This window comes from Sturnira hondurensis, unplaced genomic scaffold (genome assembly GCF_014824575.4).
Source record: "Sturnira hondurensis isolate 20B ecotype Veracruz unplaced genomic scaffold, ASM1482457v3 Scaffold0006413, whole genome shotgun sequence".
NCBI lineage: Eukaryota > Metazoa > Chordata > Mammalia > Chiroptera > Phyllostomidae > Sturnira > Sturnira hondurensis.
This window is the reverse complement of record NW_028079044.1, coordinates 56,446,029-56,732,121: the sequence shown is the minus strand read 5'-3', so window position 1 is coordinate 56,732,121 and position 286,093 is coordinate 56,446,029.

Here is a 286,093-nt window from a genome sequence, read left to right as displayed (position 1 = left end):
GCTTGACGCATAAGAAACCGTGACTTACTGTGTTGCTGTTCCCTGTTCTCTCCTTTCCTCCTCCCTTACCTTATCTTTTGTTCTCTTGGTTTCAAAATGATGCCAGCTTTGTATTTCAGCGGAAAACCAGCCCACCGCCCTCTATGTCACGGGTGGTTTTGCGTAGTGCAGGACCGAATCTGTTTCATAAGAATTTGGTAGAATTTATGTTATAAAACAGTGTAGGTTTGGTGTCCCTTGGAGACACAGATGCTCTGTATTATGTAGGATTGTCTGTGTGTTTTTAAAACATTTATTTTTGAATTAAAATATATGTTACAGAAGATGTTCAAAGATAAATATAGCCTTCACCTAGCCTTTTTTAATGTTAACATAACCATTGCACATGTGTCAAAACCCAGAAATTAACACTGGTACAATACTGTTAATTAAAGTGCAGACTTTATTAGAGTTTTTCCACTCTTCCCCCTGGTGTTCTGTTTCTGTGTCAGGCTCTGGTGTGGGTGCCTGTCACCCTTCGTTGCCACGCCCCCCCCCCCCCCCCCCCCCNTTTGTTGCCCCCCCCCCCCCCCCCCCCAGTTTCTTCGGGCCTGGGACCCTTGCTTATTCTCTTCTTATATGTCATGACCTTGAAACTTTTGGGAATCCCAGTCGCTGCGTTTGGGTGCATCTGATGTGTTTGCAGGATTTGGGTAGGTCAGGTTTGTAGGTGTGGGGGAGGAAATCGGCGAAGATAAAGCGCATATTCTGTGTCATTTTATCCTGAGATGCATGATAGCATCGTGATGATTCCTGCTGACGTTAATCCTGATTATTCGGTTCAGGTCGTGTTAGCCAGGTTCCCCGCATAAAGTTTGTATTTTCTCCTTTCTATACTCCATCATGTGGAGGCAAGCCATTAATCAAGGACAAGATCATACTCAAGAACCATACAGCTTCCAGCACGGCCGTGTGACGTGAATTAAGTAACACAGACAACGAGGATGGGGGGCGCCAGGACCCGGGACCGGCTTTCCTGGAGGCTCACGGGAAGCCTGCAGGAGGGGACGCCATGGCTGAGGCTTGAATGATGGAAAGAATAAGGCCAGTCGAGTAGCTGGGAGAGGGGATCCTGGGTGGAGCAGGTGGGCGAGCCTGGCCGTGAGAACAGGCGTGGCGTGTCGCAGGGGACAGAGAGTGGGGTGGGGTGGGGCATGTGTCGTGAGGCACGGACTGAGCTGGGGCAGAGCTCTGCTGTCACGGCGAGGAGTTTGGAATCTGTTCTTCACACAATCAGAAACCACGCGAGGACGTGAAGCAAGGGTGCGAGCTGAGCTTCTCCTGAGGGTGTTCTCAAAGGGTGTTCTGACAGCTGCATGGGGAGTAACCGAGGGGACGTTTTGGAAGTGGAACCAGGGAAGCCAGCAACTACAGCACTCTGGGCGTGCCTGGTCCAGGAGATTCCAGTGAGCACAGAGGTAACACACGCGGGGTGCAGATTTCAAAGTAGCACCAGGCGATGAGTACACACGGGGCCTGGGAAACAGTAGAGATTTGACGGCGACCCCCAAGGCATCCGTTTGAGCCCCTGGACCCATGGCGGTACAGCTGGCTGCAATGCGGAGGACGCCGGGAGGAGCAGATTCAGTGAGGCTATGAGCTACAAACCAGGAGCTGGACGTTGGAAATGTTAAGTTGAACAGACTCACTAGTGGGCTGTGTGTATCAGGCAGGCAGTTACGTCCACAAATCTGCTCATGGGGCACGTCAGAGCTGGGAGCCACCCCAGGAAGACGACAGGAGCCGTTAGACTTCCACTGCCTTTCAAGTGCAATCAGACCGCTCTCGATGTTCCGTAAGGAGGACGCCTGCTTGGGACTGACGTGCCCCCTCATACCAAGTCCAGCGCTGCCAGGCTTTCCTCCTGTGTCGAAGCACTGAACTGTTTTACCTGTGCGTGCTCACGTGCGTGTTCGAAGTCACTGGCTTGTGCTCAGCAGCCATGCCGTGGGGAAACACGTGTTTTCATGCATTGTATTCACATCCAGCGTGGCGGTCTGATGGACATCTCAAACTAGGTATCTCCAAAATAGAATTCATGATTTCTTTCCAAAAATTCTCAAATTTGTTTCTACCCAATGGCTTCACCTTAGCCGATGGCACCTCTCCCCATCTGTGGCTCGAAGGACCGATAAGGCGAATCGTCTCTCAGAGGTTTACGGGAATGCGCAGAGGGAAGCAGTGGAGGGTCTTGCTTCCCCGTGTTTTGGTTAGAAACAGGCAACGGTGGTGGCCAGCCCCCCCAGCTCTGGGGACCCGCACCTCTAGGAGCTGACACTCCCGTGTGGTCCCTCCCCACGGTGTGCCACAGTTGGTCTCAGTGACCAGGTGGAATGTGGTAGAACTGGTGGTGTGTTACCCCTGAGGTGAGGTTGTAAAAGACCCCAGCTTCCACCTAGAGCTCTCTGTCTCAGACAACCAACCTCATCAGCTCACCTTGAAGCTCGCCTTGCTCTGGCGGAAGCCATGTATTTGTCTTGGGGACGTACTCAGGTGGTGCCCAGAAGACAGACCCACGTGGAGAGGAACTGAGATTTCCAGCCAACAAGAAACCGAGGGCTCCAACCGACAGCCCCTGGGGTCAGCCCTGTCGGGAGTAGCCCCCCAGCCCTCTCCGGGCCTCCAGGGGTGGTCATCTGGCCGACAGGAAGTGCGGCCTCAGCGGGGGCCCTCTGCCGCTCCCAGGCTTACGAAACTGGATGAGGCATTAAACGTTTCTTTCTTAAACCACCAAGTTTTTGGACAACTTGTTACGCAGCCATAATAACTAGTACATGTAGTGAGGGAGCCTGCCTGCCTCTATCAGTTAGTTGCCTCTGGCTCTGGCTTCAACCCGGTTCTTCCGTCTCTCTCCATCCGGTTTGCCACAGTTCCACGCTGCCGCTGCCCCACCAAACGCAGACCCTCTTTGCAGCCGTCCTTTCAACTTGGAACAAAGGTAAACGGCTCGCTTGGCTCTCACTGAGGGACACGACACGGTGAACTAGAAAGCAAACCCCTGACCGGGATTCCTTCCTCACTGGCTCAGGGCCCCCGGAGCTGTCCCATCATGTTGATGAAAGAAAGAACATTAGTTATTCTCTTTACTCATACAATGAAAGATCTATCTGATGGGTGCCTCCAAAGTTGGGCTCATGTCTGAAAATTGGCCCTTTGCTTCCAAGAGAAAGCATGCCACAGGATACCCACAGTAGGAGAGGCCACGGGAGAGCGTCCGGTCTGTTTTGCTCATTTTTTTCTAGGGACCTCCGGAGGCCCAGATGGGGCAGGACATGCCTGACAGCCACTGGGCCACTTAGCCCGACGGAGTGAGAATTCAGGGTTTCAGCTCAGGGCCCAACTGCGCCGCCCTGCGCACTGACCTCAGAGGCAATGAGTCGTCAACGCAAGTGACAGGCTCGGGCACGGAGAGCTCTCTGTGGGCCGTCAGCTGTTAATACGCCATTTCTGCCAATGAGACCATGGGACCCAGGGGTGGTGAGTGACTGGCCGTAGTTGGTGCTCCGAGGACGGGTGAGTCTCAGGCTGCGATACAGGCAGCCTGGCTCCAAAGTCGTCTTCCTGTGTTCCTGTTTTCATCTGCGGGCAATGAGAACACGTGGCTTTTTTCGTCTCCACATTCACATGCAGGAACGTGTTACATACTTTATCATAAAAAATGTTCATCAGAAATTTCCATGAGTCCAAGTTCCATCTCTTCCCACCATTAAGACCACTAAATTATTTCCAATTGGAAACTGCCAAATTATGCCTCAAACATTTTTTTCTAGTTAGAATGAGACATTTGTACGTTTCTTTATTGCGGGAAAAGTAGTAGATGCTGTGGAAATGCTATTAAAATATCCTGTGAGAATTATTTTTAGCTGCTTTCGCGTAGATGGCAATAGCTGCTGTATTTCGCTTCCCCGGATGACTGTGTTGTGGAGCGCGGAGAAACGCTTGCGAAGTTAGATTAAAGCCAGCGCTAAATCACCTCTTGGGGCTGGTTCCGAAGCCAAGCTCTAGATGTGATTTTATTAATGCACCTTCATCTCCACCCATCCCAATGCATTTTGGAGAGCTGCTGGTACTTAGAACACAGCGCTGATGGCCATCAAAGAGGCTGAACCGACATAAGGAAACTTGCCTTTACTTTAAATTCGGGTCCGGGGGGCTCCAAGGCTGGTCTTCCCATTCACCTGCCATCTGTCCAGAGCGGTCGTCATGTTTGCACCTTCCGTTCCTTCATTTCCCATGTAGTAATGAGCTTGGAGATGCCTTTTCAATGCCAGCCGCAGCGCCGTCTCGTGCGTTATCTGGGAGAATGAGGATGATTTTAGTATTGCCTGGAGAGCGGGGGTCTGTGGAAACAGGCAACTGTTTTATTTCTACACTCACGGGGAGAATGGAGGCCTCTCTGTGTCAGAGGGTTTGCTGTCTGTCTGGGTGCCAGCCAGCCCACCTGGGCTCCCAGGGACCCAACGCCAGGCTCTGGGTTTGCCTTTGAACTAGTTCCTGAGATCGAGTTTACTGCGATGCGTTCCCGGTCAGGCACTGTGCAGGGGCGGTCACGCCCCTCGCACTGCAGGGTTCCTGAGTGCTCAGAGAGCTCCAGGCTGACTCTCAGAAACTGCCGGCCCTCCAGGCACACGCGGGACACTTTTTGTGAGGATATGTCTCAGTTGCATGTACATGCACACGGCCATGTGACACATGGCCCCTGGACTTCGGCAGTTCACACAGCAATGGCCCCCAGTGAAAGGTGACCAGAACTGGACTGTGTACGTGGTGTGCGGACCGTGCAGGGCATGGAGCCCCGTGTGCATATGTGGTGGTGTGTGCATGGGGGCCGTGGGGCATGGAGAGACCATGAGCCGATGAGTGGAGCACTCGTGGGAACAGGAGGGGCCTGGGGACATGCGGTGGGGACTGGCCAACACAGTGGGGCCGGGCGTCTTCACCCGCAGGGGGGCTGGAGGAGGGCTCACACCAGACTCGACCGCTGTAGGAGGGGGCAGTCATGGGGGAGCAGGGTTCGGGAGAGCATCGGTCAGTGAGCTGTGAGCTGTTTTAAAAAAATAGGACTCTGTTCCTTTCCTATAAAGGCAAGATATTGTGTCTCAAGTACATCTCTAAACGTTTGTGTGTATTTGTAAAATTGAAAACTTCTACTCTACTTAGGCCCATCATGGTCTTGTAGTTGAGGTTTTTATATTTGACATGCTTAGTTTTTAACATTCTTGTGGATATATCTGTGCAAACTGTAATGAAAAATATCCTACCACCTTCTACTTGGTTACGGCATCAGTCATGCTTCCTTGGAGTGGAAGATCTGACCTTGGACCTCGGCATACCTCGGCGCATCGGTGTCAGCCCGATGTGACAACGACGAGGGGGGAGACAGCAGCTGCTGGTGCCTGTCAGCCCGGAACGACCGGGGGCGACCCTGTTTGCCAACCACGGCGGAAACCCCCGCCCACCTTAGGTGGGCCGAGAGCCTCTGAAATGAAGAGCAGAAGTCCCGGAGAAACTTTCTAGAAGCGCTGTTCTTAAAAACGTTGTTTTCTGCCACGATGTGAGAAACCACGGTGGAAGCTGGGGCGAGGAGTCGGGGGAGAGGTGTGCTGCCTGGGGGTGTGAGGGAGCGGGGAGGGGGTGGCCCTCCTCTCGGGGGCACTCAGGAGACAGAGGCGACTAGGCGCCCCCACCCCGGCAGAGGGTGAGGGTCGCTGACAGGTCCTGTCAAGGACGCCAAGGGGAAGGGGCGTAGGATGAATGTTCACCCACCTGATGGTGTGAAGGAAGCCCAGTGGCAAGGGCCACCTTGTGGGGTCCCCTGCCCAGGACACAATTAGGGCTCAACAGTTGCCAAAGGAGGAGAAAACCCCAGGAAACCTTCAAAGGAATCGGACAGAAGGTTGACTTGAAAAGTAAGCCACGTTCTTTCTTTGGAATATTTTTGGCAAGAACTAGATCAATAAATACACCATTCTTGAGGGGAGAGGTATCTATCACATTCTTTAACTGTTACATTTTCATCACGCTCTCCCTTCTCGCTCTGCCGACCAATTTGCCACTGTGCTTCTGCCCCGGGTGGCAGAACCGCTGTCCATCCGAGCAGACGGCCAGGGCAGCTCCTGCGATGAGCTAGACGTCTCTACTGAGCGCTGAGCCCTGGCCTGAAGTTATAGTCACATGATTCCAAACATGCGCAATTGTGTTTGAAGGGCAAATTCCCCAAAGTAGGTTGTTAGACCAAAAAAAGTGCATTTAAAGTTGGTAGATATTATTAAATTTCTCTCTATGCAATTAATTATCAGAACGAATTATCACACCCCTTGAACTCTGCTAATCTGATCAGAAAAAATGATGTCTTATGGTAACTTGCCTTCCTCTTATTATAAATGAGGTTGAATATCTTTTGAAATGTTTAAGGGGCATTTGTGTGTGTGTGTGTGTGTGTGTTTGCGTATGTGTGTCTATGCGTTTGTATAGCTTGTTGTTCTTTGCACATTTTCTATTGGGTGGTTTGTCATTTTGTCATAACACAAAGTTTATTTGTATTTTTAGAGAGAGGGGAAAGGAGGGAGAAGGAGAGAGAGAGAATTGTCAATGTGAGAGAGAAACATCATTCAGTTGCCTCTCATTCCTGCCCTGACTGGAGACCAAACCTGTAACCCGGGCACGTGCCCTGAACGGAAATAGAATTAGTCACTGTTTTGTCTTTGCAGAATGACACCCAGCCAACTGAGCCACACTGGCCAGGTCCAACATTTATTTTAAGATATGTTTGTGGTTTAAGGAAGTTAGTACTTTGTCTAAATTCCCGAGTATGTGTTTTTAACTTTGTTTAGGGTGATTTTGTCATCAGAAATATTTTATGTTTACATAGCCTACTTATCAATATTTCTTTATGGTTTCTTCTTTTGTTCCAAATTTTAAAGTATTTCCGTGATTTTTAAAGGAGATTGATATTATCAGAACTGAATCTGGACAAGGTGGCTCTGGCCACAGCTGGGACACAGGCGGCGGGTGGGACTGAAAGGGGAGGGGCCAGTCCCCGGAGTCCGTGTGAGCGGCGTTGGTAGCGGTGCTCACGGGGACGGCAGCGGGAGGAGGAAACGTGAAAGGATTCGAGGCCTGTGTAGGAGGCAAAGCAGGGAGGCGATGGACTGGACCTGGAGCAGAGACCGGCTTCTGGTTTCAACAAAGAGGCCGAGGGATGCCATTCACCGAATGGAAGAACTGTGGGAGAGGACCGGCTCTTTTCTTGTTTATTTATTGGCACGTTGGCTGGTTTGTTTGGTGCAGAAGGGCAGAAGAGGACGTGATGAGTTTGGTGTGATGCACACTCGTTTTAGGTGCTTTCACGATTTCCTAAGGGAGTCACTGGGGGTTTTGGCTGGAGAGGGAGACAAAGGAGTCACGAACTCTTCGATGGCATTTGAACCTGGCCATGGGTGGCCTTGCCTGTGAAGACAAATGAATACAAGGTGATGGGAGCCTGGAAGAACCTGTGACCTGTCGTGACTGGGACCAGGAGGGTGACCCCAGAAAGCACTGAATGCCACATGCTCACCAGGGAGGGAGAGCTGGGGGACCACAAGCAGTGAGGGGACAAGGGCCAGGCTGGGCTCTGGGCAGTGTCCCCGCAAGGGCCACAGTGAGGCCCCATCGGGCAGGGCGGCCGGCTTACCAGATAACTCTGGGACATCTTGTGTGTCGTTCGGTACGCTTTCTTTCTGCATTCCACGTGATCAGGGAACAAAAGACAGTGTCCCCCTCCAGCATCCCCCTCTCTCCCCTGACACTGACACCCAGTGTCTGTCTGCCACTTCGGCTTGTTAGTGACCCAGACATTCAGGACAAATAAGCTCTGTTCTTCCCAGGCAAGCCGGTAGAATCAACTAAAGATACAGGGTTTACACTTCCAAACTGCAGTGTGAGTGACGTGGGGAAGTTTTCTCAGCATCTCTACCGACAGGCTCGCTCCCGTCTCCCTTGCCGTTGTGGTGGTGTCGTGGGTGCGGGCTGGTGCTACACGTGTCTGGGCTGCGGTTCGAACCCCAGCACTACCTCTTGCTATGGCTGTGGCTCCAGACACGTCGCTTTTAGACCTCGGTTTTCTCATGTACAAGGTCAGTGTAATCATACTTATTTCCAAGGGTGAATGTGAGATCCCAAAGCGGGAATGTGGAAGGAACCTAGTAGAGGGCTTGTCTCCCATCCATAGGTGCTTAATTACCTTTGCTCACCTCTCTCCTGCCGCCATCTCCCTCCAGATGGTGAGATAAGTTTGCTCAGAGTCGAGCTGGCCTCTCTCCCCAGTCTCCAAAATCCTTCCTGTTCCCCTTGAAGCAACAGGAGATGTCTTGGGTGCAATGCTTCCGTTGTCTTCTATTACCTCTGCCACTGGTTTCTGGGGAACTGTAGTTGGTGAGCAAATACGCAGCAACTGAAAAGGGCCAGGACCCCTGGCCTTGGACTTGCATGTGGGGAAGGGCGAGGAGACAGCCAGTGGTCAGTGTCTGGAGCCACAAACGAGGGACATTCACCTGCCTCCTGAGCCCCAGCTGGACATGGGGCTGCTCATGGCTCCCCAGTCTGCCTGCTCATCTTTGGAGAGGATCTCAGGATCTCTCTGTGCCGTCACCCAAGCCACCCCATGTAGGAAAGTGTGTGGCTTCTCCGCCAAGGTCTGACTCATGAACATCTCATTTTAAAGCCTGTGAGCGAGACCATCCCTGCCCCAAACACTCCCTGGGCTATGTTTTGAGAGAGAATAATGTCCAGCTCTGTGGGGGCAGAAACTGGGATCCCAGAACTGGTCATAGGTGTACCCTGTGCCCCGGGCTCCACACTCACTCATTGATGTGTGGATTGTGCCAGGTCTTTGCCTTCTTGGGCGGGGCCTAGAGCCTGAGCCCTCTGACCTCTGGGATGCGCCCTGGGTTTGAGGAGCTGGGAGACGGGAGACCTGGCGGCCCTCCTCACTTCGCAGGGCTGGGCTGGGTGTTTCAGTCCCGTGGGAGCAGGCTCTCCTACTGGCGCCTTACACACTTTTCTTATTTGGCCTCTGATTGTGCAGCAAGGCGTGCATCACTGGTTAATTAACGCCGCCGGCACGCACTCTGCCGAGCAGTTGTCTAGCCTAGACCGGAGCTGCTGCTCAGTGGCTGGTGCAGCGTCATTATGCAACGGGAAATTAAAAATCTGATAATTTGATTGGGAGTCTCAGGTGAGTTTTTTGTATAAAAATGTTAACCTCAAGTAGCTATAAGCAGGTAAATGTTTTATTCATCCCACTGATACGAAATAAATGCTTATGATATAAATTACGTGTAATTAATACTCCTGGGATAAAAAAAAATGCATGCTAATAGGTTGTCAGTTAATTAAGAAAGGAATAGGAGGTAAACAAAAGTAATTATAATTTATCCTGGGAGTATAAACAGAAATCGTGCCTTAAATAATCTCTGTTAAGAATAATCATTATGCAGCAAACCCTTCGTTTGTATCCAGAGCCGCCCCTGATGGTTCGCAGCAACTGTTCAGTGAGGAAGCTGACTGGGGCGTCGCGACGGCCGGGGACAGTGGCCAGGCCTGGACTTCCCTGCCACCCAGGCTGGGCTCTCACGGTCTTCTATGGGCAGCCCGGGCCCTTCAGGAGCGTTGTCGGAAATAGAGCTTTTCCAGAAACCACACCCGACTGAGGAAAACCTGAAGGACTCGCGGGGCCGCGTGGAGGCCCTCTGCTTCCTGGCCAAGTCAGCCCTCTTCTTTGGGCCCGGAGAGCCGCCGGCGCCTGGTGCTCCTGCCTGCATGTGGCTGGAGGAGTCCCGGGGTGGACAGGAGAGCTGCCGTCCGAGTCTCCCCAAGCTCTCTATGTTGCTGATGCACCCGTTTGTTCAACAAACAGCTGTAAAGTGCCTACTGTGCACTGCGCACAGAGGATGGAACGGTGACCTGGGGGCCACCGTCGGGTCTCTCCTCCCTCTCGTGTGGTCCTCGCTGAACTGTGGGGGGGTCTAGATGCTCAGTGGAAAATATACAGCCAGGGCTGGATGTGGAGACCACAGCTTTGAGTGCAAGTCAGGGGTCAGAATGCAGGTCTGCGCTACCTGAGGGAGATGAGCATATCAGAAAAAGTCACCTGCGTGTCCCCTTCTGGTCATTCCCTCCTCAAGGCCAGCAACTGTCCTACCTGCTACAACTACAGGGTTTTTTTTTTCTAATTTCAAGCTTCACACAAATGGAATTATCCAGGATGCGTTATTTTACATCTGAGTTTTTTTTATTGCAATCCATTCACTAGTTGAAGGAAGTTGTTATTTTATTCTTATTCCTTCATAGTATTCCATTTGTGTATACACCAGTTTTGCTGTTATCTACTATTGATTGATAGATTGGATGTTTTTCTAATATGAGCCTATTCAAACATTGCTGCAATGAGTATGCTTGAATATGTTTTTTTTGTAAATAATATGTGTACATTTCTATTGATATATATATATATATATATATATATATAAATGTGTATTCCACACCTATATATTACATGGATATACAGACCCACACACAATTTCTTATAATTACGTGAACTCTAGTTGCTCCAAACACAACACTTGGTGTTGTCCATCTGTCTTTTGAATTATAGACTTTCTCTCACACGATTTGTATTTATGTGGTGACAGATGAAGCTAAGCATCTTTCAGACGTATTTTTGGCTATTTAGCTATTCTCTTTTTCTGTGCCTGTTCAAGTTGCTCTTCTCTTATGGCAGCTGGCCTTTTCCTTGTTGATTTATAGAAGCTCTTTACATGTTCTGGCTAGCCTTTGGGAGATGCACGCCTTACGAACAGCTTTCTGCGTCTGCGGCTCACCACCCACTTCCTAATGGTGCCTTTGCTGTGCAGTGGGTCTTCATTTTAATGGAGTCCTACTTACCAATTTTATTTTACATGGTTATCAATTTTATGTCTTTGTAATGTTTGCTTCCCCCGAGGTTATAAAGAAGTTCTTGACTGTTTTTTTTGCCATCTTTATTGTTTTACTTCTCACATTTAGATCTGCAGTCATATGGGTTTGATTTTTATGGGTGGTGCGAGGTAGACAGTCAAAATCCACCTCCTCTGCTGTGGACACCCGACCAACTCAGCCCCAATTATTGAAAAGGCAGGTCTCTCAGGGGGGATTTTAACAGCTCACAAAACATTTGCAAGGGCTTGGGGACGAGTGTCAGTGGAGCCAACGACAGGGTTCTCACCTTGCAACACTAGCGCGGGAGACACTGGGTGTTTACCTGGGGACTGCTGAGAAAGCCACACCCACTCTTTACCCATGAGTCTCTTCACCTGCGGGTCTGACTGTACTTCCACCGGCAGCCGCTGGGGGGGGATACTGACCCTCCTCCTCCGCCATTGGACACTCACCTGGAAACCTGGGCCAGGAGGGCTGCTGGGAAATGTGGTTCTGGGCCTCTCCTCTGGGATGCAGAGGGGGCTGGAGAAGGGGGTGGCAGTGACGCCAGTTGGGAACAGAGTTGGGTGTCGTCGCTTGCTGCTTTTGCGTCTCAGGTGAGGACGTTACACTTGACGGTGGGTGAGAGGGTCTCGGGGAGCTCGTAGCTCCAGCGTGTGTTAAAAGTGATGTCTCGGGAGACCCTATGCATTCGTGTGGTGCTGTGCGAGGCCAAGAATACGAAAGTATAAAGAAGGGAAGCTGCTTTCATCAGACGCTTTCCGGTCACCCCTGCGAGGGGACGGGACGCAAACGGATGACCCAGCACAGTGAGGAGGGGCTGCGGCTGTGGCTGTAACCACCGCAGCCTGTCTGGCCCGGAGCAGCCCTGGCCATTAGATCCACCAGCCTGCGGGGGCCCCTGTTTGTGACCCTGGGGTCGTGGGACGCCACCCAGAGGAGCAGCGTGGGGGGAGCAGGCCGCAGGAAGGAACAGCCGGTGTGTTCAGGGGTGCCACTATATTGCCTGGGAAGAGTGTAAACGCAAGCTTGGTTTCCTTTTGTCTTGAGTAGTTTGAGGAAAACCACAGGTGCCTTCTGGGAAGCAGATGGAAGCTGTAATCTGTTTTGTGCAACCGGAACCCGGCAGTGTCTGCGTGGTAGGACGAGCTTATTCCTCTTTACCGGCTGAGCTCCCCTCTGTCCGCGGGAGCACCCCAACTCTCCATTGTGCCTTTACAGGGGGCTCTCTGGGGCTACTGACTGGGCTCGTCCTCGGCTCTCATTTGCAACTGCACAAATGCGGGCTCATAGGCTGCTTCCCAGGTAGACTGGCTTTGTCCTCTTTTCAAGCTCTCCCCAGGATCCTTGGGAAGTGGCGTGGGATGGAGGCAGCAAGGGGAAGAGCAGACCGGGGTGGGTGTCAGTCAGTCAGTGCCGGTTTCAGTGGTTTTCCAGGGAGGGCAGCGTGTCGAATCCCAAGGAGGCTGGAGAAGGGCCTGCTCCTCACGAGGCCTGGCTGACTCCAGGCATTACTGCCTCCAACCCTTCAGGTGTGGATCCATCCCTTTCAGCCCCAGCGACTGCAAGTGCCTCTGACAGCGTCAGTGACTTGTGCTCATGCCCCAGGGTGGACAATGCCATGGGGCAGTCGCTGATTTTAGGGTAGAAAATTACAATGCTTGTATAGTAAACAGCACCTGGAAGTTTGCTAATGGTTTTCACAATTAGCAGCAGTGTGGTCTCATTATTCATGCCCGCTTTCTATGAAAGAAAAGAAAGGACGCAGATGTGGAGAGACGTCACAGGGCTTCGCATCCATGGGAGGAGGGAGAGGGAGGTGGGAGAAGGTGGGAGGGTAGGGGCAGGAGGAAGGAAGGAGTGTGAGGCGGAGATGGCTTCCTGTCCCCTCCCTGAGGAGGTACAACGCAGGCCACCCCTTCCAAACCTGGAAACGAACCTGCAGATATGCTGAGAGCATTGGGACTTTTCTGAATGGTGCACATGTAAAATCCCACAGACCTTACAGCGGTTGGACCGCCCAGAAGTCACATCGGGAGTTCAGTGGGAACGCAGACGATGGGCCACTCCTCCATGTCTGCGCTGAGAATGAGGATGCTTGGCCGGTGTGCTGGGGGCGGCCGGCTCCTCAGTCTCCCCAGGTGGGCTCAGGACACATTGTGGGGCACTTCTGTTTTTACCCCGGAAGCCAGCTGTGTTATATCTCAAAGCTTGATGACTGGTTCCATTTCTCTTCATCCATCACTGATCAATGTCTTTAATCCCTGGTTCAGCGTTGGGTAAATTCCATTTCCTCTATCCGTTCTTGCCTCTACTTTGTTTTTATACTGGAGAGATGGTAGAGTCATATTAAATAACGTTCTGAAGGGTTCAATGTTTTCTTATGTCATACACACACGCGACAGATGATTTCATTGTCCTCGGTCTTGTCTACAGAAGAATAGTTTTATATAGGTGCGATCATACAAAAAAGGCTATTTCGTATTTTGCCTTTTTAAAATTTTAGAAATGTGTGAAAATATTTCGATTTTCACATAGAAAGTGTTTTCCTATGCCATCACTGACCAGTTACTGACAGCATACTTTGTACTCTCCCGGGGAACGCTGTAGTGACGCGTCTGAGTGTTGCGTCTGTCATGGTGCGTGTGAGGGAAGTTTCCCGGGGACGGAGTCAGCTCTCGAGGGCGAAGGGCGGCCTTCAGGGGTGCTCACGACACTCATTTGTGTAAACAAAATAGGCTTATTTGATTTTTGTTAAGGTTAACACTTCTGTTTTGATTGGTGAGTGGTGCTTCCCCATGTGCACCAATAAGAATTATTATAGGCTTCGCACAGAGGGAATCTGGGCCACATGTCATCCTTCCGGTACGGCCGAGCCACTGGGGACCACCCTCTGCTGGGGCTCCGTCAGCCCCGATGTCTCATTAGCCGCCGCAGTCAAGACTGCCTCTGACATGGGCCAACTCGACTGAGTTTCACGTGTGTGCTGTCTTTTATAACATAATTGGCAGGTGGACTAAGACTGCTCCTCTCACTCACCTGAGCCCCTTGTTCTCTGAGCGCTGTGGTCCCTCTGACTCAGAGGGCAGGTGACCAGCCTGTGCCGTCTACCGACCTTGCACAGCCGGGACAGTGCTGCACACCACTGACTGGAGAGGCCTCCCTCCTCTGCCTGGTGACCCCTGGAAACCAGCCATAGGGGTGAAGAAGCCCCGTTAATGAGCCAAACAGGTCTCAGAAGGCCTGTGTCGCAGCGCCCACCATAAGCACCCGCTGCAAAACTATTTCAGGGTTGGTTCCGTGCAAAGGAGACGTCGGAAGTGGCCGACCTGACGTACTTGCCTTCGTCTTGATTACAACCGTGACTGTTTCGCAGAGAAGGAACTGAGCCACCGCTCAACTCCATGGTGATTAGCTGCTCCCCCTGCGCTGTTACACGGCCTCCAACTATAGGTGCCCCTTGACTTGGGGTGAGGTTGCATCCAGACAAACCCACTGTAAGGTGAAAACGTCGCAAGTCAGAGATGCAGTTAAGGCACCTGACCTACCGAGCACCTTGGCCCAGCCCCGCCCACCCGGCGCGTGCTCAGCACGCTGGCGGTTCAGGACATGCCCCCTGGAGTCAGGGGGGCTCTCAGTACCTGCCTCCTCCTCTATGCAAGGCCAGCGCACACCTCCCCACCAAACACTGGCAACGCAGTGCGCTGTGGGTGGTGGGTCATTTGTCCCAGGGGTGGGCGACAGTGTGCCCGGTGCACTGCCGCTGTCCAGCGTCCCGAGAGTAGATGGCTTGCCTATCACCAGCCGGGAAAAGATCAAAATTCAAAATCAGAAATCTGGTTTCTACTGATTGTGCATTTCTTTGCCTCACTGGAAAGGTGAAAACTATTTAAGTCGAAGCATCGTAAGTCAGGGACCCTCTGTGGCGTCGGCAGGGGGCCCAGTTGGGCCGGCTTCACTCTGCAGTCTATGTGAGCCCTGCACCCATTGCAGCTCAGTGTCCCGCAGGCGGGGGGTGGGGGTGGGAGCAGGAGTGGGGAGTGGGGCATTTGAACTGCCTCCTGGGAGCGTCGGTGATCTGTAACAAGGAATCTGTACCTACGTGGTAGGCACCCCAAGTTTGACTCTCATTAGAATTCTGAGTTAGCATCATGAGTCACGATAATGAAAAGTGTAACAGGTTTATAACTGAGCTAAAGACTGTCCTGCACTATGTCATCTTCTTGGATGCCTGTCACCCCAGTGACCCCTTATTTATGGATGAAGACCCAGAAGAAGTGATGAGGAAGCTAGTCCTTCATCCCATACGCATTTGCTGAGCCCCCTCTAGGGGCCGAGGACTGGGAAAGCCGCTGAGGACACGGAGCCAGGTGAGCCACCCCTCGCCCTTGATTGCTGAAGGTCACTGTGAGTGCCACTTTGAGGAGACATGGCTTCGGCAAGAGTGCTTGCTCTTCAGGTCTCAGAGTGGCGGTCACGGGAGGTGGCTCAGCTCGAATAGATGTGTGGCCCGACGGGTTTGACTGTTAGCCAGTCTGTCACTTTCACTGATGCCAGAGGATGAAAAGTGAGTGGAAAAGTTGGGCTTGTTTGACTTTTGTTAAATGTAAGCCCACCACGTAGAGGGCCTTGCGGCGAGTGCAGAGTTTGGGAGAATATACGCGGACGGACGGAAACGGCCAAGGGCACCTGCCCCTGGGTGCGTGCAGCTGTCGGAACTCTGTGTGCACAAGGAGACACACGCCTTCTACCGACGGCACGTGGTGGCTCCGCAGGCTTCCTGCTCGGCCTCCACAGCTGTGCATCCCTCCGCTTCTCCGTGTGTCCAGATGCAACTCTCTCCGCTCTCGGGAGTTCCCTTCCTGCGTCTTGCCCGTGGAGAAGGGCGCCCGTCTCGATGTCCCAGGCATGGGCCCACAGGGCTTTTGTGCTTTAAATGTGACGTGCAGGACTGAGGGCCAGTAACCTGGCTTTGAACCTTATCTCTGTCCCTCTAGCTCTGTGGCTTCAGGGGACATGTAACTTCTGGGGACAGTAGCTTTGGCTTCCTCATCTTTAAAGGCAGGAATGAAAGACCGTGTAGGACAGGGGGCAGCTTGGCTCCTTGGGCAGGACGTGAGCCCGGAACGGCCCCTACGTGCCACCCTGCCCCACGCTGCCCGGGAGCCCCAGCCCATGACGGTGACAAGACAGATGAGGCTGCAGACGTGGTGCCCTCTGCACCTGCTTTGTGTGGCCTGTGCAACGTGATCTTCTCCACACACCTGTGCGGTGGGCGCTTTGATTGCCCAGAACGCGTGTCCTGAAGGGGCCTGTGGTCCAGGGAAGGAAGAAAAGCAGACATCGAATGATGACCTGTCCACTACACACAAGCCGCGTGTGACCAGCTTTTCCACGGGGCTAAGGAAGGTATTGGGAGGTTGTTCAGGAAAAACGTGGGGGAGGGGGAGAAGGGTCAGGGTGGACGTCATCTGTAAACCTAGACGTGAGAAAGTGCACAGTGTCATCAGTGACTTTGGCTGGGTTTCCTTGGAGACAGCTCTTTGAAATGGAGCAGGGCAGGTTGTGCGTATCTCGGAGGGTCCCCCAGGAGCATCTGTGGGGTGGGGGGGCAGGTCTGGTCAGGGGCCTGGGCCCATGGTGGAGCGCAATACCAGCCAATCCTCGAGGTAGCTGTGGGGCTGGGACCGCGCTCCTGAGCTGTTCTGCTCAGGATGGAGCCGGCTGCCTCTGCCCCCAGGGGGAGCCGTCTGGGAGGTCACTGCCAATGCCCCCCAAGGGCGTTCCTTTAAGCTGGGTGCTCTCCGTGGCTGGAGACAGCTCTGGGAGGGGGGTTTAGCTGGAGGCTGTGAGTGGCCACCATCCCCAGCAAAGGGGAAACCAGTGTCTCAGCCCTTCCTGGGTGTCTGGGAAGGTGGTCAGGCGGCAGCTCCCAGAGGCCTCTGCTCCTCAGAAGCTTGTCCTGCCCGAGAACTGAGGGGCCTCAACGGTTTGAGGAAAACAAACAAAACTGTGGCCGGATTTGCATTTCAGAGGAGGAAGGGTCTCTGGGTGTAACATTGAGGAGACGGTTTGGAAACCAGGGAAATCTTGGAAAACTTGAGAAAAGTGACAGAGAAGAGGCATGGACTTGGGAGCTATTTAGAAGGTAAAGGAATTAAAAGTGAGTGGCCGGTTTTCGTGGTCAGTGAGAGAGCAGGACAGAGTCTTGGAACCTGGTGAACAAGAGGAACTCGGGTGCACGGAGGAGCAAGGTGGGACCTGCACAGGGCCTCCCAGAAAGTGGTCAGTTCACCTGGAGGCCGGCGGAGAAGGGACACTCCCTGCGTGGGAGGTCTCTGCAAGTGGATGAAGAATAGGATAGTTCAATAAAGGGGAGTTTGCCTCTTTGTCTCTGTAATTCATGTGCGATAAGAAAACTATCTGGAGGAGAAGGGTGGGTACTTGCTGAACAAATTGCTCATTTTTCAAGATAGCCCACCCAAACTGAATTAGCATCGTCACTAAGATCTTGTGAGTAAATTTGAACGCCTACCTGCCTGCATGTTCAGGGCAGGCACTTGGGGCTGTCAGTGGGGGGGGGGGGGAGAGAAGCAGCAGAGCAAGGGAGGGGAGGAGACGTGCGATTCACTAACAGGGTTAGTTCTTGCTCCTAACTAACATCAAGGAGAAACAGGGATTGCGCAGGCGTTTGGCTAGTTAAAAGAGCACATTAAACAACGTTCGACCTGTAGGGAAGGAGCCACGGAAACCCACAGAAGGGCACACACAGGTCACTCCCTACACGCTGTCTTCTGCGACAGAACGCCTTCACCGTTGTCTGGGGACTGCCCCCCGCCTTTCCCGGGTCTCCTCCCTGCAGCGGGATCAGTCCCCTCCACAGATCACTCTGACATTTGTTCGATTATCTGGTTAGAACTCCACGTCCCCTCTGAGCAGGGAAGAAACCGGACAAAGCCCTGGGCTGTCCATGTGATTCTTCCAGCAACCGTCCCCTCACGTGAACTCCGAGAGGGCAGGGCGGTGTCTTCTCGTGTGTTCGCTCCCGAGCCCTCACCGTGCGGGTGTGAAGTCCACACTCGGTAAAATGTGTCCAACGAGTGGGTCGAAGCGAGAAGGGGCTCCTCTCACACGTCACCTCAGTGCCCAGAGTGCCGACGGCGTGGGAATGTCATTTCTGTGTGGCCGGGAGCTCCTCCTGGGTGGCACCCTCAACACCAGGGCGTGGGCTCTGCTCAGTTAGCTGGGACCTGCACACTCGCAGACTGTCTTCTACTTGACAGTGGACGTTTGTATTCGTTCCCTGGAGCTGCCGTAACACAGTACGAGAGCCCGGGTGGCTTAAAATAATAGGAAATTATTTATTCATAGTTGTTCAGGCCAGAGTCTCAAATCCAGATGCTGGGAGGGCCACGCTCTCTCAAACGGCTGTAGGAATCGGCCCTTCCTGGTCTCCCACCCCTGGCTGTTGGGGGCTCCTGCAAATCTTGGTGTCTTTGGTGTGTAGGTATGTTGTCCACGAACACAGCTATTTTGAAACGCAAGCGTCCTTAAAACTCAATAAACACGTTTTAATTTATTCCACAAAACCGTACAACACAATTTTTCTCACTCCTGGAAATAATCATAAAAATGCTAATTTTGTCAATTTTACTCTGTAATTTCTTCAAATCTCTGGTTGGGAAGTTTATTGGCACTACATCTAATTGTACAATATTCTGCTGAGAATGACAGTAAAAAAAATCACCTCACCCTGAAGTCTCAACACATTTTTCTTTTCTGATCAAGTTTTATTTTGTTTATAATTCCATAGCAATCACCTTTCCCGTACATCCATATCTGTGTGCCCCCCGTCGGGAGAGATGAAGTGGAAACCTCAGGAAAAATAGAGTGTGTGTCTAGTTTATAAATCCCTTGAAGGGTTTGAGTCAGAAGATTCTTCTCGGAAAACTTCTTTTCACAACGTGGCCTGATCTGGGGGTTCATAAGTTGGAGAAGCCGTTGGCTGCACTGAGACAAGTGGTAAGATGCACCATCATTTTGAGAGTGAGGAAATACCCATCTCTCCATCCATCCCCCATCCATCCCCCTTCCCACCCACCCACTCGCCGCCCCCCCTCCCCCACTGCCCAGTGTCTACTGTGCCCTCTGAATGTCAAGTGTGTGGGTCTACTTGGCGTCCACGGGCGTGTGATCTCCTGACACGTTGAGGGGACAGACCCCTGTGCCTCAGATCTCATCCTCCTCTTTCAAATCAAGGCATTTGCTTCTGAAATCTGACCCTCTCTCCGGCATCATTACCCTGTCTACTGGTAATTCCCATCAGCAGAAAACACTTTCAATACTTTTAGCTCACAAGAAAAAGTCTGAGCCCCCTTTGTTCTCGTCCCTGCTTGGTGGCAGGATTCCTGGGGAGCCCTGTCAGTGCCTGTCCCTCTTCTGCCTTGTCTTCGCTGTCCTCATGAGCTGGGTCTTGGTGCGCTTTGGTCCCCATCCCTCCGTGGACAGTGCTCTTGTCCAGGGACTGGTGAGCAACCCTGCTTCATCCTGTGTGGGGGATGAGCAGGAACCGGGTCATGCTCCGGGTTGACTCATGTTTATTTACTGCTGGTCACGCGTGATGCTGGTGGAAGTAACACAACAGCCACTTTTGGAGCGGTGACGGAGGGGCATCTACAGCGGCAGATACTGTAGCCAGCCGGCCAGCCTCTCCTCTGCTCACGGGGCACTGTTTACCCCACTGCTCCGGCCTCCGCCGGCTGCAGTTTCATTCCGGTGTGCGCATGGCTGGGGCCTCCTCGAGGGGAAGCTCCAGGTAGTCCACATGTTCGATGCTCTATCTCGTGTGGCCCAGGCCCGCCTCAAGCAGAGGCTCCGTCTTAGAGATAAACCGCACACAGACACTGGTTACTGACTCGCGGCTCTGCTCTGTCCAGGCCACCTTCTCAGAGCCGAGCAGTCGTGATCTCACATGGGCAGAGCGACCCGCTTCAGGTTTCTTCTTCTCCAAGGTTGGGGGAGAGAAGGAGAAATAAATAATATACTTTCACAGCCTTCTCATTGTCATTTCTGGGAAAACATAATAAGGCTACAGCTGGCAGGCACTTATTTTTTTCTTAGCATTTAATAATAGAATTAATTGCTAAGTGGAAGGCTCACAACCCCCTTTCTGCTGTGCACTGCCCTCTGCTATCATTACGAAGACACGTGAAAATCAGAGCTGATTGTCATGCAGAACGTTGGAAGAAACAGACCGCGCTGCACCCGCAAAACTCGCTGTTCCCCTGCCCCAGGCTCGGGGGGCAGAGTCGAAACCCACGCGCACGCACTCCCATGCATGCTGTAGGGTCAGGGCCGTCCCCACGGATCCCCATTGTCCCTCGACTTCAGGTCCTTTGGCCGTGGTCGTTGATCGGAATTTGACCATTTCCCAGCCCTGATGGTTTCCAGTGTTTCCGGGGACTGGATCCCGGCCCACTGAGGACAGGACTCGGGTTGTCTAGAGAAGCCTCTCACAGAGCAAGCACACGGCGTATGTGGCTGGAACATGAAATGAGTGACCCTATGAGCTGCTGTGGCATCTGGCAGTATGTAATGACAAAGAGCAAGAGTGGAGGGCACACAAATGAAGAGGGGATGGGAAGTGCTTCATCTCTGCTCAGAGAGGAAAGGCCATGATGGGGCATGGGTGGGGGACATGGGGGACAAGGAAGCTCGGGAGGGAAGACCGCGGGGCTCCGGATGAACTGCAGGCGAGGCGGAGGAAACAGTGAGATGGTGGTAAGGAGAGGGTGTTCGCCCCGGGCCGCGGAGGCCTGCACACCCCCGAGGGGGGGGCTGGAGTCGGGGAGGGCTATTTTCAAAACCAGTAGTGCCTCAGGAACTTCATTTTGGGAATGGAAGTGGAGAGACTAAATACAAAGACTTTTAAAAAAATGTATGTTAACAGGGATATTAAACTAACTTTCAAAAAGTTAAATTGACTATTCTCAAGTAAATACAACATAAGCACAGGTCAAAGACTTTATTAACCCACTCATTCGTGCGTGAAGCAGTGAGATACCACGCTAGAGTGGACGACTAGTGAGAAAGTCAGTCATGTCCAGCGGGGCCGCCAGCCGTGGGGGCCGATGGGAAGGGGCTTTGCGATGTCAGTAAGGTTCCAGATCACCTGGTTTCGAATCCATCAAAAGGGAGCTTACTGGGCTGTCCGACTTAATCACGTAAAGACCTTCAGTGCCGCGTGCCTCTGTGGGGAGTTCCTCCTGATGGCCTTAAAGAACCCGGGCTTCCCCCGCCTCGAGGGGATGCCTTCTGCCGACAGCCATCGGCGTGGAGGGGAGCTCGAGCCTCAGGGGAGACCCCAGAGTCCTCCAACCTGAGCAAAGGGCCAGCCCAGCCTCACCTGGGCTCCTGACCCACAGGACCTGTGCAGGATGGTGCTCGTGTGTGGAGCTGCCAAGTTTGTGGTGCCTTCTTATACAACAATCAGAAACAACACAAGGAAGAATAAGAGCAAGAGCAGAAAGTAAAAACTCCTAGAAAATAAACCACCGTTCCTTTTTGAAAAAGCAATTTAAATGCACACTCTAGTCAACGAGCAGATGAACAGAAATAAACAATTCAAAAATGGGGAAATGAAACTATTAATAACAACAGGGTAAACCAAAGGCATAATCATTTAGAAATGATCGAATATGGCAATGGCACCTTAAATTACTCCTGGATCAAAGAGGGAATTTGAAGAATCAATTACAGATTGTTTAGAAAGTAACAGCGCTGAGGATACTGTGTGTGAGTAGCTGAGGAACGTACACAGTCGACTCCGAGCGAGATGCGTAATCCCAAGTGTTTTTATTTGGCTGTGATGAAAATAAACAACACAGCCTCCTTCAGTGCTTGTATCACCACGAAAAGGAAGTGGAAAAGGATACTTAAGACCAAAGAAGGCATTAAGAAATTAGAAACAAAGAGTTGTGAATTCTATAAATACCAAGAGCCACATCTTTCAAGAATATGATCAAGTAAATAGAACCTTGACGAACCTGCTAAGTGAAACAAACAGAAAGAAAACGGACTCAGTGAGGCCCGGGGCCAGAAGGACATATCAGCAGATAGACATTCAGAAACTGAAAAAGAAAATTCTCTAAATATCCGTTTAAATCTAGATCTTCGTGAATCTGTATCTCTTTAATAATAATAATGTCTATCTCTCCTTAATATAGCTCTTCATAATCTCAATAACCTACGTCTTGTATAATAACATGCAGATGCGTTTTCCTTTCTCTTTTCTTTCCACACTTCATGCCTGACCCAGGGGGTGCCGAAAGCCGGAGCACTGTCATGCCGGCCCTTCACCGCGGTGGCAAGTGGCGGATGAGTGGCAGGGCCTGCTCCCCCCCACGGCCCTATTTGCCGCAGGAAATGGGCCTCCCCAGTAGGTTTCAGTGCTGAGAGCCACCGAAAAAGAAAGTTTCTTAGGAAAGAGGTGGATTTATACTGAGAAACACGACCGAGTTGCTGGGGTTGCTGTTGATTCAGGGGTTTGGAAAAGCCATGGGGGTGGAGTTTCCATGGGGTGGGGTGCCCCCCGACTTCCAATGAGTGGGGCTCAGACGGCCTCGCGCTCCTGTGTGCGTTCCGCGGATGGAGATGTCTCTGTGCTGGTATGATGCTCTGCTACCACATCGTGGGGTTGTAAGCGGGGTGTGAGGGTGCTGATGGGGTCCCCGATATTGTACACAAGAGTTCCGTGCTGGGGCGGGCAGAGCGGTGACCGTGGCTTTAACTAGTGACACAGATACGCACACAGAGCACTTCCACCTGTGTCCTTGGAGAAAAGGCCCGGAAGAGGCGCGCGGGCCCTGTGTTCGCTGTGAGGTGGGAGCCAAGAGCTGTTGTCAGGGCCCCGAGTGCGGAGTGCTGAGGGGTTGGGGAGGAGCCCGAGGCCCGTGCAGAGGGAGCAGGGAGGACAGGAGGACTGTGGGAGACGAGAGACCGGTGTGGGGGTGAGGCAGGTCCGACCAGCCTGGCGGGCCCTTCCAAGGGAGCTGGCTCTGCCCCTGGGTGAGACGGGAGCCAAGAGGAGGAGGCTTTGGACCCAGAAGCACCTCACTGAGGTGGCCCCTCAGAGTGCTCCCATGGGCTGCTGTTCTGAGGGTCAGTGGGGGTGAGGGCAGAAACTGGGGTTCCATCCAGACACCCCTGCTGTGGTCCTAGTGCTGGAAGCTTAGAACAAATTCGGGACATCGGAGGTGACAGATGTGATCTCTCTCTCTCCGGATCTGTGTCATAGTCATGAGAATGGGTGACGGGTGGGTTCTGAGTGTCATAGAAAGAAAGGAGCCGAGGATGACTCTTTTTCAAGACGAGAGCACGTAGTCCCTCTACTTGGAGGCCCTGGAGGCCAGTGGCCTCTGTGTCACCAGCTGCCGAGCAGACGTGCGTCTTGTCACTCACAGTGCCCAGGGATCGCCCCGCTGAGGGTCCGTTTAGGGAAATTCCGTCCCTGTTCCCATGCCGTGATAACAGACTCTACCAGTGACCTTGGCAGCCCTGTCACCTGGCTCTGGAAGGCAGGGCCAGAAGAAGACAGAGACTGAAGGCGCTGAGGGGGTGCCCGGGCACCCTGCTGCCCTTTAGGCCCCACTCTGTGCCCTCTGCACCCCAGAGTGTAACCCAGGTCACTGGCCTGCAGAGGAGGTTTGGCTTCAGGGTGAATTGGGTCCGGGGGCAGCAGTGTGAGACTGGACACAGCTGGGGGAGTCGGGCAGCACTCTTGCCTTTGCCCTGTCTCTGCTGGGCCCGGCACTGGCTGCATCCTCAACTCTCCTGAGGTCACAGCTGCTCCCTGGTGGCCTTCCTCATGCCCCTGCCCCTGCCCCCAGGCTGGTGGTAGTCACAGCTCCAGGAGGCTGCCTGCCCTGTGCAAAAAAAAAACTGTCCCCATGGTCACCCCGCACCTCGCCTGCCTCTCCAGGAGCCATCCCTGTACTAGGTTACGCGATAATGACCCACTCTGGGCACTGTCTGCATCCTGTAGACGCCTGGCCTGATCCAGAGGCCTGTTTGGAACTTCAAAGGGAAGGAAGAGTCCTAGACTGGAGATTATGACATTGAGGATCGGTTCTAATAAACCTTGTGGCAGGAGGAGGTGCAGCAGTGAAATCCATCCACTTGCACAGTACTGCTTGTTGTGTTTGGACACATGCACGAGGTCACGCGGCCAACGCCACAGTCGAGACAGCGAACCTTCTCGCCGAGACGGGCTTTGCCTGGTGCCCGTCTGCAGTCTGCCCTCCGGGCCACTCCCAGGCCCTGGCAACTGTCGCTCTGGTCCCTGCAGGTTGGCCAACCTTCCCACTTCCAAGTGCCCCCTGCTTGATGTCCCCTCTCTGTTCCCAGGGAAGGGACTCCTGGGCCCGACTCCTGTCCTCACCAGTGTATGTTGTGACTCTGTGTGAGCCGCACGTGAGCGCGTGGGGAGCTCTGCTCCAGCCAACATCCTCCGTGTCCCCGTTCTCTCCTCGGTCACTACTTATCTGCCCTCCACACCGGTGTCAGGATGCTGTTCTTCCCACTGCAGTTGGAAGGTCCCTCGCATACAGGACAACCCAGCTGTCACCTCCGGGGGTAGTCTCCAGTCGCACTCTGCTCTTGTTATTTATTCACTTGTACTTACTAAAAACACGGGCCCTGTCGTGTGGGGTATGGGAACTGAATGGTGTTTGGAAGACGATGCTGCGTATTGGTGAAGTAAGTCAAGTTCAGCCATCTCTGAAGTTTGAGCACGAAACCAGCTCTGAATCAAGCTGACCAGTTGCTCCTAGTCCCTTTCTCCATTTAGACTCAGCCACATGGGACAAAGGTGTATCGGGTTTGGGTGACAGCGCTGTACAAAAGTGTTGACCTCAAGTCTGACACCATGCGACACAGCTAAAGCTGCCCTTTCCCGGCGGCTCATCTCAGAAATGACGTGGCCTCCCGCTGTCCCTGCAGATGCCGTGGAGACTGCAGGGGCCAGTTTCCTCCGCCCTCCTCAGCCCTCAGCCCAGAGAGACTCATGCCAGCATCTCAGCCCCAGGTGCTTCCGCTCTGTACTGGAAGCTGGCCATCCCCGAGTGTCTGGACTCACGTCCGGTTGAGTCTGGTTGAGTGTGGATTCCCCCTAGAAACTGCGGTCGGGGTCACTCTCACTGAAGCCGACGCAGGGCACATTGCAGAGAGTTACGGGAACCAACTGGGAGTTGCAGTCCTGAGACTCGGCAGCGTCCACACGGCTCCCTGTCCACGTCGGCATCGCCCACGCTTTGTGGTAGCAGAACTCCCTCTTCCAGGAAACTCTTGCCTAGAAAGAAGAAAGTACAAGTAACTTAGTGACTTGTGTCAGGAAACTTCCTCCACCCTATTGGCTGAAAAATGAACTACTCAGCTAGTCATCAGGATCCCTTCTGGGCGATAGATTGCGTCCCCAGTCTCATCAAACAACTGCTGATACGTTAAGGCTTCCTTAAAATTCCCCTCTGGCCGTGTCCATCAGCCCTCAGGGGTCCTGCTTGAACTTGGCCCTGTCCCCACTACTCTGCCCTCACTAATACTTACAGACCCACCCGAGACAGAAAGCCTCCCGCAGCTGAACCTTGTCTCCTTTCCGGAGACCCTATTGTAACTGTGCCCTGGGCTGCTCTCGGCAGGAAGCAGTAAACTCACCCGTACCTGGTCTGCAGGTGAAGCTGGTCATCTTTTAGGAGCGTCAGCAGTTGGTACTGTTTGCCCACAACATGTAGAAAACGCAAACAGTTGCTGTATTCCTATGTTATCATCCGGGAAATTTGTCGTCTCAGTACCAGCGTCCTTATGTAATGATACTTCTCAGATGCGGCCGCCCCGAGGCCCAGTGCACAAAGCCACCCGGCTACTCTGGTGAGTGACGCAGACGGCCGGGTCCACCTAGAGACGATCTGCTTCATCAGGCCTGGGGTGGCAGTCAGGGATTCTCGGTCCCCTTTGCAGGTGCCGGGGGCCACGGTCTTGGGGAACCTTCTTTCACCTCAGTGGGCAGATTTAGGCCCCTATTAAACATATGCCCTGGCTGCTGTGGCTTGGTGGATTGAGTGCAGGCCTGTGAACCAAAGGGTTGCTGGTTCGATTCCCAGCCAGGGCACATGCCTGGGTTGCAGGCTGGGTCCCCAGTAGGGGGCATGTGAGAGGCAACCGCACAGTGATGTTTCTCTCCTTCTCTCTCTCCCTCCCTTCCCCTCTCTAAAAATAAAGAAATAAAATCTTAAAAAAATAAAAAATATATTTTTGACTTAAAATGCAAATACTAATTTGTGTGATAGGTGGGCCTTTCGGGTCACTTTTGTGATTTAGATAAGGAGACGTGTGGGCAGGAATGTAACTGGACTGCGCTGTTGGAGGAGACACGTGGAGGCATGGGGGCAACGTGCGGGGGGCGGGGGGGGCGCCTGGAGCCAGAGTTGGGGTCGTCTCATCCCGGGACACTCATGGCTCCCAGCTGGGCCGATCTAATGGTCTGGACAACATCCCATGTGTTCTGAGTGACCCTCGTTCTTCAGTGACAAAAGCCAGTCCGACTTCCACCGAGGAGAGGTGTGGGCTGCCTACAGCTACTGAGGGACCTTCCAGGAACAACATCCGTAGAAGATTCTGCTCATTGTTCTCTCCTCCAGGTGGCGGGGCCGTTGCATGTCCCTGGGGGGTGGCTGTGTGATGGAGGTGAGCATGGCCCCTGAGAAACACCTGCTGCTGGGGACTTGCTTAGGGCCCCGAACTCCTAAATGACTGCGGGTCAGCGCTTCCCCACCGGAACCACGTAGACCCTCCTGTTTGCAGCTTGCTCCTTGCTCGCGAGAAATGTTTGAATTCTCCTGAAGAATATTGTATCCTTCTTTACAATCCATCCTTCTGACTGAGGAAATTACCAACCATGGCAACCCACGTGGAGACTCCTATACTTCTCACACCGTGCTTTTGGCTTGGTTCGGTATTTATGTTTATAACGGGCAAAGTCATCTTGTGGTTATTTGAATCGTCTCAAAAATCTTCGTCATTGGGTTAGTGTGACTGTGATAACCTGGTATTTACTTCGTTTCTGTGCACGTTCCATGATTACTTTGGGGTACACTTTGAAATTCTGCAGGCATTCTACCCGGCCCTAGGTGTCAATGCCATCCTCCATTTCACCACCTTATTTTAGTTATACTTTGTTAGAATTCACAGGACTCCAGTGTTGGCTATTTCCTGTCAAGTCTGAATTTGGAAAGGATATCTGTTCTTTTTTTTTTTCCTCAAAATTATTTCTCAGCTGTTGGGGAGGATGAATACAAAAGGAATGAGGCGGAATAACAAAAATGCCAAGTGCTGGTCTATGGTTTAAAAAAACATGACCCCAGAGACTGACTTGATCTCACCTTGAAAACCGTGGTGTGTCACGTGGTGGAGGGACGCCCATCCAAGGTCGTGTGTCCAGGCCAAGGTCAGAGACAAAGGGGAGATTTGTGGGAGGAACAAACAGATGATCTTGTCCGTGACAAGAAAAGGTTTTTGAAAATCATCACAGAACCGAAGAACAAGCTCTGACGCCATGCTGTGTGAAGAGGCACTTGGAAAACGGGCGTTTCTCCTGTCACCCTCCGCGCTGACTCCAGCTCTGCTGTCCAGAGCGTCCCCTCTTCTGGCCGAAGCCTGCAGGTCCGCTGCAGTGTCCACGTGCCTGCCTGGTGCCTGCGGCACTCGCGAGGCAGGAGGAGAGTTCAGGCAGAGGTGCACCCGTGCCTGGCCGGAGCCGATGCGGAGCCGTGAATCCCGCATCCCCGCAGCACTCCTCAACAGAGGGAGGCAAATACAGCCGGAGCAGACGCTCGCCGAACAAGGCGTGGCACTTTCATTGGAGTTGGTCTGCGTTGGAGAAGACGAAATATCGCCACCAGGGGCAGTCGAAGTGGGGGCAGGCGCCTTTTCTCCGGCCCCTTTGGAAGCCCATTGGTCAGGACCCTGCTGCGAGTAAATTAGTTTAATCTGTGTGTGGAAATAGTTCTCTGAGTTGATTTTTATGTAAAATTGTAATAATTCCATAGGCTCAAGTTCCCTTTTTTGCAAGTAAAACAATAAAGCGCAACATATGTAAGTTTTTAAAGAGGAATCTCCTGGGAAAAATCCCAAGCCACCACGTCAGTTCTGTGCCTTTTTCCCCAAGTTTTTGGACTGTGAAACAAGAGCGTGTTCCAGCACCGCGTTAACCGAAGCCCTGGGCGGCTGGGAGGCGAAGGCCGGGAGGGAAGTTCCACCGCACTCGCTTCCCTGGAGCTGGGGCCACAAGACACCCAGCCCAGGTGGCATTGTAAAGCGGCCAGCGCCCTCCCTCCCGAACTTGCTGGGAGGCATGGGGGGGGGGGGCTGGGGGGCTGCTCACGGTGCCACCCGTCAAGGCTTCAGAGACCCCAGCTGAGCCAGGAAGAGAGAGACCACACCAGGGTGGGCTTGGAAGGCTTTCCTAACGTGAATGACACCCAAGAATAGAGGGTTCTGTTATTTCTCTTGGGGTCCCTGAAAGATTTGGAGACAAGAGCTGAGATGTAGCTGCTCGGGGTATAAGAGGGTGAGGGGTGCTGGGAGGAACCCCCAGCAGTGAGACAGAATTCCGGTGGCGACGGCATGACTGCCATCAGTGGGGAAGTAGCAGGGGTTGCCGGAACGCAGGGGCCGGTAGGTCTGACCAGGGGTCCCCGCGTTATGCTGCCTTATGCCCAAGCGCAGAAGGAATTTGGCAGGAGGGTGGCACAGAACCCACTGCGGCATACATGGGTTTCAGCAGCCGAGGACCATCCCCACAGAAAACCTCCCGCCTGCGGTGTGCCATGAACTTCCCCAGGGGATTGGCTGCGTCAACTCCTGCTAAGTGGCTTCTGCCGACCCCATTGTCCCAACAAGAACAGGTCAAGTACACAAACAATAGGTTCTACATCTCGGTGCCAGACGTTGCTCTGGGCCCCGCGGGCACAGCAGTGAGCAGGCGCTAAGTTCCTGCTTTTTGGTCCTAGTAATGGGAGGCAGTAGAGATAAATAAAAGAGATGGTGTGTTACATAATACTGTAGGAATAACTAATACAACATAGACTATAAATGCAGCACAGAGAAGAACACACACAGACCCCACGCCGAGCAGGTGTGAGGAGCGCCCCCTCCCAGGGAGGGGCTTCCTGCACCTTCTCCAGAGGGTGTGAGGGTCCCGGGAGAGCCTGGCTCTGCGAGCAGCCCTTCCCCTGTCCCTCTGCATCAACGCGGCCTTGGTTGGGCCATGATCTTGACACGGNGGGCTGCCCCCCCCCCCCCCCCCCCCCCCCCGCCGGACCACCCCGGCCGCCCCATCCCTGCCAGCGTGCGGCTGCCTGGGGCCCAGAGGCTCACGTGCAGGGCCGTTGTTCCTTCTGCACGCCCGCCACGCCGTGTTCTCCCCTCCCCCTCCCAGCGTGGCCCTCTCTCTCCAAAGCCGTCCGTCCCACGATATGCCTACGCGGCCTGTTTGCCGCCCACACCGTGAGGGTGACCTTCTGCCTGCCCAGCGACCGTGCCGCAGCTGGCGCCCGGCTTACTCAGTGGCCGCGTCTGCACGTAGGGGCTGAGCTCCCTCCCGCTCCTTCCCCTGTGTGCCTCCCTCTGTGCCGAGACACCAGGGAGAGTTGGTGGTGTCTTCGCCATTGCTCTTCTGCCCTGTCTAGTGATTTGTCACGTTACGCTTCCCTGTGAAACCAAACTAGACTTTCAAAACGGGCTTAGATGGTGCAGGTGAGCACCCTCACACCAGCCAGAAAGAGTCCAGAGTTCTTCACGTCGGGCTGGTCCCTGCCCGGTGGGCCTCATGGACATTTCCCAGGTCCTGGCACACCCCCACTCTGTTCAGACGGCTTTGCTTGGAGTCTCCATTCGGGCCGGCCCTTACCGGGACAGCCGGGACTGAAAGTCGCTAGGCCGTCTCTGGTTAGGATGCCAGCAGACCCTTCTCAGTTTCCCCCATGCTGTCCATCCCCAAGCCGGGTTTAGGGGGGCACAGGGGGCAAAGGGGGCTGGGTGTTCTAGAAGTCCCCTGGTCACGTGCAGGCAGTGGGGTGCACCCATCGAAGGAGAGTCATGGATTCTACTACCATAAACTGAATTGTTTCCCCAGAAAAGTGAGTTGAAGTCAGCTCTAGGGACCTGTGAATGTGATTGTTTATGGAAACGGGGGTTTGGGGATATCAGTTAACATGTGTTTGCCGCAGAATAGGACGGTCCCCACATCCAGTGTGGCTGGGGTCCTCGTAAGAGCAGGTGGGAACTGCCCCATGGTGGCGGGGGCAGAGGTTGGAGGGGCGAGTCCACAAGCCGAGGGTCGTAGGCACACCCATAGCCAGGAGAGGCAAGGACAGAGATGCCCCTGGAGCCGGGCCCTGCCTGGATTTCAGAGCGCTGGCCTCGGGAGCCCCGAGAGAGCAGGCCCCAGCGGTCTGAAGCCGCCCACCTGGGGCCCCGGGCTGGGATGGCCCAGGGAGCTCAGACCGCCAGGAGTCAGGCCTCCCCTTGCACCTCCACACTGTCTACATCCAACACACGCCTTCCAACTAAGCCGGACTGTGAGATAAAGTACCTCGGGTTGGCTCTCTGGAATCCCTAGCCCAAAGGCCAGCAAATTCAGGCCTGCAGGCCCAGTCCCGTGTGTGGCCCCATCTTGTCAATAAAGATTTATTGGCAGTCAGCCGTCCATGGCTGCTTGTCAGCAGCAGAGGTGAGTCATCTGGACAGTGACCCACAACATGTGACCCCTGACCTTGACAGGAAAAGATCGCGCGGTCCTGCTCAAGGCCATGATGAGCAGTCTTTCCGTGTGGAGACACACGAAACCGGCCAACTAGATCAACACCATAAAATCAGGCTGTCAGTTCTGCGGACTGGGCACGGGACCCCCGCCGCCCCAGGGCCCCGCAGGGGCAGGACTCGCAAGAAGGAAACTACGCTGCGGTTGGGGTGGGTTTTCCTGGCTTCGAAAAGGCTTTGCTTGGTTTGAAAGAGAGAATTATTTGTGGTGCTGAGAAGGCAGCCTGCCAAGGGGGAAGCGCTTCCCTCCTGCGGACAAAAGGGCTTCACGGTGAAACCTGAGTCGGGCAGGCCGTGTGTCTGCGTCCTCTGGGAGCCCTGTGGGGACACAGCCACCTGGGCAGCCACTGGGGCCTGTCTGGGAGGGGGTGGCGCCGGTCCCTTGGTGGGTGGGCCCAGCTGGCTTGGGCCGCTTCTGAATTGTACTTTTTTCATTTTTGAAATAAGAGATGTAGCTGGAGAGCTGCCGAACACAGACAGGCCTGAGACTCACCTGGGCGCTGGTTAGAGACGCCCGTCTTCAAGTAAGGCCTGGGAGGCTCTGAGTCCGTGGGTCTGAGCAGGGGGCACCCAGGGGCAGGGCTCAGGAACCACCCCAGGCTGTTGTGGGCCCCCCTGCTGGTTGGAGACCCACTGCTGCGTGAGGACACCTCTGACTCAGGGTCCCTGGCAGTTCTTCCCACGCAGCAAGTGCCCAGGGCCTGCATCTCACAACTCAGGAGCTGGATCCCATCTCCATTCGCATTTGGCACTGCCAGCCTTCTCCTACCACCTCGTGTCTGTTTCTGGGGAAGACACACACACACACACACACACTCTCTGAAGTAATCTCGCTCTTTCCTGCCGCTCCTGACATTTAAACTAAATGACCTTTCCTGAGGGTACTCAGTATGCCAGCCCCAAACTCACTTCCGCTGCACATTTTGCCGAAACCAGAAGCCTCCTCATTTGCGGGCGGCCGAGGTCCCTGCTGACACGGGACCTGGGCTGGCACCAAAGGTGAGCAGGAGCTGCGGGGGGCGCTGCGCACCTGCTCACCCGCACTTTCCAAAGGCACGCGTGCTTTCTTACCTCTGCGTGGGCGCGCTCTCTGTGTCGCCTCTGGTGTTCGGCAGTTTGTAGGGTTTTTTTGTTTGTTTCTTTGTCTGTTTCTTGGTGATTTAAGAAGAAGATGAATAACGTCTGATCATATTTGGTACATTATTTGAAGGGGCTCAGAATCTGTCACTCTCTCCCAGCTTGAAACAATTTGGCAATTGCCTGATTTTTGGTTGGGATTAGCTTGTGTCTCTTTGAACAGATTGTCATGCATTTTAGTAAGTAAGTAGAGGTTAGAGACACATGTGGTTGCGTGGAATGAGGTGGCGAGACGAGACGCACGTGTAAGGCGGGGTTTAAACACCAGACGTGTGCTATTTCTCCCACGCCCCTGGGGGGAGTTAGTGGTACTGAGAAATGTGTCTGTGTTCTTTGCAACAACCTCTATCTGTCTGTCTGTCTGTCTGCCTCGGTCTCTCTGTCTGTCTCTCTCTACCTCTCCCAAGTGGTTGCCTTGACACTGCAACTATGCTAGTTAAGTCTGTTCTGCCTCATGAGGACAGGGTGCCATAAATACAGCCCAAGCCACTGTGCAGTCTGAAGTGCACTGGGATGTTCAGAAACTCACTTAGTCCTCATTTCCGGCACCTTTAACACCTTTAAAAACAGCCAGATATCCTGCTCCTTCAGCTCCCAAGGTTTCCCAGGGGCCTCCGGACAATCAGCCAGTTCCATCCTAGGGCCACAGAGATAAGAATCAGTCCTGTGGCCCCCACCCGTCCTGGGAACGTACTTTCTGTTCTGCCTCCTGGCATTTAACCTGAAACGTTGTGAGCACCTGCTCACACGGCGGGAGGGAGGGGCCTGTGACCACAGGCCTGGGGCAGGGACCGGCACCAGGACCTGGAGCACAGAGGGAAGGCGTGCTCTCTGCACTCAGGCACCTCACAGGTGAAGGCAGCAATGGATACGTAGAGAAAGAATTAACGTGCATAGCTGTGCCGAGCTGTGCAGGCTTGTTGTGAAGAGCCTGTCCCTCCCCAGTGTAACCACAGGACCCTCCCTAAATAAGAACGGGTGGTGGAGGGGGCCAGTCCATTGTGATTCTAACTCCTACGAGGGACAGGGAGGCTGGCACAGGGCAGGAAGAAGAGCTGAGCAGGGACCCTGCCACACTTCACACGCCACGCAGCACGGTGACAGCAGGAGCCAGGGCACGTGGTCGGGAAGGAGCCAGGGGACTGCAAACCCATTCCTCTCGGCAAAGCTTTTCTGACTTCTGGGCTATGGTTCTGTCTTCGGTGGAAATCCGGCTCTTCCACGGGATGGCAAGGAAGGCATCAGGAGGACCCATGCACGGGAGACAGCGCTGTGGCAACGTTTATGTAGGTGGAAACAGGAGCTGCTCCTGGGTTTCTGATGTCCCCTCGCTGACACACTGTGGGAAAAGTCCCACTGCGTCCTCAGAGAGGCTAAAGCAAAAGCCAGTGTCCACGGTTTCTGCTTCATGTTAACACTCAGTCCTCTGGAGCCCAGGACATCTGACAAGGGCCCTGGTAGTGCTCCCGGGTGAGAGAGAATGTGCGGATACATGGGACGAACGTGTGTCAGAGAGAGAGAGAGCGATTCTTTGTCCCCTTGGGATTAATATTAACTTGGGATGGACCAGGTGCTTTTTCAAAACCACCAGTCAGCTTCCCAGCTCTTGTGGGCTTTGATAGGTGCACACCCCCAGTTAGACCACACCCCCAGTTAGACCACACCCCCAGTTAGACCACACCCCAGTTAGACCACACCCCCAGTTAGACCACACCCCCAGTTAGACCACACCCCCAGTTAGACCGACCGCCTCTGTGGTCCAGCACTGCCCCCTGCTCCCCAACAATTTGGCACCGGAGCAGGGGAGGGGAAGTGTTGATCCCCTAGGTGGACCCAGTGCTCTGGTCCCCTGGGAGTGAAGCCGCAGCTTCCTGGGGACGAGCCAGGCTCCTGCCCCCAGGTCATCGAGCTCGGGGTCTGGTTCCCTGGCTCTTCCTTCCCACTGACTAAGCACCGCTGTCCCCTATAGGAGGTGCCGCTGTGAGAATCAGATGAAAAGACACGGGCAAAGCGGCCGCCGACAGTCGCCAGTTCACTCCTCTTCCGTGCAGAGCGGCTTTCTCAGTGAGCAGGCCCCTCTGTCCTCCTGTGTCCCATCACCACCGGAGGTCACGGCGGGGGTCCGGCCCCAGTTGTCCGGGAGCTTCCCTTCCCTCCTGCACGTGTGGAATGGGGAGGGCTCCGCACGCCTCTCAGGCTGCGGTTGAGAAGGTGAGGGTGGGGGGGACCAGGTGACTGCCCAGGACGGCGCCTGCTTGCGTCACGGGGGACCTCCGTGTGTCTCTTCCTGGAGAACAGATCGCCCGCGTGAAAGGCTCCATCTTGAGATAGAAAGGCGCCCCCACACCGCAGTCTCCCCCCAGCAGAGGGACCTCGTAGAACTCCAGGGGGACCTGAGCTGCCCATCCCCCGCCGACACGTGGAGCTTTTCCGGGAGGGTCAGACTGAGGGGAGCAAAGGGACCTGCCCCCCCATTTTGACTTGGGGGTTGCTATGCAAGCCCAGGGACATTAAAGCTGGAAAGTTCCTTAGAGACAGCTTGTCCACGCTCCTCATTTATAAAGAGAATCAGAGACACGCAGACAGAGGGAGGGCCCTGTCCCTGCGCAGCCAAGGCCAGGATGGGGGCTGGGGTCCAGGTCCCTTGCCCCTGCCGGCTGCTCTTTCTATAACAAGGTGGGAGGCAGCAGAGTGAGTGCTGAGACTGTGGACTTAGACTCTGGGGGCTGGAGCCAAATCCTGGCTCCCTTGCCTGTGGCCTGTCTTTTATCAAACAAACAAAGACATTAGCTCCTGTGTCACCCTGTTGCTTGGAGGGTTAGAGGAGGTCCTGTGTGTGACAGCACCTGGCTGGAAGCAGGTGCTTAATGAGTGTGAGCTTCTTCCCCATCGCAGTAGAACTTGCATATTTATAGATGCTTGGAAACAGGAGCGAGGCCCAGAGTTAACAAAGGCTCCTGACGGAGCAGCTGGCCCTGCGCCTGTGCTCAGAGGTGTGCGCAGGTGAGTGCCTGTAGGCGCCGACCCAGAGCAGCGACCGAGGGTTAGAGCGGAGAGAGCAGAGAGCTCATTTTCCGGAACGTGAAGGAACTGGCAAGGACTCCGTGAGAAAGGGGCGGTAGGTTGTGAAACCCGCCGCAGGTGGCACAGCGGCGACCAGAGGCAACGTCAAGGCTGTTTTCCTCTGTGGGGCCGAGGCCAAGTCAAACAGGGCTGCCCCCGCACAGGGCTGCACTGGTCCTAGGTGCTCCCGGGGGTGGCTGCGTCGGGTCCCGGGGGTCAGACGTCCGCCACCCGCCTGCCCGGAGGCAGTGCGCCTGCCTCAGGGTCACGCGTCACCCGAGCAGCAGCCCCTCTCTTTCCCCCCAAACCCCTGGGTGTGCGCTTTCCTTACAGCACTGAGCACTAAGTGAATGCCGAGTCCTCAGCCAGGTCTAAACATTTGCCTTGGCACCGGGCCATCCTAGCACGAGGCCCCCGTGCGTTCCCAGGCTGGCGGGCCTTAAAAAAAACTTCACACGTTGAAATTCAGCGGGATCATACACACGCCAGGTAGACAGTAGAATCTGCAGGTTAGAGTCAAAGTTGTTAAATCAAAGAAGTAAAAATTAAAAAAAAAAAACCAAACAAATGCATTTCCCAGCATACTGGAAGCCTGGTGGCCCTCAGAATGGCCGCTCCCCAGGGCGCGCTGCCCCCGGCCGGCCCTGCTGAGCCCCCGCTGCTGAGCCCCGACAAGGCCCTGCTGTGGTTAAGCCTATTCTGTTGGTGCACAGACTGAGGCCTGCAGGTGATGGGCATCTTGGCACAAGGTCACCAGCTCCTGCACGATGGAGCCAGCACTGAAATCAAGGTTGCTATAATTTTTAAGAAGCTCAAGTTGTTTCCACAATATCATACTAGGAAACTAGGATAACTAAAACATAAATTAAATATCTTTGTGGGAGCAGAGCCTTAACACAAATGGACAGAAGCGTGGATTCCCTCGTGGGCAGCATGCAAACCCACACCACTGGCCTCAGCTGGGGCAGGAGACCAAAGTTCAGGTTCGGCGGACGGCCCGCATCGCTTCTGCTCTCGGCATGGTAGAGGACGGTCCCGTGGGCTCTCCAAGGCTTTCCTTGCTGCCACGGCCACGCCATTCCTTCTGCAAAGCTGCCTTTTGGTCTCTTTGTGAAACCTTGACCGTTCTGAACTCTGAGACTTCAACCGGACCTCTGCCTCCAAGGTCAGTGACAGAACAGCACACTCGGTGAGCCGAGCGGCTGCTGACCAAGGTGCAGGCCCCTGACTTCTGCCTCTCGAGATGCTGGTTCCCTAAATCTAGAGTGGACCCCAGAGACCCATTTAGACAGACAGTTAGATGATTCTGATGCAGAAGGCCACACCTTGAGATTACAGGCTCAGTTTGTGGGTTCTCTCCCATTGGAAACTTTATCATTCTTCTTGTTTACATTCCAGTTGTTCCTGGCAGCCTGGAGGAGGCCTGTCAGCCAAAGTCTGCCCTCCTCAGGGGTCTCATGGAGGGAAGACCCAGGCCACCACCCGTGGTCAGACATGGGGAGGGGGAGCAAACTGCATTCAGCAGGACAGCAGCCTCAAAGCACACCCCCCACCCCTGACAGGAAGTGTAAGCTGCAATAGGCTAACGGAGTTTACGCACAGCCTTGGCCTATCAGCGGCTCTTGATGACTCTGATGACTCGGGTGACCTCCAGTTGATGAAATCAAAGGATTAAAACTGAGAGGGAGGGGGGACATGAGCAGGAACAAGAAAAGCTGCTCATTGGGCAGGAAATAGGTGTAGCGGATTTCGATTGGGCCAAGTCACTAAACCACAAATGACCAGATGAACAGCCAGCGGCTCCAGGAAGGGGGTTCACGTCCAGAGTTACTACCGTTTGTTATCTAATGTGACCAATTTCTAACGTAAAAGTTTTGAGACACACAAATAAACAGGAACCTGTGACCCATTTACAGAGAAAAAAAGAGCAGGTGTCGCAAACAGCCCCTGAAGGTGACCTTGGCAGAGACAGAATTCAAAGCCGCTGTTATAAATACCTTCAAAGAACTACAGGAGCTGGTCCTTTACAAATGAGGGGAAGTGAGATGATGTCGTCTCATGAGAGAGTATCTGCAGAGGTGGAAATGATAGAGACACCAAGAGCCAGAAAGTGTAATGGCCTAAACAAAAAATTAACTGAAGCTCAGGAAGAGTTTGCAGACGCCCCTCCTGCCGCTGCTGTTTGCCTTGTCCTGGAGGTTCAGACGTCTGGATTGGATGAGAAGGTAAGCTCTCTGTTTTCTCACTGACGTAATATTGTAAATATAAAACCCTAAGGAATCCACTAAAATTCTCTTAGTGAGCTAATAAGTTTAGCATCGATGTAGGGTCCCCCCCCCATCAGCAGGCAAACTCGATCGCCTTTCTGCACACTAGCAATTGTGGACCCTGAGACAGCAGACGTCTTCGAGAAAGGGCTGCTGGTGGCTTAACTGGGCTCACGTTTTAAAACCCAGAGCCTCACCGCCACTTCTGCCCAGGACCTGTCCTGCACACAGCGCCCTTCGGGGCGCAGCCTGCCCTGAACTGTCCGCCTCCTGCACTGGTTCCTGCCACTGAGCAGCCCTGATAAAGCAGCCCCTGGAATCTTATTTCTACCAACGGGACTGAGGCTTAGCCCGGTCCAATCCGAGCTGCAGCTATACCCCCATCAACATCTTCTCTGGCCAATCAGAGCGGCTCCAATCTGACCAATCAGGACAGTGCCTTTTCCACCAGTCACACAGTGAGTACTTGGAGCCCTCATTTGCACGCGGGCAGACCAATCAGGGGCCAGGAGTAGGGACTGCCGTCTGTCCAGGTACCTTCCCTCTGGTTCTGCGAGCGCACCTTCAGCAATCGCTGAGAACGCGTTTACCCGGCTGGAGCTGGGGCCGCTGCGAAGACTTCTTGCCCGGGCGGAGCAAGTGGGCGCAGGTCAGAGAGGACCACAGAGGAGCGGAGAGTAGGAGAGGGCCTGGCTCCAGGGCCGCCTTCCAGCCCAGCTGTTTTGCACTGACTAAATTCCTTCATCACCACGCCCCAAACTTGGGATTCCGGTTGGCCTTGAATTGACGCCAGGGAGGGTCAGTTGACACAATAAACATTCGGAAAAGGAAAGTAAGAAAACAATGCCATTTGTGACAGCGTTGGAAAGAACAAAAGACCTAGGTACAGAATCCACAGCAGAAGAGCAAACCTTTTATACTAGCACTGCAAAATATATAATTAAATGAATTGAAGATCTGATAAGTGGAAAAACAACCATGTTTATGCATGAGGAAACGTAATATTGTTAAACATGGCAAGACTGCCAAAATTGATCTCCGGAGTCAACTCAAACTTTCAAAAATCCCAGCTGCCATTGTTGCAAAAATTGACAAGCTTTTCCTAAAATTCATATGGAAATGCACAGGACCCACATTAGGCAAAACAGTATTTAAAAAGAAGAACACATTTGGAAGGCATGATTACTGATTTCAAAACTTACAGCAGAGATACAGCACTGGAAGCAGCATGGTGTTGGTGTGGGGGCGAACGCCGAGTGGATGGACAAGAGCCGAGGCTGAAGAAACGAACCCACGCATCTGTGGTCAGCTGAGGCTACCCAAGGGTGCCAGGACCGCTCGTTTGGGGAAAACAGTCTCTTCAACGTGGGAAAAACTGGTTAGCTACATGCAAAAGAATGAATTTGAACCTTATCACATCATATAAATAGAAAATGATCTCAAAATGAACCTATAAAGTGTAAGAAATGGAAGAAATAAAACAATAAAACAGGCAAAAATGTGAGAGTAAGTCTTAGTGACTTTGAATGACACATGGTTTTTTTAAATATAACAAGAAAAGTATGAGTGACGAAAAAGAAAATATTGCACTACATAACAATTAAAATTGTAGATTAATTAGGCTATCTGAAAATTAAAAAGTAGACAACATAAATTTAAAAATGTAAATAATACCCTCAAGAGAGTGAGGAAATGATGTACAGAGTAGGAAAACCACTGACTGCTGAGACTCGTGCTCTCTATAAAGAACACTTATAACTCATATTAAAAAGACAAGAAACCCAATTAAAAATTGGGCAAATAATTTGAATAGACATTTCTCCAAAAGAGAAAGAAGGTATACCAATGGCCAGTAAGCAACAGGAAAAGATGCTCAAAACATTAGTCGTTGGGGAAATGCAAATCAAATGCACAGTGAGAGACCACACTCTGTAGAAAGGCTGTAATCAACAAGGCAGGAAAAAACGTGTTTACAAGGACACGGAGATGTCCAGAGCCCTCACGGGTCACTGCTGAGAATGTGACAGAGCTCAGCCACTGGGAGACCATCAGACAGTCCTGCAAAGCTTTCGTGCCGGAGTCGGCACATATCAACCCCACTTCTCAGTGCATACCCAGGAGGGAACCCGCCGCACAAACACCCGCGTGCAGAGTTCATTCCAGCGTTACCACCACAGCCGAACTGCAGAAGCCACGCCAATGTGCACCCTCTGCTGGGTGAGGGGGTAGACAAGCAGCGGTGTGTCCACGCAATGGAGTAGTATTCGGGGGGAGAAGAAACTAAGTGCCAGTGCCTTCAGGAGTGAGCCTTGAATTCATTACGCTCAGGGAGGAGAGCCAGCCGCAAAACACCACGTGTTGCCTGACCCCCCATTTAATCCAGCGCAGGCAGATCTACAGAGGCAGCGACAGAGAGGTGTCTGGGTGGCAGCTGGCGGGGGGGGGGGGGNGAAAGGGGAGGGGGGGGGGGGGGGGGGGGGGGGGGGGGGGGGGGGGGGGGCGCGGATGGAGACTGACAGCTGATGAGTGGCAAGCTGCTTTTGGTGAGAACAAAACATTGTCCGTTAGCTTATAGCGATGGTCACACAGCCCTGTGACTGGACTAAAAACCACTGAACTGTGGGCTTTAAATGTGTGATCATGTGGCATGTGAATTATCCTTTAATATGCTGTTAAAGAAAGACCGGAACAGATAAATTATGGTTCATTTGTACAGGACACACTATAAAGGAATGCACATGAACACGTTTACACGCATAACAGGGGTGCGCCTTACAAAGGTAATGCTGAACCCAAGGAGCCAGACACACACAAAAGTGGGCCCTGTAAGATCCGTTTCCATAATCACAGCCCCCGTGGGGGGGACTAGAGAGAGGGGTGACCCTTGGGAGGAGGGGGCGGGCCTTCCAAGGGCCTCACCAACCACGTGGGTGTGCTCAGTGTGTGAAATTCACTGAGGCGAGCCCCGTGGGGTCTGTGTCTTTCCAAAGGCACGCCCAGTGGAAAGGTTTTACAACGCGCCGTCCATCTCCCTTTACTGTGCACCCTTGTCGTGAACCGCGGAGGGGAGCAGCCAACGGAAGAGTTAGTTTGGCGACACGCTCTTTATTGAAACAGCACAGTGTTCAAGACCCCCGTGCTGAGCCTTTGAAACGGGTCCAGGTTTCTGGATCAAGAAAGTGAACTGAACATTGTAGCTACTTCTCTTCTCAAGTACCTCTGATGTGGCAGAAGGCATCACCGGGCTTAACCACGAGGCAGGGAGTCAGCAGTGGGCCAGTTTGAGGTGTGGGAAGCAGAGCACAGATTGGATTTGACGGGCGGTGAAGGAGAAAGAAGCAGAGATTGTGTTCACACCAAGGGGAGCCCAGGGAGCTGAACACGTGTAACCATGGGATCCACGGAGACGGATGACCCTGGGCAGTCTTGGGGTGCTGCATGGAAGAGGAGGGACAGCATCTGGAGCAGCAGGGCCTCCGGCACTCTGGGCCTCAGCCCAGGCATGGAGAGTGCCAGAGGACAGGCAGTTCTCGTGGGTAGGACAGGAGGACACATCCTTTGTCACCATCTCCCTTCTCTGTCGCCGGTGTTGAAAGGTGCTCAGCACTCAAAGCGCGCCATGCACTGGGGAGCAGCGCCCGGGGCCAGGGCTTGCTGGAAGTGCCCCCTCCCCTGCCCCCACCAGGCCTGCCGAGTCAGCCCTCCGTTCACTCACCCGGGCGATGCCTGTGCCCATTACACATCGAGCAACTCATTCCCTGCATTCGACGATGTACCAGAACGAGGCTGTTGACAGGCATGTCACGGTGTTCCTTTGTGTTCTTTCAGACCTACACAAGAAAATTCCCTTAGACCCGGGTGCCAAAAACGAATGAACTCACTGCGTTAGCTAGAGTTCTCCAGAGAGAGAGAGAAGCAACGGGATGTCTCCGTTTATACCCGTGGACGGAGATTTATTACGGGCGATTGGCTCGTCGGACTCTAGCGCTGGCAAACCACAAGGTGTGCGGGGTGGGCTGATGAACCGAAGGCCCAGAGGAGCTGACGGTGTCGTTTTGGACTGAGGAATGGCAGGCGAGGGCCCTTGGAAGAGCTGATGTTTCGGTGTGAGTCTGAAGGCAAGAAAAAGGCAGAGGACCAAACCCAGGGGCCGCCAGTGGGAGGGGTGCACTCTGAGTTGGGGGGCCCCGACCTGCTGATCCCCTGCAGGACTCCAGCAGGCCAGACCTGGTCACCCTGGGGAGGCGACCCGCCTCCCTCTGACTACCGGTTCAGACGTGAATCTCACCCAGCACACCACAGACGCATGCCCAGAATGATGTTTGATGCGGGTGTGGGGATGTGTGTCAGGGGGACACATGACATTAGCCGTCATACTTACCAACCGTTCAGTCACCCATGTGCGGTAACTGAACGCTGTCCATAGGTTGTGGGAGACTATGGCTGTAAGCCAAAAAAAAAAAAAGGAAAATAATGGTACTCTAGGCCAATTGATAGAAACGAGAGTTAAGAGCACATTTCTGGTCACAAAAACATCAAAATTCTAAGTACAGACCCAAAATACTTCGAATATTATTAAGCATTGGAAGAAATGTGAACTCTATATACATTTAAGAAAAAAATTCTAAAAACCAGTAAGACACTTACTGTCCAATCCACTTGTTCCGGGTCAGGGTTGAGGGCGGGCTGGCTCAGCGGGCCATGCCTCCAGTCCTTCGTGCAGGGCGCGGTGGGCCCCACCCATGTGACAGGCGGGGGAGCTGCGGGCACAGAGTGACACGAAGACAGCTGGTGATCGAGAACAATGTGCCAAGAGCTTCCCTGGTCTTACGTTCCCTCTGTGGTCCCCACCCCCCAACCCAGGAGAAAATGTTCCCACAGGGTCAGCGTCTCCCAGGAAACACTTCTGGTCCCTGGATCTCTCAGGGCAACTGGGCAGCGTCTTGCGAGGGCGAGTTCTGTAGGTGGCTTCTCCCCACGACGGAGTATGGAGGCATGGCAGGGATGACACGCTGGGGACCCACGTAAGGGGTGCTCACGTCCTTTCCTAACGAACGGGATGATTGTAGGATTCTCTGGTCAGGTCTTCCCATCCTGAGAAGACCTGCTCTGATGTGGGGTTCAATTTCCTTGTTGTAATTCATGATCTGATCTCTTAAATGCTTTCCAACGCTCACATAATACTTTCTGAAAGCACCTGAGTGAAATTGGATTCGCCTTGGGTGGACCACGCCGGCAGCCCCCCTCACCTGTCCTAGCCTCGAGTCCGCAGCACAGTGTCTGGGCAGCCTCCGCAGCTCCCAGGCCGGGCTCCGGAGAGCTCGCAGCCCGAATGTGCAGGGTGGGGCTCCCTGGGGCTCACCTGCCGCGCCCCGGTTAAGGCTCCCTCCCTGGGGTTTATCTCCTCTTTATTCCTGAGTGCATTTCACGTGGCTCCTTTGTCTGGTCCCCCTTTTCTCTCAGTGGTTCTCAGCGGAGCCATCCCCAGAGCATCTGGTTCAGTGGGTCCGGGGCGGGGCCTGGGATGTGCATTCCTAACAGACTCCCAGCAATGCTGCGGCAGGTGTCGGGGACCCTCCTCCGGCACTGTGACCCGGAGGGGAGGACAGAGACTCCTGGGTGAATTTTGACCCTGGGCTGGAGGCCTCGCACCTGGGAGAGGGGCAGGCTGCAGACCAGGGGTTAGAGGGGAGCTACTGCTGAGTGAAACCTCAAGGCGGCCGGTGGCCGGTCGCAGCCCCTCTCCGGCTCCAGCCAGAGTCCAGGCCGACCCCGGAAGGGTGGCTTTGCATCAGCTTTGCTGGATCCCAAACGTTTGCTCAACTCCAAGTGTCGAAAGCTTGCACCTCGCTCAGGCTCCTCCCCACTTCCATGGGGGTCTCGCACCTCTGCATGTTAAGATCTTGCTGCTGTGGGATCCGGGCTTGGCAGGGTGGGGACATTCTGTGATAATGTGACCTGTGTCCCTAGAGGACTTGACGTTGCCCGTCTGTGTGCACGGTGTCTCCCTTCCTAAAGAGAGCTCCGTGGAGTGTCTCTCCCAAGGCCCTGAGTCAGGGGATGCCACATAGAACCTTAAATGTGGCCTGCTCACCCGTCCTCAGATGGCAGACAGACTGGTTACTGCGCATGGCCTGGAGTAATGCCTGTGCCCTGAGCCATGGACTCCAGGCTGTCCCTAGGTGCCAGTTTCCGTCCCTTTCTGCCGTGCAGCACCTGGGAGAAAAGCACAAGTCCTTAGGGCGGTAACCATAGTTCTTCTCAACCTTTTCCTCGGTGCTTCCTTTTTTTGAATTTTAAAGAAGTCCATGACATAATTCAACGTCCTCTTGCAAGCTACATTCACGTTCATGCAAAACGTTTACGTGCAGTCCTGTTTACTGGCCGCCGAGAGTCACCGGTACGTAGAGGAAAGTGTTGCGTGGGCTGAGGGCTAGCTTTTCGTCATGCAGTCCATTCCCCCCCAACTTCACCACGGGCCTCCTGTCTATGTCTCCATCCTCGAGCAAAGGAAAACAGGTGGCCGACAGGAGAGGACACCTCGCCAGGCCACCGCCAAGATCTGCTCCTGAAGAAGCGACTCGGCTCTGGCCTCGGAGGCTGACGTGGTGGCGAAGTTCTGCTCTGGGGGAAGTTCANTTCGTCATGCAGTCCATTCCCCCCCAACTTCACCACGGGCCTCCTGTCTATGTCTCCATCCTCGAGCAAAGGAAAACAGGTGGCCGACAGGAGAGGACACCTCGCCAGGCCACCGCCAAGGTCCGCTCCTGACGAAGCGACTCGGCTCTGGCCCCGGAGGCTGACGTGGTGGCGAAGTTCTGCTCTGGGGGAAGTTCACCCGAGACCCCGACGTTCCCGGCACGGGATACTGTGGCGGGTCCGCAGCTCTGCGCCTGCGCCAGTGGAAACGGACCGATGCAGGCGTGGCCCTCCCCTGAGCTGTCCTTCCTGCGCTGTGTTCGTTTGGCGGTTTGCTCTTCCCGTTGTCAGTTCCTCCTTCCACTTAAGGGCTCCCTGGCCACTGCCATGCCCCAGGCTGAGTGACGTGCCGGGGACTGAGTTAGCTGCCTGTGGTGTCCCAGGGTGGTGGGCCAGCTCCTGGGGGACACAGGCCCTGTGTCTGGGGTTGACTCAACCCCTTCTGCTGCCTCTCCTCCCACTGGTGGCTAGGCTCCCACTGGGCTGAAATACAGTGTGGGGGGCCCTTCTGACTCTAACTGGGTGTTCCTCCTCGTCCGCAGTTGCCCTCCTCCTCCAAGCCTGTGCGAGGGGGACAATGCGCACAGATGGGCCTGTCCATGCCTCTGTGCGTGTGTGCATGCGTGCATGAGTGTGCACATGTGAGTCTGAGTGCGTGCGTGTGCCTGCCGGTGTCGTGGGAGAGGCGCTCCTATAATAGGCTNCTGCTGCCTCTCCTCCCACTGGTGGCTAGGCTCCCACTGGGCTGAAATACAGAGTGGGGGGCCCTTCTGACTCTAACTGGCTGTTCCTCCTCGTCCGCAGTTGCCCTCCTCCTCCAAGCCTGTGCGAGGGGGACAATGCGCACAGATGGGCCTGTCCATGCCTCTGTGCGTGCGTGCATGAGTGCATGAGTGTGCACATGTGAGTCTGAGTGCGTGCGTGTGCCTGCCGGTGTCGTGGGAGAGGCGCTCCTATAATAGGCTTTGTTATTTTGGCGATTTTATACACCCCCGAGAGTGCAGTTCGTTCCGTCAGGAACTGCGCCCAGTCGGGGTCAGGGCAGAGCCAACTCCGAGGAGCAGAGGGAAAACCGGCCCCCAGGTCAAGGGGCCGTGGTGGGGGCAGGGGAGGAGGACTCATTCCGTATTCCTGCAGATACAGTCTCTGCCGAGGCGTCGGGGTCCCCATCTGGAGGGGCCACCCTCGTGGGGTGATCTGCACATGCTGTCTGTGCATTTCAGAGAAGTGGTGTTGGAGAGCAAGGCGTGGTGCTACGCTGTCCAGGTGTGTTTACCTGGCTGGCAGAGCCCAGGGCACAGGTGCTGGTCCCTCAGACCCCGGGTGGGTCCTGGTGGCAAGCACAGTGCCAAGCTCCCAGCTGCTGGCAGACCAGCTGGTGGCCAGAGCCGCCTTATTAGGTAGCAAAGCCGCCCCGTGCAGCTGCCTGGGGGCCTGTCCTGGCTTCACTCCGGGGTCTGCTCTTCCTCAACAGCACGGGGCCTGGGCTGCTCCCGAGCTGTTTTGAGCAAACAAGCTGAGGCTGGCAAGTGACGGCTGCCAGACAGCCTCTGAGTCAGGCGAGGACTAATTTGGTCACGGGAGCAATGCATGGTGACATTTGCTGCCTCCTCTGGGGGAGCCGACACAGAGCACTGGAGGGGCAGGAGGGGGCCCAGGGAGCAGCAGCTGGGCCGCCCTGGCTGGTTTTGGTCTTGGGGAACCTGGGGCCACCTGACCCCCTGGCTTCCTGCCACTGAGATACCTGACTCTGCCATTCGCCCAGCCCAGGCCCTCACCCATCAGGTGTCGTGGGTGAGAGGCAGCATTCTCCCTGAATACTGTGGCCTGGCCCTTGCACTGGGCAGGGACGTGGAGCACCCTTGAGCAGAAATAAAGAAAGCAGGTCCTAGTTGCCTCTGCTTGGACCCGGAGTTAAGCACGCAGCTCGCCAGGTGAAAATGATGCTCCAACGGCCACTTAGGAGGGAAGACCATGACCACAGACACCCGCCAGTGAAGTCAGAGGTCACCAGACTCTTCCTGCAAGTGCTGGGACAGTGACTGTTTTTGTCGCAGTCACTCAGCTCCAGCTAGCAGTGCAGAGGCAGCCCTAGGAAACGTACCAACTGCACGCGAGGCCTTGTTCCCATGAGACCTCGCCTACAAACACGGGTGCCCGGCTGCGTTTGGCCTCGGATGGCCGTTGCCACCTGCTCCAGTTTGTCACCAAAGCCTTAGGCAGTCCCACTGTGCTCGGGGCCCCCAAGGGTCACTGATGACCTCAGAGACAGAGTTGCTGCCCCCGTAGACTTTACACGTCACGGGGCAGAGAGACCCAAACTCCTACATAATTACGTGATAAATGACAGGTAGTGGGGCGCTAGGGACAAAGGGAAGGCTGGGCGAGGGGGTGGGAACGTGTGTTCAGGCCCTTTCTCTCGCAGCGCCGGTCTTGCACTCAGGCCCGTGCGGACAGGGGCCCGCGGGACGGAGTTCACCGCTCCTCCCCTGCACCTTGCCCGGGGTTTCTCAGGAGTGCTTAGTTCTGGGTGGTGCGGTCAGACGGGGGGGGAAGCCACGGAAAGCCTGCGAGTGTGGGAGCGGCAACAGGACTGGGCCACGGGGCGGAATGCTCGCGTGCTCCCCCTGGAGTTGCTACCAACAGTTGTGAAGCTCGGCCCACAGCAGGGGTGTGTGAATAGGTGTGACCAATACGTGCGTATTAACTGTACGGCAAAGGGGGCCCATCAGAGGAACGAGACACGCAGTTTCCATATGTTTTCCATATAAACCCACGCGTAGATATGGAGCAACGTGACACATAAGTGGCCACGGCAGAGCATTTACGAATGCACCTGAGATGACACGTGACCTAGTGTAGACGTGCTCCCGAGGGAGGGAAATGTGCAGGGACGTGACAGACATGAGTGCACACTCCATTATTTCATTAGAAAGCTCACTGTGCTGACGTGAAAATCCCCGAGGAGAAACGGCACGTGTCATGTCAGCCCCCCATTTTTGCAAAGGGAGGCGGTTCCTGTTTCTCTCGTCCCCGCGGATCGGCCCGGTGACACAGGGCCCGTGCCAGGACCCCAAACAGGGAAGCTCCTCCCCTGCCTGTGGTTGGATCAGACTAGGCCTTTTTCTTTCTTTCTTTCTTTCTTTTTTTTGTACAGTTTCATGAGAGGAGAAAGGGGCTCGCTCTCTTAACAGTGGTGCCGTGATCTGAATGCGCCTCACAGTGTCTGCCGGGTCAGTGCGTTGGAGACGGTCAGACAGGACGGGGCATCCCTAGCGAGGTGCCCAGGGAGCGATGTCCGAGTAGCTATCACCGTGCGGCACACTAACAGCTGGAAGGAAAAATGTCATTTTCGTAAGTGCAGCAACGATTGGAAAAATTTGGTGAGGATTCCCGATTTTTAAATTACAGAGCATTAGAAGCATGAGCAGAGGAGCCCGCTGCGCTGGGCCCGGGCGCACAGCTGCCACCAGCCTGGTGGAGCTGGCCCCTGGTCTCAGGGTCCTTCGGGGCTGCAAACCAACCCTGGCTGGGGCCACCGACTGTCTCTCCCGGGCCTGGATGGCGGAAGGGCCTGCTTCCAAACTCTGTCACATGGTCATTGGCCATGGGTGATCTCCAGCTGCTTCTAGGATGTGGAACTGATGGCCTCTGCTCCCCGCAGGCCACTTTCAGGGTCCAGCCTCTCCACCAGGCACTCACAGCGCAGCCACGAGGTCGTCCAAGTGAAGAGCCAGGGAGAGTACGAGCCAGGCGCAGTCACCTTCTCTAATAACACAGTGACAGGCGTGAGATCCCAGCAACAAACAGCTAGTCCATACTCCAGGACTGGAGCTGCCCCAGGGCATGACTCCCAGGAGGTGGGCCATGGCAGGCCACTCGGTAGGGCCACTGCCCAGTCTCTAGCAGCTGTGTCCTGGTCCAAGTCCCTGCCTGGTGTTCTCACGGTCACAGCTGCGGCTTGCTCGTTCACTCGTTCACTTGTCTGGTGTCTGTGTCTGCCCCCCGCCTCATTCCTCCAGGGGAGTGGTAACTGTGCCGGTCAGAGTGGGGGATCCCTGGTGCTTGTCCCATTCGGAAGGACCCAGTACATGACCTGGACACACCAAGGAGGTGGCCGCCTCCTCCGGAACCCAGGCGTCCTGGCCAGTCTCCCTGACAGGAACTCGCAGATGGCCGCGCACGTTCTGCCAGATGCAGGGGCAGCGGACCAGAGCTTCCCCGAGTCACTTCGAGGCAGCTGTGCATTCTGTCTCTGACCCCTTCTGACCCCTGTCCTGGGGACAGCCGTTTAGAAATCGAGGTGACAACTGTGCCACACGTGCTTATGGGATGGATGTGGTGCCATTTGGTGATGGAGCTTGCAGGCGGGACAGAGCCCCGAGTCCTGCTGCTGAAGCCCCCACAACCCCCCCCGACTCTGGGCTCCTGGGTGGCTCCCTGGTAACCCTCTTCTTCTTCCTTGGCTTCCCCTCGGCATTTCCCCTGTGCCCTCAAGATGGCGAGTCTTGCTCCTCCAGCAGCTAAAGTGGATTATTCTTTACTGTGTGACTTCATGGTATTCCGTTGGGTCAACTCACGTAAATTCTGCTCAAGGCAGTTGTCCAGGGAAGACTGTCCTTGGGGACAGTGGAGCCCAGGGCCCGAATCTGCCCCTCCCCTGCCTCTCCCACCTGCCTCAGCTCCGGGAGGTCGGGAGATGTGCGGGAGGGTGGGGCCCTGCGGTGTGCTCTCCTTGGGCTGGACTCCCGGTAAACGAATGGGTGACATTTAAGGTAATGCCTTCCATTGTTTCCAGAATTTCTGCTTTCAGGCTGGGTGCCCTCCTCCTGGTATCTCTTACCTCTTTTCCCAAAGCCCCCTTGGAAGATGAGCTAATCTGGAAAAAACAAGAACTGCTACTTGTGTCGAAATTGTGACTTTCAATCATGAACGCAGATATTCAGATAATGAATTTTTCAATGCAGTCGAAGGTGTTCAAGAGTCAGGCAGCCCAGTGTCACCAGCAGACTGGGTTCCGCCTCTCTCACGCCCATTCCCTCTCCAAGGGGTGGCCCTTCCCCCCCTTCTGGCAATTTTTTTCCTGAGGCGATGGCCCACAGAAAGCACACACGTGCTCCTCTGCCTTGACTTTTCCATTTTAGATTCTGTCTAGTGACTTCCTGATGAGGAAGCAGCTTCTAGCTGAGGAAGCAGCTCTCTGCCACCTGCACCCTGACACCGGCCCGGGTGTGCATGCGTGCACACTCGGACACATCTGCACCCCTTCCCCAAACAGTGGTGATTTCTGTGCCTTGTGACGATCGCCTTCTTCTTGTAATCTTTTAGTTTTGCTTTAATATGTTATCTCTTTTATCCATTTAGATTCCTAAGTTAGTTAGTTCATAGTTAGTTCATCCCACACCTCCCTAACCAAAGGAGTTAGATGTCTCCTGTTAACATATTGAATTCTTTTTTTCTGGAAGACATCCATGAAAAATCTTCTGTTTCCTCCCTCTAATGAGCGGGGTCTGTGTGAAGCTGTTCCCATGGGAATTCCCTTTCTAATCATCCTGGGAATTTGCCTGTTCACTTTTTATTTCTTTTGGGTTAATTATTTCTTTCTTGGAATTCATCTCTTCCTCCCTCATGGTTGGTTCCTCATTTACGGGAGGTCATCTTCCAACAAAAAGTAAAATTTTGACAACGCATTTACTGGAGGTGTTATTCTACACTTTGTCACATTTGATGATTTGAATATAAATAAAGTTCCAGGTGAAAACTAATTTTTCCCATCAACGAATTTCTACGTGTTGTTCATTCTCTTTTAGCTTCTTCTGTTGCTGCTACAATGTCCTCTCGCTGAGTAGGAACCGTTCTCAGATCTTGGTGCTTAAAAAAAATAATTTATTGTCTGCATGGTCTCTGGATGGGCCGGAGATTCTTATGCTGGGTTCACATGCGCTCTTTCTCATGCTGGCTCCCAGGTGGAGCCATCACTGTGGAACATTTGGGGCAAAGACCCCATTTTGCTGCTTTGAGGCAAAATGCAGCCGCTGTGAAACACTTGTGAGATTGTGAGAAGGGCCGTTTCTGAGCTGGGCTAGCCCACTAGGTTGGGGTCTTTCTGGGGTCTTAGTTTAGCCAGGGGTGTTTGGACCACAGCTTTGATCTACACTATCCCCTGAGGCTTCTGATTTTGAGAGTCTTGTGCCAGCTGGTGAGCCTGGGAATGTGAAACAGTCTTATTTTCAACCTTGTGAGTAGAGACTGGAGCACATCCTGAACAGTTAGTTCTCTTTTTCGTGCATCTCTGTCTTTCCGTATCTTATCATATGCAACTAACGGAAGCCAATTGGCACTTTTGAAATTTTATTGCATGCATAGGTTAATTTGGTGCATTTCTTTTTATTTTCCAGGTTAATGCAAACAGTAGTCTTAGTACTTGTTTCATTGCTACAGAGCGTGGGTCACCTTCTACCAATCCCCATAGCCGTTGACCGCTGTGCGTCCAGCCCCCTGCCCCGCCTCGCTGCCCTGAGTCAAAGCCAGTGCTTCGTGCTTGGGATGGTTGTTACGTCAGCACCCTACACCCCCAGACCACTGCTCTGTTTTTATTGTGAACTGTTGCAAAACAGAGCCCCCTAACAGCTGTGTCAGCGTGCACAGCACTACACAAATCTGAGAAATACTATCTTCATCATCACTTAAGAAAACCTTTGATCTGAGGGGGCATAAAAGTGATCTGTTCCTTGGGAATCGCAGAAAGAGAGTGGACATCCCACTATAAACATCACCACCGGTTTTCAGAGATGTGGTACCTGAAAGTCCAGTTTGAAAATTCCAATGCCGTTCAACCCAAATAGAACTGAGCAAAAGGTGTTTTTAAGATGCGTTTTTAAGTAGAGAGTTTTGAAAATTCATCTGCCCGGAACTTAGGAAGGTGGTGGGTTCTCCTGGGCTCCTGTGAGTGGGTTTTAATGGCAAACACGGAGCAGACAGGAGAAGAGCTGGCTCCCCGGGTCACCGGACCCGAGCGCTCGGCCGCGTCCCTGCAGCCGCTGTTCTCTTGGTGACACTGCAGCGGGGCAGGCCGCCTGCTCCTCCTCATCTCCCCTAACCCTGACAGCCCGTGACAGACGGGTTCCACTCTTAAACAAATCTTCTCCATCTAAAAACGGGACTGGCCGTCCAAAGAACACAGTGTTGGTATTTGGGACAACTCTCCAGAGACAATTTTCATGAACCATCATCTTGAGTTATTTCAGGTAAAGTACCGTAACAATCCTCAGCTCTCCTTTACTAATAACCTTGATACAAAGGTAAACAAGAGGAGTAAATCTCTTTCTTAAAATACGTGGCTCGCCCCTCCGACATCGATATGATTCTGGTGATCAATCCAGCTTCTGGTTCATCCAGCGCATGAAAAAGAGAGAGGTGAATCTTCTGGGTGAGTGGGGAAGGGACTGCCCCCCCCCCAAGTGTGCAGGGGTGCCGTGGGCACGGGGACGGTCTCTAGATGCACATTTACTTAATTCTTTACTGCGCTCTCAGAGAGGTCGGGTGCGGGCAGGCTGGACAACACTCGGAGCCTGTCCGCGGGGACGCAAATCTCTCCAAAGACGCGAGAGTAGAGCATTCTCTCTGCCTCAAAGCGGACCCAGTGGACGGTGTAGTTTCTTTGTGTGCAGACCTATTACTTAGGAGAGAACCGCGGTTTATCAGACAGAAGACACGACGTCAGAAATGGAAGGAGTCACCGCGCCTCATGTCTGAGAGCTTTGGAAGCGAGGCACGAGTTGAAGCAACAGGAAATACATCAGTGGAAGTCTCTCTTAGGCTTAAACTACTCGAAAATGTGTAATTTTGGTCAAATGACTTAGTTCCACTGTGCTTTCTTTCTTCAGGCCCCTAATGGGTAAAAAGAGGTAACAACTGTAAGAGACTTGGTAACCCATGAATTGCTATGATGTCTGAGAGCTGATTCTCATACTGTTCTTGCACCGTATGTTATATTAAAGACTTTCAAAATGGGAAATGGAAAGAGCTAAAATAAAATTTAAGCAAGTTTCATATTCCATATATAATAAGTTATTCTGAAAAAATGTTGGGTACTAATATCTCCTATTTATTTTAGACTGAGAAAGAGAATGATAACTTTTTATAAAATATACTGTATTGTAAATATTTTGCAATTCATTGAATAATTTCCCAAAACGTGACTTTAAATGCATGTACATGTGAGTCTCCTCCAGGTCCCCATCTCTGCATTATTGCTCATTTCATTGGTCATTATGTCCATCGGTTGCTCGTGTAAATGTGTTTTCAATGAAAAATTGTGATACAGTGCTCATATGTTTTCGGCACACAGACAAGTGGCCATTACCCTCTCTTCGACTCCTCTGTAGCATGATTCCTAGACATTGGGGAAGTTGCTGGCACAACTCAAAGAACTTGGCACAAACCGACAAGCAGTTCTAAGGGGTCTGTACACCGGGCACTCTCAGCAGGTGAATTGAGAAAACTCCCTCGCACATCTGCCGGCCGGCATCCTGCTTTCAGACCCGGCTCTAGTTGGTAATGCACAACCAGCTTTTCATTGTTTTAATCCACAGAGGTTTCTGTCATTTTAGAGCTTCACAGTCTAAACCAGTAGCCACTGGCCATATAGTTTCCACGTAAAAGAACTGAAGTTAGAAAATTTATAAATGCAGTCCCTCCGCTGCCCAGACCGCAGCCCGAGGGCGCCGGCGCGGTGCGGGCTGGCGCAGACGCTCCTGCTGGAGAGGCTGGACTTCACGAACCCGTGTTACTTAGTTGTTACCCTCCGTTTCCAGTTGCCGGCGACACCTCGCGCTTCCTCCCTCTTCTCTCCGTGTTTAGATTACATGGAAGTCTCCCAGTGAAGCTCCTAAAACTGCCCTTGTCTCAGCGTTTCACGCATACAGACGGTGTCACATAGGGAAAATCTGAAGACTGGGTGACCGTCCCTTCCAGTCACCGCCTGACACGTCTCCATGGTCACCATGTCGGATCCTGGCCGGTGCCCTGGGCCGAGATGCCGAGCGCTGTCGTGTCTCGGAGGGTGGGCGAGTAAGTCCGCTGGGCCGTCCAGCGGCCCCTCCCAAGGCTGCCACTTCCTCCCTGGGAGCCTTGGGACAAGTCACACCACCTATCTAGGCCACAGTCTCCTTGGAGGTAGAACGGGGACATCATTGTCTGCTTCTCAGGTTGTCGTGAGGGTGGCCACAGCTGCCACACCGGCTGACTCCTGGATGGAGCTCAGGAAATACCGTGCCTACCGTGCCCAGGAGGCTGGCTTCCAAAAGGCGGGGATTTACGTGAGCGCCTGTGTGCCTCCTCAACAAAGGACACAGTCTGTGACTTTAGTTGTGAGCACAGCACCCACAGCCAGGACCTCACTGTAGTGGCAGCCTTCCACCAGCCTTGGTGCACAGATGCACACACTCACACTCTCACATACACTCACCCTCACACGCTCACACATCCTCGTTCACTGCCTTCCACACTCACTCTCAGACCTTCACTCTCACGTGCTCACTCACACGTACACACACTCGTGCACACACATTCTCACACACTCACTCTCACAAAGAGGGAAGGCTGCTGTTCTTCCCTCTGGGGAAGGTGTGCTCAGAGGCTGGCTCGGGCCTCCTGCTGGGCCTGAGGGAGGGGCCCCTTGCACAGGTGTGAGTGTGGGTGGGAATTTATTTTCTAAACAAGCCAGAAAGTGAGAAAATCGGCAGAAAAACACCAGGCACCTTCCCCTGGTCTGGTTCCAAAAAAGGCAGGGAGGGGAGGGAGCACAGGGTGGAGGGAGGTTTGAGGAGTTGGTGGGGGGGGGAGGGGGGCGGGGGGGAGGGCAGGCAGGGAGGGAAAGGAGGGAAGCGGTAAGTCCGTCAGGGTCAGGCCCTCCTCTCAGAATGAGGGTGCCTGCGACCTGTAGTGTGAGTCACCCCATGTGGTCGGGCGGGACCCTCACAGCGGGAGGCCTTGCAAGTCCGGCTTTCGCCCGAATCGGCTGTGCTCCCACCATCCCTGAAGGCCCGGACCGGAGAGCTTGCTCTGCACGAGTTCCCTCTGCTGCTCCAAGCCAGGCAACCTGGAGCGTGAAGGCGGTTCTGCTGCTGCTCGTGGTTCAGTGTCTGTGGGACACCTGATTAAAACCCTACTTGCTTCTTGCTTGTCACACCTGATCAGCTGCGGGTGGAGCAGCAGGAGAGCTCTGCTGGGAAGGCTGGCCCAAGTGCACCGGGCGGGGCCCCTGCTTCCTTGGGGCGCCCCTTCAACTCTGAGAAAGTCTCCTCCCGCAGGGCGTTGCAGCCGCAACCCCGAACCTCCTGCTGTCCAGCTCCCCCCCTTGAAACCTTTCTTTGGGATAAAAACTGCCTGATGCTCAAAGACATGATGTCACATCCCACGTGACATCTCTGTTTATGGCCATCCTGGAAATTCATGGTATCGGGGAGGAAAGGTGGAGGTGTTACAATCTGTCCAAAAGCAGAACCTTCCATTGTACTATTATTTTTACTAGGCTGACGGCTTTCAAGGAATCTTTTTTTTAACGGTGTTTCGACACAGCCTGGAAGGGAAAGGAACCAGATGCCTCTAGAGGTGGCTGAAAGCCCAGAGCAGCTCAAAGAGTCACGGCAGAAAGAACGGGGAGACCTATGTGACCGAGAAGTGAGGGTCTCTCCAGGGGTCAGACAGTGGCACCCTTGACAAATCGCCAGGCCACCTGCACCGGTGGTGTTCTGTCACCGTTACTTCCCTCTCGTTCTGAGCCCGACCTCTTTCTTCGTCTCACACGGCAAGCAGGACAAGTCATGCCTGTCCCTCTGCGGTTTCTGGGAGAGCAAGTGATTGGGCCACGGTGTGTGTGCACACTCCAGGGGTCAGAATAACCAGCAGAGACACACAAGCTGAGAAACAGTCTCTGCCCAGGTGCCGTGCCGAGGCCTGTTCTCAGTGTGGCCGGGCCGCGTGTCTGAGCCGAGTGCGGGCCGAGCTCCTGGTCCAGGCCCGGGTCTCGCCGGTGGGCTGTGACCTGGTGTGGGAGCTTCAGAACCCTTCTCGGGAGACCGAGTGCGCAGCCGCACTCGCTGGGGCAAGCCCTGTGTCCAGTGAGCTGCGCCAGCCACAGGCGTCTCCTTTCCAGATAATTAACCGACTGGTGTGGTGAGGTGTGCGCGCTCCTGACGGTGCAGGTGAGCACCCGGACTCCCTTCTGCCTTCCTGTCCCGGGCTGGCTCCCTCTCCAGGGCTCCAGTCCCCGTGGCATGGGTGGCCTGGTGACGGCATGGTGGGCCGGCGTGGGGCCAGGTCAGCTTTCTGGACCCTCGGCTCGTGCTCGCTTCCAAACGAACAGCCCAGACTTGGAGCCTGGAGCAGGAGACGTGTTCGAGCATCAGCAAGAGGAGCTGCTGTCCCTGAGCCCCTGTCCGCGGCGCGTCAATGACCAACCGCTCCCTGCACAACCCCCACAGCCTTCCCTCTGTGCCCGCCTGTGTTCTGATCTCTTTTACAAGGACAGCCGTCCTGTTGGATTAGGGCCTATTCCATGACCTCATTTGACCTCAATTACCTCTTTAAAGACAAGTCCTGTATCAGGCCTCCAGGATATTCTGAGGTCCTGGAGTTCAAGGCTTCCACTTACAGGCGGGCAGGGGGCACCGTTCAGCTCGTAACAGCCCCAAAGGATGCTTGCGCTGGTGACATGATGCGCTTGTCATTGCTCGCCAGGAACTATGACCACGGAAACATGTCAGCGAAGCCAGAATGCACAAGCTTTACCGAACCGTCGCCCCGAGCTTAGTCAAGTGAGCAGTCGAGATGGCAGCCGCTGGGGACTCTGGGCCTGGCACCGAAGAGCAGAATAATGGGGGGAGCAGACGGGACACCCACCCTCCGGCCCGAGGGCCTTTCCCTGGGTCATGGGAAGTGGGAGGCCAGGCCAGCAGGCCTCTGCAGGTGGTTGTCTGGTGGGGGGCTCCTTTTCCTCTATACAGCTGAGGTTTTCAGGGAGCTCAGCACCCCCCCACACACCAGCCACCTGGCCGATCAGTCACAAGGGCCGTCACGGGCCAGGGCGGGGCTGGGCAAACCGTGCTGCTCGCTCTTGTTCATGGCAAAGCGTCCCTTCTTCCAGCCAGTGGATCTTAGGACTTGCACTTTGTTCTTGGTCCTCCGTAAGTTTGAGTCTCAAACACTCCTTGGTGCTGTTGGGATTTTCTTTTTTGGATTTTTAAAAATCATTCTTTTCACCCTTTGCGTTCCCTAGGTCTCAAGGCTTCCACATTCATTCCCGGTGGTGAGGTTTGGGCTGGCTCAGCTCTGAAATTCCCGACTGAACCTCTGGGAGCTGTGTGCAGCCTTCGGCTGCTCCCGTGCCCACGGCTGCTCCCGTGCCCACGGCTCGGTCGGCTGGGCCCAGGGCAGGAGTGTGCGTTCCCTCTCTGTTGTACTGTGGTCTGGTCGTTTCGATTGGCACTCACCGAGTCCTCTGATGACTTAGTGTTTGGCACCTCTGTGTTATTTCGAGTGCTGTCCTTTAGCTTTGTGCTTTTAAACACTGAACTCGGTTTTAAAAATAAAACTGAGGCTGAGAGAAATAACACAAATAAGTAGTTATTCTGAACTCCCTAAGAACCCAGGGCCGTGTGTAGACCATCGCGGTGCGTTTGCGTCACCGCACGCCTGTATGTCTCAGCCTGTCCATACAGTGTCTGTCCCACCAAGGCCAGGGTGGCCCGCGGCCTGCACACGGATGTCCAGGGAAGGGAGTGTTGGCCCAATTATTACCTGAGTTGCACGGCTGTTCTAAGGATAAAATCAGTTAAAATACATGAGACGTTGAAAACAGCGTCTGGGATGTAGTAACCGCGACATCAGTTCTTGCAATTACTATGGTTGGCGTGTGCCATCAGCTCTGAAGGACACGGAGGGTGATGGCACCGGGGGAGAGTTTCCCGGTGTGTCTCCCTGGGCTGTTGGTGAGGTCTTCGGGCTCCCGGGCGTGCACGGCAGGCAGGGAGGCAGGGGGGCCGGGGCCCCTCCCTCAGCTCTGCTCACCCCGGCACAAGCACACGGTGGTGGCCCGCATATGGACAAACACTCATTTTTAGTTGAAACGTAAATTGATGCTTTACTAGTGTTCACTTGGATTAGTAATATGTACATAAAATAGGAGCTAGACAGTTTGTAGTAAACGTTAGCAGCACAGATCTCTATGTAGAAACAAAAGCACTGCTTACGAAGTATAACATCCAGTGATATCACGGATCAGAGACTTCCACAACTGAAATAATATTTAGTAAATATGTAAGGGAAAATGTGTTGGATGCTGATAAAGTGGAAGAATAAAATAAGATAATGCCAGTAATAGCTAAAAAGACGGTGAGCCCCGGGCACCCACTTGGGCTGCTAGCTGGCGGTGGGGCGGGGGCGGGGGGAAGGGTAACAGCGGAGTCTGTTCCGGCCCAGCCGCGGGTCTGTTTCCCTGAGCGCCACACCGATTTCCGAGATAATGCTGGAAACCTGAAGCGATGATTTATCAAGTGTTTCGAGACCGTTTTCCATCACGCTCTGACGAGCGTTCTGGTGGAGAAGATAAGCTCACGTATGGAGCTGGGCCGATGAAAGGCTAGGGTTAGCTTTTCAAAGGGTTTTTACAAAAACTTTCATATTCTACCTTAATCATTCATAAGAGACTGTTTAAAGCAAATATTGTACTTTCTTAAGGAAAATATATTTTTAAAGCACATTTTATTGTAATATTTAAGGAGCATGAAATAGTATTTTTTAAAGAGTTTATTTATTTTTAGAGGGGGGGAAGGAGGGAGAAAGAGAGGGAGAGAAATATCATGCGAGAGAGAGATGTTGATCTCATATGTCTCATGGACCCCAGCTGGAGACTGGCCCTGCAACCCAGGCGTGTGCCCTGACCAGGAATCGAACCGGCGACCTTTTGCTTTGCAGTGTGATGCCCAGCCAACTGAGCCACACTGGTCAAGGCCAGAGTAATATTTAAATATTATGGGAAAACTGTGTCAAACATTCAAGTACTTGTTTTTAAAGGGGAGGCCACATCCTCTGAATTATAACAAAGCCGTGCTCCTTTCGGCATCTTCTCTCCAGTCTTTTACATGAAGAATCAGGTTTAGACGGTCGTATTTATAGCATGCACACTCTTTTAGCTCTTTATTTTAGAATCATCATGCCATAACTTCAAATAATTTGAAATAATTATGAAATAGTACAGAGTCGTCCTGCCCTCCTAACCGGCTCCCTGCCGTGGGAGCAGGGACGGGACTGGGCAGGGCACCTGAATGGAAAAGAAGAAGATTCCAGGAGCGGTTGCTGGGGTCTGGGGAGAGTCACTTGACCTTACTTTGTGCATGTGTGAGGGTGTGATGTTACGTACACAGCCAGGAGAAGGTTACTGTGAGGGTTAAGTTAACGTGGGTAGAGAGGTAGGTAGGCAGACAGACAGACAGACAGAGATAGAGAGGTCTAGCAAGGGACCTGATGCATGAGGGGCGCTGCAGAAATATTTCCACGGTGGACAGCAGCCACACCTGTGACACTGACCACGTCACGGTCATCAGAGGGGGACCCCGAGTTCTTCGGACTGGGGTGATGAGAGGACAATTCATGCGTGAATTCTTCATAGAAGCGGGGCCCAAAGTGAGGTTGAAAAGGCGTGACGACCACGTAAGGGTTGGAAGAGAAGAATGAACCGAAGATGCCAGGCAGACAGGGAAGTGCCGAGACAGCCCGCGCCCAGAACGGAGGGAAATACCAGACCGGCAGAGGGACCCGTAGGCTTGAGCAGAAAGTTCAGGGGCAATGTAGGCCACCTGGGGCCATTTTCACGTGACTTGAATGCCTGCAGAAGGAATCTGGACTGTGGACCCTGTGGTACAGGCAAAGGGAGAATGTGACACTTTACAAAAAGTTGACTTGAGACTTATTTTGCTTCCAATTTATTTTTAAAAAGATTACTCAGGGAGATGGAGCGATGGGTCGGCCTGGGGTGGGGCAGTGGGAGGTCGGAGGGCCCCGTGGAAGACTGTGCAGATGGCCAGAGCCCAGCGTGGCCATTTCACGCCCCCGGGGTGGAGGGCCTTTGTGTCTTCCAGCTGACGCTGCTATGCTGGCCCGGCCGCAGCGCTGAGTCCTCCGAACCAGATTTCCCCACGTGCCCAGAGTGAGACACGGCCCAGCTCTGGTCGCAACAAAGAAAGTTTACGCATACCTCGATCACCCCAGCTGGGGCGCTGTGTTTGAGAATAGTTATTCTGACGGAGTTGTTTTCCACGCCACAACCCTTACACAGGTGAAGTCTGTGCACTCAGGCTTCTGGTGAGAGCAGACATTTCCATTCGAAGTCTCCATACCCCGACCGTTTGAGTTTTCCTCTGTGTCCGGCATCCGGGGCCTGGGCTGAAACTCACAGTGAGATTTGAACTCCCTTACCCCAAGCACGAACCCTCAGGGCAGTAATGGTTAATGGGCCGTGGGCTGAGCCCTTACCTGCGTCCTACCTGGGGGACCCTGGGCGCAGGCCTGGACACCCCTCACCTTCCATCTAAGCCTGTGGATGGTCTGCTCTCGCTCCGCCCCCAGGCCTGGGGTTTGGGGCTACAGTGGCTGCAGAACCCACCTGTGTCTGTCCCATCCGACACCTGTACCCGCTGCACTACTGCCAATCGTACTTGGCTCTCCTCCTTGCCACCATTTCGCTCTTGAGAAGCCCCAAGGACTTTATTTCTGCCGGTGGAACCCGGATGTCCTCTTAGCACAAACGGGGCAGAGGTGTGGGCACCTGGCGTCCTGCAGAAGGGCGCAGGGTGGCTTCCCCACCCGTCTGGACGCTGTACTTTGCGTTTGGCACCGGCATTCCCGGCTACAGCCGTGTTGGCGTCTTTCTCCACATTGCACAGATACCCCTCGCTTTTTGTTGGTGGGTAAATACCTGCAGGTTTGCACACCTGTTTCTCTTCCAGGGGAATGGGAATCTAACAGACACAATCGTTTTTTTTTAACTGACAGGTGGATGTTTAGTCAAGTTCCCTGGCAATTAAAATCTTACTCTAAATATTTAAGGAAGCAACATAAACTATGACAATAAGTTTCCCTTCGATCGTTCGGTGCTCACTGTGCAGGAGTATCAGACGACCCTCCGGAGCCTTCCTGCCATGAGGGAGGCCATGAGTCCCCCGTGTGAGGCCTTCGAAACGAGCAGTTCCGAGCCTGGGCTGCTCCTGAGGAATCCGCATTGTCATCGGGCCGAAATGTCTCTGGTTTTGATGAAAAACAAATTGACAAGTTGATAGGATACTGGCTTCCTATCTACTTCTTACAATTAGGATTGTAAAAAGCAAGCCTAAACAAATATAAATGTTCGTGTAATGCCTATCTCTTTTAATGGGTGGGAGTATGATCTTTTAAATGTGTACAAGTCTAGCAATTCATTCTTCTTTCATTTTAAACCAAGAAAAAACGCGTAGCCTACGCAGCCCTTCTGTTCCGGTGCACATCGGGGGAGGGAGGCAGGAGGCATGTGGAGAGCTGAAATGGAGCGTGGGGTGGCGGCCATCATGGGGAACAGACTCGTGTGTGTCCCCTACATGCTGGCGGGCCATCTTGTGGAGGGAGTCACCTACTGCTCACACAGGTTCCGAGAGGAGCCTGCCTCTTGATCCAGGGGAGGGGCACAGCGCAGGCTCCGGGGACAGATGGTCTTGCCTGTCCTTTCTCCTCTGGGTTGGACGATCAGGGGTCTCCACCAGGAACTCATCTTCAACCAGCCCAGAATAGCATAGCGACTCCTCTCCTGCGGTCGCCATCAGCAATGTGGACCCCGTGTCAGCAAAGCTGTCTTCTCGCTTCCTCCCTCTCTGTTGATACTTCACTAAACACCTCATTCCTTCTCGGTGATTTTCACCCCATTTATGGGGGATGTGAGACGGAGACTCACGTGGACTGGGCTGTGGGGCACAGGATGTGTCCAGACTCCCAGAGTGACTGCTAACGGGCTGGCCGGGCCAGTCCTGCCGCTGGGCACAGGAGCTGGGCCAGGGGCAGAGAAAGAGGAGAAACAGTGTGAAATCACCTCCCTGCCCCCGGGATGAGGACGGTGCACTGAAGGCCGTGCACCTGCTCTATTGTTTTGGAGGAAAAAAATAGCTCTTAGGAGCAACTACTCATGAGCCTTCATAGAGACAAGCGACTCCTGTGTAATTTGAGTATAAATGGGTCCCTTTTCTTCTTTTATGATGGTTTATATTAACTGTTTAAGGAAATGGCTTTAAGACTCCATTTAACAGGGAACTGCTCTGTTCTTGCTTTAAATAGAAACAGGAGAGGAGGCAGAAGAGGGGTCCTATTTCCAGAATGGCTTCCGGGAACCTCATACTGCTGTCTGTCCTAATTTCTTTGGGACCACGCTGTCCTTGGTCCCGAATCTCCCACACTCACAGATCTGGAGGCTCTGGTGTGACCTCTGTCCACCCCAAAGCAGGCCCCACCCCTCAGAGGGCCAGTGCTGACAACTGGGTGACAGTCCGGGCCCATCCTTAGTCTGTAATTCAGAATAGAAGTCTTGTAATTCAGGATAAAAGTCTTCTCAGCGTCAGTGGGAGACCCCAGGGAGCCCTGCTTTCTTCCTGAGCAGATCCTTTAATGCCTTCTGGGCACACACATGCTTACACTTCTCTCCCCTGGTGGCCTTGTTTGTTTTTCCACAAACACAGGAGGCTATTGCTCATTGGCTCACCCGACAGCCCCAAATCCCATCTGTCTGCCTTTGCTGGTGTGAGGACACCACAGGGAAGCCCCCCCCCCAACAAGCCCCCACCGCTGTCTGTCCTTCTGCCTCCTGCCCCTCGGCTCTGCGAGGGGGCCGGGGAGTCGTGGAGGGTGCCGCTGAGACGCATGTTTAGGAGGTCAGGCCAGTTCCTCTGTACGAACAAGGGTCTTCTACAGTCGCTCAGGAAATCGCTCCCTTGGCCTCCTCTCCTGGGCCTGGGCCTCGTCCTCGTGTAAGCTGCGTGTCCCCTGCTTTCCCCCGCAGGCAGGGGCCTGCCACTCTCCAGTAAGTTCCAGACTGAGACCCCAGGGCTCTGCTCCTGACAACCTGCAGCTTCCCCAGAGAAGGGAGAGCTGCTTCTGCCGCTCTGACCTCCCAAGGGCAACCTTCGCNAAGCCCCCCCCCCAACAAGCCCCCACCGCTGTCTGTCCTTCTGCCTCCTGCCCCTCGGCTCTGCGAGGGGGCCGGGGAGTCGCGGAGGGTGCCGCTGAGACGCATGTTTAGGAGGTCAGGCCAGTTCCTCTGTACGAACAAGGGTCTTCTACAGTCGCTCAGGAAATTGTTCCCTCGGCCTCCTCTCCTGGGCCTGGGCCTCGTCCTCGTGTAAGCTGCGTGTCCCCTGCTTTCCCCCCCAGGCAGGGGCCTGCTATTCTCCAGTAAGTTCCCGACTGAGACCCCAGGGCTCTGCTCCTGACAACCTGCAGCTTCCCCAGAGAAGGGAGAGCTGCTTCTGCCGCTCTGACCTCCCAAGGGCAACCTTCGCCGTCGGCTGTGCCCTTGGACAGACATCCCCGTATGGGTTTCTGGCCCCCACTGCCAACTGCTGGCCCAGGGTCCTCTGCGCCTGTTGAGTCCGTGAACGCTGGCTGGGACAGCCACTACCGACACCTGCGCAGTGAACCGGGCCCGCGCCTGTGCGCGGTCTGCCTGTATCTGCTCCAGGAAACCGGGCTGACCTGGCTGTAACTTCCTAAGCCACACATGAGACCCTGCTTGCTAATACTCCAGCCAACATCTCATTTTCTCTAAACCTGTCCCTGTGAGAACGGAGCCTAGATCAGGTCCCAGGGCTCTGCTGGGAGACATTTCCAGATCAGCCAGCAAGCAGCCCCCGAGTCCCCACTGCGTGCCCGGTATGGTGTGAGGCACGGGGATGGGACTTCGAGACACAGCGGGTGAGCGCACCTTCAGGAAATGGATGCCCCGCGTGGCCTGATGCCTTTCCTGCCGTGTCCTTCTGGGCGGCTTCACCTGTTAGCAAAGTCCCCGGTGCTTTCCCTTCAAAGTAGAGTGAACTGTTGTGTTCCCTGTGGCCCAAAGTCTGTTGTATCAAACACCTCAGACCCCGAGTGCAGCGCAGTGGGTTCTGGTGTGTGCACTGCACACTCGCAGCAGCCTGGTCCCACAGGACTCAGCGTGGCGGAGGAAGCGCTCAGCATCTGCGCTTTCTAGGGTGAGCCACGAGCACGGGGCCCCTGAGTTCTTGAGAGGAGTCTAGAGCCACTGAGGAAATCTGATCTCCACTTTTATTAATTCCAATGAACTGACATTGAGGGCTAACAGCCGAGGCCCAGGCGCACTCTGCTGCCCAAGTTCAGGGGCTGCCCCAGGCAGAGGTGATGACGTGGCAGACTCACTTTGCACGTCACCCCTTGCAGGAGTTGGACAGCACCTCCACTCAGAAACACACACCTGTTCTAATTTGTGCTGCGGGGAAACGGGAGAGAATTGAATAAAGGCGCAGAGGGCAGTTTCCAGACTTCTGTGATTTCCTCCAAACGGCTCACAAAGTGACCGTTACTCTCTTCTCATTAGCTGCGGGGCCCTCTGGGCCACAGGGAGAACGGTGACACGGGGAACCCATTCTTTCCGCCGTGACCACTTTGTGTCGTGCAGGGGATGGAAAGAAAGATGTTCTGAACATCCCCAGGAGCAGCCCAATACCTCCATCTGCTCTGCAGCTGCCGCTGGGGGGACGGGGTGGCTGTGCCACCGCCACGGTGTCATCTTCCTCTTACATCCAGGCCGGCTGGGGTCGGTGTGGTGGTCGGGGGGTAGCATTTTTTTGGAGTGCTCATCTTCTTCAGTAAAAATATTGTATGGAAATCATTTCAGAGAAGGATTATGACGATAACGATGATAATACTAAACTGGGTCATTATGCGAGGTCCCCCTTTACAGAAGCCGCTACAAGCGTGGTCCAGAGCAGCCGGGGACAGCGGCGGGGCAGCAGCCTGGCCTTGGGCAGTGGCCAGTGCGGGTGGAGTCAGAGTCGGAACTGGGGCAGCTGGGGCGGTGGGGCCCAGCCGCCGTGGGGTCGGGCAGCTGGTCCGAATGTGGGCTTGGCCCTTCCTGCCTCTGGGTCTTCAGGCTGCAAACAATCACCCTCTTCCTGCCCTGTTCCTAGGACAGACAGGGGTGCTGACCTCAGGGGCGGGGCTGACCAGGCATCAGGTGATGACATCATCACCATGGGATGCCATTACCCGGCAGCAAATCACGTGTGCGAGAACATCGGCAGAGTGCTTGGCGCGGCATCTTCATAAGAATTCAAACAAAAACTCAGAAAACCAGACAGACTGCTTTCCGGGGCCCCAGCGCAAGTGGCTGTGCAGTCCCCGACCGGGCAGTGGTCAGCGTTCGGATCGATGCAGCATTTCCACTTTGTGGTACGCAGGTAGCTGAAGGTACAGTTCTATGCCCAGGTTGAGTCAATCTGAACCTAATTTAATTTGATTCCTGATATAGGCTGGAAGGCGGTGATGTACAAGAATAGGAACAGAATTCAGAGTCACGCAAAAATGCCCTTGCATCCTCAGCAGAGCCCCCGTGCTGGCCATTTGTCTCCGTTAGCTCCGTGCTGCTCCCCGTGGCGTCTGCACGAGGAGCCCTCCGTGTTTACGGGTAGCAGAGCTCATTTTGGGGAGATCTGATGCATAGCACAGGCGCTTCGCGAATGCTGGCCTTCCCACAGACTTATATAATAAACTGACACCCACAAACGTGTGTGTAGTGTGTGCATGTGAGTGTGTGCCCACGTAGGTACCGCTCTGCCACACCTATATTCACGTCTTTCTACAGCTGTAGCACAGCTTTGCCTTTGCCTGTGTCCCGTGGACATGCTGTGACCCTTCCTGGTGTGACACCCTTCTGAGGGCTGACTTCTACAGTCAGGTGTGACTTTCCACGTCTTCTGGACTACGCCGCTCTGCGGGACGGTGTGTTGGTTCCTCGGCCGTTACTGTGGGCGCGTGTCTGAGATGCCTTCCCTCCGAGGTTTGGTCCCCCTTTGCCACGCCGCCTTTGGGAGGTGGACATGGGGCGGTGGTACCTGAGGAACCAGACTTTGTTTGCGGGATGCTGCACCACGCAAAGCTGCATTGGTTCCTAATAGCGTATGTCAGCCTGTGTTTTCACTTGACGAGCTTTCCTTTTAAGATGATAAACCCAAATCTGTTTCTTTGTGCAAATATTTATTTTCCTCCATTGCACGTGCCTTGGAGATTATGGCAGGGCCCGGAATAGCATATTTACATCTGTTTAGCAAATTAAAAAAAAGAGAGAGCCTGGGATCTTGCATTCTTGGCATCCCTTCCCAGAAGGACGGAGCCTCTCCTGGAGCCGTGAACTGGCCGACTGAGGCCTGGCCGGCGACGTCGGGATGATAGGACCTGGAGGAGCCGTGAGATCCACGTGGGCGTGGGGCTCGGGACTCTTCTCCTGCAGGTGCGCTCCTGGAGCAGCTGGTGCTCAGCTCGGTTTGGTCCCTGGGGGCCCTCGTGGGAAAGCGGAAGGTGAGAGGCACAGGCGCCCCTTCTCCCTGTGCCACCTGATTCGTTCATAAACAGCCTCGTGCTCACCGCTGTCTACACACAGAGGTGACTGGCAGTCTCTGCCGCTCAGGCTAAGAGAACGCGATTCTGGCTGAGTTACCAAAACAAAGACGCCATCCCACCGTAACCGCCTACCGCCTGTCTGCCCCCTATGCCCAGGGCAGAGCTGTGTGGGGTGCGGCCGCTGCCTTTGCTCGGGCAGCGCCTCAGAATGGGACACGGGTTCTGGCACGGGCTAAACAGGAGAGTTGTCGGGTGACTCTGATGTCTGTGCTTCCAAGGGTCCATCAGCACGTACGCCAGGGGCCGGGGCTAAATGCAAACGTGAGGGTCGGTGTTGTGTGACCTCTGTCTTGGGCAGCGGACCCCAGAAAGCAGAGCCTCTGGTGGGGCACGGACCCAGGAAGTCTATTTGGAGGAGAGGGACCAGGGCAGAGTGAAGCCGGTAAAGAGGACAGCTGGTCTCTGTGGGGACAACGAGGGACCTCAGGGGCAACTGCGGCGTGCAGGGGTGGGGGCAAAGGTGTGTTTATGACTGTCTTCCATGCTCCGGTGCTTGGGGGTTGCTCCAGGGGCGTGAACTGTGTCAGACTTCTGCATTTGCACAGGCGTGTGTGGCCTCTGGGCAGCTGTCTGAGGACCGAGCCCCACGTGGCGGGGACAGAGAAGCCCCAGGGCAGGAAGCAGAGTATCAGCCTGTGCACCTAAGCATGTCAGCTGGCCTCGGAAGCGGCAGGTGAAGAAGCATGTTGGGCAGAGCAGATGCGAGGAGCCGGAGGAGGGGGCTGATACAGAAGCTGAAGGAGACGCCTTCAGAGCTCCTCGGAGCTGACCCTGGGCAGTCAGGGGAATGCAGAGCAATGGTGCAACGGGGAAGCCGCGTCCTTCTCCCCTGCTGGGAGACTCGACCACCCAGATCTCGGAACGGGACTTCATCCAACATACTGAGAGTGAGGCCAGAAAAACGGCAACGCCCCTCTGAACGGGCTCCCCAGCGATGAGCCCTTGGTGCTCAGCCACCTTGGTCAGCAGGGCAGACGGGTCTTGGTTGCTGCCACGCTCGGTTGTCACTGACAGCAGAAGCAATGAGTAAGTGGTGGTTTTTCAGGGAAAATCCGGAATTCTGGCTGCCTTTGAGACAACGCAGGTGGCATGGGAAAGGCGAGATATAGTCAGTGATTAACCAGAACTCGAATTCCGGGAAACCGTGAAACAGCGTCAGTTCAAGCAATTTCTGCTTTTAGAAGCAGAATTAGTACGGTATTGGTCTACTTGAATGTTTTCAAAGCGTTTAAAAAAGAAAATATTTTTTTAAATTATGTATTGGGTACATCACCAAAATATAGAGCAGATGAAATGAGTATTTTCCTACTACGAATGTATTTTGTCAGTTCAAGTTCATCATGTTTAATTTTTAAGGGAGGCTTCATTTTTTTAAAGATTGTATTTATTTATCTTTAGAGGGGAAGGGAAGGAAAGAGGGAGAGAAATATCAATGTATGGTTGCCTCTCGTGAGTCCCCTGCTGGGAACTGGCCTGCAACCCAGGCATGTGCCCTGACTGGGAATTGAACCGCGATCATGTGGTTCGCAGGCCCGCGCTCAATCCACTGAGCTACACCAGCCAAGGCAAGTTCATCATGTTTAATTTTTATATCAAGCAATTACAGCAGGAAGCTGTTCGCGGCATCAGCATTTGAGATCGGGATTGAGGCTCTACCTGGTCTTGGGCGTCTCACTTATTCCGACGTTATGTCACGGCTGCACAAAAGTGAGTACCTTGGTCGTACAGATAGGAGCAGGCAAGTAACAATTTTCTGAAGTTTGATTTGTACTCTCAGACTTAATTTATGAATCTGTTACAACACCTTAAAATATAAATGAGTAGATTTTTGTTTACAAGTTAAACCAATCACCAGCCATACCTGAGTCCTCAATGCCTGGAGCTGTCCATAAGAAGATGGGGTCACACGGGGACGTGTCATAGGGTCTCCTAGTATCTCGCAGATGGTAACCAGGCTGACGAGGGAGCCCAGACCACGCAGGAGCCCCCAGGCACCGCCTGGCACCGACTGGGAAGAGGCCTGGGGGCTCTGCAGGCCTGGGCGGAGCTTCGACCTCCGAGAAGCACACACCCTGGCCAGGTCTTAGCATGAGGCGGGGGGAGCTGTGGTAGCCAGGCCTCGGGACCGGCCCTCAGAGCCTGGGACCCTTCGTCGTCGTAGGCCCTATTCCAACACTAACCAGTGTTCCATCTACAGAAGACGGTGGCTTTGAGAATCAGATCACTGAGCTTTGTGGGAGGGCTCAGACGGGAACGTACAAGCTCTTCGCACCCACTAAAGACGCAGAACTTGTGTCAGGCACAGATTGGAACCGCACACCGGCTGTGACCTGGTTGGTGCCTTCCCAACACAGGCTCCTCAGTCCGAGAAGTGTAATGATAGGTCAATCGCCCCTAAGAAACTGTAGGTTTTTAAAAAGTGTTAGTACTTACCCTGCTATGGAGTGGTATGTCCTTATCAATAGGAAAGAAACGTGTAAGAAAGAGAAGAACCACTCCTGCCAGCATGGTCGGCAGACAGCCAGCATTTCCGGTTTGGCTCGCCTCCTTCCTGCCTTTTCTTCCTTACTTATGTCTGAATATTTAAGCATGACCGTGGTCACATACAATTTTTATTTCACTGTTTTGTCTCGATGCCAAAACAGACGTTGTCTCACGTCACACTGTGGATTTCTGGAGTTCCCATGGCGGGAGCCCACGGAGCCAGTGCACCTGACTCCCACGTCGGCCTTGGCCTTCTCTCCCTGGCGTCCTCTGTCCCGGAAGTGGGGAAGTTCACAAAGGAGGCATGGTGACTCTGGGGGAAACATCTGAGATGGGTCACAGGCACTCACTGGTGTCTGGTATCTGTTTCTGGGGGGCAGGAAGCCTCGCTGTTTGGCCTGTCCATCACCCGGGACCAGTGCAGGACACACCAGGCCACAGCACAGACCTGAGCAGAAGAATGTGAAGGCAAAGTGACAAGCCTGCATTTGGAGATGGCCCAGGCGGTGAGAAAGACCAGACAAGTGGTCGTTACGGACTGGGTGGTCACCCCCAGATTTACATGTTGCCGTTCTAAGCCCCAGTACTTTGGAACATGACTGTGTTTGGAGATACGGCTCTTACAGAGGTCGTTATGGTGAAACAGGTCACTAGGATGTCCCCTAGATCAACATGACTGGTGTCATTGTGAGAAGAGAACCTGAGGCTGGAGACATACCTAGAAAGAAGGCCTGGTGACAGAGAGAGAAGACACAGGGAGAGGACATTCTTCTGCAGGTCAAGGAGCAGGAGCTCAGAAGGAAGCAACCCTGCCTGTGCCACGGTCTCGGACGCCCGGCCTCCAGCACTGCAAGGAAGTGAGTGTCCGCCGCGGCAGTCCCCCAGCCTGTGGTCCTTTGTACAGTGGCCCGAGCACTCGGAGGCCATGGTGGAGAATGTGGGAGGTGGAATGAAATCCCATTTCCACCTGTATTAACATCGTGCCTGACACTGGCCCTCCATGGTCTGGTTCCATCAGTGGGTGATGGAGTGGGACCCTGCCCACAGCGTGGGGTTGGCTGAAGACTGCGCCACGGAGCCCGAGGCGCTCAGGGCCGAGCCTGCGGGCTGCTGCGTTGGTGTTAGCATTTGCTGTTTCGTGACCACACGTACAGTGTAAAGACCATGGACTTGGGCCTGAGACAGACCAGAGTGCAAATCTGCACGGGCACCCCTGTGGAGAGACTCCCTACGGGACTCTGCTCCTTTGAAAAATGAGAGGATGAGAGTTAGCTTGCGGGGGCACCAGGGAGCCAGACGCGCAGTGCACGCAGGAGCTGGGGATGGTGACACCGCAGACCATCCTGCCCTGTGCCCAGTGTGCGGGCCCAGGACTGCCGGGCATGGACGGAAGGCCAGGAGGTGGACACTCTTGGGCGGTTTTGAAGGCTGTGCCTCTGAGACGACAGCGAAAGTGGAAGTGGCGCCTGCCAGGGCCATCCCAGACGCTGTTGGTCTGTGCAGGCCGGCACGGCGCTGTGCGGACCCGCCCCTGCCGTGCAGCGCTGGGACAGGAGGGCTTGTGTCCCTTCCTCCTGGAGCTGTGTCTCGTGACGAGGACCGACCTGTCTCTGCGCTGCCCACTGGGGGAGGACGGCATGGACAAACAGAGGCCCCGTGCCCCGTGGCCACAGCCACATTATGGGAGTGCTGCTTCTAATTACGACACATTTCTCAAGCGCCCTGTAAGAGCAAAGCTCCCTCAGCCCTGCCCTGTGTGTGACGGCATTGCATAGCACCCTTCCTTGGGACGTGGTCAGCACGAGTGTGCGGAGGGCAGGCCCATGGCTGAAGGACCGACGGGGAAGTCTGAGGGGGAAGTCCGCAGGGGACCTCGGGAGCAAACCCAGCCCTGACTAACGCCGAGGTCTGTCTGCAAGGCACGGCTCACTGCTTCCCATGAGTCATGCCTCAGTTTACCTGTTTGCCCTGCCGGGCCTTGAATTCCCTGAGGAAATCATACAAAACCGATTCCCAGTCATTGTCACCCAGAACCAATGACACTGAAGCCTTTGGAAAAAGGACGCTGGAAAGTAGGCACATTGTGTTCAAATAGATCCAAGGGAAGCTCGGTTCTTTGTTTTCTTTCTAACCCGCAACCTGGCTCTCATTTCCCCTCCATTCTGCCATTTTCGAGTATTTCAGCCCCAGGGCTCTCGGCTGCCTGCGCTCCGCACGCTCCTGCCTCCCCCCCTCTGCAGGCGTGCTGGCTTCCCCCTGCGAGGGATTCCTCCCTCAGGCCCGACCCCCTGCCCCGTTCGGTGCCTGGCGTGTGTCTGCGCTCATTAGTTCCCCCCAGTTGAAGACGGACGATTCTCTTGGCTCCCGCACAGGCTGTGCCCAGCTTTTTGCCTGACACTGATGAGGTGGTAACGGCTGAGACTCAGACACTGGTCCCCACTGGGGCCCATGAGAACCGGGTGCACAGTGCCGGAGCATCAGGGAGGTGCCGAGCCAGGCTCTGGCCCCATCGGTGTAGGAAGGAGACCTGCTTCTCGGGGCCTTTGGGGAGGAGAGGTCCCCGGGGGAGTCTGCTGAGAGGGTGCCCCTGCCCTTCCTGCCCCAGGACCTGGGCCTCCCCTGAGCACAAGCAGACACAGTGCTTCGGGGAGAAACCAGTTCCCGCCGTGGGACCGAGAGCCTCCTCACCCACCTCATCTCCAGGATAAACAACAGGAGACCAGAGGCTACGGCCTGAGTTGTGGTCTCTCCCGGGAGCCATGCATCAGAGTCCGAGCCCCTGGCACCGCAGGGTGGGAGCTTATTTGGAGACAGACCTTTTATGGAGGAATCAAGTCAAAGTGAGGTCCCAAGGGTGGCCCCTAACTGTGTTTGGCAGTGTCTTTGCAGGATGGGGAAATGTGGACACAGACACGCAGAGAGGGAAGATGATGCAAGCGCCTGGGGAGACAACCAGCCGGAGGGGGGCCTGGAACCTCCCCTCACGGCCCCCAGGAGGCAACACCCAGACCTGGGCGTCCAGCCTCCAAATCTGCCAGCCGACAGTGCCTCTGGTTTAAGTCACTCCGTTTGTGGTGCTTTCTTAAAGCAGCCTCAGAAATTGCAGCACTGAATGAAAGCATTCGTGTGAGGTGCTCAGAAATGCACAGTTGTGGTGGTTGTGTTCATCACATCATTGGCGACAGTGGGGTTGTTCTCGTTACTGGTACTGATCATTAGAACCATCGTTACTGATACCGGAGGTGAAAGCTGTGCCCGAGGTCGAGGCCCCTGCGGCCGCAGTCTTTGTCTCGCCGCATTTCGGAGCAGGATGTCTGGGGTGGGCTGTGTGCGCGTATTTCATTCTGCAGCTTTGCCAGGGAGTGACGAGTGACTCTTCACCTCTCTGCCCCACGTGACCTTGCCCGCAGTGCGAGGACCTGGGGCTCTGGGTCTAGACCCTGGAGGTGGCCATGGTTGGGTACGATCAGGTACTATTTTCCCCTCTGCATAGCCCAGAACTCCCCTCGAGAAGAGGCAGATCGAGGCGCCGCCTCTGGAGTGGGTTCTGGGTCTCTTCTTGGCACCTGTGGGCCCTTTGACACACGATGGCTCTCTTGGGGCCACCTGTGAACACGGAGGCAGGGCAGAGCCGGAGCGAGCCTCTCGGAACCTGAGACTCACCCGTGGGTGGGACGGTCACCGGAGGAAGGCCATGCCGTTCCTTCCACCTGCGGGCCGTCCAATCTCGCCGAACAGCGAAGCGCATCTCGTACCAAAGAAGTATTTCTTCAACGCAGTTTAATCATCCGACTGCCACACGATTAGCATTTTCGAGGGGATCGGCGTTAGTGGAAGCAGATGGTTTATCTTCTCTCACCGTGTTCCGACTTGGACATTATATCATTTCTATATCGAGCTCCGTCCTCACAGCGCTCGAGGATCCGTTCCAAGCCCCGCGCACTGTGTTTTGACTTATTTAATGCAGACGCACTTTCCCCGCGGTAAACATGATTACCAAAATACTTTCACTCGAGAGCTTCTGCGCGCCCCTCGCTGGTGTAATTAGTCACACGGCGCTCCCTCTGCAGTCAGGGGAGCGGGAGGGAGAAAGCGCCGCGCGGCATCGTGCAAATGGGCCTTTATTCTCTCCAGCTGCTCTCCTCGCTCCCGTGCGTTTCCGGAGTGCGGAGCCCTCACACGCGGGCGGAAGAGTGGAACGCTCCGGAGTGGCCACCTAATCCCGCAGTTTCAAGCACAGGGGACGGGAGGCCCGTCCCGCCTGCTGCCTGGAGACGGGGAGGAGCCCCAGCTGAGACAGTGGGCTTTCTCGGCCTTGGACGCTGCCCTGAGCGTCGCGACTCTGGGGGAGAATGTTTTCTCTCTGTGAGGAGGAAGAGCAAGGTCACCCTGAGAAGCCGCAGGGACCGAAAGCCACAGAACGTGGCACCTTTGAAGTCGGTCCTCCCCGCGGTCACGCACAGAGGGAGGTGAGCACTGCAGTACCGGCTGTGTGGGCCATGCGCTTGGACTGACCCTGCTCAGGTCGAGGACGCTGTCTGCACAGGGTCAGTGCAAGGGTGGGGGTGGGGCTCGTGCGGGCCGACGGGAGAGTCCGGCCCAAGCAGGTTTTCCGTAGATAGGCTTTGATCCATCTTTCCCAGGAGGAGACTGAGGCTCAGAGACATGGTTTGGCTTGGATGTGTCCTGTAATAACAAATGGGTCCAGGCTTAAATGTTGGCGTTTGTTTGCTTGTGGACAAGCACACACACGGGGAAGCGCAGAAGTATATTTTGAAGGCGCGTGTGAGATCAGCCCCTCTGGCAGCACCAAGCCCTGGTCCTCCAGCAGCTGCAGCTACTACACCATCCTCCCCGATTCCGAGCCCCTGTGCGCACACAGTGGGCGTGTCCTGGGCGGGGCCAACAGCCCTGGGGGCCCGACGCCTTCCACCGTGATTGCTGTGCGGTGCACGCCTCTTCTTCCCAGGGGTAGTAGGTCCTGTCCTTTCTGCTGCTTCTTGCTGGTCGGCCCCTCACAGCGTCGCTCTGTCCCTGTCTCTATCAAGTGCATTGCTCTGACGGTGACCCCTTCCATGGCGACCCCACTGCCAAAGAACCCAATCTAGTTTTTTCGTGGGTTTTCATTTTCTAATGTTCTTTTCACTACCACGGCAGCATTTTCCCAGAGGGTTAGAAAAGCAGAAGGCATACACACACACACACACACACACACACACACACACACAACCTGTANTGGTCGGCCCCTCACAGCGTCGCTCTGTCCCTGTCTCTATCAAGTGCATTGCTCTGACGGTGACCCCTTCCATGGCGACCCCACTGCCAAAGAACCCAATCTAGTTTTTTCGTGGGTTTTCATTTTCTAGTGTTCTTTTCACTACCACGGCAGCATTTTCCCAGAGGGTTAGAAAAGCAGAAGGCATACACACACACACACACACACACACACACAACCTGTATATAGACATAGATACAGGCGTGCGCGCTGCCTGGGCTACCTGGGAACATTTTGGCCATCTCCGATGATAAACATACGATTTCTCATCCTTAACTCTCCGTCTTTCCTGATGAGACACGTGGCTCTCGCACAGGAGGAGGAAGTGGGCCGGCCAGGGCTCGGCGAGGCCCGGGTGCGGGAGGAGCGGAGAGGAGCTCCAGGCACCCCTGTGCGCTCAGTGCCCGGGAAAGAGCACGTGTGAAGGCTGACTGTCAGACCCGCAGAGACCGTCAGGGGTGGGTGCCAGGGAGCAGGGCCACATGGAGTTTTCCTTCCATTTGTGAATTTTAAAAGAGAGAGAACAAGTTGACTTGGGGATGTGCAGACCAGGAGGTGGGTCAAGGAGCCCTGGCCAAAGTGAGGAGCGAGTGAGAACGCAGGGGGACAAGGACCGCCTCTGGGAGTAAAACGTCAGCATGGAGGGGTCGCCCGCCACATCCCCTCACGGAGCTCCAGGCTGGGTTTCCAGCTCGCACTGGTGCTCTGGCTGGGCCAGGCCGGGCGGAAGGGGGCTCGTGAGAGCCCCCCGGACGGGCAAACTGGGCAGAACCGACGCTGCCCTTACCACACACGCTCACCGTGGGCTCTTTGTGCATTGACTGTAATCTTGCAGTCACCTTTACTCCGGTCCTGAGAAGCCCCTCACATTTCATTGACTTCTTCGATTTCATCGGCCACTAACCAGGTTCACGTCTCCAGTGCGATGGCCCTGGCATTACAGGAACGAGTCTTCCAGGTGTCCAGCCTTTCGGCGTCTCTGGGCCATGCGGGAAGCAGTTGTCCTGGGCCGCACACTCGGTACATTGTGGCACGTAATCACAACAAAATCCCACGATGCTCTGAGTAAGTTTATAAGTTTGTGTGGAAACACATTCATAATGGTCCTGGGCCACATGGGGCCCACAGGCTCTGGGTTGGACACCCCTGGCTAAGTCAGAAAAGGACTCGATTTATAAAGACTAGTATGCCAATACGGCAGAATCTCGACCGAAATTTGGGACCCGGTTCTGTGGTGAGGAAGGCAGGGACCGTGGTGGGCGGGGTCCCCGCAGCCGCTGCGTCTGCTCCGTACAGTCTCCAGTGTCACCTGTGGGGGAGCCTCAGGCCGCTGGCTGATGGAAGGAGGCCACACTGCCACACAGCCGCATCAGCACGCCCCCCCCCCCCGTGCCTTTACACCACCTACAAGCACGTCTCAGGTTTTGTCCTGTAAAACGGGGTCTGTCTACGAAGCTGTTCCCACCTGGTGCTGAGAAAGCCAACCTCCCACAGGCTTGGGTGGGTACCCCCCTCCTCTCTGAGTGAGCCAACGTCCAGGGCTTTCCTGGTGCTCAGGAAAGGAGGGACAGTCCTGTCCCCAAGTTCCACATGGAATCCAGTCCGACCACACTACAGCAGGGGCACCGACTCCTCTGACTCGGGTCGGTGAGTGGCTGGCTGAGGTCTGCGCCTCAGACGGAAGGAGAACCAGGGAGAAGAAGCGGATTTTAGAGAATGGCTGCCGTGCGCCAGGTGCTCAGTTAGGTGCCGTCCATCCGCCCAGGTACCTGTCCACCTGCAGACAGTGTCCCAGGTGCTCCGTGATGGCCCTTTGTCAACACAGAAACGAGGCCCCTCCATTCTGTCATCATCAAGGGGAGATAGTGAAATGTTTTTGATGGGAATCCAAGAAAGGAAGAAAGAGAAAGAAAACAAGCACAGTTCTAGTTTCCGTTCTGAGTTCACAGGCCGATGAGAAGGATGCTCTATGCAGAGCTTCCCGGGGAAGGTGAGGCGGGAGGGCCTGGCTCCGGAGCGCACGTCTTTGCACTTCCCTGTCCACGCCCGAGGCAGGAGGCTGATGAAAGCCAACAGGACTGGTTGCACTTGACCTTTTGAAGCTGAAGGTGTGTTTTAAAATTTACAGGGAACCAAGCACAGAAGGGCTCAGCCTCCCTCCAGGACCCGAGTGCAGGTGACAGACGGGATGGCGTGGAAACCCACGGGGAGCTGCGTGGCAGTGACCGTTCTTGGAGGGACACGGCTGGTGCACCCACGGCAGAACTCACACGTGGCTCCCGGGACCACGCCGGAGAAGCAGGTGCCCTTGGTTTCTGCCACTTATGCGTCTGACACTCTGCTCAACTCTGGGGTTTTCCTTTAAAAACTGTCTTTCCTGGGAATACCAATTTAAGAGAACTCTCGTCAGCGTCAGGCTTTCTTAGGTTTAACAGACAGGGGCCTATACCGGAGGAGGGAGAGAGGTGACGTCTAAGGGAAGTTCTGGGGTCCAGGGAGATGTTAGGGTCCAGGGGTGACGAAATTTGGCCTGAGAAATTGCCTTTCTGTGTTGAGTTTCAGAGTCATGTTCATGAAATTCCTAGTGAGTGACTGCTCTGAGCCGGGCACCTTCACAGACGGTACCTTGAGTCCTCTCCCCCAGGCCCTGTGCAGTGCGCATGACTCGCTGGACACTCACGCCAGGTGACAGAGGCTTGGTGATGCTCTGTGATGCATATAAGCTCACCACCTGCACGGGCTGGGTCAGACCCCAAACCCGGTCCCACTGAGTCTAACCCCGCGCGTCGAGTAGGCTGCCTGGTCTCTTCCCAGGACCCCAAAAGGGAGGGTTTCCAGCTCCCAGCTCAGCAAAGAGTCCAGCGTCGTCCTGGAGATGGGCCGAGATAGACAGTCTCCAGCCCCGCCCCCAACAGGGAGACAGAGCTCCCTGTGGAAGCAGGCCGTGTGACGGAAGCAGGGCCACCCCTTCGTAGCAAGAAGGATGACTTCCCCATGCTCTTTCTTGAATGTAAGAGGCAGTGGGCTTGGGGGTGAGGGAAGTGACAAGGGACAAGGGTAGAGAAGGGACAGAGTGCTGAGTGGAGGGTCTTGTGAGCCATGCTGGGATGTGGTGCGTTTGTGGGTCATTAGGGAGCTTTCCGTCGTAATGGGACATTATGGGACAACGGGAGGTCATGATTTTTTTCATGCAAGGTGCCTGTGGGGCATGAGAAGTGTGGGCCACAGGTCGGCCCTCTGGTGGGAGCGCAGGCCGGAACGCCTGGTGATTGGTTTTTCGTCGTTCTACCCGTGGAGTGTGACTCTTCTCTTCAACAAGCTGGGGAGTCAGATCCCCGAGGCGAAACGTTTCCTTGGCCATCCTCCTGTGATTGCTTTAAAATCGGACGGTTCCTACATCTAGTTGGGCCCCAAAGTGAAGACATGCAGATTCACTGCCTAAATGTCTGGAAAGTTCTCCACCCGTTCCCCCCGGGGATAAAAGCCAGAAACCCCTTCCACTTCACCGAGGAGTGTTTTCTCGTCCCTTTGTGGCCTGTGATGGCAGGCGCCTGGGCTCCTGCATCGGTAACGCCAGTTCCTGGAACGAGGCCAAATCATTCGGCGCATCCTCAGAACCGGTTAGGGCTTCTCAGTCACAAGCAAGCTGATCACTGTCCCCAGCAATTGGGCCGGGGCTGGGGAGGGCCCCTCCTCTGACTGACATTTCAGAGCACATCCAGTGTCCGCCTCCGAGACAGTCTTTTCTGGGGTCTAAAAAAGTGCATCTGTAGAGAACAAACGAAGCGAAAGGAGTAGAGCCAGAGGCTAGAGTGGAGGAGGGAAGTAGGTGGGGGTGGGGTCCGCCCCAGGCCCAGCGTCGTCCTCGTGCACCGGTGCCCACAGATGCAGCCGCATAAAGTGGGGGCAGTCATCTCCCCACCGTGGTCCACACCCCGTGTGTTCTGTCCGAGAATGCTCAAACGGCCGCCTGGCAAAGTGAACGCAGGCACCCAGGCCGGCCGTCTCGGGGCCGTGAGCCGGAAGGCGGCCGAGGTGGGTCGGTTCTGTCTTCCGCACAGCCCCGCAGCCCGCACCTGCCGCCCCGGGCTGGGCAGCCGTAGCCCCCAGAATCGCTCCTCCGCTGCTGGAGGAGTTGCCGCAGGAAGCTCCCCTGCATCTGCCAGGCAGCCTCTCCACACCTGCCTGAACTCCAGCCGGACTCCGGGTTGGAAACTTCAAAGCCATCCACGGGTCCTTCATGGTCTGACCCTGAGCACGCCTTCTCAGCATCTTCCCTGTGCGTGGGGACAGTGACTCTCGAGTTTCCATGGACATGATGTGCTACTGACATCTCCCTGTCCCTCTGTTCCTTCTGCTTGAAATGCCTCCCACTCAGCGTCCCCTGGAACTCCTTCTCGGTCCTGTGAGCTCCTGCACACCTGGACTTCACCTGGACATGCCTCCCCAGGGGTGCCTCTCCTCCGTCCCCCCAGAAACCCGAGGGCTGCCTGCCACTGCTCCTGGCCCCTGGGCAGGGGCGTCAGCCTCACCATTTGGCTCTCAGCCGCCTGTGTGTGTCCCAAACACCGCATGCTCCGTGACACCCAGACAGCGTCCAGCACCTGCGGAGTGAAGAAGGAAACAAGAAAGAACGAAATGAAAGGGGAGAAGACAAAGGCCTCGCTGGAGTTGGAGAGAGCAGAGAACTTCGTGCGCCTGGGGAAGGATTTTAAATGAGCGTTTCGGAAGGTCGCTGAGGAAAGGGACAGAACGCCGGCAGACTGCTGTCCGGGGCTGCGTGGGAGCCGTGACCCTCAGCCCAGCCCACAGGTGGTCTCCCTGGCACGACCACTGGCGGCTGGGGGCGGGCGTCTCGGGCCACTCCCTGCACGGCCTGTGCGGTCCCTGCCTGCCCGCTCACAGGGGACCTGCCTCTTCCTCACCGGGGACGCTATTTTCTCTCGCAACATATGCTTGCTCTTCACTCTGCCCGCCCCCTCTGCTCACTGGCATTTCTCCTTGGCGTTCGTCAGGGCGGCTTCACCTCCTGAGGATTTTGCAGATTTGCCCTTGGAGGGGCTCCCTGGGCCCAGAGCTGCCCTGGCAATTCAGCGACTCGGCCACCAGGTGGCAGGACAGTGTCCAGGCTGGTTTTCCCCAGTGCCTGGGCGGGGGCGCCTGCTCTAGGCCGAGCCAGGGTCCCCTCTGCCCTCCGTCCCTGGCCAGCCTGCAGTCGCCCCCACTCGGGCCCTCCACGGACAGGAGACGAGGCAGACGGCCCGCTGTGCGTGCAGGTGCGTGTCGGAAGCAGAGGCACCATGCAGTGAGTTGACGCCATGGTCTGAGAGAATGCTAGGGGCCGGCATCTCTGGAAGCATCCAGTGTGCTGCTCCCAAGAGCTCGCATCTGCGTGAACCGCCCCCCCCCCCCCCAGCTCCTGCGCGGCTCCCCGCCCTCTGTGCATCAGTCATCCTGCCCTTCGTGTCTCTGTCCTGCTGTCCTGTCCGCCTCGGGTCCCCAGGAGCCTGCCAGAAGAAACTAGAAGAAAATTCAGTGGCCATGGTGGCTCGGTTTCCTGTGATGTTTTCTTCTTTTTCCGGCCAAAAGGAGAAGATTCAAAAGCCCCTTTGCCCGTGTCTGCTCGGTTTGCCTGAGGTTTACTCACACGCCGGCTGTCCAGGCCGGTTGCCTCTCGGTCAGAGTTTGGCTGCTCACCGCCCCGCCGAGCGGCACCGGGGCCTGGCCTCATTCGCAGCCACGTGGCCTCCAGCGCTGGCACCGTCCCAGTCCCCAGAGCTGGCCTGGATTGTGTCACCTTCCTCGGAGGGCCGGGAGCAGATTCCGCTGTTTCCTCATCCAAATCGCCGTGTCCTCCTGCTGCCTGCTACTTGGCTCTCCGTCTCTGAGACACATCATTCATTCCCACCTGGTTTTCAGGCCGAGGGGCTGTCGTGCTTTTGAGGGATGTGGCCTTACCTTCCCCTCTAAGCTCCAGGTCCCCAAACCAACAGCTGCCAGGGTCACAGCTCTGGGGACTGGATGTCCGAAATGTTATCTCTCCGCTTTCAGGTCTGCCCAAACATCTCGAGCAGACAGTGCGAACGGCGCAGTTTTTGGCAAACTCCAGAGCTGGATCTTCCAGAGCAGATGCTTCAGAGAGCCCCGTAGGCTTGCGCAGGCTGGGCTGTGTTCGGGGGGCCTTATTAGCATTCTCTGGGCTCGACCCCCACCGGTCCGTGGGGCGTGGAGGCAGCCTTTGGGTAAAATCGATGAGTCTGATGAAGATCTGCGTTGGAGCTTCTGATTCCTTCACCGGTTCCACTTGGAAGGGTGTTGAACGTGGGGAAGGAAATGGCCACGTCCCACCCCCCATGCCTGCTGTCCCTACCCCCTCCCCACTCCTGTCACCCTCACTGCGGCCTCGTGAGTGCCTCCCTGACAAACATCCCTTTGAAGACGCGAACCTTGAGAGCTCAGAGTCGGACACTTTAACCGCTGTTACACAGATGGGGGACATCCCCATCTCATGAAAAGGGGACGACATGGTGGGTCTGGGCTGGGACCTAACTGTGCTAGGGAGCAGTATATGTCTTTGCTCAATGAACTAAATTTCTTTCTTTTCCTTTTTTGACTATATAAGCAAAACTTGCTTAGTGTAGAAAATTTGAAAAATGTGATTACTCCCCAAATGACCCTTTACCTACTATTGGTAATAGTTACTATTAACATTCTGATGGATTTTCTCCCTGGTGGCCTCCCTGTATCACTAGTTCATTGGTTGGTCAGACAGCGAGGGCGTTAGATAGATGGACAGGTGGGGAAATGGGCCATAACATATTTAATCATTTTTCTTGTAGAAATTTAGGGGTTATTTTTTCCACAAACAACAATTCTTAGGGTGTACTCGTGATTGCTTTTTCGTGGCCTAGAAATACTGGCATATCAGAATATGTGTGTATTTATGCTTCTAGGCACTGATCTTGGACAGATTTCTAGGGCAGACCGAAAGCAGCTTATAGCAGTACATGAGCACGTCTCTCTCACTGGGTCTGGAGAGGCAACGATATGATAACTCCTACAGTCTTTGTTTGTCCTTTTTAGGAGAAAATGGCCCATTATTGTTGAATTACATTGCTGAGAAAATCACACAGTTTTTATTTTTTGATCAGTTTGTTCAGTGTTTACTTTGCCACGAATTATTTACATTTTCAGTCATTTTCTGTAGCAGAGATTTAGATATAGCTATATTCAGAATTATGAGCCTCTTTCCTCATTTTATGGCAAAAGATCTATTTTTCCCCATAGACCTGTAATTTCTTCCTTCTCATCGACAGACGGGACGGAGCCCTCTTCCCTTCCCACAGCCGCCCCCGCATCCATCACCAAACCCCCACATTCGGGGAGACTCTGGCTCTGCAGGAAACTCCCCCGCACCCGTCTGCACACGAGACTAAGCCCAGCCAAAGCGTCCATGCTCGTGGCCAGTCACTGCGCCCCTGCCCCTCTCCCCTTCCTCTCCAAAGAGCAGATTCAGAGCATCCCGCACACTCGATCCTCGAACACTGTGGGGTCTGGGTGCCGAGCCCTGCTCAGGCAATATCCATGCATAACTTTTGACTCTCCCAAAACCTGAGTGTCAGCACCCTAGTTACTGGTGGCCAGACACCTTACAGGTAACAGAAACAGCCCAGTCGCGCTTATTTCGTTTGTTCTCTGTGTTACATCCCACAGTCTTACAGTGAAGTAGGCTAGAGAAAAGGAAATGTTAAATGCTGTTTTTAAGAAGTAGTAAGGAAGAGAGAATTACTTTTACAGTATGTATGGAAACAACCTGCTTGTAAGTGGAGCCCGCAGCTCAAACCCGTATTGTTCGCGGGTCTGCTGTATCCACAAAATCTTGGGAGCTACTTTTGGCTTGCTGATGAATTTTAATTGCTGTGACATCTACGGATCCTTTAAAGACATTGCATCTAGTGAAAATGTCTTTCTTTCTTTCTAGATACAGTGGTTAACTTTTAGGAGCTGTTTGGGGTAAATTTAGGAATTTATCTTTTGTTATTTAGTTCTATTTTTCAGGTACAGTTTACATTCGGTGTTGTTGGTACTAGTTTCGGGGGCCCAGCGCAGTCGTCAGACATTCATACGCTTTGCAGAGTGCCTCCCGGCATTTCAGTGCCCGCCCGGCACCGTGCGTAGGGATTACAACATCACGGACTATGTTCCCGATGCTGTGCTTTACCTCCCTCAAACTATTTTGTGTCGGCCAAATTGCAGTTCTTAAGGTAAACTTAGTCCTTTAAATACCCTTAAAACTTTTGAGATTTATTTTGGGTCCCTTCCTTTGCACAGAAGGTGAAACATTCTTGAGGCTAATTTTGTGTCTCTTCGGAATAGTTCATAGTATAAAATATAACATTTATGGTGACTAGCAATCAATCAGTAAGTATTCTTTGGATCTATTACTGAAGTCTTTCCTCCTGTTCACCTAACCAAGTCTTGCTGTTTTCTAAGTTCAGGCCAAGCCCCTTACTAACCTGCTTTGACCAGGCTACAGAGAGAGCTCCTGCCCTCCTCTGAGGTTTTATTTTCCGTTAACTCTCCCAGGGCACAAAGCGCAGAGCAGCCGAACGTCATTACACTTTCCGTGGGTTTGCATTTCCTCTTTCCAACCAGCTTCATTAAGTGTGTATCGATTCAGCTCAATTTCTTCAACAATTGATTAAGCTCCTTCCAAGTGAGACCGCACACTTATGGAGTTTTACGTATCGTGAACACACACACTTGTAATGGGGCGTTACCTTGTGGAAGACGTGAGAGGTGGAGAGAGTGCAGAGGTTGGAAAATGGGCAGCGTGGCCGAGCCGGCTTGCACGAGCCTCTGGCCGAGTTTCCAAGAATTCTGCCAGTTGAGTGTCGAGCATGGCCATTGTTTAAAAACCAGTGCGCTGCCGTCTCTCTCTGCCCACAGGTGTATCGAGTGACACCAGGTTCCTAGCTCGGTATTGGCCACGGCGGGAGTGTTAATACCACAGAGAGTGGCGAACACTGCAAATCAAACTTGATTTATTGCTTCGTCAAAGGACTAGACTCAAGAGAGCAACGGGGAAAATGTGGATGGAGCAGATTAAACTTAGGAGTGTGTTGGAGTCACTACCGCGCGCACAGCGCGGGGAAGGTTGCAGAAGCAGCTCCCCGTGTTCGGACGTGGTCACTGACACAGCAGAGAAGGCCTCCAAGTCACTGAACAGTGAGTGAAATTCCAACACACGGAGTCGTGAGCTGAAAGACGTCTCGGTTTAAGGAACACATTTGTGCGAGAGTGAAAAATAGTTTGCCGATTGATTACACATCCTACTTAATGGCAATTTAAGGGGAACAGGGCTATCAGAAAGGGGTGCACCTCGACTTTCCCGTCATGGCTGAATTGCATTGTTGGTTAGCTAGAGACGCAAGGTTTTGGCAAGAGCCGGCGGAAGTCTTCTGTGAGAAGCAGGTGGTGTGCGCAGCCCATGGTAAAGAGGCCTGCTATCTGTAGATTATGGGCCACACACCCTGAGTGTGAGCACATTTTGTAATGATTTTACCCGTGTGTACGTGGTACACCCCGACATTCGTCGTTACCATTATTCGGTGAGCCTGCTAAACCCTGCGTGACTCCAGCACACACGGTTTTCATCGCAAGATTCACTCACAGGGAATTTTGAACCAGGGTGTGGAGGGCCCGGGCCATACCCCCACCATTGTCTCCAGGACCTCTGGGGATATACAGAGTGTAGGTATTGCGGGGTGGGGGACCCCTTCACAAAGACCTCATCTCTGCAAAACACCTAAATGTGCTTTCTTTCTCCTCTAATTGAGAGCAGCACACAAATCAACTCTTCCTCCAAACAAACCTGGGAAAGACACTCAGGCCCCCTCGCTGGCTGCAGCAGCGTCTCTGGGTTGCCCGGCAACACGCAGACCTGCAGCTCGGGACTTCGCGCCCCTCCCGCCCTTTGTGCCCCCAAAGAAATCCCATAGGGTAGAGCTGCATTCCAGAATAAGAACTGCCTACAGGGAAGAAATCACATTTTGTGAAAGAAAGAGAGAAGGAAGGAAGGCAGGAAGGAAGGAAGGAAAAGAAAGGAAGGGAGGGAGGGGGGGAGAGAGAGAGAGAAAGAGAAAAGAGAGAGAAAACCCCTCAGGACTCCTGAAAGCTGCCCCTCAGTCTCTCCCCGTCAGGCACCCCTCTGCCCTCCACCAGCTGGTGGCTCTGTCCTCGGAGAGAGGACTCTCTCCAGCTCAAGCCCTTTGCCCACGTGTGGGCTACTTAATGTCAGTGTCTCCGGGTTAATCGCGGCGAGATGAAGCCGGCTGGGAAGACTGCATGAGCTGCCTGACCACCTTCGGCAGGACATTCCGAGACGGTGAACAACGGAGCAGGTCTTACCTGAGTCGCCTCCACTGAAACGCCTGATTCGAGTCTCTGCCCTCAAAACCTGAGCCCTAATCTTCCCCCAGAAACCTGGAAAAGACCTTGTTTTGGTGGCTAGTGGGTTTTGCGCAGGGAGCAGAGTAATGTGACTTAGAGGAGAAAGAGCGATGGCTGAGGCTCCTCTGTCTGCATTCAGTGTGTTTAAATGCCAGGAATGACCAAGGACTTCCTATCTGGGTCTGTATGCGCGGAGGACGCACACAGGATTTAAGGAAAACCCTCGGTGATGAGCGAACCAGGGCAGCTCGGTGGTGACCCTTGCTCTGTACCCGCAGGACAAGAGTCATCGAGTGACACTTCAAGGTATGGGGGGGACGTGAGCCAGAGGGCGATGTGCCCACAGAAATCTCCAAATGGCCAGGCTTAATGGGCCTCTGCGCGTCGCCATGGCAACCCACTTGGGTAACTCAGGTCGCCTGGGTGTGGGAAAACAAGGGGCAGAGTGTTCTCAGGAAGGTGCGGCCCCCTTCCAGCAGATCTCCGAGCTCGGCAGATGAACAGAACTTCCACCATTCCGCCATGAATATTCATGAAGTAAGTTGTTTTTTGTTGCCCGCCTAGTCAGCAGTCACAAAACACATGGTGTGTGTTGGCAGCATCTTGCCTAGGTAGAGGGCTGTGGACCGAGGCAATGGCAGGAACCGGGACCTGCGCGGCTGACTGACATTTCCATCTGCGGCGAAGGCTGGTAATTAACGGGGAGGAGCGCGCCCGCAGCACCGCGCCATCTGCTAGGGGAGCGGTGCGGCGCGAGGGGGCTGCGGAGCATCGCTCGGCGGCGGTCTGCTTCCGACATGAGGCCGGGCATCTGCTCGCCGAGGAGGCAGACTATTAGGAAAGTCGACTGGGAATGAGCAGCGGGGAAGGAGCTCTCTGACCCAGCCCGGCGGAGCGGCTCCAGAAACGGGGTCTTTTCATCTTACTTAGCCCAGGCTTCTGAAATGGTTTGCTGCGGGACCATTACAGAGCCGTTTGAAGTAACACAATGGTTTCAGAAATGCTGTTTAATTCCAACGCGAAATTCTTGAAATCAGGATACAGCTGTCATCTTTTGACAATAGAGCTAATTTCAGAGCGAGGATATGAGGTTAAATTCTTTCTTTTGTGCTCGGGGAGTGGGGTGGGGGGAGAACAGAATGGTTGTTTAAATGCCACGCTATTCAACATCGAGAAGGCAAAAACACCCTGGGGCCCCTGGCAGAAAGTGAGTGGGTCAGAAATCACCCCCCCCCCCGAATGTCTTCCAGTTTCTGCTTTGCTTTTTCTCTACCGTGCCTCCGAGCTCTCGGCAAATCCTGCTGGTCCTGGGAAGCCCCACTCCTGGACTTAGGGCACGGCCGTGACTTCACTAGCTGTAACTTGGGACCTCGGCTGAAGGGAGCGCTGGTGTTTCTGGTGCCAGGTCTAGACACTGGAGTCCAGATCAGGGCCGAGTTGGTGTGGATTTGGGGCAGGATGAGCGGAAGCTCATTTCCAAAGCCCCCCACCCCTATTCTCAGGAGGTGCGTAAACCTCCTCCGCAGGCAGACAGTTTCAGAGGGGCCAGCAGACGGGAAGCTCGGTCTTCTCAACAGCTTATCGGTTAATGCCACTTTTAAGAAAATAAATGTCTTATCAATCTTCCAGCAGGCAGGGAGAAACTGTGACTGTCTGAAGCAGGTTGGAGGTTGGTGTCTGTGAACAGAGTCCCGTGGACGGGAGGACTACCGACTCCCTTACGAAGTCCAGCAGATGGCAGAGGGCTCGAATGTGTCTATGTGTGACTGTTACTAAATCTGAGCCATCCAATGATATTTACTGGGACCTCATGGCGCCATATGGAATCGAAGAATATATAGACCTTGGAATTTAAGTTCCTCTGGGAAGGTGGACACAGACTACAGCTTTAGAACATTCCCCCTCTCTCTTTTTCGTGAGCGCCGATCGTTTTACTGACCCGCGGGGATGCGGCGCCTGCAGGGTCTGGGACAGAGTGAACAGGGAGATCCCCCCCCTTACTAGACAGGAAAACGATAAGCGTAACTTTACCTGTGAGGAAACGTTTTCTCCAGGTGCCTGCTGGGAAAAGTTGCACGCTCTCTCTAAGGGTAGGCAGATAAGAAGGGCCGGCCTGGTCGCTCCTGCCACATCCCGTGGTGCAAATACTCCCGCCGTGACTGGTTTCAAACTAACCACGTGAAAACACGCACAGGGTCAACCCTCTGAAGCCGGGGGAGGGGTTCCGATCCAACACTGGTCTGACCCTGCCTGGTCAGTACGTGAGGGTCGGTAACGCTGCTTGTGGTTACGTTGGGGAGAGCAGCCTCCTTTGTGCAATACCGTCAGTCACTCTTCACACGCTGAGAGCACTTGTTCAGTGTGTCAGAGCCGGAAGTTTACTCACAGTCGCTCATTCATTCACTTGATTTGGCCATGGCGTTTGGTACGTGGGGAAGCGAACGAGGTGTCTAGGAAGGTCTTTTTAAAATAAGAGCACAGATAGAGGCCTGTTTATCCGTGGACAGGGACTTGACCGTCCATTGGGCCAGTGTCTCTCTCCGTGTCTCCATTTCTGTTCCGTGCTGTGTTACTTCTCTGCGCTCGGTCCTCTGCCTTCCCTTGTCGTCTCAGCTGCAGTAGGTGAAGTTCCCCGAGAACATTCCTGGCCGAGCCGCAGTGTGCAGTCAGCACACCCATCGCCAGGCTGGCACTGCCCAGGGCACAGCTCTTCCCGTCCTCCCTGGGCCAGGGCGCAGGCATGGGCAGGGGTCAGGGACGAACCCGCCGCCGGCATCCTCACTCGGCAACTCAGCCACTCCACAGAGCAGTCCCACTGGCGAGTGTTGTGCTATGTGGAGTGGACACAGAGGTTGATGGGAGTCCCATCCTCGAGGTTGTCGCTGTAAATATTTACCTTCTGGAAAAAAGCATTCTGGCCCTGAGCCCTGTGACCTCTCGAAGCAGCCAGACTCCTTCAAGGGACCTAGTACACCCACGAGAGGATTGCTTCTCTGGGAGAGAGCCACCCGCCGCAGGTCCCTTGTGGGGAAGGGAGCGTCTCAGTTCAGTGTGGGGAAGACCACCGCAGTGTGCATTGTCTGCGCCAGGACAGAGCACCCTGAGTGAGGAGGGAGCCTCACAATTAGGAAGAGCCTGTCTTTCTAAACCCAGGGCTGCTGGATCCCTGAGACTCGCCGTTCCAGGTCGCATGCCCACCTGCATGGTGCAACACATGGAATCGATAGAAGTGAATTTAAACTATTCTGAGGGTTGTGTTGATGACTTCAGTTGACCCCTCAGGGTCTTCCTGATTTTAACAGTCTGGCACTGGTCTCCTGGTGGATGTCCCCAAACGGATGTGGGGGCTGGGGGTGGGGTTGCTTAGCTGGGAGTAGAAGTGGCCCTGCCTGGGGCCCAGCACACCGTGCGTGGATGCCGTGGGTCTCGTGTGCAGAATGCACTGGTCCTTACCTGACACACACCCGTGCCCAGTGGGAATCACGTGCAGCACCAGCTTAGTGAGCACACACCCTAGGCCCTCAAAGTGATTCCACCCTCACCAGGGCCGTGTTCCGGTTCCTGGTGGTCTTCTTCTCCCCCCACTTTTCTCAACGCTGTACAGGGGAACCTATGAGTAATCTGGGTGTAGGAGGCACACTTCCCTTTGGCTCTGGGCCTCGGACTCATTCATTCACCAAAAACTGATATAAGTGCCTGTCACATGGCAACCAGTGTTGCAGATGCCTGAGCAGCAGCAAACACAAACCAAAGCCTTCACACACGCGTGCGCGCGCGCACACACACACACACACACACATGCACATTCTCTCTCTGCATCCGATGATGATGACCGGTACGAGAAACTACAAAGTGGACGTGGAGAGGGGGGCCGGCAGGCATGGGTCACAGCTGCTTTAGACACTGCCCAGGAGGGGCCTCTTTGATAAGGGACAGGGGAGGGGCCAGCCAGAGCCCAGGGAGGAGGAGCAACAGGAGCCCGAGATAAGGGACAGGGGAGGGGCCAGCCAGAGCCCAGGGAGGAGGAGCAACAGGAGCCCGAGCCCCAGCGGTGGTCCTGGCGGTGCTAAGGCTCGGGAGCAGCAGCCCGGAGGGCGTGGGCGGGTTATGGGAAGGGGAAACCGCCATCCCGAAGATGGTCCTTCTCGATGGAGAGATGGCAGCTGGTGAATCTGTCTCGACATGCTCTGAAACATGTCCCGACACCCCCACTCAGAAAACCGACGGTCCCTGGGCGTCTGCATCGTCCCCCCACGCCGCCCCCCCCCCGAGGGAGAGCCCTGGGGGGGACCAGCAGCGCTCTGCCCCTTCGGGTCCCGCCCCCAGCAGCGCCCGGCAGGCGGCAGCTCTGTAGTCTCTAAACGCTATTCGATTCATGCAGAGTCTTCCTTTACTAACGCTTCCTTCATTACTTTTTTATTACACGAAGAGCATGCATTCGTTTTGAAATGAGTTCACAGTTTCAGCAAGAGTAAGTAAGGCAATAAAAGAACCTCTTGTCTCATTCAAAACATTGTTGATAACATGTTTTAAATACTTATCATACTTCTGTAGTATTTGTCTGTTATACCTGAACCACAGAACGTGGATTGTCCTGTATGCATACTTTAGAAATTTGTTTTACTGATCTCACCCAACATTTTAAACGGTTTCTAGGTGGACACGAGTTCTTCTATAACATCATATTTCTTTGCATAGAGTTGTACCGTATAGTTGACCGAAGGTTGTTTCACTAGGTCTTTATAACTCAATTCTGGTTGTTTTAAGCTCTTTTTTTATTATGGAGAATGCTATGTTAAACGTAACGTTAGGTGACTCTAGTGACCAGCTGGGCACCTCTGTCTGACACGTCCCCAAGAGCAGGGCTGACGGGGTGCGAGCCTCTGCCCGACTCGCATCTCTCCGGAAGAGCGGCACACGCTTCTGTGAGACTGTTGCTGCAGCCAAGGGATGTGAGTGATGTCGTGCGGTCCCATGTCCCCAGCGTGGACAATGAGGGGCTTCGTCATCCAGGGCCGTTTGTGCAGCTCCTGAGCTTTATGAACTAAGGGCTGCTGCACCCCGGCACCCACACTTTTCTGGTGGATAGGCCGCACGGCCCCTCCAGGAGGCACCCGGAAGGCGAAGCGTTGTATCTACGAAGTGCTTTTCAACCTACTGTTTGACAGCGAGGAGACATTCTGTCTAGCCCTCCTTCGTTGGCTTCATCAGCGACATGGGAGGCAGGGTATTTTAAGGAAGACTAAAAAACCCAGTCTTCAAGACCCTTCAATCAAGCAACAGGAGATATGTGAGCTGGTGTTTGCCTTCTGTCCTCAAAGCTGGGGGATTCTCCCCACACCTCCCCAGGACACAGTGGTGTCTTAGGGTCCCTTCCCAGGGGGCCTGCTGGGGGCCAGGGACGGCCATCGTTTTGGTTTGGGTGTGGCTGATGCCCAGTCCCTCATGCAGCTGTGCTCTGTGATTCCATGAAGTCACGTGGGTTGACAAGTTTGAGCTGGGACTTCCGGTGAGGCGTGCAGCTGGGCTGGGTGGTGGGTGTGAGTCAGTTTGGGTGAAGTTGCTTCTTGCTCACATCACAGCAGAGCCTCTCACGATAAACGAATCCACACCATTCCTCAGAAATACGTACTTTGCAGGTACTGGTAACTGGCGAGGGACCGATTTCTGGAAAGGGGAATCTTCACAGAAGTCAACATTTTACCCATGGACCCCACCACGTACAGAAAGTGAGAGAAGCCTTTCCCCCCATCCCCTGGGAGTGAGCCGAGTCCCCCACAGGGACAGGTAATGAAATAACCGCTGAAGTCTCTAAGGAGGTAACCACATCACGTGTTCGGAGATCCGTGGATGACAAAGCCCCAGAGCAGAAAGCCTGTAACAAACGCACACGCCCTTGCTGCCCCGCCCCCGGCCGCCGGTGTACAGGTGGTCTTTGGAAGAAGCCCGAGTGCTCTCCACACTGGACGGTCCTGATGCAAACTGTGGTGTCATCTCCCTAGACCCCCAGGACCGGCTTGCTAGTAGGAGGTAACACACACACCCCCCCTTCGAACCGTGTGGGCTGTGGCCTGACGGACACGCTCTCTCTACAGTGGGTAGAAGGGGCAGACCTACCCCTGCTTTTCTGCCAGCAGGTTGCCTCGGCCTCTAGTGGGCAATGTGTCCTCAATCAATATTGCTCATTTTTTATGCCATGCTATTCTTCAAAGCATTTTTGCAGCTGTTTGGCCACCGAGTGGCTGCCATTGGTCCCTCCCTTGGGCTCTCCAAGGGCCCTGGAGGTGATGTGACTTGTCTGAGGCTGCAAACCAGGCTGTGGCCACTCCCAAGGCTTCCAGCTTCCTGCAGCCCAGATGGCGAGGGGCATGGCAAAGCACAGAGAGGCCACCAAGTCATCTGCCCAAGGCGCTCTGAGCCCTCTGGAATGAGCTGTGTCCCTTGTATGCCTGGGAAGAGCCCCTTGGGCGCTCTGAACTGGAAGCCCTCTCTGAGTCCCCGATCTCTACTTAAGTGTGGGACGAGAGCTCCTTGGGGAGACCAGCGCAGATGTGCGTCGGTCCCAGTGCGCCCGTGCGTTTATCTGTGATCACTCTGCAGGAGGGACGTGAACCTTCCAGTAAGTATTTTAGAAGTGGTACCTCCATGCCCAGGGATGCGCTGACCGCAGCGCTGCCTTCGGCACAGCAGGCTGCCTGGGGGCCCACATCACTGCTGGACTCAGGGACAAGAGCCTCGCCACCCTGTGGGTCCTTGGTGAGACCCTCAGCTATAAGCTCGTGGATTTGCTGAACTTGCAAATGTGTGTCTTCTCCGGGACTCACTGAACATCTAAGGAAACAGAGGCGAAGTGGTTCCCTCTGCAAAGACTCACTGCCGAGTTCCCGCAAAGACTCACCAGGTCAGAGGGTCCAGGTGTGACACCGCTGACCTGCCACGTGTTACCAGCTCAAAGCCCATCTGTGAAGTGAGGATATTATGGATGCAGAGCTGGTGAGGGAACCAAGGTGAAGCAGACAGAGCTCTCGGTCGCTCCTGAATGCCAATGCTGTTTCCTTCTTCAGTTACTCAAATTTAATACCCCTTTTAAGAAGATATCAAAAACTTCATACAGAGGATCCAGAGACACATGAAAAGATGCTCAATATTGCTTGCTATCAGAGAGATGCAAATTAAAACCACAATGAGATGCCACTTTACACCGGTGAGAATGGCCATCATAAACAAAGCAATAAACAACAAGTGTTGGAGAAAATGTGGAGGAAATGGAACCCTAGTGCACTGTTGGTGGGAATGCAGACTGGTACAACCATTATGGAAAACAGTATGGAATTTTCTCAGAAAACTAAAAATGGACCTGCCTTTTGACCCAGCAATTCCACTGCTGGGATTGTATCCTAAGATACAGTCCTAAGAATCCTAAAACACCAATCCAAAAGAACCTATGCACCCCAATGTTCATAGCACAATTTACAATAGCCAAGTGCTGGAAGCAACCTAGGTGCCCATCAGTAAATGACTGGATCCAAAAACTATGGTACATTTACACAATGGAATTCTATGCAGCAGAAAGAAGGAGCTCCTACCCTTTGCAACAGCATGGATGGAACTGGAAAGCATTATGCTGAGTGAAATAAGCCAGGTGTTGAAGGACAAATACCATATGATCTCACCTTTAACAGGAAGCTAAACAACAAAACAAACAAGCAAGCAAAATATAACCAAAGACACTGAAATAGAGAACAGGGGGACAGTGACCAGAGGGAAGAGGGGAGGGAATTTCAGGGGAAATAGCGGAGAGATTTAGAGAAACAAATATAAAGGATACATGGACAACAACTAAGAAGGGTGGAAATGGGAAGGGGGGAGCACGGGGGTGGGTGGGTTGAGATGGGAGTAATAGACAGAGAACTGTACTTGAAAAATAATTAAATACATTTAAAAAAATTTAAAAAAAGATGTCAAAACTTGAAGATGCTGAAAATAACCGATTGCATCCTCAGTCAGTGAGAATTTCTTATTACAATAACATTTAGAAAACCTTCTGTGTCTTCCCACTGGTTGAGTTGGTGAGTCATCGGGTAGCACAAGATGTAAACTACTCCGTTTCGAAGACCATCGGGTCAGGTCCGATTTCGTCCAGCGAGTATAAGAGGTGCATCCCTCGTGCACGGGACGTACGGTTCAAGCCACCTTTAATGCCAGCTTCCTCTCTTCCTGTGTCTTGCACCCTGCTCTGCAGAATAGATCGAAATCATCTAAACCTGGTGTTGATGGAAACAGCACCGCATTAGGGGCCGATGGTGTAGCACACCCGCTGGGAAAACTGGGACATTTTTCTTACCTCTCTGATTTCCGTGTGCCCCATCCATGAATGGGGCAGTAAATCCGACTCTACCTTCTATACAGAGTTTCCAATCAAGATTGATTGTACAACAGGTAAAAAGTTTCTCAAAGTGGCTCATAAATGGTAGAAACTGAGTAATAATGTTTGAGACTAGATTTATCTTTTTTAAAAACAGTGAAATCAGGGCACATAGAGAGTTGTAGGAAGGGGAATTTTGGTTATCATAAAGAAAAACTTCATATCAAAATTCGCTGTTTAACAGTAAAGTCAGGTATAGTGAGATCTTTGTGGCTGGCACAATTAAATAAAATGTAGCGATCTCCTTTAACAACAGGAACATTGGTCTTTCCACATAATACTCAAACCGTAGAAGGGGATACTAAGCAATGCGTGTATCACAGTCACAGTGTAAGCACTCTACAAAGCCTAGAAATAAGATGTGAAGGTAAGAACTGTTCATGGAATCTAAATAAAGGAAGATGTACACCAGACTTAATTTCCTCAAAATACCATTGTCTCCAAATTAGTTGATAGATTGGGTGAAATTTCGATCAAAACCCCAAATGTGTTTTCACGGTGCTTGTGAGCACAATTCTGCTACCGTGGCAGGGAGAAAGGTCCAGAGCACAGAGTCTTCCCGGCGGTGTCCGTGGTATTGGACCTGTCCTCTCTGTGAGCGACCACTGCACTGGGAAGAGCGTACGAGACAAACGGCGCCATCGTGTGTCTGAGCCCGAGCCCGCCGAGAGCAGAGTGGAGAGCTCCACGTTCACTGGGCTTTCTGACCGGAGTCCTTTCTGATAAGGAAACCTGGTGTTCTGTCCTTTGTCACCAGGGTGAGATTCAAGCTCTTCCCACACGTAGGGACTCTTACCCTCGTCCGAGGCCTTAACCCGAATGAAGACTCTGGCCACCCCCCTTTCTTTCTGCATGCTCTCGCAAGCCACCTCAGGCCAGCACCAGGGGTCTTCCCTGCTGTCTTCAGAGACCTCAGCCACGTGCGGAACGACTGTTTCTATACCCACGTGATGTGCATGCGTGTGGTACCATGAGCATCGATTTCGGAAACAAGTTCGTGGGGAGGGTTCGTGTGCCTCTGCAGGCGACCGTGAGGATTACATTGCCACCCAAAACCTTTAGATCAATTACTTTCATGTAGACAGATATAATACCTAAAGAAAAATGAGCAAAGAAAATCTGGCAACATACATGACAGTACAGCGTGGGGAAGTGAGGTGTATGCACCCCAGGAACGCAAGGTTGGTTTAACGCTCGAAAACGGATCAGTGCAACTTACCATATTAACAGAACAAAAGCAAAAAAGCATATGACCATCTCAATAAAGGCAAAAAAATGTATTTGACAAAATCCAAAATCAATTCCTTATAAAAACTCCCAGCTGATTTAAAAATCCGACAGCATCTGGGGACTGCAGTCCTCCGTGCCCTGAACAGAACCGTCTGCCGGTCCCCGCGAGTGAGGAGCGTGAGTCGGGGCACCGTGGCTCACCCCCTACTTTGGTGCCCCTGAGTTTCGGTGAGTGGAGACACTGAAGTTCACAACAAAAACCATGTTTTTCAGTTTGATCCAAAGAACATTATTTTTCAAGCTTTTATTTGCTTTTCTCACCTTTCATGGGGCAGAGATCCCAGTTCTCCTGGTCTGTGAGGGGCAGAGCCCCCTTCGCCCCGCGGCGACCTGCGCAGGCTGTGTCCCGCCGAGTAGCCCTGCCTGCTCCCCTTCACGTGGCTCTGGTCTTGGTCTCGGTGTCCCCCCCAACCTTGCTCTCATCCCACTGGCATCCTTGTAGCCGCAGTTATGCAGACTCTGCTGTCCTGATCGCATTATCCTTTCCAGATATAAATGCGTCAACGATTTCTCCGAGTCTGTCTGTTGGCTTAGGTAGAAATCGTTGACTCCAATGACGGTATTATTTTTACAAAGACTTCCTCAAAGGGAATCACAAAGGTCGTCTGGTCCACTGCTCTCTCACTAGCAGTTTGCACCGTGCCCGGCTTTTGGTTGGAGATGTGGAAATGTCTGACTAAGTGAGGGGTAAGTGCGTCTTGCCTGCTGAGCCTGGAGAGGGCAGAGGGCCACGCTGGAGGGCGGGCTGCCCCGACCGAGCGGACGTGGGTGCTCAGCCAAGCAGGCCAGGTTTCAGATGTGTGGTTAAGATCCTGTAGCCATGAGCAAGTGGGCTTCCATCTGTGACCTACATTTCGGTGTTGTCGTAGCAAACGCATCTGACTCGCCGCGGTGATGCCGTGTTTTCTTCGTTGGTAGACGATGCCCAGGGCTGCCATCTGAGGGCTGTTACTGCATTCTGCACTCAAGGTTTCGATTTTAAAAGCCACACGCTCATTATAGACATATTCATTCCCCAAGAGTGTTTCTTTTTTGCCCTAAACAGATGGTTTGGACACCACCCAGGCTAGTTTTGTCCGATCTTTTTTATATCCAAACAATATTTTATTATGACGAAACTGTGGAATGCAACAAATAACATAAGTGCTATTTATTGGCACTTAGAATATTTCCATTTCAAAAGTCACCGGAATTAAACTCTTCCAAGCATGTGAGTATCAACTAATTTTTTTATTTGTCTTAGTAAATACAAAAATTAGTAACTTGCTAAAATATACCCATGTAATAGATTAGACCTTTGTATTCACTGATGACATTATTGATATCATTTATGTATCCATTCAGTCTATAAATAATTATAGGAGGTCCATCAAGTAGAAGACACTGTTGGACACACTGGGACAGACATAAATATAGTTTACACAACAGTCCTTCCACCAAAGATCAAAAAATAGAGTACAAAAGAGAAGACATAACCACACAGGGCAATCATACCACGTAGAAAGTACATGTGTACCTTCAGATAGCACGATGACTTGTGTCCTCGTGTGAAAGTGGTAAGAATCATCGCCCAGGCTCTGGACAGCTGCCCGGCCACAATGGCGGCAGCCGTTCTCACTCTCCCCAGGAATTCGAAGAGGCCTGAGATCCCACCCTAAGTAAGTCATGCCATCAAAGGTGCGTACTGCTGAACAGTCGGGAATAAGGGCCTATAGACAAGACAAAGCCTCTACTCAGAGAGTCAACATTCTCCTCCTCCAGATGGTACCGTTCAACTAGATTCCAAGTCGTAGTACCACTTTCAAGGTGTATTTGAAAGCATCTGATGTACAAATGAAGACAGAAACGAGGATCTGTTCCACTTCCCTGACTCATTGAGACTCAGCGACACGCAGTGGGACTCCGTACGGGGTGTGCAAGAGCTGATTCTTTTCAGAGACAAGGCCCCACACCGGTTCTAGCTGGTGCCGCGGTGCGTCGGGCAGTCCGTGGGAACAGGCGCTGTTTCGGCTTCCCCTCGGCTCGTGGACGGAGTTGCTGCCGCCAGACCCTCCCCAACCCACTTCCAAGCATCATTGCTTTCCGCTGTATCGTTGGATACGTGCAGTGCCAGGAAGAGTTCATTATTTGACCTTCAAGAAAGAGCTCCCTAAAAGCCAGACAAAATCAGAGATGAGCCAGAGCTTCACTTTGCCACAGGCATAGTCCCCAGTTTCCCCAAGGCTGTATTTTCAAAGGAAGTGTGTTTGTGAACCTGAGACAGTGCTAGTTTTGGAGCAAATACAGCTTGGAGGTAAAAATACAAGGCAGCATTTACACTCTGTAACGTTTCTTATACTAACGGACTCTTTTGAGATGAAATATGATGGAAACATTTCTTCTTTGAAGATCATCTTTAAGATCATCGGTTCAGCCTTTGCTGCCTCACTCTCTGAGGCGACACTTCTGATCTATGTTGGAAGGCCCCTGGGATGCAGAAATTCACGCTGGAATGGAAACCCAGACAGCTGGGACTGGGGTACCGGCAACCGGTGGAGTGCCTTGTTTTGTGGAGAGGGAAAGAGATACATGTTTTTGTAACACACTTTCCTTCTTTAAACAAAGTACAGAAAAGAGGAAAAAGACTATTAACAAGAATGGTTTGGACCCTGGCAAGGTAGCTCAGGTGGTCAGAGCATCGCCCTGAAGCACAAGGTTGTGGGTTCCACCCCTGGTCAGGGCACACACAAGAACCAACCAATGAATGCATAAGTGGAACAGCAAATTCATCTCTCTCTCTCTCAGAATCAATAAATAAGAAAATATTTTTTAAAGAATGACTTGATTTCTCATTGAATTTAAGATCCATCTTTACTGATAAATTGGTAGCTTTTTGTGGCTGTCCAGAAAAAAACTGTGAATAAAAGCATGTCAGCAGCCCGATCGACCTTCCAAATGTGCGGACATGAACCACCCCTGGCGAGTGACCTTGATGACATTGTGTCATTTCAGGGGCATCAACGGTACAAGAAACATGACCCCACTCTGCATTTCAGTGTCCTTTTGAAAAGCTCCGGCCATGGTGGGCACAATCCCGCAGCCAACAATGGCGTGCACACTCAGCGTTTTCTTTTAGTTTTTCCACAGGACGGTTTCTCCTCTCCCCTCTTTGGAGCATAATTATGGAGTCCTTCTCAGGAGCTTGCCTGCTATTGGACCCGGCTGTTAGCATGCGGGGCAGGCAGACACGCACGCATGGGTTTTCAGGCTTTCTCAGTACTACATGGGTCTCCAAACGGCACCATGGGCTGGCACTGAACAGCCCCACAACTATCCTGGAGGTCACAGACCCCAAAACGTGTGCTGTCCTCACGGGTCTGGTTTATTCCTTTGAAAAGACAGAGATTCCAATCAGCCAATGGATAGATACACATGGAGCCCGAGAACACCCAGGCACAAGCTTCCCCTTGTGGTATCCAGTGGAGCCACAGGGACAGCGCGATTCTCCCAGGGACAGTGTGTGACAACGCGTGGTGAGAAGTGCAGGCCAGCCAGGGAAGCCCCCCTCAGCCTAGGTGCCCAGGGTTTCAGTAGGGTTCTGCCACTGGGCATTCAGTGCCACAGAGCTGGCCCCTGCAACTCAGACCCCGGGCTCCCCCGAGGTCAGACTGGCCCTGCAGGGCCTCGTTTCTCCAGCCACCTAACAATGCCTGCTGTTAGTACAAACGGTCTGCCTGGCCCCAAGCCTCAGGTGTGCCAGGCACTCTTCTCAGGCAGGTAAGGAAGCTCGGGGGCATGGATCTCCCAGGAACTGATGAAGGTTCAGTCCTGAGGGCCTTCGGGACGTGCAGGGTTTTGGAAACCCAGACCAGCCATGGTGCCCATTACTGCACAGGCTGGATATTTAATCCTTTAAATTTTCTTCTCTAGATATTAACATTGGCTTTCAAGGGGAGAATGTAGACCAACAAATCAACCCCAACCCAGAGAGACTATCCTGTTTCAAATCAGGTGTGTTTCAGGTCATCAAATTGCTTTACTGCTCTGTCTGCTTGACCGTGAGGGTGAAATCCAGGCAGACACAGAAGCGACGTGATAGCTGAAGAACAAGTAAATGGACACAAGTGGCTTTCAGAGACGCTTCTTCCTTACTAACTGTAGATTTGGGGCAGGGACTCAAGTTCTCTGCTTTCCTCCTTTCTAACGTGTAATAAACCCAAAGTGACCTCTGTGGCTTCTTGGAGAATGAACTAAAATGACGTGAGCAAAGTCAGTTTTTCAGAGCTGGGTTCAGGGCTAGGTTCTTCTGAAAGTATCTCTATTATAAATGCAACATTACTGGCAGGAAGAGAAAGACACTGAGGGAGAGAATGTATTAAGAGCATTTTCAGTGAAAAATTGCAAAATTTTTCACACCATGGTCCACATAGAAAGTGGTCATCGTTTCACGGAAGGAAGGCGAGCCCGCTGGTGGAACTGGGCCGAGGGCCCCGAGCCGAGGCTGTGCTGGGCCCCTTCCCACACCACCTGGTCCCCTAGAGAACTGAGGAAGGCAGCGTGGTGGCCCATCATTACCCGCCATGGCGCAGGCAGTGAGAAGCTTTGTCGGTGCTACTGAGAGACTTGATGACCAGATGCGAGCATATTCCATCGTCACGGACACGTCACGGTGGTTCGGGAAGTCAAAGGAGACCCTCTTGTAGCAGAGACCACCTGCTGCACATCCCAGCCATTGCAGGGTCCACGCCTCGCCACTCCGTTCCCACGGGTGCCCCCCAGTTTGGCGGGAAGGTGAGCAAGAGCCAGGTGGACAGGGGAAAGGGACACGCCGTCTGGACAGGGCTGAGGTTGCGGGAGAGGTGGCCCTGTCTAAAATCAAGGTGGGAGAGCAGAGCTCTCCATAACTGCTTGACTTTCTTCTCACCCCAAACATGCTGCTGGGACTCGGTAAAAATCGGCCCGGGATCCTTAACTGCTGTAAAATGTGTTGCTGTGTCTGATTAAGGAGTCGAGCCATAGTCATAGTTCTCAACTCTCGCTACACGTTAAAACCACCAGCAAAGCTTAAAATGAAACAAAGCAACAAACACACTACAGGACAACACAGTGGCAGAGTCCGGGCTCCGGCTTCACCACTGGTGGCCCCGACTTAACAGAGATGAGCCTGGGGGTGAATCCTTTTCAAAGGTGCCCTGGAGGTTCTAATGTGCAGCGACTGCGCTAACCAATCAGAATCTCTCCTGTTAGCACCAAGGAGACGTCTCTCAATAATGATACAAAAGAATAAAAGAGATGGCCAGCACTAAGCTCTGAATAAGTGACGGGACTCCGGGAGATTGTCTCCGTCCTGAGCCCAAAGTCACTGCCGTTCTGGGATCTGGTCAAAGCCTAACTGGCCAAGGAGGTATCGGTGCAAAGACTTGGTGACTGGGCTGAGGACACCGTGCCAGTGTTCAGGGGGGCCTCCCGTCTCTGCCGGCCTGTCTCACCCTCCCAGACACCCTCAGGTCTCAGGGAAACTCATGTGGCTGATTGCTCTCTGTACACAGCTTCGCCTTTTAAAAACTCCTGACTGAACCGACGCACATGGAAAAACAGTAAGAAACATTCCACACCCTGTGTCTCTGTTATCGATAGTCATGATTATTTTAGACGTAACTGACTGGCTCAAACGCACATGGAGAGGAATAAATGAGACAGAGAGAAGGAGCGCTGTGTGTGCGGTGGGCACAAGTCTGACTCCATCGCTGTCTGCAGGTGAGCCAGGGCCAGCACCCTCCCTGGGGCGGGGCCCGCCTGTTTAGGAAGCTTTCACTTACCTGCGTGTCTCTCAGAGTCGGGGCCACGTCTCTCGTCCACGCTGTGGTTAGGAGAAATCTGCTTTCTCGGTGAGTGACTTTTTTTTATGCGTGGTACAGAGACCAAGGAGTTAGCTACTGTGTGGTCTAGCAATTCTCACACCTCGCTTTAGTTTTAAAAAACGTGCTGGCAGCGTCTGGGTCTGTGGTTGTGAAGATGATGCGCAGGCCCCTCGGACCGTGAGGGCTCTTCCGAGTGACATCAGTGCAGACGCGCTCACTGCCAGCGGCCAGCCTTCGTGGGCTCTGTTACAGTGACCCAAACCCGATGGGGCCACAGCTTATGGAAAAACAAATCCTCGTCTCTTGCTCACACTGGCCGCTGGCTTCGGTGGTCAGCCACAGTCACTCTCCACGCAGCCTCTAATCAGGGGACCCGAGATCAGGGAGCGGTCACAGGGGATACCCTATACCTCGGCACAGAGAAGGGACAGGAGGACTGAGGAGAACGCAACACAGGGTGACCTTGCTGCTTGCTGAGGCGTGTGACGTGCTGCCTCACTTTCCACTGGGCGAGTAAGTCACGTGGCCCTCCTGCAATATTAGTGGGGCAGGAGCAGACTCGAGCCGCACGTCATCGAGGCAGGACCTACAGTCTCCTCACGGGAAGGGCAAGGGACAGCCAGCAGCGATGGTGTCATCTGCAGCCAGGGCTACGTAGCCTCCCTCCGCCTGTGTCTCCTGCTGATGAAGGATGGGCCACACCCCCCCGCCCCGATGGGGTCGTTGTTGGGATTCAATGACACAGGGAGGCGTAAGTGGCACGGGGCACTCGGGCTCCCAGGACGGCGTTCAGAACATGCTCCTGTCCTTCCGCAGCACGTGTCCTGCTGCACTCAGGGGCCCCTGCGTTTGGGGCAGGACAGCAGCCTCCATGAGCTACTGGCAGACGGGGCCGGGTGTGGGGCCGTGCTCAGGGCTGGCCGAGGCAGCACCGTCCTAGGAATCCGTTCAGAGGCCGTTGACTCCGCAGAGCGGTGGGGAAGCGCGGACACCACGGAACCAGAGGACTCGGGGGCGCCCCGCCTCCCACTGGCTCGGACAGGGGAGCGAAGCTGGCGGAGCCTCAGCTGCCCCCTGTGTGAAGGGAAGGGTCGTGTCTGCCCAGAAGTGCGATCAGGAGGGTTGGAGACCAGGTGAGCGCACCACAAACCCTGCTGTGGACACCGGCAAACAATTATGGCTAAAGATGAGACTCGGGGCTGAAATGCTCCTCGTTTCTGGGACAGGAACCTCGGGCTAGAACTCTGTCGGCCAAGCCTCCTGGGCGGCCCAAGGGCATGTCCCCAGAAACCCTGCCCAGGACACCGGTCTCCCAGCTCTCCGAAGGAGTCCAGAGCCACAGCTTCGACCCTTTCACTTTGCAGGACGAGAACACTGAGTCCTAGTCAGGGGAGGTGGTTCCCCAAATCTTACATGGCTGAGGAATGAAAGGAAACACTGGAACGCCTCGCTCACTCCCTGCTGCTGTTCCTCTTTATTGGGGTCCCCCCGAGGATTCGTGTTCCCCAAACCACCAGCCCAAGGGCTGGCTGTCCAGGAAGGGGAAGAGAAGATAGTCATTGTTTTTCTCACTTCTGGCCGGTGCACAGCATTCGAGGCACCGCGCACACGCCGCGGCAGTGCGCTCTGCCTGAGCAGCACCAGCCGCGCAGCCATCCGGGAGCCTGGTTTGGAAGGGGTGCCGGCGTGGGCTCCCGACATCCAGGGCACACTCGAGTCGCCGTGGGTTTCTTTCCTCTTTTTTTTTTTTTGCTTGCCTCAGTCCCACCACTAATTATTTTGTGGTCTTTCAAACCTTTTGTAGTGTCTCCTCGAGAAAGCCCTGAAGGATATTAATTCTTAGCCACGGGCCTCCTAAATGAAGGCCATTCTGCTGCACTTAATGACAAGGCTGAGGCAGCAAGATGTCATTTGCTTTTTTCTCGGGTTTTAAATTGCTTTCTAAATGAACTACAGCTGTGAGGGCCAGGTGCTGTGATCCCTTTAGAAAGATCAGGAAATGATGAAATCCAAAATTTCAAAGTGTGATGGATGTCAGCTCCCGATTTGGCGTGTGTGAGGTCACCCCGCGCACCTGGTGCCGTCTCCGCAACGGAGTTACTTTTCTGTGTCGGGGGAGAGGGGCGAGAGGCACGCACATGCCTAACGCGAGCGCGACAATAAGAGAAACAGTTTATAATTATCTCTTTGTCTGCGCCTCATCTAGATGGAGATGGTGTGACGTGCCCTGCCTCCCCGCCCCCACCCCCTTCCCCCTGATAGGTGTCGCCGCCGTGTTAAAAAATGGGACTTTGATGAATTGTGGAGCTGGTGCGGTGGAAACCCAGAAGCCACTAAAAAGCAAGTGACATGTTATGGTGACAGGAGGAGCAGAGGGAAGGGGGTTTGGGGGGGGTGGGGGCAGTTTGTTAATACTCCTTTTCACTTCTCCTGCGGACATCAGAACCCTCAATATCAGGAGCCCGGTCTGCTCTGGGGAGCCTGCCCTGGGGCTCCCTGACCCTGCACTCCTAGACTCCCCGCGGAGGGCTCCTTGCATTGTGAGTCGTGATCCCCTCATCTGTACACTGGGGACAGGCACACTCACCCGGTGTGGGCATGGGCCAACTGGCATTGCTTACGACAGCGCCTGGGAGAGCGTGTGGCACACGGTCGGCCTGGGGAAGCAATGGCCTCCCCAGCACCAAGGCTTCTCGAGCGGCTGGAGGAGCGGCCGTGGTGAGGGCAGGCAGGGCGAGGAGCGAGGCCCAAGGGAACCCGTCCCCGAGTGCGGTAGCCCTGGGTGTCTGGTTCGAGCTCCACTATTCGCCACAAGACAATCAAGGGTGGGGCCACCAAGGTGCTTAAAAAATGTGAATACCTGAGAGAACATCTTGGAAAGAGCCAGGGCACGGATGGGCACTGGAGACAGAGCTAATGCAACTTCTAATCCGTAGTTCTTTAGGGCAAGTACCCTCCTCTCAGCCCTCACATAGGGGTACAAATAGGATGCAAACAGGTTCGGGTTTGCATTGCACTGCCCCTCTTGGCTCATGCTCCCATTGGTCAGAAACCTTTAAAAAGTTTTTAAAGGTTTTTAAAACTTCATGGGATGCCTAGAAGTCTACGGGAAGCCCAGCCAATACAAAGCACAACTCAACAATGGCCTTGACTTTTTTTTTTTTTTTTAAAGAAATTGTATCTATACTAATGTAGCTTAAGAATACACGGCCTTTCTTGGGTACCACATTTCAATGTTGACACACACTCAGCTGAGTAAATTCGTGATTGCTCAAACCCTCAAATATAGTTCTCACCTTTGTTCAGTTAAGGTGTTTTCTTAAAATCAAAATGAGATGGACCCCGCCCCCAAACACACATTCAGCTGGATTTTGTTGTATATACTGCCATCTGTTTTGATCTTGCGCTGACCCAGCGTGGGGCTTGCAGATGCGGTTTGTCATTAAGCACCTTTTTCTAGGCCGGCACAGGTCTGTTCGCCTGCACCGTCGGGGACAGAGCCTTTTTTCCACCAATAAATCCTAGTGAGTCCAACGGCAGCCAATGGGTTGCCTGTGTTTAGACCAACACATTCTTAGCGATCTTTCAAAGGGCCTTGCTGAAGTTCCGCCCTGTGCGCTTTCCCGAAAATACCTGTTTGAGATGCCGATGAAGTGGAAAATATGGCGGTTGCTGTGCGCTTGCCCACAGCGTCGCTCTGTCTTAGGGCTGCTCTGACGCGGCCCCCCCACACACATGCTCTCACCTGGAACTCAAAGCAACCCCGTGACGCAGGGGAGACCCCTCTCCCATTCTACATATGAGAATGCTGGCGACTGCTGGTCAGTAATGGCCGGAATCAGAGTGGTCGACCTGCAGGCTATCGGCCACCCACTTCGGAGCAGGGTCCCCGCTCGGTGCACCCAGGTGGCATTAGACCCATTGCCCATGCCTACAGCCCCGACCTTTGACACGACTGAGTCCAATAGTTGATTTGGCTTGTGCTAAACAGTCCCTCTACGACACCTAGAATCCTGTGAAGCTGGAGTTGGGGAGTCCCCAGGGGTCACCTCCCACTGCCTCCCCTACACCCAGAATCCACCCTACAGATCACCCCAAGGGGCCAGCCCCCCTCCTCTATCCTGGCTGCGAGGAGCAGAGCACCTGTCTTCACGAGGCTTCCCTCCGCCCCGGGCAGGCGGGTGAGTCGCCACAGGAGCAGGAAAAGCTGTTGCTGCTGCCTTCTCCTGGGAGGCTGGAGATCCTGCCCTGCTGCCTGCCCAGGTAGAGTCTCTTTCTCCCTCGGGCAGGTGAACAGGGGCCTTGGCCTCCCTTCCCCAAACAGTGCTTTCCCCAACTGCGCCACCCCCCACCCCCGCCCACTGCCCCTCCCCTCCATGCGCTCTGGTTTTTCCACATCGGAAAATGCGCTGTCCGCAATTAGGCCGAGTGCTCCCGAGGCGCTGAGACCGGCACAAGCTTCTCTCTTCTGTCCTGGGCTGCGTTGTTTCCTGACGTTGTTCACTGCTTCTTCTGTGGCCCTTGCTTCGCGCTGCAGCCACTTCTGACCCTGAGATCCCTGAAGGTGGGGGCCCTTCCCTCCCACGCAGCCTGAGCCACCCCCAACCCCGGCCCCGCTGGGCCCCTGCACAGTCCCTCACTCTGACCTCACTGCAGTCCTGCCTATTTCGTACCTGCCCCCCGCTAGATCGCACCTCCAGTTTGGGCTCGTAATTCAGTCGCTGGAACTCTCTGACCTTCTCTATATTTACTCTGACAGCTAAACGCTAATTAACATGTCTTCTGGTTTTTCAGTGGAATTTGGCACGAAAACAGTGAGTAACTTTCAGGAACGAGGCCTTCCGGCTCTAGTCACACCCTCGTCACCCATTTCTGGTGCCCCTGCCTATCAGGGTGCCGCCGTGCCTGTCGGCGCTGCTCTGGACGCCGTGGGGACGGAGAGGCACACAACACGCGGGACCTCGGCCCGGGGGGCATCCGGTGCACACGGAAGCAACCAGGTGAGGAAAAAGGGGGCCAGGTGAGAGGCTGACTTAAATGGGACCGAACGTTTAAGAACTCTGAGAGAGAGTTGTCAGGGCCAGGGGGGTGTTTTTTTAAGTAGGTAGCATGTGGTCATGGAGTTGCATACAACTGCAAGATGCCTCGTTCTGTGTTGGAAGAAAATTACGTACCAAGGGCCCAGCACTCCGGGCTGGGGAGTGTGACCACAGTGAAATGAGTGGCGGGTCAAGGAGAGGGTGGTGGGTTGGTGGACCCTGGGATGGGGACAAAGTGGAGCCTTGGAGTTCCCAGACCCGCCTTCAGCCCCCACTTCCCCGTCCACTTATTCAAAACCACGTGTCGAGTCCCGACACGTGCCAGGGGCTGCATCAGGGTACGGCCACAAGTGAGGTGGAGAGAAGTCCCCACCCTCCCGGAGCCGGAGGGAGGGGTCTGAGAGCGGTAATGAGACAGTGGTAGGTATGTAGGAGACCGAAAGTGCTGAAGGCAGAGACGAAGCAGGGAAGGCAGACAGATGAGGCAGCAGGCGGGGCACCTGCCCTTGTAGGTCAGGGTCCCCGGGAAGGCCTCACTGAAGGACAGGCTCAGGCTGAGCCCTCACCTGTGGGGGAGGTGTATGCGCATGGCACCAGCAGTGTGCGCTGAGGCCCTGAGGTCAGGATACACGGTGGCGTCTGAGGGTGGGCAGCAGCCGATGGGTCCGGAACACGGTGATGAGAGAGGGAGGCAGACACCTCAGAGGGGCAGCAGGTGGGCAGGGCGTAGGTCGGGCTGCCCTATGGGACCCTTTAAGAATATTGGCTTTGAGCTCTGGCTGGTGTGGCTCAGTGGATTGAGCCTGTGAACCAAAGGTTGCTGGTTCAATTCCTAGTCAGGGCACAGGCCTGGGTTCTGGGCCAGGTCCCCAGTGGGGGGCATGTGAGAGGCAACCACACACTGATGTTTCTCCCTCTCTCTTTCTTCCTTTTCCCTCTCTAAAAATAGGGGGGGATATTGGCTTTTAGTCTAAGTGAGAAGGGGAGCCATTTCGGGGCTTTTAAGAGAAGATAGGTTGATGCAAATTACACTTTCATGAGACAATTCTGGGTGTTGCGTTGAGAAGAGACTGTGGCAAGCAGAGGCCAGAGTAGGAAGACCAGTGAAGGGAATGTATCAGTTTTTGCCACATAACAAATCACCCCCAAATTTAGCAGCTTAACACAATAAGCATTCGTCATTACCTTATAGGTTGGCCACATAGTCCTCTGGGTGGCGTGGGGCTAACACAGGGTCAGCTCCCCCCGTTTGCTGGTTCGCTAGCTGTGCGCTAGTCTAGGGCGCTCATGGGTGGGACACATGGGTTCTGCTCCAGCAGGCTGGCCTGGGCTTGTCCCCCGAGGGAAGGTAAGATTTCAAAGGAAAACGTGAATTGAAGCTTAGGCTCAGGGCTGGTGTTCAGGCCACGTTCTGAGCGAGCAGAGGCTGGACTCAAACGTGTGTGAGGGGCAAACGTCCCCTCTTAGGCGAAGCAAAGGCAAAGACTTTGCTCTTTGGACAAGTTGCCAACGTTGTGGACACCAGGCGGTTGACGACTGTGGCCAGTTTGGGCGTCATTCTAAAAGAGCAGCAGTTGAATGCAGGTGAGTGTCCGGGTGAGAGACAGAGTGGCTTTCATAGGAGTGGTGTCCCCAGAAGTGGGAATGGCCATGGACGTGACAATGTGTTCGGTGTGGGGACGTGTTCGCCAGTGCGAGGGTGTGGCGAGGACGCTCTGTTTTGGACTTGCACAGTGGGAAAATTGTGTTGCGGATTACTGAGATGGGGCATGATGGGCAAGAGCAGGTTGGAAAGGGCAGTCAGGACGTCAGCTTTGTACTCGTTAAATCAGAGAGGCGCATCGCACTCCGGGAGGGTTCGCAGTGGGGAGCAGACTGTGTGATCATGAACTTTGGGAGAGGGCCGATGCGTCGATGCTGTTCTGGACGGGGGCACCGCCTGTGCTGACGTGAAACGCGCGATACTTCAGGAGACAGGGTCGGGGGGGTGGCAGTTGATGGCGATGAGAAGAGCCCCTAGGGTGGAGTTCCGGGACTCCAACACAGGGGAGGGGGAGCGAGTGAAGGGGACTGAGACTCCGTGACCAGAGAGGGACAGTCGGAGCCAGACGAACAGTGTGTGTGGTTGGCCAGCGGCACCGAGTGCAGACAGACACAGGCCGGAGACAAAGCTGGCGGGTAAGCGACGACGTCTTAGGGCGAGCTTCACAGTCACACAAGGAGGTGGCCCTGGTTGGAGGCAAAGCTGCGACTGTGGTGTCTCAAGAGAGTCCCTGTCTGTCCCCATGGATGGGGGTGGGGGGGGGCGCAGTCTGAGAAGCCCAGTGTTTCTGACCCAGGTCTGGTGAGCAGACCGCTCAGAACAGGGTGGGTTTGGCAATGCATTGTGGTCCTGAAGGTGACCTGGGTCTGCAGTGACCTCTGGTCATCGACACAGGACAGATGCACAAGGCACGACCCCCAGCCTTGCTTTGCTCACTCCCAACCTCCCATAGGCCTCCTGGCACTGCCGGAGCCTAGAGGCACGTGGTGACGTGGGGTGGCTGGACAGGTGGGGTCCCGGGGCACGCCTTCCACCCTCCCCTCAGAAGCCCCAGCAGGTGACATCTCGAGTTCCACCGTGGAACAGCTGAGGACTGGAGTCACAGATTCGCCGGCAAGGGCGCGATTTAATTTTATCATCCTATATCAGATTCCTGCCTCTTGCAGTGTGGGCCCAACAGGCGGTGACACTGTTAACTGTTACTCTTTTCACTTCCTTTTTTCCCCTCACTGAGCATAAACATATCATTACACAGTTACACGCCACTATATTTAGCGTGGATTTTTAACCATCTATTAAAACAGACGGGAGGCCGGGCTGTGCTACCTGGAGTCAGTGGGACCGGCAGGGAGGGCGGGCCCTTTGCTGGGGAGGGGAGGGGGAGCTGAGAGACCCATTGCCCACCCTATCCCCAGGGCCCTCACCCCTCTGTGTTCTGGGGACATGAGCCAACCCTCTTCACTGGGGCACGGCAAGCATCTCGCCCTAACTGCCCGGTCCTATTTGCCAGTGGTGCGGCCTTCAGCCTCGTCAGCCTATACGCTGAGGACAGCACACAGGTGTCTGTGGCATCCCTTCTGAAGAGGGCACCCGGTGAGGTGCCAGGGGCGTGATGTGCTGTGCCCGTTTGTTTGGTAAACAGGCTTGCAGATGGGTCTTTGCCCCGCCTGCTCCCGGTGCCTTGCGGCACGTGGGCCTTGGAGGCAGCAAAGACCTCTGTGTAGAGAGCTTACTCGACCTTAATCAGTCCTGTTGCGTTGGCCAGTCTCCTACTGCTGATAAGGCCCATTAATTCCGATAGGACTGATGGCTGGGTGACTGTACTACTGTTCATACTGGTGTGGCAGTTCACAACACGCCACCCAGGCATCGCTCGTGGCCTGTGTCACTGTGACGTGTGGAGGGCGTGGGTGTCTTCTCCATCTTGTGCCCCGAGAAGCCGAGAAATGGGGAGGTGGCAGGGACGGCGGTGGGGGAGCCTGGAGTCAGAACACAGCTCTTTAGATTCCCGTCCCATCTCGCATTCTGTAGGCCGGACAGCGTGAGTGTGTGTGGGAGGAGCTGAGGCCTCCTGACGATGCTGAGTGCGGGGGCTGGGAAGAGGGCACCCGGGCTCTGCTGACTGTGGGTGGCTCTCGCTGGGGACAGGACCCTTGGGGGAATAGAGATGGGGAGGACACTAGTGTCTCACTACCAAGTGGCCAGGTGACCCTGTCTACGTCATTAACTCTTCATGCCCTCTAACCACCGAGTCTAATTACGATGTGATCCGCCAGAATGAGGCCCCCTGGTCACATTCAGCTCCACCTCCCAGGGAGCCGCACCGTCGGCCGGCAGTCAGCTTTGTCACCAGGCGGCCGCTGCCTCCCTTCTGGACACGCGCACTCATTTTCTGATTTGCCATCTAGTATTTTCCCCACCGTCTGACGCTGTCCTCCGTCTGTCTGCCTCTTCCAGCACCAACACGAGTGTTGCAGAGCTCAGATAACGGGAAAGACCTGAGAGAACCGCCGGAATTCAGCTCACTCTTACTCGTTTGGAAAGATGCTTTCCAGTTTGCACATGAGTCGTTCTCATCTGGAATGGAATCACGTCCACTGGGGAGTGGGTCGGCTCTGGCTCTCTCAGCTTTCCCATGAGAAGGAGACGCTGCCCCCGTTTGGGTGTGGAGTGGCCGGTCACACCGAGGTTTCTGCCGCACATTAAGGTCCTAGTTCTGGGTGGGCTGTGACTGAGTACGGAACGAAGCCTCGTGTCCATTTTACTGGATGACTTGAAGGCCTTTCCTAATTCATTTTAAGGACATGGGGACTTCATCGTTTGTTGCACATATATTGTTGAGTATCTATTTTTTGCCGGCTGCCGAGGAGTCAAAACCAAATTCCTTCCTTCCAGTTGCTCCCAGTCTCTCTCAGGAGCTCATCCTTCGTTCATGTCTAAGAATAATTAAAATAATCTGCACCCCAGTCAATCAAATTAAAACAAAATGATGGTCATAGAAGCACATATGTGCTACTCTTAACAGATCAGAGCTCGCCAGCAAACCACGCCTGTGCCTGTGTGAAACGGACCCCACTCGGCACGAGCAGAGCCCACGCACAGAATGCGTTCCTGGCTCAGGGCTCTGCACTTGGCTTGGGGACGGAAGACAGACATTCATAAAACCAAAACATAGAACAAACTAAAATAAGTGCACCTCACCGAAAATGACAATAGACATGAAATAGTCTCAAGAGTGTAAAATTTCCTGCAAAGAGTCCTCGAAAACGTGATAAATCTGGTAAGAAAGAGTTCTCTCTGCTCTTTATTTTGGGTGAGTGAGATGTTTTCAGGCAAGAAGAGGGTCCTGAAGGATAAATATTTTGTGAACGGAACGGCAGACGAGAGGTTTCCCAGAAGACGCTGCTCACCAAGTCTCGGAGCCGAGCACCGCTGAGGTCTGCGAAGGGCGCAGGCGATGGGGCAGCGCCCCTGCCGACCAGCCGACCAGCCGACCAGCCGACCACGGCGTACAAGGCCCCAGCATCCCCCGCCCCACCCAGGGCCTTTCTCGCCTGGACACTGCGTGGGTCTGCTCCTTCTTGAGGACTCTGGTGCCTCGAGTCCTCTTCTGCTTTTGGGTACTTCCTGCTGTCTGGGGTGCTCTGCTCTCTGATGTTCTCGTGAGCAATTCTCTCTCGTGGATCACGCGCCAGCTCACCGGAGGGGTCTTCTCCGACCCAGCAGTCTGAGACCTCTGCCCACATTGGTGGCTTTCACGTCTCAGCCTCTCCTGTTACTAACTTAATCCTCGTCGGAGTGCTTAACACAGCCTCGCAGCTCTACCGTCCTTACAGTTTGACTACAGGGCCGTCTCCTCTCTGTAAGGCCGCTGAGAAAGTTGATGTCGGCCAGACCTATTTGCTGTTAAACGCAGGTTAACCACACTTACTAAGTTGTTCAGTCCTGGTGCGCAGTCTCAACGCGCCACATTCCATCTACCCAGGAGTCCCAGGTGGTTAGTGGCTCTGGTGTTAGAAAATGCAGCTGGCAAACCCTTGGCCATCAGAGAAACTTCTGCTGGACACACGAGTGTCCTTGAGTGTGAGCTCATCGAGGCCCAGGGGCCTCGTTCGCCCCTGTGTCTGCCACGTCCCCAGAAAATCTGGGATGTGGACATTTGTTCACTGAGTGAACGGACCGGGCTCCTACAGTGAAGGGAGAGTGTGGGGTAGGAAAAGGGATAAAGGCTGGATTTATGGTTTGGTGAGGATTTTGACAGAACTCCCTCCCAGGCTTAAATACGGGCTTTATACTCATAGAAGTCATGTGACGGTGACTAAAGGTTTTGAAGCAGAGAATCACACGATTAAATCTCCAGTGACAATGCCTGTCCCGCAGCATTAGCAGGACAGGTGGGGAAAGGGCGGACCGAGGGCGAGGAGGCCGCCGGGAGATCCCGCTTGTGGGGAAGACAGGAGGTGACCAGGGCCTGGACCGACTCTAACAGGGAGCATCGGTGAGTCTGGCTCCCGTGTTGGTCAGAAGAGGTGGCAACGTATCGGGGCCACAAGCAGCCTGGCCTCTGTTGATGTTTGGTTTGCACAGAATGTCCCATGAGGGGCCCGGCTGACGGAGGCCCTGATCTGCCTCCAGGACACGACGCCCTTAGTCATCGAAGCGGGGAGCAGAGCCTGGCGATCTTGGGGGGCTTTCCGGTCCCCCGCAGACACCACACGTGCAGTTTCCATGACACCGGGAGCCGGAACTTGCCACTGGGCTCTGCCACCTGCAGGTCCTCGGGGCACTGAGGGACAGATTTGCTGTGTGTCAGTCCGGCAGCCACACTGCTGACGAGATGTGAGCAAACAGGAGAGGGAAGAACCCCACGCATCCAGGAACGTGCCTGCCCACGCGGAATTTACGTGTCAGTAGACCTCACAGAAATGGCCACTGTCCAGCGTGAGGCCTGCTCGCCACCGCAGGAAGCGGTCCCGACCAGAGCGTCCGGCCGATGACATGTCAACAGTGACTCCGGCCTGGTGGCGGCAGGGGCAGGCTCTGCGGACACAGGAGTGAGCGAGGCGGCCGTCGGCCCCGCGCGGCCTGCCCTGAGACCTTAGTCCAGGGGACGTGCAACAAACCACCAGTTCAGCCATTTTCAGCCTCTCTGTCCCGTGGCTCACCAAAATGAATCACTAAGATTCTGCAGCACACCCAAAAGTGTATTTTCTCCCCATCTGACAAAAGATGGGGGTAATTTTGACGCATTCACACCAGACAGCTCCTGTTGTGTTGGCTGTTGTCATTTTTTATTTGACAACCTGGGGGAAAAGGGTCAGGGCCCTGACCAGGTGGGTCTTGCACGTCTTACCAGTTCTTGTGGCAAATGGGTGGAAAATCGCTAATTTATAATGTGCAATTATAACTTTATCTGCTAAAAGAGGACCTATAGGAACCTACCATAAGAACCGTTTGTTTTTGTAATGCTAATTAGCAACCATTTTGTCATTTCTGTCTTTGTTCTTGTAATATTTTCGTCAATCCATGTCTCCGCTGAGAATTTAGAGCGTTCCTCAATGGAAGATGCCTTCAAAAGCGAGTTAATACATATGTGTAGATGATAGGGGCTTCAGTGGGCAACCCAAATACTTTACTCACTGATATCCTGCCACCGAGGTTTGCTCGGTCACTTAGCTTCTCTTTATTTAAGAGCCGCAGGCGGGAGTGGCTGCCTGGCCTGTCCCTGCCCAGCGCTGGGCATAGCAGCGAGAGCTCAGCGCAGGGCACAGGGGAGGCACAGCATGTCGTAAAACACACGCTACGAAACACAAAACTGCCACATTGGCTCCCCCTTCCCGTGCCGACCCCCGCACCCCAGCACCCCTGCACCCCTGCAGGGCGCTTTTGCAGTGCCCGGAGTCCAAGTCCTGAATGAACGCTACTGTGCCACAAAAATTGTGCCGGACACTAGGAACGGGATGGTGGCAGTCTCCTCTGTGACCGTGGAGTGAGTTCTCATTCAAAGACCAGAGTTGCCTCCGTGCAAGGCCCCGGATGCGGCTCACATCGATGACCACGTTTGTCGGGTATTTCTGCAGCCATTGTGTTCTTTGAGAACTACGGATACTGGCTGGGTGTGACCAGCCCAGAAGCGTCCCCTCCATCTGCAACCCATTTTGTTTTCTGTCCTCGTCTTTTCCTCCTACTGAAGCTGATTTCTGAACCGCCCGCCTCTGCCAGATGCCACTGGGTTCCCAAGGATTTCTGTTTCTGTTCTAGACACACGATGGAGAGAGCTGGCGGCTGAGACTCCCCCCCCACAAGACTGCCCACCCCACGGACAAGCCTGTCCCTGCCCACCCGCCNCCATTGTGTTCTTTGGGAACTACGGATACTGGCTGGGTGTGACCAGCCCAGAAGCGTCCCCTCCATCTGCAACCCATTTTGTTTTCTGTCCTCGTCTTTTCCTCCTACTGAAGCTGATTTCTGAACCGCCCGCCTCTGCCAGATGCCACTGGGTTCCCAAGGATTTCTGTTTCTGTTCTAGACACACGATGGAGAGAGCTGGCGGCTGGGACTCCCCCCCCCACAAGACTGCCCACCCCACGGACAAGCCTGTCCCTGTCCACCCGCCCTGCTAAAGACACGAGGACCTCAAGACCCCAGGCCCCTGGTCTTGGCAGATGATTGATTCACTTGGAAATTCGAGGGAATTTCCTTCCAAGCAAACGGTTCACATCTAATTTCAGAATTTTAGCCAACGTTTTCACCCCGCTGTGAGTATCCCATCGAGGCAAGTCCATTCAAACTGTGCACACAGCTGCTGCTTCAGAATCTTCCCTCAGGTGCTCGGGGCCCTTGGTCACAGCACTAGGGACTGTCAGCCCGGAGACCCCGGGGTTCTCACTCCCAGGCCACCACTCCTGTCGCACCAGCCTCACACCCAGAAAGCCCAACAGACTCACGCTCCCTTCGTGAACGTTTAATTACGGGGCAGCGCTCCTGGGCTCTTGCTCACGGTGACAGCCCGGAATAAAGTGACGCTGACTGGCTTTTCCCTCTGGCGACGGTGCCAGTGTGTGTGTGTGTGGGGGGGGGGGGGCAGCTTAGATGTCTTTCAACCTTTTCCTACGTCGATTAGGTAAAATTCTTATTTTGAGCTGTTTAACGGAACCTACTAGGCTACAGAGTATTCGATATACTCAAAAACTGAAACTCGATCTTTTTCTTCTGTGAAGTTTGATCCAAAAAGTAACACAACAGTAAAGAGTTAATAGACATTCCTTTTGGAGCAACTTTATTTTGTTGAGAAAAAGTCAGTTAAATTTAAAATTCTGTGGAGAAAATTCACTTATTATAGAACGAAGAAATCTGCCGAACTGCCCCAAAATAACTCGGTTTGCGCGCTCCCAGCTTGCCGGCTCCGTCAACGCACTCGCTGGCTACCTCGGTCCCATCTGCCGGAGCTACCTGGCTTCAGATGGGCTGGTGTTTGCGGGCTGAATTAATGAAGAACGCAGGCTCTTTAGAAAAAAAGACCCTACTTGATACATATTTACACTGGTGTTATAATATGTCAGTTCCCAGAGAACTCTTACCTGACACAAATGAATTCCACAATGCTTAATGTGAGATGATGGAATAAAATAGGAGTGTTTGAGGAGGATTCTTTATAACTAAACAGAATTCCAGGGCTCAGCGCCTTTGGCCTGGATGAGGACGAGATAATTTGCTTGTCAATCTAAGCGGTCTAGGCTAGTGATTTATTCTTTCATTCACTGCCCATGGTTGTAAGAAATAGCTAATATTTTTGAGTGTCATCTCTCTCCTTTTGCAGATGTGCAGACCAACCTGTTGACATCTTCGTCGGACCATGTAAGCCCGGGGCGTTGGCCCCAAGGAGCCTGGAGTTGAGTCTGCCTGGAGCCTGGGGTGAGGGCTGTCTGCTCACTGGAGGTGAGGGGCCTCCCCCACGGCATCAGGGCAGTTAGTTTTGTAAAATGTACCCAATGTCCCTGACACATTTTAGTCTCTCTGATAGCGACCCATGCATGGAAGTGGGCACAGAGCTGGGGCTGAGCGCCTGGGGCAGGGAGCTGCTGGGAAGGGGAGTTACCCTTACTGGGCGCAAACACAGGGGCTCGTAGGATTGGCGCACCTGTGTGTGGGGGTGGGGGGGTACCGGCAGCTAACCCCCTTTCTAGCCTCTTCTAGGCTCCAGTTTTGTGATTCCTGGACCCAAAGCGTTACTGCAGAGCACTCTCATCGTCCTGATACAAATTAAAATTTCTCTGGACGCCCCACACGTGCAGGTAAAGTAGCTCGTTTCAGCGCCACCATTTTGGACTGAAAAGGGTGTGGGGTCCAGGTGAGCGGCCTTGGTCCGTGAGGTTCACACAGGAGCAGTCAGAGCGGAAGCAGCCGGTGCTCAGAGGGGGTGACAGGGGAGGTAAGAGCAGGATCCCAGAGGGGCTCGAAGCCGTTAATGCCGACGATCTCACACCGCAATCCTGCGGCATTGAACTTGAGGGCCCCAGAGGCAGGGAGAGTCCTCTCTCCTCCTGGCCCACCGGGCGTGGGATGGAACCATCACAGCAGGAAGCACTGGGTGCTAAAATCTTCTTTACACTCATTTTCACCCAATATCAGGGATGTTGCTGCTGCTGCAGTGTTTTGGACCACACTGAGGGGGCGGTGGGCCCAGATCGGGGAGGCCACTCCTGAGAGGAGGACAGGGACGGAGGGCTGGGCCATCTGAAACGAGGGGCACAGCTTGTCCTCGCCAGCAGTGCATCCGCTGTATGGGGAGACCCCCGGTCCCAGCCTGAGCCCAGTGTCCGCCCAGCTCCCCAGGCTGGGGAGCCACCGCCAGCGTGGAGTGGCTGTCGTGGGAGTCCACAAACCCCAACCCCCATGGCGCCGATTCCTGGGGACCAGGGAACTTGAACTGGGTCAGCAGGAAAAGCCACGAGAACTGGGAGCTGCCCTGGGGATCCATGCCCCACCCTTTTATTCACTCACTCACTTTTTCCTTCGGCAAAGATTTCCTGAGTGCGCACCTGTGGGTTCACGGACTGACCCCGTACACAGGGCAAGGACACACCTAAGACAGTGTGTCCCTGTGGGTTGGTGGCAGTTTTAATCATCAAGGGGACTGGCACACGAGGCTCGTCTTGGGACACGAGACAAGCAGACCTCTGCGTCACCGCCAGCATCTTCAGTTTTACTGAGAGGCCTTACCGGGGTTCGGTCTCGTTGGCCGTCTGTGGGGTCCCCACAGCACACTGCTCTCTCGAGGCTGCGTCCCCGCAAACAGCTCCTCGGTGGGAGCAGTGGGTGAAACCTCCACTTTAAGGACGGGGAGGAGGTGAGGCGTCTCCGACTGCCAGGGTCCAGCTCCTAGGTGACGTCCTCACAATGACCGTCACTGTGTGCATGGCCCAAGTCACAATGTGGGGACACGGTAGGGAATAAAAGAGCCCCAGGGACTGCCCGTCAGCAGAGGAGAAGGCCCACAGACCAGCAGCAGGTGCGTGGGCAGCGCCAGCTGGTGATGAGACAGGGAGGGTGTTCCTACGGAAGGGACGTCTGAGCAGAGAGCTGAATGGAGGGAGAGGGAGCCGCGTGGATACCCAGGCACAGCGCGTCCCCAGGGCAGGGAGGGGCTTGGATTTGGAGGATCAGCAAGAGCACCCGCAGGAGGAGAAGTTGTGGGGCTGAGACCCCAAAGCAGAGAGTGCAGCCGGGAGCGCCTCGTGACCCCCAGGTGCGGGGGACGGGTTTGCGAGAGAGAAGGGGTGAGGTGGTGAGAGCTGGCGGGATGGGGGGGCCTGTGCAAGAGCCACTGACTGCAGCGTTTGGGTCTGCGTGAAGGCATCCACGCCCCACAGAGCATCACAAGTGCCCCGGGTGTGCGAGGCTCTGTGCCCCACGACTGGTGGAACATTCTCTGTGTCCACTGAGTGCACACACCAGCTGGGGGCCACCGAGACATGCGAGTGGCCAGGACACAGCTCCCGAGCCTCGGCGACAAGACCTGACTGCGTGGATACCAAGTGCTCGCACACACCTGGTTTTCCGCGTGCAGGTGAGGACCACAGGTGCGATTTTGGAGCGTCCAATGCAGGGACAATTTTCAAAGGCTGACACTGTTTCGTCTTTTCAGCCCAGAGACACGAGGCCGCCCCGCGCTCCCGAAGCTGAGAGCTGGCAGGCCCGTCTTCTGACAGGCTCTGTGCGGGGCCTCGGGCTCAGGCTGTCTTTTAACGTATGGTCCTTAATAGCATGTTTTTTAAAAATTGTTTTGTTTTTAATGAAAACCCTACACAAGCACTGGTAACACACCCCGGAGGGAGACTCACTCAGCACCTGTTCACGGCTCTGCCCCGGCCCTTCCCCTTCGAGACCCAGGAAGCCCAGTGCGCATGCTCAGTCCCAGCTCCGCGGCAGCAGCCACTTCAGCGGGTTTTGTCCGACGGGGAGCTGCAGTCGGTGTTCGCTGGGAACGTCTCCTCCTCCTCTGAAAAAAAAAAAAGAGAGAGAGAAATGAAAAAGGAAAAGAAAGAAAAAAAAGTCTTGGCAATAAAAGTTTCTTTAAAAAAAAATTCCTTTTCTGCACTCTGATCCCTGGAGATACAGCCACCCTCCCGGGTCCGGAGGATGAACCGAAGGACGGGAACCTCCTGTTGGCTGTGGGGCTGCTCGCAGAGGATATTCTCGTGGCGCCTGGGAGACCACGGATCTCACCGACCCGTAGACTTCGTGCCAAGCCAGGAGGTGGCCCCTCTGCCTATGTAGTGGTTTCCCAGGAATGGTCCTGTGTTTAACTGATTCTCGCTGCGACCAACGGAACAAGTGCGTTCCACCCATTTTTCTATCCACTGCAGGCTGGAGGAGAACCTTAGGGCTCAAAGGGGTCTTGAGGTTCCCTAATGGGGCAGTTGAGGAAACTGAGGCTCAGAGGGGAGGGGCTCGAAGGAGCAAACACAAAAGCAGTGGTGGTAGGTTCCCTGACCCCCAGCCCAGCACTCCGCTCTGGAACTGAATCCGCATGTCCCTCTGAGAACTCAGTACTGCGCTCCCTCCCGATTCCCAGAGCGCTACCTGCCCATGGGAACAGTTGCTGGTGCCCTTCTTTATCCACAGAGGTTGTGGAGATCAGGGGGCTGGGATGGAGGTGGGGGTTGGGGCTGCTGGGAGGCCGGGCACCCACCGTGTCTGTCCACCACCACATCAGCATGAGGGTGACCTGTGGGATAGGACAGTAAGTCGATCACCCACCACAGATGAAGACACACGCGTGTCTTTTAAAAATTTTTATGGTTAGAAAAAAAATCTTGAGATTTTTTTTTGCAAGAAAGAAGAGTGGGGTGGTTCACTTTCATAGCAACTGTGCAGAAAACCATTAGGGAGGGGATCTGCAAAGGGGGCAATGAGCAACCTGAAGCCCTGGATCCAGGAGAGGAAGGGTGCATGTGCCCGTGTGTGCAGCAGGGGTCGTGGGCAGACAGGAAGCTGCCGTGAGGAAAACAGACTTGGTGGAGAGAGTGGGACAGTGGGAAGGCACTCACAGAGGCGCAGCGGGCGGAGGGCCGCTCTTGCCCCTGTCATCTGGGGGTCTGTCCTGTAAGAGGACGTCCACTCCTGCTGGTCACCAGGCAAGAGAGTACATCCTGCCACACGGACCTGGGTTGGAAGGTGGGGGCGGTGATGCGTCCTGCTCTTGTCCCTCTGCTGAGAGCTCGACAGGTGCCACTCTTCACCTGAGAGGAGGGGATGGGACAGGAAGGGTGGGACATGCCCGGAGCAGGGTGGAGCCCATACGGAAGCCTCAACTGTCCCATGGCACAAAGCCTGGGGAAACTGGCCATACCACAGTTTCTTACTAAGATCTTTCAGATTATTAACATGGTCCTACAACACAATCAGGCAAAAGCGAATGACTCTGTGTGGTACAACATCACAGGTGACCACACTTGCCCCAAGTTGTGACCCAAGAGTTAAGACATGGGCTGGGGGCATGGGCGGAGCCCATTCCCCGTGGGCGTCTGCTCCCTTTCTCTCTCTGTCTCTGCCCTGTGTGCCTCCCATTCCCTCCCTCCCCCAGCCCTTCCTCCAAAATAAAACAGTCATACCCCTGAACCAGCAACTTGGGGAAGACAAACTGCCACTGCAGGGCCCAGGGGCTGCTCAGAAGTCTGCACAAATACCGGCTCTGATTTCAACATCAATACGGCTGGGGTCACAGAGGCACTGGCGACCAACAGACAGCAAAAGTTGCAGGCCCTCACCTGCACAGGAGAGGTGCCTTCTGACAAGGGAATCGGGTTGCCCAGGGAAACCGCCGCCCTGCAAAGCCTGCGCCCACAGAGTCCCGGTCCCAGAGCAGGTGAGCAGCCCTCACCTGCCTGGACGTGGCCTTCTGGGTGGGACTCTGCACCATCTGACCCCTCTCTCTGCATGGGCAGATGCCACAAGCCAGACTCTGTGCTCGGCCTGGGGAAATGAGTAAGACGTAGGTTCACCTTGGAGCAGGTGAGGACCCTTGAAAGACAAGGGAACCTAAGCTGGAAGTCGTAGTGTGATGTGGAGGGTGGAGACAAGAGGGGGGCCCTGGAGGGAGAGCCCGTGCAAAAATGGGAGCTCACAGAGGACACGGAAGACACCAGCCTGACGGGTACACAGGGTTCCTCCCAAGCCCCACTGGGGAGGTGGCTCCGCTTTGACCAGGCACGAAATCAGAGCCCCTGGCTTGAGAGCCCCTTCTCTGCCCAGCAACAGTGTGACTTTCCTGGTCTTCACCGGCGCCTGCAGCCTTCCCTGACCTTGAACTGCCCTGACCAGAGAGGCCTCTCAGCTCCTGTCTGGAGCCACATGGCCTCCCCGGCCCCGGGTTCTGGAAGGCCCCTGGGGGCTTATTCCCAGAGAAGCATGCAGGCTAGTGGAGCTCTGCGCCCCCGAGGAAGGCCATGGTGGGGTGGGGTAGGGTGGGGTGGGTGGGATGCAGGCATGGCTTGGGGGGTGGGAGCTGTGAGGGGTGGGGTGATGGTTTTTCCTTTGGGACTCTTCTTCACCACTGGATCATGGTTCATTATCAAGGCCAAAGACCAACCCATCAGAGATAAAGGTCGGCATTTGTGCAATTACTGTAAATGCCAGTTGGGTCTTTCAGGTGTAAACCCTGAGGAAGAAGACACCTGCTAAGAAGGGCTCCTGGTGGCTTAACAGGGCTTAGATTTACAAACAACGAAAACAAAAACAAAACAAAACAAATCCCCAGGGTCAGCTCCCAGTCAAGCCAGTTCTGCAGGGCCAGGCCAGGCTCACTGCACTTGGGGGAAGAGCCTGCGCTGAACTGCCGGCCCGCCCGGGTTCCTGCCATCTGAGCAGCCCTGATAAAGCAGCTCCTGGAATCCTATTTCTGCCAATAGGACTGAGGCTTTCCCTCTCCAATTGGAGCTGTTCAGCTCTGACCAAGCAGAGCACCTTTATTCTGACCAACCAGGACAGTGTCTTTTGGACCAATCAAACTATGAGGATTTAGAGTCCTCATTTGCATGAGGACCGACCAGTTCGGGACGGGGCAGAGACTTCTTTCTATGGAAGTCGGCCCCTCTCCGGCTCTGAAAGCACCATATCCCTTTCCACTGACGACTGCGGCGTGCATTTCCTTGGCTGGAGCTGACACCCCGAACATGTCTCTCGGAGCAGCTGGCGCCGAGTAGCTGGAGCGGGGCCTGGCCCCAGGGCTCCTTGGCTCCAGGGCTGCCTAACCGGCCTGCTGCTTTCCCAGCTGTGCTGTCACAGCCGCGAGCTCTTCCACAGCCCTACTCCGCTCCCGGCCGAGCTGTATCCCGGTCGGGCTGTGTGCACTGAAAGGAGTTTCCTTCTTCGCCCCACCCCAAATCGGGAATTCCTCTTGATGTTGAATGGATGACAGTGACCTCTGGCTGACACACAGAACAGTTTTTAAATTTTACTCTTCAAGTTTGGAAAGGTGGAGTGCGCGCGCATGCACGCACGTTTTGAGAATGTACGAGTTTCAGCTGTGCGATTCCACTTCCGGTAACCAGCGGCAGCGGTTCGCTGACGCTGGCCAATCAGTGAGCACCGGGTGGCCCGGGTGGCCCAGGTGGCCCCGAGCGGAGCAGAGGCGTGGTTACGAGTTACAGCACATTTGTAGCAAAGCAAAGCATTTAAGCTTCATTTTCATTAATTGTGGAAACTTGAGAAACAGCTAAAACGTCATGTGGGCGACAGTCTTGGAGATTGTGTATCTGGGGCAAATACGCCACCAAGTCGATACACTTGTCTTGGGATTGTGAACCAGATTGGGATTGTGAACCAAAAACTCTTTGTTTTCCTCGATTTTAAGATTTCTTACAATGAGCTTGCATGTTAATAAGTCATTTTAAAAGAGCATGATGAAAAATGGCCCAGAAACTCCCCAGCTATCGTCACGGCTGGTCCCGGGAGGGGTGGAGGGCGAGAACTGGGCCAGGGAGGGGCGGGCCCCGGGACCTCTGCAGGGCCCGGCGGGGGGCCTGACCACACCAGATTTCTGTGGCCCTTCTGCCTCTGCACTTACAGAGAACGAGGACGCCGCGTCCAGTAATGTACTGTGCCCGGTCAATAAGGTTTCTCAAACCAAGGCTCGTTAGCAGGAGAACTTGTCTTACCTGCCCGATCACTCCGACCAGGAAATAAAGTTACCTTTTTACGCGTGCATGCACCCGGCTTACTTTCTGGATTCCCAGAGCCACCTCTTAGGGAAGCCACTTCTTCAGGACCGCTCACGCCGCTGTCTGCAGGCCTGTCTGTCGGTCCACCCTCCTCCACGCCCCTCCCCCCCGCCCCTCCCCCCACACAGAGCGCAGGCGCCCTGAGCTGAAGGGCTCGCTGGCGAAGCTCCCTCAGCCATCAGCTGCTGTTTGTTTCTTCGCCTCCTCATTTGGCTCCTGGGAGGATGTTTCAGCAGAGTTTTTAGAGAAAGAGAAAAAAAATACAATAGCTCATTAAGCTAATGACCCTTAGCCAGGCTGGCTGGGAGAGAACAGAGGCAGGAACAATTGCTACCATTTCCTCCACCAAGCATCCTTTTTCCTCTCCCTCCTTTCTTTGCCTGAGGGGCACATGGGAGGCCCCGCTATCTGCACGTGGGGGAAGGTAGGCTCTGCTCCTTTCACATGAGAAGGGACTGTCCTCCCTCCCAAAACATGACCTTGGTAGGAGTGATAGCCCCCCATGTGTGTGCATGGTCTGACTTGAGAAATCGTCCCTACACCTTGCTCTCATTTATGCCACCCGAGTAAATTATTTCACTCTGCAGGCAGGTGCTGAAGACAAGAAAACCCAGGACTGACATTTGTGCCCTGCTCTCTACTCATCACTAAGCCGCCAAAATATTCCTCGGGTTAGTCCACTGTTCTCGGATTCCCGCCATCCTACCGAGGCTGACGATAGCAGCAGAACGTCCCCATTGTAATCAGAGGGGGGGGGGGGCAGGACACTCCCTCTGCCCGGAATTGTATGACACCGTTGTCCATTTATTGGCAACCATTAAATAAAAGAAATATTACTTTTACAATACAAGATGCAAAACTATTATTATTATTATTATTTATTTTTTGCAGAGGAACTTAGCCAGAAAACAAGGCTACAGAAACAAAATTTTTTAAAAAGTATTTAAGGCTTGCGACATTATTAAATTAAATGGAAAACGCACGCAGGAACTCAGTGGCTTTCCTCCAAAGCACTTGGAAAGTATAATGAGAAATTGATACGGTGTTTCTACAAGAGCAGCTAGTCACACAACGTTGAGGCAGACTCCACCTAGATTACGGGCGTGCTGTCTTGGTCCCTGTACACGGTAGGTTTTAACAAAAATGTGCTGGATTGGGAAAATAAATAGATGAATAAGTAAATGGGTTTGAGACTATAAACTCAATTGAAGCCCCATGCAATCCAGCAGGAGCTGCGTGAACATTGCTAATCTGTGTGTGTACCGTGTTTGATTATCTCGCTTTGGTTATCTCGGTTTTGTTTACTGGGTGGCGACACCTTGGCCCGTGTGCATGTGCACTGGACTGCATTCAGTCGGTCACGGGCTGCCGTGTGAGGTGACTTCTGGCTCAGAAAGGTGGCAGGTGTTTTGGACCCTCGACGCAGGTGCCGTGCCGCTCCCGTCTCGCCGACCTGGCAGGACACACCCACCCATTCCTGCTCCATCACGGTTGTCCATGGCCGTTGTGACCAGGGCCATCAGAAAACATCTGGAAACAGAAAGGACCAGCAACAGCTTTGGCCCTAGATGACCCCAGTGCCTGTTTCCGGACCCCTCCAAGCACAGGCTGTTCTCATCTCATCCCCGATGGGAAGTCAAGGGGCCTGTACCGGGAGAGGGGTGGGGGGGGGGTGGAGGATATGGAGGCTGAGCAGCCTCCCCGTATTCTGTGGGCCACGAACCTCCTGATGGGATGAACGCCCGAGGACCCTCGATTATACAAAGCCCTCCTTATTGGTCCTGCACACAAAAGGCAAATAAAATCCCCTCCCTGTTCTCCTTATCGATTACAGTCTGATTCATCAAAACATGCCCATGAGCGTATTGGGGTTCCCCATCTCCATCCTTTCCCACCCTGCCAAACTGCAGTCACTGTGGAGGCAGAGGGGCGCTGAGGTCCCCCTGAGGCCCATGGAAGTGGAGTCATCGGAGCCGAGGCGTGGGCGGCAGCATTGTTCCAAAAATTCTCGGGTGACTGAGCGTGCACCTGGGGTTGAACGTGCCCGTGCCCTCCCGTGGAATAAGTGGGCTGAGCCCCAGTGCTCTGGCTCACCGAGTGACTTGTTCACGAAGGCACCGGCACCCCTGCTGCCTTGGGCTGCCAAGGCCGGCTGCTTGGCGGCCCTGTGACTTGACTTGGACCCTAAAAGACCGGGGGTGGGAGGGGCATTGCAGAGAGCGGGCGAGAAGAATGGCAGGAACAAAAGTAGGTCAGGAGCTGAGAGCAGATGTGGCTCCAGGCAGGAGGGCTGGAAAAGGGACGACTTCAAACTAAGCGAACGGAGAGAAAAATGAGAAAAGTCAGTGTGAGGCGCCACCTCCCTGGGAACGGTGGCGTTTTCAGGCCGGTGGCCCACGGCCCCTCAGACCTACAAACATGTGTGTCTATCTCACCAGATCATCTTTCATTCCAGGCAACGTTTGAAAACCAGGAGTTTTCACATAAAAAGCAAGCTCTGCCTGCCCTGGCCTTGCGCTTCCACCTGGCAGTCATCGGCCAGAGCTCCTGGTCCAGGTGGGCCAGCTCCCTCGGCCCCCGCCCCACCCCAGAGCGCTCCCTGCACTGGGCCACCGCCCTGCTCCTGGAGACGGCTGGGACTCCTTTCTCGGCTGCGTGGCACTGCCTGTGCCAGAAGAGGTGGCATGATGCGGGCCAGGAGAACTGAGTGGCGGACCAGCAGCCATCTTGGCGGTTTCCCACCCCAGGGTCCTTGGACACATGTCCTCGCCTTCTGGTCTTCGGCGTGACCATCTGAGCCACGACAAAGTGGAGGTGCCTGGTCTGCACAGCCCTTCACACACTGAGCTTCTTTGATTCTAACTGGTGCTGATTCAATCCCACCAGCCTCAATGCACTCACATTCATGAAATCTATGCACTGAGGTTCATGAGATTTTCAGGACTCCTTCTGGTGTAGGTCACGTGTTTATCTCAGGAATTTCACTGTGGGAGGTCACCAAAGGACTTCAGGGTCTCTCCATGCCCCTCACCACTCAGGGGGCTGCTCGCCTGCAGGACAGTTCAAGAGATGTCGGTTCCATTACATTCCTGCTGGAGCTGGGGCAAAGCACAGTCAGCAGAGAAGCTGCCGAGGGCAGGGTCCGTTGTGACCTGGCAAATGTGACTCAGCTCCGTAAGGAAAACCTACAGAGTGAGGTGGTGGGCAGGAGCCAGACCTCCAAACTGAGTTTTCCGGTGGGAATCAGGCCTAGAAAGTGCGTCCAGACTGTTAACGTCTTGCTCCTGCTAAAACTCCCTCACCCTGGTCTGAAACAGTAGATGTTTGTTGCCGCGTTACCTTACCGTGGTGGGCGGGGCCAGCCCCAAGCGGCGTGGGAACCTGAGATCAGAAAGGAGAACACGGTGAGCAGCAGGCCTGTGGGCGTCAGTCCTTCTCCCTAATAACGAAAGGCCCCGGTCCACGTTCAGCCGCCGTAACTTCCCCCTCGGTCTCTACCGCAGCTGGACGGGCTACTGGTCTCACCCAGCCCCGACACAGGAAATCAGCCAGCTGCTCAGAATCCTGAGTTGAACAACCCCCTGTGCTCTATCTGCCTGGGCACCCCCAGTCTCTATGGCCCCTCCCCTAACCCCGTTGTACTGGAGTTTGGGTGGCCGTGAGCTCAGCTGAGCTGCGGAGGGGCTGCCGGCTCCCGCACTGGTGCGTGATTGTGAGCGTGGACATAGGAGACAAGTAGTCAGTAAGATGGACGCTCCAGTTTCCTAACAACAAGTGTAGTCACGGATGAGCATCTACCAAGGTTCCCAGTGAAGCAAGGCACCGGGAAGACTGGATGGCCCGCCCAGACTTGACCCTGAGGGAAGGTCCAGACGGAGAGGCCCTGACACCTGAAGGAAGGCGCCGTCCTGCTCGTGCTGGGCTGTGATTCTGGAACATTGGAACGAGTCGCAAACACGGGGGGTGGGGCTTGCTGAACCCCGACACCTGCCCCCATGCCTCGGGTTTCTGACGCAGTCCGGTGACGGTGGGGTCTCAGAGTTCGAACATCTGACAGTTCCCAGGTGAGGTGTCACTGCCACGCAAGCACGACGCTTCAAGAACCACTGCTTGGTGTGATGCTCAGCCCGCACGGAAACGAAACCCTGCGGAGCAAGGGGCCTGGAGGACCGCGGCCCCCTGCCAGCCTCCTGTGGACCCGCAGCCCCCCGGAGCTGTGGAACTTCACCCATCAGCAGTGAAAGTGGTGTGTGCAGCTGTCCTGAGGAGTCTGCGAGCTCAGGAAAGATACGGAGGAACACTAGAGTGTTGTCTCCCTCACCTGCGAGTCCTGCCTACCAGGCCCGCCGCGAACACCGTGGCGCTTTCACCCAGGAAGGCTTCCCAGCTCTCCGAAGCCTACCGGCTGCGAACTGCGGAGCGAGCGTTTCTCACGGTGTCTGTCTGTCTGTCTCGGGTTACTTTCATCTACGTGCACGTGTTAATCCCATTATTTCCCCCTCTTCCACACCCTGTAAGATGCTGAGTAAGCCAGTCTGGGAGGGCAACTGGGCACACGTCTTTGACCGAAGCGCTGCACCCTGAGATGTATGTGCCTGGATAAAGAAACACCTTATTAGACTGTGGTGCGGTCTTGACCTTGCACACTCACTCAGAAACAGGCACACCCATCCACCTGCACGAAGGCACACACCTTCCCGAAGGACCACACCAGCACAAGCTGAGGAAAAGGTGGTTTGAAGCTCCAAGTAAGAAGCTGGTTTTGCAGGAATGCGGATCTCGAAACAGAAGAGGTCTCGTCTCTAACTTTCTCCTGCCGAATCCTCTCTCCAGCTCCTGTGTGTAGTATCTTTTTGTATCTGCAGGAGCCTCGAAGACCTGTGTACATGAGTGTGCACACGTGTGCCTGTGTACATGAGTGTGCACACGTGTGCCTGTGTACGCTGTTTCTCTCTCTGGCTGTGATTCCTGTTCTGTATTGTGTTCATCGGCATTAAGTCTGTTTGGTGGGATTCTTACAGATGGCATAAAAGTGTATTATTGAAACGATGTTTCTAATAGTCTGGACATCTTCCAGCGCAGAGAATCACAGGACCAAATTCTTGCATCTAATTATGTCTGAAGATAATTTAGCTGATTGATAGTTGGGGTAGAAAGATCTCTAGATCAGGGAGCCAAAAATGGCACATAATTTAAGGAACCTCACCCCCCGCCATTTCCAGAATTTACCATAAATTAATTCTGCTGATATATTTCCTGCAATGGACTTGAATTGTCAACAGCAGAAATCTTACTTGGAACTTTGATTCGTCACCTGTACCGTGCTTATTAGGAACTTAAACTTGTGTGACCACTGATGGCTTATTCTCTTTTCATGTCTTTACGAGTAAACAATTTGTAAACATCAGAGACAGAAATTAACAAGGCAACATTTTTATCAGCAGTTCTGATTTCACATTCTATCAGGGCTTCAATGAACTAATGTGTAGCCATATGACACATGTAATAAATAATAGCAGATGAATAGGATCACCTGTGAGCTCATCCCGACACCTCACCACGCCTCTGCTTTGCAGGTCAAGGCCATGACCACAAGGGAGTCGAGCGGAAATGGACGGATCCCCACGGGGTTGATGGCCGGACCAAGCACTCAGCGCTTGTGCCAGAGGGAGACGGGTCTAGACCGGCACCTCAAAACGCAGGGCAGAGCGCTCTCTCGCAAGGGACGCTCTCCTTTCACGGCTGGGACGCCCTCCCGGTGGAAGGACTTCCTGTGTGTGGGAGCCCAAGCCTCACTGTCATGGCCACCTGGCCTGTGTGTGTGGGAAGGATGAGAAACCCAGGTCGCTCCCACATGTCCCCTTAGGGGTCTGTGAAGATAAAAAGGAGGCCACTTTCAGCCTTGCATAGTAGGCTCATCGGATTTGAATCCTGAAAGTACCTTATTTGTTTATGTAAGGACTGAGCCGGTTGGTCATTCAGTTTCAAGGGTCCTCAAAATCTTTCAATAGAGAAGGAATTCCAAACACATCTGTTGCTGTAGGAAAAAGGACATTCTTTTCTCAAACCATGGAGATCTTAACGTTCTCTTCAACTATCCAAATAGTGCCACATCGCTTAAATTCAAAGGGAATTCTCACCCTGGCTGAGTGGCCCAGTGGGTTACAGCGACACCCCTAGGTGCCAAGCTTGCAGGCTTCACCCCTGCCGGGGGCACAAGCAAGAGTCGCAGCTGGACCTGTGAATGAGCTACAGGGCGAGTCCATGTTTCTCTCTTTCTCTCTCTCTCTCAGATCGATCAATACTTTTTTAAAAAAAGGAATTCTCAAGCAAGAAAAGGAATCTCTGTACTCAAAATGCGTTGTGAGGACTCAGTTACATATGGAGTGTGTTCAACCCCAAAATATAGCCGACAGGGTTGTTTTAGGCAAATCCTTCATCTCTGCCCCAAAGCCTGTCAGTTTTCATTACCTAGTATTTTATAAGCAATTGTCTTTTAATATGATTCTAAAATTATTCTCCAAGCGAAAGTAAATGTTGGCTGCTTTAGCCATTTCATTTCTTTAGACAGTTATTCCACTAATCGCTGTAAAGCAAACAAAATCTGAATAAAAATGAACAAAAAAGAGTTGTGACCCGAAGTCGTGCTGTTTTTTTAGCGTCGGTTGCCCGGACACAACCGTTTTAATTAAAATCAGGAGCTGGACACAGACACACACCAAAATGTCGCGCTGGAGCTTTGTGTATCTTACAACTCCAACTCCAGTTTTTATTTTTTAAGCAATTAATTCCACCACTAACGCCCCGTGACGGCCGTCACTCAAACTGCGGAGGCTTCTTGGGGAAAAGGGATAAAATTGAGTTGTCATTCTACTAATCCCTTCGCAAGGAAACAGCTTTCTGCATCAAAGGGGGAACTTATGTGGCCATTAGCAGATGCCACATTAAGCGACCAAAAATATACACATTTAAATTCTTAAGCACAATCTATGAACACCACACAGATGGTTTCCAAGAAACTGCACCTAAATTGATTACGACGAAAATGATCTGCTGCGATTGTTTCTGTCAAAAGGGGAGCGGAATGTGTCCCCACGCGTGGCTCTGCCCACTCATGCAGGGAACCCAGCTGCTGGGACAGATGTCGCTCTGAGCACTTTATTTTAGGGTCATTAAAATGGTTACAGGGGTTAGTCTTCACTGTTTTATAAATTGCGCTTTCTAGCTGAGCTCAACAGATGCTGGAGAAGTTCTCTTCAGTGGATCAGAAATGAAGTTCCCGTCAGCGCCCATCTACCGTGGGTTTGGGTGCGGACACTGGGGACTCGTACAACGCGCAGTCAGAAACGAAGGGCACGCTCATTCTGGTGACTTGGGCCGGGAAGACACACCCACGCGGCCCCAGGGACGGTGCCCAGCCTCACCTCCCAGCCTCTTCCGCGGCAGCAGGAAGCTCAGGCTTGTGTAAGTTCATTTCATGTAAGAAGCTTGGGGTCTTATATTAATTAATAGGGCAGGATTACCTTATCAGAAAGTGACCCAGGTCTCTGCCATCGTCCTGAACAAGGTGACCGACAGAATTTGCTGGACAGTCTGGGCCTTCCCACTGCCCAGAGGACACCCTTCTCCCGAAGGCCGATTCTGACCTCCCTGAGAATGTCGCTGGGGTCTCCCCATTGGAGACAGTGGGGTTCCCGTCAGGCTTTGATTCTGTGCGGTGCAGTAGTGAGATAACAACCAGCACGTCCACAAGAACCCAGACGGAGGAACAGAAACCATGAAAAATCGTGGGCAGGCACGATTCTGGCGGGCGGCTCTCCATGTGTAGCTGAGTGTGACCGCCCTGGACCGTGGTTTAAAGGGCCCGCATTTCTGCCCTTTAGGAAGCGAGGCTGCAGTGCGAACAGAAACAAACTGCCAGGGACCACAGCAGGCATGTGTTATGTTGGGAACCCAGAAGTTCCAGGGAGGCAACCTGCTCGAGACCAGAGGCCACGGAAGGAGCTGGGGTAAACGCAGGAAGGAGGACTGCAGGGCAGGGCCGTGAGCTACTTCTGGCGTGGGGGTGGGGGTGGGGCTGGGGTTCTAACCTAGATGGAGCTGGAATTATTGTAAAACCAATCTGATCTTCCAGGAAGGGTGGGCAGGCAGGGACTTCGGCTGGTTTTAAACACTCAGTGCTTAGCAGGGTGTTAAAATCAGGATGACTGTAAAGAAAAAAAAAGGTGTGGCTTTGTGTAAAGGCAGGGTCAGTAGTTTGTGGGGCCTAAACCATGTAACTGGGGGGAGCAGTCTATAAGAAGACAAATACAGTCCTTAAACAGGACCACCAGTGGTGGGGCGGGTCTGTAGATGTTGCCCTCCTCCAAGGCTGCGTTTAATGTATCACGGCGCCAAAGGTGAGAAGAACCTACCCACCTGCAGGTGCGTCCCAGAGCCGTCATTTCCTGGTCACACAGGTGTAGGGATGGGTTTGTCCTTTCGTGGGTACCTGGCCTAACCTAGTTCTACAGAAAAAGGGACCCAAGGACAGGGACGTCAAATCCAATGGTTGACCGCCTCTCAAGTCTTGAGACAGTTCATGCCTCCAACATGTATTTTACTGGAATGAGGTTGACACCATCCTGGAGCTCGGTCTTAACCTTGCACTTTGCTCTGTCTCACCCACGTTTCTGAGCAGCACATTCGGGAGGGTTGTGGCCAATGGCACGGGCTGCAGGCGGCAAGACGCAAGGGTGCAGCCTGTCTCCTCTGCAGGGAAAAAGCTCTTCCAATTTGTAAACTCTGCAAGGGCTGAAACAGTATTAAACAAGCCTTACTTTACAAGAGGAAAGTATTAGCAAAAAATATATACCTCAAATATAACACCGACAATGTCTTTGCTGTTATGACACTGGCGAGGCTGTGTCGTTGTCCGCTGCCCGTGGGTTCCACTCCCTTCCAAGAACTGTTTCTGTGCCCGTAATGCGGTCGGAGCGCCAACCCTTCACACAGCGGGGCTGGCTCCTCACAGTGTCTAGGAAATCGCTGGACTTGCACAATATTTTTGACATAAATTTGAAACGTGGAAAAACCCTTGGTAACAGTTAATATTTTAAGAGAAATAGTTTTTAGATATTTTGCCCTCTCTGCAATTATTTGGGCTCTCTGCAATTATCTGGGCAGGACTCACTTCCAAATCTCACGACTCAGGCAGCAGGACTCACGAAGGAGCGGTTCCAGCCCGCACCGAACAGTTATTATTAGTCCTTCTTAGAAGATGAAACTTTCATGAGATGACGTATCTCAGAAACTTTTGGGCCAAAGACACATGCTGAGCTATTTTCTAAACATTTGTGAAGAAACAGAGAATACGAGATGTGTCCGGAAAGTATCCATGTTCTATGAAAAATAAAGCTGTTTATTTAAAAAGATCCAAAACATAAGAAACACTGTAGGTAGGACAATGACTCCTCAGTCCCCTTCAAAGTAGACACCTTGGGACCTCACACAGTTCTCCCAGTATCTCTTCCACTGTTCAAAACACTCTGCAAAACCCTTTGTTGGATTCACCACCAGCTGTCCCGTCGTATTTTCCTGAATCTCATAGACGGTCTAAAATCTCTTTCGTTTCAAAGGTAATTTTAATTTTGGGAAAAGCCAGAAGTCGCATGGTGCAAATCTGGGCTGTAGCAGGGCTGACTCTCCTGGGTGCTTTGATGTTTTGCCAGAAATCTCTGCACGGGACGTGATGCATGAGCGGGCACGTTGTGATGAGGCTGCCAGTCTCCAGCTGCCCACAGCTGTAGCCGTTTTCATTGCCTTGCATCTCTCACCTGCGAAGAACATTGAGGCTGTGTGCCTTAGCAATGGCTTGGCCTGGAGGAGCAAACTCATGAGGGACAACACCTCTCCAACCCAAATCCACAGTTAACATGGTCTTGAGCTTGCTGTGACTTTGCAACACCTTCTTCGGGCGTGGAGATCCAGGTGATTTCCATTGGGGCGACTGGGCCTTCATTTCCGGATCATAGTCGTGGACCCGCGATTCATCTCTGGTTATGACCGTCTTCAGGAAATCTGCTTTATTGGTAGAGGTTTGAATCAAGTCATCAGCATCTGCAGCACCGTGTTCCTTCTGCGCTGGGGGCAGAAGCCACACAGTGGATTTTACTACCACACGTTTCACGCCAAGGTCCTGCGTCGAAATCTCGGCACGGCAGCGTCTGGAATCCCCGGGGCAGTTTCTAGTCCTCACACCGCCCGTCGCCGGTCTTTGCTGACTGCAGCCCGTACACGTTCCACACCCTCGGTGTCCTGCTGGCTGCAGGCCTCCCAGACCTGGGTCTCTGTCCACAGACTGTCGACCACCGTTGGAGCGTTTGTGCCGCACTCACTGCATCGTCTCCAAAAGCCTCTGAGTCATCGAAATAGTCTCCCCAGAGGAACGTTCATGCTTAACACAAAATTGGAGGCAGCTTTGTTATGCTCACTCTGTCATTTTGAATGCGACGGCCACACAGCACACACGCTCACTCAAGGGCGTCTACCGCCCCCACTGACCAGCACAGTGAAGTCGCCATTGTTCATGCATGTGCCTTCCAGTCCCCTCTCCTTGGCTGCCGGGTCACCCAGATTACAAACTTTCTTATTACATTAATAATGGCAGGACTTTTCCCCAACAGAGCTTATATAGAGAAATAAGTGAGTTTGAGTTCTGGGCATTTGTGGCCAATATCGGATCATTGAGTCCCCAGCTCCCACTCGCAACCACCTTGGCAGTGGCCATTCCTGCCTCTGAGCGACAATTTCATTTACCACAGAACGCACATATGGCTCCCACTCATGTCCCATCTCCCCCGTGAACTCTGGATTCCCCACGGGCAGGGACTGGGCTTACAGCCGCCTGGGTCTCGGCAGACACGGGGCACAGCTGTCTCAGCCACTGGCGCTCAGCCAGCAACAAGCTCATGGGAATCAGAGGAGACGAGGGCAGCTGTCACGTGGAGGAAGCCACGGGTCTGGATGGAGATCAGGACCATTTGTGGACATACAGAGGGAATGTGTGGCAGTGAAGTTCAGCTGAAGTGCGTGACACACATGCCAGAAAGTATGCGGTGCAAGGCTGTGCACGCAGATGGTTCCCACTCTGAAACCACATAAAATCCCTGCTGCCCAATTTACATGGCAGCGCGCCGCAGACGGCACTTCTAACGCGCAAGTTCTCAAAGAAGTGGCCTCTTTATCCAAAAGTGGCTGAACGAACCATGGCTGAGATGGACCCCCCCAGCGCCCCCCCCCCAGGACAGGGTGCTCTCCCAGCCTCGCAGGGTTGGAACTTCATCCAGGAATTATTTCAAAGAAATTAAACATCCTGATTGAAAGATTTTTGAAAAGATTTTATTTATTTACCTTTAGAGGGGAAGGGAAGGAGAGAAATATCAATGTATGGTTGCCTCCCGTGCGTCCCCTGCTGGGAACTGGCCTGCAACCCAGGCATGTGCCCTGACTGGGAATTGAACCGCGATACTCTGGTTCGCAGGCCCGCGCTCAATCCACTGAGCTACACCAGCCAGGGCTTGATTGAAAGATTTTAGTCGGTCAAGGTATTCATGGAAAACTGGAGCAGGTCAAAGTGGCTTCCCCCAAACCATTTAGGAAGCTGTTGTAGGCAAAAGATGTTGTGGGTGTGGGTCAGGTGTGTGCACGTGGGTGTTGGGGGGGTGGGGGCTGGGCTAATGGAGGCTGATGGTGGATTGGGTATGGGCACGAGGAAGGCGGTGTCAGGGACACCTTGGCCTGAGGAAGGGAATGTGGGCAGAGAAGGGGGTCGTGAGGGGCAGGACCGGGGATCCAGTCCTGTGCGTGTTAATGTTGGAACGTATCACAGACCCATCCAAGCGAATGTATCCGTGAGGAAGGTTCTGGAGGTCAGAAGAAAACTCTGGGCCAGAGATACACATTCAGAAATCCTTGGCCTACGCATAGTATTTTTAAAACAATTCCGCCCATTGAATTGGGTAGATGGCAAGAACTTCAAGACTGAAAATATGCAATAAAACACAAACCAAAGAAATAGCAAGCGATGGAGCAAAATAGGAGAAAAGAAAATGAAATCAGGGAAGACAAAGCAAAGCGTTTGTAGAGTCTATGTAAACAGAAAAAACACAAACTATTGAAAGAAAAGAGACGTCACGCTGAGTAAGAAATGAAAACACCGAATTGTAAGGGTTTTACATGAGCCGACACTACCTGGAAAGTACGAAGGTGGAGGAGGAGCCCGGGCCTGCGGGCAAGCCCGAGCTTCCCGGGGAAGGAGTGAAAGCGAGACCAGCCAGGGCTCCGCCTCCCGGGCGTGAACTGCTGTGGACTGTGGGTCAGTAGTGACCTTCTCCTGCCGACCCATTTCCGCGATCTTTCAGTGCAATGAGGCAGACGCATGAAAACGTCCCCAACGATATCTCAGAGTTAGTGTGGATGAGTGGTGTTGCATTTCCCAGGGTCTAGTCCCATTGTTCTGTGATTTTTATTTTGAAAGAAAGTCATGAAGAACATGTTTACATTTGAGTAAACTAATAAAAATATATCCAGAATAAATAATAAGATAGATACAAAGAGAGGATAGAAAGTGCCATATTCATGGCCTAAACCAGAATTTAATTTCTCTCTAATTGTGAACAATACCTCACAAAAGCTTTAAAAGCCACAGAAGGAAACTTGGGAAACCCAGTGTCCCGAAGGCCACCAGCACTTGCTCCCTGCTGTTCACAGTCCCCTCTGCCCCTGGTCTTACAAACGCTTGGTCCACAAGGCACATTATTAGCAGAAGGTTCAAAAGGAAACAGCCCATTTCTCTGGCCCTGGAAGAGCCTTGGGCTTGACAGCTGGAGACAGACGGCCTGTTGTCAAGGCCCCGTGTGAGGTCAGGACCGCTTTGTGCCAGAAAGTCCCCCTCGCCAGGCCCTGGCCTTCGCTTCTCCATCGTGCACCCCAAACGTCCCCACACTAGAGCTCTGATGGTAGTTCCCAAGGTCATGGGTGAGGACAGATGTGAGCCTGGCATCGTGACTGTGGGGCGAGACTCGGAGCCAGAGGTAGATGGGCACGGTGCCCCAGGGCTGCGCGTGGCTGGCTGGGTCTGGCCGGCTTGGCTGGGGGCAGAGCGGCTGCGTGTGTTTGGCACAGACACGCTGCTCTGGGCCCGGCCTCCACGTTTCTCCTGCCATTAATCACAGCAGACCCAAGAGGCTTTCTTATTTTCTATCAATTTGGCGGCTGGTGATGGAAGGAGGGGGCCGCATCAGAAGACACCGAAACAACTAACAGTGAACTCAGAAGTCTGATCAAACTCAATGACTTGTGGAATCCCCTCTTCATAATATGAAACGCAAGCGTTCCGTATATCAACATATCATGCTATCAGGAAACGCCAAACACCTTTCAAGGAAAATGTAACACAGAGTTTGGGGGACTTGGCGTGAGTCCCCCAGACTTGGTCACGGGAGGCTTGAGGCGGGCAGGGGCCGAAGTAGTGACCTAGACATAGGTGTGTGGCCTACGTGTACCAGAGGTGAACGTGAATAGATGGGACCCGCCGACAGCGGGCCGGCTCTCAGCAACTGGGTGAGGACGCACACACACGGCAGCCTGAAGAGACCGCCGGGCAGCGGCACCTCCACGCACCTGATTGGGTGGGCGCTGCTCAGGGTGCCCTCGCTCCCCCTGCCCCCTTGGCTCACTTCCCTGCTAACTCAGACTCCCCTCCAGAAGGTCGCCCCAGACTCCTGCAGGCCCAGCTTCCATATGCCCCAGCCTTCCCAACGGGCGCACGCTCCTTGGTGGTAGCGGTCAAAGCCGTGGGGTCCATTCGATTTTTACTTGTTCCTCGCCCTCCCGTCCTGTAGCGCATCTATTTAGTTTGAAATGAAGACTGAAATGGCTTCATAGAATTTCCCCAGAATTAGATCAAAAGCAGTGAGATCCACGCCAGCCTTGAATACATTATCCAATTTAAATGAATTCTTGTATTGATTCCAGGAAGGGGTGAAGTTTCTTCTCTTCTAATCAATAGCTAAGATTTCCAGCCCCATTTGCTAAGACATATTTATTATAAAAATAATACATTCATTCTAGTAAAAGCGGCGAAATGATGTCTGGAACCTCATCAATCTATAGCATTTACTGGCTTCCTTGGGTTTGTTTTATGGATAGAATATAACCGTAACGTTCCTGTTTGCATGTTCTCCTTTGTTATCTAAAGTAGTATTTTTTATTATATAAAGTGTAAAACAAGATCTTTCATATTTATGAAATGGGAATGCGTGTCACCAATCTTCATAAAGAACAAATGAAACCTCTCAGAAGGCCGCACAGAACAGGCTGTGACTTGTCCTTGCCGGGGCCACTCTGAACTTGGCCCCACGAAGGGCTTAGATTTATTGCGCCGTCACCTCTGCCGAATCATCCTCGTTGGAAGTGCCAAAACGGCTCATATTCCAGTCACCTCAGATCTCTCTTTGCCTTAAAATTTTTAAGCCTTAAAACAAAGGATCTTAGAACTCCCAAATACGTCTTCAACAATGAAGACGTACTTGGTATTGGTTTTACTTCCACCCAAACAAAATAGGCCAAATACATGGAACAACTCTTTCAGACATTGGCCAACGGACCAAGTACAGCTGTGATTCTGGATGAGGGAGACCATTGAGCTGATTTACTCCCCGGAGGCACGTTGTGGGTCTCTTTGCAGGAGAGGAGACCCCCAAACTGTTGAGTTGAGGAGGCGGAGCTGGTGGTTTGGGGAGGTGAACGGACTCGGAAGGCGGGGTAGCAGAGGGGCAGGAACTATGCCGACAAGGGTCCCGAGGTATAGAGAGTGGCCCCTCCAGTCCGGCGTGGCAGTGTGACTTCTGCAGCTGTGGAATGGCATTCCACAAGGTCAAGGGAGAAGGACCTGTGAACTCAACACTTCCTGGAGCTCAGACACGGGTGGAGGGGGTGGAGCTAACCAGCCAGAGTCAAAGAACTCTTTGAGCCCTGGGGCATTCAGGGGAGACTGGGGGGGCCGGGGCTCTGCTCACGCAGGCAGAGTTAAGCCAGCCATGGTGTTGGCCCTGCCCCGCCAAAACTGTCAGCCGGGCTTACATGGATCATGGCAATCCCCAGCTAACACAGGTCCCTGTCAAAACAGAGTCGGAGTCAGAAAAACAACTGAGCCAAGCACCCGACGTTCAACAGCACAATGCCACCGCGCTCAGCTCCCGGGCAAAAGCCACTAGCTTGCAAAGAGTAATAAACTGTGACCCATGACCAGCCAACAATATGAGCTGATAGAAATTAATCCTGCAATAACAGAAATTTGGAATTAGCTGACCAAGACCATGACACTGCTAGTATAAGTGTGCTCCAGGCTTTAAAGGAGAACCTAAACATATACAACTGTGTAGAATGACCTGGGGTTTCTAGGAATAAACGTGGTCTGAGAGGAGAAAGTCCCTGAATGACCCAAGTTACAGACTGAAGACTGTTGAAAAAGAGGTTGAAGAACTCAAGGACAAATACTCAGCCCGGTAGGGATTTTCGTTTTTATTCCATAAAACCTCTGCATTATGAGGCTATGCCCACTCCGCGAGGTAACAGGAAGCAGGTCTGCACTTTCTGATGTGCGGTCTCTGGGCGCCGTTCCCCTGAGCAGTGGCCGGGCTCACGGGCCCCGGGGCGGTGCTTCCACAGGATGGTCCGCGGACACTTGCAGCAGAACCACGTGGTTGCGGTGGTGGACGGGCCAGGCCCTCACGCTCTGCCCCCTCCATCTTGACTCAGGATCCCTGGGGTACAGGTTAGATCTTTAAATTTTAACATGCACCCCCTTACGATCCCAATGCCCACTCCCGTCTAGGGAAGTCGTTTAAACCAGGAACACACACGGAGAAAATACAAACAGCAAACCGCCTGACGGTGCCTTCCAGGGGTTTGTCAGTCCGACGCGGACCCGCACTTGACCTGTGCGGTGCCTGCATGTCACATGACAGCTACATTCCAGTCGCCGCTGCATGAACAGGCCGACGGCGTGCCCTCGCTAAGCACGGTCGCAGGTCCTATCTCCCCACCTGCAAAGCCCGAGGGACGCACCAACCCAGCCCGCAGTGACCACTTCTGGTCTGCTCTCCAGGCACACTGGTTGCCTGGCCCCTCTCCAGCCCCGTCACAGACACGAGCCAGGTCCGGGGACCGCGTTGCTGGCGTCGGTTGCTGGAACCTCTCGGGAGGCGCCTGCAACACAGAAAGTGAGAGCTGGGGCCGCCTCCCTACACAACCGAACTCGGCCACGGCTCCCTGGAGGTGACTCACAGCAGGCCGCCGGGGGGGAGCTGGGGGCTGCTGTGGGCACAGCGTCATGGGTGCCGGCGACACAGCTGACCACGGCTCCGAGCCCCGGTGCCTGGGCAGTGCTCCGCAGCCTCTCTTCTCTGCTCAAGTCGCGTCGATGTTTAGTTCTCGATCGTCTTGCCAATCCTTCCCCGCCCCGCCCCCCCATGCGGTCCCTCTGGTGAGCCCTCACTGTCTCCGGGGGATTGTAAATTCTCCCCTCTTCTCCCCTCTGGTCCCTCCCTGCCCCCCTCTCTGCCATTCCTCACCTCACACCAGCTGCACAAGCTATTTTTTCGAAAATATCCACAGGGACAAGGCAGCCCCTTGTTTCAAGTGGTGTGAAAACTCTCGCTGGTCTGGAGCTGCCGCCGAACAGCCACCGCCCAGGGTGGCCCCTCTCTGTCGCGGTGTGCCAGCTCCTGGTCGTGTACGATGCCTGGCTTGGCCGCATGGCGGTAGGAGCGCGGATCTCTGGAATGAAAAGGAAACCTGAGTCTGAGTCCTGCCTCCAGCACTTCTTAGCCATTTGGCTCGAACAATTCATGTAACTCTAAAACCTCAGTTTGATACTATACAACGCAGGCGCACGGACGGTCCTTGTCTCATGAGGTTGTCACAGTGAGAACAGACACAGAGCATGCGGAGTGCGTGACCTGGCCCTGGCGGGGAGCTGGCGCTGCCTCAGTGCCGGTGACTACTGCCGCTCCCCGCCCTCATGTCTCGGTGAAGTTTCTTCCCGGCAGCAGAAGGGCTCCCGCCCCTGTCTCCCCAGTGAACCCCTGCTCTTGTCTGTTCCACTCCCTCCTGCTCCCCCGCTCCCCTCTTTGAGAAAGGTGCACGTCAGTCAGGCTGGGGTGTGTGAACACCAGTGGGTGTTTCGGCTCTCGTGTGCTCCTTCACCTAACTCGCTGTAGTGTGAGAGTGTCGGGATACGTTTTACTCTAATAAACACGGAGGGCAGGCCCCCCTGGACTTACCTCTGTACCCCCAGAAGCTCTTCCCGCATTGCCACAACCTTTCATTATCAACCAGTTTGCTGGAGAGAATGGCTGAAGGGCCATGCATTTCTCCGTCTGCCTACCAAGGGTTATTTCCTTCTATTTAGATATAGTGAAAGGAGCATTAGAGCTCTGGGCGTTTTCAGAGCAGAAGAAAAGTGATCACTGACCTCCTACAAATACCACCTAACCTGAGGAACAGGTGAGCAGAGAAACAAGAACCAGAGTGAGTGCCCTGGTCCCAGCCCCTCCCCGGTGGGCCCCCACTGTTGAGTGCCGTGCTCCCGGGCATGTTGTGGGGACGGATGACGTTTTCGAGTGGCGATGCACACGGCAGTCCCACGTGGGAGGAGGCTGCCGTCCAGCCTGGGAAAGGGGCCGTCCCACGGGCACCCCTTTGTCACTGGGGCACAGAGAACCGTGCTCAGCTTCCCTTATTGTTCCCACCAGGCTGGGCCATGACAGTTTGGGGGGCTGCGGTCACTCCGCAGTGTGGGGCAACACGCTAGGTTAAAAGACCTATTGTTTGTGACTTGGAAGCGTGAGCTCCCGGCCCCTGCAGGCAGGCGGTCCTCTGAAAACGGCTTTGTCCCCAGCCTGCAGCAATCACTGGCCTCATTGTCGGCATTCAGTTGGAGGAGAAAAAAGAGAACGGGGATTGTTATCTGCAGCTGCAGATCCCAAACCTTCTGGGGGCTCCCAGCTCCCTTGAAACTGCTGAGGCTGCTGGGAGGGTCGCTCCCTTTGTGACTGGCCTCTCCACCTCCAGGCCACTACCCAAGCCCCCCCAGTCCAGCCAGGACTGTGGGTTTGGTCATCTGCACCATGTCACGGAACCTCTGACGTTTGGCCAGCAAGCAGAGTTTTCAAAGGAAATCCAGCCCAAGTGTCTCAAATATTGTACTGACCGCTCCCTTGTAAATGGTTTCACATTTTAGCAAATAGCTGGTTTTCATCTGAATTTTTTAGAGCACTGAACTGATTTTCATCTGAATTTTTTAGAGCAGTGAAATAAGCACAAGCCCGGACATCTGCCTTGCACCCCAGGCCCTCCTTGCTACCACAGTAATTGGAGGTCCCCCTCATCCGGAATCTGGAGGCAGGTGTCTGCTCAGAAGCCCCCTCGGTGTTGGGACATCTGGTCTACCAGCCATCACACTGCCTTTCTGAGCTGACTGACCGCACATCCACTTTTGCCGGGACCTGCTCCTCTGGTGCAGACTGGCTGAGGTCTGGGGCTGCTGGCGGGTGTTAAGGAAACTCGCGAAAAAGAGAGCAAAGAGGTGAGGGGGTTGTTCTCACGACACAGCCTGCACGTTCTGCCGATCGGTGGGGAGATTTTTCAACAATCGTTTTTTTAACTGAGCTGCTTTGGTGCATGGCACGTGCCTGTGAAGTTTAGGAAAAACAGAGTGTTTGGGAGCGAGTGTCTGAAGGCACCCAGAGCCCTGGCATGACCATAGCGGTTCGGTTTGCCAGCCTGGCAGCAGATCGCAGAACATATTAGGAAGATATTCAGGAAAGAGAATTGTATTTTTAAACTAAAATATTGACTTTATTGGGCTAAAATGCTTTGAGACTCAGAGAAAAGTTGCTTATTTTCCAGTATTCTATTGGTGTGACATTGGACGAATTATTTAATCTCCTTTCTCCTCACTCCTTTCACCTGCCAAGCAGAACGATCTCTTTCCCTCACCCATCGGGAGGGGCACAGTGGTCCCCAAAGAACCTGCTTTCCCTCCCCTGATCGGAAGTCGCACCGCGTTCCAGGAGGAGCCACTTGGACATGAAGCGATATGCAATTCCATTGGGGGCCTCCTGAAACGGCCCGAAGGAAACCCGGTCAGCGAGGATGAGGGAGTCGAAAATGGTGGATTCAGTGCAGACACAATGAACATTCTACCCTCAATTAGCCATCGGAGGCAGGAATGAACACGTCTCTGAGGACGATGCTAAGACATAACTGAGGCAGAAATGGCTGAGACGAAATGGGGTAGAGCCACGGAAATGAAGCCCCAGATATCCCCCAAAGGCCCAGATACCCCAGCACAGGCACCCAATACCCACCAAATTCATAACCCCGTCAAACAGGAAGAGTGCGGAACCCTTAAATACAAACACTGAACAGGTGTGTTTTCCTGATTTCCGTGGGTGTTCAAGGAAACCGCGGGGGGCACTTGCAGGGAGAAACCCCCGCAGCACGCCACGGGGCGGGCCACGAGCCGTGGCTGGAGGCGGCCTGGCCAGTTCACACCGCCCCTTCGGTGCGGGCACTCCGCCGCACGTCCACTCTACCCTCTGGTTTGGGAATTTTGACGTTCATCTCCACGCAGTTGCATCTTTCCTTGACAACCCCTCTCCCCTAAAACAATATCTCCTAACAGAGGGAAAAAAAAATTTAAAAAACAGATGAATGAATGAATGAATGGTGAGAAAAACATTTGATCAGAGTATCCAACAGTCAAAATTCACAAAGAACCCCTGTGTGAGTCAGTCGCCAAATTCTCCAAAACATGCTGCTTTAGGGGAAAAAGTACGCACATGTATAAAGAAAAGATGCATGCCTTGTGGTATCTTCTATGGATAATTTTCAAACCTACAAAACTATTTTTAAACCCCTCGTGATAAACACTCCCAACACTTGCCTGAGCATGTGAGCACCGATGCATGCTGGGAGAAGCAGGGGAAAGGGTCCAGGCCGGGCCCGGGCACCTCGCCAGCTCCGCGATGTCTGTGAATGCACAAAAAACCATCTCATGGTGGCACCCAGCCACATGACTTCACTCACATGTGGGATATACAGCCGAGACCCCTGAAGCAGATTACAGTACAGGGGTCACCAGAAGGAGGGGGTGGGGGAGTGAAGGGTAGAGGGGGTCAGGTACCCGGAGACGGAAGAGGCTCTGACTGTGGGTGGCGGGCACCTAGTGCAATTTACAGATCACGTGTCATGGAGACGTACACCGGAAACCCGTAGGACCTTGTGAGCCAACGTCACCCAGTCAGTTTAAGAACAAAATAAAAGTAAATTAAAAATAAATCTGTAGGGCACAGGGTGGCCTGCTGATAAAGTCGGGAGGGATGCAGACCTGTGCGTCATTTTAAGCTCTGTTTTATAAACATGTGGATAATATCTCACAGCACAGAATAGATTTAAGGAATGAAAAACGAGCTTTCACTCTGGCTGCTGAAGGGACCAGGACACACTGTGCCCCGGCTGCCCCCTGAGCGCCCACGGGCCTGCGCAGGGCCTGTCCCTGCTGACGTGATGTGGAGGCCGTCCTTGCCCCCAGAGAGCACGGTGCCCCCGCGCAGGAAACTGGGCAAATGCTGCTGCTGGAGTCGAAGACTCGCTTCAACTTGACATTCAAGATCCTTCACGATGCCGCTCGAGTCCCCCTTGGACGCCAAGTCCTGTCAGCTCCAACATCTGTTCCCTGCTCAGTGCCATGGAACCGGTCACTGGCACTGCGGCCGCTCTGGCTCTCCGTGCCTTAGTCTGAGTTGTCTGCTTTTCTGCTTCTCTGTCACCTGAGCACCTGTTCAGCGACACAGTCGTCCTGCGTGTCAGCCCTTCCGAAGAGACAAGGTCAGCACCCCCTTGCGCACAGACGCACACAGGTGCTCGCTCCCTGTTCGCTCACCCATCTGCTCGGCAGCGGGCCCGACGGGTCTGTCTCATGAGCGACCATGAAACGCTAAACAAAGTAACGTTCGTGGGAGATGTTGATTGTGTGTCCACACGGACCAGAAGGTGGTGATTCTGGAGATGTGCCACTTCGTGCGTCCCCTGAAAACTTTGTGGATAAATAAACCCAAGTGTGTTGGAAACAGTCCAAGCACGAGGAACAGTGGCCGAGCCAGAAGGAGGCCGTGCCTCCGAAGTATGGGTGCCGCTGGTCACCCGGAGCTCCATGGTCACGTGTGCAGCCTGACTTCAGAAGGCCTCCCCGGGAGGCCTCGGGGGGCGGCTCTTTGGCGCTGCCCCGAATGCCCAGCCTGTGCACGGCTGTGTGGGGAGCACAGCGGTTCCGCTGAGCTTTGGAGGCAAAGCTGGGCGAGGTTGGGCGGTGACCATGGTGTCCCCATGGCTCAGCTCCGTCTGCTCAGCGGTGAGGGCGAGCTGGGCCTCCAAGAGTTGTTCCAAGGAAGACCCAGGCAGTGCAGGTGAAGGCCCAGCATCACCGCCGCTCACGGGGTGTGCTCGGGGCCAGGCCCACCTCATCGGAGTGCCGCCCACCGGGGGTGAAGAGGACAGCCTGGCATGGGCAACTTGATCGCTGTTACCTTGTGGGGTTACAGCCGGGGAAACGGTGCTAAGCTCAGACTTAGGGATCTGGGTTCAAATTCTGGCTTCCACCGGAATGGCAAGTCCAAGTCCCTTGGCCTCTTTCATTGTTCAAAGAATACAAGGCGACTCTCTGAGACCAGCTGTGAGGCGGAGGAGGGACCACACAGGTGAAGCGGTTGGTACACAGGTGAGAGCTGAGATTTGACATTTCAGAAGCATCACAAAGCCACTGTCTGTCGCTCCCCCAGATCGGTGACCAGGCTCACCAGCTCTGTCCCAAGCAGTAGGCACTGAGCTACGTGCCGTTCAGGGGCCCACAGCGCCGGCGGGCTCCCTGCCGTGGTCAGCTGTCATCTGTACACTGAGTGTTAACATTTTACACCTGGCTCACTTTCTTTTTTTAAAAAAGATTTTATTTATTTACTTTTAGAGGGGAAGGGAAGGAGAGACGGAGAGAAATATCAATGTATGGTTGCCTCTCATGAGTCCCCTGCTGGGAACAGGCCTGCAACCAAGGCATGTGCCCTGACTGGGAATCGAACCTCGATCGTGTGGTTTGCAGGCCCGCGCTCAATCCACTGAGCTACACCAGCCAGGGCTGGCTCACTTTCATTTACTCCTTAAAAGAAATGTCGAAGTAAACATTCTGGATCCTCATGTGGTAGGGAGACAGGAGTCTAAAGACACTCAGCAGGACACCAGCCACTTACGGGCGCATCCTGAGAGAACCGCACACGTGACGCGGGGGCCAGAGGGCACGTGCAGGGTTCCCAGACTCGGAAGGAACTTTGCTGGAGGCGGGAGCCCTCCAAAGAAGCTCTAGCATGAGCTCCTCCAGACCCGGTACCAGCCACGTGCTGTCCGACTCAACCCTCTTTTTTTTAGTTCTTGAGCACGAGACTCAGCAGGCAGGTAGATACAGTATTTTGTTTTCCTGAGAGAGAGGATGCTGGGAAGAGCCCAAGGTCAAACAGCGGTGTGCTTTTTTTGCAGCAGCCATAGCTGAGAAATGACCCCCAAACCCGCTCGCTCTCTCTCTGCACCCCCACACCCTGGGGGCGCTGTGGCTGGCTAAGCCACGAGGGCAGCCTTGGGCAGACGAGGCCGGGCTCTCGGCGCGCTTAGTCCCTGGGCCAGGGCTGTGGGTGGAGGGGCGTGGGAAGTGCTGGGGAGGGAAGAACACCGAATTGTGACCGCACGCCGGAGGCCCCCGGCGCTTCGAGCTGAGAGAGGGTCCCTCTGCCAGTCACACCGATGCCAGTCCGGGNGAGAAATGACCCCCAAACCCGCTCTCTCTCTCTCTGCACCCCCACACCCTGGGGGCGCTGTGGCTGGCTAAGCCACGAGGGCAGCCTTGGGCAGACGAGGCCGGGCTCTCGGCGCGCTTAGTCCCTGGGCCAGGGCTGTGGGTGGAGGGGCGTGGGAAGTGCTGGGGAGGGAAGAACACCGAATTGTGACCGCACGCCGGAGGCCCCCAGCGCTTCGAGCTGAGAGAGGGTCCCTCTGCCAGTCACACCGATGCCGGTCCGGGAGCCTGGCAGGCGGGAGGAGCAGGCACCCCCCCCCCCCCCGACGNAGGAGCAGGCCCCCCCCCCCCCCGCGATGCCCCGCTGTGCACCTGGCCTGTGTAGGTGTATTTTTCTCCTCTTGTTGATTTGGTTACCGAAAAGAGCTTTTGATGGAGACCACATCCTTTGACTGGGTATCAGGAAGGTTTCTTAAAAGTGGCTCAGAGAACACAATAAAAGCCCCAACTCCGAGTCGAGTCCCCGACCCGCTCTCCTCTCCGTCTCTGAGGCACGGACACGCCTTCCGCAATCAGCTGTACTTTCCAGCCTGGAAAGAGGGTTCAGAAAGTGAGACGAAGTAAACAGGCCCTGGGGCGATAAGCCAGGCGAGTGCAGGGCTCTCTGTACAGATGGGCTGAGCTCTCGCGGCAGCAAACGCGCAGAAGCAGGGCTGCTGCGGGACCGGTCCTGACATGTGTCACCCCGACCCGCCGTGGCTCCGGGGACGCGCTGCCGCAGCCGCCCTCAGAAGAACCCTCCCCGTGCAGGACCCGGGTGACTTTGGCTTTTGTCCCCTCCATTTCGTTGTCCTAGTCTCCTCTCTGACACATTGTGTGGGTGTCCCTACCCCTCGGATGGCTGTCTGAGCCATCCACCTCCGGGCGAGGTGCCCACTCCGATCCTCCGAGTCCTCGGCGTCCCCTCCCTTTGCCATGACCCCTGCCACCCAGCCTCTTGTCTATCACATCCATGGTGCCAGCCAGTGAGGACAGAGGCCCGTATCACACTTGCAGTGTGTCCCCAATGCCAGGCACCCACACAGCACAGAGCAGGCTCTCAGTGCGTGCACTGAAATGGCACCAATAAATCCGTGAGGAGGAAGCTCCTGGGCCCAGAATATGGTCCTGGGGTGAGGGCGGAATGAGACAGATGTGGAAACGATGATTTCAACCTGTGAGCACAGAGGGAAGTGGGACTCGGCGAGTAGCTCCCCGAGGGACAGCTGGAGCAGGGCCCTGCTGGTCTTCCCCAGGGAGAGAAGGGCTGGCTGGGGGCTGGGGGCAGGGAGGTGGGGGTTGGGGGGAGATGGGGAGGAGTGGGGTGGGCGGCGAGAAGGGGCAAGACCACGGGAGCGGAAGGAGCAGGCAGTGCGTGGACCAGAGTCTGCTGTGGGAATTCTACAGCCAGGGTGCTATGTCGGTCCATTTCGCATGTCAGGTGCAGAACAACCAGGTGAGGTGATCGTGGGTGTTTACACAGTGTCAGTTTAAAGGCCACATGTCAGAAAACTGAATGGCCCCCGGGACCTCTGCTGAGGGGAGGAAGCCGAGCAGCAGCTGCGGCTCCAGGACCGCGAACTCTGGAACCCGGGGCGAGCCGCGCAGCGCAGTCTCCTGGTCTTTGGAAGGGTGTGGGAGAGCCTCCTTCAGGGGACTCGCTGTCAAGACTAAGGGAGGAGAGAAGTGTGGCACCCAGCATCGTCCTGTGGCAGGTGTGCAGGATATGTCTGTTTTGTCCCTTCTCCCCTCCCCTTCCCTTCCAATTTCTGGTCACGGCCCCTCCATCTACCACGCTGGGGACTGTCCTCCCTCCTGGCTCTGCGGGGAGGCCCAGGCGAAGCCCGACGCCTCCGTGCCCAGGACTCCGTGCGATGCCCCCCTCAGGGCGGGCCTGGGCCCATCCACCCGTGCCCATCCCGCGTCGTTCTGCCCACCCTCTGCATTACACGGGCGTCTGTGCCCCCCGACCCTGGCAGTGGGGAGAGGCTTAACAAGTGCTGGCTGCTGGTGAAGTCGTGTCCTTCAGGCCAGGATCACAGGGTCAAGGCGAAGGCCGGCTGCCCTTCCTGAGATGGGGTTTGTAGAGCCGCCAGAAACGCGCTCTCGTCCACGGGGAAGGGAGTTCTGCCTTTTAAATCTACTTTTAAGGGAAAAGACTTGGAAAGCACCCTTCTTTTGGACAAGCTACGAAGGTACACACAGCTGGGTCACTTCAAATTAATGAAGAGCAGACAGGGGCCGCGCCACCAGTGTCCGTGAATTCTCGACCTCACACCGGCACGTTCCCTCCCGTGTGTCTCCCATTTATTGCCTCCTTGGGTCCAACGCATCAGCTGTTCTCAGAAAAAAAAAGGAGGTCACAGGTCCAAGGGCAGTCAACCCCCAGGTAGAGGCCACTGCTGCAAAGTCACTTTTTTACGAGGAACAAAACAACCCACAACAGGAAATGCTCATCGTCCTAAGGAGACAGTGTTCTATAATCGTAGAGTAAACAGCCCTCAAACCTCGGGGGCTCTGAGCACAGAGGTTTCTTTTTCGCCCGTGTTCTATGCTGGCTGAGGTCAGCAACTACACTGCCCGCGCCTTTGTCATCCTGCCCTGACAGAGGGGCTGTGCGGGGCCACACCAGGCCACTGCGCACGCACCTCCTGCTTGGCCACGGCTGCGGGCTCCGCAGATTAAGGTGGAAGCTCTGCCCTCACGAGGCAAACTGCTCAGCTCAGGAGGTAGAGCGCCTATGACGGAGGAGCTGCGTGTCCGATAGAGCTCGGCGAGTCTCGCAGGACACTTTTAGGGCTTTATGCGTTTGTGTCCGTGTTCATTCCTCAAAGATTTTGGGGAAAGTGCTAGGACCCAGCACCGTGCTCTCCTCCTGGGCTCAACATGGATGGGCAGAGCCCCCAGCCTCGCAGAGAGGAGCCGGAGGCGTCGATCGGAGCTCAGCAAGGGAGTGGTGACCACAGAGGGAGGCACGAAAGGAATGGTGGTACGGTTGGGGCCTGCGCTGTGTTTGCCACTGGGGTGGGTGGGATTTCGGCCTCAGCACTTACTATTGGAGTGACCATGAATCACATGTCTCGGGGCTTATTTTTTCCTTTACAGAATTTAGCCTATTTTACTTACTTCCGAGAGCTAGTCTAACCTTACAAAGTTGCCTGTGTGAAGTTCAACCTCCTGGGAGAAACCGCACCGGCAGCTGTAGGGATAGAACCACAGGAAGCAGGGCAGCGAGCTGCACTTTCTCGGCGGGTGGGGGCGGAGCGCCATGCAGAAAACCGCATCGCAGGAAAGAGTGTGACTGGGATGAGGTCTCTTCCCTCCGGCTTCCTGCTAAAATCCTTTGAAACTCACCTGAAGCGTCGTCTTCCCTGGGAAAACTTTCTCCTAAGGACAACAGATCGTCCCTGCTTTCCCCTCTGTGCATGTGAGTCTATCGCGGCACGCATCGCACCGCATTACGAGGCAGTTAAATGCATTCCCGTTCCATCAGCCCGAAACAGGTTTGAGAAGAACAATGTGGTCCTTGTCTGCTTCGTGTCTCTCACTCTGCCCTGCCTTGTGTGACACGATGCTGTCTGAGCAGGTAATTAAGGAGCTAGGCTGCTCTTGACCTTCTGGGCTCTGTCACAGGAGGACAGTGCACCGGCAGCGTGTCCCTGGGCGCCTTAGGAATCACGCTGTGCTGTCCGAAGTAATGTGGGCGCACTGTCTGCCTGTGGAAATCTCCCGGAACAAAATGCACGGAACGGAGTGTTGGTTCTTGAAGAAATTGTTTATTCACGATCAAACACAAATCATCTTTTCTGAAGTTTTTTCCCAAACTTGCCCTGAGCTACCACATTTGGCTGTATATAATGCGTACTTTTTCACCCAAATTTTTGAGGGAAAAGTAAGGATGCGCAGTACACATGCGTAGTGCCTGAAATACCTTGTATCGGTTCTTGGGTTTTCTAATGATTTGCTATGTAAAATATGTTAAAATAAATGTAAAATTCTTTTATAATACAAAAAAACAACTTTCTAAATTAAATAAATAAATAATTGAATTAAAAAATTGAAATGGAAGATTTTTCTTATACTGAAAGCTTGGGCCCAAAACTTGGGCATGCATTGAACATGGGAGCGCATTATACACGGGAGCACACTATACACAGCGAAATACGGAATTTGCCCCACCACCAAGAGTTCCTCCCGTGTTCCTCCTGCCCCTCACAGCTTTCCCGAGGTCCCCAAATGGCTGTCTTTTCAAGAAACTATGTCATAGGCATGAAACTATGTCATAGGCACGAAACTATGTCGTAGGCATGAAAACGTGGCCGTGCCTTCTCTGCCTGACCTCCTCCTTTTCTGCCTTCAAAATCCACCGCAAACCAAAGGTCTAAGGACTCCTTCCCAGCAATCCACTGCTCTCTCCCCACGGATGTTGGAGCGTGGGGCTCCTCGCACATTGGATGGGATCCTGCTTCTCTCGAGGTGAGTCACATCGACCACGTGATCAGGTGTTTGAGGTGGCACGTGGTGTTCGGGGTTCACCGTGCCCCGTGCAGATGGAAACGTAGGCCCGTTGTTGGACGCTCGCAGATGTGGGAAGATGGGCAGGACAGAAAGACAGGGGCAGCCGAGAAAAACGGCGGGGGGAGGAGGAGAAGGGAGGAGGGGCCATTTGCAGTAACCTGCAGTAATAACAGGTTTGGTATTAGCAATAATAATACCAAACTGCTGCTATTTTGGCTTTGGTAAAGGTTTGGTACAGCAACCATACAGTTTTACTGTGCTACCTACTACGGGTGCAGCCCTACTGTGCGCCAGGCATTGTGCTAGAGACTTGCACGCAGCATCTCAGCGGCCACACACGGCTCCTTTAATTGAGCGGAGTTGTGACTTTGGAATCCGCCTCTCCACATGCATCTCATAAAAATGAAGGGCTGTGTTGGACGCAGATGGCAGTTTCGAAGACTGAGTAGAGTTCATTGGTCACTACATGTCTTACAATTTCAATCNCTTTTATAATACAAAAAAACAACTTTCTAAATTAAATAAATAAATAATTGAATTAAAAAATTGAAATGGAAGATTTTTCTTATACTGAAAGCTTGGGCCCAAAACTTGGGCATGCATTGAACATGGGAGCGCATTATACACGGGAGCACACTATACACAGCGAAATACGGAATTTGCCCCACCACCAAGAGTTCCTCCCGTGTTCCTCCTGCCCCTCACAGCTTTCCCGAGGTCCCCAAATGGCTGTCTTTTCAAGAAACTATGTCATAGGCATGAAACTATGTCATAGGCACGAAACTATGTCGTAGGCATGAAAACGTGGCTGTGCCTTCTCTGCCTGACCTCCTCCTTTTCTGCCTTCAAAATCCACCGCAAACCAAAGGTCTAAGGACTCCTTCCCAGCAATCCACTGCTCCCTCCCCACGGATGTTGGAGCGTGGGGCTCCTCGCACATTGGATGGGATCCTGCTTCTCTCGAGGTGAGTCACATCGACCACGTGATCAGGTGTTTGAGGTGGCACGTGGTGTTCGGGGTTGACTGTGCCCCGTGCAGATGGAAACGTAGGCCCGTTGTTGGACGCTCGCAGATGTGGGAAGATGGGCAGGACAGAAAGACAGGGGCAGCCGAGAAAAATGGGGGGGGGGAGGAGGAGAAGGGAGGAGGGGCCATTTGCAGTAACCTGCAGTAATAGCAGGTTTGGTATTAGCAATAATAATACCAAACTGCTGCTATTTTGGCTTTGGTAAAGGTTTGGTACAGCAACCATACAGTTTTACTGTGCTACCTACTATGGGTGCAGCCCTACTGTGCGCCAGGCATTGTGCTAGAGACTTGCACGCAGCATCTCAGCGGCCACACACGGCTCCTTTAATTGAGCGGAGTTGTGACTTTGGAATCCGCCTCTCCACATGCATCTCATAAAAATGAAGGGCTGTGTTGGACGCAGATGGCAGTTTCGAAGACTGAGTAGAGTTCATTGGTCACTACATGTCTTACAATTTCAATCGGCCCCTGAACAGGCTGCTCACATTTAGCTGCGTGAATGTTAAATACATTTGGGCTGAATCCCTGATACAGGGAACACCATGGGGAGTCTCTGAGGGGATGTACGGAAACGGTTACCTTTTTCATCAGGACTCGGAGTTCCCGCACTGCACCAAGACGCCCAGGGGTCCCAGTCACGCTGTTAGCATGATGCCCAGGCTGCTGTTGGATGTTTACCATTTGCCTCCTCAGCTGGGATGTCTTTGGGGTGCGTTTCTGGAAGTGAAGCTGCAATCTGAAAGGAGTGAACATTTGTAAAGACTTTATGTACACTAGCCTCTATAAAAATTTTTACCCACAGTGCATGTATTGTGTCTGCACACTCATAAACCCTTAGCACTTTCCAAATTTTATTATAAACTTTGTTTTTCTTGAAACAAATAGATTTCATAGGTTATTTTTACAACATTCAATGCCCATGATCAATTTTTAATAATAATGATTTATTTATACTAAGTTAAAAAGGATTTCCCAGTCAGAGAGGTAATGATTACACCTCACTGCATTTTTCATGCTTTTCCTATCTGTTGATGGCTTGGGTTTCTCGTTGCGCACTGTTTCCGTAGGCTTTGTCAATATTTATGTTACGGTCTTCAGTTTTTCTAATATATACCATGGATTTCTCGATGTAGGCCTTGCAGTTTTTCACAGCTTGCTGTTTGTCTTCAGTTATGGTGTTCTTGACACAGAGATGGCTTATAAAAATACGATCAGATCCATCGCTCCCCGTTTGGTGTTAGGCTTACAAACGGTAAATCAATTTCATTTTCGATCCGACGATAAAAAATCCGCACCGGGAAGGATTATGAAATATTTCACGTTGAGATGAAATCTTCAGCTATTTCCCATGTCACACTGTGACAAGGGGCGGTGAGTGGAAGGTGTCTGACAGGAGGAGAAATGCTGACACAAGCCCCGTGCTGCAGGGCGGAGTCCGCTCAGGCCGTACCCGAGCACCTGCCCGTGTGGGAGCGCAGCTGCCCTCGCAGGGTTCTGCTGACCCTGAACTCTGCCGGGCCCTTGGCCTTGCGTCTGGGAAAACAGCAGATTGGGGCCCATTGAAAGGGACTTTTCCAGAGGCTGCGGCCTCGAAATGCTTTCAGCCAACAACTTTAGAAGAGGTGTTTCGGGGCTGGCACTAGTCACCGTCTTGCCTGACTTTGGCTCTCAACAAAGAGCTCAGCCCTAACCATCCCTCGGGTCTTCATCTGTCGGCCTTCCGACTCACATCTTCCGCAATCCCTGAGATCACAGAGAACGAAGAAGCCTGCGGGTCACCCCTGCACGGGTCCCCTCCCCTGAAAGGTGGAGCCCCAGGCATTTGGCACCTAGTTCTGCTTCTCGTGACCCTGAGGAGCTGCTCAAGTGTGTCTTCCATCTGAGGCAAAGACATTGTCACTGATAGTGTTAAGTGAGGGATTGTAACGTTAAATGTAAAGCAAAAAAACGTGACTACTGTAGGTAGCTCACATAAGTATAATGGGAGACTCAAATATTGGAAAAAATTTAGTTTCAGGTAGTAGTTACCAAGCTTAGCAATCCACGCACGTGAAAGCTGTTGTTTCAGGAACTGCAGGTTCGGCCACCCGGCCTCCAGGAGGCCACAGCGACTGACCTTTGTGCCCCAGAGGGGACCACGAGCAAGCCAGGTGCATCTGAGCCACTGTGTTCCAGGGAGAGAGTCTGCCGCCCAGGCCACAGGACACAGCACCCAGACAGAGAAAATCACCAGTCATCGGAGGAAAGGACGTTAGGGAAATTGCTGGGCTGTGCCTTTTATCGGCTTAACCTCTTTCCCAGATGCCAAATCCCTTATATGAACTTTTCTCTCTTGAATTCCAGACGCCTCACCTACACTTTTATTCTCCGTATGTAAAAGGCTGGCTTAAAATGGGATTTAAGACAGTGTGTTTGGGTGCGAACCCACCGTCTTCTCAGATCGCCAGCATCTAAAGAAAGTGCCCTGGAGTTTCAATCCGTCCCTGTCTCTGCCTATTGGGTCTGGGGGGTGACAGGCAGCACGAATACTGGCCTTTCCGGTTTCAACTGGAAACGCAGTTTTTGTCTTTTTGCAACTGGCTCGTTTCCCTCTGCATAATGTCCTCAAGACACCCCTTCCTTCTGAAGGCTGAGCGTGCGTATACGTCCAATCACAATCGTCTTATTCTTCCGTGTGCTGACGAACGCTTGGGCCTCGCTCACTTGGGTGGCCGCGAACACTGCTTCTCTGGCGCCGGGACAGCTGTCCAACCTCTGCCTCCAGTGCCCCCGAGGGGCGGGCTGCTGCGTCACACTGCGATTCTGGTGTGAACGCCGGCTTCCAGGGTGGCTGCGGCGTTTCACACCCCCATCGATTTCCATGTCTTCACCTACCGGCAATGATCTTTTCTAAAAAGGTAAATTAAATGAGGCACTCTTCCATTTAAAAATTGCTTCAAAAGCCCCATCTACGCTGATTCATGTGTGCGGATATGATTTCTTTGCTTACAGATCCAACGTCAGCCCCAGGCGTCCTCTCTCCCACCTTGACCTCGGCCCACCCACTCTGGTCCAGCACTCAATCTGCAGACCCTTCCAGCGCCTGCCCCTCAGGCCCTGGACTCTTGCCGTGTCCTCTGGCTGGACGCTTCTCCCCCCAATCCTCAGTTACTCGAGATTCACCGTAAGTGGTTTGCTTCTATTTAAACACTGGCCCTTTCCCTGGCCGTGCTTCCCCTCCTTCCTGGTAGTTATCACTGATGTACGAAACTGCGTCTTTCATGGAAGATCCGGTGTCGTCTGTCTCCCTCAGAAGAGAAGCTCCAACAGAGTAGGACTATTTTCTGCATCAGTTTATTTACATTTATTTATTGATTTCAAGTCTCGCATGGTTTTCGACTGCAGTGTACATTATTGTTTGGTGTTGGTGTTGGGTGGACAGCACAGTGAGTATTTTCTTCTTTACTCGTCACTGCACTGCCCACCCCCCGGGAAAGTATCCGGCCCGACATCCCATCAACATGCGTTGTGTGTGGAAAAAACACACGTGCACAATCTGTGACCACCGTTTTAGGTGAGAAGACGATGTCAGCGATGGTTCTGATGGTGGTGTTGGTGGTCGGAGTTAGTTATTCACGTCCCACCGTTTCTTTGGGAAACCAAGGGAGGCATGGTCATTAAGGAAAGAGGGCCCGTCTCTACTTTTATTTCAATTTTATTGGGAAATGAAGCCAAGATCACACAGACTGTGAACAAACCCCTTGGAAACAGGCGCTCCTTTTCAGATAAAAACTGTGGTATGCAGGGGTCCACGGTGGGCGAGGATTTGCAGCCTTAATGTAGAAGAACTCGGGCTGCTGAGGGGCTGTGACCAGGCAGCCAGGCTGCTCCCGGCAGGCGGGCGGGGGTGGGGGAGCCGCCGCCGGGCTGTGTACACGGGGCGCTCCCTGAAGCCGCTGGTCTGACGCGCTGGCTGGCCACCCGATGGGGCCCAGCTCAGGTGACCTCGGCCAAGGAATGGCGGACAGTGCTCGTGCCATAAATCACTTCAGGCCAGTGTAGGCGCAGGCCAGGTGATTGGATTTCAACGGCTTTTTCTCTGTAACAGTCAGTAAATAAAGCCGTAAACTTAAGGAATTGGAATAACCTGAAATACTAACACAGAATTAAGCCCTGATGAGTTCCTGACCCCCTCCCAATCCCTTTTTGTATTCAAAATCAGCTTGACCACATCTGACCAGACCCTTCCACCCCCCGCCCCCCACAAGACAAACACATCACACTGACTAAAGAGAGCTCCAAAGAAAGAGGGAAAGTCAGCCCGTTACTGCAGCTCATTACTGAATGAACGCGAGCAGTGCGTACTCGACAGAAGTCTGAATCACTGCTGCTTCTCTCCTACTTTTATCTGGTCAGCTTCTGAGTTTCTACTTGATCTGGAAAAGTTAAAACAGCTCGGTCAAATGGTCACATTTTGTATCTTCCTGGGACATGATTTCTTAGAGCCTAACTGTTTCCCATTCAACTTTGATGTCTCGTTACGTAGATGTCAGCTGTTGGCATACGGTCCCTCTGACCCGTTCGGCTGGGGCGGACTCCGGCCAGCAGGGTACACCTGTTGTGGCTGACGACGAGAATAAATGCACAGGTGACAACAATCCTGTGGAGAAAAGGGGGGTCAGCACAGCCACTCTCTCCAGGGGAGAGCGCCCCGACTTTGCCTGGACAGGCTTTTACTGTTTTCCTTGGGTCTCACATCAGAGAAAGATTTATTACCCCTTACATAGAATATTATTGTCTACATTTTAGGTACAATCGAGGAAATGAAAGTAACATGCAGAGGGGAATGGCAGCGAGCTTAGTTCTGTCCTTGGGAAAGTTTACACAGGCTTTGGAAATCACCTTGAAGATAGAGAATACACATTTGTTGTTTTAGACCAGGGTGAGGGAGTTTTAGCAAGAGCAAGCCATAACAGTCTGGACGCACTTTCTAGGCCTGATTCCCACCGGAAAACTCAGTTTGGAGGTCTGGCTCCTGCCCACCACCTCGCTCTGTAGGTTTTCCTTATGGAGCTGAGTCACATTTGCCAGGTCACAACGGACCGGTCCCCTGCCCTCGGCAGCTTCTCTGCTGACTGTGCTTTGCCCCAGCTCCAGCAGGAATGTCACGGAACCGACATCTCTTGAACTGTCCTGCAGGCGAGCAGCCCCCTGAGTGGTGAGGGGCATGGAGAGACCCTGAAGTCCTTTGGTGACTTCCCACAGTGACATTCTGGATATAAACATGTGATCTATGCCAGAAGGAGTCCTCAAAATCTCATGAACATCAGTGCATAGATTTCCTTCTGCTTTTTTTCCCCTGGAGAGGTCGCATGCCTGCTTACTGCAGCTCCTGCTGAGGGTGGGAAGATCCTTTGCCAGCAGAGAACCAGACAGGCTGGTAAGATGGGATGGATTTACAGTAAAATGAAGAGACGTTCACTCAACTTGGCATTGCAAGTTGACTCCATGTGGCTTTCGCAGTCTCGAACGAGAGGGGAAGTGGCTTTCTGAGGAAACAGAGGTGATGCTGGGCCAGAGGAACATGACACGTTTCGGAGATGCTGTAACAGTTTCAGAGGAAGACATCCCATCCACGAGAAGAGCCTGCACGGTGAGGGCACATACATGACCTTGTACGAAGCGGCGAGCCCCCCAGACTGCAGGGCCCGAAGAGGAGGCCCTGGTGTCAAATGTGGACTTCGACAGCAACGGATCAACTCAGGCCACCGAGCGCCACACCTGTGCCGTGCCAACCCCAGAGGCTAACAATCCGGGAAAGTGTGGGCGAGGGCGGATGGGTGGGAGTGTGTGGGAACTCTCTGTTCTTCCTGTTCAGTTTTTCGGTAAGTCTAAGAAACCCAAGTCTGCTAATGGAAAAAGAAGTTGTGAGTGGCTTGAGGCAGCATTGACTTAATAATAGTATTTCTCTATCTTAGAGTTTTTGAAGTGCCCTTTGCGGAGTTTGGGAACTAAAACTAGGGGCCTCTGTCGTCTTCGTTAAGAAAGCAGAGTTGTTGGTGTTGGTCTCTCTTAAAACGGCTGCCGTTAGACATAATAAGGAGCCCTGCGACTTTTCCTGTGCCTTTTTGTTTCTTCGAAGTACAACAGAGCTACAGGTGGGAAGAATGTCAGGATGAGACGAGAACAGTTAAATACAGCGCCGGTCGTACAGGCATGGGCTCCATCCAAACCCTGCCTGCACTTTTTGTCTCTGTGTTTAATCACACTGTTGACTCCTAGGTTGCATATGTCTTGCTATAAAAATGATTCAGGCCCTGGCTGGTGTGGCTTAGTGGATTGAGCGGTGGCCTGTGAACCAAAGGGTTGCTGGATCGATTCCCAGTCAGGGCACATGCCTGGGTTGTGGCTAGGTCCCCAGTAGGTGATACATGAGAGGCAACCAGATATTGATGTTTCTTTCTCTTTTTTTCTCCCTCCCTTCCCCTCTCTCTAGAAATAAATAAAATCTTTTTTAAAAAGCTGATTTGGATCAAATATTTTGTTTTATTTGGTTTTGATGTGGTGGTTTAATCCCTGATTCTACTCACCCTTTTCAATAAAATAATCTAAGACTCTGGTTCTGCCTCAGTTTTGCTCCGTAATTCTAGCTCCATGAGTTATTGGTCAATCAGGGATTTTTACTTCAATGAGAATTTATTACTTTCTAGTAAAAGTCATTGCAATGGAAAAGTGACGTTATTCTTGGACATCCGTGTAGATTTCCAAGATTGAGGACAAAGCTTTGGAATAATGGTTTCTTTTGTGGACCTATTGCTTACAACTATTTAAACATTTCATTGTGTAAGAAATGTTTTATATTTTGGCTAAACTTTCTTTAATAAAGCCACCTCTACCTGTAGTCAGTTAAATGTTACAGAATACAAATATCTACAACCAATGATGTTCATCTAGCTGGTGTATTTCTTGTGATTCAACGGGACAGAAAAGGGGGACGAATAAAATACTTGTGTTACAAATCTCTGGTTCTCTGAGGAAAGGCAGAGAAATTCGACAAACACTCATTAAACGCCTGCTCAGTGCCGGGTACTATTCTAGGCTCTGGAGACGGAATGGTGCAGAGGCCACAGTGACTGCCCTCGAGGATCACGTGTTCAGTTAGAGAGACACAGACGGTATATACATACGTCACTGCCAGAACAAGAAAACCATCGGGCTACAATGAGAAGAAAGACTGTGCATGGGGTGGGGGTGACCAAGGGTGCGGCATGACTACCTCCCTCAGGAAGCAGCAGCTGAGCCGCGATCTGACCTATGGGGAAGCTGCTGTAGGACGCTGGACGGCCTGACTTACAGACCAGTGTGTGCGCTCTCCAGAATTTCACCGAGGCTCGCAGAAGACGCTCTGCTCCTGAGTCAGAGATGGAGGCCGGCTTGTTATTCACAAAGCTCCAGCTACTGCATCATCAATAGTTGAAGAAAGTCCCCCAAGTCCATGAATCCACAATTCTCACAGGAAGATCCCAAAACAAACAAACTAATGAACGACATGAAGCCTTGGGTTGCACTACAGAACAGGAACCCTGCGCTCTGGGTACCCGAGTCTTTTATGATAGAAAGTTGACATGCCTGACCTTGCCATCTTGATGTTCCGAATGTCCACTGTGCAGACCTCCTTGGAAAGGCATTCTGGAAAAAGTCCAGTGGGCTATCTGCTCACTGGATGTGTAGACATGTGGCAGGTGATGCATGGATAATTGGTTCCTAATAACATCCATTCCTTAACTCTACAAAGTTCTCATTTCTGGCCACCTTGATTAATCTCACTGATGGAGTCTGAGACCACCTCCATTCAATTTGTTTCGCAGATCATTTATTTTAAATTACTACCGACACACTTCCAAAGAGCAGCACGTGGCCAGCCTACAGTAGTGTGCTCAGATATGCTTCCTGGAGCTCCAGATCCAACCAGAAGATTCTGTACATCGTCAGGGCTTTAGAAAACCAGGTGGTCTTCCTCCTAAGCTTCTGTTCTGACCCCACTGTTTGATCCTGTGCACCAGCCTGGGGCAGCAGGACGTCTCGGGGGTCGCGCCCCTCTGCCTCGGTCTGCTCGGAGGAACCTAGGGAAACTCTGTCGTCCCTGACCACCCTGGCAGTGGGGCCTGGCTGACTTGGTGATTTCCAGGGCTGCAGTAATGTCACTGACCAGTTAGGGACATGTTTTGTACCACTTTCTCTGGTTGAAAAGCTCCCTCCTAGGATGATGGCCCGAGAGGTGCCCACGAAGCATCGGTGGGACCTCCACGCAGTCCCCACCTCCGGCTATCTGAGGGTGGTCAATCTGAGCGTTTCCTGAGGCACTGAAGGTCTCTTATGACCCCCGAGCACCGTGTTTCCACGAGGAAGGCAAGTTAATGCCTGGGGTCCACACCATTATACCCTGGGCGTGTGTACGGTGCCCCTGGCAAGAGTTATTTTAAATTGCTAGGAACGCCAATAATTCCGGCAGTCAGAGGTCATGGGGTGACTCCGGGGTGACCCCCTCGCCAGCTCGAAGGCATTAGGCTGCCCAGTGCAGCTTCAGTAATTGTGTTTGATGTCGTGTTGGGAGCAGGTGACCGCAGGAAGCCCATTTAGCCCGCCCTGTTCGCCCACATCACCAGAAAGGTGGCGTGCGTGTGCCCTCAAGTGGCTAAGCAGCGAGAAAGGGAGTGGGGTGGGGACAACTTTCAGGGGCGGTCTGGGCAGATGCATGGGAGGTGCAGGAACTGGGTCCCCCTTTGCTGTTTCTGATAGCTTTCCCAGTAAGCTCAAGGGCAACGGCAATCATAGTCAAGGTCATCCAGTGGATGTGGGTGGTCACTGAACTTTAAGGCACAGGTAAGTTTGGAAGAGCTATATCAAGGTAATTTCCTCTGTGAGGAAAGTTCCAGAGACAATTATGAGAGACACAAGTCACTGCCGTCTTTCTCTCCCCCATTCCTCTCAGGATTTGGGGTGTTCCCGCCGCAGGTGCTGGGGTTACTCTCACTCCATTGCACAAAATCTGCGTGTCCTACTCCAGGGGCACGATGCCATCACTCTCCGCAGTGGGACAAAGTTTGCCACGAGCAGATAGCTGCCACTTCCACACCTGCAGCTGGGGCCAGGCCCACCGTGCTCTGCCACACGCCACGTCTGTGGCATGAGCAAACCCTACGGATTATCTTCCTTCCTCTTCCAGAAAGTTAAATATCTTCATGTTATTTATTTATGTAACTTGACTGTCAACATCCCATTTTTAAAACCCAGGGTCTCCAGGCCTGAGAAGAATTTGAGATTTTACTTGCAAACGCACCTGTAAGCTGCCAGACTTCCATTGGTCCTGGGAGAACACAGGAGACTGCAGAGTCGAAGAGTAGTGTCTTACCCGCACTCATGGCAGTACCTGAGAATCCACACCTTTTGCCAGCCACCCGAGCCACAATTCCCACAGGGCAAAGCAAAGAGGTGCGGGCAACACCTGCGAACCTGGCGTCTTGACTTCGGGCAGAGTGGCCTGGAGCACAGAGACCCCGGATGTTTTATAATGGGCAGTGAGCACACCTGCTCCTTCCTCCCGAGAGAGGCGCTCGCTCTCCGCATTCCACGGCTGCCTGCAACGGCGGGCTTGAAACGACGGTGTGGGACAGGGCCGCTCCCACCCCCTCATAACATCTCCTGACACAGTGGACCCATGGAAAATCGTCTCCCGTGACACCTTTATGGGAAAAGGGGCAGCAAGAACACATATCTGGGGGCTAAAAGATGGGAAGAGCGAGACATGTCGGCATGTTTCAGGCACAGAAGAAGCCACTTTCTAGAATTACAGGGCCAGTGGAAACAAACGAGGAGGGCCGCATTACAGACCGCCTTCTAAGGCTTGCTAGTGAGTCATAAGGAAAACAGAAATTTAATTTTCTGCCTTTCGTTTCGTGAGGTACAGGGGCTGAAAACAGACTTACTCTCTATTATATACATACCACTCACTTAACTGTAGGTCGAATTTATTTTTTTTATCAATTCACTGAAATCAAAACTGAGATTTCTATTATGCAACAGGAAAATGCTAGAGCAAAAATTACGATCGAAATGGACGTACCAGGCCTTGAGTTCAATGCCACACTAACAGAATGACCTACCTTTTTTTGCAGAAGATTAATCAGCTATAGGGGGTGGGAGAGAGGAGCTAACCTCAGCGCATGGATCGTAAATACCAGCTCATTTTGAAACTTGCAAGAATAAAACCCTTTATTTAATTATGGGGGAAATTTAGACAAGAGAGCAATCATTTCTGCGGGCACTTTGGAAGGTAGTGTTAGTCCCGGTAACCCCCTTGGGCCGCCATCCTTGGAGTGAGCGCCCTGTGAGAGGTCCGTGGCAGGTGGGTGCCTCTCGCCACAGTTTTCAGTTTTCCACTTGTGGTCTCCTGTTCTCTCTTTTTCTTTTTCTCTAAACTAATGCACATATATCTTTGATACCGAAGGAACAAACTCTGATACGTATGGATTTTTCCATATAGAAAAGTTGGTCTTATTTAAACGTGGCTGCGTGCCTCCGCTGCCAGCGGAGTGCAGCCCGAACAAGGATGGCGAAGGACGACCAACCTTTAGAGCAGAAGTGAGGGACTATTTCTGTGCTGCAGAAGCCTTGGTTTCATGTTTGTTTGCAAGGGTTTGGCAGCTATTTTGGGATGTTTCTGAGTTGCAATAAGAAACATTATGTTCATGAATTTGAAAAAAGAGGGAAAAATTAAAAATAAAAATGATTTTAGGGTATGGATTTTTAAAAAAATTTGAATTCATTATCAAACAGATTTTGATATTCTTGTGTGGGTTTTGTGTAGGGGGACGTGTCTCTCCTAGCTGCTGTTTAAGGAAGAGGCTGGAGGGGAAAATGTAGATCTGATAATATGTTCTAGTTTTCCAAAGTACATTTTTAAACTTGCAAGAAAGTTTGTGGCTCTTCTGACGATTCCACCCCGACAGAACGGTGGCGAGGTCAGAACAGCCAGGAGAGCGGGCAGAATGCTGAGATGACTGCGCGTTTGTCCCCCTCCCTGCGGTGCGCACCCTATGTAGTCCCCAGATTGGGGAACCTGTGCAGCCATCATCCCCACGGCCAGGTTATGCCCCATGGAACAGTTCACCTTGATTCAGACTGATGAGCAAGGTGGGTCTGATGGAACCCCAGAGGGCTTTTGGGCTGGCCCAGAAAACAAGGTCACAGACAGCACAATGGGTCCTGACACCCCCATCACTGCCTGGAGACAGGATGAGCCGATGGCCAGGGTTGTCAGGGTCCCCTAAGAGCTGAGAAAGGTCTCCAGCACATAGGTACCATGGAGGGACCTCAGTCTTACAGGCTTAAGAACCTAAATTTTTCCAAGAAAATGAACTTGCAAGTGGATTCCCCCCTGACCCCATGTCTCCAGAAAGGCACTCAACCAGGCCCTGTGCAGTCCGCCTTGTGGGAGCCTCACAGGAGCACAGGGCACAGTGCGTGGGACCCCTGCCTGCAGGGCTGGGAGCTAGTAAATGGGGGTGAGCCTAAGCCACAGGTTTGTGGCAAATTGTTGTGCAGGAATACACACCTGATGCAGTCCCCTACATATCTGAACTTTACAGAAACCACGGAGTAGCCTTGGCTGAGGGTCTGCATCAGGCCCGTGCCATTCTAGACACGTTCCATCTTATCCCGTTTCTATGTTCAATTCCTGCGACACCGTGAGGCCAGTCTTACTTACTCCATTTTACAGAGGGCGGCACTGAAAATCGTTTGTGGAGAGACTCTGCCACCATCTCACTCACAAGAAGGGACAGGTTGGAGTTTAAACCCGTCTGCCTGGGGTTTCTCCTCCATCTGTGCATGGTGCCACTTCGTCTTTGCAAAGGCTGTAATCCGTGTTCTCTGTCTCCTCTGTGCCGTGCTGAATGTTTGCTCTGTGATAACGAAGTCTTATGCCTATGGAAAATATAAGCAGGAACACCCACATGTATCAGCAGGAAGGATCTGGCTTTAAAAAGGAGGTTTGGAGACAAGAATCTGTTCTGTACGTACGCCTCCTTTTCTTCCTTTCTGTCAACGCTTTCATGTCACTGACCGCATTACGAGTGTGATAACAGGTTGCAGGTGTTGTCATTATGACCCTTTCGCAGAGGAGAAGACTGAGATTCAAGAGAATGACTCCTGACCCCTCGACTTCACTTTGTTACTTCCCGCGCGTAACGAAAGGACAGGGGATCAGTGACAGACATTTTTCCCCCTGTGCTCATGTGTGTCAGTTTCACACTGGTCACATGCCCAGTGAGGCCACTGGTGATGCTGGGGAGGTTAGTGCCTCACGTTATTGTTGCAAGAAAATACTTTGCATCATCGTAAGAGTCTTTTACGAACCCCATTCTGAAACACGTTGGCACGGCGGCCATGCAGGTTAGGAGCACCCGTTAGGGCCACTGGACGTAGCAATGCAAACAGGCTACCCGATGGACTGTCGCTTCTGTGAAAACAAAGTTCTTGGTGGAAGTATGTGTCATGTAATATTTTGGACACGCTTATACTGAAACTATACTTTTTTTCCTGAGACTTAAATTGCCTAAATTGCCTGGCATCTTGCACTTTACCCGGTAACCCACCAGCAACTTTACAACCAGCCCCGTGCCCAGCGCCAGAGACACAAAGATAAATGGGGTGCTCTTCCTCCCAGAGCCAGTGTGCAGCCCAGCAGGGACAGAGACGTGAAACGGATATAATAGGGCACAACGCGGCAGTAACAGAAATGGATAATGAGAAGTTGTGTTTGTCGGAAATTTGCATTTGCCAGGCACTGAGAAGAGTGTTCTGCGCCCATCACCTCATTTAATTCTCACAGCGCCCTAGAAACAGCCACGCTCCTTGCCGTTGCCTCTTGGTAGGTGAGGAAACGGAGACAGGGCAGGGCACAGAAACTGCTAGGATCATCTGACTAGTCGTGCCGCTGAGGCGGGACTCAAACCCAGTCTGGTGGGCTAGGGGGCCCGGTGGCCTCCCCACTGCACACTCGGCTCCCTCGGACGTTGCCGAAGGACGGCCGACGGCCAGCTGGACACAGGCTGCTGTGGGAAGATCGAAGGGACACTGTGTTTCTCTGACTGACTTCACAGAGCAGGATCCCCTCTAGGCCCCTCCGTTCTGTTGCAAATCATAAGATTTTATCTTTCATAAGGTTTTGCTCACTAGCAAAAACCTTTTGTTCTTACCTAAAGAACAAAATAAATGAACAAACAGACTTCTGGCCAAGATGGAGGCGTAGGTAGATACCCTTTGCCTCCTCGCACAACTGAAAGAAGGACAACAACAAATTTAAAAACAAAAAAACCACCAAAACTGTCAGAAAATCGAGCTGTATGGAAGTCTGACAACCAAGGAGTTAAAGAAGAAGCATTCACCCAGACCAGATGGAGGGGTGGAGATGGGCAACCGGGCAGAGAGGACTCATGGCAAGGTGGCAGCTGGAGGACCAGGCAGTCCTAGGTTTGTGTGCATAAACCAGGAGGAACAACTGGGGAGCAAGACAGGCCCACAACCCAGGCTCAGTGGGGAAATTAAGCCTCAAACCTCTGATTGAAAACACCTGGGGTGGGGGGTTGAGGCAATGGGAGAGACTCCTAGACTCACAGGAGAGTTTGTTGGAGAGACCCACAGGGTCCTAGAATGTACACAAACCCACCCACCCAGGAATCAGCACCAGAAGGGCCCACTCTGCTTGTGGGTAGTGGGCAAGTGACTGAAATTCGACAGAGAGTGGAGCAAGCGCCATTGTTCCCTCTCGGACCCTCCCCCACATACAGCGTCACAACACAGCAACCTGAGTGGCCCCGCCCTGGTGAACACCTAAGGCTCTGCCCCTCACTATGGAACAGGTGCACCAAGATTTTAAAAAATGGTCCAAAAGAAAGAACAAATCAAAGTTTCAGAAAAAATACAACTAAGCAACAGAGAGAGAGCCAACCTATCAGATGCGGAGTTCAAAACATTGGTCATCAGGATGCTCACAGAATTGGTTGAGTATGGTCACAAAACAGAGGGAAGAGTGAAGGCTGTGAAGAGTGAAATAAAGGAAAATGTGCAGGGAACCAACAGTGATGGGAAGGAGACCAGGACTCAGATCGACAGTCTGGAGCAGAAGGAAGAAAGAAATGGTCAACCAGAACTATGGAAAGAAGAATTCAAAAATACAAGGAGAGGCTGAGGAACCTCCAGGACAACTTTAAACGTTCCAACATCGGACAGGAAGTACCCTGTCACGAACAATTCTGTCCTGTTTTTAAGAAGCTTGAGATGCGCCCTGGTGCGGGGGAGAACCGCAAGCGTGTGCACCCACAGAAACCGGTCATCTTTACTTCGGCAGGGAAGGCCAGCGGCTTGCTCTGCGGCTCGTGTACATGCGAGTCTTGTTAAATTCGCTTTGGAGAAGCAAGTGTCTAGTTGTACGACAGGAAGTAACTTTTATATGACTGTCCCATATGACTGACCCAAATCCTTGGGTCATACAGCCTGAAGTCACGTTGAGTCTTGAAAGAAGTCTGTACCCTATGCAAATGCCTTTATTAAGAATGTAGCAATCGCAGAGCAGGAGCTCTTGAAATATTTAACAGAAATTAGACTCATAAGCTTATCCAGCCTCTGGATGGGCCTATAAAGTGATTAATCTTGAATGCATTAATATTTCATGGGCGCTAAGTCACATCTTGAATACGTTGCTGGTGGAAGATATTTTTAAGTGGGAATTATAATGAGGCATCTGAAGCTTTCCTTTTCACTCCGGTTCAACATGTTCAGTCTCCCAAATTTTGAGACGACAAACGAGAGTGAAGCAAACGAGTGAAGGGGGACGTTATAAACTGTATGCACTTGTAGAGTCCAACCCCGGCGACAGGAGGGTCTGCTAGAAATGCCAGAGGCTCGGCTTTCGCTGACGTCGGAGCTCGGCGCTTCGCTGGGTCCAGCAGAGTATCGGCGGGATTACAATCGATTGAAATGGTGGTTATTCCTGGCTATTGGCAGGCTTCGTGGGCTGGTTCTTTGGAGAAGCCTCAGGAGATAGAAATAATCCCACGGGAATTTAGGAAGGCTGAGTATCGCGGCATTTGCTCTGAATGAGCCTGACGTAGAGCCACCCTTACTGTCCGGGAATAACCAGCTTGCTGTAGCCAGTGCTCCCCTGGCCCAGGCCAGAGGTTCAAGTGCAGGTCTCCAGCTCGGCGGGATGGGGAACCTGCCCTGCTCCCGATTCTCAGATTTCGGCTTTCACCCTTTCAGAGCTGGGGCCAACATACAGCGTGTGTCCTCAGCCTCACAGGACAATTCCTCTGGGGAAAACTGCCACACCGTTTTCCAAAAATGATACACCAGGCAAGAGCATGCTGACGTCTGGCTCTCCGTTCCAGTGTCCTGGTCGCAGCCTCACGGCCGCCAGCCTCACCCCTGTAGCTCACTGGCACGGACGCCTTTGCGTTCTTTTTCTTTTTACTTTGTGTTCTTTCTTCTCCTGTATTTCAAGTTATTAAGACAATCACTGATTTTAAATAGTCAAACAACTAAAAACATTTCTGAAAAAATTTGTATATACATGTATATGTCAGATTCAGTAGACTAACTAAATCTGGGGAAAAACAAGCAAACTGGAGGGGCCAGGTATTTGAAATTAAACTACATTTCTCCTGTCTCCTCTACAAACTTCCTGTCACATCTTACCCGCGTGTTAGTTCGGTCTCTGTTCTAAAATTAGCCGCTATTTACCCCACTGTCTGAAATTCTTTTTTTACCTCCGCTTGTCACTCACTCGAGTTCTTCAGTGTCTGTACCTGCTCTGCTGGGGGTCAGCTCTGCCCCAGAAAACCAAACAGCACCTACAAATAGGAGTCAACACGTGTGGTTTTGCACTTGCAAGGCCCACGGTTCAGAGGAGGAGACAGAAGGCAGCGCAGAAAACCCCCCGCACAGCGAGGAAGGTTCCAGCAGAGCCGCTCACCGCGCGGCGAGAACACCACGGAAGAGGGGCATCTGGGCTCTCGGGAAGGGCGTTTAACTTCTCCTGCCCTTCCCGAGAGCACACGGCTTGCGGGAACCAAGAACACTCCAGCTGCCCCTGGGAACACGCGCTCTCACAAAGCCCTTCCGTACGGGTACTGTCTGAGCGAGCACCACTGGGGCCCCGGCTTCACTGCCAGATAATAAGTCTGATGCTCAGTCGTGGGAGAAACTGTAGTTTCAGTGTCATGCGGATATTTATAACAAACAATGGTGCTTGATGTAATAGACTTCAAATTATTCTCAATTGTCCTATTGTGTGAATTATTTATGAACTTTTACACATCTGTAACTCTTAGAATAAACCACTTTTAATTATTCCATACATAGACAGAAAAAAATCCATTTTTCATATGATTTCCTTATAACTCAGAGACCTATTTTGATATAATATTTTACATCCACAAATTGTAACATTTTATTTGTCCCTATGCTAAACTAATGGATAGTCAATCGCATATCGTCACCATTGTCCACTTGGGGATTCAAAACCTGCGGAAATCACCAGGTGGTGATTGATCAGCAGACAACACAAGCATGTCTATTACTTTTCTACATTTTGTTTAATATAAAAAATAACTCTTAGTGCCCTGTCACAATACTGGAACACCAGAGCGGGAGGGGAGGGGAAGAATCAAGATTTGTTTAACATCCACTACACACAAGGTTCTTACACAGGACCAGACGCTGCACCTCAACTTGGCTTTAACCCCAGGAGAAACCCCGTGCTCTGTGCCCAGCCTGGGTTTCCCCTGTTACAGGACACAGGCTGTCACGGCTGCCTTCAGCTCAGCACAAAACCGGGGAACACGGTGCTGACTGTGTGGAGCCCCCCGGCTCCTCCGAACACTCTCCTAAGGAGGAGCCGCAGTAAGCAGCGTGATGGTCTGAGCGGCGCCGGTGCCCCCAGTCTGAGGGACACCCTCCTAGATCCTCTGGGTGGGGCCACTGTCCTCACACCACCCTTGCTAGTGGAGGGGTCTCTGGCGGGAGTCAGCGAGGTGGCAGGAGAAGCAGCCAGAGAAAGCCCACATGTGGCAGGTTTTGTGACACCATCGCTGTCCTCAAATAGAAGGGACCAGGGAGAGGCCCCTAGGAGCTAAAAGTGTCCCCCAGGGGACGACAGAGAGGAAACGGGGACCTGAATCCTAAACTCCAAGGAAGCAGGTTCTGGCGACAATGCGAATGAGCTTGAGGGCAGACGGTTTCCAGAGGGTTGGGACCCCGCCGGCCGACACCGTGATTCCAGCCTCAAGCGACCGGGAGCAGAGTGATGGGCACCCGGCCAGCCTCCTGGACAGAACAGTGAGGTCATAAACTCACATTTGCGAAGCCACTAAGTTTGCGTGATTTGCTCCAGCAGCGGAGGAGGCTATGTACCCCCTCCCGCCCAGTCCGGGGCCCCCCCTCAGCCGCCTGCGGACTTCCCCTTCGCCCCTCTTTCCTAATGTTCATCCGTTTCATCAATGCGGGGCTGCAATTGTCTCGGTGAGGACATGGTCAATTCTAATCATGAAATTCAGCTCCCACGTGGGGAGCTCACGGGAGGCCGCCGTTCTCCCTCCCCTGCTTTTCACAAATTATTTTATCCCAGAATACCACCCCTGAGCCAAACCCGACACACCTGCTTTGAAAAACTCTATGAAATTAATTTACGAACTGGCATGTCCCACGCACTCACTCACAATCAATAATAATAAACCGAATCCAGTCCTTTCTTTTTCAATAATAATTTTTTCTTACTGTAAAAACGACATGTTATTTAGAAGGTGCCTGGCATACCTCTCGCACCCTGTAAACTTTAATCAGCAGTAGTAACAGGGGTCAAAACAGTGGCATCCTCGGAGCACCCCAGCTCTGGTCTACAGCCTCAGCCACCTCTCAGGGACAAGCACAGTGGCCCGGGACCAGGCGGTCTCATTCTGAAACCCACAGTGTCCCTGATTTGGGCAAGTGTTTTCCGTTCTTCCTTTCCTCCAACGAGCAGTTAGTTGAGAAGTATGTTCCCCGGTTTCCCTACAGCATATCTTCCTGTAATAGTTTCTGATCGTGAGAGAACAAGTGATTACCAACGCAACTGCTTGCAACAGCACATGGCTCCTCTCAGCAGGCTCCTCTCCGCTTCCAGGCTGCTCCAGGACACCGTCCAGCGCGGCCTGGGGCTGAGCCCTCACCGGAGCTCCGACTGGGGAGAGCGCCAACGAGTTTCCATGCGGCTTGGGACCAACGAGGCCCCTTCTCCTCGCTGGCCATCCGCTGTGAAGGGCTGTTAGTGGTCCCCTGCCACGTGACCCTCTCACAGACCTTCCGAAGACCCAATCTTTCTCTTAAAAGGGCTTATTTGCTGGGGTCAATCCCACTCCAGAAAATCTCCTGTGACTGATTCAAAGGCACACGACAGGGACAGTAATTACTTGTGCAGAATCCCTTCGCCCGAGTCAGGAGACTGAAATTGCATATTCACGAGTCCCGCCTGCCTGCAAAGGGAGGTGATCAGGCAGGCGGTTAGGGGCTGCCAGGGGGCGGGTCTGGGGGCTGTGTGCGGGTTTGCGGGCCACACCTGCCTTAACCGGTAGCTGGGGAGAGTCTCTGGAGAGAAACGCGTTTGGAGTCATAGTAACCCCGCAGAGTACGATGGACAATGCTTCAAAACAGGAAACTCTGGTGGCATCGGGTTTACTGGCCATAGACCAGTGATGTAATTCTCTTTCTGAATCTTTTGTCTGTAAAGGTGGGAAAACAAAGGCGTTCCAAGGGGGGTATATTTCAGTTGTCATTAAGCACACGGTGGTCCCCATCATGGTGACAAGCTCAGACTTCGGAATCAGATGTGCTGCTTAGAAACGGCAGCTCTGCCATGGCCCCTGACGTCTCAGCCGAAAGTGTCTTAACTTCTCTAACAATGAAAAAACATTCCTGAGTGTTCTTCAAGTTGCAGGTGTCAAGCTCAGCTCCCTGAGTTAATTACTTAAATCCATAGTGATAACAGTTCTATGTTGCAATTTTCTGACCTTCATATTGCCAAGGCAGGCGCGAGGCTTAGAGAGGGTCGTGCAGCCGGGCAGCGCACACAAAACAGTGGAGGCAGAGTTTGCACCCTGCCCTCTCCCTCCACCAGCACGGGCACTGCCCTCTAAGCTTTGGCCTCCTTTGCAGACCTGCTGTGGTGAGTGCCTGCAGCTCTCACAGCCAAGGTCAATGGGGTAATGCGTGGCCATCACCCAACAGAGTGCCACACGCTGGCTTCTAGGGCAGGGGTCAGCGAACTTTTTGCAAAATCCAGAAAGTAAACATTTTAGGTTTTGCAGGGCATACAATTATTATCCATAGGTAGCTAATTATTAATAAGGGAAGGGGAGCAAAAAGGAATTAGACATGGAGCTTAATAAACTGGAGGGCTTAGACCTACTTGCTTCCCCAGAAAGCTGCAGCTTCACACCGCAGGGGACCGCAGCACCCTCAGCTACATGGATTACGCGTCCCCTCCCTGACTCCTGTACCAGATTGTTGGAGGTGCTTGAGCAGAGGATCTTGTCAGTCTAACTAGGGGGTGGGCCTTGCAAAAGCCTGGGAAATTAACTGATCATTTTGGAAAAAAGACCTGGTACATCCCAAACCCAAACTAATACAATCCTGGGGAAACGACGAAGTTCTCATTCTCTGTCTTCCTCCCCTGCTGGGTAACTCACTAGCCCGTTCCTGGGTTCTCTCTCTCCCGGGAGCACAGACCGTGTGGGTCCGGCAGCTGTCGGGGCCCAAGGCAGATGGAGTGGCCTCCAGAGGGTCCGTGCCTTAGGGTCAGGCGGGAACTGTAGACTCTGGCTTTCGGTTGGCTGTGTCTTAAAGACCCAGCTGGACTTGTTCCACGGCAGGACGGACAGAGAGGGCACGCAGGGGCGGGCAGCCTTCCACATGAATGAACAGCCTTGCCACACCCCAGTCTCCTTCACATAGGTCCTCAGAATGCTTTCCTTGCAGTCCTATGGAAGGGCCTCATTCCCACTGATAAGAAGATGTGGTCGGAGACAGCTTCAATGCCCCAGGAGCCAGTGACAACTCTGTGAGGAAGAAAGCTATTCCCAGGACAGGAAAGTGTTGTTAGCTTCCAATTTCTCACCGGAGTCTTCTAGCATGAGGTCTACTTGAGAGTGGAGGTGAAGTGTTCCGACCTGAAATACCCCCTGTGATGTGCTTGTGGGTGTCACAGCATCGGACGATGCAGGGGACTCACCGTGATCCTCCGTGGCGGTCGCGTAGGAGTTTCCACAAGGACAACTAGACTAGATTCCTGGTCTCTCAGTCTCATGTGGAATGAGGATTTGGACCTTGATCAGCCTTCCTGGGGGTTTGGGGTCCGAAGGGATTTGCTAAAGACAAAAACCACTTGTAGCCAATAGGATACATCTAGGCAGAGTAACATTAGAACCGTGTACATGTGTGAAGAGTAGGACCCCAAACATGCTGAAACCCCGCCATTATAAAATCAGTCAGTATAGAGGTGAAATATTTCTAAATTTTTTGAATGCCTGGATGAATTTAAAAGAACAAAACCCCTCAGGGCCAGGAGAAAGTAGGATCTTGAGTGCAGTAAAAACGATGGGGAGCTCGGGCATTTGGCTCTAGGAGCCAAATGCGTGAGGGGCTGGAGTCACACCCTGGGCCAGGGTCGCACGGAGCTTTGGACAGGAAGCCTCTGGTTAGAAGTGACAATAATCTGCTCTCCCCAAGACGACAAAGGCTCAGAAGCATCCAGATACAGGGATAACCAGCTGGGAGCCCTTTCTAGGCCACGAGAGCCAGAAGGGGGCCTCCATAAAGAATTTATATCCACTGGCCAAACTGTGTCTGGATTTGAATCTAGAATCCACACAATTTGCATGTTCTGAAAAATGTCAAGCTGAGAATCTCAATTCAGAAGCACCGAGATAAGGAGTGAGGCCAAGAAGTGAGCAGAACCAAACATAAGTCTGCTTCATAAATATGCACCCTCAGCAGAGAGAGCTGGAACCCAGCTCCCAAAACTTCAGAAGTCAAATAATTAAACTCACAAGTAACGAGAAAACAGCTTTGGCAAGAGCAACCATGCTGGTTTGAAAAAGAATGAAATATGCTATGTATAGAAGTGAGCAATGAAAATGTAGACTGCAAGAAGGGTTAGTGTCCTGGACACGGACAGAGAAATAATGAGCAAACATGGAGACAGAGGAGAAATTGTGTGCCGTGATATGTCTGGTGTGGTAACATGTGAACAGCGGAAGAAGCAGGGGCCACAGAGTGAGTGGTGATTGGACCATGTTTAAGAAGTTAACAGAGAGAGGCGAATCAATGCTGGAGCAGATAACGACTGAAAATGTTTAGACTTAGGAATCACATTAATTCCCAAATATCAGGAGTCAAGAATGCACCAAGTAGGATTAAACTAAAAATCTGCAAGATAGATTATCTTAGTCAAAATGCAAATGTTCAAAGACAAAGAGACTTGAAAGTAATCAGATCAAAAGACAACCCAACTGAGAGGATGGCAATCAGACTGACAGCTGTCTTTTCAAGGCTGACAAACGAACGCTCAAGGATACCAACGTGGGAACCGTGACACTAATGCTGTCTACTGTATAGGCCCGCAGCGGGGGGAGGGGACACTTCCCGCCATTCAGGAGAACTTGGAGTGCAGAGAGTCATGAAGCAACACACTTGCAGATAAAGCCAGTGACCCTGGAGGACGGACTGGAGGGGGAAAGGCCCCAGAATGGTAAGAAATCTGAGTGACAGGTTTCTTCAGGAGCCGCTCCTAGAAGTCTGGGACAGCACTGCCCAGAACTTTGGTGCTCAGGGTGCCCCCGTGGCCGTGTAGGGATTCCTTCGGAGAGCCTGGGCCCGGAGACGTGAGAAGAGGCACAGTCAGGTAGCAGCCAAACGCCCCCAGCAAGGCCACACGCACACACGCCCCTTTGCTGGTTCGAAGTCTCGTAGTGGGAGTTGTCGTGAAAGCTCGTTTTGTCTGAGTGTGTTCTCCGTGCTGCACACACCCGTGTTCATTTGTGATGGGGCCACCTTCTCGGCTGGAATGCAGAACGCCTCCAAAGGACGTGTGTCCAGCAGTTCCTTGCTTCTAAATTTGGGGATGATATTTACACAGTGCTGATGCACAGAAAACCTGTGCACTCGACTCCACATTCTGCAGTTTGAGTAGACTTTCCTTTTTGGGGCAGTTTGAGGTTCACAGGAAAACCGAGCAGAGTGCAGGGTTCCCACAGTCTGCCCTCCTTGTCAACACCCCACCGCTACCCCTCCACCCACATTTGACCGGGGGGGGGTGTGGCATTGTCACAGGCGATGCGCCTGTGTGGGCACATCGTTGTCCCTCAAAGTCCACAGCCTACACTCAGCTCGCTGGTGTGTGGGATGTCCCATGACTTGGGACTAATGTGTAAAGGCGTGTGTCCACAGTTACAATGTGAGAGCATTTTCACGGTCCTAGAAATCCTCACGGGCTACCAATCAGCCCCTCCCGCCGCCTGCCTGACGCTGGCAACTACAGGTCATTTCACTGTCTCCACAGTTCTGCCGTTTCTAGAAACTCTTAGAGTTGGGATCGCATAGTAGATAACCTTTTCATTGTGGCTTCTGTCACCGAGCCTTGTGCCTTTAAGGGCCTGGCGGACCGTATTTCCTTTTAGTGCGGAGTCACGTTCCCCCGTCCGAATGGACCAGCTCACTTCTCTGTCACCTACTAAAGCTCGCCTTCTCTGTAGACTATGCTTTGACTTGGTTTCTGTCACCTTTTGATTTATAGAAGTTTTTCAGCAGTGTTTTGCTTTTCTTTTGGTTTTGGAAGGCTTCTTTAGCAAATGCTTCAAAATCATCTGACGTATTGATTCTAATACCTCCATTTCTTCAACATGTTAACTTTTGGAAATCACGTGTACTGCAAAATAGGAATAAAGCTGACTTTCCCCCAAATTGTTAGCTTATTTTCTCAACATAATTTATAGAAAAGCCTCACTTTTCTCATCTATTTGCGGCACCAAATGTGCTATAAATTAAATTCCATGAGTTCTTGGATGTCTTCATCAGTCCTCTGTTCTGCTCTTCTGGAATGCCATATTTTGTTTTAATAGTAGCTTCTTAGAATATTTTAATATCTGAGAGCACAGCTCTGCCTCAGTTATGCATACATTTCACATCGTTCTTGGCAACCTCACACTTTTATTCCCCCACATAAATGTTATATTTAGTTTGTCCAATCTCCAAATATACCCTTGTTAAGATTATGACTGAAATTTCATTAGAATGAATAACTTGTTTTGGAAATTTGGCTCTTTTTTTTTTAAACTAAGAAAAAGGCTTGTTGCTCTAAGCATTCTTTATATCCTTTATAAACTATAGTCAATTTCATGTGGAACTTATATTGTGGCATTTAATATTATGCACTGGTATTTGCTGCCATGCGCTGTCCAGTTGTTATTTCCTATTGAATTTCCAAAGTGATTATGAAATGCAACTTACTTTGTGTCTCCTACATGCTGCTGCTTAAGGGCCGTTATCTTATTGGTCAGGACAATTTTAAGTGGATCTCTTTTATTCTAAAACATATAACAATATCTATAAATAAGAATAATGTGTCTCCATTTCAGGCATTTATATCTATAATTTCACTTTTTAGAATTCGATCATAGCTCCTCTAAAACCATTTTGAAAAATTGATATTCTTGTGTTTCCTCTTGACTTTAGTGGGACTTCTCGTAACTATTCCCCATTTAATATCATCGCTGCTCTTGCTTTTTTAACAAAATGTTTTTGCCAGGGGTTTATATTCTCCTTCCTCTTTTTAAATTAGACTTTTTGTTTTTAAAGCACCTGTCTGGGTTTTCTTTTATTGCCCGATTTTCTGTTTGGCTCTGTCTTCTGGCCGAAGAATCCGTTTTTGTCTCATTGACGCTGGCATACTTCCTCTCTGGTTGTTTTCTCCTTCTCCGTGAGCGTCATCGATGGACGGGGCTGCACGTGGGCTCCCTTCAGTGCAGGGGTTTGTGTGCGGGCCCTGGTGTCTCTCCTTGGGAAGGCGGTCCTGCCTGTGGACCTGGGACATGTTCCACCAGGAGGGACTGTGCCCGGGCCTTTCATAGCTCACAAAAGGGGCGGGCCTCTTTTTCTCGCCTCGGGGGACCACACTGGCCCTCCAGTAATAACACAGAGCGCCTGCTGTTCCGGTCCTCCGGCACCACGGCAGTTTCCACGTCCCGCGTGCTACCCCCGTCACAAGCCCGCCTGAGACAAGTGCGGGCCGAAGGCGCAATCAAAGGATGGTGGCCTCTCCACTTCTCAAGACCCCGCTGGCTGTGTTCCCAGCTGAAGTGGGACGAGAAAACACGACAGCATCCCGAGAAAACAACTTCCCCCATTTCTGCGTCCCTCGTCCAAACCCCGGCGGCCTCAGCACCAGTCCTTGACCTTCCTTCACAGGGCGACGGTGGGCTTCACCCTTCTGCGGGCTCCTGTGCGGCCAGTGTGAGGAGCAGGCCCGTGGGTGGCTCTGCACTTTAAAAGAAGGAGCAGTGACAACCTGCTGTCTGTCTCATTCCAGTTGTCACCTTCGTGAAGACGTTACCTGACATAGTCATCTCAGGACTTTGGCAGGGGAAATACTTTCTCGCTCCTATGAAATGGAATGAATTTTTCTGGTACCTAGTGAATGGGATGTAATTCATGAGATTTCATTGTTTGCCACGGTTGGTGGGAAGCTCACTACCCAGTTTCTATATTTCTCATTCTCCCTTCACCCCTTACTTTTCATTCTCACTTTCTCTCTTCTCTCATTTGCTATGTTGCCCTTAACAGTTTTACTCTGACTGGTTCTTTTATCATAAGCTGCCTTTATGGAAATGAGCCAGGCATAATCAAGTCAGGTCGTGCACAAATAAGGAATATAAATAAGTGAAAGCAACTTATTAAACATTTATAAAGCAAAGGAAAGGGAAGTGGTGCATTTGCTTCCAGTTACACTCAATGATTTACAGGGCTCCAACGCGTGGCTCCAACTGTCAGCTTGTTTTTGCATCTTCCTCCAGCAGAGCGCTGTTTCCTCGCGCTTTCCACGCACTGGACCGGAATGGAAAGAATGGGGCTTGGCGGCGTTCTGTGCAGAGCATGACTCACTTCAAAGGAAGCAGCCCAGGGGGTTGCTGTTCAGATGCTGGTGCTTACGAGGAAACAGCTTTCCGAGGCGACTTCAGTTGCACATTTCTCCTAAACATGTGCAGGGCAGCTCTTGATGGCTGACGAATGCCGTGCGGGCCCTGTCTGTCTATAGGCGAGGTCCCCGAGAGCCTCGTCCCCCCTGGGGCTCAGGAAGCACAAGCCAAACAAGGTGTCCGGGCCAGCTGCCCTCCCCTGGGTCCTCAGCTCGGCCATGTCCTTTCTGCCCTCTCCCTCAGGCAGCTGCGGTCACGCTCCCCGGGACCGGACTGGCCCTTCTCTCTCTCAGCCTCACAACCCAGGTCACTTGGGAAATGTGTTTTCCCACCATCGTCACAAAACCCTCCAGGCCAACCCATCCCCCGGGGTCCCCTCCAAGCAAACAGCAGGGGGCGCACACCAGCGGCTCCTCCCCATGAACTTTCCACAAGGAGGTCGGGGTGAAGGGTCGCAGGGTCAGAGACGCAGAAACTGATGAAACACCCGTGGTGGTGGGGCAGGGTCAGCTGGACAAGGGGACGTGGCCGTTTTGCCCTCGTTGGAACCTCCAGGAAGTGAAGCAGTGGCATGAGAGGCTGAGCTCTGGGGAGACCTGCCCCCCACCATGCCTGAGATTCCAGAGGGGAGGCCGGCCCTGTCAGCCCCTCCCCCCGAAGGTGACAGTCCCCCTTCCTCAGCCTGCTCACCGTGGGTTCTAACGAGAGGCATGAAAATGCACCTGCGCATCAACAGTCAGAGACCATATCCGAGGTCGGTTTCAAGTAATTTTGCAGTAGCCCATGAAAAATAGGCATAAAATCCTCTTCAAATAAAGGCACTTGCAAGAAACGAAAACACTAGCGATTACAGGGGTAGCTGAACCCTCGCCGGGTGGCATGTGCCCTTTGGATCCTCCGTGTCCTCTCTACGAAACGCGGCACAGGGACACCTGCCAAAACCTGACAGGCCTCCGCAGGCGCCTGAATTAGAGTTTTAAATTAGGCCCCCTTCGTGCCGTACGTTCCTCTGCTAAGGCATGCCCACCCTCTCCCTCTGTGCCCGAGGCCCCCTTCAGTTGACAGTCTGGGAGCGGAGCCGACCGTCTCCACCGGCACATGAATCTCCATGTGAGACTGCCAACGTTCACAGCCCACCTCTCCGGCGACGTGTGACCTCCTCGGAGGATCGGGAGATGGGTGCATAACTGCAGGAGAGGGGGCGGGGGGAGCACCCCTGTGTGCAGTCAGGGAAGCGTCCGCGGATCCAACCGTCAGCCTCTGCTGCGGTGCACGGCGCAGAGAACGCCGCAATAAGCAACGTGAGCCTCTTTGTAAAGGCCGCGTGGTGACCAGTCTGTTGAGCACACAACTGGAGGTGGAGGGTAAGACGATGGGTGGGCTTTTTGCTGCATCACAGACGGGAGGTAGTGCGTGTTCTCTGGTGGCGTGGGCGGCGGCGATGAGAGCAGGAGGTTCGCGCCGACGCCGCTTTACACAAAACACGGTCAGTTCAGACCTTGGCTTCCATGTGCTGAGAGGAGGCAGGTTGGAAATCCAGAGAGACAGGAACCTCCCAAAGCGGGGAAATGCAGAGCCTCAGCACATAGAAGGTCATGGAGCTGCGCACTTGAACTCCGGGCTTTGCGGCTCTCACAGTAGGGGTGAACTGTTGTCCCTGGTGATGGGGCGGTGGGGTCGGCCGAATTGGGGTCAAGTCCTAATGCAACCGCCTGGCCACTGGCAGTGGACGTCCGCTCTCTGAGTCTCCGAGCCCCGTCGACTCCCTCTCTGTGGTGGGAGAGGCCACATCTCCGTCGTGGGCGTTCGTAAGGACTGAATGATTCAGAAGCATTTGCTGGGCGATAAAGGTCAGGCCCGGACTCAGGGGCATCTGGGGTTTGCTGAGGTGACGTGCTGCCCAGGTTCTCTGTGGCTGACCATGGCCGAGTGTGCTTCTTCCCCACATGCTTCGAGGGCTGGCAAGTTCAGGGTGAAGGTGAGACTCGACCATCGAGACGCTCTTCCGTCGTCTCAGCAGAGAGAAGAGACACAAGAGCACAAGAGACTGCACACAAGGTTTTTTTTTCTACCTTAGGCTAGAAATGATGTGTCACTTTGGCTCACATTTGATGGGTCACATGGCCCTGCCCGGCAGCCAGGAGGTGTGGACAGGCCCCAGAGGGAGAGGAAGTGTCTGGTGAGCTTTCTCTCGGCCACTGTGACTTTCTCCCACCAACAGATCCTTTTCATGCTTCACGACAAGTTCAAGGTCGCCTTAAAATCCCAGAGCAAAGCACGTTTCATGAATATCATACGGGATTTTTCGTAATTTAGGTATCATGGGCATATCACCTCCTTCCAGGTCACCATCAGATAATGAACTTGACCAAACTGTGTCACACCAAGTCTGGGCCCTAAGTAAAGACCTGTCAGCTCTACCCATCCCCAGCAAGACAACTGAGTTTTTACCTACTTTGACATCTCAGTGCGTGACAAACATCTGACTTCCATTACCTTTTCTGAAAATATGAAAATAGCCCTCGTGACTCCTTTGACTTTGGCCTGCCAGGGTCACAGAGGCCCCAGTTTGGGGGGCACAACACTGGTCGTTTGGTGAGCCCAGCACTTGATGACGTACGGTGATGCACTTTGCCGACATGGCCCTCGCCTCCACACCTGCGGCTGCACTATGCTCTCCAGGGCCTTCCCACCGCCCCTGTCAAACTGCTCCGTGGCTGCCTTTAAGTCAGACGGTTGTGGGGAACGTGAAATGCTGCCGGGGTTTTCTCTGCTCTCCCTCAAGTACGTCTGATTCCAGAGACCCAGGGGGCCTGCCGCCCACTTCCTGTGTGACAGCCGCCTCTCTTGGGAGGTAGAGCAGGTGGAACAGAGAACGTGAGATACAGTGGTGCTCACAAGTCCACTCAAAGACGGTGCCCAACACTGTGGCCAGTGACATGGCTACTCCCTGGCTCTCACACCCTCGACTAGTCGAAGCCACATTCTGTCTTCTCTCTAGAACATTCTTCTCTCCTTCCAATACGAATCCACGTTTTAAAGGTGTTCTGGTTATCGCAAGAGGAAATCACGCCACGTGCCCAGGGTGCTGGGAGCAGGCATTCCGTCGACCAGTATGTCCTACGATTTCGGAGCTCCGGATCTCCTGTGAGCTCAAGGATGCAGAGGTGAGTGAGATAAACATTTTTTTCTCCGGGTGCACGTGGATAAAAAATAATGATCACACAGCGTAACAAACACAGAGAGGAGGGAAGAGCAGAGTGCGGTGTCTTCTTCTTCAGAAACAGAGTGTTCTGCGACACGCAGGAGCCTGAGAGCTGCGGTGGGTGCAGGCTCAGAGCGAGGTGATGTGCGGACCATCAAGCCACCGTGTCCCCCTCCACCGTCACTGCCAACAGTGTCACTGACCACATTCCCCCTAAAGCCATCGTAAAACAGTCACATGGGATGTCGAGAGCAACCTGTGTGTCACTAAGGCTAATCCCCCAGGTCATTCCGAGATTCTTGGGGGGGCGGAGGGGGGGCACGGGACTCTTCACTTGTTTTCTCTTCTGCCTTTGCCTGTGTTGTTCCTTCCTCCCTCAGCTCCTGGTTGTGTCAACTTCATCCTTCATTGAATTCTTCTTGCTTCGCCCAGTCTGTTCCCACAGTGCTATCCCTTCCCTGCGTGGCTCTCCACCTACCGCTTGCATCCCCCACCTCACCTACGTGAGTAGTCCACAGGAGCCACCCCGATATTTCAAAGAACCAAGAGCAGACGCTGGCCAGCTCTGCCCTGTCCGCCCTGTGCGTCCCGAAGCACCGACTCCCACCAGGGGTTGGCGTGTTCGCACCCGGCCGAGCCCTGCCACCGCCACGTCGGCCCAGGTGCCTGGGAGCCGCGGGCCCTCGGGACATGGCGTAATCTGCGACTCCATCTGGCCCGCGGGTTTCCAGTGGCCTTGCTTATAGATGGTCAGAACTGTTCATTAAGTTTGTTGTGGAACGACAGGCTTAATATCTGTAATTTAGCGGGTTCAATAGGCAGTTAAATTGAGTGAAACTATTTCTGAATGACTGCTCCGGTTTCGCGGGAGCAGCCGACACCGCGGCACTGCAGAGCCGCGCTGGGGGCAGCGCTGGGGATCCGAAAGGGTCTCTGGGGCCTCCAGGAAAGGGCTCGGCCGTGCTGGCTCCAGGAACGTCTGTCCCCTTTCATTTTTTACTGAACAAGAGCTCGGAAGGGCTGACAAAGGAAACACTTGTCATGCAGATGGGCCACCAGCCACAACCACGTAACTTTAACCGGTTCGAACGGAGCATGGGGGTGATTTGTTTTCTGTTTTTGCCTTTTTCTGTCAGGTCTGTGGTTGCTCACAACGGACGCGCGTGGTGAGATGCGTGTGCGTGTCGTATGCAGGGACCCAGCGCCACGACGCCGTGGGCTGGGGGTGATGGGTGGGGGCATTGCACAGAGGGAATGCCTTACAGGAAGGTCCTCTCCTGCCACTGGAACCGGTCACCTTAATCAGGGGTGTTCACTCCAGAGAAGGAGAGGCGATGTCGGCACAGAACCGCAACCCGGCTGTTCAGAGCAATCTTCTTTGAGCAACCGCAGTTCTCCTGGGCAGGGGACTGTGAGACAAAGCGGTCCTTCCGTGCGATGCAGCGCTACCCAGTGATGGGCAGGGAGCGATTCTGCCCGCATTGTGGTGAGTCTCGAAGGCATTTTGCCCAGTGAGAAAAGTCAGTCTCCGCAGGTCCCATACGGCGTGATCTCCTTTGCCGTCTCAAAGGTGACACAGGGAAGGACCTGGGGAGCAGACTCGTGCTGGCCACCACCGGACATGGTGGCAGCGCTGCCCTGTACCAAGAGGGCCCTGGGAGGCCTCGGGGGTGACAGGCAGGTCTGTGCCTTGACTGGGACGCAGTGGCACACGCGGGTGACACAGCCTAGAGCAGTGCACGTGGGTTGGGCGGGCCAAAGCCCGTGTTGAGTGTGGTGCTATGAGTAACCAGATGTGACCTGTGGGAGAACCCACCGGGGGAAGGGCACACAGGACCTTCTGTTCTCAGTCTTCAGCTCCCAGTCAACCTGTAACGACCAAAAGACAAGCTCACCCAAGGTGCTGCTGGTGGCTTGTGGACAGTGGGAAGGGGTCAGTGACGACCCCCAGTGCAGGAGAGGGAGCTCCCTCCCCCCACCTCACAGACAGTCTGCCATTGAGGCACAGACTTGCGAGCAGGTGCCGACTGGACCTGAGGCGCCGGAGCCACCCTGCTTGTGCGCCGCACCTGGCCCGCCGCACCTGGCCCGCCGGACAGCCCCCACTGTGACCTTCCGCACCTGGCCCGCAGCACGGCCCCCTCTGCTGACCTTCCCGACTCCCGGAGGTGCCCGTGGGCATGGAGCTGCTGCCTAAAAGAGCCGAGGGCTGCCTGGTTGGAGGCCATCTGGGCAGCTGTGGCATCCGTCACCTCTTCGTCATAGCCGGGGTTGCACTCGGGCTCCTCATTGCTGCTCAGTCGCAGCGAATGTGCAGCTGCAGAGCGGCAGCCCCTCTGGGCCAAGCTCTGCCCGGCGGCACTGGGGGCCGGGCACCCGCAGGAGGGGCACGTCAGTGAACGGGGGAGGCTGACTCCGCTGCCACCCTTCTCTGTTCTGCTGTCCCCCGAGTCACTGGAAGTTGGGCAGGCACCGAGCCGTTCTGGCCAAAACGGCGAAAACACAACGAAGTGAACGAAATGCGCCGAGTGACCTGAAATGGGCCAGGTGTGCTGGGCCGCAACCGAGCATGTTTGTGCGGGTTCTGGACTTTCAGCACGAGTAACGTTTCTCATACAAAGAAAAACACAAAAATGTGCATAGCTGTGACCTGATAAGGTTCGGAAAAATCTGTCCTAAGGAATTTCTTCAATATATAGGATCAAACTCTATGGAAGATGTTCATCATTAATATTAAAACACGAGGAACAAGCTAAATAACCACAGTGTGAATTATAATGTAAATTGTGGCACATTCCCAATTACAGAAACTATGTAACGATATACTGAACATTGAAAGAAAAAATAAGGACATTTTATATGCTCTATAACTGCACACTTTTCACTGGAAAAGGACGGAAGTAGTAGACTAAATGTTGACCTGTGTGGTCTGCAGTGAAATTAGGAGTCCCCCCCAACTGCTCTCCTCTCACCAATCATTCATCATGCAGCTAATACACAATATTATGATGTGAGTCTAAACACAGCAGGTAGAGAGACACCGCATTCGATTCCCATCCCTAAATCCACCCCTCAGCGGGAACGTGCGCACACGTACATCCCGGAGGTACCACCTGTTGGTCGGGTGTGCTGGGCCCGCAGATCCCCTCCGCACACATCTGGAACATGGGGGGCACGTGTGTCCACACTGGCAGCACCCCGTCATGCGGGCTGTGCCCTTGCTGGCTGTTTGTACCCAAGGTGACTCAGCACCCACTCTCTGTCACCAACCATCTCAGGGCTGACACGGGCCTCGGTCCTTCAGCCTTGCGACCCAGCCCCTCCCTCGGTGTTTGACCATCTGGTCATTTGGGGACACTTAGTTATTCTTGTCATTTGCTCTTGCAAAATTTTGCAACGGTCATTGAAGTCCAACTCTCCCCGATTTGGATGTGGCTCTATTAATTCATAATGAAAAACACATTTCAAAACGAAATGATTTGATTGTATTAGCAAAAAGAAAATCAGCGATGCATGCCATAAAGCATTAGGGGGAAAATGCACTCTGGTTGGGAAATTCTAAGTATTGTACATTCAATGCCAACCCAAACGACTATGGAGTGTTTTCTGTGTTCTTCATAATACGTTTCCATTTAAACTTCAAAGACGATGTCTATGCAAAGGCAGTGCACCATTCTCGGGGGTTTCCAGGAGTAAAATCAGCCCTGAGAAGCAACTTTGCGAAGAAATTAGAAATAACGCTTTTATTATTTTCCTCTTTAGACCATAGCAAGGGTGATCTTTAAAAGCCGTGTCTACCGTCGAGAACCTCCCCCGTTGTCATCTGAGGGTACTCGCAGAGATGGAAATGCCCGTCCAGCTGTTGGGGGGCACGTGGGCTCTGTCCCCTCATCCTCGGCTGCAGACCTCTGCTGCAGTCAGAGAGCCCAGGGGCCTTTGCGGTTCCTCTTTCCTTTTCCTCTGCTGACTAGATCGTGGGAGACACTCCCCATTGAAGGTTAGTATTGTTCGGAGCAACATTTAATTATTACTTTATCAGACTCTCACAGAAACTGATCTAGTTATAAATGCGCTTACTCACTGTGACAAAAGCACAGTGGAGAGTAAGGGCGGTGCTCCAGCAGAGTGAGTGAGCAGGCACGCTCAGCCACCCAACGTGCCTGCGGGTTAGTGGACTTACAAGAAAGCCTATGCCTTGAGTCAACAGAAAACTTAGTGACATTAAATAGCTGAAAAGTGGCTAACCTAGGAGAAGTGAAAATGTAAATCTGAACTTACAAGGACATCACTTGGCTTATGGGCTAAGCAAAGTACAAAGGTCAAACTGAAAGACAAGTTGTGAATTGCTCGAAAGCCGTGGCTGACTCTTCTCCATCCCTCAGTCCATCGCCTTTGTTTCTGCCCCCATCCAGTCTTGCCTGTACCTCGGCCACGGCCTTGAAGGGATCTCACTGCCGCCCCCCAGCCACCCAACACGCACACACCCAGCAGACCTGTCCCCGCCATCTACCTCTGCTCAGGTCACAGCAGAGGCTGCAGCAGGGACTGCCTGCCTCTTTGTGGGACCACAGGGCCTCCCAGGACCCACACCGCCCCTGGCCCAGCTGCAGGTCCCCCTGCTGCTGGCCCCTGGGTGTGCCACCGCCCCAGAATCAGCCACCAGCTCCATGCTTCCTCCCTTTTTATTTGGCTCAAACACCCTCCGACCAGAGAGCCTGTCTCTCCCCCGCTGTGATCTGGTAATGTCCCCCTCCCCCATCCTTTGGGACGTGGCTGCAGCCCCCAGGAAACCTTCCTTCTCTGATCTGCCACACAGGCTGGGTTAAGGGTCCCCTCGGTGACTGCATGTGCGTGGCTCTGGCACTGTGTCCACCGCATTTTCTCGTCCGGTGTCTCTGGCCCCTCTGCCTCTTGAGTGACGGTAACTCCTTGAATATAAACTCCTAACATGACAGGTCCTACATGACAAGAAGCCTGCATTTTCTGTTTCTATAAATTAAAATTATGCACTAATTTGTTTATAGAATAGGCGTCACATACTTCCAAAATAAGCTGTCTGGAGAGACCACAGGCTTCAGAACCCTACATGTAAAACAAAACCAAAAATCATGTGAAAGGAGGAGAAAATCATGCTGTGAACATGCACACTCACAAACTTACTGCAACCGAGGGTCAAGTGTCAGCTCTGTGCTTCCTAACAGCAAAAATAGAAAGGCATTTTTTGGTTCACGTTGTGATCCACTGCTACACAGTGACTAAAATGGCAATGCACATGGGCTTTCAATGAGAGCATAAAGAGCTGTTCTCAGTCCTGCGGGCTGTACACAGAGTCGCATGTACTCTGTCCTGACAACGGTCAAGGTCACTCCCATTGCTGTCCTGCGACAGAAATGACACTGGAGCTTCGGGCTGCGGGTGCCTTGTTTCAGGTTCACACGGCGAGTCCGTGTGTCAGGGGCTGGGGAGAGTTCCGCAGCTCTGAGGCATCGTGTCCAGCTTCGGTCTTCCCCTGCCTTCCCTGGCGACCAGAGACGTCTGTCGTGAAGATTTTATACAGCAGATGAAAATGTCTTCTCTACGCCGATTATTTACCAAATCACCCTAAAAAAGCAGAGGCCACCTACTTCAGGGCTCGGAAGTTACGCCTGACACTAATTTCCTCGAACACCAACTACCCAGCCAGGCTTCCTGCACCCACACGGGTCCCACGTTCAGACCCTGATGGCCACTGGAAGGCTAGTCTGTCAGTTTGGGTTGAAAATACAGAAGCACATTTGCTGCACGGGGGCCCAGCCCACTCCCGGTGAGGAGGTTTCGGGCTGGTGCGTGACTGAAGCCCGATCGGGTCTGAGGGTGTGTGGTCTCCCAGCACTGCCCTGGGGACACGAGGGTGCGATGTCCCCAGCTCAGGAGCAGGGATTCCTGACAAAGTGGTGCACAGACACCTGCGCGTGGTGGGGAGGAACAGGAAGTCCCACTTCAGTCCAGGCTCGTTCGAGGTGCCGAGCAAACAAGTTCGGTGCCAGGACTCAAGTCTCGTAGAGAGGGAACCACACCAAATGAGCTGCCGTGTGGCCAGGGCCGCGGCAGTGCACAGTCCCTGTGGCATGGCCGCACGGGGCCAGGTCGTCCCGTGGCAGCAGGCAGCGGGCTGGGGCAGGGGCTGCCGGGGACAACGGGAGACTTGGGCGAGATCTCAGTGAGGACAGATCCCCAAACTAACCTCAACTGCTTATCATTGTCCTGAATGTGAATGTCCTGGCGATTGAGAATACTTGCAGATTGAGAATAATTTGCACAACAGCAACAATACCCTCGCAACATAATGAAACATGCGTGCGGCGCATGCGTCAGGGGAGCTAGTGAAAGCTCCGTGGTCGTTCCGTGCATTGCTGGGCCCTGGAGGGAGTGGGGGAAGCTCCCCGTGGCGGAGGCTTGGAAGCTGGGTCTGAAGAGTACCGCATTGGGGGTGCCGGGGACTCAAGAGCAGGGCGATTTGGCGTCCCAGAACCGGCTGGAATCACAATGGAGGCAGGGACACAAAGGCTGGGAGTGGAGATGATAAGCATGGTGTCTACACCATAACATGGGGAACATGCTTTTCCAGTCATGTAACCTGGAGGTGCTGAGCCAGGCACCCCTCGTGGTTCATGCTCTCTGCCCCGACCCCAAATCTCCTGTCCAGAGCCCCAAATGACAGACAGCTGTGCTCTCCTCTCTTAAAGCATCATGCCCGCCCCTTTCCTGGGATTTGGGTCAGGTGACAGTGCAGCCTGCCGCTTCCTCCGAACCTCCTGGGCTCCAGGATGATTCTGGCTTGTTCCCTGGGACGAATGCGGGGCCTGGGGCCCGGTGAGCCTTTGGTAGTTTCTGTGGCTCGAACGCTGTAGAATGGTTCTGATCGGGTTTGTTAACACTTGTGAAAGTGCTTCCACAAGCCAACCATCACATCCTGGAAGCCAGAATGAGCCACTGGGAGGGCAGAGAGTGGCCCAGGGCCACACAGGGTGTCCCTCGTCGAAGTCTCCACCCTTGTGAGTGATCAGGCGACTGGCTGGTCTCCCTGGACGTGCCGGGAGCCCTCTCGTCTTCGCAGCAGGGGTGGGGAGGCCTGCCTGCCAGGCCTGCCCCAGAGGGCCGGTACGAGAAGGGGCCCTGTGTGCTGGGGGCACGCAGCGCACGACGCTCGTCGGTGCAGAGCCTTCAGGCTCCTCCTTCCCGAGTCCCACCCCTGGGTCACTAATCTCTGGATGGCACGCACATCAGCTCTACTCCTCCTGCAGGTCCCTGCCCTCCTCACACCTGGGACCGCCTTTCCAGACCCCGCGTGGAGCCATGGAAGACCCAACTCAGCTGGGGCGTGTCCATTTGAGAATCGCCCAGGCCGAGCTGGCCCTGAGATCTGAGTCACTGCCTTCAACTGTCTATTAAGAGGCGGCAGTGACAGCGGAGCAGTGAAGAGGAAGGGCCCTTTCTGTGCCTGTTCCAGCCACGTAAGGCTGCAGGGAGGAGGCACTGCTTCCCTGGGGGACGGAGTGCAGGGCTGCTTCCCTGGAGGGCACAGCAGGCCACGGGGCCCGCCCCTCAGCCCTTTGTCCTGAGGGGCAAGGGTGAGACCTCTGTCCAACGTGTTGCCCATCCCCCGTGGCCTTGGCGTCAGAGAGCTCTGTCCAGAGGGACACCAAAGGCACGTTTGGCAACCTGCTCCGCTCTTCCGGAACCTGACGGCATCGAGTTCCTGGAGAAGAGCCACAGCCTGAGTGGCCCTGGCACCTCAAAAAAGAGGGCAGGTCTCCATGGGAACCTGGTGTGCTTGGAGGCGGCTCAGGGAACACTGCCCCACGTGGCAGCACGTGACTTGTCCAAGCAGCTCACAGAGGGGCCGAGAGCGGCACACACTGTCCACCCATGAAGGGGAGCTAAGTGCCCCTGGCCAGGAAATGACCACAGAGGGGGGTGCACGCTAGGGGCTCCTTCACTGGGACATCAGGGGGGCAGCGCAGAAAGTGGATGTGGCTTCCTTCCCTTACGCCTAGAATCATGCCTGTCTGCCTCCCAGGGACAAATCTATGTTGTTCCTGATGCTGGGGCATCAGGAAAACCCATGTGCAAGCACCCACAGACACACAGAGACATGGGTGTGCACACACAGACACACAGATACAGAGAGACACAGAGTCACACACCCACACAGGGACACAGGGACACAGCACACATGTGGACACACACTCTGGTCCAGCACACAGGGTCTCCATTGTGATCACTGCGGAATCCTCCATGCGGGGGGCGGGGGGGACACCAGGAGGGGACCAGTTGCACGAGCAGTCAGGCTCTGGAGACCGGAGTTCCCGCTCCCTCTGCACCCGTCACTTCAGACGGGATAAATCCCTGGGCTCCTCCGTGCCCAAGAACAGTGATGCTCAGGATGAGCAGAGTCGCCCTCACCTTGCAGGGCGGCTTTAAAGATCAGCGAGCAGGGTTTAAAGAATCTTTAAAGAACCCTTGCAGGGTTCCTCAGCTCACACGAGGGACATTCTGAGCCCATTCTTTCTGTGCAGTGGAGGCTGCTCCGCCCACAGCGAGGCGTGGAGCCTGGAGACCAGATGAGGACGAGAAGGCAGCGCCACTCACACCCGATCCCGGCGAGCGCACGGCACAGCAGCGCCCACTTTCAGCATCCCGGGGTCGGAAGTCACGTTAATGCAGCATGACTCGTTCGGCTCCACACCCCTGTGAAAACGCCATATTAGACAAGTCCCGCTCCTTCCCAGGCAAAGGAGGAAATGAGTAACACACTGAATCGCCAGGATATTAATTATACAGAGCTACATATTAAATGTTCTGCGTCTAAGGAGCTAATTTTCTTCGCAATGCTATTATTATTTGTTGCTCGTACAGCGCTGCTGATGTAAACATGCTGGGTTATAAATACGCCCCGAAAGTGTGTGCGCTCCCACGAGTGTGCCGTGTAATTATGCGTTTACCTTCTAACCCGAGACGTGAGAACACAAGTCGCTCCCAGCAAAGCCCCGAGGCAAGAGTGTGATTCCAGCTCCCTGAGTCTCTGGGGAGCAACCACCGTCTGTTGTTCTAGAAACCACCTTGATATCATCTCAGTAAACAAGAGTACTAAGAACAAAATCTATTTTTGTTATCTTTTTCTCTACTTTAAGGAAATAGGCCACACTTTCTCAGAAAGAGTTTCACACTGTGGGGGTATTTTTTGGAGGAGGGTATTTCTGGTTTTTTGTTTGCTTCTCTGCAGGGCTCTCGAGCCTGCGGGTGAGTGGTGCGTGGGCGGGAAGACAAACCACACCCAACTGCTCATGTTGCCGGTTCGGTTCACCTCCGCGCGGCATGGCCGCCTTCTTCAGAGGGAAAGATGTGGCAGAAAGAAAACACAGAGACTGAAACACCAGGATGGATGCTGTTTGAGAAGGCAGCTTAGCTTCTTGAGCTCCGATTGCCCGGGTCAGCAGAAAGCCCCCCGCCTCTGCCAGGCACGGCAGCAGGAAGGCGGGGGAGCCACTCGGTCCACACTGACACCTGGCAGTGGGCTCTGCTGACAGACCAGATGTCTGTCCACCCTCGCGTGGGCCTCAGCTCGTGTCGAGCCCAGATACAAATGCAGAAAGACCCTTGGCGAGCCTGATAGAATCACTGCATTGGTTCAAAACAGTAACCACTGTGCGGCTTTTTCTTTCATATCCTATGCATGGCCTGCGAGAGGCATTGAACACCCAAGATCCTGGGAACATTTCATTTCATCGGTGGTGCCCACCAAACAGGGCCCTGCACAGCAGCAGGCGACAGAGAAGCCGGCATTTCCAATAACCTTGACAATGAGGCGGCCCCGCTGCTTGTTTACTGATGAGAGAAAAGGCCTCCAACGTGGACCCTGGGGCGGCAGAGTCTGTGTAGGCTGCGGGGCGGGGGCTGCTCAGCCGGATGGGATGGGGAACCTGCGAATCCTTCTCCAACTGGATTCCCAGCCAAGTCCAAGGAGAAGAAGCTGATGGTGACGCATACGGTTGATCTTTGACAAAATTAGATGGTGGTTGGAAACAGAAGACAATCAGAAATTTCTTTTTTTTTTTAAGTATTTTATTTATTTATCTTTTTTTTTTAGAGGGGAGAGGGGAAAGAAACATCAATGTATGGTTGCTTCTCATGCATCCCTTGCAGGGAACTGGCCCCTGCCGGAAACTGGCCTGCAACCCAAGCATGTGCCCTGACTGGGAATTGAACCGCGATCATCTGGTTCGCAGGCCCGCACTCAATCCACTGAGCTACACCAGCCAGGGCTCTCAGAAATTTCTTAAATTTCCACAGTGAAAGTTTCTAGATCTATCTTTTAAAAATAATTTAAGATGCCTCAACAGGTATTTTAGTCTGGAAGAAGACTTTAGAAAAACCTTTGTCCATATAACAGACTTCTTCTAAACTATATTTAAGATGCTCTAGCTATCAGTGATTTCAGCAAAATCTCTAACGATAGGTCTATTTTATATATCGTTCCATCCCGTTTGTCTGTAAGCTGGGATGTATTCCCGACAGGAACGGTCCGATTCTCAGCCAAGGAGAGAGGAAGTCTGGATGCAGGAAGGACGGCGAGGCCTCCCTGTACGGGCGAGTCCTCCCCCCCTCCCCGCCCCCAGGGCCGCAATAACGAGGGGTGAGTCCCGGGCAGTCCCCTGGGCGGGCACCTCGCCCAGAGTTCTCCCCTTTGGGTGCAGTTTTCACGGCTCGAGACACTTCAGGAACTCACCAAGAGGCTGATCACCTCAGAAGAAGTGCAGGTAAAATAACACTCAGAATTAGGAGTGTATTTTTAAGGAAAATAATGTGAAACAAAAAGGCTGATGCATGTTGAGAGAGTAATTTAGATCAGAAATCGAAACATGTTACGGTGAAGCCATGTGCCTGGGACGGAAAGCCTGGGCAGGGCCGGCCATTCTGCGCACGTGTGAGGGACGGAGCGGTCGCATCCAAGTCATTCGGGAACTGCCAGATGCCGCTCTGGTTTGGACCATCCCCCGCGAACGTCCCGTGTGATCTCGGGGCCTGCACTTGGGGGCGCGCGCATCCCCCGCGAACGTCCCGTGTGATCTCGGAGCCTGCACTTGGGGGCGCGCGGCCGGCCAGCGCCGTGCGACGTCCCAGCGACATCACCGAGGACTGAGCCTCCTCTGTATAAAACCCACTTATCCAGTCAGCAGAGTTCTCACCAAATTACAAAACGGGGGCAGCCAGCCGTCCCTGCTCCCATCAGTTCGAAATGGCGGCTGGTGTCCCTCCCGGGCACTTCCCAGCACCTGTGTTTCCGATCCCCCAGGGCGGCTCCCGGGGCAAGTCCCCACACCTACAGAACAAGCATCTGTGAGCACCCAGCGAGGGGAGGGGGCTAACAGGAGAGAGCCGTGGGCCCCCGCTCCTGCTTCGGAGCTGCAGTGCGCTTCACGGTGAAGGGGCCTCTAACCGTGAGAAGGAGTTGGTTTGGTGAAAGTGAGCTGGGGAGACACAGAGCTCCAGGCAGACAGGACAGCAAGCAGGGAGGTGTGGAGTCAAAGAGCCTGGAAGGTTCTAGGAGCTTACGGCGTCTCGGTGGGTCCCATTCAGGGCTGGGGTGGTCACGAGGCAGGGGAGGATGGGAAGTGACTGATGAGGGTTGAGCAGGAGCCAACAGGGGTGTCTGAGGACCTTGTCTAGTGGTAAGCCTTCACGCGGTGTCCTTGGGGGTCTCACCCAGGCCGCGGGAGGTTTCACCAAGGGACTAGACAGCTGAGTCCTGCCCCACAGAGCTGTGCTGGCCCCAACAGTGACCACTGAGCAGCTGGCCTGTGACCCCCGAGGTCTGCAGCCATTCACGCAGGGAGACAGGCAGTCTCGGGGGAGAGTTTTTAATGAATAAGCTGAGCTAATGAAAGGACGTAACACTACCAAGGAGGAAAATGCTCGGTCGGTGCTAATGTAGATCTGGAGATTAGTGTCTCCTTGAAAACATTCCTACCTCATTATAATAGTTTTGTTTTCATAACCTTATACATATTTTTCATCAAAACAATCTAACCATGGGTCTAAATTTTTTGAGGATTGTGAACAGAAAAAAAGTCATTATTTTTTTCTACGAGCCTCACGGGTACTCGCAGTCTTCGGTGAGTTTCCTCTGAGCCCTTTTCCCTCGTGAGTGGGCGTTCGCCACATCTGTGCTCACACTGCTCACGGTTTTAACCCTATTTTTTACGAGACATTACTGCATAGATGTCTTTCTTATTAATGGAAACACTCCATAACCATCATTTCAAATAAAAAGATAATATTTCTTTAGGAAGTCACCTTAATTTATCGAACTGTGTTCTTATCCTTTAGATTATGATCAGCATTTTGCCATTATAAGTGATCAGTTTGTGTGGCTTTTTCCTACTGGTTTTAGATGATTTGTGTGGGATCAATGCCTAGACTTGGGATTTCCGCTCAGTGTGTATCAATGCATTTCTGCCTTTTTGTGTGCATCACCAAAATATTTTCCCCGTGCGTTGCCGCAGTCTGCACTCAGCCCAGCTGCTCCAGAGCTCCAGCCTCCTGGAGCACTGGGGGCTTCCGTTCCATCCTCCCTGCTCGGCGCTGCGTCCCCGTTCCTGGCTGGGAGGAGGAGCGTGGCGGACGCTGTGGCCGTCTCGTGGCAGGGCACCAGTGGGGGTGTACTTTGCCTCTGGACACATTTTCACCAGTCGGTCGGGTCAGCAAGCCATTCTCCTTGGCACTGCATACACCGCACACTGTTTCCAAGAACATTCACATAACAGTCGCATACACCACAGCCTCCCACCAGGGCCGTGGGCAGACTTGTTTCCCAGCCAGGATAACAGAGCTCACATACCCCTCAGGGGCAAAGCTGGGGCAGGGCTCTGAGAAGCCCCCCCCGTGTGATGGGGGTTTCCCACGCGCCCAGTTCTCAGCAAAGTGACACAGACCCGAGAGTGCAGGGCATGCTCTGGGGAACACGTCTTCATGACCCCATGGGCCTTGGGGGGAAAGCAGATGTGAACCATGGGCAAACACGCACACAGAGACACGTGCACACAAGTGCACACGCCACGCACACACTGGATACTCTCATTCATTCTCTTTAGTGAAATTACATCCTATGTGGGACTCCAGAGCTATTTTAACTGCAATGATCGCCTTTGCTTATTATTGCCTATAGAGGAAATGTCCTCACTTCCGACCGAGACACCGCATGCCACACGTGCGTTGGACCACGGTGCGCTGTGTTGGAAATCTGGAGAAGGCTCGGGTCCTGCTGCCTACTCTCCGACCAGCGTCAGCCCCTCTCCTCCCCAGGGCTGTGGACACAGCCCCTGGTCCGGAAGAGCTTGTTCCAGGGGGAAAACACAGAGAGAGTGCCACACAAGTGTGTCCCCCTGCCCGCACCTTTTCTAGGTGAACCTGCCTAGATTCCCACAGTGCGTGCATTTCCTCAATCACAGTCCTACCTGAGTTTCAGAGTTTCCTCCTCTTTCCCTCACCGACAGTTCTGCACACAGGTGGGAGAAAATCAAAGGCCCCCAGGGCGAAAAACCCTTGGAAAACTAACGCAACCATGCGCGGAAGGTCACCTATTAAAAGGATGGGCCGAGTGTGATTTCTTCCATCCCTGCTCCTGGAAGACAGGGGGTGAGAGGGCATCCCCCCTATTCCCAGCCCCCCCCCCACGCCTGCCCCACCAACAGAGCACAGGCCCCATTACAACGTTTCCTGAAGAAACACACGAGTGAAGGCAGCGGTGGGAACTCGGCTCAGTGCGGGGCAGTGCTCGGGAGATGGCCCTGCACAGCCCGCCTGAAGGAGGGGACATTTCCCTCGTTGGCCCATCTTCCTGGGGCTGTTGACTGACCCAGTCCTAGGACTTTGAAGGCCGCAACCAAGCATTCACGGCTGGCTGGCTGGGCTCCTGGGACTAAAGCAACAAACAGATCACCAAACCTCTTACTTGTGCTGCCAAAGAATTCGGCACATCGGTTTGGCGTTTGGCTCCTGACCATCCGTGACTTTGGAACGGGGAGGAAGTGAGGAAACACTAAGATTATGCAAAGAGAAATTGCCCATTTTTAGCTTTAGGGTGAGATTTTGGCTGTCCTTTGCTTTGAACAGGCTGGTGTCTGTCACTCTGGAAAGTCATCCTAAACCACATCCTGAAACCATCTGATGAAAAAGGGACCCAGAAAGTGTGGCCAGCCTGGGTCGATCTGTCCACTGCTCCTCACTGTGCATTTGGGCTAGACAGGGGGACCTCCCCTCTTAGGAAGACAGGTCATCGTCATCGTCATCATCTCTCTGTTTACTGAGCAGCTACTAAGTCCCGGGGCCTAAGCCCATTACCCCCAACTAATTTCCAAAAGTCACGTATGTAGCAAGTGATTAACACCCAAGCTCGTACAGCTCTAGACTCTGTCACCTGCACATTTCTCTATGGATCAAATCATAGCTCCACTTCGTCTCACTTTGCACTGGGCCCATTAATGGTGGGGGCGAAAGACAGGATTTACTCAAGAAAATTTTTGTCTGAAACCAAATACCCGTCAGCGTGCATTTGTCAGAACATCCAGAAGAGGAACCACAGAGGGGGGACTGCCATGGTGTGAACAGACCGGGAGCAAGGAGACCCAGGGGAGGCCCGCAGGCGGGCTGACAGCCCCCTGCAGAGATCTGCCCGTTTGGTGCAGGCGACAGCCCGGAAGTCTGGGCTGGGCTCCACTGGGGCGCTGCCCGGCCTGGTTTTTGGTTCACACACCCTGCCTGGGTGAGCGGCAGCCTCGGTTTTCCATCTGCCTCCAGTTTCCATGGGTTGAGTGCGCGGTGACCGGCTCTCTGGACGCCCTCAAATCCAGGGAGTGTGTTTGGGGATGCGGCCCTTCCGGGCCTTGTGCCCTGTATCTCGGTGGGAGGCTGGCTGACAGCTCCCTCCGGGCACTGCCGACTTCCTCTGCTCCTCTCCCTTTGGACAGGCCCCTTATGAGTGCAGAGGCGAGTGGCCATTTCGCTCCTCACTGGATTACAGGGGACACCAGAACAGGATGCCAAGGCCACCGCGTCCTGCTCCTCAAACAGCCCTGGTGGCATGAGGTGCTGTTAGAACCTGGACAGGCGTTTAGAAGCTGAAGGGCCGGCGGGGGCCGGCGTTCCCCTCCTCCCAACCTTTTCCTGCGAGGCTCAGAGCACATCCAGAATCCTCTTTGTTCTAGCAACTGCTTTTGTAGGTTTGCTCGAAAACCTCAATCAAGAGAGACCGGGCTTTCGCAAGTGGCAGCGGTTTGGGCGGAAACTGAAAGCCAAGATTCTCATGATGCGACGCTGTCGAAAGTTGTGTGTGTGTGTGTCTGTCATGAGGCACAGCCATGAAACCGAGATCCCGAAATGACTCGGGTGGACTGCCTTTCCATTTTCTAAGTAGTTATTTGACTGCTTCTGGAGCAGCCTACTTCTGCTCATTTAAAGAAATTGTGAAGATAAGAAAGGGAAATATTTGTAAATTCCACCCAAGGTGGGATGTGCTAAAAAAATGCGACCGTGTTCAAGGGATTCTGGGGTAAACACCGCGCTTCTTCCTGTTGTTTTTCTAAATGAAGTTTGGTCGGAGCACAGCCACGCCCATTTATTTATGTCTCGTTTATGGGTGTTTTTACGGGTCACGTCTCTGAGTTGAGTGGATGCAATGAAGACCTTATGGTCTGCACACAGAAATAAATGATTTACTACCTTCCTTTCTCAGAAAAAGTTTGAGGACCCTGTTTCTAAATAAAATAGATATATTGTAAGTACAGACTCCTGAAATAAACCTAAATTCAGACCTAAATAACCTAAACTGCCAGCCCTCCCACATCCATTCCATTTGTAGCTGTTAGAAAGAACGCTTTATCATCTCTCCTCATCCCCTAAAAGTGCAGCAAAGTCAGCAAAACAGGGGCAGGTGGACAGATTACACGACACGGCCTCCTCCGGACCTCAGAGGGGTTTGGAGGGCACGCACCGCTCACCTGGTTCCCGTGCGTTTCGTCCTCCCGGCAAAACCCACAGCTCTGCCCTGCACCTGCTCGCTGGCCGCCAGGTCAAAGGTCCCCAAAGGGAGGCTGCACAGGGCAGGAAGCCTTGGCGAAGTCATGGCGTTACCTGAGCAACACCTGGGAGGGGAAGCAGCTGCCCAGGCCCCAGCCATGCCAGACCCACTGAGTCAGAGGGCAGGACAGTGGAATTGTTTATGGAGATCCCACCAGGCACCTGCGTGCCATCCCGGACCCTGAGTTCCAGCAGCAAAGGGGGCTGTTTGTGACCGGGGCATCTCTCAGGGCTTTAGCCTTTTCTCCCCATCGGGGGAGTGAGGGGGTTGAACAGAAGTTCTCCGAGGTCTCCCTGAGTTTGCGCTCACTTTGACTGTATCACTCGTTCCCTAGAAGAGGAAGCACGGGAATCGGGACGCCTTCCTTGGGAAGAAATAAGCAGGATGGGAAGAGGATGGAAGTGGAACTTGAGTTGACGACGACGTAGAGATGTTCACGGCCACTGTGCGGCTCAGTGTGCAGACGGGAGGGAAGCAGGACAGGGCTACCCAGGTGCTGCCCCGCCCCCACCGGCCTCACCACGCCCTGCAAGCCTGGGCTCAAGTTCACGCGATAGACAGGAATTGACAGCTGCTCCGAGCCTCTCACTGGGTGGGGGGGAGGGTGGAGCGTGGCAGCCGAGCTATTTTCCTTGCAGTCAGACTAAGATGGGTCAAGTTCAGGTTCTGCCACTCACTAGCTATGAGACTCAGGGTTTATTCATTCTCCCTAGGACTCAGTTTCCTCGCCCGGGACAAAATGGCCAGGGTCATCGCTCTGCTCCAGAATAATGGTGAGGATAAAGGAGCAGAACGCACAAGAAGGGCTTGGCTCAGTTCTGGGCACACGGCAGGCTGGGAAGCGGTGCATGATGGTCGTCGCCATGGTTACGGTTACTAGGACCAGTATGGCGACAACACTCTGGCAATCTCGCCAAGGAAATCCCAGGTCCCAGCTAGCGGTCACTTTACAATCCCTTGTGACAAAGACACCTGCAAGGCCCGATCGGGTTAACATTCTCCGTGCTGCACAGCATCGAGATGGGGAGGTGTCTTTGCACGTAAACCACGTCAGACGTGCGCAAACGCCCCTCGTTCCCTGGGCCCTGCAGAACACCTGGCAGCCCATGATGTGTCCCACGCTTACTACACGGACGTGTGTTCACCAGCAACACATGACATGGTTTGGAATGTTTTTAAACTTCATGCAAATGGTATTCAATTATATAGAGAATGGCAAAACACAGTGGTGTTGCTGGATGTCAGGTTTTTGAGATTCATTCATATTAACGCACGAGACACAATTTTTATCCATTCTAACGGTTATCTTGTCTCCTACTCCGTGATTTTGCCAAAATTTATTTATCCTTTTTCACGTTGATGGGCATTTGGGTTATGTCTGCTATTCTGTATTTTTAAAGAGGGAAATACCACAAGTGTTTCTGTGTGTATTTCCGGTATACAAGTCTGAGCGCTTATGAGGAGCTGCCGAGAGCGGGCAAACCCTTAACATCCAGTCTCCTCTCCTGGTCCTTGCCCACCTCCTGGATTCCTGAGTGTTCGCACGCCCAGGGCCCAGGCCTCGCACCTCGTGTCTGTCTGCCCACAGCGTTAGGGGCGATGCCAAGACTCAGCCTTCACATACCACCCAGGATTACTGTCTCCGGCCTGGACACAAGCCCCGAACTCCACGGTCACATCTGCACTCGCTCACTTCTCCCTGGGTGTCCGAGAGGGACTTATGGTGGACACAGCGGGAGATCGCCCCAGACACACACACACACACACACACACAGACTGCGTTTCTCATCAAGATTTCATTGCCGTGGGGCGGACAACTACAGTCCACTGAGAAAGTACGGAACAGGCTACATGTCCTGGGTCCCCAGAAAATGGTGCTCAGAGATTGGGCACACGAGGATGTTTTGGGGGCCAAGTCTGAAAGCCTCACCCGTATGGGGTGGGGCTGGGCAGAAGCTGACTGTGACGCCAGGGCGAAGAGGGACAGGTCTGGGCCAGGAACAGCCTCGAAACCAGCCAGATGCTGGACCGAGCTGAGCTTCACTGTGACACAGGACCTCTGGACACTGACGGCCAATGGCCAGGGTTGGCCGTGGTGGCACAGACGGGGAGGGGCGGGGGCAGCCGCCACATCAACCAACCGTTCTGCCGCACCCCCGTCTCCCGTGCCCGGGTCCTGGGAATGTTTTTCTCGCGGTTCCATGGAAGGGCCCAAGTTCCTGACCAGCAGCTCCTCCAGGGAGAGGCCAGGTCCTTGGGCTAGATGGCTCTCTCTGCCAGAAACAGTGCACAGAGAGGGGCTGGGGGGGGGTCCACGGGGCACCCAACCCCCCAGCAGCAGGGCCACTGAACAGACCAGACCTCAGGGCAACCTGAACACCACACTGCAGCTCCCACTGCGCACAGTCACACTGAGGCACGGGACACGCCTCCCAGCTTTCTGGTCCTGCACTTCCCCGCAGCAGCGAGTGTGAGAGGCGTGGGTAGGAGATGGGGGGTGGGGGGGCACTGGACCTGTGGTGAAAACACCATCATTGCCATGCTCGCTAAAGAGAAGCAAACTGGCATGGTGCGACTCCATGGCACTGTGGCTGAGATGCACAGGAAAGCCGTGGGTGGGGGCTGGGCCACCCCAGTGGCCCCCCATCCGGGTGTGTCCCGGTTCCCTCACCCCCCTCACGAAGCCCACTGTGTCTCTGGTGCTTACACAATTCTGGCTTTGAGCATTAGGCCAGACGCCCTATACCCTGGTGAGGAGCTTTGGGTTAAGACACTCAAGGGCACCAAGACGGCCCCGGGTGAGCTGGGCCAGGCAGGGTGCACACCTGGAGTGACGTCAGTCTGGGCTCACCTGCCCCAGCGGAAGGCCAGCAGGGATGCTGGGCCTGCTGGGGAGGGCGCCTCTGCGTGGGCCCCACACAGGAGGCAGTGAGCGGCCACTGATTAAAATGCAGAGCCCTGCCCGCGGAGGTGCCGCAGCTGGGCGGCAGCTTCTCCAAGCCCTTTGAAAAGGCCTCGGTCACAGCTGGAGAGAAAATAGCCCGGCGCCAGTGACCATTGTGAAATGCAAAGAGTCCTTCTTTGGGCGGAAGCAGAAGTTCACCCAGCTGTCAAGTGTTTGAAATGTAAAACCCCCGGGCTCCTGGGGGAGGGGAGAAGGCAGAGGAAGTGCAGGCGGCTGGGGCTGGAGGAAGCCGTGGGCCGAGGAGCTCGCTCTGAGCATCAATAAGGCTTTCACGGCACAGGGAGAGGAAACAGTTCCGGAGGCAGGGCAGAGAAAGGGGGCAGAAAGGGGCGACTCTGGGCACCCGGGGCTCCTGACACTCTCAGGGCCCTCCCCGGGGGGCTGCGGGGGGCTGTGGGGGGCTGCAGCTGCTCTGACCCCCAGCTCCGGGAGCCATGAGAAGGGACTGAGTGAGGGCTGAACAAAATGTGGAGCCTGGGTGTCTGAATCCTTGGGCCCGTCCCCCACGCCACAGGGAATCCCCAGGCGTGGAGCCTGACCCCTCACCAACCACGTCCCCGGCCATGGGCCTGCGTGGGCCACCGCCCACACAACAGCCTCCTGCCCCCGCACCAGTCCCATCTCCAGGGGAGGGCTTCCTTCTCCCAGATCCCTGGGTTCTCTGGACAGGCCCTTCCCAAAGCAAGCTCAGTGTCTCTTCCCCTCCACTCATTCTGATTCCCAGCCCCTGCACCCCACATGGAACTAGGTAGTCAGTCCCCTCTGTCTTTCTGTCCACTGACCTCCGCTGTGGCTCTCGTGGCTGACAGGGCTGTGTCAGGGACCTGGGCTGGACCAGGCCTCATGGCCCCTGCTAGGAAGAGGCGGTGAGCCTGCAGCACCTCCACCCCAGTCCGGAAGTGCAGGCAGGCAGGTGGCAACAAATGCGATTATATGGTGACTTCTCTGGTCCTCTAACCCGTTAGAGCAGGTGACTCAGGGCCTCGGGGCCGGGCAGGGCAGTGCCTTCAGGTGAGAGGGGAGGACACAAGTGCACCTGCCTTCTGCCAGCCCGACACCCTGAGGCCTGTGTCCTAGAGGCCCCTGGGAAGCCCTGGGCTGCTCTGCGGACCTCACCTTGCTGGGGCTATTGCAGGTTTCGCTCCTGGCCGTCTGCTCGTCCAGACTGCGGTGGTGGAGGGGCTGGCGGTGGGCCACCAGGCCGTACACTTCCTGCCAGCCCCGCTCCACCTTCTGCTCCTAGCTGAAATTTAAGGCAGGCTTCATTGCATGTGAGGGGGTCACTTTTAAGTAAAAAGGTAAAATCACATTCCCTGAGGTCACAAACACAGTGTGATGGTGGAACCGTGGCTATGCCTGGTCCCACGGGGTAACCAGCCCCCAAAAGGAGCAACATCGGGGTGTCATCTCAGCTAGACCTGCTGCCATGGTTGGCTCTTTGGCCCTCTCCTCCCAGACGCCCCCCCCGCCCCTGCCCCCCGTGTTCTCTCCAGCTGCTGCCTCTGACACCTGGCTCCCTTGAGGCAGCTGTGGGGGGGGCCCTTTCTCTTCTAGGTGCTTTTAGGGGCTCTTCCCTCATTACCTCAGCGGACTCACACCTGGGCTAACGAGGTGGGAAATGCAGCCTGGTGTCTATCGATTGGGTTCTAGCCAGGAAAGCGGACACATGGCCACTGAACAGAGGGGACCTCGTCTCGGGAACAGGTTAGAGGGCAGAAGGCAAGCTGACGGCAAACCGGGAAAGGGAGGCTCCAGGGGTCGTTGGAGCAGGACGAGGTGCCTGCCCCAGGTCTGGGGAGCGAAGGAAAGAGGTCTGCTTGAGAGGACAGGGTGGCCCGAGGCCGACACCCCACGCTGGAGCCCAGCCCTGCCGGGCAGACACGTTCAGGGCCTGACAGAGGCCCGGGAGCTGGGACTCAGACGGCCATTGATATGAAGAGAGGGCAGGAGACAGCATGGTGGCCTTGCCTGCCCAGCAACCTGGCCAGGTCCCCCGGGTATCACCATGGGCGGAGCCGTCAGGTTGCCCTGGCAAAGGGGGAAGTCGGCTGAGAGCACCAGCCCAGTCTCCCAGAGTGGGGTGCAGAAGGATGGGTGAGGGGCAGAGAGTGCTCCTAGGGGCCACCTGCTGTCCTTGCTCAGAACCTGAGGGTCGCCTGGGACTCTGGGATCAGGCGTCCTGCTCCCTCTCAGACAGCCGTGGGCCCGACACACCGTGCTGTCTGTCCGCAGCCCAGGTCCGTCTCCAGGATGGTCACTCTTACTTTGCCCCAAGGTCAACCTCCACTTCACTCAGCTTGTCCCCCCACTTTGCCTCTCTCTCAGGAGGGAGCCAGACGCGAGCTCACCCCCCGTGTCTGCCACAGTGCAAATCGCAAGTCCCCGGGCCCCTCCGAGGATTTCTTCCTGCAGCCCCTTCTGTTGGACTCGAGGCAGGAGGGGCCTCGAGGACTGGGGCTCCTTAGAACTCACACTGGGGAAGTCGTGCGCCCACTCGGGCCTCTGCCTGCCCCTCCGCTCCTCGGCCGGAGGACGCGTGACCCATCAGGCAGGTAGCCCTCTCTTCTCCCTTCTGAGACCCAGCCTCAGCGCCCTGCGCCCCGTGCTGGGGTCGGACACCAGTCCGTCTGTTCGTGCCTCAGCCGGAACATTCCCTCACACGCGGGTGAACGGATGGGAAAGCAGAGGCAGGCATTACCTGCTGCGTGCGCCTCCCATTTCTGCGTTCACTTCCTGGCCGTAGACGAAGCACCATTATCGGCCAAGAGGGGGGGACCTCGTTCTTCCCCAGCGCACACGCAGCAGCTGCAGGGAAGAGAGAACGAGAAAGGCCTGGGCACGCAGGGTGCGGGGCGTTGGGAAGGAAGGCGCAGATGAAGGGTCCAGGCCTTGGGCTTGGAACACCTGGTTGACCGGCTACCGAGAGAGCAAAAGACTTTCTGAGCAGGGAGGGCGGAGCTTCCAGAGACTTGGGGTATGAGACAGCAAAATGTCTCCCAGACCAACAGGACAAAAGACAGAGGTCGGGCCCCTCTGGGAACAGGAGCCTGGACCTGCTTCCACCGTCAGCGGTGGGGCTGCCTGCATCTACCTTCTTTTCTCTCTTTAGATAAAGACGGGAACACGAGCTACGAGGGGGGGGGAGCAGTGGGTGGCAGTGAGGAGACTGGTGTCCCAAGAACGCACACTTCACACAGCAGGCCTCGCTGAGCCAGGGCACGGAGCACCCCAGAGAGGGTCTCGTTGGGATTTCAGAGCCTGAGGTCAGGGCTGGTCACTCACCAGCTCTGGTATCTGAGGGGCGGAAAGGGTGACCATCATCCTGAGCGTTTAGGTCACGGGTGGTGGTCGGGGCCTGCCACTGGCTAGGGCTTGGGGAGAAGGGGGCACGTGTCCAGCGAGGCACCAGAGAGGACAAGTTTGGGCGGGGCGGGGCCCATGGGTGTCCAGCCCCCGGGAACCATCGCCTGGCAGATTTCGGCCCAAACTGCTCTCAGTTCTGTGACAGAAAGCCACGACAAAACTGAATGTTAGATGACGACCATGGAAATCACCCATGGCTCATACACACATTTTGTGCCCGTGTTTATTAGAAATAAAACTCCACAGAGGATAGGTAAACCTCTGAACCCTTCGCCCCAAGGAGCATGCAAGAAGTCACTGAGAAAGGCTGATCTGCCCCCAAACATCCCACCTTTCCCTCCCCCTTAGCCACGGACACTTATTGGCAGCCACAGAAAATTCACTAAGAATCCAAATTTTGTTGCACCACAGTGACATCTAGTGGTCAGTGTGGCTAACACCAAGAGACGATTCCCCAGGGAAAGTTCCACTCAGGGTCCTGACCAGGTTTTAAAGGGAACGTTTTAGAAGGTGAGCACAGTCCCTGAATCTGGTCTGTCGTCTAGGAGGTGGTGAGGCTCCCTCAGCACACTGACGACAGACACACGCACACGTGCACCTGAAGGTCAGAGGTTGGGCATCACCCTGGACCCCCTGCGCCCTTCCCTGGGCAGTGGGTGCTGGCTGGAGTTCTCAGTTACTCATAACACAACTGTCAGAACTGGAATGATCAGTCTGCGCTCGTGACCACCACGAACATCTCCCGAGTAAATGGAATCGTGCCAAAGTGCGGTTCCGCTCTGAAACCCCAAGCCCCAAGCCCGGTTTGCGGCAGGGACCAGCACCCTCCACGTGCGGCTCCACTGCAGGGGCACTCCACCAGAAGTCGGGCGGTGGCCTGTGCTCTTGTCCCGTGTGGTCCCTGGTCTGCGGCCTGACCCAGGGCAAGCCCCTGAGCCTGGGAGCTGCATCTGACCTTAAGGTACATAACCCGTAACCACTCTTTTTCACGAGTGGATCAGCAGGCTCGGGGAGCTGCTTGTATTTCGTCTACCTTCCCTACTCCACTTGGAAAGGTGCTACTTCCCTGCTTTCGTAAATGAGCACGGTCAAGCTCAGAGAGACGAAGGCGGAAGTTCAGGAAGTCAGCTTGTGCACAAAAGACCCGGGGTGTGAGCCACTGGGGCGTGTCCCACACCCGCCCCATTCTCCGTACACACCACAGCTGCCGGTGACTGAGTGTGGTACAAATACAAGGTGGGAGACGCCATTGATGAGACCCTGCTGGCTTCTTCATTGGAAGTGCAAGTTAACCATGTTCTCGCTCTCTCCACCTGCGCACCCCCTGCAGCTGCACCTGCACCTCCAGCTCCACCTGCACACCCCCTACAGCTGTACCTGCACCTGCACCTGCATTTCCACCTCTGTCTCTCTCTCTCCAAGAAGCAATCCTCCCAGTATCGCAATTACTCTCAGGAAGACAGAGTGTTCGTGATGGCAACAATGCAAGCATTGGGTTTGATAATCTTCCTACCAGCAACACTAACTTCAAGAACCTTATTAGATGGAGGAGCTTTTCTATAAATTTGGATAAAATGTTGCAGTTTATCCAAGTTCAGCAGCCCATGGGGAGGTACCCTATTGATAGTAAGTTTTGGGGAATAACACTTGAACTGCAGGAGAGGAAGTGAGGTGAACGAACACCTGGTGTACACCCGACACTGTCCCTGGGGCATTCGCACGCCCATTCCACGGCCCCCCCACGGCGGCCTGCCAGGGCAGATGGCCGCCTCTCCCTCTCCCGAGGAAGCTGGTACCTGCACCTGGATTTTCTATGACAGAGTTTTGCCTAAGTTAGAGCAACAGTGAGTCACCCTTTTCCCCCCACGCTCACGTTACAGTAGAACTCTCCACGAGTTTGTAACATTCAGCACTGGTTACAGCCACAAAGCAGACCCTGCCTTGGGCTGCTGGGGATCTGTGGATCGGACCCCAAGCATCTTGCCAGGCCCCCTCCAGCTGCCTCCTCTCCAGTCAGCACCCAGGGCTGAGCCTGGACAAGGAGATTTTAAAGAAGGGATCCCAGTGACCAGGCCCCCCAACCTGGCTGGTGATGGGATCCCTAGGAAAGTTTTTCCTAAAAATAATGCAATTACTATATTCAATGTTTCACCTAAACTCAGCAGAACTAGGGTGGGGTCAAGGACTCGCTTTGGGGGAAGTTCCCCAGGTGGGGCTGCACAGCCTGATTCAGGAACCAGGCGATGCCACAGGTCACCCATGGGTGGCATGGCCCCAGTCCACAGGAGCAGGCATCGTCCACAGACATGTGACAGCCCATGAGGTCACTCAGAGGGACAGAGATGAGCGGGATGTGGGCATACCCGGGTCACCTGCCTGACCCCGAGGGAACGGGCTGGCAGGAGAGAGCCGGGTCATGGGCTCAAGGGAGCAGATGGGGGGAGAGAGAAAGCCAGTCACCGGGGCGCAATCCTAGATTCACAGAAAGGACCACTGTGGCTGATGGAGCAAAGCCAGTGAGTGGTTCAAGTTGCTGTGGCCCCGGGGACTGCGCTGCCATGGAAACCGCCTGAGAAGTCGCGAGCACTCACGGGCGAGTGCCACCCGGGATCGCTTTGTTGGGCATTTGGGAAAATGACGGTTCTTTTCCTCACGCTCACACCAGTTCACCCACCCAGTCTACCAGTCCTCTGGGTGGAGCAGCGGAGGACTCCTTCCACTCTTACCCCCAGAGAGGAGCCCCGAGTGAGCCAGAGCAAGAGGTGTTCTGAAAGAGGCTCTTATTCATCCTCCCCCTGCCAATCACAGCTGCACAGCCTGGCCACCAGGCAGAAGGCTGGGAGGGGGGGCCAGAAATGGCCTGTTGAACCCTCAGCATGGAAACAGCGTCCGGCCCCCATCGCCGAGCCTTTCGGCATGTCTGATTTGGCTCTGCCTGGACCAAGACTCTCAGGCGCCCTTCATCGAGACCTTAAAAAAAGAAGCCGGTGTTAGAGAAATGACTCCCTCCATTTGGAGACAGACGTGCTCATGAGCCGGGGCTCCACCCCAGAGCAGGCTCTGAGGCTTCCACCACCTGCAGTGAAGTTACCTGGTTTCCATCCACCAAGCAGGGCCCTGGGCTCGGCTCTCAAGTGTCTCCTCCCTGCCCTGGAGAATACACCGTGGGGAACAGACACGGGAGAACATGAAGAGGAGGAGGACAGTAGGCTACGAGTGCGGGCCCAGTGACGGAGTCGCCCGACCCCTCTGGGCGTTCAGATCGAGTCTCTGGGTCCATTCGCTGGGATGCTGTTCAAAGCCAACACGAAGCCAGTTCTCCTTAGCAGCTGGTGTCAGCCTAAATCTTATTGGTCCGGGGAAACGGCCCTCCCTGTGTGAGCAGCGATGGGCTGCTGAGAGGGGGTCTCATTTACAGACCACTAACAAGATTGAAGGGCTCCTTTGGAAGGCGCTTGGGCGAGCCCGTTGCCCCGGCGCCGGCCTCCTGAGTCTGAGACTGCTGCCTCTGCCTGGGGCGCTGGAGGCATCGGCCCCTTCCCTCGCAGCCACAGGGATCAGATAAATTGCATTAGGTGGGTTTGGAGAGGCCAGTGGGAACAGGCTGCTCAGTGCTCAAGGCTCAATCCCCGGCTGGGGCCTGCCTGGCTTTCCCCACGCGCGCCCTCTGCAAACCCGATACCTATTGGAAGCTGCAGATAAGAGCCCTGCAGATGCTCCCGGCCTTGTCCTCGGACACAATGCGCCGTTCCGCCAGGGCCATGGGACTTAAAGTCTTTTGATACAGTCTATTAAAAAGAGGGATTGTAGTCCATTCAAATTCAGCAACTTCTAATAAAAACCCCTGAAAGTCTGTGAAATCGCATGCCACATTTGCAGCGGAGACCAGGTAGAAATCACAGGAGGTGCTGTCTGCTCTGTCACTAAATTATCTCTCCTGGGCAGGCGGCGCCGATAAGAAAGCTCGTTTGCACGCCCCGGGAGCTGGGAGCCGAGCAGCAGACGATCGCCTGATCTCCCAAAGTAGCAGGGAGTTCACGTTACTCAGGGGCAAGAGCTCCTGGATTCCTTAAGATGAGACTCTGAAATTCTCCTCGGAAGAGAGGTGAAGGCCATGGCCGCTTGCCCTTGCAGCCCTGGGGCAGGTGCCCCCCTGTTTGTGGATAGGCACACTCCCTTGTCAAGGTGAAGGCCGCACTCCACCGGCCACCGTCCTTCCTGACGTGAATGAAGTGAAATTGTGCAAGAAGCCAAAATGAGCGTAAGAGGACCTCCCACACTGCAGCACTCACATCGCAGCCTTCCAGAGCGTTCTAGCCACGTGACTCCAGTACTCGGTGAGAGAACCTCACCTGAGGCCAGGTGTAATGCCGAGCCAATGACAGGCTGCTACTTTTTATGCCCCAGTTCCATAGTTTGTTATTTAATCAGACCTGAAAAGAGGAAGTAGAGGCAAATGAAGAAAAAAATAACTGGAAAAAATTATCAGAGGTTTTTGACACACAGATAAAAATAGATTGTGGAAACAGACCGATGTGGGAACACATCACCGTCTGCAGGGCACAGACGGCTGGAAGTCTATCCCCCGGGAGGGAGGTAAGGGCAGAGGTAAAAATCGGCTCACGGAAAAGTAGGAAGCCGAACCCAGGCCGAGGAGAGGCCGGCGAAAGGCGCTAATGGTGGGTGGCATGCGCGTGCCGCCTGTGGTCCTGGCTTCGCCCTGCACGAGGTCCACGGCCCGCAAGGCCCTTTTCAACCTGATCTTGACCTTTCTCTCATGTGAAACTGTGGGCAGGATGGTAAAGCCCTGGCCAGCCTGTTACGTGAGGTGTAAACAGCCCCTCTGAGGGGTCTCAAACGTTGGGGTAAACACCGTTGCTGAGGGCGCCGGTGATGAGCAAAGTGAGGCGGCGACAACAGTTGCGGTGACTTTGAAGTCCCGTTAATTATTGTGAAATGACTCAATGATATCGCATTATATGACAAATGTAATCATGCAAATCGTGATTCCAAAATTGTTCAAAGAGAAATGATATCAGAAATTATAATACCCATGAAATGAGACAAAGTATGGGAAGTACAAATCCTGTCCTTGAGTAACTGTCAAAGGATTCCAGAGACGAAAACTCAAATTTACGTTCAACTGTTTCTTCTCCTGTGCGCTGAAGTGCACTAGTTAGAATCATTGTGTTGTGAAGAATGCAGTCTTCGGGGGGAGGGACGGTGCCCACGCTGAAAATAAAAGGCCGGGGGGCTCTAGTCACATGGCCCAGGGCAGCAGTTTCGGCTGTAGGGGGTCGGGGGGGGGGGAGCACGTTCTCAGCAGGGAAGCAGGAGGCCCCTCAGACACAAAAATGGGCCGTGTCAGGGGCAGACCTAACACAGCGCCACGTATCAGGTAGACATTAAAAGGATAATAAAAGAATACTATGAGTAATTATATGCCTGTGAATCTGATAACTTAAATGTACAAAATGTGTGTTAGGAAGACTATAAAAATCTAAGGAACAAGTAAATTGAGAGCTAGGTCAGGAAGACTCCATATTTTCAAAATGCCAATTCCTCCCTACTCAATCAATAGGTTCCTGCACACCGCCCCAGTTAAAATCCCGGCAAACTGTTCTGCACATACCAACAAGACGGCCCTAAAGTGGGTACGGAGAGAAAAGGCCAGGGTGGCCACTGAAGGAGAAGAGCCGAGTCGGGCTCTTCCTCGTGTCGAGACACGGCCTAGAGCCGCTCTAGTGGGGAGAGAGGCGGTGGTGACGAGAACAGACAAACGGAGCAAAGAGAAAGAAGAAGGACCCTGAAAGGAAGCCCCGTAGACACAATCGATTCATCTCCTGCAAAGCAGCAAAGACCAGAAACTCGGGAAGAAATAGTCTGTCTACAAATGACACTGGAACAATGAGAAACCCACATGCAAAAAAAATGAATCGAGACTCACACCTCACATTCTTCACAACAATGAACTCAAAACGGGTCACAGACTGAAATCTGAAATGTAAAGTATCAAACTCCCAGAAGGTGACGTAGGAGAAAACCCAGATGACCTGGGCACGACAGTGACCTCACAGATGCAACACAGAAGTATGGTCTACGCAGCAAAGCCCAGACCAGGGGACTCGGTCTAAATTCAAAGTGCAGGACAATTCCTGGGGCTCTGGGACCCGTGTCTGGGGAGACAAGAACAGGGAGGGGGGTCAGGGTGGCTGAGGACACGGCGTAACCTCCCGGGGCTCCCCTGCAGCCGGCTCCCCACTGCGCCCGTCACGAGGGTGCCCCCCACTGCGCCCGTCACGAGAGGGTGCTGGCAGCAGCCTAAGGTGCATTCACTTCCTGCTCAGAAGAACTTGGCACGTTAAGGATAACCGTATCCATTTTTTTAAAGAAAAACACACGTAGTTGGTGAGGTTAAATAACGTTCCCAAAGCTGCCCTGCGCTTTTCCGCCTTGCTTCGGCACCCTCAAATGGGCTGGAAATGACCGTTTGAGAGCTTATATTTCCGTTGCTGGTTTATGTTGTACTGGGAGAGAGCGAGCCTTCCTCTCNGGGTCAGGGTGGCTGAGGACACGGCGTAACCTCCCGGGGCTCCCCTGCAGCCGGCTCCCCACTGCGCCCGTCACGAGGGTGCCCCCCACTGCGCCCGTCACGAGAGGGTGCTGGCAGCAGCCTAAGGTGCATTCATTTCCTGCTCAGAAGAACTTGGCGCGTTAAGGATAACCGTATCCATTTTTTTAAAGAAAAACACACATAGTTGGTGAGGTTAAATAACGTTCCCAAAGCTGCCCTGCGCTTTTCCACCTTGCTTCGGCACCCGCAAATGGGCTGGAAATGACCGTTTGAGAGCTTATATTTCCGTTGCTGGTTTATGTTGTACTGGGAGAGAGCAAGCCTTCCTCTCCCGTTCTGATATCTGGGAAGACTGACTGCCGGCAGAGAGACTGGACAGCCAACCAGTGGCCAGGATCCAGCCTGGGACTCGTTCCTCGCCTCCCGGGGACAGGGCGGGAGGGCGAGTCTGCTCCCTGACCTCTGAGTAAGTGGAACTGCTGGGCACCCCAGGGCGCCCCGGCCACGTTCCTGTGAAAGGGCGTTGAGTCTGGCAACGGGACGGCCCCCATCACCCCTCTGCTGGGACGTGATACCCAGTCGGAAGCAGATGTGTGCCCGTTTGGGAAAGGACTGAGGGAGAAAGGGAAGGAGGAGAGGGGGCAACGGTCTGGGAGTGGGAGCACCCAGGGGTGCTGAAAGCAGACCCTGAGCAAGTTCAAGACCCCTCTGAGCTTCTGCCGTGTCCCCGGTAAAAGGGGGGACACGTCATCTTCTTCACCATCATCATCCCATCACCCTCACCCTCATCATCCCATCACCAGCCCACGGGCTCACTGCTGCTTCCCCACCGCCCTGAACACAGAATTTTGCTCCTGCCTCTCCCTGGTCGCCGTGTCTTCCAGTCTCGCTGTGACCGACCTAGGACGTTTCAGAAAGGCTGTGCAACTCCAGCCTTTGAAGCCCTCACGGCCCTGGCCCTGAGGGGCTGCCTGGCGAGGCATTGGACGGTGAGTGGCCTAGACCAGCAGTCCAGGAGGGACGCTGTCACCTCATCGAGCGTGGCGATGATCACGGCACACAAATCTCACTTTAGAAAGGGGAGACCTCTGGCAGATGCCTTCCCCCAGGAGCGGCAGGAGCTGGGCTGGGAGGTGACCGCAGCCAGGACTCCTTTCCCTGCAGTGGAAATGCGACAGGGGGCACCGGGGGTAGGGGAGCGAAAGCAAAATTAAACCTCTGCTGCGTAATTGGAAGCAAACCGGTCCCCGAACCCTGAGGCTGAGCAGGGGCTGTGCGCCCAGGAAGAGCGTGTGTAAGCGCTGCTGTTCAGAGGCCTGCTCGGCGCTCACCACGTGGGCAGCCGCTCTGCCCGGGCACCACTGGACAAGCGCCGTGCGGACTGGGCCTGTGTGCCATGGCCCCTTCGCTCAGCCAGCCTCACACCGTGTCCGGGTGTGGAAAGGCCGCCCCACCGGCCTGCCCGTGGCGCTCTGCCCAAGCGCCCTCTCCCCGCAGCTGCCGGCTCAGCGCTGCGGCGGGAGAGACGTGCCATCCTGTACTGGGGCACCAGACACGTGGTGCCTCCTCGACCTCATGAATGTCCCAGGGCGACACAGCCCCTGGGGTGACAGCTGTGAGCGGGCATCTCCGGAGATCCTTCCCTAAGGAAGCCGCAGGGCTGAAGATCGCAGTCGGTAACAACTGCTGCGTCTAGACTTCACGAAAGTACCTGACGAGCCCTGTGGGAAATCCAGCCGGAGACACCTCTTCTGAACGTCTTCTCAGTTACTGCTGGCGTCCAGTCCTGCTTTGTGCTGGTCTCAGGGGCACCGCACAGTGGTCATGGGTGTCTCTCTGATACTCCCAGTGGTGATGCGGTCTCACCTTTCATACCAGACCCAGCAAATACAGAAGGAGCAGAAAGTACCAAACCTGCCGACGTGTGTTCCTCAGGGAGTAAGTTTGATGTGTCTTGCTCTTAAATGTTCACCCTTACAACAATCATAATAAGAGACATTTTCGTAGTTACGGTGTCTAATTGGAAAAAGCGCTGTGAGTCCCACTGCAGGTTCCACTCCGGGACAGTGAGGTCAAGGTCTGGTGACCGCTCTGGGTAGGCTGAGGCCCACACTGTGCAGAATGAAGGGGCTGGCACGCAGCCATGCCCGCTACCCTCCTGGCGAGCGACACTGCGTGTTGCCCCCGACAGCGGTGCACAGGGTGACCTGTGTCCTGGGGCCGGAGTGGAAAGGTGTCCTCCTCCACAGTGCTTGTGGCCGTGGGCACGCCCCCACGGACTGAGGCAGGTGGCCGGCGCAAGGTGTGCCCGAGGGCTGCTCAGGCCCTCCTCCTCCAGCCCCCCAGCCTCATTGCCCACCTGCCCTGCCCAGATAAGGCGCCTCCTAGAGCCACAGCCTGTGCGGAAAGTGAGATAAGGCGTGGAGAGCCAGGCCCTGGAGTTGGGCTCTCGCCCGGGCTCAGAGGCGACAAGTGCTTTTATTCAGGGTCCCAGGGGGGAAGGAAGCAAGGAAAGATCACAATACGGGAGGAGAAGAAAAGAGAAAAGATGGATTGCCATTCTTTAAATAAAATCGGGGAGCGAGGTGTGAGAAACACACAGCGCTGCCTTGGAATTGGGCGGAGAGGAGCGGTTAAGGAAAGGCTTCTTTTAAAATATTGGAGTCCCTCCATATGGGAAGCTCGGGAGAGGGGGGGATTGAAACGAAAGCGTTGGAACGTACATTATAGTTTTATCTCTTTGGCTCTGTGACTCCAGAAGAATGATAACCCTGCGGGAAGCAGGCAGCAGGGACCTGCTGGTGCAGGGACGCCCGGCAGAGCAGGGCTGGAGGATGTCAGAAAAGCTTACATAACAGTTTTGCTTTATGCATTTACATAAATCGCATGTACCGTAGGTGTTTTATTCAAAATAAAGTTTGAGAAAAATAAATGGAACAGATGAACCTAGGCAAACCTGGCGATTTTTTCACGAGCCGTGTTTGATGATAAAGGCAGGGGAGCATAATGTGGCCTCATCCCGCCGCGGCACAATATGGGCCACCGTATGGCGCAGCCGCTGATAACGCCGCGGAGGAGCAGAAATAAACAGAGCAGATGTACTTGTAAAATCAAGCCTGCGCCCGCCCCGGAGTACCTGCCTTGCTCTGGAGAAGTTCCTGCAAAAACTCCGAACTGGCATAGTGTTCTCTCGCCACGGAGGCTCTTGAGAAGCCTGCGACGAGGGGTACGTGACCACGCGAGGGCAGGAAGAGGGCCCCCAGGGCGGGGCGAGGCCCCCGGGGCAGGGCTGACCTGCAGCACAAGGCTCCCATGACAGAGCCACCTGACAGTGCCTCGCACATCAGGGTCAGGAGACACGGGATCCACTCTCGTTTCCCCATGACCAGTGAGCCCCAAAGTCTTGTCTTCTTGAAGGCAACATCGCTGGGTGGTTAACCTGACTCATGGGGCCATCGTCACTGAGCAAATCCAGGGAGCACATGTCGTACAACCCAGGGAACCACAGGGGCAGAGTTCTGTTCAAAGTGCTCTTGCTGCAGACCTTCTCGGAGGGAGACCTCCTCAGAGGGACATGCCAGAAGACACATGAGGGACAGTGACCCCTCTTCACAAGAGGTCACCCTGTACGCAGGACAGCCTGGGTGTGCTGTTTAACAGAGACTCCATGCAGAACCCCAGTGTGTCTGAGAGCCCGTTAGCGTTAACCAGCCGATCCTGCGGAGGTCTGCCGGCAAGAGCAAGCTGCCCCCCAGCACACAAGTGGACTGCGGCTTGGATGGGGTGTGGGGGGCAGCTGGGGCCACAGCCCATGAGTGGGGAAAGGCCACGTGGCTGTCATTCACACATGCATGGACGCTGGTGTGGTGGGCCGAGACTGCGTCGGGTCAGCCACGGACTGCTGGCCTGGGTCTGGGCACGGACTTGGGAGCAACCGAGGCCCTGGACTGGGTGTTTAGCTGTGAGTCTGTGAGATCGCACCGGTGCTGTGTGAAGCACAGAGTCTTCCAGACCTCCCTCCTGGGGGGCACAGGAGCATTCCCGAACCCGAGCCGGGGGCCGAGCTGCTCTGAGACCCGGCTTAGGCTCACCCACCCACCTCCTGGGGCTCCGCTCAGGCAGCCCAGACGCTGCAAGGGCCCCTTTGTGTGGTTTGCGGAAGGTGTTAGGAGACTCGCCTCCTGCAGAGGACTCTGCCTGCACATGGCAGAGCGGAGTGGGCACATGTGGCTTCCGCAGCCCAGAAACGTGCTCATAGAAGCCGAGGGCCGAGCCCGATGAAGTGCAGAAAGAAGGTTCTCCCCTCTGCCCGCAGCAGGCGTGGCCACGCGGCCAACAGCTGGGGGGCACCCTGCGTGGCCCCTCATGGACTCAAGTGGCCACCCATCTGCTTGGTTCCCAAAGAAGCGAGGAAAAAATAGAGTCCCACATCCCACGCACTCCAGCTGTCCTCAGCAACCAGTGCTCCATGTTTTTTTTTTTCTAAAATTAAAATGAAATAAAATAATCCGTTTTCCAATCAAGGCAGCACTTGTTTCAGGAACAATTGCAGGGGACAGGACCCATCGTCCCCTAGCTCCCTGCAGGTGCGTCGGAGCCTGTGTGGCCAGCATCCCTTGCTTCAAGATGGGCGCCCGCAGCGGGACTGCCAGCCTTCCATACAGGAGGAAGGGACAGGACATCCGAGTCCCACTGGGTCGCTGGTCGCCCCTGGGAGTGAGTGGCCCCCGAGTCCCATCTCAGCTTCTGTTCTCTCTAATCAGGCCCCCAGAGCCTCGCTCTGGTGAATGCGGACGCAGGCCCACATGCGGGAAGAGCAGACACTGGCTGTGCCCACGTTACCTGGCGCCTCGCGCTCCATCGAGAGGAAACGCAGGTCCAGCACACACGGCCTCCCGGACATCGGGTGTTAGGGCAGACGCGGCGAGACAGGCTCCGCAGGCCAGCTGCTCCCGGCAGGCCCCTTGCTGCCCCGCCATGACCGGCTGCGCATGGGCGTGCCCATGGCCCACGTGGGAGACTCGGTGCCACATGGAATCCTGTGGGTCACGCTTCTCTGTCTTCTGCCGTGGCGCTCTGTGCACCCGCTCCTGGCGGTGGTTCGGTGCCATTAAATCAGACAGAAGGGGCTTCTTCAGCAGCCCATCCTTCCTGTTCATCGGAGAAGTGTGGACATGGAGCTTGTGACGTGCCGGCCACTCTCCAAATCGGCTGATTCAGTCCCCTGGCTGGCACTGCGATTCGGTGCCAGTTGCTGTGGCCATTTTGCAGATGGGATCGCCAAGGCAGGCGGCCCGATGCTCCTCATCCTGGGTCACGTGGACCGGGGTAGGGGGCAGAACCAGCGGCTGCCCCTGGGGAGGCAGGGCTCCGGGCTCCCACACCTGTGCGTTTCCCTTCCCGCCCCCCGCCTGCCGCCCCCCCGCCAACCCAACGCAGGCAAACACTCCCGCCCGTGGTCTCATTTTAGAGCTACGTGTCTGGGCTCTTGATGTCACGCAGCATGTCACTCATCTCATGATGAGGCCACTCCACGCCGACCCCTAACTCGGGGACAGGGAACAATAACACGCCCCCCCCCCCCCCGGGAGACTCAGGCAGACAGGACGAAACCCGTCTCACATGTGACCAGACTGGATCCTAGGAATTAGACCAGTTAAAGGACCTGCCCTGAATGTCACACGCACGCGGGCGGGGAAGCAGGTGGGGACGGAAGCGCCCTGGGTTTAACTCAGGTCTGAGGAGCCCCGGCAGGTCCGGCGTCTCGGTCCAGGAAGCCCGGGCACAGGACACTCGGAGGACGCGACAGGGTGGGGTCTCTGAGTCAGTGCCCAGTGTCGGGAGCTGGTGGGGCCGTGGCTGCTGGGCGCGCCTGGCGGCTTTCGCTGGAGCCCCTGGGACTCTGGTCCGTTTTCAGTGCAGGCGTTCCGGGTCCCGTACACAGCCAAACTGACGGACTGCTCACTGTGACGGCAATAATGGTTGCCGTTCGTGCCTACCCAGCCTTTTCCACAGCCTTTCCCATCCACTTGGAGTCGGCGGTCTCCCAAGAAACAGGTGTGGCACGGAGGGTGCTGTCACCCTGACAGCTGAGCCTGAGCACCTTCTGGGGTCATACTGTCCCTGAGCCCCCTAGGCCAACTGGGGGTCCTCCCGGGGTGAGGCCAGTACTCACGAGGAAGATGCGCCCCAGTTCAACGTTGGTTTAGTTCCAAACATCCCAAGTCCCTGACCTGGGAGGGTGACAGAGTCTAATAAGTGGGGTCGTGCATCTTCTGCAGACACTCCAGGAGGGTTGATTGGAGCAGGGGTGAGGAGGGGCCCAGTGACGCCTGACTGTGGGCAGCCGATGCCCAGGGCTCTTTGGGAACCCACGCATCCCTGCAAAGAACAGAGGTCAACCCAGAAACAAAGTCCCCGTCACCCGCTTCCTCCACTNAGCCTCGCGCTCCATCGAGAGGAAATGCAGGTCCAGCACACACGGCCTCCCGGACATTGGGTGTTAGGGCAGATGCGGCGAGACAGGCTCCGCAGGCCAGCTGCTCCCGGCAGGCCCCTTGCTGCCCCGCCATGACCGGCCGCGCATGGGCGTGCCCATGGCCCACGTGGGAGACTCGGTGCCACATGGAATCCTGTGGGTCACGCTTCTCTGTCTTCTGCCGTGGCGCTCTGTGCACCCGCTCCTGGCGGTGGTTCGGCGCCATTAAATCAGACTGAAGGGGCTTCTTCAGCAGCCCATCCTTCCTGTTCATCGGAGAAGTGTGGACATGGAGCTTGTGACGTGCTGGCCACTCTCCAAATCGGCTGATTCAGTCCCCTGGCTGGCACTGCGATTCGGTGCCAGTTGCTGTGGCCATTTTGCAGATGGGATCGCCGAGGCAGGCAGCCCGATGCTCCTCATCCTGGGTCACGTGGACCGGGGTAGGGGGCAGAACCAGCGGCTGCCCCTGGGGAGGCCGGGCTCCGGGCTCCCACACCTGTGCTCCCACACCTCTTTGGATCCAATATTTCACCACTCTGTAAGTTTATTTCTCCTTGGCAAGTATTTTAACAAACATCCAGACCTAAAATCACTCAAATCTCAATGATCATGCGACTGTTCAAAAAAAAAAAGAAAAGAAAAATCCATCATGGACATTGAAGACTAGTTTCTTTAAAAGTGTTTCAGGAAAAGCTTTGCGCAGTGGCAGAATCACGGCCGATGAGGTTTATCGGGGGCGCGGTTCCTGCTAATGGAAAAGTAAAAGTGTCTGGCGATTCGTGCCTGGTTTATGAAATGCCCGTCAGGACGCACCGTCTGCCCATCAGTCTGGGGGAGGGGGCGAGCCTGCCACTCCCAAGCTTGCAGACGACGCTACAGATGCCAGTGGGAGGGAAGGCGTCGGGCCGACAGGGCGGGCGTCTGCAAGAGGTGGCTGGAGGCTGGCTGATGGGCGCCCAGGGTGGCCGAGCCCCCGTGGGGACAGGGGAGGCACAGTGGTGTGGGGGCTCAGTGAGCACGCCGTTCCCGCCTCGCTATCAGAGGCCTGACACAGGAAAGTCGCTTTCGAAACCTGGGGAACTATCACCTGAATGTGTCACTGTCAACTCCCTAATAAAAACACTTCACAAAGAAAGATCTGTGTGTGCGTGTTGGCTAACACGTGTGTGTGTCTGCATACACAGACACGCAGTGATCCCACAGGATCTTACATGCACTTTATATGAGAGTCAGTTCGGGTAACGACCTGCTGACATCCTGGCTGTGTGAGGATGAGACCATTAGACATTCCTCACAGCCTCGAAGGCAAGTCCCAGCAGCGCCCGGGCAGACTGGCGCTGCCTGCCTGTCACGGACGTGCCGGCCGCCTGCCACCGGGCATCGGACATTCCCCAGACAGGGAGCGGAATGAGGGGGATGCTGTACAGCCCAGGCCTGGACTCTCGGCATTGCCTTTCCCCGAAGAACGTGCTTGAAAACGCTGGAGATGCCGCCATGCTGAATGGATGACTTCGGTATTAGACGCAGACCTGCTTCTCTTCATACAAAAAGAGAACGTTTGGCTTTTTTTGACTTAATGAACCGGCGAGTCTCCCAGCTGCTCTCTCTGCGGTCTCGGCGTTGATTTCCAGGGAGTGTGGCCGACTGTGCGGCCCACGGCGGCGAGTCAGGGAGCCGCGCAGAGCCGGGGGAAGGTGATGGATGACGGACGCCCAGTTAGCTTAAGCAGACGTGCACCACGTGGCCGACAGCCGGGGGACAAGCCAGGGGCCCTTCACGTCTGTGACAGTGGCCACACAGAGTCCTCCGCACTGGGGCACAAATGCCTCATGAGAACCCCTCCTGTCCCTGAACTTTCTCTTCTCAGTCCTACTCCGGTCCAGCCTCTGGGTGTGACTTGGACCGGATGTCCGAAGCTTCTGTCCGAAGTGCAGACGGCCCCGCCCTGCACCTGGAGGTCCCCACCCTCAGTGGGTAGGCCTGCTGGGGGACTGACAACCCACCCAGTCCCTCAGGCTGTCCCCACGCACTGAATCGTGTGCCGCAACCTGTGTTTCATCGGGGGCCAGTTTCACTCCCTCAATAATGATGTGGCACAGTTTAGGATGCCATTAAAAATAAAATAAATAAACATTGTCCCTGGGATGTGGAGCCAAACAGTTTGAGAGCCAGTGTTCGTTTCCACCCCAGGCACAGATGAGCTGCTGGTTACTCGACTCCTAGGTCCCCATCGAGACCTTGAACCTGCGGGTGTTCGCTACAGAGAATGTGCCGCCGCAACGCAGAGGCCTCTCCAGAAAACGGCAGATTCCAGGTTACGGTGTCATCAGACTTTTCTATGTGTTTTCTCTACCTGGCCGCCTGTCCTGATATTTTCCCCACCCAACACCAGATGGTCAAAACTGCTTTTCAAATGAACTTAGTATATATTTATTCTTGACATTTCCTTAGTGGAGTAAGACGTGTTCTTTACCTCGTCAACGTCCGACACACTGAATCTGCACGTTACATGTCTGTGACAGAAATACACTGGAGTGAAATCACCTCGCATGGTTTCCGTGACCACCTCCAGTTTCCTGGAGCCAGGTCGTCCTATCACCCACCCTGGTTGAGTAAAAAAGACCAGAGGGGCATTTTGGGTCTACGGCGTTTGCAGAGCGGATGTGCGATGGAATGGCCAGCATCTAAATATGCCTCCGGTTGGCCAATGGCATTCTGAGACAGGAAGAGCCCTGGATCCTACCTAATCAACACCTGATGGAGCTAAGGAGGTGGAGTGACACACTCTAAGTCACACAGCTGGCTCCTGGCAGAACCGGGACCTCGGGACCAGAAACCCTGCCCTGCACACCAGCGGCCCCTGACACTGCCCCTGAGAGGAGGCCTCCCCCGCCCTTTCCCAGAGGGACCTTTAAATCCGGCCCGGGCATCGACCCCTGGGAGGGACTCCCGCACCACAGGGCGTGCCTGCGCAGGAAGTCACAGGCGCTGAACCCGTCGTCCTCGTCCCCGGCAGGTCGCTGCACACCGCACGGTGCTGCCCGTCCGCCCCCTGCCTTCAGTGCTGCTGTGACCAGCTCACGCAGGCCGGGTGGCGTGTAAGCCACAGACGTTCATTTCTTGCAGGCCCAGAGGCTGGGGTCTGAGGCTGGGGTGTCCACAGAGCTGGCCTGGCATGGGCGCGTCCTCCCTGGGTGGAGGACGGGTGGCCCTCCCCCATGTCATGGCCCAGGGTGAAGGGACCCCTGCATCCCCATTCAGGGGCTGCTAATCCCGTGAGAGGGACCCCCCCTCCCACTCTCCACTAACCCTAAGCCAGAGACAAGGACCTGCCAGAGACAAGGACGATGGGTTCAGTGTGTCTGTGACTTCCTCCAAAGACCCCAGCTGCCAATGCCATCACACCGAGGGGTGGGTTTAAACAGCTGAATTGGGGGAACAGCAAACTTTCAGTCCTTAACATTTGACTTCCAGGTAAGGTGCCTCCTCCTCTCTCCTTGGGTCAACACCTGTCCTCTGGGCTGAAGCTGCAACCTGCCTTTCCCCGAGAGCCCTCATGTCCACCTGGGGTTCGAGTTCACTGTGGCAGCCCCACCACTGGGGCTGGGACCCGGGCACATCCGCCCTGCGTGCCGCACAGCCCCCTGCCTCTCAGGCCAGGCCTGGGGAACCACGCACTGAAGGACAGTGACGTGAGTCCTGGGTGTGTCCCCCTGAGGTGGCGCCTCACGGTTTGTGAGCAACTTAAGGGAATTGCTGCCGAGGCAGAGATTCATTCCCTGTCCTTTTCCATGAAACCCGCAGGTTTGCACTGTGTCCTCGTGAGCTCCCAGCGCTGCCACGTGAGATGGTTCTATGCTCTTTGAACATTTTTACTTTGAAATGCCCGGGGCAACAACGCGGAGGGAACACGTTCACAGATGAGAAGGAGACTGTGTTCCACGTGGGCCCCCGGCCGGCCCGTCCTAGCGTCCGCCTCCAGAGCCACTTCCTCAGACGGGCTGAGCCTTTGTGCAGGTTGACGAGGCAGCGGGGCCTCTGTGGAGGAGCAGGGATGAGGGTTCTGCTGCTCCGGAATCGGTCCGGTCCGGCGGGAGTGAGAGGTGTGAGCTGGGGCGGGCGTGGCTTTGACCACAGGTACTTTCTGCCTGTTTTGCTTACATGTAACATGTTTACAACACAGGTAATTAGAAGTAGATCTCTTTCCTTTTGCTGCTAAGCCATCTTTCAACAAATAACCTCGAAAGTAACACGTTAATTTCTGCTGGATCCGTCTCACAGTTATCAGATGCACTGACGCATGTGAACGCGATTTATAAACTTGGAACATCTCTATGTAAACCAAGGACTCCTCAGAAACTGGCAATCATTAATTAGTGCGTGTTTACTGTGCACACGGTAATAGACTAAATATGAACACACGGACTCGAAAGTCCTGGTCGCTGCTGTTAAGTGACTTGCAGGTGGAGACAGCAGGCAGAGAAGGGACGAAGTGTCGGTAAAACACAGCCCAACCTGGGACCCGAGAGCTGCCCCCGCCACGGTGGGCGAGTTCAGGGCCCGGGAACATCGAGGATGAAGTTTATGAGGGAGCAGAATCAGAACCCGTGGTCTTGAAAAACCAAGGGGATATAGGAAGGATCGATTTCAGTTCGAGCGTGTGGCATTCTAAGACGGTCCCCAAGATCCTAGGCCTCTAGTGTCTGCTGCACACTGTGTGGCTTCCGTCCCCAGGAGGGAGGGCTTGATTCTGAGGGGACCCCACCTCCAGGTTGGGTTGTCCCACTTGGCAAAAGCGGAAGGAGGCTGAAGGGAAGGGGGAACTGGGCCTGGGAGGGGGGCAAAGAAAGGAGAGGAACGGGGCACCTGCAACAGTGCCAACAATAAAAATAAAGCATGACAGGGGAAGGGATTTTGCCAATGCAACTAAGGCCTCAAGTCCGCCGTTGGGACCTTAGTCAAATTTGAGATGATACTCGGTGGGCACGACTGAGTTAATCAGGTGGAAACCCCTTTCTGAACAAAGACATGTGCTCCCGACTTGAAGAAGCGACCTTGAGTCCTACCGCCCCTGGGGAAATGACTCAGAGGGAGCACAGGGCCAGATCCGTTCCTAGTCACACCTCCCATGGGACAGCAGCCAGGCTGGCGTTTTGGAGACAGCCCTGTGACATCTGGAGCCGAGCACCCAGCTGAGCCATACCTGGGCTTCCAACACACAGAAGCCATGCGCTAACACGAGCCACTCACAAAGCCGGTGGTACTTGTTACGCGGCACTAGCAAACGAATACAACCCCCACTGGTCAACATTCCCTCACTTACCCCTGGAAGTTGTCTTGGCTGCTGTTTGGGGCTTCAGAGCCAGTGCTCTCCAGGGCAGAACTTTGTCCTCAACTATCCAGACGTAAGTGGGAAGGAGTTGCTGTCACGCAAATCCGGCAAGGAAACGGGAAGGCCGCCTGCTCAGGAGAGAGTCCATGGAGCGCAAAACAGCGGGCACACAGGTGCGCTCACGCATCTAAGAACCACCCCCTCTGTCTGCAGGAGGGGCCGCTAAGTCCGCATTTCCGCTCTCTCAGTTTGCCCCTGAGACTCACAGTGACATCGGTAGCTCCTGGGAGACCCAGAAGGACACCAAGTCTTTGACAGCCAGGCCAGGGCCCTCGGAACTACCTGAGCTTCCCTCCACAGCGTCAGAGGAGACACCCCGACAGACCAGAAGCGTTAGCGCCCACTCCCAGGCACGCCATTGAAGTCCAAGGAATGTGAGGAGAAATGGCCCAGTTTCCCTCGCTTCTGTCATCCTGGTGGCTGTTTTTTCACGATAAATTAGTAATAACTCTCAGGCACATTTGGCAAGCAGAAGAAAAATGGTTTTTTTTTTTACAATGCATTCAATAAACATCTTCTGCCTGATTATCTCTTACACTTCACTGGCTTCACACGGCAGAGGGTCGGTGACGCAGGTGCCACGAGCTCCGTGTGAGTGATCTCTGTGCTCCGCCACCGGAGGTCATGTTCCTGTCCACTTCCGCAGCCCAGAGACTTACGGGAGTCAGTTGTTGCAGACTCATAAAAAACGCACGACTCAGGGGAAAAATGATCGTACTGAGACTTCCACCCGTCTTTCACAGCTGCATCCTCGGGTGTTTGCTGGGGCTCACTCCGTTTCCCCGCCATCACCGCGGTGCCTGCTCAGTCCCACCGACGAGTGTGAGCGCACGATCCGCTCCGTGAGGCGTTGGTAGTGAGCTGCGTGAGACACGCTTTCACTGCTGGAGTTCGTTGACCTCCCTCTTTTTAGTAAAAGGCGAAAGACTTACACGATCTGAAGAGAAACCAGAGTGTGACTTCCCTCTTTTAAAGACACAGCGCCCGTAGGGCAGAAAGTGTGTTTGAAACTGTGAATTCTAAACCGAGCCTCTTTCGGAGGCAATTTTGTGGAAGGTTCGGTTGGACTGTCCTGTGTCGTTGTGGATAAGCCACCGACTCTCCAGGTCGTAGACACTTTCAGCAGGAAGACGTGTGAGTGCGCAGGAGCAGCAGGGAGGGGGGAACCCTCTGGGTCAGAGGCTGGGCCAGGCCCTGGGACGTCCTCCATCGCCACGCCGCCCTGCGTCCCCGACCCTCTGCATACGCCCGGACAGGTGGACGGGTGGGGATTGGGTTCGGCTCCCTCCCTGCAGGTCGCTGCAGGGCGACAACTTCCTCCAGGTCCAGCCACAGCTCGACTCAGGGTCCCTCTCCACGGGACATGGTTTGGTTTCTAGGTGTTAGGGCCCCTCCAGGGTGGCGATGCTTCTCATCCCAGGCCCTGCTTCCCCCTTGTTGCCCCGGGATGCTGTGCACGTCGTTGCCAACAGCGCCGTGAACGCTCCTTGAGGTCAGCTGGGCGTGTGTCGACCATGTCTGCAGGGACCAGCTCCCACGGGGACCTCTGGGTGTGCCGTCCACAGCTCTCTAAAGCTGAGCGGGAATTCTCGTGCTCCACTCACCTGAGGAGCCTGTGCGGAGCAGGAAACGTGGACGTACGTGCTGAGATCTTTCAAAGGCTCTGCATTCCACTCGGTCCATGTAGGCTGAAGGCTCGCTTGGTGCCAGAGGCCGGAGCGAGCGTCCCTGAGGAGAACGCCAAGCGGGTGAGGCTGCTCTCAGCCCTCGGTCCCCGCACAGGAAGACCAGCGGGGCAGAGCTCAGACGCGCAGGAAAAGTAGGAGGGGCCATTACCCACAGCCCTGGTTTGACCAAGGGGACGCCTTTGATCCTTGGCTCCCTCCACGCCCCCTGGGCTGCTGCACTTTGACTCCTACTCCGGCCTCTTGGGGCCTGCCTGTCCCAACACCTGACCCCACGGCCGGCTCACCATTTCCCTCCTCCTCAGTCCCGGGGTCTCCTGTCTTACCCTTGGCTGCTACGGAACATCCACGCACTCCCTTCCCCTCCCTCTGCCTCTCCCACTCACACGACATCTGTGAGAACACTCTGCATTTAGGAGGCCCTCCGTTTCTGTCACAAATATAGGGTTCTCCCCCTGCCCTGATGAGGACTGACAGTCTGCCTGGGAAGGCCCCGCACACAGCCACCCGCCCTCCCAGGCCGGCCGCCTCTCTTTTCTAAGCCGTCCTTACAGAGTCTGCCTTCAACCCCACCCCGACTTCTTGGGTAGCTGTGACTTTGCGTTAGGTCTAAAGTGCTACATGGTTTTTTCTGAGAAAAAGCATTTGAAGTAAATGCAAGAGAGGGAAACAAGACGGTGAAGATGCTGATGTCAAACCTCAAAGCTGGAGCAGTTTTGGGCACCTCTGGGGCCCGCAGCCCGCCCCACCCCCTGCCCGCTGGCATTCGCTGAAGCCCTGGAACGAAGGGGCCACACTGTCGGGTCAGTGTGATCAGGCATCGTCGGACCAGTAAATGGAAGATGGGTAACAACACGTCGTTGGGGGCATCCCGGTTTCATTGGCCTCACACTAACAAATGGGAACCTTTGTCAGGGACAAAATTCCTGCTTGGAACACTGCCCCAGGCGGGGGTGGAGGGGCACAGCCACGATGCTGCTCTGATTGCTGCACATGGTCACCCCCGTGTACACCTTTCTTCTCCCGAGGCGAAGCCAGTGCTGGAGGAGGCCAGGTGGGTCTCACCTGCTACGTCCCCCACTCCCCCACTCATGAGCAGAATCTGAGAGGGCTTCATATGCAAAGGGTCCCTGTCCCCTCCTCATGGAGTCAGGACGTGTCGGCCTCTGGGCACGGAGGTGTGACTTAGGCAGGAGTGTCGTCAACCAGGGTGCCTGCCTGAGCCCCACTGTTCAGTTATTGCTGAAGCGTCATGAGTAGGTGGGACCCACTCCGTGCCCACTCGGTGGGTGCCCACATGGTGGGTGGCCTGCGCTCAGGTCCCTCAGACCAGGTGACCCAAAGCCCAGCCCTGATTGCATGGTTGTCATTGTGTGTGTGTCTCCAGCTACCTGGTGTAGCTGACCCGCCCTCTGGCAACCAGGGCAGTCCTATCAGATGGGACATGTGACAGCCAAGAAATGCGAGACGCAGCTGGAGTCTTCACTGTGCAGAGACCTCGAGGAGACCACAGCTGCAGGTCCGTGAAAACCTGCCACAGCCCGGGGGGCGAGGATAAAGCCAAGTGACAGAGTCACATGCTGTGGTCGGAGCTGTGGCCGGCCGACTCTGACTGCAAAGCCTCTTCGTCTCTCCGAACCTCAGTTTCCCCACCTGCGAAGTGGAGACAACGGCGGTACATCCAGTCGGAGGCATAACTCAGACCTGATTTTCCTGCCTCTCCCACAGCCCCTGGCGCCAGACGGGTGCCGGTGAATGCCTTCTTTCTCCCTTTCTTTCCTCCTCCTCCTCTTACCGCTCACGCACCAGAAGAGGCCACCAAAGCGGCAGATGCCCCTTCTCGCTGGAGTGGCCGCCCCGCCCCCAGCAGGGTGGCTGTCACAGGAGAGACCCCTTAAGGCACACACACTCTGGAAATCCACTCTCCAAAGCTCCATCCATGATTCCAACCGCTGTGAGTCCAAAGGAACCATCAGAAGGCCGTGGTTCCCATGGCAACTGCCGTGGTTACGGAGGAGAAAGAAAGGGACCGACCGGGGAGATGGCCTTCTTGTCCCTGCCAGGCGTCCACCAAGGGTCCTTCCGCACCCCATCCAGAAAGATGACCTGCTGGTGTCGCCCAAATGGTTCTTGAGGGACGGCGCCGTGCCGCTTGGAGCAGACTGTGGAAGGAAGGCTCTGGTTTCGGCCACCTGCTCTCCGCTTTGGCAAGCCAGCAGTGAAGAGCGACACTCTGAGTGACTGTGTTATCGCTGAGTCCCCCGGCCTGGGTGACCGGCTGCAGCGAGGGCTGAAGGCGGGGGCGGGGGGGGGAGGGGAGCGGTCGGGTTGGAGGCAATGAGATGGAGGTCTGATTCAGTTGCCTTTGGGGGCGCATCTCAGCCGGAGGCACCAGCGACCACTTCCAGGCAGTGTCTCTGCCAGTAGTTGGGTGGACCCAACAGGCTAGAGGAGAAACAACGGTCACTTTGCAGAAGTCACGTACTCGTGAGGTGAGCGCAAAATAAACGTATTTGACTGAGTGCCGGGGACACGCAGTGAAAGATAGGCATGGCCGAATTTCAAGTCTAGAAAGGAAGTCAGGCCACCACACGGAGGACTCAGAGAAATGTTGAACCTAACAATTCTGTGCCAGAGAAGGCTTGCCGGCAGCACGAGGCCCACCGGCTGCCCACCGCATCGGAGACGCCCAGCCCACGTCCCCTGCTGCAGGGCGCTGCGTTCTCTCCCCTCCTGGCCTCTGCACGTGACTGTCATTGTCTCTGAAATGAGGTGCCAACCCGCCGCACCGCAACCGTCTCCCTGCAACAAATGCCACGTCCCCTCCAGTGCTGGCTCACGCATCTCACCTGTCAAGTCTCCAGGTAGTCCTGGGCCACCTGTCCCCACACCCGTGTTCTCAGCCTACAGTCCCCAACCTCGAGGGAGCCAACCACCACCCTAGAAGCTCCAATGTCACCTGATGCCTCTGTGGGTTTCCCAGCAGGTGCTCTGCCCCCTCTCGGAGAGTTTAACACCATCTGACCCGTAGGCCAGTTTGTACAGAGGCCCCAACGCCACCGCCTGCCTGTGATTCTTGAGACCGGACGTGGACGCTGGGGCGGCTTCCCCGGGCCAGCACTGACCGGCGCCTAAGAAGAAAACACTCGTTTGTTGAAAGTCAGAGCCCTTCCAAAAGAACACGTGTGAGTACGTGTTTGCTGGCTGAACACTGCACCTGTACTGAAGGGGACACGTTTCTCAGCTCTTTCTCTGGGGCCAGGGGGTGTCATTCTGCCAGTGCTCCCGTGGTGTTCGTTCCCCACAGCTGCTGCCCACACTGTCCACAGCCTGCGTGGCTCAGAGCCACAGGGAGTTCTTCTCTGCCCAGCGCTGGAGGCCACAGACCTGAAACCAAACTGTGGGCAGGGTCACGCCCCCTCAGGGCCCGTCCCTCCCACGGGCCAGTGGCCCCCAGGCTGTCCTGGGCCACTGGAGGCCTCACCCCAGTGCCGCCTCCATCAGCGCATTCCCACCTTCTCCCGGGGTCTTCATGTCTCCCCACCCCCTCAGCGTGCCCTTGTCCGACTTTCCAAGGACACTTACTGCATTGGACCAGGGACCCGCCCTGCTCCAGTAGGACTGCATTTGAATGCAGTCATTAAATCTACAGCAGCCACAGCCCTATTTCCAAATAGAACTGCTTCCTGAGGTCCTGGGTGTTAGCCCTCCATCAGGCATTTCTGGGGGACACAGTCTGACCCTCGACACTCACCTCTCCCCTCCCGGGTCCTGAGGTGACCCACCTGGGGTGCCGGTGTGACCTGCAGCGGCAACCCATCGGGACTGGGGGCATTTTTACTTTGTTGTGGCTTTGCTGTCGTGCGCTGGTTTTTATTTCGTTACTTTGAAACGCACAGTAAAGTTGTGGTTAGTGCACTGAAAGCTGTTGCTTTATAAAAAGAGTTCTCACGTTCGGCAGCCCCTGGTTTAGGCGGCCTCCCGGCCGTTCACTGGGCAGGCTCTCCGCCGTGAGGCCAAGGAAAGCCGGCGGCCACATGCACACCCGTGCCCACGCAGCTCCGCCTGGGAGAGGCAGGGGCAGAAATATCCTCAGAGCATATGGAGAGCGGGAGACGCAGAGGGGCCCCGGGAGCCGGGGTGCGGGGAGGGCTTCTCGGGATGGAAATAGCCGGCAAACCCTTCTCCTCGAAGGACCTCCAGTGGGAAGGGTCTGTAGAGAAGTGGCAGGTGGGACCAGGACGCGGATCGGGGCTGGCACACAGGACAGGCTTGGCTCCAGATGGCAGAGAGGGAAGAGGAGACGTGAACAATAACCGTCTCACCCAGTCTGGAACTCACCGGGTTTTACTTTAACGATCTCTCCCATCTGGGACTGCAGTGGGGAGGCCGGCCACGCGGGGGAGCTGGCAGTGAGCTCACCTGGGCCTGGCCAGCGGGGCTGCAAGCAGGGAAGACGGTCTTGGTTGAGTCTTCCAAGGGGCTCCGCTGACAGGCTGTCAGGGGCCTAGCTTGGGTTTCTCTCACTCCAGGTAAGAGCGCCTTGAGCGAGGGCTGGCAGCCGGGCTGGGACAGGCATGCTCCCTTCTGTGGTCAGTCACTGCCTTCAGAGCCTCTGCAGGGAGGGAAGCCCGGTGGCGCTGTCCACGGTGCTGGCCTGGAGTCGGCGAGACACCGTGCAGATGACGCTGATGGTGCGTGTTTCCAAAACACCCTCCTGCAAGATCATGGTGTCTCAGAGAAACGCCAGTGCCGCCCTGGAGTCTGGCTTGTGTGTGTTGGGGATGGTGGGGTGGGGCGTAAAGAGGAAGGATAGAGGAACAGGACTGAAAACATGGCCTGGCCTCTGGGCCTCTCCGAGCCTCTCCGATCCTCGGCGTCCCACACACCCAATGTCGCCCGCACGGTGTGTCTCCTGACTGGCCGGGCCTTCTCTCCGGGTTCAGAGAAAGGCGAGCCGTGCTCACGGGCACAGAGGCAACAGACCCAAATGCAGTCAGAGGACCCTGCAGTTTTGCGGAGCTCTCCATGGAAACGCGGTCCCCCTGTATGACTTCGGATGGGATGACACTGACCTGACCGCTGCTGTCCCCGAAGACAGGTGTGCAGGGGCACCTGCCCAGCCACACTCAAAGCTCTGCTTGGAAAATCAACCACGTACACTTTCTCCCAGGTGTTTGTAAAGACTTCATAGAATTCATTTTCAGATACCCAATAAATATGGCAACATTTCCTAGGTTAGCTGAAATAAAAGATAATAGAACCCCACATCCACCGAATGGGCAGCGAACAGAGAGCTGAGGGCAGTGCGGGCCCGTGGAAGGACCCTGCGCTGACATCGGGAGACCCGGCACACGCCTTGGTCTCCCCGGGCAGGGGCTGGCTGGCCTTGTCCACCCATTCGCCATCTCTGTGCCTTCCTCTGTCTTCCCAACTTGACCGTGAGGTCTCAAGTACAAAGCTATTTTGAGGGCCAGATGCACCCACATAGGAAACAGGGCTGCATCTTGCTCCTGGAGCTGCGGTCTCTGCAGGGTGGGGGTGCGTGGGCACAGGTGCGTCTGCAGGTGCCCGTCCTCTCCCCACAGGACAGTTCCCTGCTGGTCCACAGACCACAGAGTGGTTCTTCTAGGATCTATGTCCTGGGCCAGACAGGTTCTGCAGAACTTTCTCGCCTGTTCCACACACGCAGAACTGTCAGTCGGCTGTGAGTGCGTACAAGACGTGGCCCGGGCTTCGCCCACTCCGCCACCTCCTCACCCACCCGTGGCAGGGCCTGGTGCACAGGAGGCCCCGCATAGCTGTGTGTGGAACGGTGGTGGCAAACGCGGCGAGACCCAGGCAAGTCCTCTGGGTGCAGACTGAGTCAGCCTCTGAAGTGAAGTTCATGCTGCGGGTGGTCAGCTCCCCTGCGGGACTTGCAGGTAGAACAAGGTGAGCACAGCACCCTCCGAGGGCCGGGCCTCAGCTCTGGAAGCTCACCAAGGTGGTGTTGCACTTGGCCGTGGCCATGGGGAAACACTGGCGGAGCAGTGACAGGCTGGAGGGGTGCAGGGTGTCCTGCTTGCCGGTCGTCACTTCACACCGAAGTAAAGAAGGCCTTGGAGGGAAGGGACCCACCTGAAGGCAGGGCAGCACCCAGCACCCGGTTTGCCGGCTTGGTGCAGGCCTCGAGCACTGGGTGAGTGGGCGAGCTGCCACGGCACCGCTCCCTGGGGGAGCCTCCCAGACACGCCGGCGAGGTAGGGTTCACAGGAGCCCGGGGGCTTGGCACTGAGCTGCTAACGCCTTGGACATTTGTCCAGATTAAGAATAACCCGAGTTCCCGGCAGCAGACCAACTAGATGCTCCGGGCTCTCAGGACTGGCCCCAGGTCTTCTCGTCCTCCTGTGAGACCAGCGTGTTTTTGCCCCACGTGGCACTCGGCGTACAAGGCACTCGGAGTGGGTTGGGAGTGAGAGGTGGCCTCTCTTCCAGATTCTTCCCTCCCTTCCTCACTCTCTCCCTCCCTCCCCTTCCTGCAGGACATTACGAGCAGAGGCAGCAAGGCTGTCCTGCATCTCACGTCCCCCGTGGAACGGGGGTAGGCACCAAGGACACAGAGGACATCAAGGCCTGCTGAGCCTGGACTCTCTACAAAACAGACCTGAGGGGGCACCTGAGCACAATCACAGAGTGTAACGGACCTGGGCCTCTCCAAGTGGCCACGGTGTGCCCGGAAGCCTCTTGCAGCCCCTGACTGCAGTCAGGGACACAGCGACTGGGCCGGCGTCCGTGGCGAGGGCTGGAGCGGGCCGGGTCTGGGAGAAGGCCAGCCTCATGCCCTGTGCCGTGGCCACTCCGCCGAGTCTGGGCCCAGCCGGCGGTGGGACGCAGAGGACAGGTGAGGCCCAGGGAGCTGGAGGGGTCTGCGCGTGAAAGCGGTGAAGCCCAGTGCTGGGGCTCAAGGCATCCATGGCCCAGTGGGGGACACAGAGAGATAACACTGGTAATAATTATGCCTGACTGGGGCAGGCTGGTAAACACTCTCCATGGAATACCTAACTTAATTCTTACCAAAAACAAAAGTTTGTTCCCTGGACTTTCCTATTTTACCAATGAGGGAATCAGTTTGCAGAGCTGATGGTTTACCCAGAGTCCCCTCGCTGCTGAGTGGCAAGGGGACGGTCACACGCAGGCCAGCTCTCCCCGGGGTTTCCTGCTGGTGACTGCTCAGACTCACAGGTGCTTTCCTGAGCCCCTGGGGTCTTCAAGGACTCATCCTGCCAGCTGCTGGGGAAGGGGGTGTGGGGCACCCCCTCGGGAGCGGTGGGTGCCCTGGCCAGGTCAGGGTCCCCACACCGGGTCCCACTAAAGCTGTCTCGCTCCGACTAGGTGCAGGGCGGCCTGAGGCGATACCAGGACGTCCCCTCGAGAATGTGAAGTTAAATGGTGCTTGCTGCACTCTGCATAGAAGGTTGGAGCAGAGCCGTGAGCCGCACAGGGTTCAGGCGGTGCAGAGGCCCAGAGGGACGTCCCCACGGGGGCGGACGGGGTATTCACTGCAGTTTGCCTTTGCGTTTGCTTAATTACATGCTGAGTTCAGTAAGTCTCCTCATCAATTTCTTGCTATTCTTCTTTTGTCTCCTGCAAATCTCTTTTCATAGTTCTTGCCCATTTTTTGTCGTTTAATATTGATTTTAAAAAGTCCTTTGTATATTTAGTTACCTATTTGCAAATATCTTCTTCTGGTTTAGGATTTGCATTTCTTTTTATCGGTCATTCCTTTTCAGAAATAGTTTTTTTCCTTTTTCTATCATAATCTAGTCAAACTTATATTATTCATCTTGTTTGCTTGCTTTGGGGCATATTGTTTGGAAAAAGGTACTATACCCCAAAGTATCATTCTGCATGATATTTAAAATTTTAAGTTTCTCTTTCATATATAAACCTTAAGTCATCTGAGATTTACTTTGTGTGTGCTATGAGGTAAAAATATACCTTTATTTTTTCATACAGTTAAACACTTTGAAAAGTCCGTTTTTGAAAAGAAATTTCCCAGCTGACCTGTTTCCGGCCTCTTTGTTTTCTCCCATCAGACGTGTTTCCATTTTCCGGCACAGACGCCGTCGTCATGACGGGGCGTTTCGATGCCCCAGAAATAGCTCGCTCCTGGAGGCTGAACTCTTCCACATCTTCCAGCACATTAGCAACGCGCCCTGCGGCAAAGTTCTTCCATTTGTTCCAGTCATTCCCGATATCCCTCTCGTCAGAGCTCATCACTGCCGCACAGGAGTGCAGGGCACGTGTACCTAATGATCTCTAAATCCATCAATATTGCTAAGCTCTCCTAATTACACAAACGACTTCTGTAGGAACAATTCTGTGTTCACAGAACAATAATACACCATCGGCAAATAGTGGCGACTTTGCTTTTGACCGCCCAGCCCCTGAATAGTTTTCCCGTCCTGTATCTCCGCTGGAATGTTCGCCGCACCGTTGACGAGACGTGCGGGAAGCTGCCTTACTGGGTGCAGGCTCTGCGGGAAGCTGCCTTACTGGGTGCAGGCTCTCCACAGGCTGAAGGGGTTCTTCTCCCTCCCAGCTCTGCCGGTCCTGGTTACCAAGTGGGTGGAAAAGGTTAAGAGAATTTTCTACCTACGTTTAGATTATTTTTCTCCTTTTTTACTTTATTTTTATGTTTCATTGTCATTCTAGCACAGTTGTCCCAACTTGTCCCCCGCTGCTCCCCTCCGCCCAGCCTACATGCCCGTGGGCCACTCATTCACGCCCTTGGACCAGTCCCTTCCCTGCTTCCCATCTTCATCCCCCTCCCTATCTTCCTCTTTAACGTGTTAACACTGTGAGATGCATTAACAGTTTTTTTGAGCATTGGAGTCAACCATGCACTCCTGGAAAAAACTAAACCTAGTCACAATGCATTGTCTTTTCTATACATTACTAGATTTGATTTTGCTAATGCTCTCCCTAGATTTTTTACATATTTTAGATTTTTCTATTGAATTTTAATATTTCTTTCCTGTATTGGCTTTGTCTGGTTTGGGTGTCAAAATACTCATTGGTTAAAAGCCATCGCTGACAAAATAAGGAGGAAAATATTCCCTAATCTTCTGTTTTCTTTGNTTTTTTGAGCATTGGAGTCAACCATGCACTCCTGGAAAAAACTAAACCTAGTCACAATGCATTGTCTTTTCTATACATTACTAGATTTGATTTTGCTAATGCTCTCCCTAGATTTTTTACATATTTTAGATTTTTCTATTGAATTTTAATATTTCTTTCCTGTATTGACTTTGTCTGGTTTGGGTGTCAAAATACTCATTGGTTAAAAGCCATCGCTGACAAAATAAGGAGGAAAATATTCCCTAATCTTCTGTTTATTTTGGAAGTTCATATACGATTAGAATTATTTATTCCTAGACATTATATTAAGCTTCTCATGGACAAATCAACAGTAACAAAACTTTGTAAAGTGCCTCCCTGTTTAGAAATTCTGGTCTAATTTTCCTTCTTCACAATCAGATGGAAATTAAGATGGATTCAGTTTGATGCTTTACAAACTTGTTGCAACAACTTTATTGAGACGTCTGGGGGTGGGAAATGAAAACTCTGAATGTTCCATATATATATATATATATATATATATATATATATATATGTATGTATTTTTAAATTATATGTAAGGGTGACAGAGCTTTTCCTTATAATTATTTCCATAACTCAACTTCTTGCACTGTAGATTCTGTTCCTTATAGATGGGCAATCTAAAATCCAATTATCACTCATATGCATCAAAATAACACATTTGATATTTATATTTATCGCAGATCTGGCATTTAACACCTCCATGTTACGCTCTGCTCCCCTCCCCCGGTCGCACTCCAAAATACACTCCGCGGTCCAAGTCTTTCTTTTCCATCGCGGATGCAACATTCACATCGGGAAGGAAGGGCGTTCCGTAGAACGTCAGGTGCCTCTACCTTGCAGCTTCGTCTCACGCGGCCTGGAACCTCGAAGGCGTTCAGCCCACATCCTCCCTGCTGTTCTCGTTACTCTCATACCAGCACTTCCAAAATTCCCCACCGAGTCGCTGCAGAGTCGGTCCTGATAAACTGATCAGTGTTGCTTAACTGTTCTTTGTTCACTGGAGCCACAGAAAGCCTAAGCGGAGCAAGGTGAAAAGGGGGAGAAGTCCTCCTCCACAGCCATCTCCACTGGCTAGCGAGGTACTTGTTGTGCAAACGACTAGGTAGGCAGTTTCTGCTCTGGAGAGCCCAGCGTGCTGCATGGGAGGTGCGCCCCTGCTTCCTAAGAGCTCACAGCCTTGGACTTCACTCTTGCCTCTCGACCGTGTCAGTCTGGCTTCCTGACACCGTCCCGGCCCTAAGTGCTGAGCCCTCATAACCAAAGTAGGACTGCGGTGACTTCATCTTCGTGTGTGTGTGATGGTTCAGAGGCCGTCCCAGCACCCTGGGGCGTGGCTAAGTCTCGGATCCAACCTAGGTCTGAGCTGGCCTGGGACTCGGCAGTGAAGCTCAGATGTGTCTCCATGTTGTTATCTGAGGGTCCCGGAAACCACAAGACACGCCCGGAGGGCCAGCGTGGTTTGGACTCGGCACCGGCATGACCGTGGGAAGGTCTGCGCTTGACTGGTTAGGACAAAAGCGGCCTTGCCCAGCTCTCAAATCTCCAGCGGACTCCCCCCACTGCTCTCCTCTGTGGCTTTTCCTAAAGGTGAAGATGTGTTCCCTGGTCAGATTCCAACCCTGACGTGTGGCTTTGAGGACCCAGTGATGTTGACCTTTAACCTGTGCCATGGCAACGCCTGAAAGAGCTGAATGATGCCAAAGAGGAGACTTCCAAAGGGACCTACATCAAAACCACTGTGAATATCTACGTAACATACCTCCAAGGAGCCGGCATGGAAAATCTTGTCTAAAAGGAAAGACTAAACAGTGAACTGACAATACCTTTATACCAAAACACACCCCAACCTGCGCTGTTAATTTTCCTTCTACATGGCTCTGTGACCCGGCATGCCTCCTTGGAGAAGCCACTGTCTGTATCCAAACACAAGATTATCTTTTAAATACTCCTCCTTCCAAGAGAGCCGATTGAGAAAGGACAGGCCTGAACCTGTGTCTAACGAGACCCTGCGCCTGTCCCCGCCCCTCTCAGGTGGAGACGTCCAGACTTGATCTGCAAGAGGCCACAGGGCCACCGTTGGCCGTGGGTGTCAGCACTCTCCTGTCGAAGTCAGTGGTGGAGGCTCCTCTGAGACAGCTGGTTGTCACCCTCAGAGGCCCTTTGTCTGCACTTCTGTGGGTCCCAAAAGAAGGAGATCGCACAGAGCCCAGCATGTATCAGAGAGGCAAGTATGTGCGTGAGACACGGTGTGTGCTTGTGCATTCTACATACATGTGTATATTCAGACACAAGCATAGTCTTCAAAATTAATTTTTAATGGTCTACAAAACCCATTTCCTTTCTGCTCTTTCGTCTGTTGTGCCAGAAGCTTGGCCCCTTCACAACCGATGAGACACCCGCGTGAACCTGTCTCCCACCTCCTCCGTTCAGATCCTTCCCTCAGCCCCAAGAAGGTCTGAACGCGCGCCTCTACACACGGCGTCCCAAAGCACAGCCTCCCGAGTCCCGGGATTGTTTTCAAAGGGCTAAAAATGGCCGTGCTCAGAAAAACAAAACAAAACAAAAACGGCAACCCTGTTTGCTTTGCCAGTCTGTCAGAGCTGGAGAAACAAACTTCATCCCAGAAAGACAAACACACACACAACACACACACACACAGAGGGGGCTGCTGACAGAGTCCAGAGACGCGCGGCAGACGAGAGACGGCCAGACAGGCGGTGTGGGGGAGGGGGCGGGCTGCAGACGTGGGGAGCAGGGGCGCGGGGCGCAGAGCACGGCCCCCACTCTGGAAATGCACAGAACCCGGAGGAAAGCTCCGCCCCCCACCCACACGCCCTCCCCCGGGGTCCAGACGTCCTGGGCTGAGCACTTGCAGGGGACGCACCGTCTGAAGGCAGCTTGGCTGGCTCCTCTTCCTACATTGTTGCAACCGGAAGGCCCGGGAGGCCTGGTCCAGGGAAGCACATGTACCCGGCCTCACGCCCTCTGCCACGCAGTGTCAGGTGTCTGAGTGTGCAGATCCAAGCAGGCGCCGAAATCCCAGTTTTGAACATTGCGGCGGGAAGGAGTCAAAGCCACTCAGTTGCACCATTTCTGAAAGAACTCCTTTGCAACCTCCGACGAGGCACGCGATGAGAAGGCGACGTCGGCCTCTCTGATCACAGTTTATGTTAATATCCCGCAGGGACCCCTTCTTCCAAGGACTCTGAAGTTGCTGTGAGGAGACTGGAGTCTGCCCCAGTGCTGGTTCCAGCAGGAATGGATGGCAGCGCCTGGCAGCCGCTGTGCCAACCTTAGCGCCATCTCCAGGGACGTGAGCGCTGAGCAGCCCATGCTACAAGTTGCCGTGTTCACGCACAGGACGCACTCTCTGGTGTCCCCAAGCTGGGCACGCTCCAGGCTACCGTAGCTGCGGGGCCGAGAGTTGGTCACCACGCAGTGAGCTCTCCGTTGGCCGATGAACCCAGGGCGCTCCAAGACACCCTTGGGTGAGGCTTTGCCGTGTGTCATGTGTCACACTCAACCTTCTCCCTGTGCCACGTGGCTCTCAATGTCATCCCTGGTATTGGTAGTGATGGTTACGTCCATTGCCCCATGAAGAACAAGGACTCAGGGGACAACAGAGCCAGGAGCTGGAAGAGTCAGATGTGTGCCCAGGTCTTTCCGGTTCCAAAGCCCATGCTCTGTCACCGCGCGGCTGGATGAAGATGACCCCCGGGGCCAGGGTGAGGGGCCCTCTCCTCAGGGCCCTGGGCCATGGGAATGGAGTTCAGAGTCTTTGGCATTCATCCCTCCTTCCCAAGCTGCTCCCAGACACTCCGGGTCCTCTGCCCAACACGGCGAGTCCGTGGGTCCCCTTGGCACTGAGATGCCTCTCCCCATGGGCCTGTGTCACTGGACCCTCAGTACCAGCTTGGAGGTGACGAAAGGACCCAACGGGGTAGAGTGGAGGACCGTTCCGGCCCTGCAGAGAGTCGTCTGATCCAGCAGACGTCACGGAGGGCCCGCTGCACGCCAGGCTGTGGGCCAGGGCCACCAAATGCCTCCCTCCCCTCAGGCACAAAATCCAAAGGGATGCGTGAAACTGCTAATCGTGATTAACAACATTTCAATGTAACGTTTACAAAATCAAAATGAATGCAAAATCATGATGGAAAAAATACCGACATTTTAAATCAATAGAACCAGTGTTAGCAGCTGTTCCTTCTGCCTCGGCCCACGGCGGACTGAGTTACGACCCGCCCCCACTCACACGGTGAAGTCCTAACCCCCCAGGACCACCGAGGGATGCTTATTTAAAGACTGTGCATCGTTAAAGAATCTAATTAAGCTAAAACAAGGCCCCCAAGGTGGGCCCGACTCCAGTAGGACTGGTGTCTGTGAAACATGAGGGCCTTGGGACACAGACGTGCACAGACAGATGACCTTGTGGGGACACGGTGAGGAGACAGCCATCTGCAGGCTGAGGGTGGCCTCCGGGGACACCAGCCCTGTCCACACTTGATGTCACATTCGGGACGGTGAGACCATGACTTCCTGCTGCCTGTGGCGTTTTGCTGTGGCAGCTCCGGCGAATGGACACACGCTGCTTTGGGCAATAAATGTCAAATCATGGGGTTCTAGAGAAACAAGAGGCGCTTTCGTGTCTTCATACCGTAAACACCTGCCATTTGCAGGCCCTTCTGCCAGGCTCTGGGCAGAGCGGGAAGGAGTCCCTCCCGCCTCAGAGGAGAACCTTGTGCCGGGCAGTGCCTGCCACAGGTGACTGTCACACATTGGGGTGGCAGGGCGTGGGGCACTGAGGCCACAGCGTGGTCCCCTGAAGCCTGGGTATGTTGGGAAGACCCGCAAGGAGGAGCCTGTGCTGACTTCTGACCCCTGGGAAGGAATCGTGAATGATGAAAGAACTGAAGGGAATTCTGGGCTGAAATCCTGCAAAAACTCTGCCTGACCACCAAAAATTGAATCTAAATTTCTTAGCATGGCTTAACAGACTCTCAGCACTTTAGCCCTTGCCTTCACCCTCCTCGTGTCTTCTCCACGTCGTCACACTTAGAGCCCCACCCCGCAGCCCCCGGGCCCTGGGGGCAGCTTGGCAGGCGCCCCGGGACGTCCCTGGAGTGCGCCCTGCTGGGGGTACCCTCCTCCGGTGCAGCTCTCACCTGAGATCTCCAACCAGTAGCTCTCAGTCCCTTAAATCTCACTGGAGACTCACCTGTCTACAACATCCCTCCGTGCTCCCCTAAAAGAAGCAAGGGGCCCCCTCTCCGGCCACCAGCATGGTCCCCGCAGCCTGACACAGCGCTCTCTGGATCGATCTGCGGGTCCGACTCCCCTCACTCTCTGCAGGCAGCCCCAACTCACTGCCATGGGAACGGCAGTGCCCTCCATGCACACTTGCTCAGCACGCGCCGGTCGGCCGGATGCACCTGCGGAGACGCCGGGGTTGCGGGGAGCCCTGGGCACAAGGGCAGCCGCGCTCCATGGGTGAGGGGCGGAGAGAGTCTTGAGTCAAGAGTCAAGAACTGGGCTGGAAAGCGAGGCCGGCCTCGCAGGTCGGGGCGCCGGTTCAGCATGTAAAACAGCACCGTCCGGCTGCATGTGAGCTGCAGAGTGATAACTAGCCACGGATACATGTTAGGTATGAGGTGCCCGTATAATACTGGGATAGATCTACATTAAAAATCGTTCATTTTTGTCTGCCATTCAAATCTGACTTGGTGTCCTGTAGTTTATCCGACAATCCTAATCGGATGCCCTGTTAAGAGGCCCACAGGGGGCGTGAGCGGCGGGCTCCGAAGGACCGAGGTCCGAGCTGCGCCTCTTTCCCACGGGGCGGGCCGGGCAAAGCCACGGCCGCTCCTCGCCTGCGCTCTTAATTCCGTCTCCACACCGGAGTCAGACGAAGTGGAAGTAACCTCAGAGGCGGATTCCGCACAATGGAATTATAAAATCATAAATGCCAGAGAACACGGAGGGAAGAGGGGAGAGGGTGGGGGAGCCTTTTTTTTTTTAAAGCAGCCAATCTGCTCTTGGCCTTCATCAGAGATTCACGCAGCTTTGGGGGTAGGCTTCCAAAGCTGAAGCTGAAGGGAAGTCACGTGGGTGTCATGCCACCCTCCCCAGAACCTTAAGCAGAGGCCAAGTGCGTGTCTCTCCAGAACCCCCGTCAATGGCAACTCCTGACGTTCGCGTCGGTCGTACGGCACCTGCTCCCACCACATGTCAGTGTTGAACACGCCCCAGTGTTTCTAAACTCGAACTTGCTCGCCGCACCAGCTAGGAACAGATGCACCAGAGAGAACCTATTGGAAAGTGGGTGGCTTATTATGAACAACTCAGGGTCTATAAAAAAAAATCCCAACAAGAGCTGAAAGAAAAAAAATAAAAACTGCCAGTAACTCTAAAAAGTCTCTTTGTAAGAGAACAGGATAGTTCTCTGGTGACTGTGCCAACGTGGAAAAGGAAAGGAGTTTTAGCACCGGTTTGCACTTCAGTGCGTTTCCCGAACGTGACCGGGCCTCCCACGGAGCGGGGTCTCCGCCCACCCGAAGGATGTGGAGGGCCCATCAGGAGACCGCTCGGCGTGGACGGAGGGAGAGGGCCCCGTGTGGGTGAGCGGTCCCGCTGGACGAGAACGTCCCCCCCTTGCCCGGTTCCAACAGTCCACGGCCTGTGATAGTACCATGCCTCCTGCCGAAACTGCTTGTGTGAAATCATGTGCCACGTGCACTCCGCATGCGGTAGCATCAAGTGGTGTCCGCCGTGGCGGCCACCAGACACGGGACGGGCGGGCCCTGGGAGGGCAGTCCAGCCACTCGCAGAACGGGCTCTGAAGGCAGGATCAGAGGGCAGCGTAGGAGACCACCGATGGTTCTCATGTTGACACCATGTGGAAATGGCGGATAATCTTGGATAAACTCGGTTAATGAACTAAATCATGAACACGAATATTACCTGTGTCTTTTAAAACATTTGAATCAAAATTTTAGGTTTCAATATGGCATTTTAACTTTCAATTTAAAAAAATGAAAATTACATTGGCTGGCTCCTCCGTGTGGCTCCCGTTTAATCTGAGGCGTATTTTAATCAAAGTCTGACAACTGATTTACATCCATGGAAAACCTGTGTGATGCTCAGTCCCCGGGTGCTCACTCGCTCAGAGTCCACGACGGGCACCCCCCCATCTCGGCCCTCGCCGCTGTCCGCCCCCCGCACCCCCTCCCGCACACCCCCACCAGGCGGCCCGGGCCAGCACACAGGTCTCCTCCCTGAGAGAGAGGACAAGGGCGATCGGAAACTCTCTCGCATTCCTGATTTCCAAAGCTTGTGATCAAAACCTATTGGTGCGTACTCCAAGTCCATTCTTCTTCTTCCAGTAAGCAAGGTTTTCCAGCTCCTTGGAAGGTGGTCCCTAAACCAATGACATGGACTTTATTTTTGCCTCCCTGATTTGCTGTCTATGCTATCAGTTTTTCTTTTATGTTAAACCTGTACCTTGTCTGTGTGTGTCTAGCTACTCCATGTCTATAGATGCGCCGGTGTATTATTCAGGGAGGGAAGGGGAGGGGAGATGGGGGGGACGATGTGCTGCCCTCGTTCGTCTGCAGGTCTCCTCGTCTTTTCTTTGAACTTTGTTGTCTTCATGAGTTTGTTCTGTTTTCATTCTTTACGCGTAATCATCGCCTTTTTCTCTCTGCTTTTTGTCTATTCCTCTTTCTTTTGCTTCCTCTCCCACGAGGCTGTGAGCGTTCACAGACGGAACCCGGGTGGGACCCCGAGGCGCTGCCCTGTCCCCCGACCTGCTCTGGTCACTCCCGACAGAGCTCGTGGGGGCCTTTCCTCAGCACGTTGAGCCTGCGGTTGGCATGTGAGTTTCGCTTGAAGAGCGATTCCTTTCCCAAAGGGAAGGCGGAGCGCGTCCTCTTGATTGTTTCTGCTCCTTCCCCATCGAAGTGCCTGCGTGGGACAAGCACCTCCTGAGAGTACTGCAGCCGAGGGGAGTGAGGATGCGAGGTTGCTCAGAGCCCTGAGGGCCGCACACCTTGACTCATTCAGCCCTGTCATGGCCTGAGAGGTAGGCGCGCTGGCCATGCCCTTCCAGCAGGTGGGGACGCGGAGACACAGAGGGCGGGTCGTTGGGGGTCTGACTGCAGAACGCGGGCACTCCACCCAAACGGGGCCTCCTCCTTAGGTCGTTTCCTTTTAAACAAAGCCGAAAGCACCAGGCACAGAACCGCGGCCATCTCCTGGGACATTTTCTAGCTCCTGCCGAGTTCCAGAAACCCAGTGGTAACGTCACTAGACTTGGAGGCCGTGGCGTGCTTCCTGGTGCTGTAGTGTCACCGAGGAAAAACGGTCCTGTCCCTGCTGCCCCCTCTCATCATGGGCCCCCTCAGTGGGGCAAGACTCCCTCTGGGACCCGGGAGGGACAGGGTCAGACCTCGGCGTCACCAGCCCCTGGACTGGGAGAAGGCTCCGTTCTCCCCGGAGTGTGTCGGAGAGAGGCCCCCTGATCTGTGGGTCTGCATGCACCGTGCCAGCGGGCGCGGTGGTGCGGCCTAGGGATGATTTACGGCAGGTGACACAGGTTTCGTGGAGGCCACATCTGCAGGCTCTGAGGAGCCAGCTTGCACCGGGATGCGGAGCCGAGATGAACACGTGAATGACTGTTTGGATAATATGAAGCAGGCATGTACGATGTCACCGTGCAACATCTGCTACTGACAACGCCAACAAAAGGGACCCTCGGGGGCATGCGCTGCTCTGCTTTTTGGAACGAGGGGAGGGAGGTGTCTGGTCCGGGAGTCCATGCAGGTGTTGGTAGGAACAGTCGGCGAGTTTATTTAAAACGCCCGCCCCCCCTCGCTCCCCCCGAGATTTGAACTCAGTGCTTCTCAGAGCAGGGAGAGACGATCGGGACTGTTCACTGACGCCAAAGGTGGTTTATCACCCCGTGTGGCCAGGCTGAGAATCGCTGGTCTGGTCCCTCCTCCCACGGAACCGGCCTCCGATGTCACGCTGGGAATTTCAACCACCTCCCGATTCGTTAAACGACTGATGAATTTTGATCATTTAACGAGTGACTCATTACCTTGCAGAGAAGCCCATCCAACTTTGCAGATCTGGCGAGGGCCGTTCTGATTCCTGAAGCAGAATATTCTGATTTATTAAACAGGTTCTATGTAAGCAGTAAACTACCCTGTTCTGGAAGCTTCTAGGGCTTTCCAGGCTTGGTCCCCAAGGAGAAGTGTAGCTCAGCAGAATTCAGAGGTGGGCAGGGGTGTTAATTCCTGGCTTTATCCTTCAGAAATCTGGGGTGTGACGGGAGAAGGACGAGACGACAGGAGCAAGACAGGAGGCTGGGAGAGACCCCTGCTGCACCTCACTCCCTGGCAGAGGGGACAGAAGAGAAAGCTGAGACTGGAGACCAGCCCCACAGCCTGTGAGCCAGCAGGCCTGGGAAGACTGGCCACCGAAAGAGGAGGGGACACAGAACAATGTCCCCACAGGCTGGTGACCACAGAGCAGAGGCCCATGGAGTCATGAAAACTGGTCGGTGTGGACGGAATGACGCACGGCCCAGGCAACACCATCCCTGCCCCACGTGCCTTGTGACCACGAGAAGCCAGCACCCTGCTGCCTGTGGATGGGGGATCCAAGTCGACTAAAAATAAGCTTCTGCCACCCTGGGCATGCGTGGGTGAGGTCCAGAAATAAGCCCGAGTTTTGTTACAGAAACAAAGGAAGGACGAACACACTGTGTTGCATCTGACAATGTGGATCATCTTTACCCCAGACACCCTCTCAGGGAGCACATGGACCTCGTTCTGCGTGCCAGGGCCACTCAGAGGCCGCCTCCCTCTGCCAGTGTCCTCCGCCCCCGGAGGGCGGGAGGGTGGAGCTGGTCTGCTTTCCTCCCCGATGGAGCACGCTCAGTGCCGCCACGCTTCACTGGGCGGGCCGCGGGCCACCGTTCAGGGCCCGTGGTCATCAGTCACATCCACCGCCATGCGGGCGACTGGATCATCACCCTCTGCCACCCAGACGTGGGCCAGGGTACTTTTCCCCGAGCGGGGTTTGAGACTGCTCTGACAGCAGTTTTGGAGAGAACAAGCGATAAACCAGGCATCGGGCGCCGTGCACACACTCGCTGGGTGCGCAGCCCATTCCAGGCACCGCAGGGCAGGCCGCCGAGCAGAGCTGGTCCTGCCCCGGAGACGCTGCTGCTGCTGCTGCGCACTTCAGTCACCGCCCTGGTTGGCCACGGAGCCTTCCGACGCAGCTGCCCCCTTGGGGTTTGTTTTACTTTTTGGTTTTCTATGTATTCAGTGCATTAGGGTAACAATAAGCTTCTGCGACAGAGACTCCCGGAACCTACAGCTTGGAGAGCAGGGACGCCACCCCCTCCACGGATGCGGAAGGGGGCAGGGGGAGGGGGGAGGGGGAGGGCCTGCGCTGGGCGGCCCCCGGTCTCTCCCACACACCCCGGGAAAGAGCAGGGCCAAGGCCACTTCCATCCACGGCACTGCAGCCTCTCCCAGCAGACTCAGTTCTGTCGATCGGATCATCCCCTTTGATCTAATGCCTGTGTTTATTTTAAAGGAAAATGCACCCATATGCTTCTGTATCATCTGTCCTTGCATCAAAATGCTGTTTCTCAACAGCTGCTGGGCGTTCAACGTCCCTGGCAGAACATAAATAGGTAAGTTTGGCTTCGCTGTCTGAGGCGTGGACGTTTAGGTGGCATCTGAGCTGGACATGCCAGCACGGGCTGGGTGACTGACATAGGACCACCAGACAAAACCGACAGCAGCAGGCAGCTTCCCCAGCCCTCACCGACCAACTCAGGCCCATGAGGTCTGTGGTCAGGTAGCCGCACCCCCAACAGAGACACCCTGGGTACACAAGGGCTCCTGCGCTGCGTAAGGTTCCCCCGAACCTTACACTCCTGAGGCGACGTCGCAGCCACCCAGAACACGACTCCCGGCCCTTTCATCCACGTCCGGCGATATCTGTCCACCCGGCGATCCCCTCAGCACCCCTTGTGTTCTGGGGGATGAGGGGCACGCGTCCAGCGGACCCTGGCCCTTCCCCTGAGAGGCCCAGGCCTGAGCACTTTCGCCTCTCCCGCAACACCCCTCTATTTCTAGTGGGACAACCAGACACAGTTCATTAAGGGGAAGCAAACCTTTACCTCACCAAAATAAATTACACGAGGAAGTAAACGCCCTTCAATAGAGGGACCATAGCTTCTTATTGTGTGTGTACCGCAGTGCCCTGCACATCCTGGGTGTTGAGAAAATGAAGGAGCGAGCAACACAACCAGCAGCATTAACTGGCATTGTCCTGAAGCAACTGGGTTTTGGAAAAGCAGCGTTTGGCCTGTTAACTGTATTCCCAAACTAGCTGCCGCTTCCCCACAGGACCTGGGACCCTGCAGCTCCCGCGAGGGGAGTGGTGGTTACTGTCACACCCCGGGCAGGCTGCCGCTTTGTCGGCAAGTTTGCCACTCAAATGTCAGAGAGATAGAACCAGGGAGTGTGTGAGAGGGTTTGTCCCAGCTGCATCCTGGGACGGCAGATGCTGAGTGAGGAGCCCGGTCACTCGCAATGGTCTCTTCTGCAATGTCTCCTTCAAAGTCTGTTCCTCCCAGGGGGGAACCAGGAGGCCGGCGGTGGCGATGGCGTCCTTGGGTAGTGGTGGTGGGGAGGCCGAGGAACTAAAGGAGAGAGAATGCAGAGCGTGCTGGCCTGTGGATGGGGCCCAGCCCATGGGATGCCGGTTCTGCACATCCCACCGGGCTGTGGGAACGGTGCCCAGGTGGGAACCTGCAGACAGAAGCGGACAGAGAGCCCCCTGTGGCAGGCAGATGTCAGGAGGATGCACGCAGCAAGGTGTACTACAGGACTCTGAAGGCAGAATGCCCGAGGTTTTCGCCCGGAACAGACAGGCTAGGTTTCCCAGGCTCCTCGGCCACGGTCTCCAGAATCCTGGGCCCTGGAAGTTGGCTCAGGAATGCACACTGCCCAGGGCTCAAGCTGCATCCCTGGGGAGAGAGGCTTTTCGAGGGCAGCTCGCTCCGGCGTCTCACACAGGAGAAGGCAGAAGGGCTCCGTGCAGGATAATAAAGCACCCGGAGGGTGGGCTTCCCTCTGCAACACATATCTGCGGGGGCAAAGCCGCCGGTGTCATGGGGGTGGGGGGCAGGGCCCCCGTGCCTGCCTCCTGGCTGCGCACAGGCTGGTGGGCGGTTCTCCCAGATAGAAACGCAGCGTGGCCTCCTGGGCTGTCCTGGAAGGCCGAGTCCCGCCGCCGAGAGCTGCTGCTCACTGACGTGCAGCCAGGTTCGGTCATGCCACCGTCGTCCCCTGCTTGTGTGGGACAGCGGCAGTGCTGACCGGCAACCGAGGCCATCTGCCCTGACCTCTGGCCTGACATCCAAGGAACTCGGCGTTTGAACAAGGACTGCAGGAAGGAGGGGACAGGGAATCGGAGAGTTGGTCGGTCAGGCCAAGTACATGCAAGAAAAACGGGATTTGCTTTTTGTTTCGTGTTTTTAAAGCAGACTGTTCAATGTCCAAATGTCAGGCCACGGGCCAGCCTTCCCTAAGAACATCAGAAGTAAAGGTATTTTCCGAAAAAGACACCATCTGAGCTTCCAAGACCAGCCTGTTGCATTTAAATTTTGGCAGGAAGCTGCCGCCTACCACAGAAACTGCAGGTCCCCTGATGAGGGCCGAATGGGAGGAGGCAGAAGTGCCGACCCCTGTGGGCGACCTGGAGCTCTGTGAGCATGTCGGCCGCTCACGAGGGCTCCGCAAACCCCAGGTGAACACACGGAAGGCCGCTCTGCAAGGTCCACGCAGGAAAGAGGAGCCGCTATTCACTGAGCCTGCGCCGTGTGCCGGGGCTCAGAGACCGTCCACACACCCGCGGTCTGTCCAGAAAGCACCCAGCCATGTGCCGTGAGAAACAGAGAGGTCTCCTGAAGAAGGTACAGGACACACTGTACACAGGACAAGGACACCTCGGTCCCCTTCAAAATAGGGGACCTCACATAGTTCTTCTAATCACTGTCACACTTTCCTAAATCTCATCGATGTCTGAAATCTCTTCCATTTCAAAGGTGATTTTAGTCTTGGGAGAAGCCAGAAGTCAGAGGGCACTAAATCTGGGCGGTAAGGAGGCTGAGTCACCTGGTGATTTGATGTTTCACCAAAAAAACTCTGCACGAGACGTGATGCGTGAGCAGGTGCCTTGTCGTGAAGAGGCTGCCCAAGACCAGGTGCCCACAGCTGTGGCCTTCTGAGTCATCCGAAGAGTTTCCACGGAGGAATGTTCAAGCTTAACACAAAATTTAACGCAGATTCATCGCTCTACTCGCTCAGTCATTCTGAATGCAATGGCCACACAGTACACACACTCTCTCAATCTACCACCCCACTGACCAGTACAGTGAAGTCATCATTGTTCACACACGCACCTTCCCGTCCACTCTCCTTGGCTGCCAGGTCACACTGATGCCTCGCAAACTGTTCTCATTATATTAACAATGGCTGACCTTTTCCCAGACAGACTAGTGTAGGTACCCTCCCAGGAGCCTTTTGGGTGGACATGAAGGGACCTGCCCGAGGTCTTACGGAGTTAAACCCTGGGTCACTGACTGCACCCTGGGTCTTCCAAAGGGTCTGTCTTTGTCATGCAACACGTCTAGACAAACTCAGTGAGGTCAGCCACCTCTGCAAGGACAACAAATTCTCTGGAGTGCGCTGACATTTCTAGAAATTCTGAGCACAAAGGGAGTGGTCAGAAGGAGCCAGGACCTGCCCGGATCTGTGGAGCAGCTAGGGCTCACCTGCTTTAGCTCCGGGGAGCGCGATGTGACCTTTCCCGGGCCACCTGGCCCACCCAGGATTATAGTAAAGCCTCAGTGTTCGCACGGGGCCCACTGAGCAACACGAGAAAGACGCTCTCGGTCGGAGGGAGCCAGTGGGCCGAGAAGTCACGTGTGCAGGGCAGGCAGTAGGAAGTGGGATCTATCACTCATTCTGATCATTGACAGTGAAATTAAAAAGCTTAATTATTTCAGCATGAATTTGGAGAGGCATTTTTCCTCCACTGAACATATGAAAAAATTTCAAGGCATTTTACAGCCATAAAACATCGGTGACCCAATTTACAAAAAAAAAAAAGAATAAAACCCAGAGTTGTTAAGGTAGCGAGCCCTTGCACCATCCCCCACCAACAAAGGGACCCTGTGCACGCAGCCCGCCTTCCGTGTGTGTCCTTACGGATCCCGAGGGCACAGGGAGGGGGGAGGGGCATTCTCCAGGACCCGAAATACCACTGAGCAGGCTGGGTGAAGGTTCGCCACAGATCAAAGACCCAAGGATGAGGAGCGGCGGGAGCTCCCTAATGGGGGGTGATGGCCTTCGGGAGCTGGTGAGGGAGGCGAAACAGAATGAACGGATTTCCAGGGCAAAAACACCCTTGAAAAAGATGGCACGACTGGGCTATCCAAAAGCAGTGAATTATCACAATTCCAAGACGTTTCTCTCGTTCCCTTTCGTGTGCTGCTAATGGAGAAAGATGTGAGGCAGAGACCGAAGGGTTTCGTGGTTCAGCTCTGAAAGGTTTCAGCTCTGCCTGGAGCTTAATTACCGTGGGACAGGCAGGGCTTAAAGGAGAAGAGGGCCTCCAAGGACGCCCAGAGAGATGCCATAGAATCCGCGAACGTTCACGACTCTTGAATGGCTCGAAGCAGATTATTTTAAATTGATATGAAACCTGACAAAAATCTGTCCTAAAGAATGCACAGAATATTGACGTATGGTAATTTACCAATTAGAGAAAAATAGGCAACACTGGCTTCTGTAAGATGTGAAACTTAATTGTGCAAAAAAAAAATTTAACTGGATCGAATCAACGGTGGAAATTGTCTTCTGCCGAGTCTTTGTGGTTATTTCAGCCCGGCTCTCCGGTGCCCAGCCAATTTTATGCAAATGAAGTAGCCATTTTTATAAGCATGTTCACTTTTAGCAAGGTTACACTTATTTAAAAAAAAGAAAACCTTAACGTTTCCAAAATAAATACACACCTGTAAGTGTCTTCTGAGGGGACGACTTGGCTAACCCATGACGTGAATAAACAAGATGGATTTTAGAGACAGAATTGCTCGTAGGTACTTTCAAGTGAACATTTGAGATAGAAAGTTAATTCACTCCGCACCAGCAGCGAGTCTCAAAGGGCACCCCTCCCTGGCTGAGGCAGCGGGAACATCGTATTTTAGGAGCATTTGAAAACGCAGCCCCACCCCCGGGAGAATAGGCTAACAACGCCTGCCTCTAAAGTGACATCAGCTGCCGCCAGCACCCCCCACCCCCACCCCCGGCCCCGTCGTTCTTAGGAGAAACGGTGCACTGTGGATGCAAACGCATCATTTCTCCCAGGTGCGTTGGAGCAGGAAGACACCCAATGGGTGACTGACTCTTCGACACAATCATAGGTCCTACCATCAGCTCCCTTGAATCAAACTACAGAGTTTAATTATGTGGCTGGTAACACGCGTAAGAGCTGCCACGGAAACGACCTTCAGCTCGGTGCCATTCAAAGCCTTTCCCCAGTGGGGCAGAGAGACGTGGCCGCCCAGGCGGGGTGGCCTGCAGAACCAGTGTTGCCTCTGCAGGCGGGGTGGCAGCGGGAAGGTCTATGCCGGGAGGGGTTGACCGTCCCCAGGCTAAGCAGTGGTGCACGCAGGGGCCACCTGGGGCGCACACACCAGCCTCATGCAGCAGGGGGCGCTCTCCAGCCAGGAGTTACTCCCTGTCCCCTTTCACAATTGCTTAAAATCTGGCCTTTTATGTGAACTGGCCTAATCTACCTATTCGAATAGGATTTTTAAACTAGGCACTCTGGTCATTAACTCTGAGGCACAAACACACCACACTCGTGGGTCTGAGTAAACTGCCAGTCGGCAACCTCTGCAGGGGGGCCCTGAGATCCGTCTGGGCAGGGGGGCACTTCCCTGCACCATTCTATGCTGCCCCCTCCCAACGCCCTACAAATGGCTTCTTCTGGGCTCTTGGGGTGCTTCGTTTCACTTCTCATGCAGTGAGAGCCACTGAAGGCGTTAGAGAGCCACCCCAGTGCTTAGGGTAAGATGTCACCACAGATGTGGCCGACGGTGTGATGCTGTGCACTCTGTAAGAACGACCTGGAACTTCTGCTTAACGTACATCATCAGAGAAAAGAACAAGAAAACCACATGCTTTTAAAGGGCAAAGAGTTCTCTCCGCATCTCCTGGGCTCGGAGACTCACCGCAGCTCGCGTTTGCCCCTCCGCGTTGGTCGCTGGAGGGCCTGCACCTGCGGCTGTGCGGGAACAGTCCGCACGCATCCGGCTTCCCTTCGCCCGCTCACCTCGTGTTCCCGCAGCTCGCGTCCTGCACGGTGCGTCGCGTGATGGAGACTGGCCGCAATTCTGAACCTTTACCGTCGTCTGACCTCTAAGGAGAAAGGTGTTTTTGCCGTTAAGCGGGGCAAAGAGGGGAGGGATTCTTGGATCACCTAGTTCCGGACAGAGCCCTGTGATTGGACGGAGTCGAGCTCAAAATTACCGTATAGGAAGAGGAGGGGCAGGAAGGGGGCGGGTGGGGAGCCGGAGAGATGCCGCTGAAGGCTCAAGATTTATCCGTCGCCCACTGGAGGACATCTGGCTTCCAAGTTTGGGCGATCAGGAATAAAGCTGCTATAAACATGTGTGGACATGAGTTTTCAGCTCCTTTGGGTAAATACCAAGGAGAGAGATTGCCGATCATATGGTACAAGTATATTTAGTTTTTTAAGAAACTGCCAAACTGTCTTTTAAAGCGACCGCACCATGTTGCATTCTCAGGATGCTAGTTTTTTATTAGAATCTTTCAAATATGAACTAAACAACCTTGGGTTGTGTATTCATAATTAAGATTCTTCTAATATTAACAAATGGTGGATAGAGTATGGGTTAAAATATACCTATAAATTCATATTTATATATCATACATAATTGCTTACATTGAAATATGCTAGAGAACATTATATAACCAAATTTCTAAGATAAACAAGAAAAATCTTAATTGTAGAAAAATATTTGAAATAACACTCAAGGAATCTCAAGTTGGGAAAGTGAATATTAAGAATGAAAACAGTTGACCAGCATAATTAATATTAGGCATATGATTTGCCCTGGAGCTAAAGAATATGTTTTCTTCTTAAGTGCACATGAAATATTTTTTAAATTGCACACACAGAAAGTCTCCACAAACTTTAAAACATGAATAATAAAAACCTTCTGTCTAGCCACAAGACTTTTCCACTGGAAAAAGTTTTTTAAAATACTACATGTATAAATTTTAAAAAACGACCCTGAATAAACCAACTGTGAACCAAAAAGAAATGGAATAATTAAATATCTAGATATATTAGGTTCTGTATAACGCAGCAATTGTCATAGGTGCCGAACACCAGGAATGGACACACAAAATGAGACCGAGGGAAGAGAGGGTTAGTTCGGGTAAGTGACTCAGCATGTCTACTGCCTCCAGTGTTATCTGGAGTCAAGGGGGTGACTTGAGAAATACTAATAGTAGCTGGTAAAACACTCACACACACAGGCACACGCATATGGATAATCCACGAATAAATATTGTGTGATGTATGCTTACATCTACTAGCTGTAAGGCAGGACAATGCCGGAGGCCACCCGCCCGGTCCCAGAGGACCCTTCCCACGGCAGGAGAGCTCAGATACCTGCAAATCCGCAGAACCCAGTGGAGAGGGGAGGACGACCACAACCCAGTGCAGGGAGAGAGGGTTTTGAGGCTGCAGGGGGAAAGTCACTTTTGTTTGGCCAGGAAGAATTGCTGGCGGTATGGACTTGGAAATCCATGTTCCGTTTAAATTTCTTATTTGCATGTAAGCGAGTTATAAATTCGGCCTCAATTTTACATGTTGGAGAGGCGGAGGTGTGGAAGACCGGTGCGTTTTGCGCACCCCAGGTAAACTGTGAGAAACGCCACTCCCCCGGTGTGGTCCCACGCGCTTCAAGACGCTGCGCTCTCAGTGTGATGCCCCTCTGACGCCCGAGACGTGGCACGTGCTCGGAGCTAATTGCGAATTTCCTTCCAAGGCTGAAATTTAGAAATAACCCGGCAGGACTTGAAGTCAAAGCACCAGTTGGCGCCACGTCCCTCGGCAATTTTTTTTCCAGAAGTAAATAATTGTTAGTGGCAGAAATGACATTCAGCAGAGGCAAAATGGTCCTTTGGAGACCCAGCGCGGTGCGCACGGTCAGACGGTGCGTCCCGGGCTGGTGCGGATGCGGAGCTGCATCCTGCTTGGGCTGCCTTGCGCACTCTGCGGCTCACCGGGGAGCACTGGGAGCCGGAACGGTGCTGGCAGCTGGACACAAACGAAGAAGAGGAAACGGAACGGAATTGGTGAGCACCGCTCTCAGCAGCTGAGGCTTGTTTCTTCAACACGGTCACATTGGGGAGGAATTTGTTTTTGGAAATTTCTCTAGTGAAATACCCGGCTCAGCCATGGACAATGGTGTGTTTAGTGACTATAAATCTACAAAAATAAAATGGATGTGTTTCAAAGCAGAGAAGGCATCAAGAAGGAAGGAAAGAGGAGAGGAAGCGAGGTACAGCTTTTACTAATGCAAAGGACGGTGGAGAGGTGGACTCTTAGGTTTGCTTGAAGGCAGAAACACATCCAAAGAAACTCATGTTTTTTATGTTAGTTTATTCATCAACAGTTCATTTAATACTATTATGATTTTACCACGACTTGCCCACAATTTCGCAAGCTAAGTGTGATGAAGGATGGTTTGGGGTCTTTGTGGAAAATGCGTGCGCGTTTTAACTCCGGGGTCTGTGTGTTTAGAAAGGCCCTGGGCAATTCGATTTGAAGCTCCGCCCCCTCTGCTTTGTAGTCGGGACACCACACAGTGAAGACCGAGCTCCAAGGCCTCCTTGAGCTTGGGCTACATACGGGGTTTCGACAAGCTTACGTTTGGGTCCCGTTGAAGTCTCACAGCTGGCGGCGTCAAAGGCAGGAGCGGTGCGTGTCTGCGGCGGCCCTGCGGCTGGCTGGTCTGGCTCTCAGGGTAACGCCGCGGCCCCTACGGCTGTGCCGCCTGTCCCATGTGGGCTGTTCCAACGAAAGCTCTGCCCAGTGTCCCTAGGAGTCTGTGACATTTTTCTGTTTCATAACAAAAAAACATGCTTCTTCTCTTTCTTTGGCTAACACACCCCGAAATGTTCCACCCTCTGAGAAAAAACCCTGTCCTTCCCCCAGAGGCTGTTGAAACGGAGGGTGACGCCCAGAGCAGACAGTTAAAAAGTTACTGCTCAGCTGTGGAAAGAGCTTAGAAATGAGGGGAAGGACCATAGGCAACCACCTAGCGCCACGGGGGGTGGGGGAGGGGGCACATGGCCCTGTGATCCCCCCTCCGATTCTCTAGGACCCTGTGATCCCCCCTCCAATTCTCTAACACCCGGGTCCTTCCTACAGTCTAACTGCTCACCTGGGACTTCACCCCAGTCCAGCCACATCGGAATCGGCGGCACGGAGACTCCGGAGCAGCGTGCATGGGGTTCCTCCAGGGGTCCTGATACAATAGCCAAGCCTGAAACCAGCGCGGACGTCTTGTCCGGAGAAGCCGCTTCATCAGTCCTTGTCCATGCTTTCCCTAGGGCGTGATGGGCTGTTGTAGACGTGGCCGTCTCGTCCGGGCCTTGTGGTGGTGGGGTTGGGGACAGTGTAACAAGAGGAGGCTGTCCCGTCTACAGTGCAGACAAGGCAGCATCTAAGGAGGCACTGAAGTGGGGCCGGCTGACCATGACCTCGGCCACAGGCCCTCAGGTGGAGCCCAGACATTATCTGGCCCTCCTGAGGGAGAAAAGGAGGCGAGGGCCAGGAACTGAGCTGCATGGTTTCCAAAGAGGGAGCAATCGGGTGTCAAACTGAGGGCTGGGACTGAAGAGTTAAACGCCCTCTCACAGCAGAAGGGGGCTCCCGCGCCCAGCCCAGGGCAATGGCATTTCCTACACGGAGGGTCCCACTGCACCCTTTACCGTGGTCCAGTAAGGGCGCCTCCAGCTGGTGGTTCGATGATTCTGCAAGGCAAAACCATGCAGCCCACAGTCAACATTGTTTGTTCTCCGGGCTGGTCTAAAAGCAGATTCTAGAGCTTTCAGAGCAGGCCTCAGCCAGCTATGGCAAAATCTGGGTAAAATCCTGTTACCAAAGAGTGGTCCTCCCTGCCAGGCTCCAGAGTCCTTCAGGACCTTGGTGTCACTGAGGTTGTCACTCAGAGGGGGCTCTCAGGGGCCATTGTCCCTCAGTGGCTCATAAAGTCACTCCTTGGGGGAAAAAAACCCTGAGATGTTTCATGAAAACTTGCAAAAAAGCCCCACGGCATTGCTGACCACCCCTCAGCTGTGTACTGAGACGGTTTTCACTTCACTCTGCCTTTTGGAAGCACCCACGGCCCCTCACTATCCTGTGTGTGCCCCTCCCCCACCACAGGCGGCTGTGCTGGGGGTCCAGGCCCTTTCCCCCTCTGACAGGGCCTGGTTCTGGCAGCCATCCCTCGGACAGCTGGCTCCCGTGCCCCCAACAGGCCAGAATCTCAGCTCTATGGGTTGCTTCATGCTTCAGTAACTCATCCAGAGTCAGCACACTGTTCAAAACACCAGTTGTTCAAGGTAACATGGAGACTGGAGCAGGTGGGCTGTGTGGGCCGAGATGTTACACCTATAAAATCTGCAGAGAGAAAGAACTTTCTCAAGCAGCTCCGTGTGCTCGGAAACACACACACGCACACACACACACATACACACAGACACCGGGCATGGACTTGGAGCCAGAGCCAGAGGGTGCACGCGCCAGAGAGGGGGTGCGTGGTTAGCACCAGGCGCGGCAGCATCACCCCGTCCCGCCTTGAGAAAGGCCAATACGCAAAACCCGAGCTCTCGCTCTGGCTCCTCTGTTCTGTCTGGGTGAGCTTCCGGGAGCGGAGACCTTGACTCCTCGGCTCAGCACCCTGAGCTCAGCACATTGCTGTGGGTGCACCGACTGTGTTGAATCCAGAAAGAAAAGAGAGTCAGGGGTAAAGAAGAAAAAGAAAGAGGGAAGGAGGGAGATTTCTTTCTTCCTTCCACAAAAGGACGCACGGAGAGGTCTCTTTAAATAGTGTGCCCCGGGGACACCTGGGTGGCTGTTTGGAGACCAGTAATTACCTGACATGCAGGCAGAACCCAGAAACGAGAAAAGTAGTTTCTCTTTCAATAGGCCTGCGATATGTGCATTCTCCTTCGGTTCTCACGTCTCCCCGGCTTCCAGCTAAAGTAGAAAGGGTTTTGTTTGATTTATTTGGTTTTCTTAGCTGACATTGGAATCAGTGTATGATACAATAGGGTATGGTTTATTCCAATAGGGAATTGGAGAGTATGACTCAATTTACTAAAAAGCATCCTTCTTGTGTTTTGCATCCATTGGGCAAATATATTTTAAGTGCCTACTGTGGGCTGGACTCAGAGCGATGGGTCCCTGTTGGCTTATACTTTGCAACCCGTAGTAGTGAACGTGGAGTGTTTAGGTGATAAGTGCCTGACCTGCGAGATGGCTTCACGCTCTGCCTTTGCGATCGGAGGCCGGTCCCTGTGTCGACCGCTTGTCCTCGCTCCCTCCCAGGCGAGGCGGCTGTGGCACTCCGTGCTTGAAGCATTAACTCGCGGGGAGGGGAGGCCCTGGGTAGAGAAGGGTTTCTTTTCGGTCCCTGCCCCAGTTCATAAATTAGGACCAGGTGAACGAGTTCACAGTCACATTCACTCTCTGTAGTACGGGCCCCCCAGGCCATTCACGAGCAGCGTGTTCCCGGGAAGCCTTTTATCAGAGGAAATGGGGTGAACCAAAGAGCACCCCACTTTCCAGCGTCCGTGCTCCTCCATGTCACTTTCGCGGCCAACCTACGTTGACACCTGTTTTCACAAAAGAAACCCAAAGACAGTTTTCTGAGAGAGAGTCCCCAACCCTCCCATGTCCCTGGCTTCTCCCTGCTGAGCAAGCCCCTCAGACAGGACAGGAGAGAGCCAGGGCTGGGGGTTCCAACCCCAGGCTTTGTTGCTATTCCACTGACTCATAAACCTTGGGGGGGGTTTGAGGTTTAAAACAGAACCAACAGGTGCAGGTCATCCTTCCTCACAGACGTGCAGGTGGCCTCCGAAAAACCCGAGAGAATCCTCACCACGATGGAACCGAAGCGCCGACCGTAGATACAAGTGTGCCACGTCACTTGACCTGTATCCGTGACCTCTCTTGAGAGGCGGCAGCGCGGGCTGGGCCAGCCAGCCCCTGGTGACTCAGAGCGTCGGCAAATAGTCCCACACTCCCCGCAGAGGGGCTAAAGCAGGGAGGTGGGGAGCGGAGATGAGAACCGGGGTGTGGGGCACAGGCACCAGGCTGAAGGAGGGTAGATGGAGGTGCCCGGGCGGCAGCCTCAGGCAAGCCACCACCGTTATACCAGTCACAACCATGTATTAGTCACCAGTTTACCTGGATTCGGCAGGTGTCGCGCCAGGAGCTCCGGGCTCCCCCCTCCCCCGCCCCCATCAGGTCTGCCCTCCTGCACAGGTGCCTGTAGTGTGAGACAGGACTCGATCAGCTGCCAAAGTCCATCCCCTGGTCTGATCACCTGGCTCCGCCCCACAACCCTGTGACAGTATTTGAAGGATTTTACTCTCTCTGCCCCCTTCTTCTGACCCTGGACGCTTACTAAATATCGGTCGAAGGGAGCCGGCTTTCCCTTCTGGAAATATTGCCAGTGCGTGGGCAATGTCATCACGGGTCACCTCAGTCTTCCAGCTGCAGCCAGGACAATGCCACCTCAGGTGTGCGTGCTTGTGTGCGTGTGTGATTTCCAGTTTAGTAAGGACTCTGGGCAGGAAAGAAACAAAAAGGACCTCTCCACCTCATCACTAGGTTGTATTACATCTCCTACTTATCATGCTATTTGTAAAGAACTCTAAAAATAAGGTATATAGTACAATGTAATGGTTACAGCAGCCTCGATTAGAATCATTCACTGGCAAAAAACACTTTCAAGAGACCCCGTTTGCCACTGGGAATAGCTCAGCCTCAAGCCTTAACTTTGACTTCTCCGTCCAAGTAACCCAGATGTAATTATGCATCACAGAAAACAACCCCCCTCAAGTCTGATGGCCAATAGCCAAGTCCACCACTGCCGAGTTGGCGGAGAAGGTGTGGACTCTTGTCTGGTTTCCTGGCGGCAAACCTTCGCAGCGTGTCCCGCCCACTTCCTGCCCGGCTTTCCCGCAGCTGGGCCGCACAAGGCGCCCCTCTGTTTAAACGTTCAGGCTGAACGTTCTGCTCCGTTGGAGAAATGAGGAGCCTGAGCGATAAGATGCTTTCGGCCTCTGTTCAGGTAACAGTGGTATCGCTGACCCTCCCGTGTGCACCCCGCTGGCGAAGACAATCCCGGCACTTTCTACCCCTTGATGGAGAGCAGTTGACAATGAGCCCTGTTCCGTTGCTGAATGGCAATTTCTCTCCATTGTATGGCCTCTTTATAGTATCCCAGGCCGCCCACACAAACACACACACACCTATTTGTTTTATTTCTGCAAAGGGAGGCCTCCCGCTCCTCCGAACAATGGACCTTTTGAGGTGGATCACGCCTGAGTGCACACGATACCAGAGCAACAACTGGAGAAGCGGACGACTGGGGTGGATCAGCTGGCTGTTTGTCTTCTTCTTGCCAAGCCATCGGCTCAACGGCTGTTGCTGGTTTTTTCCACTGAATTGCCAGGATTAAGTGGTGTTTTTCTCCACGGCGTTCCAAAGTCCAAGTGTAAGTTCAAGAGCGCTTCAGCTCCAAGCGGCCGTAACACAGCACCCCTGGAATGCGCTCGCCCCGCTCCGCAGATGAACCGCCCTGGTCTTCTCCGAGTGGTCTCGCTGCTGCTTCTTCCAAGAGGCCCTCCCAACCCCCATGTTACAATTACTGTTTTCCCAAGGTCATCTGCGGTGGCTCTGATGTTGCCGTTATTTCATTCTGGCTGCATGATAGTGACTGCGTGTTTGTCTTTCCCCCAGCAGTAGGAACCAGACTATTTACTATATGATAGAGGCCAATTACTATCAGTGGCCCTGGACCACCATGAGCTCAGCCCAACAAAAAATCTTAAATTTACTTAAAACCTTTTTTCCTCATTAGTTTTTGTTAGTGTTTGTGTATTTCATGTGTGGCCCAAACAACTCTTCTTCCAATGTGTCCCAGGGACACCGAGAGGTTGGACCCCCTGAATTACACCGAATTACAATGCAATTACATTGCAATGCAATGTTGACCGGTAACAAGTCAAGAGAGTGAGTTTGCTTCTCTGTGAGAAGGAAGTCACCCTGGACTCTGCCCTGAAGTTCGCAGACCCTCCCTCTGCTTGGTTCATGCGTCCTGCGCAGCACAAGTTCAGGTGCGGGGCTTCCGTCCGCCCGGTCCTGAGGAGCAGGGGAGAGGGCAGGCCAGCAGGGGATATGCATCAGTGGCAATGAATGGCTGCCTGGGGACAGAGCCATCCAGACTTCCTACTTGGGAGCAAGCTGTCCCCGGCGACGTGGAGGCAGAGCAGGGTTTCCAGACGGATCATGGAACATCTGGTGACCATGACGTGGAAAAGCAGGAAGCGTGTGGGGTGGCTGGGCGTCACGGAGCCCCGGCCACTGGCTGAAAACACCCCGGCTGAAGCGCAGAGGCAGTGAGGGCGTACGTTGAAATATCTCCTTGGGCGCGTTCCCCTCCGCACACCAGCTTCTTTCCTTTCAGTCCTTCCACCATCACGGCCCGAGAAGGGGAAGGCTAGCCCTCTTCCCGCTGCATTAGGTCCGCCCCTGTGCTGCCCAAGTGGCTGGATCTTCACGCCACTTATGAAAGGGAAGATCCCAGTGTCTTCTGAGCAAACATTCAGATTTGCTGGTCTGCAGGGTAATTTTCCCTAATTGCATGATCATTTGTATTTAAGAGACAAACCATATGTACCCCTTAAAACAAAATAAACATAATGCTTCTTGCTCCAGAGAGTCGAACTTTGTGAAGACATTATCAAAGCCGTTAATTGGATTGCCCTTGTCTGCAGGTCTTCAGAGTCCGGCTTGGGATGACTCTCAGTCTCTCTGTTTAACATTACCCACTGGTCTGGCCTCAACCCGTTACCATGGATTGAACAACTGAGATGAAAGACTTATTTCTCACAGTTCTGTAGGCTGGGAGCCCAAGAGGAAGGTGTCCTCGGCATTGGCATCTGGTGAGCACCCTTTTTTGGGGGCACAGATGGCCACCTCCCTCCGCATCCTCACAAGGTGGAGAGGGAGAGAGAGGCCAAGGACACCCTCTGGTCCCTTCTGGTAAAGAGCCCGCGTGGGGATGCCAACCTCTCACTCTCCACTCAGCCTCACACCCTGAGACGTCGTCACACTAAAACCATCCCCCTACAGCTTGCATTTTTCACTTAATATCACCATTTTGAGGATCCCCGATGCTGAAATAAACAGACGTACTTCATTCCCAGGCGTGTGCTGAGCAGGCTCGTGCTGGCTGCTGGGAGCCTTGGTTGTGCGTCTTCATTCAATTCCATGTTCGGGGAGGTCACCTTGGTGGGTAGAAATCAGCCATGAAGAGAATATTTCTGTTACTGAAATCAAAGAAAGGCTACGAGCCAGACGGCCCCCACCTGGTCCCAAAGGTCTCACCGTAAAATAGCCCACTGTCCCCCTTTTCATTGTATACGCCGTTTCATTGTGTTAATAGGCCACCCTTCATTCATTCACTTATTTATTAAAGTGTTCAAGTCCTCACCTGAGGATATGCTTGTTCATTTTAGTGAAAGAAACATAGAGACAGCGAGAGAGTGCGCAACGTCAATGTGGGAGAGAAGCATTGATCAGCTGTCTCCCACACACGCCCTGACTAGAGAGCAAAGCCGCAAATTTTGGTGGACAGGACGACACTCCGATCAACGGAGCCACCCAGCCAGGGCCCAAACTGTACTTTTCATGTACTCGTTCTTCTGTTCACGTACAATAAAGTCATTTCTAATTTTCTTCTCCATTACCACGCTTCAATAAAGTCGGCTCGAGTTTCTTCTGCACATGTGAGCATATTTCTTAATGGGTAGGATGACTAAAGGTAGGTTTCCTGGGTGAAAGTTAAGTACATTTTTAACTGTGGTCGAGGAGATGACTACTTCTCAATCAGTAAAACTTGGGTGATATTAATGATCGATTGCTACTCAGCACTTCCGGTTGGAGAATTCCACGAGTAATTCAGTCCCGACTGTTTCGACTCTGCTCATCACTTTTCCTCCCCCTCCCCCTCCCCTCTCCCTGCCTGAGTGTTGTCTTCCTCTCCGTCCATCATTCAGGTGGGGAAGCCAGACGTCATCCTCCTTCTTCTGTGTTGCTTTCCCTCCCCCGGGACTCCACCGTCAGGGGGACCCTGCCCTGCTTTACCTGCTCTCCGGGTGCACCTGCACTCACATAGCTCGGCTTCCGGGCCTAACTCAGCTGACCTCGTGAATACTCTCCCCTCTCTGCCTCTCTCTCTGCTCCCTCAGGGAATCGTCTCTCCGTGACAGAGACACAGTCATGTGATTTCTGTCATCCCAACAAACCCATGATGGCTCTCATCAGCCCACTGCGGTGTGTCCGACCTGCCTCGCAGCACAGATATAAGAGCAGGCGCCCACGCTCTGTGCCCCAAGACTGTCGTCTTCCCGGTGCATCCAAGCCTTTCCATGCCCGCCCTCTGTGCCCCCAGGCCCCTCCTGCATTCCTCTGCTCGTTTTACAGAGAATCGGGTCTGGGGAGCGGTGGGGAGAGAGCTGGAGGCCTGGCAGTGGGGATGGGGTGGTGGGTACAGTCAGGCCACGCTGCAGACTAGCAGGGCGTAGAACCACGGGCGACGGAGGAGGCAGAGGATCTGGGGTGGGACAGGGTTTCTACGTGGGAGGACAATGCTGCTGAGCGGGGCAGAGACCCGGGGAGGGTCTAGTGCCTCCATTGCCACTGTCCTCCTTGTGCGGTCCTCAGCACGGCGTTAACCCCTGCGGCCTGCACGCTCGCCCAGGAGGGAGGCCTGAGGGAGGCGACAGGAAGACGTGCACCCTCTCCGCCTCGGCTCCCGCTTCCCCTCAGTGGATGCGCAGAGGGCCCTGTCTTCTGGCTTTTGGAACCGGGTGCGACTCCCATCTGTTCCGTCAATCACGGAGCAGATGGGAGTGGGCGGATGAGGAAGTGTATGACCACAGTCTCGGATAATAATAAATATTTAAATATGTATTTGCTCTCTGTAATGGATTCAGGAGCTGAGTAGTGAACACACTTAAAAAATCGATAACGAGAGGTGCCTGCCTCCTCACGGGCTCCGTCCGCGTTGGGGTTCGCTCTCACCGCAAACACAAATGGGGGGAGTGAGTCTGGAGGGTCTCGTGGGGCCTTTCCCTGAACAACGTAACCATAAACTGTGAGAAGGTACAGGGGACCTGGTCCCCGTGTCCCCACCCCAGAAGCAGAATGTAGATGTCCATTCTGCCGGCCAGGAGGGGTGCTGCGGATACCCTGTCCAAACAGACCCAGAGGAGTGACAGGCCACCCCCCTCCTGTGAAGCAACCGCTCCTGACCCACCTCCCAGATCCCCTCGCTCCTTCCCTCTTGTGGGGCATTGGAAAGAAGCGAAAACACTGGCGAGAACGATTCAGAGGAAATGAAGTCTAGGGGACAGGCGACACTTGGAGCGTCTAAAGGATCCCGCGGGAGGCTTCGGTCCTGCTCTCAGGTGCCGAGGGGCTGAGGGCTGAGCGTCGTGTGGTGCTCACGTCATGTTGTGACATGCAGCTGTGCTGTTTCCTTTTACTAACCAGGGACTCCTCAAACAAACACGAAGAATCAGGGATCTTGGAAGCCAAGAAGCACAGGCAGCCGGAGAGGGTCGAAGGAGGCAGCCCAAGGCCGGGTCTGGGAGGCGACGGCCACCCTGGCTTTGCCCGCTGGGAAACAGGGCCGCTGTGATACAGACAAATGAGACGGGGGTGGGGGTGAGGGTGGAGCTGCAGGGGCAGGTGCGGGCGGCCACAGCACAGCTGCAATAGCTGTTACAGACAGTACAGACATCAATATATCGACACAGGTATACAGACGAAGACTCATTACAGGAATTGGGTGACATAATTAGAGGCTAGAAAGTTCCATGATCTGTACCCTATGGCCGGTGACCTGGGGGAGCGGGAATGATTCGCTCCACGCTACGGCCGGAGAAGCAGGGGCCCGCTGGTGTGAGTCCCGGGCTGAGTCCCGGGCTGAGTCCCAGGCTGAGTCCCGGGCTCGGTCAGAGGAGCCACCCTTCCTTCCCGCTCTCGTTCTGTCCCGGTCCTCGACAGAGGGCATGGTGCTCGCCCGCACTGACAGGGCCACCGTCCTGACTCGGTCTGTGGTGTCTCACCCTGTTCGTGTGACCCCTGTGCAGACACACCTGGAAATGACATCGGTCGGTATTTACAGTCCCACCCAGTTGGCCTGCTTCCCCCCGGGCTGAACCTCAGGCTATGAGGGGGGCTCAGGCCACTCTGGAAACTTCGACAGCCTGAGGTCCCAAAGAAGGACCCCTTGCCACCGGCTCCTGCTCCTGTCCTGCCCCCTGTCCTGCGGACCACGGCTTTCCCCAGAGGCTTCCTGCGCCCACTGAGCAGGCTGGCACGGAGAAGGCTGGGCCTGACCCTCGTCTGCCCTTCCGCCCGCTGCTCTGCGGTCCCATGTGGTTGGGGGTTGACAAAACTCAGAACTACCTAACGAGGCGTGAAGAAGCCAAGGACAGGGTTACGCATTTTTTCTGACATCTCTCTCAAACATTCTACACATAAATTTAACTTTTATGTGTTATTTTTGTGTACTGTTTCCTCACCTGAACCTTTGGAATGTCTCCAAATGAGGGAAAGGTGAGATTTTTAAACCGCACCCCAAGCCCTGACTCCCACGCAGGGCTCAGTCCACATAAGCTACCCGCGGAGCCTCACCTCTGCCTTCCCCACCGCTTCTCCCCAGCACACACACACACGTGGCACACACACAGTTACATGCACACGTGTGCACATGCACGCATGTGTGAAAGTGGCCGTGGGCTGCGGGTTGCCAAGTTACTCGGGGCGCCTCTGAGGCCTCACAGCACCCCAGGACTGGGAACCTCCCTGCTCTCCGGTCCCACCCACGCCGAGGGTGAGGCTGTGGACCAACTCCTGGAGGAGTGGAGTGTGTCCCCAGCAGCCCCTGGACAGGGTGTGTCCCCCGCCTGCCCTACCAGGTCCCCGCAGGAGCGGCGGGCTGTCCGGGACATTTTGCTGGGGCTTCTCTCGCTCTCCTTCTCTCGCACCCCAACCTTTTTCTTTTCTTGACATGAATTCAATTCAACTGCCACCGAAAATAGGCCTGCTTGTCACAGTCTCTTTGCCAGTTGGCGTGAGTGTCACCAAGTGTCACACAGCCTTTGGCGACAGCTTGTGGGCTGCCTGCGGCGAGAGGGCGGGTCCCAAGTGCAGCGGCCCCTCCGACGACCTCGCCCGGTTTGTGCCCGCAGAGAAAGCGCTGGTTTTCCCTGCCATTGTCTCCTTCCCCATTAATTTCCTCCCATAACTATTTCAAATCACCATCTGTTCTCTCCTTGGAAATTTAAGTAACTTACGCTCACTTTTTTGATTTTTTACCCCCAACTGCAGATAAGCCATATGTGGGGAGATTGGGTGAAATGCCAGGCATTTAAAATGAGCTGAGAGGGATCCGACAGTCTCTTTGGGGCCGTTCCTGGGCTGCTGCTTACCCCGGCGAGCATTTGCTGAGCGCCAGCTGTTTGCGGGGCCCTGCTCTCAGTTCTGGGGCGGACGGAGGAGCCGGCTGGGGGCGCAGGGTCCCCGAGCTCCGGGCACTGAGGTTCGAGTGGAGCAGAAGCCATCTATTAGCCCTCAGGACCCAGTGCGGCGGGTCCTGTACTCCGGGCCCACGACTGGGTGACATCGGCCCCTGGGCTACCTGAGAATTTTCGACTGAGGGTGTAGAGTGTAGTGAGGGAGCTTCGTCGGCACAGGCTGTCCAGTCCTTCTGAGCAGGCTGAGCTGCCCCTGTCTCAGGGGCCCCCTCCTGCTGTTTACCCCTCACCCCGAGCTAAAACGCACAAGCAGGAAACGCCCCCATCCCCTCGAAGGCAAACGTCTCACCTTAATGTACAAACACCAGCCTGGTGCTCTCCCAGGGAAACCGCTCCGCAACATTTGTTAAATGAATGAGTGATTCCCTCCCTTTAAAAGTTTACCGAGCACCTGTTTGGGGCCAGGCACCGTGCCAGGAGAGGGCACGTGTGTGGGTGCCCACGAGTGTGCCCCAGGGTGTGGCGGGGACAGCTGGCCCCTGGGGGAGCTGTGCACACGTGGCCCACGGGCCTCCTGGGGTCCTGGGCTCACCACCCGGTGGAAGATGCAAGTTCGGCTGCTGGTCCGGTGCCTGCCGCGGCCCTGCAGGGAGTCTCGGGGAAGAGCTCGGGGGAGTCGCAAAGACGCAGAGTAAAACATCTCAGCTCATCTCGAGATTCGTTTTCAGTGTTTTCCTCTCCAGTTCCTTCAACTGAATCATTAATTTGCCTCGGTTATGAAAATAATATTTGACGTGTGAAAACACCTTCTTTTGCATGTCCTGTTCCACCCGTGGCTCTTGCTAGAAGTTTGGGGTTGCCTTCACCGTTGCAGTCGGGGCTGCTGTAAAGCGCCCTTTGCATTCTGGGTTCTCCTGTGTTGATGTTCACGTCGCTCAGGACCCCACCCCCATCACCTTGGGTCCTGTCCAGTTCCCGGACCCTCCTTCACATCGTGGGCCACCTGAACCACGGCGTCTCCAGAGCAAGCTCTCCATTCAGAACGTCCATGTTCAAGTCCACTCAACACTGCCCAGCACCCATGCTGTGCCCAGCTGTGTCCACCTGGGCTGGATTCCAGGGCGAACAGAGGGCGACCCACACCAGGCATGGGAAGCTGTGTGCTCCGGGCGACAGCACGGCCTGCCCAGGGAAAGGCCTCGCCTTGGAGGGTGAGTGGGCAACTTCTCCCCTTGATCTGAGAACCGGAGCCTTGACGAGGGGGTCAGGAAAGGCACGAGCAAACCACGACGCGATCCGCAGTGCCATGCCTGCGGCCGTGCATGTCCCTGGGCAACCGCCCGGGGACAAGAAAATTCTTACTCCCGAGCCTGGAGGAGGCTCTGGGAGAGGACAGAGGCCCTGAGTGTCCCTTTCCTCAGGTCTCACTTTCCCTGCAAGCCGATCCTCTCTCTCTCCCTTTTGCTCCCAGTCCAGTGTTCTCCCTTCATACCCAGTCACCACTCTGCTGCCCTCCAGCGCATACGAGAACAGACACCACTCTGTCCTCGCCCAGGACTCCCGCCGAAGTCTCTGTTACCAAGGCCATGAGCCCAGGCCGCAGGCTGCAGCCTCTTCCTGAGCGCCCCCCATGCAGCACTGCCTCCCCCCGCCATCCCTGTCTGCAAAGCTCCGCTAACACTGCTGGGGCCGGGCCCGTGTTGGAAGGGGCGGAGGGGCCGCACCAGCTCCCCAAACAGCCAGTGTCTGCTGTTCACGCGGGCCAGATCTCGCAGAGCCTTAGCCATGGCGGGACTCCGCGACAGTGCCGAGTGGAAAAGCAGCAGGGTCCCCAGGGGAGACACTGAGTGAATGGTGTCCCCACGCCTCCATATATGAGGACACCCCGCAGTATGTGGGCTAGAGAACCCACCGTGTGGACACCGGCAGCAGAAAGCGAAGGCACAGGCCTTTTCAGACACCCACCCCTTGGGCAGCAGGTGCTGTCATCGCGGGGGCTGTGCGCAGCAGGGGCACAGCGAGAGTTCACAGGTAATCGGTTGGCGGAGGGGATTGAAACCGGAGTTGTTCGTTGTCGAAGGCAGGGAGGCAGGAAGGAGCGGTGCCCTGCAGAATCCTGACCACGCGACAGTCTGTGGGCTCAGCAGCGGCGGCCTCACAGGCCAGGGACCCTCGGGACAGCAGAGGTCCTCACCGGATGTGTTCTGGGTCTGGGATGAGCTCGTACCACATGCGAGAGATTCCGAACAGAACACGAAGTGTAGTGCCCACCTGACCAGACTGGCACGCTGACATTTGAAGTGAGTTATCTAACCCATTTTGAAATGGCTCCTTGGAGGCCCGTCCCCAGGCGTCCTCCGCGGTTTTTTTATACACCAGGAAACTCCTTACCCAGGATTACAGCCTTATATTTAATCTTCATTTCTTTTCTTTCTTTATTCATATTTAATCTTAATTCCCATTTAACCTCAGGAATATGGGCAAAACTACTGAGCTGCCATTTATCCCGGTTCCTGGTACCAACAGATTTGAGAGCTGTGATTGTATAATGAGCCCTGGGTGGGTTTGATTGCAGACAGTCACCTCAGAATGGTTCTAGGTAAGCAGTGAAATGGAGGGGAAGGGACCGAGGTGTCCTGTACACTCCCTGTCCCCACAGACACACGGCCTCTCTCACTGTCAGTCGATACCCACCGGCTGGTAGGTGCGTTCGTTAGAACTGACGAACCCGTGCTGACCGGGCAGGGCGTGACCATCTCAGGTCCACCGTCCACACTGGCGCCCACTCTCGACATCCCAGGTGCTTGTCGCTCTGTGCCCATCCCCTAGTCTGCCTCGTCCTCGGGTTCTGCAGGTGTCCCCTGGCTGCAGGGCCAGCAGAGGGGACAACACACTGCTGCCCCTGTGCAGTGCACAGACAGGGTCCAGGAGACGCCCCAGAGGGAGGGGACACATGGTGGCAGCTGCGCAGGAGTCTGAGTCCTCCTTTCCTGGAGGTCCAGGGCAGAGCTGAAGGGTGCCCAGAGACTCAAAGAAGTGACGTGTCTGGAGTGACCAGCTGCCTGTGTTCAGGGGGTCCCAGGGACCCAGAGTCTGATCACTGGACACGGAAGGTTCGCTCTGACCCATAAACAAGTCCTGGTCACAGAACGGACTATGTCTGCCTCTGCAACCAGAGTGTCCAGGCCCTGTGTCCAGGACGTGCATGCCCCACGCCAACACCTGCGGTCCCTCTCCGTGCCTAGTTTTGGACAGAGTGATGGAGAGGCCGGCCGCATCCAATAGTTTCAGTTATATGTGACTGTAGGACACGCGCTGTAAAATGAGCTTCAGCCCCAAGTGGGCGTGTTTAGTTCAGTTTTCCGCACAGACGCCTCCCTCTGCGCCGCCTTGCATCCACCCGCGGGTCTCAGGCGTCCGCCGCTCACCGGGGGCCCCGATGGGCCGCCCCACCCCGTCCTCTCTCCGTGACTTGGGCAGGCTAGCTCTGTCCGCCTCTGGCAGGGGAGACAGGTCGTGTGTGCGGCGATGGAGGCCTCAGGTGTGAGAGCCAGACCTGGCTGCACGTCCCCCCGCTGCCCTGCTGGCGGGTCACGCAGACAAGTCAAGGGTCGTCTCTGCGCCCGATTCCCCATCTGTTGATCGAGGGATCGTTATGAAAATGGTGACTATTCCATTTTTATGCAATTCGCTCTCATATGGTTTGCTTTGTTTAGGACTATAATTTCAGATTCTACACCGTTTATGACCACAGAGACTACGTCCACCCGCCAATAAGGCACAGCCCCAGCACGGTGTTCTCACCGTGTCATTTCCGGTCCTCGTTCTCCGAGTTCGGCCCTCCCGTCGTGGCACCGCTAAATATTTGGGCGGTTTCATCACCTTTTCTCGGGCCACTGGGGGGATAGGAAGCAGAAGCGGTTCAGGGCTCCTCTAAGAGCCCCGGGTGTCGGTGACTGGTCAAGTTTGGCCTGCGCTCTCACAACGCAAGTGGGTCTGTCCCCACGAAACTAGACGAGTTTGCGGGTGGTAGGGAATAAAGTGTACTCTGCAATATACTGTGACTCCTGTATGAACAACGAGGGCTCTGTGAAGCTCCATGAGTCTTCCATTTTTCAGGCCTCACAAGTAGATACGCATGAATACGTTCTTCGCCTTGGGGAGTTCCCCTAAATTCTAAAGCATTCTGGAAAAGAATAGCCAATTTCACACCAAAAACGTAGCGCAATTCCTTGAGTATAAAGTTGTCCTCAGACCTCATGAATGACTCTTTAAAACCACTTTAGAAAACTCAGAGATTCATGTCACAGCAAAGTCGGGCACTGTTTAGCATCCCCAGTACGGGGTAGGAGATCTTATCGACCTGAACCTCTGCCATGGTGCCTTCAGCAGAGCTGAGCGGCGGGAGAGCCAGAGGTTCCCGAGGGGCAGGCGGGGAGGGGCAGGCGGGGAGGGGCCGGCTCGCACGGAAAATCACGGGAGATACCTCGTTCTGTACCCTTCGCTGCCACTGATCCAGAATTTTAACATGTGGATGGAATTCTTTTCTTTCCAGGATTAATGAGCACAGCTCGCATTATGTGTGCATTCTATTGATCAGCCCAGACTAAAGCTAAAGAGCTCGAATTTCCTATGTTTCCCCGAGGAATGCCGTCCTCTTGGACCTGCAGCAAAGAGCGCACACCGCACACAAAACGCCACGGCCGAAGCCTGAACTCACGACGCCCTGCTCTGAGAGGCAGACACATCTCTGCTGCTCACCTGTGCTTTCCAGCGTCCTGGCCAGTCCCTTCGAGTCCTTCGCCTGACTCACCGGAGCCGAGAGCAGGTAAAGAGAGGAGTAAGTTTTCTGGATGTGGCTTCGGCACCGACACTTGCAATTCCGTATGGCTTCTCGGTCCCCAGCCGGTCCTGGAAGGCCAGACCATGCCGGAGGCCAAGAACACCTTCTGCCCTCAGATTCTGGCACAGTGGTGGCCACCTCACTCCGATGCGTGCCTCCTGGCAGCAATCACACCTCCGGGCCCGCCGACTGGCAGGCTGCAATCTGCTCTACCTGGGGCTACACCTGAGACCAGATGGGCCATCAGCTGCCACACCACACAGGGGCCTGCCGGCAGCAAGGCACGGACCAGATGGAGCAGACGCTACCTGTGCGGGGCCGTCTGACTCCACGCTGCTGGGGACTCGGCGTGCAGAAAATGGCAGACTATAAACATTTAAATAATAATACTACAACACAGGCTGATGCCTCTGCACCGGGAAGGAGGGGAAAAAAACTCTCTGGGGAAGATACACCTGAAGAATACCATGGATGGGGAATGAACTTCATTTTTTAAAAGAAAGTGAAAAGTTAAGTGATTAAAACCAGAGATGGGTCTAAACATAGTTCCAGGGCAAGCGTGGAGTTGTAGAGAGCACGGGGGTGGGAACCTGGAGTCATTGACTTAGGCAGTGAATTGCTGTGTGACTTTGGCAAGTCGCTGTACTCACACTGGGCCTCAGTCTCCCCACTGATGACGTGAATAAAAGAGGCAGGTGCGATTCAAAACACCAGGATGAGGAGTTTGTGCCAGGGCGTAAGAGGGAGCAGGGAGAGTCACGAGAGAAGCCTGGGGACAAAAACAGCTGAACCAGGCATGCGGCTGATCGAAGTTGGGGGCCAACTCCTTATCTCGCTGCGGAGAGGCCGCGCATGCCCAGACCCCACACAGGGCGGGAGCAGGTGTCGTGTGGGCACTCGAGTGGCCCTGGACAGGCAGGTGGCCTGTCCGACTATTCAGACTTTGCATTCCTGGCGCGTCCCCGACTAAGGAGAGCATTCTAACATACTACTTGACTCTCAGGTCCTTTCACTTGCTGTCAAATAGAAAACATAAAACCGTGGTATGTGGTTGAAAGGGTCTTCCTTGCTATAGGTTCTGAATTCCCCCAAAGCTGAGAAAAGGTCAGTCATTCAACTTTTCCTCCATGGCACAAACCTTCCCATCTTAGTCAAAAAATTACACCCGTGGTGCAGTGCGTCAAGCACTGAGCCCCAGAGCCCCCGAGAAAGTGGGGTTCCTGAGTGGGGGCGTAAGGGGTGAGCTGACTGGGCTACGCAGAGGCTCCAGCGCAGCAACAAAGGAGGAGGGGCCGCCCCGCGGCTGGAAAGGCGAGACCCTGTCCCTGAGAACGCGGAGCAGCGGCAACGCCCGAGTGGCTCTCTGCTGCCGAAAGGCGAAGTCCCAGAGAGGAGGATGAGAAGGCAGGGCGCCCGCAGGTCCCAGAAGACCCCCACTCCAGGCTGAGGAGCTGAGCCATCTCCCGCAGGTGGTGGGCATCATTAATGGGTGACCAAACAGTAGGGTGACCAGATCGGACCTGCAGGTGAGGTCAGCCCCTCTGATGGCTCTGGGAGGAGGGGGCCTCAGCAGGGAGCGTCTAGGGGCGTGAAGACCAAATCCAGGCAGGAAGGAGCCTCACGCAGCATCCCAGGTGGAAAGGTGGCCAAGTTGGGAAATAGATGAAGCTGAAGACAAAGCAGTTTGAAGAAATAGGATCACGTCCCGGATTGTCTAACCTTAATGTGTAACCCTAATACAGTGAATGTCAACTGCAATGGAAAAAATAAAACGGAAGTATATTCAGTTTCAAAAGAAGGATGCAATAAGGGGCATTCATTGCATACTTCAAAAACTAGGATCAAATTCATATTCTCCATGCCTTGTAGGTTTGCTTCATGCCTCGTAGGTTTGGGCTCCTGACCCACTACCGCCCTCTCCCACGAGGCCTTTAGCCCGATTCTCGGTGATTGGGCAATGATTCTGTCAAAACCCTGGCGAATCAGCTCCTAGACCTCCTGTAACCCAATGGTCCTGCGGTCCACAGGGCCCAGCCGCCCACTCCTACAACTGCGCCCGAGAACATGCTGCTGATAACCGCGTGACTCCTGCGTGGCCACAGTCTCGGGCCCCCATTCCTTGACCCTCCTCTCGTCTTCCCAGCTCCCGTCCTCTTGTGTCTCAGCACCCACAGTCTTCTCGTTCCAGCACGACCCAGCCCACCGACCCCATCATCTTTCTCGCCTCCCTCAACCCTTGGCTTGGTGTCCTTCCCTCCTCGCCGTCTGAAATTCCGCGATCGATCCCCACAGGAAACCCCTCCATTCATTCGTCGCCAGCCCCTCACCCTTCTTGTCTCATCACCCCTGTTTGGCGAAGCCACAACCCGGGTCTGTTGAGCCTACTGCCTACTCTGTGACCCACATCCTCACACCGGAGAGTTTTTTAAGAACAGTGCACAATCAATTTAAAGTTCACGCCAAGGGGGTCAAGTAGACCCATTTCTGTGGTCTGGCCACAGTGATACGTCTTCCCAGTCTCCCACTCCTCCACTTTTAGATGACCATTGCATGTCCGCTCCGTCCTCCTCACATCTCCAGGGCCTTGGTTTCGTCCTCACTCTGAGTCAGTGACTTTGCTTAACCTCTTACCCACGTAAGCGCAGCTCTCAGAAGGGCATTCCCGAGGCCACGGGCACCAAATCTACCGCACAGCCTGCAGCTGAGTCTCGTTCCTGTGGACGACACCTTCCCAAGGCCCTGGTTAAGGCACCCTGGCCACTCGCACACTCGTGTCACCTCTCCCACCGGAGGACGACCACTGAGCTCTTCCCGGCTCCCTCTTCCCCCACCAGGTCCCCCTTCCCCCAGATCATTCCCATTGATACAAATACACAGCACCTTCCTGTCGATCGAACTTCTTCCCCTTGTCTGCTCCTTTGTAGAGAAGTACTTATTGAAAAAGCTCTTTCTACATACGGTTGTGACCAGCTATTGGTGGCTCTGTATGCTGCCTTGACACCTGTTTGTGGGCCTTTACCACAACAGGACGTCTGCCCCGCACGGATAAGACCACCACAGCTCGGCAGACCCCGTCCACAGCAAGGTCCCACACTCTCCGCAATGCTAGAGCTCTCAGCCTCCTGGCACCACTGCACGCAGCATCCGGTCTCACCACTCCACTGGGACTATAGAGGACACCGGTGGGCTCTGCGCTGACACATCCAAAGATGGCTTCTCGACCTTAGCTCGCCCAGAGCCCTGGGCGCAGTTGCCATGGCTGCTCCCGGGGCAGCCTTGCGTTTACTCTCCGGAATGAGCCCTGCGGAGGTTTTCCCGCCTCCTCACAGGGTGCTCCTGCTGGGGGTACACTCCGCCTCCCCGGTCTCTCAGTCACCGAGGGCGCAGGCCTCGGTCCTCAAGGCTTAGCCCTCTGCCTCTGCCCTGTGCCTCAGTGAGATCGGCCACTCTGAGTCTTCAGCGTCAATCAAAGGCTAGACTGCTCTCTAATTTATGCAACAGGCCCATGTGCCTCATTAACACTCCAGACTCACCTACTCGATGGCCCGTTCCAGTTCTTTCTCTAAGAAACGTGAAGAGGCATATCCGAAAGTTAAAAACATATCCGAACCCCAAACCTGTTCCACGTGAGGTCACCCCCCACCCTGGTTGCTGCCACTCTGTTCTTCCAGTTGCTTGAACTGAAAACCTAGAATAGTTGCCTCCGCCCTTTATTTCTTTCAGAATACGTGTTCGCTCTGTTGGGACACCCATCTCTGAAAATGTGCCCAGACAAGGTGCAACGCTACAAGGCCACCCCCACCACGGCATGCTCTGGCCTGGCGCCTCCGTCTCCCGCTGGGTCCTTGTCCTTGTCTCCTGAGCGACCAGTCCTCTGAAAACGTAAGTCAGATCCAATCACCCCCCTGCTCAAAACTGCCCAGTGGCTTCTATCGCACACAGAACAGAGTCCGGACCCGTTACGACTTTCACAGTGAGGACCCAGATCCCTCTGGGACCTCCTCCTCCTCCCTCCAGGCTCTCCCTGGGCTAGGCGTCCACTTTCTTGTTTCTGCAAACACAGGAGTTAAGCATTCTACGTGTGGAAGCTGTGATGGATATGCAGAGGCCAAATATCTCCCCCGAGCCATGGGTCTCCTTTCCCCTCCCTTTGCGATGTCGCCCATGTTGTCGAAGACTAGTTGGAATGGTGACAACAGAGGAAACCTCTGTTCCCAGAGGGAAGCAGCAGCGGAGGGACCAGCCAAGGCCACCCTGCTGTAGCTCGGCCGTCTCAGCGCCCTGCGGGTCCCGGCGAGGGGCGTTCATGCCACACACAGCGTGCACGGCAGCAGCGAGAGGCTGTCTTCTCTGGGGACCCTGCAAGACCAGACTTCCAGATCAGCCGGTGTCGTAAATTCACTCAGACACACCAGAGCCTCCCGATCGCTCAACCCGTTTGGTCTTTGTGTCCCCAGCAGCCCTGGACAGGGTGTGGAGTGCTCGGAGCGCCGTGATGTGTTCCCTGTTCGCGGGGCAGATCTGGGGGAGACGCAGCCTGCCAGTGCCGAGGTTCTCTTTGCCTCGTTGCAGAAGACGAGAGCCGGGTGTGTGTTGTGTGAGGCAGCTGGGAGCAGCCATTCCTTGGGGGCACCATCCAGGGTCACCGACTGTTGTGTTGAGACCCCAGGAAAATGTAACCTGGAAGGGAACCTATTTGCCTCGCGAGCGTGAGAGAGTCGTTGTCAGCGCGGTCCTTTCAAGTCGCGTTCAGACTCACGGGTCGGGGCCATCCTCCCCCCCAACACGGCAGTAGCACGGCGGCCCTCCCATCCGCGTTCCAGAACCTTCGCCACCCACACCAACGTTGCACTTGTCGACAAGACTTCGGTTTCTCCTGGAGGGAATGAATTGCTTCCCCAACCCTAACTTGCTTTCCCAAACACAAATACGTTGCCGCTTGAGACAGTTACCCTTAAATGGCTGATTTATACAGCCTCACCCATCACTGCCAGGCCAATAAATCACTTTGCATTTGGTCTCAACAGAGATGAAATAGAAGATTATTTCTAAAGGTGCTGACGAAGAACTTGGTAGAATTTGCTCGAGTACTTCCTGCTTTCATTAAAATGTATATTGATGTGTTTTATTTCCCTGAGAACAGCACTATGGTAATGAGTCCTGAACAAGTCACGGGTGTGCCTCTTCGCGGTCCCTTCTGGGAGCCCACCCTGCTTCTTCGTCTGCTTCCTCTAAATCAGCAGTCAGTGCTTTGGAGGTCTGTGTGCACTGTGTAATTTGGTTTTCTTCCCCCGCAGGCTGTGACGTAGACTGAACACAGACATTAAAAGTACGTGTATGTGGAATCTACAAACACATGATGTGTGTTTTTGCTGCTCTTCAGGGATGAGCCCTCCACGTCACTCGAGGCCACAGGCGCCCGGAGGCTGCCGTTGCTCTTCCGTCCGTGTCTTGGGGGCAGGCCTGGGCCTGGGGAGGGTCGGTCAGGAGCGTGGAGTCTTGGCTTAATTTTGTTTTAAAAGGGCTCTTCTTTGCTTCCCAACCCTAACGCCTCAGAGGAAGCTGTGATAGATACTGCAGAATTTATTCTGGGTGACAATGGCATTTCACTGTTGCCTTTACAGTTCATCGGTCCGCTAGAGGGGTTGCCTCTCCCCCCACTTTTATTTTTAACGTTCCTGTAGCTTCACATGCAGAGTCTATAATAGAGTCATCCTGATGAAACTGCCAGTTGGGTCGACCCCCAGCTCCGTGGGCCGGGCACTGTGTGCGCACTCTCTGCCGTGGTCGTGGGGAGGTGCACCTGGACTACCGTGGCATCGGGACACAGGTGGTTCCATCAGAGGTTGCAAACTGTGAGCACGTGTCGCAGAGCGATGGGGTCGTGCTCAGTGGAACCGGCTACAGCCCTCCGCTTGTCTGTGTCCCCTCTCCTGGGTTTACAGAGGCGGCTGTAGAGGGGATGGGTCAAGTTTACCAGGGGCTTGGTTAGCAAAGCAAAAACAAGAGCAGCGCTCTCTTGGTTGCTAAAAACAGGGGGTTGCTCATAGGACAGACACCCCAATATTTCTTTGCTCCTTTGAACATGTTAGGGACTTTTTTTCCCCACCAAGTCTCATTTTCTAATTTTGAATTCACTAGGTGAACCCAATTTGTGACTTCCTAACAGAGACACATGGTAAATAGAAATTAAAGTGTTTGCTTCAAACACTGATAACAGGGCAGGTTTTCTTATGCATCTCCTCCTGTCTGGTTACTCTCTGCAAGTGAGACACAAGCAGGCGTGACGTGAGCGGTTTCCTCCACTCAGTAGGAGGGATTTCTGTGCCTGATCTGGGAAGAGAAACGGCGTCATTCAGTGTCGGGCAGAGTGTGACCTGTGACAGAATTGGATGGCACTGGTCCTATTCGCACGGGGCTTTCTGATCCACACGACGGATTCACAGTAGACACTTCCTTCCTCCTCATGGTGGTGATGATGGTGCTGATGCGGGTGGCAGTGGTGGCGGTGGTGGCGGTGATGAGGTTCGTGCTGACGGTGATGAAGGTGAGGATGTGACGGTGCGAACTGCTGGGTGACGTGCGGGATTCTGAGTTCTTTTTACTGGAATCTTATTCAATAATACCATTATTATTATTCCTACTTTATAGATTAAACTTTGTGTCAGATTCTGTGATCTTGCTGCTACCCCATTCAAGTTTGGGTCTAATTAAGGCAGAAGAGTACCAGCAGGTCTATATCCACGTTAGCTCTTATTTGAGTGTAAATAAAGGGAAACCCAGGAGTTTCGGGGAAGAGATCGTACAAGGAACATGTATACTAACAATTCTATCTGCCAACGAAGCTTTCCAGTTAAGGTGGGTGGTGGGCAGCACAGGAGGGCAGAGCCTGTCCCCCCTCAGAGGGGCCCAGGTGGCCACCGCCAGCCGGAAGTAGAGGAACGCCAGGCTGGCGGAGACACCTGCCCTGTGGGCCGTTCATTGATGAGGAAAAGGGGGGGCCCGGGGTATCATTTACCGTTAAAATTTGAGCACTGGGTATTCAGACGAAAGCAGTGACTCTGGTCCTCTATAGTTCATGACAATTCTCTTTTGATTTTAAAAAGAAGATTTGGAAGTGGGGAGCTAACGTCCCCTGAACAGCCCCCCTCGATGGTGCTATCCTTTCAGAATACCTCTCACGCCAGCTGGTAAAGACAGGTCACCGAACACCAGGGATGGGTCTGCCTTTTGCTTTGAAGCGGAAGACCGAGGAGTGGGTCGCATCAAGGGTTCACCGAATCATCCACCGTGAAGTTGGAGACATTGTGCCGTTTTATGACGGGGGTGGGCATTTGGGTGACAAGGGTGCACAGCGGAGGCAGGCATCCGGCCTGGCTGAGGTTGCCGGGCGAGCGGGGCGAACGGCCCCTGGTGCACGTCCGTGGGAGTCTCCTGACCCACACCCTGGGCCTGAGGTCGGCCATTCCTGGCCTCAGACATAAGGTCCGCCCTCCCTAGAGAGGGTATTTGGAGCCTCCATGTTTTAAATCAATGCTCAAGAACGTAGACTGGGTGAAGGAAACTTTACCCACAGTTTCCAGATGGTGGCCCCAGGCGACATTTGTCTAGTGAGGGACAGCGGCCAGACAAGACCTTGAACTCTGCAGTCTTTGGGACTGGTTTTGTTAACAGACTGGTTGGAATTCTCTCTGTTGGGCGTAGCCCCAAAGTCACACAGACACATGTCCCTGGCCCACCAGTTGGGACTTTGTCACCTAGACTGAGAGACAGTCTGGGAGGGAAGGCATTTCGGCTGGAATGCACTAGACTCAGGACTTAGTGACACTTCCGTCACTAAGGCAGAGGAAGAAGAAGCGCTGTGCGTCCTTCGGTGGTTTTCTCGCACTGTGACAATTTCCCCAGCCGACACCTTGAATTCTGCAGGTCTGCACTGACTCTGTAGCCTTAACATTGATGCTGCTCTCAACTGCTGTGTTCCGAGGGGCAAAACAAAGGAAAACCAAAAATGGACGAAGCACAATAAACAACAGAATGGTGGGTACAAACCTGACATGCAGAATCACCCCAAAATAGGGACCGTTTCCCTTCCAACCCCCACGCACCCACAAACACACCTCCTCCACAGTCAGCCACATTCGGCAAACACAGAGTCGTGCTTTGCTGAGACTTCAAGTCAACACGGAGCACGCCGGGACTGGAGTCGACTGGAAACCACGTCAAGATCAAGTGCGGATGCAGAGCACCGCAGTGCTGGCTGCGGAGCGCTGCCCTGCACCTCGCTGGCGGACGGGAGGGAGAGCTGTCGCCCAAAAGTCTACGCTGCGCCGTTTGCTCCTGCTTCCTCGCTCTGGAGCTGTGCTGGCACGAGTCTGTCCCACAGTCACGCAAAGGGATGACAGAGTGCTGGCAGTGAGGGCGTCGTACGTGTGGCATCGCTGGGGCCAGGGGTCTGGGGATAAAGTGTGACGGGGCCATCTGTCACCCGAGGCAAAGATGTTCCCCGGCATGAGGCTGCGCACGGCGCCCAGGCCCCCACCTGATGTGCTTCAGCCTGTCTCTTGACTTAAAAGAAAAATAACTCGGGCTGGCGGCCAGGGCAGAGGCTCTGGCCCCCCACGGTCCGCGGCAGGAGAGCTCATTAGCCGAATCGTCAAGGGCTTGCACTTGACAACGAGGCAGCTCTGGAGAGGCAGCCCTGGCTCCCCTCTCGGCTCCAAGGATTCAGGAGGGCAGAGCCGAGAGCCCCAGCTCCGTGGCTAGGAACCTGCCCCTCTGTCTCTAGGCAAATGCTGCCCTTGGACTTGTCCCTGCCCTGACTGCTGAAGCTCGGAGGTGCCCTCCCTCCTCTGAACTCTGACTGGTGGTGAAGCCAAGAGCCAGGCAGAGTTCTGAGGGCTGTAGCCTGGGCTCTGTGGGAGGGGGACCCGAGAGTCCATCTCAATGCAGATGGCCGGGGCCCTGCGGGGCCTCGCAGGCCGTCTCTCTGCTCAGTGACTTCTGCCACTCCCTGGAAACAAAGATGTGTGATTTCCTCTGGCCAGCTGGCGTGTTTGCACCTCTCCGAAGGAGGATCCTAGCGACAGCCAGCAGAGGGGAATGGCGGGCAGGAGAAGGGGCCCCGGCCAGCAAGCACCACCTGGCCTGGGGTCTGCTGGCGTCTCCGGCTGCTCGGGACCACTTGGAGTCAGCAGGGCTGGGGTGGGGGAGTAGGATTTCGGATCTGCGACCTTGGCCTCCCCATTCACTGCAGATGAGACGCCTGGCCCAGGGCAGAAGGGAGGGACCGGGCTTGGTCCACAAATCCAAGTTCATCTGCTGTTTCTTTTCTGTGCTTCAGAGTGGGACCGATTTTCTCTGTAAAGACGAGTTCACCGGGAGCGTGGGTCAGGGGAGAAGAGCCTTCTGCAGAGATGAAATAATGACGGGGAAGGGCGCTCTGTTCCCCGTTTGTTTTGAATAAGAGGAACCTTCCGAGACACTCGGTAGATTCGGTTTCTCCGCAGCCCTCAGCGCTAGGACCGATCTGGAGGCGTGATATAGACAATAGTTTTATTTTTTTATTTTTAGTTTTAAAAAGCCTTTTCAAAAGTGGAGTTTGGCTGGGTCACATGGGCAGGGCTCCTCGGCGGCCTGGCCAGGCCACGGTCTGCTCGGCCCGAGGACGGGACTGGTGGTGATGAAGCCTTGAACTCAAAATTCATTGTAATGAGATGTGCTGTGCCTGCTGAGTGTGTTGGATTTTGGCTAAAATAGCAAGTGTTTGCATTTGTTCAATCATGTAATCGCTCCATACAGTGACTTTAGGGGAATCGGCAAGGTGGGCCAGCGGGAAGTTCCCTCCCACTGAGAGCAACGGAAAACTACGACACAGGGCCACCTGGGTGACGCGGGCTCCACCCTGCTCTTGGCCCCTCAACCTGTGGCTGGCGCTGGCAAGCCTTCCTGCAGACCCTGCGTGGGCCCCTCATCTCCATCACCTGCCCCGGGGCCCCCCCAGCTCAGCCCCCCACTTGGCTGTGACCAGGGACAGGACTTTCTAAGTCAGTCCCAGCCTGTGAAACAGAGGAAGGAATGTTCCCCAGAGAGAGCTCATTGGAAGGAACAGCATGGCCTGACAGGGTGAGGCAGCATGGCCCTTGGGGACTGGGAGATGGTCCCGTAGCTGGGCCTGCAAGGGGTCGATGGTGGGGTGGGGCTGGTCCGGTGCAGGGGGCCGGTGGCCAGTGAGAAGGCCGATAGGTGTGGGAGCTGAAGGGCAGAGTTAATGCCTCTACACTGTACCAAAGGCGGGGGGGGGGGCTGAAAGGGACCCCCGAGCTCTCATCTGTGGGGGGGCTGGCAGCAGCTCCTGGGGCACCCCTCGAGCTGTGCTGACCGTTGAGTGATGTGGTACAGTGCTCACGCCGAGGCAAGGCCCAGCTCTGCAGGCCCAGGGCCGCATCCTGAGGCAGCTGCCCTTCCTGGGTCCTCCTGACTCTGTGACTCTGTGGAGATCGCTTTAGCATCATTAAGCAAATGAAGGAGTTGATCACGAGAAAAGCTAAGGGCAGGTGGCTTTGTTACCCTCACCCCTGTGTGGGATTCCGTAGGAACAGCGGACCTCGGTCTCCACATGGGCTCCTCTCCTGACACCCGCCCTGGCGGTCTGCCCTGGGAATCACGCCATTCCTTTAATCAATCTACACACTGTGTATAGATACAAGTGCCGTGCTGGCCAAGACCATGGGCAGGGAATGACCCTTTAGGCCGGTTCAGGCTCTGAACCGCCCGCAGACATAAACCAGAGGAAGACACGTTCTCTGTGGTCGAGGGGCTTTATCCGGGGCATCCCTGCCGTGGGAATTGGGGTGACAGACCTTCCAACCTACTGCATTGCAATGGAGATGGTATTGTGTGTGTATACATTCTCGTTGTACGTAAATAATGCACGCACGTACACACCCGTGAACAGGAACTAATGACTGTCACCAAGCCTGGCACGGAGCAGGCACTTTGGTTTACCTTTTCCCTTGACATTGGAAAAGATATTGAAGGATAAACAATACACCTCACTAGTTTGATTCTGCCTTCTAGGTCACTCTTAAGTGTATTTTCTTTGCTGGAGCCCTACTGTGCGTGCGCTGCCACGTAGTAGGGGTGACCTTACCCAGCCCGACCAGCTGCTGGGAACATCCTCAGGGCTGCAGAGTGGACGAGGCATGTCGGCTTTGACGATAAACGGAAACGAACGTTGCTGCCCTTCCCCACCTTTTTTAAGGCAAGGAAAGACTCTGTGTGGGAGCTTATTTTATTCCAAGCCCTCCCCAGTGCCTTCCTGTTGCGTAAGCAGCGCATTAGTCAAGGGACCCGGCACTTATGAGTCAGGATTCTTTTACAGCCAGCAGACGGGCTACGCTTGCCTTTCTGTGCAGGCCTGCCTGCTCCCGGGCAGAGGCGCCGGCCCGGCGGGCCTTCCCCCAGGGCCACGGCCCACAAACCCCCAGCGGAGCCCGGTTCAGCGTCCTCTGTGCATAGGAGTCATTGCCCCAACGAGGCCTGTGTTCTCAGGGGAAAACGGACGGCTGTGTCAGTCCTGCTTCTCAGAAACACCCTGCCACCTCTCAGGGGGATGGCGCCCCCCCCCCCCCGACAGAACGAAGCATCTAGTGAGGCATTTGGTTGCCAAGGGCGGGCGCTGTGACCACGTCTCGAACCACAGAACAAAGCTGCTGAACAGACTCCCGCAATGAAGTTTCCCACAGAGAACCTGCCTTTAAACAGCAGTTATTGGTGGGAGAGCAGCTCCTGTGAAGAGGGGTTCCCTCTTTGCGCTGAGTTCGAGGCTGACGTAATAAAATACCGGTGAATAAAAACGGGCTGGCAAGTACTTCTGGAGATGACCACGGCCACTAAACTGTTTTCCCCCCAGAGCTGAAACGTGGAGCTTCTCTCGTGTGATTCTGGGGATGCGATCTTAATTAGGCGGTGCAGGTGAAATTATTCTGAGAGCTCTGAACCATCTACATATTTATTCTTTTTAAAGGTTCTGTGGTGTGTTCGCATCCGTATGGCCCCCAAACAAAATTTCTTCAAAGTTATTCCTGGCCAGGCCTGGGACGCAACCCATATATGGCTCCCAGTCAGTTGCAGTCCGGGCTTAAATTCCAGGGATGGGTTCCAAGCTTTGCCTGTGATGTTCTCCGGTTCAGTGAAGGCGTGGCGCCACCTATGGGCCGGCCGCCAGCGGTTCACGTCCTTTCATCGGAAGACAGCCTTGCCGGTATTTCATAAAACTGTGTGCCTTTTGAGGACCTTCAAGATTTCACAGCACATGGGTGAAAATAGACAAAACATTATTTTCATGAAAGTATTTTCTCTCCAGTCACTGAAAAGGCATTCTGCTTCCACTTAAGACCTGGGGCTCAGGGACTCGGTAGAAAAATGCAAAGAAGTGTGTGTTTTTCACCCGCCTCCTCCTCCTCCGAATACATTTCCCCGGGGTTTTCTCTCTGAGCCACCATCATCCCTCAGGAAAATCCTGTCCGCATCTGGGCACCGGCTCGTAAGGAATGAAGAACATCGGTCACTCCAGAACTAATGATAACCTGTCCCCAAACAGGCAGAAGCGGGCTGTGCTGTCTTCTCCCACCAGCACGGAGAGCCGTGCACAATACACAGACGAAACACTGCTTGTCTGCAGCAGAACGATCTCGCAGACGTTGTTCTGACACAACAAACAGAGCTCAGGAGAGCCGCAGGCGTCCTCCAGTCCTCGGCCACACACACAGCCCTGCCGTGGCCGGGACTCGTCGCTCCNCGTAAGGAATGAAGAACATCGGTCACTCCAGAACTAATGATAACCTGTCCCCAAACAGGCAGAAGCGGGCTGTGCTGTCTTCTCCCACCAGCACGGAGAGCCGTGCACAATACACAGACGAAACACTGCTTGTCTGCAGCAGAACGATCTCGCAGACGTTGTTCTGACACAACAAACAGAGCTCAGGAGAGCCGCAGGCGTCCGCCAGTCCTCGGCCACACACACAGCCCCGCCGTGGCCGGGACTCGTCGCTCCCCCCGCGCAGCAACTGGACACATTGNCGCCCCCCCCCCCCCCCCCCCGCAGCAACTGGACACATTGCACTGCAGAGAAGCGTGGAGCTCTGCCGCCTTCGTGAGCACGAAGCAAAATCCACAAGACCGAAAATGCTACCCCCAGGGGCCCTAAGTCCTCCGATTCACATCTCCCTTGAGCCTCTACAGCAAAAAACCGGGGCTTGGATGGGAGAGGGGAATGACTTTGAATGTTTCCCTGCATTCGTCTGCCCGAGTGAGGGCCACGCCGTGCCCTTCCCATCCTCAGGCGAACAAAGAACACTGGGCCGCTCTCCGCGGTGCAGCACCGCCGTCAGCCACCTTGTAAATCAGAAGCCGTGGCTGTAAAAACGAGTCTGCGCATCACCGGGAGCGGAGAGTGTGTCTGCCTTGTAAATTTAATTAAACAGCAGGTGCAAAAATCAGGTCATATGGCTCTGATGTGCCCCGTGCGAGGATGACAACCAGACAATGATTCTAATATGAAGAAATTTGCATACATTTGCATCGGAGAGCAGAGAGCTCTCACCCACTTTCATATTTCATTCCTAGGAAGTTGAATCAGATCTGAGTGAACGGTTTCCATTTAGACATCGCAGGAGGCCCCCGGGATGCCGCTACCCCGGATACGGGTGGGGTCCCGGTGCAGACGGAGACGGCAGCCGCCCTCCCCGGAGATGGAGGCGGCGCAGGAACTGGAGGGAACGGAGCTTGCAGAAAAGATGGTGCAGACACACACGGTCTGTTTCTTCTGTTTCTGCTGCCTCCCTCCCACGGTCAGTGTGACTGCCAGGAAACTCCCTCCCAGGGGACCTGTCCAGGTCTGGCAATCGTCCCCTGTGCTCCGTAGTCAGTACCCAAAGTTCTGCAGGGACACACAATGGGCGGAGGACTCTCCGCCGGGAGCGAGGTGCACCTCCCATCCTTTCACCGCAGTGGCTTTCCCTGCCTTGTCGGGCTGACCGTGACTTTGATGACAGCGAACCGGAAGGGTTAGTTCGCACGTAGTCCCTCCACTGTCCCAGGTGGGAGAACGTGGTCAACAAACGGTCACTGCCAGAGCCTATGCTGTCCCCGGGGTGGTCCACGGAGACCGGAGAACCTGCCCTGTGCCTCTAGCCCTGTCTTTGCAGACCTGCTCACCCAGCCTTCTGCCACCGCCTGACCCGCACCCACCGGGTGCCGCAGGGTCTGGCCCTGTTTCCGAGTTGGTCGCAGGCTGCTTCCCACGTCTGCAGCCCCTTGTCCTGGGACCCCTGTCATCAGGCACAGCAGGGGTATCAGTCACCTTCGGAGCCGCCTGATTGCTGTGCAGGTCCCGACGTGACGCCCGGAGCGAAGGTGTCGCTTTGGGTTGTGGACACAGTTGTTTAGACTCTGGTTTACGGAAACTGAGTCCTCCCCTAGTGCATTCTGGGTACTTCCAAAGGCCGCCTTTGGGCTCACAGTTCCTTAGTCATGACGTCATACAACGCACTCTTCATTCTAATTAACGAACTAACAATTCACAGCCTGGTAAACCGTCTTAGAACAGTTCGTGCAAGGAATGGCTCGCTCTGGGTCCTCTAAGCACCTTCGCTCACCCACTCACCGCGCTGGATTCTAGCTGCTCACTGAGTTAGCCCCACACCTGGGGGTGGGGGCAGACGCCGTGGGGGCAGGAAGGGCTCTGCTCTGTCCCCAAGGGGTCCCCAGTGTCTGCTCCAGCACCGGGCGTGCGGCAGGTGTGGATGAGTGAGGATGACCAGGTGAAAGAATGGGAAATCAATGACAGCCAAGCGTAAATGACCAGCCCGGAGAGCCTGGTGCCAATGGGGACATGATGAGTGAAGGGTGGAGGGACACCTCAGGTTTCCCCCCACACACACACTGCCAGAGTCCCCTCGGGCTGCCCGCTGCAGCGTCCGCTCCACCCAGATTGCCTCCTGAAACCCGCAGGGACAGACCCTTCAGCAGGCCTGTCCGTCTCCATGTGACTGCTCAGACGAAGGTCTGCAGGACAGAACCCCGTGAAGACCGACATGCTCTGACACCCCAGCGTTGGCACCGTTCTCATCCACGTGGCTTTGAGGACATGCATGGTTCACCTCACAGCAGGGGCCTCGGGCAGACATCCTGCCCTGGTGGCGTGTGGGGGTGGGCACACGTGGAATCGAGCACTGGATTTTACTCGGCTCCCAGGGAGGACTGTTCTGCTTCGAGACGGCCCAATGAAGCCGGCCCAGCTCCTGGGCAAGGGTGTGAGCTCCGTCGCTGGTGGGGAGGGAAACCTGTGGGCTGAGGGCCAGCTGTGTTCCACCTCGGTCTCCACACCTGCCACGTCCCTCATTTGCATACAGCCTTGCAAGCCAGGCCCCTTTATAGGCAAGGAAATGAGACTCGGTGATGCCAATGTGGCAGAGCAGAAATTCAGCGCCAGCTCGGCCTCAGCCCCAAGCCCAGGCTCTCTCTCCAGTCACTGTGTCACCTGCTCTGCTCTGCCATCTTGCTTTTATTAGTTTCTCTCAAGGAGAGGAAACCCCCAAACAGGAGGCAGCATGTGTGGGGTGAAGAGAGCGGCCGGGCCTCGAACCACCTGGATTCTAATCCCATCTCCCCGGTGGCCTCCAGTCACCCGTCCAAAGTCTCCACTGCAGCTCCTGCTCCCTCCGATAACGAGGAAAGAACAAACCTTCACTTCCAGCTTCCCCATCCTGGGTCTTCGGAGAGTCATCCAGCGCAGAGATGCACCACCCTCCTGAAATGACGCTGTCAAACTTCTTCCCAAAAACAAGAGGCCAAGGACAAAGGGCACACCTGGGTTTATAATGGCGCAGCCTCCGAGCATTTTCCACCCTGGTCTCACTGCCAGTCTCCAACAAGACTCCCAGGTCCCTCCATCCTCCGCACGACCTAGACGGGCTGCTGGCTCGCACCACAGCGATCCTTTCAGAGGGGACTATTCAAAGTCCGGGGGACCACGCCCAGCTCTTCCTTACACAGAAGCCGCTGCCGCTGCTCCAGGGGGAGGGTGTGGGCCCCGCCCCCAGCACTGAGGCCACCTGCTGGGGGCGGGGCCTGGGAAGGAGGAGAAGAAAACCCCAAAGGGGCCTGCAGCCCCCGGAACAGGAGGGCGGCCCGAGTGGTGGCCTCTGTGGGGACCTCTGCACTCGCTCTGTGTTATGATGTTTAAAATTGTCCCACAAGCTCTTTTGCTCTGTGGATGTCTGAACGTTGGGTGCGTGGGAACCGGGGACGGGGAAGATTGAAGCGAGGGGAAGCTCGAGGTGACTCGTGGATGCAGGGACGAGACAGAGGCGGTACAAGGGTTTGGTCCACCCCCTCCCACCCCAGCCTGGTGATGGAACTTAACACCCACCTGGTGACAGAATGTTTGCACCGTCACAACGTTAAAGGAAACGGAAACAGCTGCTCCGTGGTGCTTTTTAACCCAAACCGAAAAAGACAGTCGAAAGTCCTTCTTCCCTGAGTCAATGAGCTGGTCTAAAATAGAGTCCTAGACATTTTCTGTCTGCTTTTCCAAACTGTGCCGAGGAACTGGCCAGCGGAAGGCGTCTCCAAGGGGCCCGGGGGGAGGGAAGGGGAAGGAGAAAAACGCCCACCGAGCTCCCAGCACACTGCGGTGTCTCATCTTCTGTTTTATGGTTTTCTTTCTCTAAGGTGCTAGAGAAAAGTATTCAGAACTCCTCACTGCATGGATAAAAATGTGCACAACTGACTGGGAAATGTCCAACTCCTTCAACCCACAAGAATAATTCCAGTAAATGAGTTCGTTTTATTTTCCAGCCCTAACTTTGGACAGATTCTTCAGACTATAACAACAAAAAAATAGTGCTCCAATAAGAGGCTGTTTTCCGGCGAATTCCGAACCGCAGGGCACAGACCCCGCGGCTGGTTGTGGAGGGAGGGTCTGCCATCCTCTGCCTCGGTGTCGAGCAAGAAGGAAGGAGAATCTCCACGGTCCTCAGGAGGATGCAGAGCGGCCATGCTGGGCCCTAAGAGGACACCACAGGGCGTAAGGAGCCAGGCCGGTCGATCCTGGCAGTGACTCGAATACATTACCTTCTGTGTCTGGGTAGGTGTCTTCATTCCAAACCATGGGAAGGAGTGAACCAGAGTCAGGAGGAACAGTGAGCATCGCGAGACCCGCTACCCATCTATTGCTGCACACAGCATCGCACGTGGCTGCTACCATCACCCCAGAAGCCCCCCCCCCGCCCCGAAGCTTTAGTAAGAAAAGGAAATGCTGGGAGTCTGGCTATGTCACACGCTAGCAACGAAGTCCCCGACAAACAGCCTGGGGAGGCCACACTCTCTTTCCCGTTGACATGCCACACCGCAGCCACACCGAGAACACCAATGCCCCCGCTGACCGGCTCTGCTGAGCGCCTGGCGAATTTCAGAAAGATGGAAAAGAAGCCTGGATTTTGTTTCGGATTTCTTTGGGTAAAACTGTACCAGACGCTCCACATGTTCCCAAAGGAACCACGGCCCGGAGTTGCGCTGGGTGGAGAATCAGCCATTTCTGATGTGGGACGCTATGCTCCTGTCAACGGGCTGCTGTAACCAGGGGCCACAGAGTGGGTGGCTTAGCACCTCAGACAGTTATCGTCCCATTTCTGGAGGCTTCAAGGGTGACATCAAGGGCTTGGCAGGGCCACGCCCCCTCAGCCTCTGGGGGCGCCCAAAGTCCTCGAGGTCCTTAGGTTGTGTTGCTCAGGTCCCTGCCTCTCTCTTCACCTGGTCACCTTCCCGGTGTGCCTGTGTCGCTTCTCCTCTTATGAGGACACAGTAACACTGGAGTAGACCCCACCCTACCCTGATCGCACCTGCAAAACACTGTTTCCAAATAATGCCCTATTCGCCGTACCTGGCTTAAGATTTTCACGTATCTTTTTGGGGAAATTGCTGCGAGGTGGGCCATTGACTACCCGAATGTGGAGAAGGTGACAGAGCAAACCGGAGCGGGCCCTTCCTCGGCAGGTGATAAAACCGAGAGATCGTAAGAAGAGGCCCTGGAGGCAGAGCTCGGAGCCAGGGAAGATGGCAGGTGTGGGCTGGGTGTTTGCAGCTCGGAGTGACAGGCGGCCCCCTTGGAGGGGGCGCTGTCAGGAGGAGACCAGAAGCCAGGAGGCGCGGTGTCCTGGGAGCAGAGTGAGGACAGTGCCACCCGGAGGAGACAGTGGCAGAGTGATGAGGTGGACGTCCCAGAAGGAGGCAGAAATGGTGGCCGACCAGGGAACCCCGGTCGTGCCCTGGGCCCGGAGCCAGGGCTTCATGACTCCTGGGTAATTAATGAAATCCAGCGTGACCAGAGCGGCCTCGACTCCGAGGGGTGGTCTCTGGCTCCCCCGTGCGGCAGACGCCAGCCAGGTGTCGAATCAGGCTCAGAGCCCCCACCTCCGCTTCCGTCCCCCCCAGCGCCCCTGAGGCTCCCGGCCTCCATTTCTCCTTCACAATGACCTTCGGGATCACATGGGGCCACCCGTGCAAGGATAAATCGGGAACGACCCTTTCAGCCGAGCCACCAAGGAAGCTGTTTAGTCAACAGTCGGTGGTCCCAGAAGACAGAGAAGAACAAAGGAAGAGTCGTCTCCTCCCGTCCTTGATGTGTGGCCTAAATCACACGGTAAACGCCCCACGTGGAGTCGACGCAACGTCACCAGACGGCGACGCAGACAGAGCTGGAGGGAGGCGGAGGGCTGCAGTGGTGTGAACCTCACTCGAGGTTTATCTGAGGTTTGCAGTGAACAGTGAGTGAGAGCAGGGGGCTGTGGTTTCTGCATGCCGGGGGGGGGGGGGACTCCAAGGATCGCCATTTAAACCAGCGACGCTCCTAAAACGCCACAGAGATGACATCGAGAACAGCATGGGGAGGCTGCAGCGCTCCCCACGTTCACCCTTTCGGGTAGAACCGTAGCCTGGAACGTGAAATCAGTGTCACGACGCACCAGCTGCTTACGCACGGCATTCCCAAGCACTCTCCTGCCACCAAAATAACTTTCGCATTAGTCAAAGTGGCAGTATATACTTTTTTTAAAAAGTAGCATGTTGCCCTGGCCGGTGTAGCTCAGTGGATTGAGCGCGGGCCTGTGAACCACACAATTGCGGTTCGATTCCCAGTCAGGGCACATGCCTGGGTTGCAGGCCAGTTCCCAGCAGGGGACACACGAGAGGCAACCATACATTGATGTTTCTCTCCCTCTCTCCTTCCCTTCCCCTCTAAAGATAAATAAATAAAAAAAATTTTTTAAAGTAACATGTTTAAACATTATGCATGTAAGAATAGCCTATTTGTCACAAAGAATGTGAAAATAGGCAGATATGTATTTCTTGTAAGCATATCAGCTATCTAATGCCTGGAAAGATAAAACTATAGGTAAATATTCATCACGAGTTGGGCAATAAAGAGTATCTTTTAATGACTAAGGAGTGTGTTCTCACGAATTCACGTTTTCTACGCTTCATTTCAGTGCAAACCGGGTTACACTTCTCCAAAGCAACTTGGCAGTGCGCTCACCGAGGGCTTGGCTGTGGGGAGCAGGGAAGCGTGCTCTTCGGCATAAACGCTTTCAGTCAGTAATCCAAGAATGGCTGGGGGAATGAACACGTGCTAAGCTTGGCCTCCACGCGAGAACAGTCTCCTGAGCAAAGGGCGTGTTCTCCAGTTGCAGCTGTTCCAGAGAAGGCTCGGAAGTCTCTGAAAACCGCCTGTGGATGGAAGATCAACCCCCCTTGGTCTCTGCTCCGGGCTCTGCCTCCCGAGCCGTCCCTGTCCAACTGGAAGGAAACTGCACCTCCACCACCTCCGGTGGCCGCTGCCCCCAGGGGCCGGGGCTGCACATGGGTTCAGACTTGACTGCAGCGGCAGGTGCCGCTGTGAAGGGAGGGTAGGCGCAGGTTTGGCGCTGGAGCAAGGGCTCCTGGGAGCCCGGTTCGCCCTGCACGGCGGGGGTAGGGGTGGGAAGCTGGGCATCCTTTCTTCTCTCAGCTCTCTCCCGTCCCCTCACCAGGGATCCAGTGACAAATGGCCCACCGTCTTGTTAATAAGGAGTGGGCACCTTTTACCTGCCTGTGAGCCCCAGTTCAGCTGTGCCCACACTGGAGGCAGGGCAGGCTCTGCCCGGCTCTGCCCTCTGACCAGGAGGCAGCAGCCACGGGTAACTTCTCACTCGGAGGGAGCCGGGTGAGGGGCCCGCCCCTGCCCTGCGCAGGAGCCCGCTTCCCTAAGGCCGTTTCCATCTCAGGCACAGCCAACATGTGTAACCACTTTATTAAGATAAACTTTAAAAACGCATGGAGTGGAAGCTGAACCCCTCTGATTGGCTCTTGAAAAGCTCCCTGGGCGGCTTCCGCTATAGACATTGGCAAAGCAATTGGCTGCAAAGGGGCTCAACCCAAAAAGCAGTAAACACAGCCCCTGCTGGCTGCACAGAGGCCCTGGCTGCGGGGGTCCGTGGGAGCGCTCCTGCTGGAAATGCCTGGGGGAGCGCAGCCACGGAGAGGAGACAGGGCCTCCTTCGCTGGGGCAAATGTATGTGCCTGCAGACCGCTTCAGAGGCTTCTGAAATAGCTAGAAAATGGCCCGCAGATTTCCAGCTATCCTGGGTTTTGGATAAAAGACGTGTGACTTCCCATTTCATGAGTCCACATAATCTTTGACGCGCAAACTTTAAAGCCCATGGGCAGATCCCCGGTGGCACGGCTAAGAGCCTGGGCCCTGGAGCGTTGGGCTCACCGCTGTGACAGTCAGGGTCACAGTGGGCAGCCCTGGGGAGATGGGCGGGCAGGCAGGGTCCCTTCCTCGGGGGGCACGGAGTCTCAGGTAGTGAGCTGGGGTCCTCAGCGAGCTCTAAGGGCTCCAGAGAAGGACGCTGGGGGCTGCTGGGGAGCAACAAAGAGGGGTGAGCCAGGACCCTGTGGGACCCCGACCCCTGCTTCAGGAACAGAAACACAGCTGTTTTCTCTAGTGACATTGGGCTGCACAGTAGGACTTCACATGCCCCCCTCCAAAAAAATGTGTCACTTTAAAAATGTTTGACAAATGGCCCTGGCAGGTGTGGCTCAGTGAGTTGAGTACCGGCCTGCGAACCAAAGGGTTGCCAGTTCGATTCCCAGTCAGGGCACCTGCCTGGGTTGCAGGCCAGGCTCCCAGTAGGGGGAGCATGAGAGGCAATCACACACTGAGGTTTCTCTCCCTTTCTCCCTTCCCTTCCCCTCTCTCTAAAAATAAATAAATAAAATCTAAAAAATAAAAAAGTTTGACCAACAGCAGCTTCACGAGACGTAACATCCGCTGTTCCCGCCATGCAAATGAAGTTCTTATTTCTCGCCTTGAAAATAAGAACCCGGTGGTAGGTTTGCAATTTTTTTATCATCATCCAAGGGCATGCTTATTGATTCTAGGGAGAGAGGAAGGGAGGGGGCGAGAGAGGAGAGAAATAGCGATGTGTGCTCGCCCCAGCCCAGGACTGAACCCACAACACAGGTAGCTGCCACCTGTCAGCTTGTGGTTCAACGCCCCAGCCAACCGAGCCACTCCGCCAGGTCTGCAGTATTTTATACCATTATTTGAATCACGAGGACGCAGCTGTCGCTTTCCCCGTAGGCATCCTCTTCTCCCCAGTTCACCGATCTTCCTGGATTCATATCAGCTTTACGTCACTATTTGAACTCTCTGTTTTTCTAGGCATTACTTTGTCTTTGGAGACACAGGGGTGAGAAGG